At 56.2% G+C, this 281579-nt stretch overlaps 1 protein-coding gene and 1 long non-coding RNA gene across 5 annotated transcripts; both read left to right on the forward strand.

The window, feature by feature from the left end:
- The first annotated feature begins 22151 nt into the window (after positions 1-22151).
- Positions 22152-229433, forward strand: VAV2 (vav guanine nucleotide exchange factor 2). 4 transcript variants are annotated; one of them, XM_037797378.1, is made up of 28 exons: positions 22155-22772; positions 77730-77846; positions 136768-136826; positions 163018-163086; positions 183805-183907; positions 186651-186749; positions 188358-188426; positions 189439-189539; positions 196082-196181; positions 196994-197089; positions 197685-197753; positions 203797-203883; positions 205707-205792; positions 206450-206582; positions 209139-209248; positions 210387-210488; positions 210766-210854; positions 213964-213980; positions 214654-214675; positions 215932-216059; positions 217233-217307; positions 218349-218401; positions 219647-219763; positions 221637-221724; positions 222718-222841; positions 223536-223622; positions 224527-224681; positions 227519-229433. In XM_037797378.1, the coding sequence occupies exons 1-28, from the start codon at positions 22569-22571 to the stop codon at positions 227564-227566; spliced, it is 2607 nt and encodes an 868-aa protein (XP_037653306.1). In that variant the 5' UTR covers positions 22155-22568; the 3' UTR covers positions 227567-229433. The 4 variants fall into 4 exon arrangements, with proteins under 4 accessions (XP_037653303.1, XP_037653306.1, XP_037653305.1 ...); XM_037797377.1 differs by lacking the exon at positions 223536-223622 and having other exon boundaries at positions 22569-22772; XM_037797376.1 differs by lacking the exons at positions 224527-224681; positions 227519-229433 and adding an exon at positions 223872-224497 and having other exon boundaries at positions 22569-22772.
- On the forward strand, positions 103283-104036 carry LOC119504833. Its single transcript, XR_005210639.1, has 3 exons — positions 103283-103378; positions 103692-103834; positions 104007-104036. It is a non-coding gene; the product is annotated as an uncharacterized LOC119504833 (long non-coding RNA).
- Positions 229434-281579: the final 52146 nt, after the last annotated feature.

Consider the following 281579-nt stretch of genomic DNA (forward strand, 5'->3'; position numbering starts at 1 on the left):
GCATCTCCTTGCTCTGTCAACTGAGGGGACTAGAAGCAAGGACACCCCAATAGCAGTGAACGCACCTACCACCTATTCTCCTCAAAGAGAACCAAGGCTCCTGATTCTGGTTCAGGAGTATCAGATTATTGGGCATGAAATATACAAGAAGAGCATCTTGTAGGGCCAAAAAGTATGGATGTGCTAAAAAAAATAAAACAAACAAACAAAAAATACAACCCCACAATGATGGGAGTATGTCAAAGGGAGACAGGAGCCGACTGGAAGAGCTCCAAAGCCAAAGCTGGAACAATTTGAGCAACAAAACAAATGACTTTGTAAAAACCCAAAGTATAAAATAAATGTGAGAATTAGATTAAGTTTAGCTTCCACACAGGGTTAGGGCAGCTCAGGGGAATGGCAGAGGGTCAAGAAGCCAAGCTATAATTGGTGGCCTGTCCTCCTTTTATCTGCCCACTGTCCTTGCAATGGAGACTTGGGTGGGGGTGTTGAGGTTCCTAAAATAGCTTCATAAGTTGTTACCAAACTAGCTCAGACTGGATCTGCAGTTAAAGAACAAAGGAAAGAGGGGTAGAAACTTGTTTCAAATGTTTCAAGTTTGCCCCAGAGACTTTTTTCAAATGTTTCCAATTTGGGCGGGCTGCATGTTTCAAATTTGCCGGGGCTAGTTAGGCTTGTCCAATAGAATGTAACCTCTGGAGTATCAGCCACTGGAGAAACAGGGGAGGGACTTGCGGTTAGGTGTAGGGAATAAATACTGCTGGGTCTATTGTTCTGTGGCCAACCCCCACATTTTGGTTGGGCCCGTGCTTGCAAGATCATGAATAAATTCTTTTGTTCTCCACAATCGGGTGAGCGTTTGTTCCTTTTTAGGAATAGTGCTTGTTCACATAAATATCCTTGAGTCCATACTGCTATAAATAAATGATTGAATAAACCAGTAAATGGGGAAGATGAAACAAATCTCCCATGCAGAAGAATGCCAAATAATTTATGTAGAAATTCCACCCTCAAGGAGGTGGAGCGTAACTCCCCATTCCTTAACTGTGGGCTGCACATGGTGCCCTCCTTCTAAAAAGTATAGTATGAAGGGAGGGAGGAGTAGCTTTACATTGGGGAAACCTGACAGTTACTACCTCAGCCAGGTGATCAAGGTCAACACCAACAGAGAGAGGCCACGCAGATAGCAGGGACCCTTGATGGGATGTGTGAGAAGGGCAGGTTGCCTCTGGGGTCTTCTTCCCCAAAACACATAACCCCAGTCTAATCGTGAGCAAACATCAGGCAACTTCCAATTAAGGGATGTTCTACAAAATATGCAGCTAATACTCCTCAAGGCTGTCAAGGTCATCAAGAACAAAGAAAATATAAGAAGCCATTACAGCTGAGAGGAACTGAAGGAGACATGACAACTAAACACAATGTAGCATCTTGGATGGGATCCTGGGACAGAAAGGTTATGTTAGGTAAAAACTTATCAATCTGAATAAAGGAAAGACATCAGTACATAATAATGTATCGATATTCGTTCATTAGTTGTATCCTGTGAATTACTTGGGATTTGCTATATATAGAATCATGTCATCTGCAAATAGGGATCATTTGACTTCTTGCATTCCAATTTGGATGCCTTTCATTTCTTCCCTTGCCTGACTTCTCTGGCTGGAACTTCCAGCACAATGTTGCGTAACAGTGGAGACAATGAGCATCGTTGCCTTGTCCCAAATCTCAGGGGAAAAGCTTTCAGTCTTTCACCATTGAATGTGATCTTTGCTGTGGGTTTTCCAGCAATGCCCTTTATCATGTTGAAGAAGTTCCCTCATATTCCTAGTTTTCTGAATGTTTTTATCATGAAAAGTTGTTGGATTTATCAAATGCACTTTCTGCATTGATTGAGATGATCATATGTTTTTTGCCCTTCATTCTATTAATGCGTTACATTGATTGATTCTATTATGTTGAACCATCCTTGCATTCCTGGAATAAATCCCGCTTGATCATCTGTGTAATCTTTTTAACAAATTCTCAGATTCGGTTTGCCGGTATTTTGCTGAGGAATTTTTGCATCTATATACATAAGGGATATTAATCTGTTATTTTCCTTTCTCGGGCTTTATATGACTTTGGTATAAAGGTAAATCTGGCCTCATAGAATGAGTTAGGAAGTAATCCCTCCTCTTCTATTTTTTGGAAGAGTTGGAGAAGGGTTGGTGTTAAATCTTCTTTAAATGTTTGGTAGAAATCAGCAGTGAAGTCATCTGGTCCTGGACTTTTCTTTATTGGGAGGTTTTTGATGACTTATTAAATCTCTTTATTTGTTAGAGGTCTGTTGGGATTTTCTATATTTTCTTGTGTCAGATTAGGTAATTTGTATGTTTCTAAGAATTGGTCCATTTCATTTAGGTTTTCTAATTTGGTGGCATAGAATTGTTAATAGTACCCTCTTATAATCCTTTTTATTTCTGTAAGGTCAGTAGTAATGTCCCCACTTTCAAACTTGATTTTACTTATTTGTGTCCCCTCTCTCTTTTCCTTTGTCAGTCTGGCTAAAGGTTTGTCGATATTATTGATCTTTTCTAAAACCAACTTTTGCTTTTGTTGATTCTCTCTATTGTTTCCATATTCTTTACATCATTTACCTCTGCTCTAATCTTTACTATTTCCTTCCATCTACTAACTTTGGGCTTAGTTTGCCCTTCTTCTAGTTTCTTTAGATGTGAAGTTAGGTTATTGATTTGAACTTTCTCTTTTCTTATGTAGACCTCTGCTTTTTTGAAGTGGGCATCCTAGTTGGGTTCCTGATTTTAGGGAGAAAGCTTTGAGTATGTCTTAGTTTGCTAAAGCTGCTGGAATGCAATATACCAGAAATGGGTTGGCTTTTACAATGGGGATTTATTAACTTACAAGTTTTCAGTTCTGAGGCCGTGAAAATGTCCAAATCAAGGCACCAACAGGTGATGCTTTCTCCCTGAAGACAGGCTCCCAGGGATCTAGGTCTCCTCTGTCACATGTCCAGGCTCATGATGACATCCTTCTCTCCTGGGTTTCATTGCTGTCAGCTTCTGGCTGCCTCTCTCTGTTTCTGTGGTTTCTCTCTGTGTTTTCTCTCAGCTTCTCTGGCTTTTCTCTCTGAGCTTCTCTGGATTTTTTCTCTCAGCTTCTATGCTGAATTTCCTCTCTTACAAATTTCCTCTCTTATAAAAGCCTCCAGTAAGAGGATTAAGACCCACCTGGGGCAGCCTCAACTGAAATAACCTCATCAAAAGTTCCTACCCACAATAGGTCCACACTCAAAGGAATGGATTAGCTTTAAGAACAAGATCTTTTATGGGGTACACCAAGCTTCAAACCATCACAGAGTATGACGTAAGCTGTGGGTTTTTCATATGTGCCATTTATCATTCTGAGGAAATTCCTTTCTATTCCTTGCTTATTGAGTATTTTAAGAAGTGGCTTTTGTGAAATGCTTTTTCTGTGTCAACTGAGATGATTGCATGTTTTTTCCCCTTCATTCTATTAATGTGGTGAATTACATCAGTTGATTTTCTTACATTGAACCATCCTTGCATTCCTGGTACAAAGCTCACATAAGTTGTGGCTTATAATCCTTTTAGTGGGCTGTGAACTTTGTAGTGTCTGTTGTCCTGTGGCAGCAGGGGGCTTCTCCCTGGACTCAGCCATGGTCCTTGCTGCTGCCCACCCTCCATAGCTCCTTCTCATGTACAAGCCTGGGTTTGTAGCTTCCTTGAAATTCTGTGGGCTACCAACATTCTTTCCTGATTAATTCATGCACAGTGGATTCTTTCAGAGAAGAACCCTGCATCAGTTTACTTCCACTACAGTCGCCAAGTTACCACCAAATAACTGGTGGCTTCAAACACTGGAAATGTCTTCTCTCACAGTTCTCAAGGCCAGACATGCTAAATCAAGGTGTCAGCAGGGCCGTGCTCCATCTAGCACCTCTAGGGAAGCATCCTTCCCTGCCTCTTCCGGTGGTTTCAGTAATCCTTGGTGCCCTGTGGCTTGTGGATGCATACCCCCAGTCTCTGCCTCCACTTCCCTTGGCCTCCTCGTCTTCTCTTCTGTCTGACTCTCCTCTGAGCTTCTCTTGAAAGGACACTTGTCATTAGATTTAGGACCCACCTGGGTAATCCAGGAGGATTTCATCTCATGATCTTTAACATAATTACATCTGCAATGACTCTTTTCCAAAGAAAGTCCCATGCATAGCTGTCAGGGATTTGATGTGGACATATCTTTTGGGGTCACCATCTGTGCCAGTTTGGATGTATTATGTCTCCCAAAACGCCATGTTCTTTGATGTAATCTTGTGGGGGCAGATGTTATTAGCATTGATTAGATTGTAAGTCTTTGACTGAGTGTTTCCATGGAGATGCGCCCCACCCAACTGTGGGTGATAACTCTGATTGGATAATTTCCATGGAGGTGTGGCCCTGCCCATTCAGCATGGGCCTTGATTAGTTTACTAGGGCACTATATAAGCTCAGACAGATGGAGCGAACTTGCTATAGCCAAGAGTGCGGTCGCAGTTGATTCGTCTGGGGGGGGGGTGGCGGCCGGTTGCTAAATCCTAGGCTCCCAGGATTGCTCGGAGGGTACTGGCGGCGGGGGCTCTTTCCCGGAGGCGAAGGCGAGGCGGGGGACTTGGCCAGGTCCCCGGCGGGGTGGCGTGCAAAGTATGGAGGGCGGCGAGAAAGGAACAGGCGGGACACGGTTCTTTTAGGGTGAAGAAGCCAAGAGAGTTTATTAGTGGAGAGTACAAGCTTATATCGGGCGTTTAGAGGGCGGGGTAGCTGTAGAGGTTAAAGGCTTGGATTGGTTCTGAGAGGGCGAGGAGGTTGATTGAAAAGGGGCGAGAGTTGCTCCGGTAACAGTATCTGGCAACAATGTATGCGCACTGGTGGTGATGGGAGTTGCACTGGCAACGGGGAGTGTCCGGGCAAGATAAGGGGGTGGGGAAAAGGCGGTTCCCTCCGGCAAGCCTCCCCTAACAGTGGTATTTTGGGTGAGGAAATGGGGCCTGCCTCCGGCCTCACTTTCCCAGGCCCGGGGGGGCTGCGGAGGGCGCTGTCGCCTGTGCCCACCACCCTCCCCAGGGGCTGATCAGGTCCCCCAGCCCAGGCCCGCCAAGTTGAAGCACGTAATCAGTGTCCCGCATTTCCCCCTTCTTTTCTAATTAAAGGAAGAAGCTTACCAGAGAGGCCCGCTAAGGGATGAGGGAAGGGGGAGGCCGGGGAGGGGAAAAAGGGGTTGACGGTGGCTTAGCGAGGCTGGAGCTCGGCATTGGTGTGGCGCCCGGGCGCTCGACAGGGGCCTTGCTGCTTGCGGGATGGACGAGGGTGGGGGGTTTAAAGTTGGAGGTTCAGAGAAGCTGGAGCTCGAGGTTGGTGCGATGTTCAGGCGATCGAGAAGGGCCTCGCGGTCGGCGGGTTGACCGGTGGCGGTGAGGTCGCGGAGGGTTGGTTGTCATCTTGGAGTAGGGAGCGTCAGAGGTGGCGAGTCGCTGGTACTGGACTTGCACGAACGAGGAGAAAATAGCATTCGTTTGTTTCCTTACAAGCTGGACAATTCTGCGGATAATGCAGGGTCCTAAGGTGAGAGCGAGAATAATCATTAGTAGGGGGCCGAGGAGAGGGAGGAGGTAAGGGAGGAGGGGGGTAAAGATGTGGGACCAATAGCTGGTGGCTTCACGGTCTCTTTTGCGTTGTTCCAGTCCCTCTCGGACCTTCTTTAGGCTGTCCTCGGCGAGACCCGTGGAATTGGCATATACACAGCACTCTTCTCCTAGGGCGGCGCAAAGGCCTCCTTCTTTGAGGAGGAGAAGGTCGAGACCTCGGCGGTTTTGGAGCACTACCTCAGAGAGGGAATTGACAGAATTTTTAAGATGGGAAATAGCGTCTTGTAGGTGACGAATGTCCTCGTCAACAGCCGCCCGGAGGTGAGTTAGGGCGGAGCCTTGACTGGCTAATGCAGCGATTCCGGTGCCAGCGCCTGCAAGACCTAGGAGGGAGGCAATCGTGAGGACGGTGATGGGCTCTCGCTTTTGCAGTGGGGCAGAAGCTGCAGTTGTTTCCAGGCGGAGGAAGAAGTCTTCCTCGCTGTGGTATAGGACCCTAGGGATGAGGACAATTAGGAGGCAAGTTTCATTAGTTGTATTGAGGGTTTGCACGTTAAGGCAGGGGGTAAGCCCTGTAGAGGAGCAGAGCCATTGGGAGGAGTTATGAGGGATGAGAAATTTTGCAGAGCTGCTGGGAGATGAGTAGTCGGCACAAGCTGTGAGGTTGGGAGAGTTACTTGAGCGAGGGCAGATGCACTTTCCTGTAAAGGAGACTGAATGAAAGGTTAGGGGGACGGCAGAGGTATTCCAATTGCATTCCGAGGGGCTGTCCTCTGTGTTTTCTGAAAAGGAGAGGTTGGAGTCTACTGGCTCATACAGGGGGGAGGAAGTGGAGAGGCAAAGCCAACAAGAGGAGATAAGATTGGGGTTGGAGGAATTCACTGAGGTGAAGGCTGCTTGGATAAGGCTGAGGAGGGGAGAGGAGTAGCGAGAGGAGTAGCGAGAGGGGGGTAGAGGAGGTCGGGGTGGTGGGGTTGGCGATGCATTGTTTGCAGCTGAGGTGCGGCTGGTTGGAGCTGAGGTGCGGCTGGAGGGCTTTCGAGCGCAGGTTTCTTCGACTCTGGAGACAAAGGTGGCGAAAGGCTCACTCGGCTCCTGGAAGAGCTTGGTAAAGTTGTCAGGTCGACGGGCAGAGCAGTTGGCAAACGCGCGTAAGGCGATGCCTCTGAGGATAGTCCAGAAGGTGGCAGGGACATTAATATAAGCAGACGCATTTAGAAACGCTCCCGTGCCTAAATAGGCTTCGGGGGGATGATAGACTCCAGTGGCTGCGTCTTGCTCGCTTTGCTTAGCTGCTTCCGCCTGGAAGTGAGCACGCCAATCAACAAACTGGCCGGGGTTAAGAATGGAACGGGCAAGCGAGGCCCAGTCTTGGGGGATGCAAAAGTCCATGGCGAGATCCTGCAGTATTTGGGAAGCGTATGGGCTACCTAACCCGTCCTCCTTGACGGCCCTGTGAAGCTGCTTGATAGTATCAGAGTCAATGGGATACCAGTCATACGGTTTCTGTGGTGTGGGGGTAAGGTTAAGAGGAAAGCAGCGAAAAGCACGAGAGAAAGGAGGACGCGCTTGCAGAGGGCTTGGCGCGGGAGTGGGGGTAGGGGGAGCGTTGCCTCAAGGGTTGCCTTGAGGTGTAGAAGGCAGCCAGGGGTTGTTAGTCGGCAGGGTGGGAGGAGCGGCGGCAGCTGCCGGTAGCGGCTCCGAGGGGGAGCTCGCCGAAGGGGGGGACGGAAGTGGGAGGCCCCAAGCGTCGCAAGACGGCGGCGCGGTGGGAGTGGCTAAGGCATAAGATGGTGGATCAGCCCCGCCCTGTGAAAGGGCGGGGTAAAGCGCTTGCGGTTTCCGGCCCGGCTTAGGGCTGACGTCATCGCCGGAGCACTTCCTCCCCTCGATGGAAGAAGAAGGAGGAGGAGGAAGTTCGCCATCTTGGCGAGGCTCAGTGTTATTTTGTTTTTTGGGAGTCACTTCGAGCGCGTTGTTAATCTGCTCGACTAAGGACTCTGTGTCCGAATCGTGGTCTACATTAGTATCGCTGTCTGAATCTGTTGACTGGGTTGATAGGGCCTCCTTGGATTTAATGGGGCCTCGATCAGGGGGGAGGGAGCCTTGAAGGCAGGAGCGGACGGTTATTAAGGTGGGGAGCAAGCCGGGAGGGAAGCGCTTGCTCTCATGTTCCATGGCGTTGGTGACCCGATCAATAAGGCGATCATAAGTAACAGGGTCCCAAAGATGGCAAGTGGTGAGCCATGGGTTAAAGGGCAGCAGGAGGTCCCAGTATACTTGCAGCTGCCGGACAGATACCTTACAGCGATGTGTGTCTAGGAGACCAGCCAGAGCACGAACTTGGGGTGCTTGGCGTGCAGATAGACGATTACCCATAGCGGAGTGAGAAAAGAAAAAGGGGGGTTGATTATTGAGTAAAGAAAATGAGGTAAACCGTGGTCACGAGGCCGAAGGAGACGGCGAGAATAGAAGGCAGGAGCCTCTAGTAGCGAGAGCAGTTTGGGGGGGGGCGGTCGCAAAGAGGCACACCGCGCGAAACAAAGAAACAAAGACACAAAGGACCACAGCAAAGTAATGGAGGGGAAGAGGGAAAGCTACTGGAGGAAGAGTGTTAGGAGGAATGGGGGGACATAGGAAGAGAAGACGAAAGGTAGTCGGGGGTAAGAGTTAGGTTAACGCGGGAAAGGAAGAGCGGCCCGGGCGCGGAGCGGCGTGGGAGAGGCGGCTCCGGACGTGGAGCGGCGAGGGAGAGGCGGCCCTTACTTTGCAGGCGAGGAGAAGGGGAGCTGGAGAGGCGTCTGGGCGAGCGGGTGGTTTTGCTGGACCGCTGCATGGAGAGGACTTTTAATGTCAGGGGCCCCACGTTGGGCGCCAGTTGCGGTCGCAGTTGATTCGTCTGGGGGGGGGGTGGCGGCCGGTTGCTAAATCCTAGGCTCCCAGGATTGCTCGGAGGGTACCGGCGGCGGGGGCTCTTTCCCGGAGGCGAAGGCGAGGCGGGGGACTTGGCCAGGTCCCCGGCGGGGTGGCGTGCAAAGTATGGAGGGCGGCGAGAAAGGAACAGGTGGGACACAGTTCTTTTAGGGTGAAGAAGCCAAGAGAGTTTATTAGGGGAGAGTACAAGCTTATATCGGGCGTTTAGAGGGCGGGGTAGCTGTAGAGGTTAAAGGCTTGGATTGGTTCTGAGAGGGCGAGGAGGTTGATTGAAAAGGGGCGAGAGTTGCTCCGGTAACAGTATCTGGCAACAATGTATGCGCACTGGTGGTGATGGGAGTTGCACTGGCAATGGGGAGTGTCCGGGCAAGATAAGGGGGTGGGGAAAAGGCGGTTCCCTCCGGCAAGCCTCCCCTAACAGTGGTATTTTGGGTGAGGAAATGGGGCCTGCCTCCGGCCTCACTTTCCCAGGCCCGGGGGGCTGCGGAGGGCGCTGTCGCCCGTGCCCACCACCCTCCCCAGGGGCTGATCAGGTCCCCCAGCCCAGGCCCGCCAAGTTGAAGCACGTAATCAGTGTCCCGCAAAGAGGGACACTTGGAAGCATGCACAGAAGCTGAGAGAGTAGCTGCAGATGAGAAACAGTTTGAAGATGGCTGTTGAAAGCAGACTCTTGTTCTGGAAAAGCTAAGAGAGGAAGCCCCAAGAGCAACCGTGACATTTTGCAGAGGAGCTGTGGCCTAGAGAGGAACGTCCTGGGAGAAAGTCATTTTGGAACCAGAACTTGGAGCAGATGCCAGTTGGTGCCTTCCCAGCTAAGAGAGGTTTTCCAGACGCCATTGGCCATCCTCCAGTGAAGGTACCCGATTGTTGATGCATTACCTTGGACACTTTATGGCCTTAAGTCTGTAACTGTGTAACCAAATAAACCCCCTTTATAAAAGCTAATCCATTTCTGGTGTTTTGCATTCCATCAGCATTAGCAAACTAGAACCCTCTACAAGCCCTCACACAGAAATCGGTGCAGGGAAAATGGAAGGAAGCTAGAATTGATTATTTGGCTTGTTTTGGCTGAAAGCATTGAAAATACAGCTTGTCTAAGATGATGGAACAAAGTAGCAAAAAGTTCAATTATCTCCCATGGTCACCTTAAATGATGACCTACCGCACATCTCTGGAGGACAAGAAATGAGGCCAAAGAGTAGTGTTTATGGTGTGTGAGGCCAAAGAGTAGTGTTTATGGTGTGGGAGATGTTTTTAGTGGCTCTACAAGAAAGAGAATAAAAAGCGAAAATTCCTTAATTTCAAGACACAGACTGTTCCCCAAGGATACTGTCTGCCTGAAGCAGAGGTGAGGTGTCTCATAAGGCAGAGGACTCTCTGTCATCCACAGGCCATGGGGACATGCCAGCCTTTACTGAGGAATGGGCCACTTCTGCTGGCCCAGAGGTTTCAGAAGGATTGTGGGATTTAAGATTTTTGAGTGTGTTGATCTAGACGTCTCCACCCCATGGTGCTCCCACTGCTTCCCCATCAGGGCCCTGATCTTGGCCCACAGGACCTCCCGGGGTTGACACTGAGCTTTCCCTGGAGCTTGGGCTGGGCCTGATCCTTAGCTTTTTCTGCCTTGCAGCTACAGGAGGGGAAAGTCTCTTTATATGCTTCCACGGATGTCCTCTAGCTTTCATACTTTTCCTTCACTTGGCTTTCTCCAATGCATTCACAGCTCCATTTCCGTGTTCTAATCACTCTTTCCCCCAGCCATGCAAGGTCTGCGACGTTGCAGCCACCAGTGCATTTCCTTCCCCAGGAGGCCCATCCTGCTGTCCACTGATGAAAGCCGGAATGCTCAGCACTGCTGCCTCATGCAGGGCCCCTCAGGGCGCCCCTTGCCATCAGCGTAGGGGCTCTCGTTGCCAATGGCCAGCAGGCGGTCCAGCTCCATGACAGCATGGTAAAGCCTGCTTCCCTGGCCCTCTCCAGGTACCAACTGCTGGAGGTGGGGCTCCCTGGGAACTGGAGATGGGTGTGGAGGCGGTTTGTTGGGGAGGGCCCTCAGGAACACGCCTGCGAAGGGGAGAGGGATGCAGGCCTGGGCAGAGGGAGAAGCTGAGCTGCATTGCAACAAAGGCCTCGGTGCGGTCGGGGTTACTGCTTCTAGGGGGAGTGGCGGCCGGTAGCCGAGCCCTCAGCTCTCGGGGCTGCTTAAAGGGTACCGGCGGCGGGGGCTCTTTCCCGGAGGCGAGGGCGAGGCGGAGGACGTGGCCAGGGTCCTCGGCGAGAGGCGTGCAAGGTATGGAGGGCGGCGATAAGGACAAAAACACTCTTCATCCAGTAGGAGTATGCGCTAAAGAGATTTATTCAGGGGTGATTACAGGTTATATAGGCTGGTAAGAAGGGCAGGGCTGGAAAGGAGGTAAAGCAGCCTTAAATGGCAATATTGAAGGGAGAGGGGCTAGGATTGGTTCTGAGAGGACGCAGGAGCCGTTGCAACGGGCGGGGGTTGTTTTGGCCACGGTGCATGCGCACTGGCGGTGGCAGGAGTGGCCTTGGCACAAGGGAGTATGTGGGTAAGATAAGGAAGTGGGGAAAGGGCAGTTGGGAGAAAGGCGGTTTCCTCCGGCAAGCCTCCCCTGCCCGTGACATTTTGGGTGAGGAAAAGGGAGCTGCCTTGACCTCGCTCCTCAGGCTCGGGGGGGCTGCAGAGGGCACTCACGCCCGTACCTACTACCCTCCCCAGGGGGTGATATCAAGTCCCCTGGCCCAGGCCTGGTAAGTCGAGGCACAAGCTCAGCTACCCGCAATTCCCCTTTCTTTTCTAATTAGAGGAAGAGGCTTTACCGGAGAGGCCCGCTAAGGGTGAGGGAAGGGGGAGGTCAGGGAAGGGAAAAAGGGGTTGACGGTGGCTCAGCGAGGCTGGAGCTCAGTGTTGGTGTGGTGCCCGGGCGCTCGACAAGGGCTTCGCTGCAGCGGGTTGGGCGAAGGTGAGGGGTTTAAAGTTCAGGGGTTCAGAGAAGCTGGAACTCGAGGCGAGAGCGATGTTCAGGTGATTGAGAAGGGCCTCGCGGTCGGCGGGTTGACCGGTGGCGTTGAGGTCGCGGAGGGTTGGCTGTCATCTTGGAGTGGGGGGCGTTAGAGGTGGCGAGTCGCTGATACTGGATTTGCACGAACGAGGAAAAAATGGCATTCGTTTGTTTTCTTACAAGCAGGACAATTTTGCGGATGAGGCAGGGTCCTAAGATGAGAGCTAGAATAATTATTAATAGGGGGCCAAGAAAAGGAAGGATGTATGGGAGGATGGGAGTGAAAAAACTGGACCAATAATTGGTGGCTTCACGATCTCTTTTACGCTTTTCTAGTCCTTCTTGGACCCTTTTTAGGCTGTCCTCGACGAGACCTGTGGAATTGGCATATACACAGCACTCTTCTCCTAGGGCGGCGCAGAGGCCTCCTTCTTTGAGGAGGAGAAGGTCAAGACCTCGGCGGTTTTGGAGCACGACTTCAGAGAGGGAATTGACAGAATTTTTTAGATGGTAAATAGCGTTTTGTAGGTGGCGAATGTCCTCGTCAACAGCCGCCCTGAGGTGAGTTAGGGCGGAGCCTTGACTGGCTAGTGCAGCGATTCCGGTGCCAGCGCCGGCAAGACCTAGGAGGGAGGCAATTGTAAGGACGGTGATGGGCTCTCGCTTTTGCAGAAGGGCAGGAGCTGCAGTTCTTTCCAGACGGAGGAAGAAGTCTTCTTCGCTGTGGTATAAGACCCTAGGGATAAGGACAATTAGGAGGCAAGTTTCTTTATATTCGCTGATGATATTCATGCTGAGACAGGGGGTAAGTCCTGTAGAGGAGCAGAGCCATTGGGAGGAGTTATGAGGAATGAGAAATTTTGCCGAGCTACTGGGAGATGAGTAGCTGGCACAGGCAGTGAGGTCGGGAGAGTTACTGGAGCGAGGGCGGACGCACTTTCCCGTATAGGAGACTGAATGAAAGGTCAGGGGGACGGCAGAGGTATTCCAAATGCATTCCAAGGGGCTGTCTTCTGTGCTTTCTGAAAAGGAGAGGTTGGAGGCAACGGGCTCATACAGTGAGGAAGAGGTGGAGAGGCAGAGCCAGCAGGAGGAGGTAAAATTGGGGTTGGAGGAGTTCACTGAGGCAAAGGCGGCTTGGATGAGGCTGAGGAGGGGAGAGGAATAACGAGAAGGGGGCAGAGGAAGCTGGGGTGGTGGGGTTGGCGATGTAGTTGAAGTGCGTTTAGTTGGAACTAAGGTGCGGCTGGAGAGCTGTGGAAAAAGGGGGTTAATGACTTTATTGGGACCTATGCCAGAGGGTGTTTTTAAAGCAGTATTTTGGTATGGTTGGCTTACAGCCTCCTTTTTTATTAGAATAAGTGATTCTCGGTCGGCTCCTTTCTCATAGATTCTGAAGCCTTAAGTTTGACCGAGTAACCAGGAGGGATTAGTGGGGAACTGCACTGTAAGATTAAGATGTGTGCAGGATCCCTTACTTTCTTGGCCGAGCCAGTTAACTGTAGGGAGTTTGCACCCTGTAGGGGTCCATTTTAAGGTAAGGTAATGATTAGGAACAGGAGGCTTCCAATTAGTGGCTAATGTTTCACACCCCCAGTATGCACAGTAGTACTCGTTGGGGGAATTACAGTACGATTTTCCAGGATTTGAGGATGGGCACATGTAATATTGGGCCTGGGGATCACTTACCTTTTGAGCGCAGGTTTCTTCGACTCTGGAGACAAAGGTGGCGAAAGGCTTACTCGGCTCCTGGAAGAGCTTGGTGAATCTATTAGGCCGACAGGCAGAGCAATTGGCAAACGCGCGTAAGGCGATGCCTCTGAGGATAGTCCAGAAGGTGGCAGGGACATTAATATAAGCAGACGCATTTAGAAATGCTTCAGTGCCCAAATAGGCTTCGGGGGGATGATAGACTCCAAGGGCTGCGTCTTGCTCACTTTGCTTAGCTGCTTCTGCCTGGAAGTGAGCACGCCAGTCAACAAACTGACCGGGGTTAAAAATTGAACGGGCAAGCGAGGCCCAGTCTTGTGGGAGGCAATAGTTCATGGCGAGATCCTGTAGTATTTGGGAAGCATATGGGCTACCTAACCCGTCCTCCCCGACGGCCCTGCGAAGCTGCTTGATAGTATCTAAGTCAATGGGATACCAGTCATGCGGCCTCTGTGGGGTGGGGGCAAGGTTAAGAGGAAAGCAGCGAAAAGCACGAGAGAAAGGAGGGCGCGCTTGCAGAGGGCTTGGCGCGGGAGTGGGGGTAGGGGGAGCGTTGCCCCAAGGGTTGCCTTGAGGTGCAGAAGGCAGCCAGGGGTTGTTAGTCGGTGGGGTGGAAGGAGCGGCGGCAGCTGCCGGTAGCGGCTCCGAGGGGGAGCTCGTCGAAGGGGGAGGTGGGAGTGGGAGGCCCCAAGCGTCGCAAGATGGCGGCGCGGTGGGCGTGGCTAAGACACAAGATGGTGGATCAGCCCCGCCCTGTGAAAGGGTGGGGTTCAAGGCACAAGATGGTGGACTAGCTCCGCCCTGTGGAAGGGCGGGGTAAAGCGTATGCGGTTTCCGGCCCAGCTTAGGGCTGATGTCATCGCCGGAGCATTTCCTCCCCTCGATGGAAGAAGAAGGAGGAAGTTCGCCATCTTGGCGTGGCGCAGTGTTATTTTGCTTTTTGGGAGTCACCTCGAGCGCGTTGTTAATCTGCTCGACTAAGGACTCCGTGTCCGAGTCATGATTTGAATTAGTATCGCTATCTGAGTCTGTTGGCTGGGTTGATAGGGCCTCCTTGGATTTAACGGGGCCTCGATCAGGGGGGAGGGAGCCTTGAAGGCAGGAGCGGATGGTTATTAAGGTGGGGAGCAAGCCGGGAGGGAAACGCTTGCTCTCATGTTCCATGGCGTTGGTGACTCGATCAATAAGACGATCATAAGTAACAGGGTCCCAAAGATGGCAAGTGGTGAGCCATGGGTTAAAGGGCAGCAGGAGATCCCAGTATATCTGCAGCTGCCGGACAGACACTTTACAGCGATGCGTGTCTAGGAGACCCGCTAGAGCACGAACTTGAGGTGCCTGACATGTAGATATACGATTACCCATAGCTGAGGGGAGAGGAGGGGGAGTTGTTCCCGAGCCGGGCCGGCCCGGCTGGCGGGGAGGAGGAGGAGGAGTTGTTTACCGAGCAGAGAGAATGAGATAAACTGTGGCTGCAAGGCCGAAGGAGACGGCGAGAGCAGAAAGCAGTGCCCTTTGGCAACGGGAGCAGTCAGGGGGGGCGGTTGCAAAGAGGCACACGGCACCAAATGAGGAAAGAAAGATACAAAGAACTACAGCAAAGTAACGGAGGGGAAGAGGGAGAGTGTTAGGAGGAACGGGGGTCATAGAAGTGCGCATACAAGAGGACGAAGAGAGCGTGGGGGAAGGGAGGAGTTCCTACTGGATGAAGAGAGCGTGGGGGAAGGGAGGAGCGGCTTCGGAGCAAGGAACCTCCCACGGCTCCGGAAGCGGCGAGGGAGAGGCGGCCCTTACCTTGCAGGCGAGGAAATGGGAAGCTGGAGAGGCGTCCGGGCGAGCGGGTGACCTGCCAAACTGTCGTGTGGAGACGTTCCTCACACGGGGCACCAGTTGCGGTCGGGGTTACTGCTTCTAGGGGGAGTGGCGGCCGGTAGCCGAGCCCTCAGCTCTCGGGGCTGCTTAAAGGGTACCGGCGGCGGGGGCTCTTTCCCGGAGGCGAGGGCGAGGCGGAGGACGTGGCCAGGGTCCTCGGCGAGAGGCGTGCAAGGTATGGAGGGCGGCGATAAGGACAAAAACACTCTTCATCCAGTAGGAGTATGCGCTAAAGAGATTTATTCAGGGGTGATTACAGGTTATATAGGCTGGTAAGAAGGGCAGGGCTGGAAAGGAGGTAAAGCAGCCTTAAATGGCAATATTGAAGGGAGAGGGGCTAGGATTGGTTCTGAGAGGACGCAGGAGCCGTTGCAACGGGCGGGGGTTGTTTTGGCCACGGTGCATGCGCACTGGCGGTGGCAGGAGTGGCCTTGGCACAAGGGAGTATGTGGGTAAGATAAGGAAGTGGGGAAAGGGCAGTTGGGAGAAAGGCGGTTTCCTCCGGCAAGCCTCCCCTGCCCGTGACATTTTGGGTGAGGAAAAGGGAGCTGCCTTGACCTCGCTCCTCAGGCTCGGGGGGGCTGCAGAGGGCACTCACGCCCGTACCTACTACCCTCCCCAGGGGGTGATATCAAGTCCCCTGGCCCAGGCCTGGTAAGTCGAGGCACAAGCTCAGCTACCCGCACCTCGGCCGATCCCACAGGGAGCTCTGAAGCTGGGCCGGCCCATCAGCCTTGTCACAGATTGGGACAAGGGGGCTGGTCCTCTGCAGCCCTGCGTGGACAGTCACTGGACGTGGGCTGCCCCCGGGAAGGGGCTGTATCCCTGAGTGAGCAGGCATCCTTGGATGGAAGGCAGTTCCTGGGGAGCAAGTCCCTGTGACCCTGGTCTTGAAGGGGGAGCCGGGGAGTGTGACACAGCACCCCCCCACCCCACCCCCACCGCGGCTGCGGTATGCCGCCTCGTGATTTTACACGGCATGCTCGCATCCATTACATCCTAGTAACTGAGAGGTTGGAGCCCCCATCTTCAAGGCCGTCAATGTATCCTGTACCAGGTGGGTTCTTGAGTGCACATTTTACAGGGGAGCCTGGCCCCCTGGCTTGCCTTGGGCGCATTTGTATTTTTGACATCACCAACAGCTCCCCTGCTCCATCCCATGTTGGGCTTTGCAGAAAGCACTTTTCATGCATCACCCCATGTTATGCTCACAAAATCCCATGAGGGAGGTGCTGTTGTAATCCTCCTTTTATAATCGAGGAAACTGACGCACAGAGAGGCTAAATCACTGGCCTGAGTTGCTCAGAGCTTGTAAGTTGCAGGGCCTGGTCCCAGCCAAGGCCTGGCTGGCTCCTCTCCTCCCACGGGGCACCTGCCACGTGCCAGGCTGCGGGCCAGGCGCTGGGGGCACCAAAGGGGAATCTAAGAAAGTAGCTTCTCTTGGGGCACACACATCTGGCAGGAGCACAGAGAAGAGGTTTGGAGGTGAGGGGGAGCCCTTTGGTGGGATCAGGGAAGCTTTCTCGCTGAGGGGTACAGGGCTGTGCCTTGCAGGAAGTGTGCCTGGCAGCAGGTGGTCTGAGGAGGGGACAGCTCAGTGCCATGGGGTGGAGAGGGTTGCAGGAAGACACAGGGCATTTGGGGAAGCACAGCCTGAAAGGAAAGGCAGCTGGGGTGGCAGGAAGCTGTCAGGCTTGAGGGTTCTCCTTGCTGCCCACCGGCCATGGTGGTGGGAGGTGCAGGGGCACAGCTGGGTGGGGGGGCATCTGTGCCAATGGCTGCCAATGGCAATGACAAAGAAAACCACACTTCTACACCCCAGAAGCTGCAATGGGCAGCATGGCAGGATGGACCACAAGAACCTCCAACCTATGTCCTGACCCTGCGGGGGCTGAGAGTGGGGTGACTTCACGCCAGATGGGGGAGAAGCTGCAGGCACCTTGAAATAATAATAAAACGGGCGACTGGAGAGGCCGGAGGGAAAAGTCTCAGCAGAGGCTGGGCCAACTTCTTGCGCCATGAGGGGGGCTCAGCTGGAGGAGAGACAGAGGGGCCCGGGGCGGTGGGGCCTCTTCCAGGGTCAAAGGGCAAAATTGATCCCTAGTAAGGGAAGGGGGAATTTTGAACCAGGTTCTTAACACCAGGCTCAGCCGGGCCTGCTAAGGACCCGGGCTCAGCACCTGGTGCCTGAGTCCCCACTCTCCATGGCCCCCCTCTCCACACTGGGCTCCCACCTCCCTCCTGGGTCCAGGTGGCCAGGACGGGAGGGGCCTACGGAAACCTGGAATCCGCCCCAAAGCCCTAGTCTCATTTCAGACTCATGCCAGCAAGTGAATTCTTTTCTTCCCCAAAGGCTTGATTAAAACACGTGGCTTGGAGAAAAGATGGACGCCCCTGGCAGGACGCAGAGAAAACTGCCACAGGTTCCAAAACAGTTGCCAGGTGACCAGAAAATGGGCATTCGACAGCAGGAGCTCAGACATCACAGTTTGGGGGGCAATCCATGGACTACGAACTTTGACTGATTTTGAAAGTTGCAGCCACAATATGAAGCGGTGAGAAGTCCTTATTTTGCCTTTTCAAACAAAGTGTAAAAAGCCCACATCCAACATCCACTTGGGCATCCTCTGACACCGCGGTGGGCCAGATGGTCTTTTTCTACACCTACAATCCCCCGGGAAACTGTGACAGCTGAATTTGCGTGGTGTAGCTACAAATGGAATTTGCAAAATGTGTGTGTTCACGTGATTTGGATGTATGAATAATTCCTTCACCCAGTCAGGGTGGGGAAGAGTCAAACCTTCACTTCCCCTTCCCCCAGGAACAGAGCTAGTGCTCAGTAAATACTTGTTGGTTGGAGAACGGATGGAGGGATGGGTGGAGGGTGGAGGGAGGGGTGGGCAGAGGGCAGACAGAGGGACATGAGCCCATCGAAGGAGAAGCTTTTGGTGCCTCCCTGGGACCCGGCTGTGGAATGAGGGTCCCAGGCCTGGGCTATCCCTTGTGCATTGCAGCCGTTCTCGGCTTGGGGTTGAGAAGCCTGGGCTGGAGAGCCTCTCAGGGAATGTGACACACTGTCTGGCTGTGTGTGGTTCTCTGACAAGGCTTCTGTGTGGAAACGAACTGTCTCCAAGGCTTGGATGTGTGGAGAAAGCTCCAGATCTTTCCGCTGGGCATATCGCTCACAACACATTAACTGGCACATGAGTTGCTGTTCAGAAACAAACCCCCAGCGTTACGCAGCGCTGGATCTGACTGCGGGCAGGTGACTCTGCAGCAGCCCAGGAGAGGCTGCTGGACCAGCGGCAGACCTGAGCTCTGCTGGGTCACTGCCCCTTAACGGACGATACTTTGCAAAACCAAAGTTACTCAGCTGGAGGCCCATGGAGCATGGCCTGGCTTTGCCTGATCTCTGCCAATCATGCAACCTCGGACAAGTTACTTAAGCCGGGTGAGCACGCATAAAGCCCTTTTGGGGCGTGGAGGTGTGAGGTACACAGTACCTGGGATGCAGGAAGGCTGCACCAGTGGCTGGGTAAGTTGGGGTGGCAAGCATTACTGGGGAACCCTGGTGCATCTTCCACATAGCTCTTTCTTCTTGACTGCTCCCTCCAAAGGCCTCCTCTCTGGGGCCCCCCACCCCACATCCAGGAGGCTTCCTGGGCGAGCAGTGGGCACCCCTTCTTTCCTTTCACTCAGACACAGGATCTGCTACTCTTACTCCCCAGGAGCCACTTTCTGACAGACCCCGACGCCCGTTTTGGGACCCTGGTGGGGTCTGTGCATGCACACATGTGTGCCTGCGTGCACGTTTTACAGCACCTGCTCAGTTTCTCTGTGCTTTAGACACCACAGCATGGGGCTCAGACTCCCCCTGCCTCCCTGGCCACCCATCCACCCAAATCAGTGTGTCAAGGGACAGCAGAAAGTTCCAGGCACGGAAACCCCATTCAGCAGCAACACTTGGGTGGATGCACAGGTGCTGGCCCCAGCCCCTTTGTCCATTGCTGGGTGACCCATGTCATAAAGCAGCACGTCCTGTGTTGGTTCTGCATTCAATGACTTGGGATGACAGCTGCTGTAATTTACAGAGTGCCCATGAGGCTTAAGCTTGGTAACATGTGCAAATACTCAGGCCAGTCATCCGGTGCTCCAGGGACAGCCTGGCTACTGCGACAACGAATACTGTTAAAGTGAAACGAGTTGCACATGCTAATGCCTATATAAAAGCAAATTTTATGTCATGAAAAATCCACCTTGGAACAATGTGAAATTGTGCTACAGATATTTTTAATGTGTTAAAATATCGTTTAAAAATGCTAAAATATGTGGCAAATTGATACATATATAGTCTATTTTGACTTTATACATTTCAGTGGCTTCTATGAAAGAACATACTGGGTTTTTAAAATCTTAGTTGTAGGGCTCTGCCAAACTGTTGGTTTATTCATTTGGTTTTGGATTCACCAACTATTTCTTGAGCACCTACTATGTGCTGAGTTGTCAGGGACAGATTAGACATGGTGACTGGGCTGACAGTGAGCTAAGAGATCCACACCGTGACTGTCGTTCTTATTCTGGGGTATGCGGCTGGTTCCGGAGCTCCCCGGCCGGGCGGTTTCCTTGACCTCACTGCCCTGGACGGCCCTGCTCCCCACCCCCCGGGCTGCCCGGCACTGAGCCCAGGCCTCTCTCACCAAGGAAAGCCTCCTTTGCTGACCTCCTCCAGGGGCACCATTCACACGTCATCCAGGTAAGCCATTTACACCTGAGAGGATGTGGATGGCTTTAGGATTTCCGGAACGGAAATCAGTCATCTTAACATAGGTGCTGAGTTTTTGCATCCGCACCCACACCCAACGTTCGGAAGTCTCCACTGAATTTTCGTCAGTCATCCACGTCCCCCTGCCCGCGGGGTCTTGCAAGATCAGGAAACGGAGAATCAGGGCGGTGTTGGGATGGGCCAGGCCCAGGTCTCCTGGCTGCTCTCCAGACCGAACCACAGATTCCCCGGGGCAGCCCCTTCCAGGGCAGTGCCCTCTTCCGGGAGGGGCCCCGACAAGGGCGGCCAGGCGGGGGCTCTGCCCTCGGCCCCCACCAGGGGGCAGCAGAGGAACGTCTGCTCCGGTGGCGGGAGGTGGCCTGTGTCCCAGGCCTGGGCTCGCTGTCCAGCAGGAAGGTCAAGGGCCGCGAGGGCAGAGGCCCCTTTCTTGATGAGGGAGCTTCCTCTGGAGACACAGGCCTTAATGGGGCACCCCGGGTGGGAGGATGTGGGAGAGAGAGAGGGGCTCTTCCAGGCAGACCCCTTTTGCCCCCAACCCTCTGGATAGTTTCTGCCATTCATGCCTAATAAGCAGTTCTGATGGGTGGGTAGGTAGTGGGGTTCTCCCAGCCCTCAGAGGAGGGGGCTTCCTGTGCAGGCTCACAGAGCAGGGCTGGAGGGGCTGGGGCTCTGGCTTTGTCCACCCCACTGCTGCTGGGTCAGCACGCTCCATTGCAGGCAAGGAAGGCTCAATCCCTCCCCCCAGAGGAGGGAGGCCTGGAGCTGCAGGCTCCCCTGTCTCCCTCCTGGCCTGACTTCCCTCTTGGGGGGCCTGGGGTGTGCCTTGGGAGGCCAGCCCCTTCCCAGCCTCCCTCCAGGGGCCCAGAGCCCAACCCTGGCCCCTCAAGCTCGGAGGGGCAAGTCTGACTCTGCAGAGGCTAATTCCCAGGACCGGACCCCCAGAGCGGGCTCCTGAGGACCCCCTCTGGGCTGGTGGGGAGGTGTCACCCCACTCTGGCCATGCACCAGGAAAGCCAAAGGAGAAGGGAGACTGGGCAATTGGGGCTGCTGCTGGGGTGGGGATGGGAGCGGGTGCCCCTGCCACACAGGCCCCGAGGTCCACCCAGGGGTACCGCAGGGTGGGGGTCCCTCAAAGACTGGCCTCCCACCAAGACTGAGTCTGTATAGATATGCCTGGGCAGGGGATCAGTGTGAGCCCCCAGACTCCTGAAGGCTGAGTCGGGTGGCCATGTAATTTCAATCCCAGGTCTGCTTTTTGTCCTCGAAGCCCCTCCCACTCCCACTCGATGCCAGCTGGACAGGACACTGTCCCCCTCCCACCCCCGCAGGCTGGAGGGCGTGAAGCCCCTCCCACTCCCACTCGATGCCAGCTGGACAGGACACTGTCCCCCTCCCACCCCCGCAGGCTGGAGGGCGTGGCGCAGGAAGGGGTTGGGGGCAGGGCCAGCGGGGTGGGGGGCAGGCTGTGGCGCGTCGCCGGGGTCTCGCCTCATCTGCTGCCGCCTCCCACTTACTTATCTCCCCTGGTCCCTCTGGGACGCTGGGCGGCTGCGAGGGGCGGGGCCTCTGGGCCCAAAGCGAGGGAACCCCGGCCTTTGTGCGGGGTGGGGTGGGGTGGGGTGGGGGCTGCCCGCCCGCCCGCGGCCAGTGGGGAGGACCCGAAAAAGTCTCTGGGGGCGCTCCGGGCCCATGCGCCTCCGGCCCCGAGTTATCCCGCCGCGCCTCCCGAGGCCGCTCGCGGGACTGAGGGGGCGCTGGAGGGCTCGGCCCAGCCCAGCGCCCCTCCCCGAAGGGCCATGCGGGGGCGCCCGGCGGGACAGGGGCCACCTCCAGACTCCACCCGGAGCTCCCGCACGCTACGAGGCGGGCGCAGGGACAGCGACCCGGCCACCGCCGGGCGACCACAGGCCGGGCCGCACGCCCCCAGAGTCCGCGCGCCCCCGGGCGCCTCGGCCGGACTCCCGCTGCGCCGCGGCCCCCGCCCTCGGCAACTTTCGCGGGCGCCCGCGGGGGGACAGGAAGTGGGGGGCGGGGGCGGGGCCAGCGGCTCCGCCCCCCCGGGCCCCGCCCTCCGCCCTGGCCGCGCCCCCCGCGCCCCCCGCGCCCCGGAGCCGCCGAGTCGGAGCGCCGGGCGCGGAGCGCGGAGTCCGCGGGCGCGGCGAACAAAGCGCGGCGGAGGCGGCGCGGCTGGCCCGGGCGCGGGAGGCGCGGAAGGCGCGGAGCGAGCGACCCGCCGGGCCTTTGTCTCCCGGCGGGGCGGGAGCGGCGGCGGCGGCCGCGGGGCGCCCCGAGCGCAGAATGCGGCGCCCGGCGGGGCGGGCCGGGGAGCGCTGCGGCGGCGGGCGGCGTGGAGCCCGGCCCGGGGCCCGGGGGGACTTGTGTGTGTGAAGGGGGGACCCGGCGCCCGCACGTGGGCGGGAGCGGCGACCCGCGAGCCGGAGGACCAGCCGGAGCCGGAGGCGCAGGGAGGCGGAGGCGGAGGGAAGCGCGGCGGCGCCGCCGGACCCCGGGCCGCCCGTGAGGCCCCGCCCCGGCCGCCGAGCCCCGCGCGGGCGGGCGGGATGCCCTCGGCCGCCGCACTTTAGCCCGAGCCCGGCCCTGCGCGGGCGCCATGGAGCAGTGGCGGCAGTGCGGCCGCTGGCTCATCGACTGCAAGGTCCTGCCTCCCAGCCACCGGGTCGTGTGGCCCTCGGCGGTGGTCTTCGACCTGGCCCAGGCGCTGCGCGACGGCGTCCTGCTGTGCCAGCTGCTGCACAACCTCTCCCCCGGCTCCATCGACCTCAAGGACATCAACTTCCGGCCGCAGATGTCCCAGGTGAGCGGCCGGCGCGGCGGGAGGGGCCCGCGACAGCCGAGCCGCCCCGGGCTCTCGGGGGTCCTGCCGCCCGTCGCGCGGACGCCAGCGCTCGGGGCCGTCGGCGGGAGGGCGGTGCGATGTGGGGAGCGGACGCGCGCCTCGGGGGCGCCGAGCTGACCGAACTCTCCCGGCCCGGGGAGCGCCCGTCCTCCGGTCTGGACCCCGGCGGCGACCCTCGCGCCCCCCGGCCGCCCGGCGCGCCAGAGCTGGCGTCCTCCGGCTTCGCACCTGGTGGCCGGGCGCCGCGGAGGAGCAGCCGGCGTCGTGGGGCCCGGGCGGGGCGGGGAGCCGGCGCCCTCGGGAACGGGAGGGAGCGGGTGGGCCCCGCGCCGCCCTCTGCCTCCCTCGCCTCCTCCGGGCCCCGGGGCCGCCAGCCGCCGGCGGGAGCTCGGACCCCCTCCTCCGGCCCCGCACCCTGCCCGCGTCCGCGTCGGGCTCGCAAGGGTGGCCTTTGTCGCGGTGGAGGTGCATGTGGGGCCGCCCGGCCCCGCCGGAAAATGTCCGGCCGCCGGAGCTGCTTTTCTTGGCCCCTTGAAGGGAACCTGGCCAAGACTTAAGCAGAACCGAGACTCCCGTCGCGCCCTTGGGGTCACGGAACCTCCAGCCCATGTGGGTAGCCAAGTGGCTGGGGAGGCAGAGGGGGTGTCCAGGCTCCACCATCACCCCAGCCCAGTAGCCTCTCCCCTGGCGGCCCTCGGTGACTAGGCGTGGACAACGGCCATTCACGAGGGGCCCGGCATGGGGAGACGAGTGAGTCACACTCGGTGCGGTCCCAGGGTGGGCTGCATGGCCTCTACCCTTTCCTGTGGTCAGGGTCTGGAGACGGGGGCGGCCCTGAGGGGGAAGCCCCCTTCAGCTCCTTTGCAGATGATAACTCACCTGGGCCACCACTGCAGAGCGCTTTCACAGGTCCGTTCTCATCTGTCCCCGCAGCCTTGCCGGTGGCTGGGAAGTACTTTCCCAGTTCTTCACCTGGAGCGTCTTGGGGCAGGAAGGGCCGGGCTGGTAATGGGGGGCTGGGCCTTGCACCAACCGTTTGCCTTTGATTGCGGGCCGCAGGGTCTGCCCGGGCTTGCTAGCTCTGGGCAGGGTTTCCGGCTGCCTGGCGGGGAGGCTGGGGCCCGGGGCCGCGGGGTGGGCAGAGTCTGTCCCGGAGCTGCCCCTACCAGCCGTGGTTTGGGCAGGATGGGGCTGGCGCGGGCTGTGGCAGGCGGCTTGGCCCTGCCCCTGAGCTGGGTGTGGGTACCCCGGGCTGCCCATGGGTCCTGGAGCCACTGGCGGCTGGGGTGGAGATACTGACACCGGCAATGTCAGGCTCATTAGCTGGGCACTGGCCTGTGTCACCCTTTGGGACTGGGGCTGGCTCCTCCTCAGCGCCCCTGGGGTCTCAGAGGGTGGCCTGGTCACACGGACCGTTGTGTGCCAGTGGCCGGCCCAGGCCGGCTCCGTGAGCCTGTGTGGAGGGCAGGGAAGGGTTAGCCGGCGAGTTCCACTTGAAAGTTCACAATTAGGGAAACATGAGTGAGGGTCTGGGGGGGGAAGTTGGCGGCCTTTCTGTGGAGCTGCTCTTTTGCTAACGATGAAGTTTATCCACGGTGATTTGACGACAAAAGAAATGGTAGCTGCCCATTCTTATCCATTCTGCCCTGTGCTAGGTGGGATCCTGGGTGGGGGGCCAGCACCCCGTTTCATAGATGAGGTGGCTGGAGCTCAGAGAGGTCTGGTGACTTGCCCCCATCATGCAGAGAGTATGTGGCAAGACTGAAGACAAACTCAGGCCTCTCTGTCTCCCAGGACTCCTTAAATAAGTTGGGATTTAAGGCGACTTTCTCAGCTCTTTTTCTGGTGGCTGCTCCTGGCTCAGTTTGGGGATTTTCCGGGGTGGTGGGGGTGGGGAGGTGTGTGACTGTTTTCCTGGGATGGATGGGGTGGGGGGTGCACCTGTGTTCTCTGGGACCTGGCCACAGAGCTGGGGAGGCAACAGGACCCCTCTCCGGGTCAGACGCTCACATCCATCACAGGCTGCGTCTCTCCATCTCCCTGCTGTTCTTGACATGCCTGGTACCCGTCCCTCTTTCCAGAATGCTCCGCTAGCATCTCATGGTGACAACCTGTTTTCGGACGACAGAGAGCTTTGAATCCCCCTTTGAATTGATGTCAGCTGGGTTATTGGCCTTAAAGTCACGTGATGACTGTGCATTTATTGAGTGCCAGCTGTGTACAGAGCTGGATCTTAGTAGGTGTTCACAGAGAGAATCAACTTGTCCCCTTGGCTGGGCCTTCTTGGAGCTGGCAGAATACACTTCATTTTTGTTTTTTTTAATCCAAAAATGCCTGGAAGCCATTTTGGGTTTAATTAAACTAATTAGGTATGGTCACAATCTGCTCGTTCTAATAAGAGAACGGGTGTACCTGAGCAGCTTGGGTTGTGAGCTCCTGAGGATGCCACTGCTGGCAGGCGGCCCCCGTGGTTTGTACTTTGAACCTAAAGGCGTGCCCTGCACAGCCTCTGTCTTTCCCACGCTACCCTGGGGGCCTTGTCCCCGTTTAACAGATTGGAAAGCCTGGCTGCAGGGACACTTGTCACAGAGAAGGCTTGGGATCCTGGGCCCTCCAGGGCTTGCCCCCAGCTCATGCCGCCAGCGTCACCGCCGGTCCCCTTCCTGGTGCCTGGCACTCCGGGCTGGCCACTTTTTGGCATCCTTCCCTCTCCCGATGCCTTTTCTGTCAGTGCCTGTCACATGCTGGGCCCTTGCTGGAAGACCGTTTCCTTCCTCTTAAATGGGTTCTTGCGGTAGGAGCTGGTTCAGTGGCCCCCTCCTCCAGGAAGCCTCCTCTGATTTCACTCTCTTCTCTTCAACTCCCAGTGGGCCTTACGTGTGTCTCCAGCTTTGCACTTTCCAGCCTTTGTCTCAGTGGATGTGTCACTGGACGGTCATACCCTTTCTGCTCGCACTCCAAAACTCAAGCACCAGACAGCCTGAGGACGTGAGGTGCCGGCCCCCACGTGTGGCTGTCTCCTTCCGAAGCCTGGGAGCCCCTCGGAGGCAGGGGCCATGGCTTGTTCAGATCTGGGTCCTGCTGAGCCCAGCGTCCTTTCATTCATCCTTTAAGAACTTCATCCCAACTTCCTCCCACCCTCCCTGCCTCCCTCCCCCCGCCCCAGGCTGTGAGGACAGGAGGATGGGTTGGGCCCATTCTCTGCTCCTGTGAAGCAGGGGCCCACAGTGGGTGTTGAGGTGCTTGTCGATTGAAAAATCAGCTTTGGATATCCAAAGAGCTCCATGGAAGCCGGAAGGTCCTTGTTCCGGGGGGCTGAGCTGTGCGATGCCAGACTTCCTGGGAGCAGAGAAGGGAAGGCTGATTCCAAATGGAATAAAGAATCCTTTCTTTTCTTCCTTTTTTGGTAGGATTTTTTTTTTTTTGAAAAAAAAATTTCAGATTTATGCAAATGTTAGGTACCCTACAAATAAGTTTTCCTGAACCATCGGAGAGTAACTGGTCACTCCTGAATATTCCAGAGTGTGTTCCTGCCGAAACGCTCTTGTAGTCACAGTGCACCCACCTAAATCCAGATATTAGCAGCGATCCATTCCCACCAGGTGCTCTGTTCACGTTGTCATTGTCCCAGTAAACACCTGTCGGAGCAGACGGGTCTGGTTCAGGGTCTGTGCTGCCTTTATCCGCGTCTCTAACCTCCTTCAGTCTGGGACAGTTCCTCGGCCTTTGGCCTTTCTTTGACTTTTGTGACCTTGAGGCTTCTGAAGGTTCCAGGTCCATTATGTTGCAAACTGCCCCTCGGTTTGAGTTTGTCTCAGGTCTCAGGATTAGGCTCAGGTTGTGTATCTTTGGGGGAGATAAGAAGCAGCGATGCTGTCCCCACCCCCACAGCCTGCCAGGTACTGCGGGATTTCAGGCCGTCCGGTTGCCGGGGTTGTGGACTCTAATCATTGACAATGGTGATGTCAGCCAGATCCTCCGCTGGAAGGTTACCCTGTTCCCCTTTGTTGTAACAAAAACTCTGAAGAAGGTGCTTTGAGACAGTAGATACGACCCCCCCCCCCCCCGAACCCCTTCTTTTCCTTTTCTCATTTGGATTAGCACTTGTGTTTTTCCATCGTTACTTTCACTATTTCTCTTCGTGCTCGGACGGTCTCAGGTTTGACCAGTGGGCATGCTGCCAGCTGGCCTCTGTGTCTTTTTGACGTTTCCATCGTTCTCTGAGCCCACCCTGACTTCCGGGCACTGTGGGTGCTGCAGGCTGCTCTTGTCTTGGGCCTGCCCCAGCTCTAGAATCGGCCGTTTCTCCCAGGAGCCTTGGTTCCTGGTAGTGGACGGGGTCCTTGGAAGCCAAGACCTGGGTGCTGGTGGGGGTCCTGGGTGCCGGCGGGGCTCCTGGCTGCTGGGGCATCGGGATAATGGATGCGTGTGCATGTGGATGAGCACATGCGTGTGTATGTGTGTGTCTGTACGTGTCTGTGTGTAAGGATTATATGTGCATGCATTTCCCTTTGTATTTTCTGTCTGTAGCAGTGCTGTTAAATAGAAGTGTGACATATGTCACATCTGTATTTTAAAACTTCTGGTAGTTCATATTAGAAGAGTAAAAAGAAACAGGTGAAATTAATTTTAATAATATAGTTTTTTTAACCCATGCATTCTCAATGGAGAAATTATAACCCCAAAGAGAGTGAAAATTCAATCTTTGAGGATGAAGAACTCGTACTCTTTTTATGTGTGAAACATAGGTGCACATACATAATGTAAACAGGGACACGGTGCTTCTGTGGTGGTAAAATCTTTTAAAGGAGGGTGGGTAGGGAAAAATGTCTGAAAAGGCCCTTGGGAGGACAGTAATGGTTGAACCAAGTATATCCACAGTACTGGCGCTTGCACATGGCAGTGTTTGGGCCACTCAGGTGCGTAAGCAAAGGCAGTGAACCCCCATCAAGGATGTGCACTGGGCGCACAGGTGGGGGCACAGCAGAAGGCTGACGTGATCAGGGTGGCCAGTGGCTCTGTCTTCAGCCCTGGCTGGGAGTGTCTCTTGGAGTGTGGTGTTGAGCAGGATTCTGAGGCTCAGGTCTAGGATCAGCAGCAAAGACTGATGAGCAGTGTCTGTCTGCTCGGGTTGTGGGGAGGGTGTAACATGGCATTGGCATAAAGTGGATCGTTTGTGCAACATGTCCTGATTGCTGAAAACTGGTGTCTGCCTGGGCTGGGGTTACACTGCCCAGATGCTCTGTCCTGGTGGGGAAGCTGTCCTGAGCAGCAGTGTCCCCCGTCCCCAGCCTACTGCCTAGCCTTGGAGATGTGGCCTCTCGCAGTCCCACCCTGGGGGCTCGCAGTTGGGCCTGGGCCCTGGGGCGGGGACAGCTGCCTCAGCTGGAGGTGGCCCTGGCAGGGGTGAGTAGGGACAGTGTGCCCCCCACCCCAGGGCCTCAGTGCCGAGGGGTCCAGGTGACAGAGGACTTTTTCTCTTTGGAGGGGCTGCCTCATCCCGGGCCCTGGGCTGGGCGGTCAGTGGCATGAGGCCCTTTTTGAGGGGACTTCAGGGAACACATTTGATCCTGGTCCATTCCTCATGTCCCTTGTCCATTCCTCACATCCCTTGTGTCCCGAGACTGTGGCCTTGGCGTTTAGGGGACGAGGGTCCAGAGCAGCATGGGGCTGGCATGGGGGTCCTGGCTTAGGGCAGCTGCCCCTCCGGGAGCCTTGCAGCTGAGCCACCCTGACTCCCGCTGTCCCTGAATCCGTCTCCTCCTCTCCCACTGCCCAGTCCCAGCACCTCCTCTCTCCAAGACCTGACGTTAGCAAACTTCCTCAAAGAACCAGGTAGTAAATATTTTTGGCTTTGCAGGACACATGGTCTCTGTCGCAACGACTCCCCTCTGCCCTCGTGGTGTGAGAGCAGCTGGAGATGGTATGTGAACGGGTGGCCGTGGCTGTGTGCCAGTAACATTTTATTTATGACGATGAAATTTGAATTGCATGTAATTTTCATGCCTTATGAAATACTTTTTTTTTGTTTTTTCCCAGCCATTTAAAAATGTAAAAGCTTCTCTTGGATTGTGGGATGAACAAAAAGAGGCAACAGGTCATTCAAAACTCGTAGCCAGGCAGTGGGTCACCCAGGACCAGCTGGTGGGCCACCAAAGCCAGAGCGTGGGCCACCCAGAACCAGGCGGAGGGCCCCCCCGGAACCAGGTGGTGGGCCATTTGGAACCAGGCGGAGGGCCCCCCCGGAACCATGTGGCAGGCCACTCAGGACCATGTGGCGGGCCCCCCGGAACCAGGCGGAGGGGCTGTGGTCCGCTGAGCCCCGTGCGAGTCCACGCCCTAGTCTCCGGCTCCCCTCTGCAGCCCGGTCCCTGCCGGCCCCTGTCCCTCGCAGCCCTTGGGGGGCCCCGCCCTGCCCGGTGCAGCCTCTGGTTGTTTCTCTCTGCCCCTTACTGTGCTCCGGTCACGCTGGCCACCTGCCCTGCCTTTGCCCCGCAGTTCCCTCTGCCTGGGAGACTCGGCCCTCTTTGCCCGGCTCCCCGCTGCCTGTCTGCCCGGCCACCTCCCTGTGCCCTGGGCTTTCCCCTCCCGGCAGCCATCACGCTCTGCGATTACGTATCCATTTGTACCGAAAGGCCTTGGCACAGGGCTCGTCAGGCAGGAAGTGCTCCATGAGAGTGAAGCTTTCCCCGGGGCCGCCGGGAAGCTAAGTGCTGAGTGCTCTGTGAAGCCCCCAGCTTGCCCCTGGAGCCATTGGCAGGGCCTCTGCTCTCAACCCCATTTTACAGACGAGGAAACTGAGGCTGCAGGGCCAAGCCCTCCTGTGCGGAACGGCACCTGCTGTGAATAGGTACTCAAAGTGTTTCGTGAGCAGAATGGAGTGCCTGAAACGGCAGTGGTGGAGGGACCCCCGGCCCCCTGGCTGCGGTCACGATGTTGTGGCGATGCCACTTGGTCTCCTCGTCTGGAAAGAGAAGGACGGAGGCTGCCTTGCAGGCCTGGGAGGAGGGATAGCAGCACCCTGACTTGCCGCAGGCCCCAGAAGTCCCGAACGCCGCACCCCACCCCAGCAGGCCAGGCCCCTGGCCTTGTTCTCTGCCCGCCCCTGCCTTGGCATCCAGAGTGGAGGCTCCCAGCGATGGCTGCCACCCCCCATGCGCTGTGCCATGCCTGTGGTCCCCGGCCTCAGTAGCGACTCTCCCCACTGGGCCGTAAAGAGAGGGTCGTGGCTGCGCTGGCAGCTCGGGGCCTGTGCAGGTGGTGGCCCCCTGAAGCCCGGCGTGGTGGCCGGATGGGGCGGAGGGTGGAGTAGAGGGTGGGTGGCGGCTCTTGCACGCACAGAGAGTGGCGTCGTGGTTGCCACTGCCACCTGTCTGCAGAAGGCAGCTTTTGGGGCGGGCAGCTTCCAGGCCACGCTCCCCCTGGACTAACCCAGAGCCCTTGGGGTACACCTGGATGGTCCTGGCACTTAACCTGGGACATGAAAGGGGACTATTGGTAGTTACACTGGGTCCTGGAAGTAAAGCAGAGCCTGCTGGCCACCCGGGGTACCTGCTAGAAGGGTCTCCCGCCTCTCTGCTGCCTGCCCCAAGAGTCCTGGGTTGGGCAGGGCAGCAGGAGAGGGCCGGGCCGGCTGTCCGCACTGCTGGAGGCTGTGCTGGTCCTCACAGGGGCTTGCTCACTCCCTGGGCCGGGTGATCACGGAGGGCTTCATGGAGGAGGTGGCACTCGAGCAGGCCTTGAGGAATGAGGGCTGTTCCAGGGGAGGGCTTGGTATGGGCACAGTTCTGGAGGAGACCTCCTCTGCCCCCTGCGTCTCCCACGTCATCACTGTGTGGGCACAGGGTCCCGTGGACGGCTCTGCAGGGGTGGGCAGGGTGTCACGCAGCTTGCCGTCCAGACGTGTGAGGCCGCATCTGCTCACCCAGCACACCCGGGGCCGGCCGGGGCCGTGGGCTCTATGTGCTTCCACTCCCCTCTCTCCCAGCCACCGTGCTGCAGGCGACGAATCTGAGCCTCAAAGAGATGGAGCGATGGAAGTTTCCAGAGACAGTAGCCCCTCACCATGGCCAGCTGGGCAGTGGGGTGGATGGGGGTGTGTGATTGTCTTTGTGGTGTTGGGTAGAGGGTCCCAGTCTCTGGGGGAGGGCTTGTTGCGGAGACCCTCTCCCCCAGCCAGGGTGGGCTGCAAAGCTGGTGAAAGCTGAATTCCCTGGTTCTGCCTGGGCCGTGCCCTGGTCTAAGAGGGTTTGTTTCTGGGGGCCTCTGACCCCCTAGCACTGGCACCTCCTCTCGGAGGCCCTGCAGGGCACCCCTGTGGGGAGGCTCTGCCCTGGCTCAGAGGTGAGGGAGGGGACAGGGGAGTGCACTGGCTGAGGTCACGCAGCTGGTTGGGGGCAGAGGCCTCCTGCCCCCAGCCCAGGTCTGGGCCACAGGCGCTCTGCTCCCTTTTTCCCTCCGTCCGCCAGTGAAATAGGCCCTCGGCTCCTTGAGAGGGTGGGAGACAGAGCCCGGCTGGAAGCCAGTGCTGGGCCCGATTCTGCTCACCTCTGCCCTTCTGGCTGCGATGCTCCTGGGCCTTCTTCCTCACCTGCCCCCGGGCCTGTCCTCTCACCTGCCCCCGGGCCTGTCCCCTCACCTGTCCCCTGGGCCTGTCCCCTTACCTCCAGGCCCATATCTGTCCTCCATCCTCCCATCCGCACTCCCCCACATGCCGTTTCAGCTCTGTGGTTGGAATTGGGCTCAACAGGCTTAACTGCAAGTCAGGTCGGGCCTGCTGGCAGGGGGGGCCTGCCAGTGGTCAGTGCCTTGCAGTAAGGGCTCCCCACGGCCTGAGGCCCAGCGGGAGGCTCTGATGTGGGGCCGGGTGGCAGGGCTCAGGCGACTCCTCGCCACTTCTGGTCCGGGAGCAGCCCTGGCTCTTGGCTTTGTGTCTGTGCTGCAAGGAAGTCCTGCGTCCGTGTGTCCCCCCGCCCTGTCAACATCCTCTGTCCGAGTTCCGGATGGCTGCGTGGCATCCGCTCCTTCCCGGCAGCCCCCGGCCTCTCCCAGGCTCCTCCCCCTCTGGCTGAGCCACCTCCTGGGACCCCCTTTTCCTCCCGGGGTGTGGGGGCCGGCCGAGCACAGGCCTGGACTCCCAGATCTGGGTTCACACCCCACTGCACCCCTTCTGGCTATGTGGCTGCACCCTCATCTGTCGAGGGGGTTCCCAGGGGCCCCCTCATGGGGTTTTGGGGAGGCCTGATTCGAGGGGACAGGGGACCCAGGCTCTTCGGCCAGGGCTGCGCATGCTGACCGCTCAGTGGGCACTGCCCCTGTCCCCCCTGTGGAGTGCGGCTGTGGTTCCCCTGCTGTCCCTCAGCACCCCCACTGGGGACAAGCTCTTCAGGGCTGGGGCGCTGGCTTCTACCTGTGCATGCCCCTGCCCCGTGCACTCGCTGGACACGCCTGCTGGGAGCGTCCAGCACCCAGCGTGGGCTGCCCCAGCACCCACCAACCTGCTTGAAAACTGGGTTCAGAGCCGGCTGGACAAGCCCCCACTCAGCCTGGACGAGCCCCCGTTCTGTCTGGACGAGCCCCCCACCTGAGGAACTGCGTGTCAGCCTCTGAACTCCATGCTCTGAGGGGACCTTGGTCCGTGTCCTGCAGTGACTGACTGCTTTATTTTGGAATCATTCAATAACCAGGACTCACACACGGGGGCTGCAGGGAGCCGGCTGAGCAGGGGGTGCTCGAGCCCCCAAGAGTGTTCCCCGGCACTGCCAGCCACAGGCCGGAACACGGCCCGGCTGCCCTGTGGGCGCATTTGTCAGACTGTGTAGAATCTATCAGGATTTTTAAAACGTTATTTTAATAGACCCTCCAAGCCAACTTAAGCTTGAAACCTTAAATGTGCCTTCTACTTTGTCTTATGTTTCATTTTTGGTTTCAGAGGTACACAAATGTGGTGCCACGTGGGCAGCCCCGGCACCTTCCCCAGCCCAGGGACCCTCCCCGAGTGGGGGTCCCATCCCCGAGCCCCAGGGGCCCTCCCAGAGTGGGATCCCATCCCCGAGCCCCAGAGACCCCTGAGAATGGGGGCCTATCCCCAGGCCCTAGAGGCTCTCTGAGAAGGGGCTCCCATCCCTCTGGGGGCCCTTGGCCTCGTCCTGTCCGTGGTCCGTGGTCCATCTTGTGACTCATCCATCTTTCCTGCTTGGGGCTTTGGCAGCTGGAGCAGCAAAGGCCTCTGTCCCGAGACCCAGAGGACAGCAGGGCCGGGGTCTCGAGGCCATTGGGGACCTTGCGATCAGCGTGCCACCTTTGGCAGAGTTGTCCTGCCCTGTACCCTGCCCCCCCTGTCGCTGTCCACCCCCACATCTCTGGTGTTCTACCCGTGCTCAGTTTCAAGTGACCTTCATTTACTCATCCTTTTGGCTTCTTGGAATGGGGTGGCAGAAGGTTCTGGTCCCACATGGTCAGGACAGCCACATCCTGAGACCCTCCCTCCTTCCTTTGCCCCTAAGCTCCCCCCACTCATATTTAAACTCCAACCCCCAGGGACAAGGCCATCTCAGCTTTGCCCCCCAGCCCCCCAGCCCCCCAGCCCCCCAGCTTCTCTGGCTGCTGGGCAATCCAGCGGCATTTTGGGGGAAGACAAGACCACTTTCGGACCCGAATCCTGGGTGGTCTCTGCCTGCCGCGCCCCCCGGCTTCATTCCCTACCTCCCAGAGCTCAGAGGAGGCAGGCGAGAGGCTGATGCCTGGGTGGGCTGGGCCTCCATGCCCCTGGCTGTCAGAGGGGCCACCCCGCCCTGTGGTGTCCAGGGACAGGCAGTGTGGTTGCGTCCTGAGGCCAGGCCCTGGCCTTGCTGCTGACCGGTGTGCACCCTCGAACCCCACCTGTGTTGGGCCTCGTTTCCTCCTCAGTCCTGTGGGGCTGGGAGGAGGGTGTGTGGCGTCCCTCAAGCCGTGGGGGGCAGGTGAGCCCTTGGACTGGGCCGGGGGTGATGGGGGCTGCAGGGCGGCAGGGAACATTGCCAGCCCCTTCTTCTGTACGATCACTAAGATTTATATTTTAGGGTTGTGTGGGTGTAGTGGTGTGTGTCTTGTTATTCTGTGCTGGGCTCCCGTGGGCTCCGGCACCTGGTTCTGTCCAGCCCCCCGGCCTCACTCTGTGAGAAACAAGCACCATTCCTAAAAAGGAATAAACACTCACCCGATTGTGGAGAAGAAAAGTTATTTATTCATGATCTTGCAAGAATGGGTGCCCAACCAAAATGTGGGGGTTGGCGCCCAGGACGATAGACCCAGCAGTATTTATTCCCTACGCCTGACCACAAGTACCTCCCGTGTTTCTCCAGTGGCTGATACTCCAGAGGTTACATTCTATTCCACAAGCCTAACTAGCCTGGGCAAATTTGAAACATGAAGCCAGCCCAAATTGGAAACATTTGAAAAAAAGTCTCCTGTGCAAACTTGAAACATTTGAAACAAGTTTCTACCCCTCTTTCCTTTGTTCTTTAACTGCAGAGCCAGCCTGAGCTAGTTTGGTAACAACTTATGAAGCTATTTTAGGAAGATTTACCCCCCCACACACCTTGCAAGGACAATGGGCGGATAAACAGGAGGACTGACCACGGATTATGGCTTGGCTTTTTGACTCTCTCCTATTCCCTGAGCTGCCCCCACCCTGTGTGAAAGCTAAACTTAATCTAATTCTCACAATTCCAGGCAGGACGGGGTGGGTGGTCAGCGAGAGCCTGGAGTGGGCCGGGAGCTGGGTTGGTGTCCTGTCCTTGGTGTTTATCAGCTTTGTGATTTGGGGCAGATCAGTGTCTCTCCGAGCCTTGGTTTCCCGCCTGAGAATTCGGGGTGACACCGATGTCTTGCTGTTCCGAAAACTAGAAGGGCTGTTATGGAGGGCACGCTCTACCCAGCGTCTGGCAAGTTTGAAACCCCTTGAGGAAGGTGTGCTATTTTAGATGTGTTATGTCCCACCCAAAATCATGTTCTTTAATGCAGTCTTGTGGGGGCAGATGTATTAGTGTTGATTCGGTTGAAATCCTTTGATTGAGTGTTTCCATGGGGATATGACTCAATCAACTGTGGGTGAAACGTTTGATCAAATTATCTCCATGGAGATGTGGACCCCGCCCATTCAGGGTGGGTCTTGATTTAATCATTGGAGTCCTAGAAAGGAGCTCACAAACAAAGGACCGCAGAGCAGCTGAGAGGGACATTTTAAAGAGCAGTTAAGAGAGATTTTGGAGACGGCTGCTGAAAGCAGACTTTTACTGATACTTTGGAGATACTAGCCCCGAGTTTGCTCCAGAGAAGCTAAGAGAAGACAGAACGCCCCAAGAACAACATTTTGAAGAATGCACAGGTGCTGAGAGAGGAGCTGGAACACAACCCAGAATCAGTAGATGCCAACCAGCTAACAGAGGTTTTCTGGACGCCACTGGCCTACCGTTGGTGAAGGTATACTTGTGTTGATGCCTTAATTTGGACATTTTCATGGCCTTCAGACTGTAACTTTGTAACCAAGTAAACCCCCTGTGCTGGTTTGAATGTATTATGTCCCCCAGAAAAAGCCATATTCTTTGATGCAATCTTTTGGGGCAGACATGTTAGTGGGGATTAAGTTGGAATGTTTGGGTTGGGTTGTTTCCATGGAAATGTGCCCCACCCAACTGTGGGCGATGACTCTGATTGGATAATTTCCATGGAGGTGTTGGCCCGCCCATTCAGGGTGGGTCTGAATTAAATTACTAGAGCACTATATAAGCTCAGACAGAAGGAGTGAACTTGCTACAGCCAAGAGGGACACTTTGAAGAAAGCACAGGAGCTGCAGATGAGAGACAGTTTGAAGACGGCCATGGAAAGCAGACTCTTGCTCCGGAGAAACTGAGAGGACAAATACCCCAAGAGCAACTAAGAGTGACATTTTTGAGGAACTCTAGTCTAGAGAGGAACGTCCTGGGAGAAAGCCAGTTTGAAACCAGAATTCCAGAGCCGACTCCAGCCACGTGCCTTCCCAGCTAACAGGTTTTCTGGTCGCCATTGGCTATCATCCAGTGAAGGTACCCGATTGTTGATGACTTACCTTGGTCACTTTATGGCCTTAAGACTGTAACTCTGTAACCAAATAAACCCCCTTTATAAAAGCCAATCCATTTCTGGTATTTTGCATAATGGCAGCATTAGCAAACTGGAACAGAAGGGTCTTAGGGTGGCCCCCTAGAAGCAGACTCTGAGCTGGGGGTGAGTGAGGCTGGGGTTCTCAGGCAGGCGAGCAGGGAAGCCAAGAACCGTGTGGTCCAGCAGCCAGGCAGGCACCAGGAGTGCCCCGAGGCCCACGGACCTGGGTCCTGGGCGTGTGAGAAACAAGCACTATTCCTAAAAAGGAACAAACGCTCACCTGATTGTGGAGAAGAAAAAAATTTATTCACGATCTTGCAAGAATGGGCGCCCAACCAAATGTGGGGGTTGGCGCACAGAACAATAGACCCAGCAGTATTTATTCCCTACGCCTAACCGCAAGTCCCTCCCCTGTTTCTCCATTGGCTGATCCTCCAGAGGTTACATTCTACTCGGCAAGCCTAACTAGCCCAGCAAATTTGAAACATGCAGCCCGCCCAAATTGGAAACATTTGAAAAACGTTTGGGAGCAAATTTGCAACATTAGGAACTGTTGGAACAAATCCCCACCCCTGACTATAATGGGTATGCCCAGGCCTCTTTAGAGCCAGTTTCGGCTAGTTTGGTAACAGGTTATGAAGCTATTTTGAGAACCTCTATTCTGAGGCTCCACCTTGCAAGGATAGTAGATAGTGGGCGGATAAGCAGGGGGCTGACTGTGGATAGTGGGCGGATAAGCAGGGGGACTGACTGTGGGTTACAGTTTGTCTTTTTAATCTTCTACCAATTCCTTAATTGCCCCACCCTGCTAGGCACACCTGTCCTGTGTGAAAGCTAAACTTAATCTCATTCTCACAGGCGGGAGGAAGCCGTGGGCATGGAGGGTGGCCTGGGCAGGCCTGGGCGTGGAGGCCCCGAGGGCGTGGGTGGCTGCTGCCGGTGAGAGTCTCCCCCTGCCCCTGCGGGCGGCACTTGATGCTGGGAGACCTTTGACTGCCCACATTTCCCTACGCCTCCTGGCAGGGGCTGTGGGAGTCTCCACCCGTGTTGGGGTTGGCAGCAGGGCGCGGTGGCAGGGGCCCTGCGCTGCCCGGGCTGCCCCTCGGCTCTTTCTGGGCAGTCATGCCGCTCATTTCCGCCAGTGGCTGGGGATGCCAGTGCTTTGGAGGCAGAGGGGGCTCGGCTCCGGGATGTGGGCTGGGCTCGGGGCTCCGTGCTGTCGATGGGCGAGTTGGGGCTGTGTTTGCTCCTGGCACCTGGGAGAGCAGGCAGCCTGCTTCTCTCAGAAACCACTCTCCGGCTGGGCGTCCTGGGTGGGACTTCAGAGCTCCTGGCTCGGGCGGAGGGACGACTTCTGATATTGCACTAGTGGGTCAGTAACAGGCAGCCTGATGGGCGATGCGCCTGGAGAAGGTGGGGTCGGGGCCCATCTGCCCGGGCTCCCCACAGGGCCCCCACGCAGCCCTGGTGAAACCTGGGGGTGGGGGTTCTTGGAGGCAGTCCTGGAAGCAGAGGCCCCGGTGCTTTTGTGCCCTAATAGGGCCCCGCGGGGAGCAAGGCAGCTTTTCTCGAGTGGGGAAGATGACTGTGCTGAGAGCACCATTTTCTAAGTCCAGCTTTGTGACCCAGGCCTGCTAATGTATCCTCAGGCAGGTGGCCTCAGTCTCCCCATCCGTGCGTTGTGTGGGGGAGCTGTGGGAGGTCTGCCGCGTCCCCTCACGCGGTGCCTGGTGTTACTGCGGCTGTCCTCATTACCCTGTTACTCCACCCATGCCCAGCTCCCAGGAACTCCCGTCCCCTAGTGTGTCTTGTGGTGAGCAGGTGACTGGGCTGTGCTGGGAGAGGGGGACCTGGCGGGTCCTGAGCACCTCCTGGACCGAGGACCCCACGCTGGGGGAGAGGGGCCGGCGCTGCCTGGGGAGCTGCCCGCTGCCCGTCCGTCCCTGGCCTGGACTCAGCCTGCCGCCTGGGGCGGGGGACAGCCTGGCCCCGTGCAGGGCACACGCAGGCACGTGTTTCCAGCAGCGGAACGTGGGGTCCAGCCTGGGCAGGCCGCAGAGGACAGCACTGAGCCAGCCCCCGTGCATCCCCCCGGAGGGGCGGTCAGACACTGACCAGGGCGGGCGTGAGTGGAGGCCGGGCCAGAGCTGGGGGCGCCAGCAGCCTATGTCCTTGACGGGGGGAAGGGTAGCCCAGTATCGGCCTTCCTGGAGGAAGTGACATTTGAGTCGAGGCTTGAACGGGTGGGAGTCAGCCAGGTGAAGGAGGGGAAGGGTGGGGAAGAGTGTTCTAGAAGGTCAGGCACTCCCCAGCCCCTGTGTTCCTGCCACCTGCTGCCTCTGCCAGTCCCGGTTTCCCGCTTTCTCGTGTTTCCTGCTGAGTGTGTTGCTCCCCGCTGCTGCGTTCCCTCTGCCCAGTGGACACGGCTCCTCAGGACGCAGGCGGGGTGGGTGCTCCCCGGCCATCGGGGTCTGCATTTGGTTTTCCTCCTTGGGGCCCAGGCGGGCGTGTGCCCCATGCCGGGGCCAAGGGCAGAGGGCACGTGTGCGGGGCCTGAGGCAGAGTCTCACCAGCCACAGCCTGGGAGCCGCCCCGGGGTGGGACGTCGGGCCCTGGGGAGGCAGGGGCTCCCGCCCTCGGCCGATCCGCGGAACTGCGGGGACGGAAGGTGGTGCCCCTTGGAGCCCCTCTTCCCCCTTTGTTGGGCACGTGTGGCCGGGGACTGCAGCTGGCCCCCGCTGCTCTGGGTCCATGTCCCGCCTCAGCCCCCGCTCTCGGCTGCTCGTCCCCCGCCGGCACCTGGGGAGTGGGGTCGAGGTGCCCGGGGTCGCGGTGCCCGGGGCCAGGTTCACACTAGGCCGGCCTGGGTGGCTTGGGGAGTGGGCACCCACCGTGCTCGGAGGCCAGCCTTCCCTAGCTCCACGCTGGCTCTGGGCGGGTTCCTGGGGATTCCTTCAGCCTTTTCCTTCTCTCGCCAAGCGCTGGCCAGGACATGGGTTTCCGAAATGCCCGCCCCTCTGCTGGCGGCCCCCGAGGAGCTCGCCCTGGGTGTTTCAGCTGAGGGTCCGAGGAGCAGAGCGGTTGGGGAGCAGGTGAGGCCTCAGCCGCGTTGGTGTTTCCGGGTCCAGCTGCTCCCCTGTTAAAGGGATACTGGCTTCGGCCCTATGCGCCGGGATGGGGGGCTGCTCGGGAGGCCTGCGGATTGGGGGGCGAGGAAGTGGAGGGCCTGCACGTGTGCTTGTGCGGACACACGTGCTTACACGTGTGGGAAGCTGCCCTGTGTGTGTGCATGTGTGTGCACGTGTGCCCGTGCATGTTGCCATCATCCTTGTCCCCGGGGGCTCCGGTTGCTGTCGACCCCCTGCCTCCTGCACCATTTTCGGGGGACACACCAGCCACCCTGGGAGCCACGTTTGTCCTCGGGCACCAGCGAGCGAGGGCAGCGTTGGCTTTTCCCCGTGGCCTGGGTCCCTGCGGCTTTCTTCCGGAGAGACTCGGTTTTCTGTGCCAGTGAGGATGCTGTGTTTGCGCAGCCTTCTCCTCCCGAATGTCAGCCCTTGGATGTTGTTGTTGGAGTGTCAGATGGACTGATGGACACTGCATTTCTCGATGGCCCACTTAGCAGAGCTGAGGGGCAGGCCGTGTCCTGGAGAGGGGGAGGTAGCCAGCGGAGCAGCCTCTCCTGGCGGTTGTTGCCCTCCAAGCTCTTTTCCAGCCTGGCCCATCCGAGCTTTGGGGGGTGCAGCTGTACCTTGGTGCTGTGTCTCTCCTGGGACCAGGTGTGCACACGTGCGTGTGACTGGATCCGACCGGCTGTGGGGTCAGGGACCCAGGTGGTCACCGGCCTGCGCTGGGGACCCCGGGCCATGGGCTCCGCCCTCCGCTTCTGCCTGCTCCTCACCTGGGTTTTGTGGAGTTCGCTTCCACTCTCTTGAAAGAAACTGAAGGCTCTGGGGTTGGAAGTGGGTCCCCCTTCTGCCAGCGGGAAGCCTTGGCTGTCCTCCCCGCAGTGACTCGGAGCACCCAGAGGTACTGGGTCTTTGGTGATGCCTGGGACTTGTGGCTCTGCTCAGCCCGTGCCCCAGGCCAGCCCCTGGGGCCATGCCCTCCCCTGCCCGGGGCCTGTGTCCATGCCGCCGACAGCTGTCTTATGCAGCACGGGAAATCGTCAGCCCTGGCAGGAGGCCGCTGTGTCCGTCCGCGTCTCACCTCGCACAGCCCTGACTCTGCCTTGTCATCTGGCAGCCGGGGAGGAGCAGGCCCGGCCTTGGGTTCCTCGTGCTGCCCAGGGATCATTCGAGAGTGCTTGGTCCCCTTGACCCTCCCCGGGCACAAAGGAGTTACCATCCCACGGGGCTTTCCCAGGCTGCACCGGGGCTGCGTGGTGAGGCTGAGAATCGTCCTAATTAGCCAAATATTGGAGGACCCCGGCTGTACCAGTTGGTCTCTGTGGCAGCCCATGGCAGAGGAATGGTAATTACCCTGCTTGACAGCTGGGGAAACTGAGGCTCAGAGAGTGCAGGGCCCTTGTCTGTGTCTCCCAGGAGGGGATGGGGGCAGCGCTCGAACCCACGGCCCCATGCACCCCTTGCTCAGCCCCTTCTCCCATGGGGCCCCGGCAGGCTCCTGGGATGCCAGGATTTGCGTCCGTGTAAACGCTCCGGTCGACGGTTCGTGTGCTGGCGAGCATCTTTTTTTCCTTAACTCGTGTGTGAGCTGACATTATTTTTTCCGAAGAGGGAAGAGAGACTGTTCACACACCACTCCCTCCTCATGTAAATAAGCCTTGGGAGAAACTGGCTGTCGTCGCTCGCCTCTCCGAGTGTATTTTGTGCTAATTGAGCTGCTTAAACGGAACATCTGTTAGCCAGGGTGGCTCTGGGCTGGAAGCCAGAGCCGTACACGGGAAGCAGGGGGTTGTGTGAGGGGCTCGGCCCCGAGAGCAGGCCCCTGCCTGGAGGGGGCCTTGGGTGCCCAAGACCACCGTGCGGGTGATGGGTGTTAGGAGCCGAAGGCTGTGCACCTGGGCCCCGGTGTCCTGGGGTCAGTGAGAGCTTCCCGGGGTGTGGCTGGGCCGGGGCCGGCAGTGGGCGCTGGGAGCAGGAGGCGCTTGGCTCCTTGCCACCCGGCTGCTGGAACGCAGCAGCGGTGGCCGGGGCTCCAGGAGGAGGCTGCCCGTGTCCCCGCGGCCCAGCCTGACCTCAGACCCAGCCCCCACTCCCTGCCAGGCCATGGGTGCTCCTGGGCACGTGGCTTGGTGTCCATGCTGCCGCGGAGGGCCGGCGAGGCCCTGAGGGTGTCAGGCCCCTGTTGCAGCGTGGTCCTGGCCCAGTGACCAGGCGTACGTGGGCAGCTGTGGGTTGAGCGTCCTGCACTTCGGAAACTGCCCTTTTACGCACAATGTATTTTCAGCCTGGCGAGCAGTGATTTTTATCTGAGACAGAGACACCGTGGGGTGTCATGCGGGTGGCCCGGGTGGGCTTTAGATGCGGGACAGGTCACTCTGGCCCCAGGCCTCAGCTTTGTTCAGCCCAGGTGTCCCCTTCCCTTGTCATTGCTGTGGACCCCGAGGGCTCGAGAGGAGGGAGCTGCTGGCTCCGTGCTGCTCCTGGTCTTGGAGACCATCCTTCCCGCCCTCCTGTTGGAACCATGTTCTTCTCTTAAAGCGGGCTAGAGCTCTCACCTCCTCCAGGCTGTCTTCCTGGATTTCACCAGCCTTTCTTGCAATTCTTGCAGGTCATCAGACCATTCTCCTTGCAGGGAACAGTATTAAGCTCCTACTGCCCGTGAGCGATCGGCCCTCGGGGCAAGGGGAAGGCCCGTGAGAGCTGGACGAGGAAAGAAGTGTCGGCACCGCGGGGAGCCCATCGGGCAGTGGGAGGGTGGGAGCCTGAGGCAGGAGGTCCTGAGCACCCAGCACGTTCGGGGCAGACTGTGGGACTCTGCTTCTGCCCCGGAGGTGCAGGGAGGCCAGGCCACGCGGAGAGAGCCGTGGGCGGTCAGGGGTGGCTTTGTGGTGGGGGCGTTGGGAGCTGCGGACGAGGCTGGTGAGAAGCTGGTGTGCCCAGACTTGGCTTCTGAAAGTTCCTGGGGGCTGCAGTGTTGGGAACGGGCTGGAGGGCAGGGCTGGAGCCCCGAGGCTGGGGTGGATGTGGCTGCCCAGGCAGGAATACTGGGCCTGAATTGGGGCAGGGGGAGTGGCCCATGGGGCAGGCGTGGCTGGGGTGGGCAGCGTGGGAGCAATTGGCAGGGCGATGAAGAAGGTACTGGACATCTGGCTCGGGCAGTGGGGTGGGGGGTGGTGCCCACCCTGGGACACCCTCAGGACTGAACGTCCCGCTGCCCCGGACCCGGGCTCTGCCCCTGATCGGTGCCGGGGGTGCCACAGCCTGCTCCATGTGGCTGGCCTTGCTGGGTCTCCAGGTGTGCCCAGGTGGGGTTGGACCACCACTGGGCTCGGAGCTGCCCCAGCCCCTAGGTGACCAAGCCTGGCAGCCTCGAGCAGATCCCAGAACGTGAAAAGGAGTTCCACGTTCATTTTCCTGCTGTTTGGCCTTCAGAAGAGTGTGGTTGATTCCAAAGGTTAGAAGCAGGTGCCGGTGTTGATTCCTCGGAGGCCTGGGGCCGACCCTCAGAGTCGAGCTCTGGGGAAGTTACGCCCAGCAGGTGAGATTGTTCTCCGGGTAGGAAGGGCCTGTGCAGAGACCCCTGCTGAATTGCTTTACAACCCCAAAGAGCCGTGGCTGTTGTTTCTAAGTGGCTTTTGGCTGTTGGGAAGAGTTTTCTCAAAAAGGGCATTACCTTGTATCGATTGTTTTGGAATCCTTTATTGCTTTTGATCTGGTGAATCTTGAAGCAGGACGCAGCTGTGCGGTGGGCTCTGCCGAGGGCGGTGGCCAGTCCTGTCGCTTGTTACACGAGGAGCGTTCGCTGCAATGCCGGGTGGTCACGCCCAGTGTGAGCCGTGGAGCCGGCCGTGTGGGGTCTCCGTCCCTGCTGTGCGACTGTGGGTGCGAGCCCACGGCTGACGGGCCTGGTGCCCTCCTCCGGCCCAGTCCCTGGGGAGTCTCGTGGGGAGGGGTCCGAGGGTGCCCCGCCCCGGCCACCCCTGCCTCCGTCTCTGGCACTGCTGCGAGGTGGCGCCTGGCCGAGGCTGACCCAGCCGCCGAGGGGACGGTGGCATCCTCTGCTCCGGTCAGGGTGGCCCGGCTGCTCCAGGACACAGCTCTGTCCGGCCCCCCTGGAGTGACCGCGTGGGTCGGGGCCCTGGGGTCCGGGGCGGCCCCCGAGCACGTGCCTTCTCCTCAGAGCATGGCAGGGAGGTTCCAGACCTTTGAGAACAGGGGTGTCCGAGTCACTCTTGCCTTTCTGTGGGTTTTGTTTTCTTCCTCACCTTTCAAAATGTGTTTTTACTAGTGCGGGTATCACAGACTCGTTGTGAAAAGCACAGACGCGCTCTCTCTCTTCCTTAAAGCGTGCTTGTCTTTGTACACCTAGAGAGGCGCTCTTACCGTTTAATTGTACGCCCCTTACTTTGTATACAGGAACGGGGTCAGCTGTGCATACCACGTAGGAACCTGCTTTTCTCTCCCTGCGCCTGTCCCAAGTGTCTTTCTGTGTGGGTTTTTTTTTCTTTTTTAATTAGAGAAGTTGTAGGCTTACAGGAAGATCATGCAGAAAACGCAGAATTCCCATACCCCCCTCCATTTTTGACATTTTCATTAGTGTGGCTCCTTTGTTACGATTAGCAAGAGAATATTATTATAATTGTGCTATTAACTGGTCCCTGTTTACATTAGTGTTCACTGTGTGGTACAGCCCTATGGTTTGTTTTTTAATTTTTGCTCTAGCAACCGGAAATTTCCCCTTTTAACCACAGTCAGGTGTACAATTCAGTGGTGTTGATTTCGTTCAGAATGTTGAGCCACCATCACCACCGTCGATCGCCAGAAATCTCCCGTCACCCCGAACTGAAACTCTGCCCCCAGGAAGTAACTCCCGTTGTTTCTCTGTCGGTCCCGAGGTGCCCGCTTTTCCACGCCCGCCTCGTGGTTGGGAGCTCGGTGGCAGGCTTGCCCTGGGTGAGGCCTGAGGTCATGGGTCAGGTCTCGGTGAAGCGGGGCGCTGCTCCACGCCCGCGTCGGAGGTTCCGGTGGTTTCACGGCCGCCCCCCGTGGCAGGACGCCCATCGCCTCCTTCTTAGAAAGCCCGTTTGCCCCTGCCCAGGGGAATAGCCAGGCCCTGCCACCCCCGACCCTGAGCTCAGGGTGTGCCCGCTGGGCCATGTCGTCTCTGTCCACCCGGGGCGCCCCTCGGCCCGCCCTCCCTCAGCCCTCGGCCCACCCTCTGACCCCCTGGGCATCTTGTCCTGCTCTTAGCCCTGGGCTTGTGTCCCCGGTGGGCAGGTTATTAAAGCTCTTCCCACCGAGCCTCCCCCGGGTGGGTCCTGATGCAGCTCGTTTCGGGGCAGGGGCCCTTCGCCTTCACGTCCCTGTGGGGCTGTCCTGTGAGCATGTGGAGGGGACGGGCCCTCTGTGTAGAGTGAGGCCGACATTTCCACCCCGACCTGGCCTTGCCCCGTCCCACTCGCCGCCTTTGCCTGCCTCCAGGGCCTTTGCTCCAAGAGAGAAACACTGTCAGCCCTGGAACGGTTCACACAGCTCTCATGATAGAACAATCTGTGGAAACATAAAGGTGACTGTCACTAAAACTGCACGATAATATTATCCATCGAAATGGATGGAAAATCAGCTTCTTGGCAGAATTACGATCATCTGGTGCAGTCAGACTTCATCGAGCCACCAACCACGAAGGGACTGGTGGTGGCAGGAAGGTGTCCTGGAGGGCGGGAAAACCTGGTCGGTGGATTGGACCTTTGGTGTCAGAAGCAGAAAAGGTACTTTTACTAAATTAAAGTCGGAGTTTGAAATGAACCTGGAAGAAAAAAATCCAGCGGCGGTATCTAGAGACCCGTCCTAGTGATCGGTTGCCTTGTAGAGTGCTCCCGAGGGGTGTGTCCGGTCCCCGTGTGGATAAGCTGATCGTCACAGCGTTTGCATGCACCACCTGGAGCCCAGGGCCTGCAGGGCTTGGAGGGACAGAGATGGGGCGAGGGGCTGGGTGGGCACCCCCGGCCTGCAGGACCACCCTGGCAGCCAGGGCACTGGGGTGCAGGGCTGCGCCGCCCCTGGAGCCCCGGGTGGGTGCATTGGGGGTGAGGCTGCTCCCTGCCCGGTTCCTGGCTGCAGGGGAGCAGAGCCATCCACCCAGGGGGAGGGCGGCCCCTTCGTCGTCACCCCTCTCTTTGCCCAGCTGCGTGTCCCGTGCTCGCAGGTGCCTGGAGGCTCAGAGGGGTCTGGCAGCAGGGCTGGGGTCGGGGTCCCCGGCACGGGCTGGCTGGATGTCCTGTATCCTAGCCCAGCTCTGGCCCCACACGGTCATCCCGGAAGGGAGGATGGCGGCTGAGGCCCACTCAGGAGGGGTGTCCTCAGGGCATGGACCCCCACGGGACGTGGAGTTGGTGGGGGGTTCTTCTGGGTGTGGGGCCCACGGCAGATGCCTCCCGCCTCCACTCTTGGTTTCAGGACGGCCGCACAGGGCTGGGGCACAGCTCAGAGGCCGTCGTCTCCTTGCCCCTTCAGGTCCCCTGATCAGTGGCGTGTCCAGTTCCTGGGTGGCTCTAAGGGGACTGCTCCCCGAACAACTTGGTTTTGATTTTGCTCCTGTTTCTTTTCTTGAGGAGCGAGTGTGCTCAGAAATTCTGCAGACACGCCAGTGTGGGAGTTAGAAATTGGAAACGTGACCGGCCTCAGTTCCCGTGTCCTCTGAGGCTCAGCAGCCCACCAGTCCGCGTCTCCGCGCTCGACCAGATGCCGCGGCCGTGCCAGGCCCTCGTCTGGCTTCCTGGCGACTTTCCTTCCAAGCAGGCGCTTTGGCTCCGTTTCAGGAGTGGGGGAAGGAGGCAGCCTTTATAGACCCTCGAGGAGCAGTTGGCATTGTTGCTCCTGCCTCAGTAGGAAGTGGGGAGAAGAGGTGGAAGGAGTCAGAAGGAGCCAGAAGGAGCAGGGGTGCATGCTCCATCGGTACCAGGATCCCAAGTCTGCTGAGAGCAGGCCCTGGTGGGGAGGGGATTCGGGCCCTGACGTGGGGTCCGCGGCGCTCCCTGCTCTCGGTTTGTGTCGGAGGAGCTCCGCTCAGTGTCTGGGTGCAGAGCTGGACACTCTCCTTCAGACCGCTGCCCTTGGCCGCCTCACCACAGGCCGGACCTGCAGCCCTCACTGACCTCCGGACGCCTGGGTCACGGGGGCCTGGTCCTGAGAGGGGGTCTGTCCTCTCTTACTGGATACACACCTCCAAGATCAAAGGGATTTGACTTTCAGTTGCTCAAAGTGACTTTTTCCTTAGGGACTGTTTGGGGCGTGAAACGGAGGTGGCCTCGGTGCCGTGTTCTGGGCCAGCTGCAGCAGCCCAGGAGGCAGCCCGCAGACGTGGCAGCCCGCGGACGTGGCGGCCTGGAGAGGTCAGATCTCTTGGTGCCACCTCCCAGCCTCGGGGCACACGAAGGGGCGGCCTGTGCTCCTTGTTGCAGCACGGCCTGGCCCACGTGTCTGCCAAGCGGCATCGGGGACCAACCGCCGGCCCTTCTCCCGGCCCCCGCCGTCTTCAAGAGCTGCTCCCAGGCCGGCTCGAGCGCCCCCTCCTCAGACGACTGCCCTGCTCTCGGCTCCCCAGCGCACCGTTCGCACCCCGCTGGAGTTCCCCCGGAGCCACCTTCTCTCCCTGAGCCCCTGCTGAAAGGACCTTAAGTCCTCCCCCACGCAGGGGGGCCAGCGGGAAAACCTCTCTGCGAAGCTTCCTCCCACGTCACATCCCCTTAGCAGCACTTCCAGTGACGCCCCCAAGCCAGGAAGTGGATGAAGGAAATGGGAAGCAAAGAGTGTAACTTTCCCTCTAACTGAGGAGTCGGCTCACAGCCCCTGTTCACAGGCCTTCCTCGGTACGGGTGGCTCATGTGGATGCTTCGCCAGCCCAGTGGGCAGCACGTCGCCTGCCTGACTCAGCGACACCCTGGGTTCAGCACGGAGAGCTGACCCGGCAGTCCCGAGGCCCCGGAAGGCGGGCTCTGCCTTGGCCTTCCTGGACTGTCTCCTGGTCCAGCCTGGGTGCCGGGGGCCCATTAGCTGTGGTCCAGCCTGGGCGCCAGGGGCCCATTAGCCGCGGTCCAGCCTGGGCGCTGGGGGTCCCCAGCCACAGTCCAGCCTGGGCACCAAGGGCCTGTTAGCCACGGTCCAGCCTGGGCGCCAGGGGTCCCCAGCCACAGTCCAGCCTGGGCGCCAGGGGCCCATTAGCCGCGGTCCAGCCTGGGCGCTGGGGGTCCCCAGCCGCAGTCCAGCCTGGGCACCGAGGGCCTGTTAGCCACGGTCCAGCCTGGGCGCCGGGGGTCCCCAGCCGCAGTCCAGCCTGGGCACCGAGGGCCCGTTAGCCATGGTCCAGCCTGGGCGCCAGGGGTCCCCAGCCACGGTCCAGCCTGGGCGCTGAGGGCCTGTTAGCCGTGGTCCAGCCTGGGTGCTGAGGACTCACCACCAGCAGTGGGAAGGTCTCTCTGAGGCCCCTTGGTTGCCATTTTTCTCTCTGCTCCGGAGTTTCCCATCCTCTGGGGCTTGTTCTAGTCCCCGGTGGGAGGTGGGCCTGGCCTGGGAGCCCTCCCTGGGCCGTCCTGGTGGTCTGGGGCTGGTGATCTGTGCTCGGTTTCTCACCCCCTCCGTGTCGCTCCGCTGCCCTCTCACTTCCCTGGGCCGGCCCCACCTCCTGCTCCCGAAAATAGAACCGGGGTGGTGCGGGCGGGGTGGCGAGAAGCGCTCCAGGGCCCAGCAGGGAGCAGCGGGCCATAACGTTCTCTTCTCTTGGGGTGGAGCCGAGCCTGGCACAAAGTAGGGCTTGGTGAATGCTCGACTGACTGAATGAATGAATGAATGAAGGCGCTGAGTAGGGGGTGCCCTGGAGTGCTGGGGCTTTCCGAGGTCCTCGTGGACCCAGCCCTTTCCATTCGGCCACAGGCTCCTGGGTTGAGCTGCGAGGACAGTGAGAAGGGGTTTCCTTCCTGACGTGGCCACGGCAGGGCCCCCTCCCACTCCTTGGCCGGAGCGCCTGGAGTCTGGGCACCTCGTGTTTCTTCTGTTCCGTGCTTTGGCCCTTCCTGCCCTCCGAGGACAGGGTGAGGAGGAGGAGCTCAGGGTCGGGGGGGGCCCACCCTGGACTTTCTAAGGAAAGACCCCCAGGTGGAGTGCCGGCCTCTCGGACCGAGCTGTCCACTGCCATACAGGTTACAATAATAAAAACACAGAGACAAGCACGTGCCCCTGGAGGTCAGTGGGGAAGGAGCACGTGGCCCGGGCTGTGTGGGGAATTCCACCATCCTGAGCGCCGGGCGTGGCCTGGGTGGGCACGAGCCGGGGGGTGGCCGATGCGGTCCGTGAGGACACGGCGGGACTCAAGGGTGTGGGTTTCTCTGGCTGTCAGTTTGGTAAAAAAGGAGGCAGAGTCGATGGACTGGGCCAAACAAAGACACCCAGATGGTGACGGTGTTTTAGGGGGGGACGTCTGTAGGTTATTTCATTCCCCCCAAGCCCCTAATATCTAGGGTATTTCTGTGTTGGGAGAAAAGACAAAGTAAGAATCTATCCCACGAAGGGCTGTCCCCGCAGGTCTCCTTCCTGTTGGCTGCTAAAGCGGGAGAGCCCCGAGGTGCCAGTCTGGGCCTCAGTTTCCCCCCTTGGTAAAGTCCAGGTGGTTTCCCCCGAGCGGAGGTGCCAGGTACCCGGGAGGCTCCAGGTGCCCGTGGGCAGGTGAGCCGGCCTCGCGGAGAACCCAGAGCAGGTGGGGCCAGGCAGGAACCGTTGCTCCAGCTCAGGTTCAGGGGCGGCTCAGTGTCCCCATGGGGGGCAGCTGGGGAGTCTGCCCCTCCCTGTCCCCAGGCTCCCCTGCTGGGGTGGGTGGTGGTGACCCTGCAGCTGTGAACCTCCCTGGCCCACGGGCCACCTGCTGGCAGGGCCTGCCCATCCCCCCACCCCCCGGGTCTGCCCGCCGGCCTGGTGCAGACCGGAATTTCCAGAAAGTGCAGCCCCGAGTTGATGTGCGTGGTTCTCTTTCTGGCCGTCGGAGAAGGCAACTTCCTCCGAAACTTGCTGTGCCGGCTGCAGGGTTTTGCTTTTCGAGTACATGGATTGACTCAGCTCCTCCCCGCCCCCATCCTGAGTGGAGATAGCTTTTTAGGGTGTTAGAAAAGCAGTGCCCACTGGTTGTAAGGAGGAAGATGCCCCCAGAGAGAGGCAGGAGGGCAGAGTTATGTTGGCCTCCTGCCCCCAGGCAGGCCTGGGTCAGCGTGGCCACGAGACCCCCAACCTGCCCCGTGGCCCCAGCTGCGTCTGTGCCTCCCCACGAGAGCCCCGGGAGGGGCAGGGGGTGGGCTGGGGGAGGCAGGGAGGCCAGGATCCCTCAGAACCCCTGGGTCAGGGTCCCGTGCTGGAGGGTGTGTCAGGACGCTTGGCTCCCGAGGTTTACAAACCCGTGTTTAAGCTGCAGAACCCCCCCCATGACCCCACCATGATCTTGGGAGGCCCCTCCTCGGCCCCCTGGGGGACACACACACAGCTGCCAAGCTGGAAGACAGGCCCAAGAGGGGCAGGGACTTGTCCAGGGTCCCCCGGCCAGCGCAGGTATGTCCCAGCATCCTTCAGCCCTCACCAGCCTCAGGTCCCGAGAGTCATGGTTAAAATGGGGCAGGAAAGGGGCAGATGGGGGGGGTACCCCAGATGAGAGCGGGACCCCCAAGCAGCCTGTCACTGCGGAAGGCAATGTTTGGCCTCGTTGCATCCGTCAGGATGTGGGGATGGCGGGTCCCTTCCCGCTGGGAGCCGGAAGCAAGTGACTTCCGAGCAGGCCCGAGAGTCCATGTTTGTAGGGTCCGCGAGCTGGGGTGGAAGTGTGCTGGGAGGGGAGGAGGTTAGGGGGAACGGCTGGGGCCTGGGGTGGACATCGCCTGCACTTCTTCACGGGGTCCCCCGAACCTGTGTGGTGAACGGCATATAAATATTTAGGGAAGGGAAACCCACGGACACGGGTTCCAGAAACGAGGCTGGGTGTCGCTGCATGTGGGGCCTGTGTCTTCGTGGCCAGCCCTGGGCCTCGTCTCTGGAGCCCGTGCTGGCCACGCGTCCCTGCTTCTCGTGGCGTGGGAGGTGGGGGGTGTCAGGGCAGTGTTGGGGTGGCAGGAGGAGGGCATGTCCGCCTTCATTTCCATGACCTCATCCGCTTTCATCACTTGTGCACACTCAGCAGCGTGAAAATGAGGACATTCAAGAAGCAGGAGAAGTATGTATACACCTTACCCTCCACCTGTTGGGGTTTTTGATTTTTAATTCCTTGCAGGTCCTGTCCACCTGCAGACGTATTTTGCCTCCTCTCGTTACCTACAGCACACACACTCTCACAGGTGTGCACACAGGTACACTTGCACACACATGTGTACCCTCTTGCACACACGTAAGCACACACACGCCCTTCCCTCCTCCACCTGGGGCATCAGTAGCCTTTTCCCTCCCACGTGGCTTCATTAGCTTCCAAAAAGTGGTTAACTTTTTAAAAACACTTGTTATTCTGAAATAATTGTAGATTCAGAGGAAGCTGCAGAGAATTGTACCAGGAGGGCCCGTGTCCCCTCCACCAGCGACGTCCTCCGTCAGCCTGTAGGGCACGAGGTCACACCAGGAAGTCCCCACAGGGCTCGTTCAGAGCCCACCGGTTACACACATTCACCGGTTACACGTGTGTGCGTGTGTGCGGGGAGAGTGTGTGTTACTTTGTGCAGCCACCACGGAGTCCCCAGCTGTTCCGTCAGCACGAGACCCTCTCGAGCTGCCTCCTTGCCACTGTGCCCCCCGCCCCCCAGCCCCCGCTGACCTGGTCGCCATCTCTGTCGTGTGGCCATTTCCCAGGTTGATGTCTGTGGGACATGCGGTCCACGACCTTTGGCGAGGGGCTGTCGTCACTCAGCGTTGTTCCCGTGGGTTCTCCTGGTCCTGGCTGGTCCCCCGCGATGGGAAGTCTCGGGTGTGGTCTTTGGTGGACCCCCCCCTCTTGTGGCAGGTGGGCTGTGGGCTGCTGGGGGACCCTTTGATTTAGACCGAGAGCCCAGAGTGGGTGCTGCTTGGTGGATTTGGGGAGCACAGAGGAAGGACCCCACCTCCTGCCCCGTGGGGTGCCTGTGACAGGATTTAGGTGGGTGTCCCCCCAGAAACTGGCCTGCCGCCTTTCACGGATGCCCAGGGGCCAGAGGCCTCTGCACGTGGGACGAGGGGCAGCCCCAGCCCGAGCTCCAACTGACCGCGTGACCTGGACGTGTCCCCCTTCCTCCCTAGAGGCCTCGGGTCCTCGCCTTAACCATGGGGCCGTCCTGCTGAGCTCACCCCGAGAAGTCGAACGAGGCTCACAAGGCCGACATCCCTGGCAGGCTCAGCTCAGGGGCAGGGGGCTCACCGTCCCACTCCCCTCTTCCCAGGGCAGAAAGCAGCTGCTGCGACGGCTGGCGTGTCCTGCCCGTATGTCAGCTCACTGACTCTCACGTGGCTGCTGCGCCAAATGTGAATCCTGGAGTTGTTTTTCCAGATGTCCGCATTGAGGTCCAGAGAGGCTGAGTAACTTGTTCAAGGACGCACAGCAGGCGACAGGCGGCCAGGACGCACACCCGGCCCTTGTCCGTAGTCCCCTTGCTTCCAGCTGGGTGCTCTCTCCTCCTGGGTCTGGCAGGGGCTGCAGGATGTTTTCCCCTCAGTCTGAGGGTCTCTGGCTTCCGTAGTGTCGGTTGCTGAGTGTAGAACGCTATGGGAACAGTCACAGGGAAAGCTGCCTCTACCTGCACCTCTTTCCCCCGCGATGTCCTGCCCGGCAGAGGGGCCAGGCCTGAGAGAGCAACCCAGGAAGGCTCCCTGGAGGAGGCAGCTGTGTCCTCGTGATGCATCCACTCTTCAGGAACTGTGGGTGCCTGCACCCCGGCTTGCTCCTCTCTGAAATGGGGCTGGGGTGGCCCTGGCTTCACCGGCAGTTGTGGGGTTGACTGCCAGGCGCACAGCACACACAGACTTGGCTACTGCTGCTCCAGCCCTGCCCGCCGAGCCTGGACAGGGCATAGGTGCCCCCCAAAGCCTCGAGGGGTGCAGCGTCCGTGCGTGCAGATCCCACTGAGCTCCTGCCACGTGCTGCCCCTGCCCTGGGCAGAAACGCAAGCAGTGCTCCTTGAGACGCCGTACGTCCCCTGCAGAGAGGTGAGGACGCCGACAGGTTTTCTCCATGGTCGGGGCTCCCCGTCTGGGCCTTGGCGTGCGGCCACTCGGCTGACTCTGCAGCCTCGGCTCTCGGGATGTGACCTGCACGTCGGGCCTCACACCTTCTGCAGGGGGGCTGGTGGACGGACGGACAGACGTTACTAGGGTGTGGGTCTCACAGACTCAGTGGACCTCACCCCGACTGGGTGAAAGAGACAGTGCTCTGGTCTCCAGAGCCTAGAGGGGGAAACTGAGGCCCTGGGAGACGGGATTTGCCCACAGTCACTCCACTAGGCTGGGACTGATGCCCCAACTTAAAGCAGAGCTTCTGGGGGTAGCACCCCCGACTCCCACCAGATATGGGAGGGGGGGCTCTGAACTCGCCCTGAATCCAGGAGAGGCCACTCCTGGGGTGGCTCCCCGCAGCCTGGCACTCTGTTCTCCGGCTGCATGGGGTCTCCTTGCTGCACAGCATCTCCGTGGACAGTGGTGCTGGGCTTTGCGGGAGAGAAGCCTAAGGCCTGTTCAAGTCCGACACCTGCCTGTGAGGGCCAGCAGCTCCGGATGGCTGTGGGTTCAAGGTATGGAGGGGGGCCGTGGGGACAGCCTCACCCCTGAGCACCGCAGGGGAGCTCGCCCTGCTCCATTCCCATTGGCCCTCACCTTCCTTGCTCCCGGGTTGGACACACTGATTTCCTGCTGCCTGTGTGCCATGCCGGGTGCCTGCATGGGGCTCAGGGGCATGGTGAGTGAGATGCAGGCTGCTTTCGAGTCCCCGTCTCGAGAGCAGGTCGGGACCACCTTGTAGGCAGGACTGGGGTGAAGGTGTATGTCAGGCCTCGGGAAAGTCTGTGGGAGGGCTTTCTGGAGGAGGTGACGGTGAGCCGAATTTGAAGGGGTAAGTAGGAGTCAGGCAGGCAAATGTAGGGAGAGTGTTCCAGGCGGGCAATGGTGGGGGGCCTTGGCCCAAAGAGGCTCCACCTTGCATCGGTTCATTCCTGCCTGTACTCATTCGTTCATCAGTCGAGTCTTTGCTGTGAGTCAGAGGTAGGGAGGGGTGAGCCGGACTCGCCTGGGCCTGGCCCCCGTGGAGGGGCGTCTGTTGCAGGCAGCAAGCAGTCCCAGCAGGTGTGGGGGATTCTTGGGAATAAGAAGTCACTCCAAGCCCCCTGTCCTGGGACACTCCTCCCCTCCTGCTCTGGTTTCCCTGAACGCTCTCACCCTCCAGGCCCCTGCAGAAGGGGCAGTTCTTCGAGGGGCCGCTCGCTAGGGGCCTGCAGCGGAGAACGCCAGGCCCTGCCCCTGTTACGTCTGCAGCAGAGAGAGCTTGGCCTTTGGTTCGTGCCATGCAGAAGAGTAATTGTTTTTGCCCTCCTGTTTTGGAGGCTCTGCGGTGCTACAGGGACATTTTTCCTCCAATATTTTTGGTCAGCAGGGAGGAGCCACAGCAGGTCTTGTTTATAGAGATGAGAGACTGATAATCTGGCGTGTTCTGGCCGTTAAGGGTTGCACTTGGCCTGCGTTGCAGTGGGCACCGGGGAAATTAAAATAGCCAGATGCTTTCTGTTCTGTCCATCTGAAATTGGATTGTCTGGGTTGCCTCAGGGAAGGGGGCCTGGATGTTGGCCTCGGAGGCTACTTCCGGAAGGGAAAAGCGACGGAGAAAAAGAAGTGGCAGAAACAAGGGGGTTTCAGCAGCGGCTGCGGGGGAGAGCCAAGGGACCCAGGCCTGGGGAGGCCGGGGAGGGGCCGGGCAGCACCTGTGCTGACCCCATCAAGCCAGGCCTCCCGGGAGCCAGGCGGCACGGGGAGGGAGGCGAGCCCTCTGGCATTCTGCGGCCGGATGAGGGAAGATGGTTCTACGGAGATACTAGAAAAGCAATTTCCTGCTGGCTTTAGGAAGACCTTTGCTTGGCCCCTGACCTCGACTGTTCGTCCCCCGGCTCAAGCTGCAGATCTGGCCCTTGCAGGGTGGGGTCGGCGGTGTCTTTGCCGGCTGTTTGGGTTTGCTAAAGCTGCCGATACAGCAGACCAGAAACCGCCTGGCTTTCACATGGGGAGTACTGATGTAAAACTTACTGTTCTGAGGCCGTGAAAATGTCCAACTCAAGGCTCAACAGGACAATACCCTCTCTGAAGACAGGCTGCTGGCGTCGGGCCTCCTCTGTCACGTGGGAAGGCACGCGCGGCGTCTGCTGGGCCTTCTCTCCCAGGTTTCGTTGCTTTCAGCGCCTGGCTTCAGTGCTTTCCTCTGTGAACTTCTCTGGGTCCTCTCTTATCTTCTCCAGGGCTTTTCTCTGTGAGCTTCTTTTATTCTTTTAATTTCATCTCTCAGCTTCTCTGAGTTCTCTGGGCTTTTTCTCAGTGTCCTTTATGGTGGTCTTATAAAGGAACAGGTAAGGGGATTAAGACCTGCCTGGAATGGGGTGGGTCACAGCTCGATTGAAACAACAGGTCTGCACCACAGGGATGAATTCAAAGAACACGGCCTCTTCTGGGGGACATGACAGCTCCAAACCAGAACACCGGCCCCGTTTGAGCTCGGCACGCCGGGGCAGGGGCCTGGCACACATACGTGCTGTTCCCTTTGCTGATTGTGGACTGAACGGTGAGCAGGTTGAGATCGCAGCCGCTGCCTGCCCACCTGCTCTGCTGACATCTGACCTAGTGCCTTCCCGGCCTAGTTTTTCTTGTGACCTCCTCCTGACGCGTTCACGAGAAAGCATTTTGAAATCAGGATGACCTGTGATTATCGTGCAGCGCCACGGGCCTGGCGCAGCCTGTGGGGATGTGCCACTTTCCTCAGCTGCCAGTGGGGCTCCCTGTTGCCTGAGCGCTTGGCTCCCCCGCCTTCCAGGACTTGCCTCCCATGGCTCGGGTCTGCGGACAGACAGACAGATTGGCAGTGGCAGGGGAGCCCCAGGTATGGGGTTTCTGGGTCTTTGGTTCTTGCCAGTGGCTTGAGGTCTCCAGCAGAAGTGACCCCCAGATCCAGGCCCTGTAGGCATTGACCCCAAGAAAGGCCGGAGGTGAAGGCCCCCCCCCCCAAATCCGTGACCCTTTGAATCCCCCATTGGCAGGTGATGCCTGGCAATGAGCAGGGGTTCCGCCATCTATCAGATCTTCCATAAGGCATCCTCATCCCATCCTTTGGGGAGCTGTGGGGTGCTGCGGGCCACAGTGTGGGTTTCGGCTCTGGTAAGAGACCTACCAAACCCATGTCCCCCAGGCCCTGTTTCCAGACAGCCGGCTGAGCCTCTGTCCCCTGCTCAGGCTCCGAGGCACCAGGTGGGCCTCCTGTCACCACCCCAGCTGCCTGGACCCTGGGGAAGGGGTCGCCCCAAGCACTGTGATCCATGGCAGAAGGAGTGGGTGTAGGAGGAAGGAGAGTGGGACTGGCTCGGAGGGGCCAGGAAGGGAGCACAGGGAACAGTGTCGGGACCACGGGAACAGCATCCTCAAAGGCTGGGGGCCCCGGGCATGCCTAGAATGTTGGCTGCATATCTGGAATCTCCAGAATGTCCGTCCTGCCTTTAACCAACCCAAGGGAGGGAGCTGCAGAGGGGAGGGGGCGGGGGCTCGTGCTGAGCCCTCCAGGAGGGGAGGATGCGGTCTGGGCCTCCTGGGGTGGGGCTGGGGCTGGAATCGGACTCAGGAACCCGCTGCAAGCCGGGGCCTGCTCCCGATGCCATTCCTTGGCAGGTCTGCCTTGCAGGACACCCTCTTCCAGCAGGGACCCAGCCTCAGTGGCTGCAGCTCTTTGTTATTTGAGAAAACGACAATGCTACCTGACGTCATTTTGGCATATGTGAGTGTCAGTAGAACTTAAACCTTTACAAAATGATAAAGTGAAACAAACTGTGGCGTAGCCCTTTCTGGAAGCCTTGGGCTAGATCAGCCCTGTGGGCAGGCAGGTCTGTGCCCTACTGGTGCCTACAGACCCAGGACCGCCTGCCTCATGTACCACATCCCATTCTGCTTGGCCCGGCTCTGGGGAGGGGCTGGCTGGCCTCTGGAAGATCCTGGCATGGACCAAAGAAACAGCACCCCCTCTTGCACTGGCCACCCCATGCTGCAGGAAAAGCAGCTCAGCACCGTGATGGGGTGCAGAGGGAACTTGCGGGAGGCTCCAGTCGGCTCCCTGGCCTGCTGGTGCTTGCGCAGTGTCTCTGCCGGGGTCTCCGCCGCCATGGGGCTGTGCCAGGGAGGAAGTTTTCATGTTAAATCATCCAGACCTAATTGAATCCCTGGCTCTCCCCAGGTCCATCCCTGGCTGAGCCCTTGATGGCCCTGCCTGCAGCCGTGAGCGAGCGGGAGTGGCTCTGAGCTCTCCCCCGGAACCCACCGTGGCTCCATGCTGGGGGCCGGGACCCTTACCGCCATGTGCTCAGCCATGGTGAGGGTGCAGGGCCCCTGGCAGTGGACAGACCAGTCTTGACCCAGCTCTGCCCAACCCGTGCACCTCCCTGCTCCTGTTCCTCATTTGTAAATGGCATTGTTATGGGGGGTGCAGTGAGCCCCAACAAGCTGGCACACAGAGGTGCAGGCGGTGTTGCTGTGTGCAGGAAAAGTGGTCGTGGCCAAATCCCAAATCCCGCCGCCCGCTTGTTTTTGGGGAAGATGCTTCTGGAAGTGAGGGTTGCCCCCCAAGCAGCTGCAGCTGTCCTTGGGGGCCTCTGGGGGCCTCTGAAGCCGTCGTGGGGAAAAGCAGGGCTGTCTCAGAGCTCTCTCCACACCCTGGGGATACCTGAGGATGCTTCAGAGGCATTGTTCATACATTCATTCTTCATTCATTCATTCACATGCTTGTTTACCAGCTGTGGAGCCCCTGCTGTGGATTGGCATCGTTCTGGGTACGGGGGCTCACGGGAACGTCCAGCCATCCCGTCACCCCAAGGCCACCTGTAACCCCACGGGCCCCAGATCTGGAAAGTCCTCATCCACAAGCTGCAACGATTGAATAGTGATTCACCGTTTTAAATGGTTTTTGGAATGAGCACACCATAGATAAAAGAAGAGATTAATTCATCTCCCCATTTCTTATTGATCAAAGATCTCCTCAGTCAGTGCTTCCAGTCAGCCCCGGGGAGAGCGTAGCATTCCAAGCGGAAGCTTCTGGTGTGCGCCTTACCATATTGGTTAAAAGTTAGTGCCACTTGTTGAAATATTGCTGTAAAATCCCCGGTGTCTGTGGACACCGTTGGAGCCTTTGTTGCAGAACTTGAGCATCAGAAATGGACATCACCGCCCATCTCAGAAAGATCCAGAGGTGTGTGTTTTTTTGGTGCTAAAATTTACATAACATAGCAATCACCATTTTCATGATTTTATGGTGTAGTTTGGTGGCCTTAAGCACATTCACGGTGTGCCACCGTCTGCATGATCTGGTCCCAGAGCACTTTTACACCCTGCAGGGCACCCCGTGCCCATTAGCCGTCCCTCACGCCCCTCCCCAGCCCCTGGCACCTACCCGTCCGTTCTCCATCCCTGTGGATTTGCTGACTCTGGATCTCTCATTATGAGAAACAAGCACTATTCCTAAAAGGAATAAACGCTCACCTGATTGTGGAGAAGAAAAGAATTTATTCACGGTCTTGCAAGAACAGGCACCCAACCAAAATGTGGGGGGTTGGCCACAGAACAATAGACCCAGCAGTATTTATTCCCTACACCTAACTGCAGGTCCCTCCCCTGTTTCTCCATTGGCTGATACTCCAGAGGTTACATTCTATTCCACAAGCCTAACTAGCCTGTGCAAATTGGAAACATTTGAAATAAGTTTCCCCATTCGAATTTGCAACATTTGAAACAGTTGGAACAAATCTCCACCCCTGACTATAGTGGTTATGCCCAGGCCTCTTTAGAGCCAGTCTGGGCTAGTTTGGTAACAAGTTATAAGACTATTTTGGGAACCTCTACCCCAAGTCTCCACCTTGTAAGGATAGTAGATAGTGGGTGGATAAACAGGGGGCTCGACAGTGGATAGTGGGTGGAAAACTGGGGGGACTGACCATGGATAGTTGGTGGATAAGCAGGGGGACTGACTATGGATTACAGTTTGCCTTTTTAACCTTCTGCCAATTCCTGAACTGCCCCACCCCACCAGGCACACCTATCCTCATTCTCACATCATCAAGTGGGACTGTGCAGCCTCTGTGCTCATGGGTATGGCTACTTCACTCGGCACGACGGCCTCACGGTTCATCTGTGTCATCACATGTATCCACACATTGATGCCCATCGTCTGAGCAGATCGTGTGCTCTTCACCCTTCTGTTGGGGGTCTTCCGTGCCGTGGATGCCGGTGTGCCCGTGTCGGCCGAGTCCTGGCTTTGGATTCTTAGGGTGTGGGATGCCTGGGCCACGTGGTCGTCCTGTGTTCAGCCCCTTGAGGAACGGCCAGGCCAATGTCTAGGTTGAGAGGTTGTTAAAGTTTTCTTTCTCTCCAGCCTGGAAGGAGAGTGTGAGAAACAAGCACTATTCCCAGAAAGGAATAAACCCTCACCCAATTGTGGAGAAGAAAAGAATTTATTCACGGTCTTGCAAGAACAGACGCCCAACCAAATGTGGGGGTTGGCACGCAGAACAATAGACCCAGCAGTATTTATTCCCTACGCCTAACCGCAAGTCCCTCCCCTGTTTCTCCATTGGCTGATACTCCAGAGGTTACATTCTATTCGACAAGCCTAACTAGCCTGTGCAAATTGGAAACATGCAGCCTGCCCAAATGGAAACATTTGAAATATGTTTCTGCACAAATTTGCAACATTAGGAACCTTTGGAACAAATCCCCACCCCTGACTATAATGGTTATGCCCAGGCCTCTTTAGAGCCAGTGGGGGCTAGTTTGGTAACAAGTTATGAGGTTATTTTGGGAACCTCTACCCTGAGTCTCCACCTTGCAAGATAGTAGATAGTGGGCGGATAAGCAGGGGGACTGACTGCGGACAGTGGGCGGATAAGCAGGGGAATTGACTGTGGATTACAGTTTGTCTTTTTAACCTTCTGCCAATTCCTTAACTGCCCCACCCTGCTAGGCACACCTGTGCTGTGTGAAAGCTAAGCTTAATCTCATTCTCACAAATCCCCCCTTTCTTTTAAACTCTTTTTAGCTTTCACATTCCAGTCTTTCAAAGTTCTGAAGAGCTTTCTCACATTCCTCATCGTACAAATCCTCCTCTCTGAGGGGGTATACATTGTTTCGCGTGTATTGAACCAGCATTTGTTTGGTTAGGGCCATCTCAATAAGCCTTTGAGTCAACCCCCGGGCACATGGGATGATGCAGCAGCCGACTGCTGTGAGTGCTCCCGCTACAATGATAAGAGAGGTCGAGATGGACACCACCACCCTTTCCACTTTCCAAACCAGCTTTCCAACCATCCAGTAAGAGGATTATTAATACCTGAATTCCCTGCTAATTCTTCAGATAAAGCAGTTAGCCCTTGCAAAGCTTTGGTGATGGTCCCATCAGGTGCTGTATTATTTGGGATAAATGTACAACAACTGCTGCCAATCACTACACAAACGCCTCCTTTTTCAGCCAGCATCGTGTCTAAGGCTATTCTGTTTTCCCATGCCATTCGGCTGGTAGCATCTAGCTGCTCTGCGATGCCCTTAACTGCATCTTTGGTGTCATTGATAAACCTTTGTTGGTTATAATATATATAATTAATCCAGTTTACATTCTTATTAATCGTGACCCACCAGAACAAAAATGACTCAAATCCTGCAGCTATTTGATTCCTAGCCTTAAACTCATCTGGGATCCCCCGTGGAACTCCTATACTGTCTAAATATATCCGGTTGTCAAAAGAACCAGGTAAACTCCTTTTCTCCCTTTTCTCTTGGGGTTCCACGTCCTCCCCTTTCTCAAACGCCAGGGTGACTGGGATGGCCAGTTGGACCAGAGCACAGGTCCCTCCACTTTTCGGGTAACACTGGTCGGAGGACGCCCCTTCCCGCAGCACCACCAAAGGTCTGCTCGGGGTGTGGTTAGACGGGAGAAACCGCCAGTACCGTCCTCAGTCGCATCCCACACTGGGGTACACGAGGCCGTGGTCCCGAGATCCTGGAGCCCCTCTCCCCGTCCAGAGAGACAGGCAGAGTGGTCTCCTGGACCGCGGTGAGGAGCCAGCCTGGCCTTGGTGTTTCCTCTCCTGATCGGAGGAAAAAGGGAGGACAACGTACTGCAGTTTCCCCAGGAGCAGTGTTCTGGGAAAGGAGCACCACACACTTGCACTCCTGCTCACGCTTTTCCACACCAAAGGGAAAGGGCACGATCCGAGCAGTGGTCGGCCTGCTGCACACGCTGAGCAGTTACTTTTGTCCAGACTCTGGACTGTATGTTTAACCCATTCCACCCGGGCGTTTGCATCTCTGTACCCTGTTTCTATTTCTATGGTTTGCTTTACGTTTTCTGCTTTAATTATTCTAATTACCTTGGGATCATTCTGAACTGGGGAACTGGCCTCCGATTGGACTCCCTCCAGTGCTACTGAAGGGCTAACTGGAGAGAACGTGGTTAATGACAAGTTTAATGGAGAGGAAAGGACTTGTGGACGGAATCTCCCCTGAGGATCTCTACCAATAACCTCTACCCCTCTGCCATGTATCCCATCTGCTCCCCCACTGGTAGTGAGTCATTTATTAGCTTCTTTAATAGTTATTACCACTGGGTTGCATTGAAGATTGCTACAATCTGGTGGGGTGTTACCTTTGTAGAAAGTTATTTTATCCTTCAATTTCCTGTGGGTTGGGCAGATCTAACTATTATCTACAGTCCATCCCTTGTACTGGGTAGTCCACCAGACATCAGCCCAAGAGGGGCAAGGGGAGACTCAGCTGAAAACACGTCTTACTGGCTCTGGGCGTAGATATTCATCCTTTCCACTCAGCCACAGCTGGTACTCGAAGTTCCCACAGTCCACTACCTGACATGCATCAGATTGCACTGTTTGAAACTCTAAGCCTTTAGTTATACTTATTACTAATTTGACAGGACTCGCTGCATTCTGAACTGGGAATGTTATGACTAGCATAATTATTCCCATTCCGAATCTGAACTTTGGACCACCCATCCTTCAGTTTTGGAAAGCACCTGACCAAGTGGTATGGAGACAAAGGGTTTGACCCGCCCCCCACCTTTTCTGATATTCCCTCCCAGTCATTGTCTTTTTAGAGCGATCCTTAAGGGATCTGAGGTTGGAATTATTGTCCAGGATTTGGGCGGAGTTGCTGGGTACTTATCGTCTGGTTCAGACACTGGTCCCTTTATTCAGGTGTAGTGAGTCCAGCCTTTCTCTGCCGTCCGGACTGCTGTTTCAGTTGTTAACAAAACTTGATAAGGTCCCTCCCAGGCTGGTTGAAGTCTGGACTCCTTCCACAACTTGATGAGGACCCAGCTGCTAGGTTGGTGTTGACGGACAGCACACTCAAGGGGCGGAGTCTGGGCCAGCAAACCAGGATGCCTGAGGGATGACAGAGTAGGAGACAAAGCCAGTACATAATTCTTAAGGAAGAGGTCCTTTGAATCTAAGGAAGGGAGATCTCTAGTTTTAGCCGCCCCACTGGGGGCATCTCCGTGTAATCAACGTGAATACTCTGAAACGGCCTGAGGCCTGGTTCCTTTCCCCATGTTTTTGTTTCCTTAGGACTTTCTTATTAACCCTTTGGCAAATTATGCATTGTTTACAATTTGTTTAGCTACAGTATAAAGGCCCACACATGCAAAATGCTTAAGAGCCAGATTACACATGGTCTATACTCCCCAATGACTCTCCTGGTGTAAAACTGCTGACACCTCCCTCAGGTACAGACACCCCTGAACTCATTTGCATGAAGTGCAGCAAGAATTTACCAACATTTAAGGAAAAAGAATGGAGCAATTAGAGTAAAGGACAACAATAATTCAGAATAACCCAGGATTAATGAACAAAAAGGCTCACCATTTTAAAACACTCACTGAAAATCCAGTCAGTATACCCAGTTCAGTGATGCCTGAATATAGTTGATTCACTTATACGTACACCTTGAATACACACACAATGTTTGTTACCAGATGAGTAATAACCCATTTTTCAGAGGGAGGGGGACAAGCCTTGGTGTGTGGCATTTGACAATACATGTGGTGCCTCTATTCCCACCAGAGCCAGTTTCAAGCTAGCAACCCGGCATCACCAAACGCAGAGCTGGGAAGAGACATGCACCACTCATTGTTCCAAGCTCATTCGATGCAGCTTTAGTGAACCTCAACCCCCTTTACAGAAACATGTGCCTACAATTCACTTGCACTCTGATTATGAACCTTTTGCTTTTGCCCAAAATATATCAGCAAAACCATACTATGAATCGCAAGAACACACAGCCCCTTATGTATTTGGAACAGACAAACATGCAACTTACACATACTGAAACCAGTTCTACCTAAGGGAAAATGCTGCACACAGTAAAATTTGTATATACACACCCATAACCATTTGGTTCCACACATTATGCCCATTTGCAAGCATGTACAGCCAGTGTCTTTTACAGTTTCAAGTAAAGAGATGTCTCATTCTCCACACTATTGTAAACCTGCACACAATTGCCCAGCTTTAGATTACACACAAACTAGTATAGGCCACAAAGACACAAATATCTCCAGTCTACCATAGATGAGTACATAGGAAATCTCTGCCAAGTCTCAAATCATACACTGACAAACTTCCACAGCTTTAAAGACTCGTACATAATTGTATCACATGCTTTTATTACATACAAATACAATTATCCCACATCCCTGTGTTTGTGACCCAAACTTCCATTAGATACATGAATCTTTAACTCCCAGAATTTATACACTAAAATATGCAAATGTATTCACCAATACCTGTCCAGCCCCATATCACTTAAGGATACAGATAGAGAATCACACAAACCCCGTGCCACAGAATCCTTAAATCTGAACATGTATGACACCCCACCAAACCCAGAAATTTCCTTAGTTCCCCTTTTTTTTTCTGGGGAAGAGGTAAGCCAGCCATGGCCTGAATTCCCCCCAGCCCAATCCCCCCTCTTTCTTCCTAACTGGCCCCGACTACTTCTGTCTCGCCTCTGTCTCTCTCCTCCCTGCCTCGTCCCTAATCTCTCCTTGACCGTGAGGTCAGCCTGCTCATCATGACCTTACCTTTCTGCTGCTGCTTTTCCTCCTCTCTTCTCACAAACACTTTCTGAGACTCTCTCAATAACTCCTCCAATGGCTTATCCATCCATCCGTCCATCTTCTGGATCTTTTTCTGAATATCAGGCCAAGATCCCTTTACATAGCTGACCTTTAGCCTTCCCTGGGCCACAGGATTATTGGGATTCATTCCTGAGTATTTCCTCAGCTGGTCCCTCAACCTTTACAGGTGGGCTGAGGGGGTCTCATCTTCTGATTTACCTCAAAGGCCTTACTTAGGTTCTGGGATTTGGGTACAGCCAATTTTATCCCCAGTATAACTAGTCCTCTAAGATCTTCCATGTGTGCTCTATCCCCTGATCATTGTTATCCCAATTGGGGTCCACACTGGGGAACTTCTGCTCTGCTGCCCTCACCCCCTGTCCGGGCGGGCTCTGCCTCCCCCATCCTCTCATAGCCGCCCGCCTCACCATTCCCCTTTCCTCTCCCGTAAAGAGGATGTTTAGTGTGGACATAAGTTCAGACCAGGTGTATAAACTGCGGCCTAAGAATTGATCTAATTGCTCGGCTAGCCCCACTGAGTCCTGCATTAATGATTTCATTTCCCTCTTGAACCTCCTTACTTCTGTACTCGTCAATGGGACATTTACATGACCAATTTCTCCTGGTCTAAGAGGCACGTCCCTGAGAGGGTACAGAGACTCAGCGGGTTTATACACCCTCACCCTCCTGTCCTCAGGAGCCTCTGGGAACTGAAGCTCCTGTGTATCTTTTTCACATTGTTCCAATTTTTTGTCAACTGTGTGTGGGTTGTAGCTGGTGCAGCAGTCGGCACCGATTGGCTCTCCGACGGCCCCTCCCATTCCCCAGGGGCGGGGCTTGGTTCCCTGAATCTTTAAGGTTCAGTGGGTCCGGCCCCAGTGGGGGAGGGGAAACATACGGCGGGGAAAGCTTAACAAAGGATCCCAGGTTTTAGTTTTTAAAGATTCAGTGTCTGAATCTGGGTTCTTAACTATCATGGGATAAAAACTAGTCTCTTTTCCCTGCAGCCAGCACATGGCATAGTCAGATTCCTCCTTGGAAAAAGGTTTCTTTATATTAACATAACGCACAATGTTGGCACAAACCCATTCCTCATCTGCCCCGTATTTTGGCCAGAATACATCGGGCGGCAAAATGCTTTCTCTTGTCCAAACATAACAATAATATTTCTTTTTGTCCTTTCCCTTGGTCCGATCATTTTCAGCCCAGTGTTTCAACATCCTTCCCAATGGACTATCCAGAGGAATGTTCCCGGGGGACCCTACAGGTACCCCCTTCCCTTTCTCCCCGGCCGGCCGACTGCCTCTATTCCCCATTCTGAGTCTTGTCTGTGCGTCTTTCCCTCAGGATCAGCCGCAGACTCACCAGAATGTCCCCACCACCAAGGTAACACTTAATAGTCCTTTTTTCTTACCTTGGTCTGTGCACAGAGTTACCTGGTGGCTGCGAGGCACGTTTTTCCTTCCCCTTTTCTTGTCCACAAGCGGCAGACCTAAGCGTCTGATCACGGGTCTCACCAGCAGTCAGAGGTGGGCCCCCAACGACGGAGTCCGAGACCACTCACACGGCGGGGCGCGCCTTCCCTTCTTCTGCCCCGGGGGTCCTCCTCGATGCTTTGGGTCCCGGACGAGCCCCCAAGAAGTTGTGAGAAACAAGCACTCTTCCTAAAAAGGAATAAATGCTCACCCGATTGTGGAGAAAAAAAGAATGTATTCACGGTCTTGCAAGAACGGGCACCCAACCAAAATGTGGGGGTTGGTGCCCAGAACAATAGACCCAGCAGTATTTATCCCCTAAACCTAACCGCAAGTCCCTCCCCTGTTTCTCCATTGGCTGATACTCCAGAGGTTACACTCTATTTGACAAGCCTAACTAGCCCGCGCAAATTTGAAACATGCAGCCGGTGGAAATTGGAAACATTTGAAATACGTTTCTGGCACAAATTTGCAACATTAGGAACCTTTGGACCCCACCCCTGACTGTAATGGTTATGCCCAGGCCTCTTTAGAGGCAGTGGGGGCTAGTTTGGTAACAAGTTATGAGGCTATTTTGGGAACCTCTATTCCGAGGCTCCACCCTGCAAGGATAGTAGATTGTGGGCGGATAAGCAGGGGGACTGACTGTGGATAGTGGGCGGATAAGCAGGGGGACTGACTATGGATTAGAGTTTGTGTTTTTAACCTTCTACCAATTCCTTAACTGCCCACCCTGCTAGGCACACCTGTCCTGTGTGAAAGCTAAACTTAATCTCATTCTCACAGTCGAGAGGTTGTTAAAGTTTTTTTCTCTCCAGCCTGGAAGGAGAGGGCCCCACATCTCGAGGGTATTTCAAGCTTTTGCAGAGGGGCCTAGGGGCCGGGGTCTCTCCACAGGCGAGAGAGAGTTGGGCACCGCGCCCCTCCCGGGTTTCTGGGTGGGCTTGCCTGGCTGGGGTGGGGTCTCTCCTCTGGCCCCTGCCTGCAGCTGGCAGTGGTGACAGCTTGAGCCCCTCCAGGCCCCATGAGCCGAAGGGGTGCTCAGGCTGGGACCTGGAGCTGAGGGCCTGGGTGCCTCTGGGCTGTGTCCAGTCCATGGCCCCAGCCAACCGTGGTCGGGGGGATGTCGGCCCAGAGTTCAGCCCCCGAGTCCCCATGGCGTCGTAGGGGCCAGACCCTGCCTCTGCTCCCCCAGGGCATGGCGTCGCGGGCAGCCCCTTGGCCGTCGTCCTGGTTGTGGCCACAACCTGGCTGCTCTCTCTGCGTGAGCGCTGCCCCCCCGCCCCATCTGGCTTCTCGGCGCCTCGGGTCACGTGAAGCCCTCAGGACTGGGACCACTGAAGGCGTTCGATGGGCTCTTGTGCCGCAGCCTGTGGGTGTTGTGCCTGGTGCCCGGTTTGCGCTCAGACGGCAGAGCCAACCCCCGTTGGTCTCCCCGCACCGTTCACTTGGGGTCCGGGCCCCATGGTCCATGCCCAGGCTCTGCCATCCTGAGTCCAACCAACAAACCCCATGGGCTGAGGCCTACTACCTGGGACCCCAGGCGACCACATTTTCTGCGCCTCAGTTTCCCCCTCGTACCTGCCTCTCAGTGCTGATGTGCACCTCGTGTGAGGGCACCTGGGGAAGGGCAACAGGTAGATGTCAGGTAGGTGTGGAATCAGGGACACAGGGTTAGGAGGGAGCGGGGTCAAGTGTGGGCGGGATTGGGGTCCGCGGGATAGGAAGATGCAAGGTTGGGAGATGTGGGGTCAGGAGGGCACGGGGTTCGTGGCTATGGGGTTGGGGTCTCAGGGTCAGGTGGTGTGGGGTGGTGGGGTCAGGAGGACACGGGGTCGGGGGCTGTGGGGTTGGGGGACGCAGGGTCAGGCTATGTGGGGTCGGGCCGTGTGCTCTGGGAGCCCCTTCTGGACCTCTTTTCCCTGCTCCATCCCTTCTGGCCCTGCCCAGGTGGAGGGGTGAGCACCAAGGGGAAGGGGGCCGTGGTGGCCTGGAGGCTGCCCTCCCCCTGGCACCCCTCCATGGGTGGGAGGTGCGGGGGTCCCTGGCCCAGTCGTCCCCGGCACTGCAGGGCAGGTTCAAGGCCACCAGGGAGCAGGGCCCCTGTGGCGGCCCCTGGGCCCTGCTCGTGTGGCCGTCCCTGGAGAGGGCACTGGGGCTGCGCTGTCCCCCGCTGCAGCTCATGGCCCCTGGGGACCCCCTGTCTCCTGCCCGTGGTCCCCGTGGGCTCTCCGAGAGTGGGGTGACAGATGACGTAACGGTGGGAGCCGGCTCATGGCCCCTGGGGACCCCCTGTCTCCTGCCCGTGGTCCCCGTGGGCTCTCCGAGAGTGGGGTGACAGATGACGTAACGGTGGGAGCCGGCTCCAAGTGTCTGGCTGGGGCGCTGGCCTCCCAGGTGGGGTCTGGCCTCCCGCTAATCGGATTCCAGCCCGATCAGATCTGAGAGGGCCGCGAACAGGAGGGGAGGTCTGCCGGTTCCCGTACCCAGACGCCTCGCCACCCCTCTTCAGTCTGGGGCTGTGGGGACCATGGGTGGCCCCCAACCCCGCAGGGTGCTGTGAACCAGTAGAGCGGGTCCGAGGGAGGGCCGGCGCCGTCTGGACCTCTTGTCAGGGGCCAGTTTTCTGGGGACTGACCCATTTTGGGGTCACTGAGCCAGACCCCTGGGCGTGAGTGTTGGCTTGCAGGATTCCGGTGGGACATGGGCTCTCCTGGTAGGGGGCTGGCAGGCTGGGTGAGGCGAGGGTGCCACCTGTCCCCAGAAGCCACAGGGACACGGCCAGCCATCAGGCCTCAGGTGACAGCGTGATCTGGCCTTGTCACTCTGGCTGGGGCAGGGCTGGGGAACTTCTGGGCATGCACTGGCCATCACTCAGCCTCTGTCCTCGACGGCTCCTTCGTGGCTGAGATGTACTACAGCAGCTTCAGCCCCTTGCACTCTCAGCCCCAAGCCCCCAGGATAGGGCAGAATCTCTTTCCCAGGAGAGGCAGCTAAAGGCTCCTTGGCTCTGCTTGGGGTCACCTGCTCACCCCTGAACCCGGCCCTGCTGTGGGGCCTGTGAGGCTCCAAGGGGCCAGGCCCAGGCCACGTGCCGCCCGCGTGCTGGGTGGTGGGGAAGGGGCTGGCCGGGGTACGCAAGCAACAGAAGCGGCACCTGCCTGCTGTGCCAGCTGGGTGGACCGGGGCACGGGGCCTGGCCTTCCTTGGCACATGATCACGCCTGCTCGCTCTCCATCCCTGGGCCTTGGTTTCCCTGCCCTCCCATTGAGGGGGATGAGTTGGGTCACCACGTGACTCATCATTCACACAGGGCCACTTTTCAGCGTGAAAGGGACACTGTTAACCAGTTCTTGGGAACAGTGTGAGTGGACTGGGCCTGCCCCAGGCCAGCCGGGGCACACGGCACGCAGAGGGGACACATTCTCCCGAGGGAAGCAGGCGTGGGCTCGAATCTCAGGCTCTGCCGCTTGCTAGCTGGGCGTCGACATCCTCAATGTCCCTGCGCCTTGGTTTCCTGCTGTGTAACGGGAGGAGTTAAAGAGGATGAGGAGTAAGCCTTAGATGGGGAGGACCTGCGGCTCAGGGGCACCCTGGAAGCAGGCGCGGGGCTGCCAGGCTGTCCCCATGTGATGCCCCCTGACCCCAGGCGACCAGGGTCTTCGTTCCGGCCCGGCCAGTGTCGTTCCTCGCACAGACCTCTGAGTCCACCAACGTGGCTCGGCTTCCCGGGGCTTCTTGGTGGTCGGGCCGACCGCACCCTCACTGGCCAGAGTGGCCATGGGCGGGGTGGGGTGGGCAGACGCTGTGCCCACTAGGCAGGGCCCCAGGCCCTGTGTGGTTGCAGAAGGAGGCCTTGGCCTGGGCGGCTGTGTTTGTGGGCAGGGCCTGTGTAATTACCTCTAAAAATGGGAGGCCCAGGGGCATGAAAATAAACGCTTGGTGGAAATTAGAGACAGGCGAAGTGCAGAACAGAGCTGGGCTGGGCTGGGCGCGCGGTGTGTCCCGTGGGGCTGGGGAAAGGGTCCCGGATGAGCATAAGGGCCTGGAGCCCAGAGCCCCTAGGCGCCCCAGGCAGGGACAGGGGTGCCCCGCGAGGCAGTAGTTTTGGACTTCGTGCACGGAAGGGGCATGTGGCCCTCTGGGCTAACGCGGAGGGCCCCAGGTGAGCATTCTTGGGGCTCCTTCCACTTGGTTCTGTGCCCTTCACTCCTAAACCCATTTGTTGAGTGCACATTCTCCAGCGCCAGGGAGGATAGCCGAGGGTGAGCCCTGCCCCGAGCCTCGTGGACACTGCCTGGCCTCTGCAGTCATGCAGACTTGCATTTGCGTGTGCAGGGACGTGAGTGGGAGGAGCACTGAGGAGGGTGTGGCCAGGAAGTGGCCCGGTTCAGAGACTCCTGGGAGGTGGGAACACGAGCCAAGCTGGCAGGCAGATAGTTTTGGTTGATGGGCCTTAGAGGGGAAGGTGCGCTCGTGCTGGTTCAGGGGCTGGACGGGGCAAACACCGGCACCTTCCACAGACCGTCCATGGGCTTGTGTCTTCAGAAGCTTCCGGAGAGTGGTTGGATACACATCACACACACCCTGTGGAGCAGTACATAGTGGTAAAACCAGCAGGGCAGGCCCTGTGAGCCCGGAGTATCTGCAGCTTGCCACCCTCCCCATCAAAATTGAGGGACTGAGGAGCCCTGGGGACGCTTTTCTCTGAGTCAGACATGGGAGTGGCCTGAGCACATGATGCCAATATCCTGCAGGGGCTAGGGGGCAAGCGGGAGGGACAGGAGGGCTGGCATGTCCCTGCACCTGCCTTTTTTTTTTTTTTTTTTAAATTCAGTTTTGTTGAGGTATATTCACATACCATACAATCATCCATGGTGTACAATCAACTGTTCACAGTACCATCATATAGTTGTGCATTCATCACTCCAATCTATTTTTGAACATTTTCCTTACACCCGAAAGAATCAGAAGAATTAAAAAAAAAAAAAAAGAACACCCAAGTCACCCCACCATCGCACCCTATTTTTCATTTAGTTTTTGTCCCCATTTTTCTACTCATCCACCCATACGCTGGATAAAGGGAGTGTGATCCACAAGGTTTTCACCATCACACTGTCACCCCTTGTAATCTACATTGTTATACAACCGTCTTCAAGAGTTAAGGGTTGGAGTTTGGTAGTTTCAGGTATTTACCTCTAGCTGTTTGTTCTAGTTTGCTAATGCTGCCAGAATGCAAAACACCAGAAATGGATTGGCTTTTATAAAGGGGGTTTATTTGGTTACAAAGTTACAGTCTTAAGGCCATAAAGTTTCCAAGGTAACACGTCAACAATCGGGTACCTTCACTGGAGGATGGCCAATGGTGTCCGGAAAACCTCTGTTAGCTGGGAAGGCACGTGGCTGGTATCTGCTCCAGAGTTCTGGTTTCAAAATGGCTTTCTCCCAGGACGTTCCTCTGTAGGCTTCAGCTTCTCTCCAAAATGGCACTCTCAGTTGCTCTTGGGGCATTTGTCCTCGTTTAGCTTCTCCGGAGCAAAAGTCTGCTTTCAACAGCCATCTTCAAAATGTTTCCATAAACTGCAGTTTCTCTCTCTCAGCTCCTGTGTGTTCTTCAAAGTGTCCCTCTTGGCTGTAGCAAGCTTGGTCCTTCTGTCTGAGCTTATATAGTGCTCTACTAAACTAATCAAGGCCCATGCTGAATGGGCAGTACCATACCTTCATGGAAATTATCCAATCAGTTATCACCCACAGGTAGGTGGGGTGCATTTCCATGGAAACAACCTTATCCAAATGTTCCAACTTAATCCCCACTAATATGTCTCCCCTCACAAGATTGCATCAAAGAACTTGGCTTTTTCTGGGGGACATAATATATACAAACCGGTACACTATTCCGATACATTAAATCCTAGAAAGTGTTATCTATATAGTGCATAAGAATGTCCACCAGAGTGACCTCTCAACTCCATTTGAAATCTCTCAGCCACTGAAGCTTTATTTTGTTTCATTTTGCATCCTCCTTTTGGTCAAGATGTTCTTCAATCCCACGATGCTTGGTGCAGATTCATCCCTGGGAGTCATATCCCGCATTGCCAGGGAGATTTACACCCCTGGGAGTCGGGTCCCACGTAGGGGGGAGGGCAGTGAGATCATCTGCCAAGGTGGCTTAGAGAGAGAGAGCCACATCTAAGCAACAAAGAGGCACTCGGGGAGACTCGTAGGCACAACCATAAGCAGGTTTAGCCTCTCCTTTGCAGTAACAGTCTTCATAGAGGTAAGCCCCAAGACAGAGGGCTCAGCATGTCAAGCCGTCAGTCCCCAGTGTTTGTGAGAACGTCAGCAACGATCCAGATGAAGAAGTCCAACATCTCCACATCCTCCCCGAGCTCCTTAGGGGAGCCCCAAATATATATTTTTATTCTCCGCCCAAATTACTTTGGGATGTGACACTATTTTGCACTAATCTGTACAGACCTACCATATCTCACTTCCTATTCAAAGTTCCATGTAATTGTAGTGTTTGAACAAACTGACTGTAGAAGTTATTGTTTAGAAAATATAGATCCTACACCAAATAAACATTTCTTCCCTTGGTCTCACATGGAAGTTGAAGTTCTAACACACAGTTTCAACTTTTACCCTTTGGCCCAATTTGCCCTAGTCTTAACCAGATCTTCTTCATTCATATCTCTGATTGAAGTCTGGGCTCTTTTTCAGCTTTTTTTTTTTTTTTTTTTTTTTAAACAGTTGCTATATGCGATAATACTTATATGCCGAGCTCTAGTTCTGAGTTTCAGGTGTCACACGGATACCCAATGTTCCAGAGACCAATCAGGTTATACACCAAGGGATTAACATCTCAGAGTTTGGAGACAGCCATTACAATTCAGGAATAGATTTGACGGCTGTGAGAGCTTACAATCTAGGGACCATTACAACAGTCATTTCCCTGTTAGGCTGTGCTCTAAGATTCAATTCTGAGTTAATGCATTGTAGTTAGTCCATATTGGTGAGGCATTATAGTGTTTGCTTTGTTTCCCGCGTCCTTCACTCAGAATGCTGTGTACAGGATCCATTCCCCTCCCTGCGTGTCTCACAACTTCACTCCTTCTTGTAGTTGCTCAATATTCCATTGCATGCGCACACCCCAGTTCACCATTCTGTTCCTCAGTCCGTGTACCCTTAGCCACCTCCACCCACTGCAAATCATGAATCCTGCCGCCATAAACACCAGTGTGCAAATGTCCATTCATGTCCCTGCTCTCAGATCTTCCAAGTACATACCCCATAATGAGGTTGCAGGGCCTTATGGCCCCTGCATACTTAGCTTCTTGTGGAACCACCACACTGACCTCCAGAAAGGCTACACCGTTCTGCATCCTCATCAACTGTAAATAGGTACGTCCCTCTCTCTGTGTTTTCTCCAGCACTTTTACCCCATTTATATTTTTTCCTACAATTTTATGGAGATGTATTCACATAACATACAATTATCCGCAGTGTACAATTGTTGTTTACAGTACCATCATATAGTTGTACGTTTGTCACCACAGTCAGCACTTGAACATACTGATTACTATTGTGAGAAACAAGCACTATTCCTAAAAGGAATAAACGCTCACCCGATTGTGGAGAAGAAAAGAATTTATTCACGATCTTGCAAGAACAGGCGCCCAACCAAAATGTGGGGGGTTGGCCACAGAACAATAGACCCAGCAGTATTTATTCCCTACGCCTAACCGCAAGTCCCTCCCCTGTTTCTCCAGTGGCTGATACTCCCGAGGTTACATTCTATTCCACAAGCCTAACTAGCCCAGCAAATTTGAAACATTTGGAAAAAGTCTCCCATGCAAACTTGAAACATTTGAAACAAGTCTCCACCCCTCTTTCCTTTGTTCTTTAACTGCAGAGCCAGCCTGGGCTAGTTTGGTAACAACTTATGAAGCTATTTTAGGAATCTCTACCGCACCTCCCCCAGTCTCCACCTTGCAAGGACAGTGGGCAGATAAACAGGAGGACCGGCCATGTTTTATAGCTTTGCTTCTTGACCCTCTGCCATTCCCCTGAGCTGCCCCCACCCTGTGTGAAAGCTAAACTTAATCTAATTCTCACACTATGAACAAGTTTTTTTTTCCCCAGTGGATAAGAAAAAAGATAATAATAAAAAGGAAAATAAAGTGTCGTATGATATGATATATTAGTAAGGACAGAAAACAACACCACTACCAAGAATCCCATTTCCCTCCCTTATATTCCCCCTCATACACATTTAACTTTGGTATATTGCCTTTGTTACATTTAATGGAAGCAAATTACAATGTTACTGTTGATAATAGACTCCAGTTTGCTTTGATTATGTTTTTTTCCCAAATAACCATCCCTTTTTCAACACTTTGCATGGTTGACATTCATTTGTTCTCCCACATGTGGGAACATTTTTATGTTTGTGCATTTAGTAACAGTCATTGGCCACTCCGGGTTTTGCCAAGTTAAACGGTCCCAGTCTTCATCATCTGTCTTTACCTCTGGTGTCAATATACATGAATAGTTCTGACTACATGCGTGAATTATGTACATAAAATAAATTCAACAAGGATGGTGAGAATCCCACGTGAAATCCGTTGGAGACAAAGAACTGCATCCAAATGAGTGCCACAGCCAAAAACATGTAACTTTGGAAAGAGTGTGTTGGTGACAGAAAGAACGTTATCAAATGGTGGCTGTCCTCAGGAGTGTGGTTAGCAATACTGAAATTATTTTTCGTCTGTGTGACGGTTTGGATGTATTATGTCCCCCAAAATGCCATGTTCTTTGATGTAATCTTGTGGGGGCAGATGTATTTAGTCTTGATTAGGTTGGAAACTTTGAATTGGGTTGTTTCCATGGAGATGTGACCCACCCAACTGTAGGGGATATCTCTGATTGGATTATTTCCATGGAGGTGTGGCCCTGCCCATTCAAGGTCTTAATTAAATCACTGGAGCCCTATAAGAGCTCAGACAGAAGGAGCTTGCTGCTGCAGCCTAGAGAGACATTTTGAAGACGGCCATTGAAAGCTGAAGCTGACATTCTGGAGAAGACCATTTTGAAATGCAACCTGGGAGCAAGCAGACACCAGCCACATGCCTTCCCAGCTAACAGAGGTTTTCCAGATGCCAATGGCTTTCTTCAGTGAGGGCATCCTATTGTTGGTGCCTTACCTTGCACATTTTATGGCCTTAAGACTGAAACTTTGTAACCAAATAAACCCCCTTTATAATAGCCAGTCCATTTCTGATGTTTTGCAAAACATCAGCATTAGGAAACCAGAACAGTATATTCTAGGATTGAGCAAATAAATGAACATATTGAGGATGAAAGGAGCCAGGCTTCTCACTGCCAGAGAAGGGTTAAAATTTGGGGATGGAGGACATTAGAAGGAATGTTCTCTGTGCATTGGGTTGGAATTGGAGACATCAGTCTGAACATGGGACCTAAGGTGGGCCGTACGTCTACTCTGTCTCCCGAGAGGACTCGTCAGCAATGAGTTCACACCTGGCACCAGCTTTGGCTTTAGAACGCCGTTCTCAGTTATGAAGAGCCTGGGCCTTTTGGGGAAATGGTCAGTTTCAGTCCTGGATTAGGAAGAGCACAAGATGAGCCTAGAACTTCTTGTACTAGAAAGTAACCATGTTCTCAAAGAAACATGGAGACGTCAGAAGGACACAGAAGCCAGCCCAAAGGGGTCTCCACTGGCCAAATCTGGGACAGTTTGAGCATCAAAATTATCATGATAGTAGCTCCTTGTTTTGGTTTGCTAAAGCTGCCAAAATGCAATATCCCAGAACTGGGCTGGCTTTTATGATGGGGATCTTTTAACTTACAAGCTTACAGTTCTGAGACTGTGAAAATGTCCAAATCAAGGCATCAGCAAGCAGTGCTCGTAGCCAAAGACCAGCTGCTGGCGACCCTGGGCTCCTCAGGAGGCCACGTGGGAAGGCCCAGGGCGGTGCTGGCTGGCTCTCCCTTCTCTTTGGGTTTTGTTTCTTTCAGCCTCTTGCTTCCATGGCTTGCTTTCTGAGCTTCTGTGTCTTTTTTCTGTCTTTCTCTGCGTTTCATCCACTTAGAAAGGATTCTAGTAAGGGGATTAAGACCCACCCTCCATGAGGTAGGTCACACCTTAAGATCCTCCTTAGGATGGGCCACACCCACAGCAAAGGATTAGTTTTAAGAACATACTTTTCTGGGGTCCGTACAGCTTCAAACCATCACACTCCTCATTGTAACCCGTTGAATAAGAAGGGGGAATCCGTGAGTCCTTACTGATATAAATAACTGAATACAAAATAAATGGAGAAGGAACAGCTCTTCCTTGTGGTGGGATGTCACCAATAAAAGTAGAAGGAAGATGGGATTAGAAAATCACCGCTTGGCAACCGTGATAGAAATAACTGATTCAGGCAAGGGTCATCCGTGGATGCTAAAACTGGTGGGTGACGGTTTGATGAAGGACTCTCAGAAGCATCTCCTTGTTCGCGCCAGGAGAAAAATGGTTGTTTTCACAGTGAAGCCTGGCCACTGTCACTTTAGCCAAGAGACCACCGTGAACGGCGCTGGGAGCAGGGCCGGTGAGCCGGGAGCCTTCTGGCATGACACACAGAGGGTACAGCTCACTCCACGGCGTTCCCGACGTCGGAAATTTCACCCAGAGCCACACTGAGGGTCAGTCTGCAAAACAGCTGGCCCTGTTCTTTAAAAACGTCAAAGTCACGAGAGGTGAAGAACAAGGAATGTTTAAGGTCCGTCCGGCCCAAACCGGCCACTGTGGATGTTCAATTTAAATTAATTAAAATTAAATAAAAAATTCAGTTCCCCCTTGAACTAGCCCCATTTTGAGTGCTCAGTGGCCACGTGTTAGTTGTGGACAGTTAGTGGCTGCTGAGTTGCACAGCACAGATTTGGATCATGCCTGTTGTTCCAGAAAGTTCTATCAGAGAATGTTGTAGACAATGAAACCTAAAGAGAGACAACAACCAAAAATGTGAGATCCGTGATGGGACCCTGTGTCATAAAGTATTTCTCCCCATGAAGGACGTTTCGTTATCCTTTATCATTGTATGCTGAAGAAACGTGATAAGGTCTGCGGGTTCTTGTGAGGTGTCATGTTCATTTCCTGACTTTGACAGTGCAATGTGGTTCTGAAGAGGGTGTCCTTGTTCTAAGAGATGTGCACTCAAGGTTCAGGGGCTCAGAAGAAAGCCGTGTGTGTCTGTAGGTGTGTGTGTATGTGTGTACATGTGTGTGGGTGTGTATATGAACATGATATACATGTGTGTGTACATGTGGGTGGGTGTGTATATGAACATGTGTACATGTGTGTGTACATGTGTGTGGGTATGTATATGAACGTGCTATCCGTGTGTGTACATGTGTGTGGGTGTGTATATGAATGTGATATACATGTGTGTGTGTGTACATGTGTGTGGGTATGTATATGAACATGTGTACACGTGTGTGTGTACATGCATGTAGCTTTGTGATGCTTGTGTACTGAGAGGGGACTAGAACTTGAGGTGAGCGTGTGTGAGACATGAATGAGTCCGTGCTGCCCGTGAACAGGGACCAGCCCCAGCCAGGATGGGAGGACGTGGCCTCAGAGAGCGCCGGGCCCCTCGCAGACGGGGTTCCAGGAGAGCGGGGCGGGTGGCCCGACTGAGGTTGCTGCGTCCAGAGAGTTCTCAGTGCAGTTTTTCCGACACCAAGCCTGCTCAGGTCTCCTGGACTGTCCGTCTATAGCTGTTCATCTGTCTGAGTTTTGAGGGGGGTTTGGGCAGGCTCTGTGCTGTCTGGAAATGGGGCAGCTGGGCCGTGAGCAGGCATTGCCTCTCGATCCTGGGTTATCCACCAGCCATGTGTGCGTGTGCCGGGGCCCGGCCTTGGATGCCCCGGCTGAGCTGGCCCAGGGCTCTCTGCTCTCACATACCAAAGCGTCGGGAGCGCTTTGTGTGCGTCACTTGCAGTTACCCAGCGGGGCAGGTTGGCGGAGGCAGTCAGGTATCGGGAGGGGCGTCACTCCCCCTGAACCCGCAAGCTCGCATTGGTGGGGGAATTCGAACCCAAGGTCCACGGAGCTCCAAAGCCGGCACGCGGGGCCTCCTCATCTGCTGCCCCCTTTGTGTTCCCGTGTCAGTGCGTCTCCCCGAGGACTGAGCACCAGGTGCCCCATTTGTACTCTACCGGGGCTGGTGCAGCCTGGGGCTCAGCTGTGGGGACACTGAGGCCTTGATTTGGGGATCTGGCCGCCTCCTGTGGGCACTCTGGGTGGTCCTGGCTGTTGGCCCTGCCTTGTGTAAAGTAACGAGGGGTAGGTCTGTACCATCGGAACGCATGGGCATGTCATTCCGGCCGACTGAAGGCCACCACGTTTCATTCCTGGCATGACCATTCGAGTTGGAGAGCACCGGAGACGGGGGGGGGCGGTGTCTGGTAGCGGCCGTGAACTGCCAGGGCGAGCCCAGGTGCGGCCGGGGGCGAGGACGGAGGGCAGCTTGCCTCCTGAGGGCGCCCGGCCCGGTGGGTTGTGCCTCTCCGGTGGGGCAGGCCAGGGGACTGCCGGGTGAAGCCTCAGCTCCGGACTCGGCGCCTGGTTCGATCCACTCCCCTCCCCTGGGCCTGGGCTCTCCAGCTCTCTGAGCCACTTCCTCGTCCTTGGAGAAGAGATGTGCTCACTGAAGCCAGTGTCCGCCGCTGCTGTCGTCGCCAGCGCTGTTTCTACGGCCCTTGCAGCTCTAATCACCTTTTCCTTCTCTTCTCCAGTTTCTCTGTCTGAAGAATATTCGCACCTTCCTTAAAGTCTGCCACGATAAATTTGGATTAAGAAACAGTGAGCTGTTCGATCCCTTCGACCTCTTCGACGTCCGAGACTTTGGGAAGGTGAGTGGCCTCTTTCTGTGCGGCCGGCTCGGCTGTGGGTGGGGGGAGGTTTTCCAGCCCCGTCCTTGCAGGTGGGGGCCCCAGGGGCTGGGGAAGGGGGGCAGCAGGCGGTGGCCCCCCTTTCCTCCCGAGCCATTCGGGGCGAAGTCGGGCCTTGTGACTCCAGGAGGAGGGAGCGAGGACAGGCCGTGGAGGTTCCGCCCGAGTCTCTGATTGTTCACCCGGGGGCGGATGTAAGGACCCTCCCCGAGGGGCTGGCCGCGATATCACAGCCCAGGTGCTCACGGTGGGCCCCGTGGATGGCCCCGCCTTGGTCATATCTGGAACGGGCAGAGCTGGCTCTGCTCTGGGCAGGTGTTGGGCAGGGAGGGGATGGGGATGTTTCCCTGAACCCCAGAGCCCTCAAGTTGGTCCCCTAGGTCTCTGCACACCACCCTGGAAGTCTCCCCACATTCTGGAAGTGTCACTCGGCAGCAGAAGCCTTGCTGTGCGCAGGCGAGAGGGACCTGAGGCCTGGGGAGCCCGTGGCCCATCCGTGGCTTCCTGGCGACCCGGGGACGGGGTGAGGGAGGGTGTCCCTTGCCATCTGGAGGGATGGCAGGTCCAAGGTTACTCGTGTTGAACTGATGGGGTGAAGGCTGGCATCCTCCTGACGGGCTGGGAGCCCAGGGCCACGGGCACAGACCCTGCTGGTGCCGCCTGAAGTTCAGGTGTCCCGAGTCCTGGCACACACCTGGCGGTCCGCGTGCTGCTCGGCCTTTTCCTCGCTGCTCCTGGGCTCCCCCAGGAGCGGGTTTCCACCAGCTGGTGGGAGCTGTCAGAGGGTACTCGTGGCCTGATTTCCTGGAGGGCCTGCTGCAGGGTATTTGAGATGTGTGAATGCACGAGTGATGAAACAGGAAGGGAATTTTTGTGTTTGTCATTGCAAATGCTGAGAAGTCAGTTCCAAGCCGAACCTCGTTTGAAGTAATGGAAAGAGTCAAATTACCCTCGCTGCCTGGGACTTTCCCATGAGCCCCCTGGGCCTGGCGATGTTCCTCCTCAGTCCCGAAATCCCCTGGAAATGAGGTTCCAGGACTCTCCTCAGCCTCTCTTTGTTCAATCCTGCAGTTGTGAGGGTTTTCGCTCGGCCCCCTTGCTGCCGTGCCGCGGCCCGGTGCTGCCCGCTGTCAGGACCAGGCTGCCCACTCGCCCGTGCTGCATGCGGGGTGGGTGCTGCCCGCTGTCGGGACTGGGCTGCCCACTCGCCTGTGCTGCATGCGGGGTGGGGCCGAGCAGAGCGGGGGGGGGGTCGCGTTGGTGAAAGTCCATGGGTGAAGGCAGAAGGCCTTCAGAACTCTCACACACACATATTTGCACACGTACACTTAAACACACTCACAGAGACACGCTCATGCTCACATACACGCTTGCACACACAAAGTCACATTCATACATGTACACTTATACACTCAAACACAGACACACTATACACACACTCACACACACACATTCGCAGAGACATACATGCTCACACCCACACACTTGCACACTCAATTCATTGCACACACTCAACACACAGACACCTATAAATGGACTCATGCTCATACACTTACACACATTTGCATACTCAGACATTCATATGTGCACATGCACACACTCACAGACACACTTATGCACATGTACACCGAGAGCCAGTCATACACACTCACACACACATGCTCAGATACACACGCTCACACTCATGTAAACGCAGACACACTCACATCCAGTCACACATACTCATACACAACCGATATTTAAAATAATTGTACAGAGAAAAAGACAGGAAGACCTTGGCCAAACCCATTTCTTGGCCAGCAGTGGGAATTCAGAGTGTTTGGCATATAATTCCGTTTTGTGTTTAATCTGGTACAGCCGAGTGTAGTGATGCAAGGCGTGTGTAAGTGTGGAAGCTCCCGTTGCACGGCTGCCAGCTGTGTGGCCGGGCCGTGATGCGGGGAGCTCCTGGTCACCGAGAGCAGTTTGGGCTCGGTGTTCACTGCGGGCAGAAGGGCTGGTGCAGGCCATACCGGGGGCCGTCGTCCTGCCAGCCTCTGCTCTGCCCACTCTCCTGCTCGGCGATGGTGGTGGGCAGCGGGTTGGAACCGCGTGGGAGGTGATGGCGCTGCTCCGCCGGCTTGGCTCTTGCTCTGCGCTGACCACAGGAGGCTCGGGGGGCAGCTCAGGGCTCATCATGCAGCTGCTTTTTGCCCCGTTGACCCTGGGACTGAGACTGGGCCCCCCTTGCTGGCCAGGTCCCCGTGGGCGTGAGGGGGGTTGGGGCTGAGCGAAGGGACGCACAGGAAGTGGCCAGCGGGGGCGTGGCTGCTGCTACCGGCTCGGTGAAAACACGTCCAGACTTCCACGGAGAGGTGGCGGCCGCCTCGCTCTGGTTTGGCTTCTCTGTTATTTTATTTCTGAAGACATAACATCTGCCACTTGAGTCGTCAGGCATGTGGGCGCTGACCCCCGGTTCTGCTGTTCCTTGGCACGGCCTAGTGCAGGTTTCTCAGGGTCTCTGAGCCCTGTGGCGGGGACCTCCCACTGCTGAGGCCCCTTGAGGGGTGAGGGGAGCCTGTCCGTGGAGCTCCTGGTGCCCAGCCCGGGCTGGGGGGGCGGGTTGCAGCTGCGGCTCTGCTCCTGTCCTCCGTCCGCCGCCTCCTCGGCCTCCTCTCCCCGTGTGGCTGTGGGGGGCTGGTCCATGTGCTGGGCCGCTGGCCTCGGTGCCCACGGAAGCCCTGGCCGGGTCCACTGGCCTCCAGCCACGCCTCAGCCCTGTCCTTCCTCTTCCCTTTGTGGACATGGCGATGTTTCCTTGCTCTTTCTCTCCTCCTTCCCTGTGTGGTTTTTGTAACGGGGTAAATACGTGCTGAGCACTGCCAAGCGGAGTTTGAACCAGGGCCAGTGGGGGCTCAGGGGGCAGGACGTGCCGGTCCACCTGGGGGCCACCATCCGAGCCGGCCCCCCGCCGCATGGGCACCTGCGCTCTGCTTGGTGTCCAGGCCCAGGTGGCCCCCTCCCAGGCCCTGGAGTGTGTGGCCGGACAGGGCCGTCCAGGTCCAACCCCACAGTGGGCGGGGAGGGGGAAGGGCCAAGCAGGAAGGTTTCGGGGTGAGCTGGGGTGGGGCCTCCTGACCCCCTGCGGAGCTCAGGGCTGGAGAGGAGGGGCCGGCCCCTGTGGATCCCTCCCGAGGTGTCGTTCTCTGCAGACGGCCTGGAAGGGAGGTCGTGGTGCACAGCTGCCTCTGCCCATAGACAGGGAAGCACAGAGGCCTGGTCACTGCTGCAGGGCAGCCCAGGGGCTGACCCGGCTCTGGCCGTCCAGGAGGGAGGCATGGGGCTGTTCCGGCCGTGCGCAGCGGCCCTCAGGGATGCCAACCCCAGACAGGGCCGCGAGCAAGTGCCCTCCCTCCCCGACCCCACCTGGTCCTGAGGGTGGCGGGAGTCCCAGCACCTCCCTCTCCCAAACGCTGGGCTCGGTAAAATCAGAGCTGACCCGCCGTCTCCTGGACGGGCGAGGCAAGCCCCGGCAGAGGATTCGTGGTTAGGGTCAGCGCCAGCTGGTGCCAGCCAGTACCTCCCTGGAGCCTGTGTTGAGAAAGACTCTGAAGCTCAGTCTAGGATTAGTGGGAAAAGGTTTGGGTCGACTCGCAGGGGTCCGCCAAGGGGGTGTGGCCAGGGATTTGGAGGGTTAGGATCTCTTCCTCATTTCTCCTCTTGCTCAGACGTCTGCTTATGTCCGTGGGATCCAGGGGTCGAAAGGATCCTTGAGGAATAACTAATTGCTTTTGCCTCAGGCTGTCCTGGGGCTTAGAATTTTTCTGTGTTTTTTGCTATCACTCGGGAGGGTTTGTAATGTTCAGTCTCTGGGGTTTTGTTGTTCATTTTCTAAACAGCTGCCTCTTGGCTTCCCACATCTCTCATGCTGCCGGAGTTGCTCTTGGGAAGAGGGAAGGCGCTCACCCACTCACCCATCTCCCACCCACCCTTCCACCGACCCACCCAGCCACCCACTCACCCATCGACCCACCTGTCCCTCAAGCATCTGTTCACTAAGTATTAGGCACGAGAGAGGAAATAGAGAACAAGAGTCACATGGCCACTGCCGCCAGGGGACACCCAGATGGGCTGCTGTGCAGGTGACCGTGGGAAACGGAGTGGGAAGGTGAGGACCTCAGGGCCCCCCGAGGCTCCGAGACCCCGTTCAGCGCCCAGCGCTGGGGTCTCCCTGTGCAGCCCCCACATGCTCGGGGGTGCTGATGCCGACCGAGAAACTCCGGAGGTTAGAGGCAACGAGGGCACCGCAGAGGCTTCGCCCCTCATGCTGGGAAACCCCATGGAGAGCTGGGGTTGACGCGCTCGGGCTGTTCCCTGTTTACAGAAGGCAGGAGCTCTGCAGCCCTGCCCCCTGCCCCCTGTTCATGGCAGCAGATGGGCTGCTTGGGGTGGGTGCCTGAGGGAGCGGAGTTTCGGTGCCCAGCAGCTCCGGGGAGCGTTTCCTTAACCCATGGGGAGCGCATCCGGGGGGCCCCACGTTGGGTCTGTTCTCCGTGGGCCAGGCCCAGGGCAGCTGGGAGACCCTTGGCCGACAGATGGGCCCCTGGAGACCCTCAGGGCCATGGGTGCAGCCAGTGCCCGAGGGGGCCGGCCTTGCCCGCCAGGGGAAGCCTCTGCCAGGCAGTCCTCCAGGCCTTCCTTCTGGCTCCTCTTCCAGATCCTCTCAGAGGGAGCTGGTGGAGGAGGCGGGTGGACAGGGCAGGGGCTCCCGTCAGATGGGGCCCGAGTCTGGACTCGGTGAGGACTTCGTTCTGAGCCCTCATTTTGGGTAAAATGAGGATTCCTGCGTGGTTACCAGGATGCAGTGAGAAAATGAGGGCTGCCGTTTATATTAAGTGTTTTCTTCCTCTTGACTCACCCGGCAGTCTCCGGCAGGAACTGAAGGATCCAGAATGTTGGTTCTGGAAGTTATCTTATTTGCCGCCTCCCGTGGTATTTTTCCAAAGGGTCACGCTGAAGCTGCTGGTTTCTGCTCGGGCGGCCGTGTCCTGGAGGCTTCTTGCGTGCGTCAGGGCCGGGACCCAGGCCGAGGGCGCCGGGCGAGCCGTCTGGGCTGCGGCTGAAACCCCGGTGGCCCAGCTCCCTGCTGGTGCACAAACCCTTTTCCATTTTCCTTCGTGCCCTGTTTCTGGCTGTTTGTCCGGTTTCGCAGGGCCCAGGAGGGGAAGGAGTGGGGAAGGCTGAGTGAGGGAAGGGGGTAGATTGGAATCTGGTGGGGAAATTTGGAGGTAGCGTTCTGGCGAGGCCTCGGGGCTTCGTGGTTTTCTCCTGACATGTCAGTTCCCGGAGATGCCGTTCTGGCACATAGTGATAATAATTCCAGCACCCACAGGCCTTGTCCTAGCTGTGGGTGGGTGTGCTAGGGCAGCTGAGGTTGTCTTCGCAGAGCTGAGCCATCGGCCTGCACTGACCCAGCCCCCCAACGGGAAGCTGGGGCACCCGGAGAGCCGGGGATGACCGTGCCTCCTCCCCAGGCTGTGCTGCCCCCCACGTCAGGGTGGGAGCTGGCCCTGGCTCTCCTTCCCCAGCAGATACCCCAGCCCGTGCTCCATCTCTGCTGCCCGGGAACTGACCTTCCAATGGAAGTCCTGGGTCACTTCCTGTCTGGTTTGCTAATGCTGCTGTTATGCAAAATACCAGAAATGGATTGGCTTTTATAAAGGGGGTTTTTGGTTACAAATTCATAGTCTGAAGGCCATGAAAATGTCCAAATTAAGGTATCAACACAAGTATACCTTCACCGAAGGAAGGCCAGTGGCGTCCGGAAAGCCTCTGTTAGCTGGGAAGGCACGTGTTTGGCTGGTTGGCGTCTGCTGATCCCGGGTTGTGTTCCAGCTCCTCTCTCAGCTCCTGTGCAGAAATTCTTCAAGATGTTGCTCTTGGGGTGTTTTGTCCTCTCCTAGCTTCTCTGGAGCAAACTCTGGACTGGCATCCCCAAAGTATCAGAAGAAGTCTGCTTTCAGCGGCCGTCTCCAAAATGTCTCTCACAGCTGCTCTGAAATGTCCCTCTCAGCTGCTCTGAGGTCCTTTGTTTGTGAGCTCCTTTCCAGGACTCCAGTGATTTAATTAAGACCCACCCTGAAGGGACAGGGCCCACATCTCCATGGAAATAATTTAATCAGATGTTCCGCCCACAGTTGATTGAGTCACATCTCCACGGAAACGCTCAAAGGATTCCAACCTAATCAACACTAATACGTCTGCCCCCACAAGATTGCATCAAAGAACATGGTGTTTTGGGGGACATAGTACCTCCAAACCAGCACACTTCCTTACCTGTCACTTCTGCTGTTTAGGTCGGCCCCCTGACTGGGGTGTAGGATTTGGAGGGTGGTGGGTTCTGCGTTTTGTCTGTGACGGCTCTGGCTGCCTAGAGCCCTGCCTGGCCCACTGAGGCACTCGGCCGTGTTTGAGTGAGGAGACGGGCCTGAGGGCAGGCGGCTGGCAAGCCTTTGCCGGAGGTGGTGGGGGGCTGTGCCAGGTTCTGGGGGCCTTTCCTGGGGGGAAGCGCGTGCAGGGGCCGGTGCCCTCGGTGGGTCGGGAGCCCAGGCAAGGGGGCGCTGGCCAGCTGGACAGCATCCCAGGGTCTTCTTGGGGCTGAGCGCAGCACGTTTCCATGTGACGTCCGGAGGCCACCTCTTGCGTCCCCCCAGCCCCAGGCTGCCTGGTGGGCCCAGGGGCCCGTGGGTTAAGGACAAGCCCTGGAGGAGAGCTTGCTGGGCCACCACTCTGTTTCGAGGCAGAGAGCAGCACGCCCCGTCTAATAAATGGACAGAGTTCTCCTATTTATTACTCATTGGAGCATTTTGCTAGGCTCAGGAGCCCCGAGAGCGGTTAACTCTGGCTCTGAGCAAGGCCAGGGACAGATCGACAGCTGCTCCTCAGAAGCTCCGAAACTGACGTGCTGGTGATGGACGGGGTGCAGTGGCCGGGTCAGCACGGCACGGGCCTCGCCGCACCTTCCTGTGCCGCCTTCCCGTGTGGACTCGCACGGTGCCTCTGCCCCGGGCTGTGCCTTCTGTGACCTGAGGCTCCTGCCTTGTCTGTGCTCCCTTGTGATGGGGACGGGGGTGTTTCCGCTTGGCCCTGCTGGTGGCAGGGGGTGCCGCCGGCCCCCTTCCCTCCCCATGACTGCGGCAGGTGCTGCGGGGACAGCCGCGTGGAATTCTGCCATCGGGAGGAGGCCGGGAGGGGGCCCTGTGCATCTGTCCTGGATGTGGGAAGGTGGGTGTGCCTGCCAGCCCCGGTATCTCCTTCCATCGCCCTGGCTGGGTTTGGGGTCTCTGTGCCCCCCAGTCCCCTTAGCTGCCCCCATAGCTCACCGTGACCGTCGACTACGCGGGAAAGGGCTGGGGCAGCATGGCTGTCAGCACCCTCTGCTCCTCCCTGCAACACTGCCCGGGACCCTCTTTCATCAGCCTGCCAGCCCCTCCTCCTTCCCCTGGGCTGGCAGTGCCTAGTGCTCCCCGGCACCCCAACGGGCAGCTGGAGCTGGCACTGAGAGGAAACCCGTTTGCTCTCCCAGACCCCATCGTCCCCACCACTGACATCACCCCTCCAGGGTCCCTGGCCCCCCGCAGACACCAGCACTGCCCTCTGGGCATCTCGCAGGAGCTGCCCGCAGGCTGCTCTGGTTGACTTCGAGGGCTCTGTGCGGGGTGCTAGCGCTTCCGGAAGCCAGGCAGATGTGGACCAGTGGGCACCCCATGGAAGGCTGGGGACCCACTGGGCTGTGAGGAGGGGGCTGAGGTCGGGAGCCAGGCTTGAGCTGCAGGCCACGCCCCTCTCAGAGCCTCGGGGTCCCCGTCGGTGCGGCGACGTGGCCATGTGCACCAAAGGGTGGCTGTCGGCGCTGCTATGGTTTCGGACGGAGCTCCAGCCCCGTGCGGTCACCATGTCCTGCCCACACCTGGCCGTCCTGCGTCAGGGGCCTGACGCGTGTGTCGGGACCATGCCAGCCCGGCCCAGTTTTGGGTCTGTGTCTGTGAACATTGCCCCGGGTGCTGGCCGGTCTGGAGGAAGGTGGCAGGCCCAGGCACGTGCCCCGGCTTCTGCGCCCGTGCGCCTGCTCGTTGCCCCTTAACATCCGCCCATTGCCGTGCCAAGCACAGAAGCCCTGGCCTCACTCTGGGCGTTTCTGGGGCTGCCCGATGACTCCCCTGTGCTGCTGCTGAGCGTTCATTGGTGCCCCCGTCTCAGCGTCGGCAGTGGGACGCGCTGGGCTTTTCCAGCATGTGCTGGCGTGAACGGCCTACTAGAATGCAGTCGCTGTGGAGCAGAAGCAGCTCCCAGCTTTTTGAGTTTCTGCTCGGAGAGCCTCTGCCCTCTATCCACAGTGTCATTTAACACGCTATTTGCACCCCCACTTTCAGAAGAACTTGATAACCAGAGACAGTGCCTACACACACATGCACGTTCACACACACAGAGCCACTGAGACACAGCCACACACAACCACAGTAGACACATACATAGATATACACGGAGACACACAGGAACCTACACACACGCACACAGAACCAACGAGACACACACAAGTATAGCCACAAACACAGACATGGGCAGACACGTGGCGATGTACACACACAGCCACACACACCCAGCCATGCATAGGAATGCACGCACAGACACACAACCCACAGAGACAAACACACAGGTATACACACAGACACACACCCAGAGACACACACCCTGTCTATCTAAGCTAGCAGCTGCTGCGCATTTTTAACCCTCTCTGGGAGTGCTGTTCTCTGTGCCTGTCTCTCCAGGTGGGAGCCATTCGCCACTGTCGCCTTCATGTTGGAGAAAGGGGAGGGTGTTTGGGTTTCAGTAGCCGAGTCCCCGTGGGCCTGACTGGCTGTGTGCCGGGAAGTCGTCTGGGCCTTGCCCCTGGCATCCGTGTGAGGTGTTGGGGCGTGTGTGCAGGGGACTCGTTTAGATACCTCAGGTCTGCTCGGTGGGGGCCCCAGGGAGTCCAGGCCCCCGAGACGGGTGGAGACTGCTCTCTCTACCAGAGGTGCTGGCGGCTAAAGGACTCGAACCAGAGGGCTGGGGCCGAGCCAGGGGGTTTGGTCCTAGGGCGGCCAGCTGGGGTGGCGAGGGTGCCATGGGTGAGATGGGTGCAGGGGTGGGGCCGACACCCCGAGGGCAGCCTGTACTTCGGGGAGCGCAGGCTCCACGGGCCACCAGGCTCCGGGGTTTGGCAGGTGCCACCTGCTTCTCTCCCTGCAGGGCTGGGGGTGGGAGGGGGCTCCTGTGCGGCCAGCTGGGCCTGCGGGGAAGGCCACCTCACTGCAGCCTTTGGTGGTGACCAAGAGTTCAGATCATGGAGAGAAAGAAATCGGGCTGCGGAGCAGCAGGCAGGCCCTTGGAGCCCCGCCTCTCCGCACTGGGGATTTCTGCTCCCGCTGGGGCCCCTGCCCCGGGCCTGCTCTGGAGGGCGCTGCCCACAGAGGACTGGCAGTGAGCTGCTGGTGGGGCCCTGGGGGACTGCGAGCAGGGGGCCAGCGTGAAACAGCTGAGGCTGAAGTTGTTTCCCAGTGGAAGCCCTGGGGGGAGGTGGATCGGAGTAGGGATAAGATCTGGTCAGGGCCGAGCAGGGCCCCTCCACGCAGGCGGAACCGGTGGTCTCTGAGGGAGCTCCCCAGGGGTTGGGGCTGGGTGGGGGGTCCTGGAGAACGTCACAGAGGGGCTGGGTGAGCACAGCAGGGGCCAGGCTGAGGACTTGCTCGCCCGCGGGTCACCTGGGAGCCTCACCAAGGAGTGGAGCAGGGGCCTGGGGCCAGGGGCAGCCCCCTCCCCTCCCCGGGCTCTGGGGCCACATCTGAGAAGGGAAGGTGCCGAATCGAGGATGTTGGCTGCCCCTGATTGGTTGGTGGTGGCTGGCAGGTGGGTTCGGTGGGAAGGGTTTGGGGGCTCGGCCATTGGTCAGGGGTGTCTGCTGGGGGTCAGCGTGGGTACGTGCATGGGGTTCTCCACATCTGGACCAGCTAGTCTCCCGTTTTGTGACCCCGGAGGTGCTCTGGAGGAGAGCCCAGCACCGAGGCGTGTTGAGGCGTGTTGAGGCGTGTTCCTGGAAGTTGCTGTATCCTCGTTGGGCCCTGAGAAGAGCAGATGTGGCCTGGACGCAGCTCGGTACAGCGAGGGTTAACATTGGGTGGGTGCATGGAGGGGCTGTGGGTCTGCACCGGCTGTGTCTGCAGAGCTGCTTCTCTGCACAGCACAGCTCGGGGGACCAATGTGTTTATGTTCAGGGTGGGTGGCTGGGTCTCCGGAGCCTTCTGCAGCAGCTCTGTTGCCATGAGCATGGCCCCCTCTGCTTTGTGTCCTTGGCCCAGCTCAGACGATGCCAGGGCACACAGCCACAGCTTGTGGGAGCCCCGGGAAGACAAGGGGCCCCTGTGGAAAGCCCAGGCCAGGGCAGATGGAGGCAGGGGAGCCCGAGAGCCGGGGAAGACTCCAGGCCTGCCCTGATGCCAGCCCAGGCTCTGCCTGCTGGGCAACGCTGGGCTCATTTCTTTGCCACCCTGGATGGGTGGGAACAGGGTACCTGCCTTGTGCGCTTTTATACAGCAGACACTTTCTGGGCGTCCGTCATACGTCAGCACAGTGCCAGGGGCTGGGGTGAGCAGCACACGTGTGTCCCTCAAGGAGCAGTCGGGCCCATGGTGCAGGGTGGCAAGGGCCATGTGGGGCAGAGACGTCCCGGGTGGCTGAGGTGGTCAGGGAGGGCTTCCTGGAGGCAGTGTGGGGCGTAAGGGTGACACAGGCATCGGCCAGGTGCCTGGTGGTGTGGGAGGGTCTGGGCAGAAGGGGTGGCACGTGCAGAGGTCTGGGGCCGGCAGTGGTGCCCTGGTTTATTTGGGTCTGACAAGGAGGTCAGCTCAGCGAGGTGCAGGGCCAGGGAGCCTGACTGGGGATTTGGGGTGTCTCCTGGGGCTTCAGGGGAGCCCCTCAGCTGGAGATCAGCAGGTCAGGGCTGCTGGGGTTAGTAACAGAGAAGAAGGCTCCACCGAGGCTTGGCATGCGCCGGGGAGCTGGTGGGTGGTCTGCGCGTGGCAACCCCCTTCTCACGAGTGGCTCGGCCCTTTGGTTCCTGCAGCTACTGCATTGCAGAGAGAAGGCAGGGACCCAGCTTCTGCCACTGCTCTGCCTCTCTGGGCCTCAGTTTCCCCATCTGTGATGCGGGCGTTGGGCTGCCCCTCCTGTGCCCCCGGAGGTGACCCTTCAGCCTCGCATTTGGGTCACCGATCAGGCGGCCAGAGCGTGGGTTTCCTGAGCTGTGCAACGCCCGTGGGCCTTTTTGTGTCTGTGTCCATGGTTAATTAAATTTTAATTGGCTAATTGTTTCTCCCCAATGCGCGAAGACATTAATTGTGGCCGTTGAAGCCTGACAGTTTGATGTTTGCAGCAAAAAAGCTGATTGAAACTAAACAGGATAGAAGAAAGGAAAAAGCAAAAAGTAAATAGATAATTGCACCAGAGTGTCGTTTCTCGGCACCCAGAAGGCCCTTCCCAAGGGCTGCTGGTTTTTCCGGAGGCCGGCAGGGGCCTGTGAACAGGCATTGCCTGGGCCCCGGGGAGGTGGCCCCTCTGGAATCACAGGCCAATGGAGGCCGAGGCCCCCAGCCAGGTGCCCGAGGAGTGTGGACCGGGGTCTCCCGCGTTGGATGCTGTGGCGGCGTGGATGATGGCCCCCTCCCCAAAAGATATGCCACGTTAAGTCCCCCCAAAAGATATGCTGCATCTCCCTGGGACGTGGGGTGCGGCCGTATTTGGAAGAGGGCCTCTGCAGGTGGGAGGAAGTGAAGGGTCTCGAGATGAGGCCATCTGGGTGACCTGGGGGGCCTCGGTCCAGTTCAGGGTCCTGGATAGCTGAGTGGCAAGGTGAGGCTGGGGGCGGGTGGCACCTGTCAGTTTATTCCGGATGCTTCCTTTTCCTTTCTAACTGGAGCTCCAGCTGTTCAGCTCTGAACCCCGGGCCTTGGGGCAGGGCAGCCGGGAGCCCCTTACCCACAGGCTGTCTGCAGAGAGCCTGCCTGCTTCAAGCCGAGTTGTCGTCTTCTGCTCCCCTCCCCCCCAGGGGCACACCAGGGTGTGGCAGCCCCCTTCCCAGGTGCCCAAAGCCTGGGCAGGTGGGTCCTTTTGGGGTACAGCTACTGGGCAGCTGTTTCCTCCTAGCTCACCCAGGAGACTGCGTGCCGCCCTGCTGCCTGGGGGGAACGGGGCTGAGACGGTGTCTTCGCTGCTGGAGAGTAAACGGAGACCAGCCTTGTCCGGGCCTCGGAGCACCAGGGCCCCGGGCTCAGGGCAGTGGGAGCCGGGCCTCGGGGTCTGTGACGGGAAGGCGCACCTGCAGGCCGTGGCCGGCCGGAAGCTCTCGGGGGTTGCCACCTGCACACGCAGTTAGAACCGCCTTCCCGCCCAGTGCCTCGTCTTAATTTCCATGAAGACTGAACATCCCTGCACACAAGTCTCTGCAGAGCTTTGTGTTGATCAGCGGCGGGTTTCCTGTACTCGCCAGGGCCCAGGCTTCCTTGTGGCTTCGAGACAGAGCCGGTGCAGTGGGAGGGGCTGGTGGGAACGTGCTGGGGCCAGCCGAAGCCCGAGCCCGTTTCCCCAAGGTGGCCTCCCTGGGTGCCAAGGGGCCGCTTCCAGGGGAAATCAGGGTCCCTGGGTGTCTGAGAGTAAAGATGCTTTTTTGACGGAGAGCTGGTAATCTCAGCGTGACACTCGTTGAGAGCAGCTGGGCTGTTGTTGCAGCTGCGGAAACTGAGCACGGGTGGGGTCTCAAGCCCAGCCCTGGGCTGGAATCTTCCATTCTGCCGTGCCCGCAGGCTGCCCTCGGCCCGGGCTGTGACTGACCCGGGCAGGGCTCAACCTTGGAGCCCTGGCAGCTGTCCTAGGGCCTGCTCTGGAATCAGCTGCTGCCCTGGTGCCACTCACGCCGCTGTGTTAACCACCTGCAGGCCATGCACCCACTTAGCAGGGGGTGGCTGCATTCAATCCCACCTTGTGCTGTGTTCAGGCTCCCTGTGGCATCTGGGTTCCTCTGCTGCCTCGGAAGGGCGGGCAGGTGCAGGGGAGGTGGGTGTGTTAGCTTCCTCTTAGACCTGAAGAAACAGGCTCAGGTGAGCTTGGAGCTCGCTCAAGGTCACCCACAAGGAGGGCTGAGCTCAGGGTGGAGCCCGGCTGCAGCCTTGGGGTGGGCACAGATGCTGTGAGCAAGGCTGTCTGGGAGTGGGTCCAACAGGACACAGACCCGGGGGCCAGATGTCCCGGATGAGACAGGAATTCCCTCCTGGACATCGCTAGGTCTGAAGAAGCCATTCATTCATTCATTCATTCACTCATTCATTCACTCATTCAACCCACAGACATTTAGGGAATCCTGCTGCAGCCAGTTGCAGGAGGTGGAGATGAGAGCTGAGCAGGACAGAACCTCTGGCCCTTCCCCTCTAGTGGACCCCCTGCCCCCTGCAGAACCGCCCTTGCAGAGCTGCTACCTGGCCGGAGAGGGGGTGGCTTTCTCCCGAGTGTGTGTCCGAGGCGGGAGGCCAAGGGCCGAGTTCTTCAGGAATCCCTTGCCTGGGCATCCCCAGCTTCGTCCCCTCAAGGACCTTCCCCCTTAGGGCCACACATCTTCAAAGATTATGCGTATTAAAGCAACGGCATTTATTACATCATTAATTTCCCCCTTTTTATTTAATCAAAGACTAATTGTAAGTTACACCTCCAGTTAGACTTCTGGATCTGCATCGGATGCCGTGTGTCTGTGGATGGGTGTGAGGCCAGCCGGGCAGGGGGCGGGCAGGGGAGTTACGCATTAGGCTTTCGGGGATGACCAGGGCCCAGTCCCCCCAGGACAGTGACCTTCAAGGGCTCCAGTTTGGGTTCCGCTCAGTGAGGGAGGCACAGCCCGGGGTCAGCAGGAAGCCCTGGTGGGCTGATGGCAGAGGGGCGTGGGGTGACAGAGCACTCTCCTGAGCCAGCTGAGGTTCCTGTAGGTGGGGCCCTTGTGCGGATGGGGCCGGCCCTGGCAGGATCAGGTGACCTCGGAGGCTGGGGCCTCTGGGGATGCACTGTCTCCCCACTGGTAGAAGATGCTTCCCCACACACCGCAGGGCCTAGCCTGCAGGCCAGGTGGTGGGTAGCAGGAGGGCACTGGGTACCTCTGCCCAACGAGCCAGGTCCTCCTCTAACTTACTGGCCCCAGAGGCGGGCTTCCAGGCCGGCCTGGTGCCGCCGCCTCTGTGAAGTCCTCCTGGGTTGCTCCAGCCTGCAGTTGGAAGGTGCAGGTTCCTGGAACGGCTGGCAGGAGGAGCCCGCAGCAGCCCTCCTTGTGGCAGTGACGGGGATGTTGAGGCTTGGCGAGGGCCAGGGCTGATTTGAAGTCCGAGAGCCGGCACACACCCAGCTCTCTCCAGCCCTGCCCTTGGGTCCCGGCCCCAGATGGCTGGCAGTGGAGAGGACCGAGCACAGCCCTCGGCTCTAGCAAGGATGAGGCTCTCGGCTCAGCCTCCGAGTGGCAGGCTCTTGGGCCTGGTGGAGCTGCCAGGTTCCCATCTGGGAGGCAGCTCGCCTGGGGTTGGTCTGGCCCAGATCTGCTGTGGGATCAGTGCCTGTTGATTAACCCACTTCTTCAGGGCAGGACCCCCAGGCCTCCCCTAGCACCTGGCCCCAGCCTAACGCAGTAGTTGGGGTGCCCTGGACAGAGCAGGGTGGAGTCCGACCGAAGCCATCTCTGGTCTCCTTTGAAGACGGGCGGCTGGACGGGCAGGAGGCAGAGCTCCACCACCCACTCCCCCGTCCCAGGGCTGGCAGGATGGCACTGCCTTCTGTGCTTCCCGGAGCAGACTGTGGCCATCTGGCCTCGGCTTCTCTGCCACTTCCGGCTTGCGTTCCTCTCTGATCTGAGGCGGAAATATTTCAGCTGGTGGCAAAAATGGCTGAGTGCCCCATCTTCCTCCCAAGATGGAAAAAAAGTTCAAGCAAAACCCGGTGTCCTGGCGCCTTGACCCATGGTTTCCAAAGGCGGGGAAATCTGTTGGCTGTTCTGGCCTCTGGGCAGCGAGGCCCTTGACTGGGAGTCTGGGAGCCTGGGTTCCAGGATGCTGCAGCCACCGGCTGTGGTTTGGGCAGGTCCTGAGGGGCAGGTGCCATGTGACAGAGGATGCAGGGCCTGCGGAGCTTGTAGGAGCTCGTAGCACCGCACTTCAAGGAGCTCGTAGCTCCGCACTTCAAGGCCTGGCGGGGCCCTTGGTGGGTGGCGAGCCCTGGAGTCACTTGGCTTCTACGAGCCTTTGTTTTCCCGTTAGTACCAGCTTCGCGGGGTTGCTGTGGGAGCTCGAGCCAGGGGTAGCCATGGTGCCTGGCCATAGAAGGTTCTGGAGCAGCATATAGTTGTGGTTTAAGTGGCCAGGGCGGAGATGGGGCAGCAAGGAGATCCCATCACCAGGCCGTGCAGAGCGTTGTGGTCACAAACCACGAGAGCCCGCGGAAGGAGGTAGAACGTGAAGTGGCAGGAATGGTACGAAACTGTACCTTTGGGTCATTCGGAGGCCGTGGGACCCAGGTTTGAGAGCAGGACTTCAGAGTCAGGTCGGCTTTGAGCTCTGTATCTGGGTTTATCCCCTGTGTAACCTTGGGACACTCCACGGCCTGTTTTCTTGAGTATAAAGTGGGAATAATAGCGACATGCATCTCGTGGGGCTGGGAGGAGAGGAGGGCTCCGCAAATCCCGCTCTCACCCTTAGGGCAGGCGCCAAGGAGCAGGGTCAGGCTTCTCTGCGTGTCTGGCCTCTGGCCTGGGATCCTGGGTGTCCCCCGGCCGTGGAGGTGGCCGGTGGTGGTGGCTGGGTGTGGGTAGGAGCGGCAGATCGAAGCACTTGGACATGGAAATCAGGCGGCAGACGGGCTTCTGCGTCTCGGCCGTGGCTACTACCCTGCCCTTCCGGCCGAGTTCGAGGTCCCAGTTCCTCTTCAGCGTTTCTTATGGTTTCCCTGTCAACTCGGAGAAAATCACCCCGAGGTGTCTTTCTAGTGGAGAAGGAAAGCTGTCCTGACACTGTGGGCCTGGCAGTAGGAAAAGCAGATTGAGCCCCGTTTGTCGGTGTTAGGCTCTCGGTCGCTGTGGAAAGCGGAGCTGGTGGAGCAGGGAGATGAGACGCTGCCGGGGTCTGCAGGGGGAGGGGGTCGCAGAAAGGGGAGCCTGGGGTTGACGCCCCGGAAGGAGTGGGGCCGGCTGGGGGGGATCCCACGTCTTCAAGGAAGGCGCTGGAAGGTCCCTCTGCAGTTTCCGGGCTCTGAGGGTGTGGGTCTAGCCTCTTCCGTCCCCAGGCTCTCCCTTGGGGGTCCTGAGGAATTCTGTCCCTGGGCGCAGGGACCAGGTGGTCAGATGGAACCATCTGTCTCCGGCATTTAACCATTGCACACATTTAAGCATTGCACACATTTAACCATTGCACATATTTAACCATTGCACACATTTAACCATTGCACACATTTAACCATTGCACCCATTTTACGACTGCACAGGGGCTGACCTTGGCAGGTGCTGCCCTCCCCAGAAGCGAGAGCACCCTCCTTGGGGTCTCAGGACTGCAGACCCGCAGGGTGCGGTGTGTGTGAATGCCGCCGGGTAGCTGTGGCTTGCTGGGCAGAATTTACATTTTCGTTGAGACCAGGATTGTTTCCCCGAGTCAGTCGTGGTACTTTGCAGAGTATATGTCTTTGAAGCTTATGAAAAATGATAGGTCTATCTCTTGTGAGCATAAAGAAAGCCCTTTTAGCAGAACAATGAGTTGTCTGTTTCTCTCGGGGTGGGTTCCCAGCTCTCTGATAAGTCATAGACAATATTCAACTTGACATTCTACTGTTGGAGAATCATTCCTTTGACCAAAGAGTGTGTCTCTGTTGAAGTAGGTAACCCATTAGGCTTTATCACTCACTTCCCAGTGCCAGGGGGTGGGTTGGATCCTCTTTTCCCTGTCGGCTGTGGAGGGAAGATTCTGGAATCCAGACAAGCTGTCTCTGCTGCTCCTCCCACGTCCTCTTCTCTCTTTCCACCCCCTCCTTCCTCTCTCCCCCATTCTCCACTGTCCCTCTCGCCATTGACCCACCTGCTCACTGCACCCTCGTCCTCAAAGCCGTGAGCCCCTCTTCACAGCCGCACCACTTCCAAAGAAGATGCCTTCTCCCCAGGTCTCAGATCTCCGGGCAGTTTTGCTCTGGGCCTCTGGGCTCGGCCACCACCTTCCCTCCTTACAAAGAGGGCTTTTTCCCAGAGGGGGCTTTCCCGATGACTCACTGCCAGTTAGCGCCGGGCCATTGATCTCGCTCCTTTATTCCATTTTATCTGAATGAGCCCAGCTGGCTCTTCTCCCCCAGCCCCCGCCAAGGGGCAGTGGGTGACCCAGCCAGGGACGGGAGGCTCCTCCGTCCGAGAAAAGATGCCCTGCCCTCCTTTCTCCCCAGGGCGGTGGCCCCGGCCAGAAGGTGTGTACGTGTATGGGTGTGTGTTTGTGTATGCACTGTGTGGACTTGTGCATGCATGAGTGGATGCGTGTGTCTATGTGTGTAGGTGTGTGTTTGTGTATGCGCTGTGTGAACCTGTGCATGCGTGAGTGGGTGCACGTGTACATGTGTGTCCGTGTGTGTGCACATGGGTGTGCATGTGTGTGTGTGTGTGCGCGTGTTTTGTGTCTTCGCTTTTCCCAGCAGTAATGCACCCTGGAGTGTGTGTTGCCTGGGTGCTGGGCAAGGCCTCCCGCCTGGCATTTTCTTCTAACACAGGGCCTTCCCTGTAGACTCCTACTGCTTGGGGGAGATAGGGCTGGATGCCGGCAGTCGGAGCCCCTGAAACCCAGATGTGTCGAATCCTCTTAGGTGTATCAGCTTCCTGGGGGGCTGCAGGGATGAGAGGAGCCTGGCGACACAGCCTCCGAGCTCCAGGAGCGGTGCCAGGGGTGTGATGGCAGGTGGCCATGGTGCCCAGAAGTGGCCACTCTGGCCGCCCCACGCTGGGGAGAATCGCCTGGTGTCACGGACCTGGGGAGCACTTCTGAGCCCCTTAAAGGTGCCTGAATTTCCCTGAGCCTGCCACTCCTAAAAACGCTCTTTTAGGAGTCACAAACAAAACCCTCGGGAGCTGCCGCTGTCCCTTGAAGGACACTGATGCCGCTTTCCGAGGGCAGACGTGGCAGCAGGTGGCCAGGGACCTGGCGGTCACGTTTCTGTGGTTCCGAGGCCCTGGCCTTACTTCTCCGCTTCGTTGGGGTGAGGGGAGCAGGGCTCTGACCACAAAGATCAAGAAATGAGCTCCGGCTCCTCGCTGGGTTTGTCTTCCCTGAGGCAGACACGGCTGCGTGAGAGCTCTGGGCAGCGCGTTCTGGGGCCGAGGGCCAGGGCGTCTGAGCATGATCTGCCCGCCCCGGCACCCCCTGGTGTTTGGGGTATCAGGGGTGAAGCCGAGGCATCTTTGGCTGGTTGTGGGTTTGTCTCATGATGTGGGTGCTGTCCCTGCCACCTTAGCAGGGCTGAATGGCTGTCCCCTTGCAGGACCCCAGGAGGGGCATCCTGTTCTCCGGGAGCCCGCTGGAGACGGGCCGGCTAAGCCGCCAGGGTGCGTCTTTCCCCACTCCTTCCTGCTGTGGCCCTGGCCCCTGCCTCCCGGCCATCGCGTCCTCACAGCCCAGACCTTCCAGCTGGCCTCCCTGTGGCACATCGCCGTGGCCACAAGTTCTCTCAGACCTCAGCTTTGGCCCAGGAGGGGTGCGGGAGGGGTGCAGAGGGGATTTGGGGTACAGGATGTGGAGGCAGGCGGCAGTGAAGCTGTAGGTGGGGTCTGGGAGTTACGCTTTGGGAAACCCTGTCGCCAGCCTTGGGGAGCAGGCCTTTGTCAGCACCCTAGACGTGAACCCCACAGGGGTCCCGGGACACAGGGGACGAGCCTTCAGGGCCAGGACCAAAGCCAGGTGCTTCCAGAAAGCTCCACGTCTCAGTGGCCTCTGGGTGGACTGGGGCAGAAACCTGGGGGAGGGGGGTCTTCTCCCACCCCGAGGCAGGGGCTCCCTTGTTGCGGGTACCTCTGGGCAGCTCAGCACGTCCCTCGGGGTCTCCTGAATCTGCCCCTGCTCACTGCATTCTTTGAGCCTGTATTGAGCACCTACTGTCTGCACATGTCACCCTAATGTGCCCTGGAGCCCGGTGTTACCCTTGGCCTTTGATCTTTTCTGAGGGGTGACATAACCAACGGCCCATCGACCGTTCCTGCACCTTTCGTTGGTCAGGTTGTTCTGGCAGACCCAGGGGTTCGGAGCAGGATCAGCGTCCCTGGCCTGGACGGCTGGGGTTCAGCACCAGGAGAGCTCATCAATTCCTGACCAGCCGTCCTGGTTTTTTTTCACCAGCTGGTGGACACCAGGTGTTCTAGTTTGCTAATGCTGCGGACTGCAAAACACCAGAGATGGATCAGCCTTTATAAAGGGGGTTTATTTGGCTACACAGTTACAGTCTTAAGGCCATGAAGTGTCCAAGGTAACACATCAGCAATCGGGTACCTTCCACTGGAGGACGGCCAATGGTGTCCGGAAAACCTCTGTTAGCTCAGAAGGCACGTGGCTGGTGTCTGCTCCAAGTTCTGGTTTCAAAATGGCTTTCTCCCAGGACGTTCCTCTCTAGGCTGCAGCACCTCCTTCTGTCTGTGAACACTTTTATAGGACTCCAGTGATTCAATTCAGACCCACCCTGAGTGGATGAGGTAACACCTCCATGGAAGTTATCCAGTCAAAGGTTGATTGAGTCACATCTCCACGGAAACACTCAGTCAAAAGATTCCAACCTAATCAACAGTAATATGTCTGCCCCCACAAGATTGCATCAAAGAACATGGCATTTTGGGGGGCATAACACATCCAAACCGGCACGCCAGGCCTCCCCCTGTGCCGGCTGCCAGGGAGCTCGGGACCGCGGGCTGGCTCCTCCGCAGCGCCTCTGGGCCTGACGCCCTGACTCCGGCACCCTGCTCCCCATCTCTCTCTCTCTGTCACGGCTCCAGTTGCAACTTCATGTTTCTATGAACCTTCTCACCTGTGCCGACAGAGGCCTCGGGAAACGCGGCTAGGGAGCAGACGGAGGCATTAAGATAAAGGACAGGCTCCAGCCCGTGTTGCCCTGTGGTCCCTCTGCATCGCCAGAATGTCCAGGCCCAGGGGTTTTAGCACCAGGGGAGGGCGCTGGGTGGGTGGGTGGGGTCACGGGGAGGGTGCTGGGGGTGGTTCCTGGGGTGGGCCCTGGAGGCGGGTTCTCAGTGGAGGGCACTAGGGGGGTTCCGGGGGAGGCTGGTGTGGGGACCCCTAAGTAAATTGCTCAGCTCTCTGCAGAGAGAGCAAAGGGGAGGAGGGACTTCACCCCAAGGCCGAGTTAGTCCTGGGCCCAGGTGCAGCCTGCAGACAGCTGGCGGGTTTCATTCTGACAAGCTGGGCTTGGCGTCACCGAGCCATGAAGGGACGGGGCCCCCTCCCAAGCCCAGCTGCAAACGGCCATGCCCAGGCTGCAGGAGCTGGGACTGTGCTCCTGACAGATAGAAGCTCGGTCTGGGACATGTGGCCCGGCTGCGGGCCTGCTTCTTTTCAGAGGGACCGTGCAGGTGTTTATCAGCTTTCACACAGAAGTCAGGGGACCCAGGCCCCCCCCACCCCTGCCCAGTGTCGCCCAGCGGCCACGGACCCTGAAGAAGACGCGCAGGCAGCTGTTCGGGGTGTCACCCTGCCTTGGAAGCGAGAGTGCTGGCGCTGCCCCGGGACGTACAAAGTTTAGGAAAACGCCCAGTTAAGGCACCGAAGCCCCCGCTGCATGCCCACGCCTGGCCCCAGTGCCCAGACCATGCCTAGTCCTGAAGACATACGGATGATAAGACGGCTGGAAATGTTGGTGTAAGGATGGAAAAGTGTCCTCTGGGGGACACGCAGAGCCCAGGAAGGCTCATCGCCCTTTTGGGGGCAAGACCGGGGGTGCTGGGGCAGCTCTCCTGTCAACCCGAGCGTCGTCCCCTGGGATGAGGTGCCCCCCTCTCTGTGGACTCCTTCGCACAGCGGTTTCCGGATGCTTCATCGTTGTCCTGCTTCAGATGCTCCTGGCTGCCCCCCAGCTCCCACGTGACCTTGCAGGCTGGGCCTGGGGCAGCCCCGATGGATGGGCGGCTGTAACCTTTCCGAGTGCACTTCCAGGGGCTGGGGGTGGCTCCGCGCCCAGGCTGGCGCCCTGTCTTTGGAAACCGGACCTCCTGCTTCCCTTGGCCCGCACAGCTGTGAGCAGCTTGGCTCTTGACCACTCGTGGGCAGTGTTGGAGTGGCCGGCGGTGGGCACCACTGGGGCTTTTGCTCCAGGCCACCCCTGTGCCGGCGGGTGTTTGTTTAAAGCATTTGCTTTCAACACGGGGTCCTCAAGTGTATGCATGATGGAGAGGTCATGAGGTTGGCTGGAGGTGAGGGAAAGGGGCTTTTTCTTGGTGAAGTTTCTCAAATCCTTGGTGAAGAGTCTCAGCCAAAGTGCTTGCTTGCACTGGGCTGAAACTTGGAACCCTCTGGAACTAGTGTTCCTTTGGGAGGGGCTACGGGGAAAGTTTGGGGTGACTGTTGATGGTTTCCCAGGGTCATCCATATGCCCAATCATATTGAATTACGCACTCCCAATATGAGCAGTTTGTTGTATGTCAGTCATACCCCAATAAAGCTATTTAGAAATGAAATAAAATTGACCCTTTGCTCCTTTGATGCACTTGCCACATTTTAAGTGCCCAGCTGCCCCATGGGGCTCGTGGCTGCCACACTGGGCTATGCGATGGAGAGCATTTTCCTCATCGCCGAGAGTTCTCTATGACAGCGAGGTCTCGAGCAAGGCCGTCCGGAAGAGGTGTTCCCAGTAGAAGCCACTCTGTGAGTGGGACGTGCTCCTTTTGTTTCTGTTTTGCTGGTTCCAGTTACTGAACGACTACACGAGTGTCTTTCCTTCCTTACATGTTCCGGTGCGAGAGAGGGCTGGGAGCCGAGAGACGTCCGTGCCAAGCCTCATTTCCCACCGAACTACCCGATGTTGCCAGGGTTTTGGCGGTTGGAGGCCATGGCTCTCCCAGCCTCAGCCTCTTCTCTGGCTCTGCCCCGCGCCCTCTCGTAGCCAGGTGCTGCAGTGCCCCATAAATACACACACACGTGTGCCAGGCAGCCTCCTCGTGATGGCGCCTCTTGGCCCGCCAGCTCCTCTTACTGTGTTCTGGATGCCCTTGTCAGCTGGCCCTGGGCTCCAGGCCCGCCCTGCAGGCCCTGGCTGTGTGACTTTGGGCCCTCATCTGTAAAGTGGGCTGGCTGGGGTCCAGCGAGGGAGCCCCAGCTCTTATTTAGCGCTATCCTCTGAGTCCTGTTAGCCTGCTGCCTCCTGGAAGAACTGAACTCGTAACCTGCGCCAGTTAGAAGAGGTTTGGTTGCTTAGAGCAAAAGTCCAAAAATAGCAGTGGCCTAAACTCACAAGGGTTTACTCTTTCTTGAAGGAAGTTCAGAGGTGGGCAGGGCAAGGCAGGTGTGACGACACTGCGGCGTCTTTGGGCACCCCAGTGCTTCCCATTTTTCTGCTCTGCCTTGGCACTGGTTTCCATCCTTAAGGTCATGATGCAGAACAGCTGCAAGAACTCCAGCCATCACTCCTCCATTCCAGGCAGCAGGGAGGATGGTGGTGGGAGAGGAGCAAACACATACTCTTCCCTGCAGAGTCAGCTCATTTCAGCAGCCTTTCCGGAAGCTCTGTTCACCATTCCACTTCCTCCTCGTTGGCCAGGTTTGAGTTGCATGGTCTCCCATGGCTTCAGGGGAGCCTGGGGGGTATAGTCCCTGGGGGGTGTCGTCCCCAGTGATGTGGGAGGGCAGCTGGCGAGGATGCAGGTGAGGGTGGAGGATGGGAGGCCCTGGCTGTCCCTGCCCAGCAAGCAGCTGGGTGTGGGAGATAGTAGATTTGCACACTCATCTCTGTGGCTGTCCACAAAGAACCTGAAGTCAAGACGTGCTTTAAGATTTAAGGGGACATATGAATAAATAGGAATGCATTTCTCAGCTGTAGTTTCAGCTTTCTGCAAGGCTCCTTCTCTACTTTGCCTGGTTGGGGGGTCTGGTTTGAAGGTCTGGAGTGCTCAGCTCTGGTGAGGTTGGAAAGGGCTGTGGGTCACAGCCCGGCCCCTGGCTGGGTTTTAGGAGCGCGCGTGTCCCCACACTTGGCTGGTGAGCGGTGCTGGCGCCTGGTGGGGCGATCGCTGCCAGGTGCTCTTCTGAGCATTTTCTTTGTGTAGCTCATTGAGGTGGGCCCCGCAGCCAGACGGCTTTTCCGGACTTTGCAGGTGTGTGTGGCCGTGGCTGCCCGGTGGACCCCCTGCCCCACCTGGTGCCCGCAGGGCACCTGAGAGGATGGAGGCCCACCTGTGCTCCGGTTCATGGCAGCAGCTCGGGAAACAGTTGCTTTGTCAATTGATGCCGCTGGCCCAGGAAGATGGAATAAACCGTCCTCGAGACGCTTCGCAGCCTGACCCAAGGCACCCCAGGGACCCAGCACAGATTCGCCTGCGTTGGAGCCAGGTGACAGGAGGACGTGCCTGGTGCCACCTCGGGAGTCCCACCCATGGCAGATGGGGCCACCGACCCACCGCAGCCCGGAATCACCTACGCCTCCTCCCAGCCGGGCGCCAGCTTCCACGTGGCGCAGCGGCACGGCCTCACCCCGGGCCCTGGTCTCGCCTCCCGGTGACCACCCCCATTCCCGGGTAGCTTCTGGGGTGCACCTGTCCCCCTCTACGAGGCACTGAGGCAGCCAAGTGAAGCCCCGGCCGCCCTCTGGAAACCTGGGGGCCGGCAGGGAAAGGCTCTTTCCGGCCCAGCCCGGCCCAGCCGGGAGACTGACTGGCTCACCGTGACTAACAGCCAGCTCTCCGAGGCTGCGCACTCCCCTTGGCGCTGATTTATGGGATGGCAGAGTGCCTCGCCGGAATCAAAGCTAATTTATAGCCCCTGGAGGGGAGCTGACATTTCCTAGATCCGCCGCCGTCCCCCTAAATCAGCTCCCTTGCCCCACTCAGCTCGAGCCGCAGCAGCCTTTGTAAATAAATGCCAGCCTTAATGAGTTTTGAAACAGCCAGGCTGAAGGTAACAAAGAAAGTGACAGTCATGGTGGGGACGCGGGGAGTTAGGGCTGCCTCCTTCCCCACCCTGCAGAGGGGCCTGAGACTGGAGAGGGGCCAGCCCTCCCATTCCCACTGGCCCTTGGGCCCAGTGGCTGGCCTGGGCAGGGGCTCCCGGGATTCAGGAGGTTTGGGGAGAGAGGCCGGGGGTGGGGCTGCACGAAAAGGCAGAGGGGAGACAATGGGGGCTGAGCCCATCAGCGTCACCCACCCCAGGCTGAAGCCCCTAAAGTCAGTATGTCTGCTCCTGGGGCCTCTCGGTCACTCTCTTGCCCCTCCTGCTCTGCTGACCTGGGCTGACCCTCGCACCCCCCCAGCCTGGGCACCTCCCTGCATCTCAGGCCTTCGCCTCCCTGATGCCCTCAGAGCAGGCGAGGATGCTCCCCCCGCCCCCCCGGCGTGCACCCCCCACCGTCCCTGTCCCCCGAGGCCTCACCTGGACCCGAGGATGGCTGCTCTGTGCTGGCGCTCGGTCCCCGTGAGCTCCCCACATCCGTCACGTGGTCTCTGTGAGGTGCCATCCCCAGCGCTGGCCGAGGCTACCTCGGGCCAGGGTGTCTTCCTCCAGCAGCTTTGCCACATGGGAAACCAGGAAAGGACTCGTCCGTAAGGCACCTTCTCTTTTCTCAGGGGTGCTGGTGTGACCGAACCTTCCCGAGAGGCAGGCACCTGGGTCCTTCTGTCCTGCAGGACTGTCGGTTCAGTGCTTGTTTAGTGGGGTCTGGCTGGATGCCCGTACTGGGGTGGGACATGGGGTTCCAGAGGACCACGCAGGTCCAGCTGTGCCCTCGGGGAGCTGTGGTGGGCAGAGGAGCAGGGGAGGCCCCTGGCCCAGTGCCCACCCAGCCCGGGGTGGAGGAAGGGGCTTCCCAGCCAGCCGCCACCTGACCTCTGCCGAGGCCCCGAGTGGCAGCTGCTGGCTCCAGCGCCTGTCCCATGCCATGCAGGGTTGTTCCCGTTTCCGTCCCTTCTTCCTCAGTGTCTTGGCAGCCTGCACCTGAGGCACCTGTCCTCCGGCCAACTTGGCCTCCGCGTAGCACAGGGGCTGGCTGGGGAGCGGTTTACCTACTTGAGCGTGGGAAGGAAACCCCTCACTGTGGGGGGTCTCCCGCCGAGCACCTGCTGGTCCTTTCACTCCCCTGGAGCCTCAGGGTGCCTCGGCACGGGGCCTGGCTCCGTCACCACGTGAGCGGCCTGATCAAGGTGACGTAGGCCGTGCCCGCTCGGCGCCGCGTGCCTGGTGAGAGGCTCTCGGCTGTCCCAGGCCCTGGGCGGGCGGGCGTGGGCAGGTCCCCTTTCCTGGCCCCTGCAGCCCTGGGCGGTGCTTGTCTTATCCCCACTTACAGAGGAGACTGAGGCTCAGGGAGGTCAGGGCAGCAGCACGGGGTCACCCAGGCAGGGGATGGGCACAATGAGGGTGGGCTGGCCTCAAGGTGCAAGAAACCGAGGCTCCGGGATGTTCGTATGCTCTGCTAAGGCCGTGACCCCTAAGGCGTGCTGTGGACGGGGTCAGCCCCAGCTCCCGTGACCTGGGCAGGCCGTCCTCCCTCCAGGCTCCTGCCAGCGCCACGTTGCCCCCGATCCTCACCTGTGCCAGGCTTGTGGGCAAAGGTGGAGGTTCGCCATGGCCACTAGCAAGCTTCTCCCAAGTGGCTCTGCTCGTCAGTTTTTCCTGACCTCGGGCAGGGCTTGCCAGGTGACTTTTCTGCCTGGAGTGGTGCTGTGCGGGGTCACCCGGTGGGGGTCGGCTGGCGGCCCGCTGGTGCGGTCTGGGATGGGGGGTCTCAGCTCCGCGAGGGCCTGGTGCCGTGGCGGGATGGTGCTCAGAGCCTGCTGACCAGCCGGCCACCCCTTCGTTTGCCACACAGGTCTCCCTGAAGGTGTTCTCTGTTAACGCTGTGAGTCACTTGTCCTGATGTCAGCCACTCAGCTCCCGCGTGGGGCCCCTTATTCGTGAACAAGGCAGAGAAGATTGATTTTGCAGGGTCCGTTATAGAAATGGAATCAGCCCCACACTCCGGTGGTGCCAAGGAGAGCGGTGGGCCGGGAGCTCTGCACTGGGCCTTACCCCTGGAGTTGGAGGCCAGGAGGGGCGTGGGAGGGGCGGCTCCGCTGGGGGCAAGGCTGCAGTGCGGGACAGCAGGCGGGTGACACCCAGGTGAGGGGCTGCAGTGGGGGACAGCAGGCGGGGTGACGCCCAGGTGAGGGGCTGCAGTGGGGAACAGCAGGCAGGTGACGCCCAGGTGAGGGGCTGCAGTGGGGGACAGCAGGCGGGGTGACGCCCAGGTGAGGGGCTGCAGTGGGGGACAGCAGGCGGGGTGATACCTGGGTGAGGGGCTGCAGTGGGGGACAGCAGGCGGGTGACGCCCGGGTGAGGGGCTGCAGTGGGGGACAGCAGGCGGGTGACGCCCGGGTGAGGGGCTGCAGTGGGGGACAGCAGGCGGGTGACTCCCGGGTGAGGGGCTGCAGTGGGGGACAGCAGGCGGGGTGACACTCGGGTGGGAGGGTGCAGAGGGAACCCCTCTCGGGTGGAGGGCAGAGAGTTTCTGGGAAGCGATGGGTGCGTGGCGGGGTCACAGAGCTGCAGGGCGTGGATTTGAACCCAAGGCTCCGGAACTAAAGCCCAAACCCCTGCCCTGGGGTGGCTCCTGCAGGGTCCCCAGCCCCATGAGCGCCAGGAGGCCTGTGCCGGCCAGATGTCCTGCACTCGGGCCAGAGGACGGGGACGGGAGTGGGCAGTTGGCCTGTTTCCACGGAGAGGGCTCATTTCCATAATTTTGTCTTGTTTTGCTTTCTTCACTTTAACCAGGTCATTCCGTTTTCTCTCTGTAGCACTGACTGGCACGTGCCAATGCGCTGCTGAACTATTTCCTGCTACCAGGTTCGTTTGGGCGGCGTTTTCTCCAAGTTCCTAAGGAAAAAAACAGACGAGACACATGCCACTTGCCTTGATATCATTTCCTTTCAATTACAAACCCGTAGTGAACAAGCAACTGATAGAAAGCTCTAAAATAATATAAAAATGGAGTTAAAATATCACTTATGTGAAAAACAAACATGCAAATGCAATTAAATGAGCAGCGGGCACCCAGCATCTTGCCAGCCGTCCCCGTATTTCTCGTGGCTGCAGTTAGGATGGCTCCACCTTCCCGAAGCTTGGAGGACACCTGCTAACAAAGGGGCCGTAACACCAGTCGGGCAACTGCCCTTTAAAGGTTTTATGCCAGTGCGTAGATGCTAATGTTATTTTTTCTTAATAACTACTTTATCGAGATGTAATTCATGTACCACAAGGTTCACCCTTTAAAAATGTACAGTTCGGTGAGTTTTTGTATATTCACAGAGTTGTGCAACTGTCACCGTGTTAATTCCAGGACATTTTTCTCACCTTCGTGGGGCCTTCCGTGCCGTCAGCAGCTGCTGCCCGTCACCCGCACCTGCCCGGCCCCTGCCCACCGCGGAGCTGCCCTGCGTCCCTGTGGACGTGCTTCTTCTGGGGGGTTTGTGTAGGTGACCCCACCGGCAGCCGTCCGGTGTTGCCCAGCGCAGTGGCGTTGCTGTCCAGTTCTGAGCTCGGGTCTTCTGGGCCGTGTGCAGTCCGGGTGCCAGAAGATGGCGATGGTGGGTCCAGCCCTGGGCCCGTTCTGGGGGGTCTCCAGGCCCGGTTTCTTCTCTGGGGCCCCCGTATCCTTGGCATGACTTCTCACCCTGAGTGTCCTGGGGGTTCAGGGGTCCCAGGGTGGGTGCCAGGGCCTGGGGCCTCCTGGGAGTGTGCTGGTTCTGGGGAGAGGCTCTCAGCTTTCGTTGGTCTCTGAGGGTGTTGGAAAGCCGGGAGGGTGCTGGCCCTCACTCGCCTCTCCAGGCTCTCTCCCCGTGGGGCTCGCTCCTGCCTCTTAGCCCCTCGGGGCCCTGCCCCGGGCCCAGGGCCGTGTGTCCTCTCGCCTCCGTGGACAGGGCAGCCCCTCCCACGCCTGCTGGGTGAGGCGCTGCCAGGGGAGGGCCCCGCGGCACTGGGACCACTTCCTTGGGCTCAGGGCGCGGAGCCTTTTCCTGCCGTCGTGGGGCTTTCCATCCTTCCGTCCAGCTGGGGAGCTGCCTGCTGTCTGCCGTGGCGGGTGTGCCGGGGCTCCTTGGGCTCCCCCTCGGGTTGGGTCAGGCCCTCTCCTGGCTCAGCGGGTGGGGTCTCAGCGTCCTCCCTGGCCGGGCAGGTGGCCGGGGCCCTTTGCACTCACAGTCCCTCCTCTCCTCGCTGGTGGGCCTTAAACCGACCCGCCGGGCTCTCTAGAATTCCAACAGCAGCAGACGCCACCCGGGGCCTTGGAGTTGGTGGCCCACCCTGTGTTCGGCTCCCATGGACACTGGTGCTCCTGAGCCTCTGTTTCCATGTCCGGCGCGGTCCTCCTGCAGGGCACCCTGCTGAGCGCTTGGTGAACGCGCCCACAGCTGACGGGCGGAATGTGCCGGAGGGCTCCAGCTGAGGGCTGAGTTTGGCCCTTGGAAGGGTCACCGTGGTGTGACGGCCGTGCGTGGCCGTGGAGGAGCCCTCAGCTCCTGGCCCGTGGGCACTGCTGGTGTCTCCTGCAGGGACCCTGGTTTCCTCAAAGGCCCTTTGGAGCTGCCCAGGAGGGCAGGTCGGCCCTGCTGTCTCCTCTCTGAAGCCGGAGGAGAGGCCCCTTGGCGGGGCGCACCCCTGAGGTGTGCATGTAGACGGGTCTGTGTGGGTGTCCCTGAGCCCCCTCTGGAGGGTGCAGCTTTCTCACCCCCCATCCTCCCTCCCCACCGGCTGACTGCCCCATATTTCCAAAGTAAACAGGGTCCCCATTTATGTTCAGAGGACACTTCCTGGCTTATGAAGCCCCTGGCTTTGAATCCAAGCAGCCACAGCCTTGTGGGGTGACACCTGGGACCCCGCCTTCCCCCCACCGTTAGCTGAGCCTGCCCCCACCCAGCCCCTTCCACGTGGGCTCAGCACCCCTGTAACCCATCCCCCCATGCCTGCCCATCCCCATTCCTCCTCTCATTCCCCCATTGCTCTCCTGGTCTCCCTGGTGGTTGTGACCACCAAAAATGTTTCCAGAATCACCACCTCCCCTAGGGGCAGCACCCATCCCTCCCCACCCCTCCCCGGTTTGGGGCCCAGGTGTTGTGTTGGGATTGTGGGTCTAAATCCATGCTGTGTGACCTCGGGCCAGCTGCTTACCCTCTCTGAGCCTGGGTCTGTTCTCCTGCAAACGGGCCCTGATGGGGCTACTGTGAGGGTTACGTGAGAGTGTACGTGGAACCCGAAGCCAGAGCCCAGCAAATGTGGCCTGACCCAGGGACGCAGTTGGAGGGGAGGGTGGGCTGGGGCCTGCTCCAGCCCGGGTCCCCGGAGAGTGGCTCCAGGAGGGTCCTGCAGCATTGGGGCTCAGCGGAGGCTCCGGCCCCCAATGTGGGCCTGTCCTTGGAAGGTCACTTGGGGCCACCGTCAGCCCCAGGGGACAGTGACAAGCCTGAGGCTCGGGGGATCCAGCGTGTCAGTGGCCTTAGGCTGTGGGGTTGTGTTCTAGTTTGCTAATGCTGCCGGAATGCAAAACACCAGAAATGGATTGGCTTTTATAAAGGAGGTTTATTTGGTTACACAGTTACAGTCTTAAGGCCATAAAGTGTCCAAAGTAACACATCAGCAATCGGGTACCTTCACTAGAGAATGGCCAATGGTGTCCGGAAAACCTCTGTTAGCTGAAAAGGCACATGGCTGGTGTCTGCTCCAAAAGTTCTGGTTTCAAAATGCCTTTCTCCCAGGACGTTCCTCTCTAGGCTGCAGTTCCTCAAAAATGTCACTCTCAGTTGCACTTGGGGTGTTTGTCCTCTCTTAGCTTCTCCAGAGCAAGAGTCTGCTTTCAATGGCCATCTCCAAAATGTCTCTTTAAGTTGTAGCTCTTCTCTCAGCTCCTGTGCTTTCTTCAAAGTGTCCCTCTTAGCTGTAGCAAGCTCGCTCCTTCTGTCTGAGCTTATATGAGGCTCCAGTGAACTAATCAAGGCCCACGCTGAGTGGGCGGGGCCACACCTCCACGGAAACTGTCCAATCAGAGTCAGTTGGGTGGGGCGTATCTCCATGGAAACACTCAAAGAATTACAATCTAATTAATGCTGATATGTCTGCCCACACAAGATTGCATCAAAGATAATGGTGTTTTGGAGACATAATACATTCAAACTGGTACAGGGCAGGTTGCTTCTCAGGGCTCTTGGGGCATCCGTCCTGGGGACTGTGGAAAATCCCCCCTTTCCACAGATGGGGAAACTGAGGCTCAGGCAGCAGCACAGGTGAGTGCTGGAGGAGTTTTCCGTCCAGATGCCGTCCCAGGCCCGGCTAGCTTAGCTCAGCTGCTTGAGCTGGGAAGGGAGGGGGCACTGGATTCAGAAGGCCCCTCCCAGGCTGGCGGGTGCCCTGTGCCCTGTGCCCTGGCCGGTGCCTCTCCTGGGGACTCGGGGCTGTGGGCCAGTGGTGCTGGCTGCAGCTCGAGGCTGGTGGGAGGCAGGCGGGTGGTCCTGCTGGCCGTGAGTGGGCAGAGAAGCCGGCCAGGAGGGGAGGACCGGGAGAGGGCAGCGAGGGAGCGGGGCCGTGCTCCAAGAACCCGGGGCCGGAGACTGTGCTCCTGGAGGGGCTGCCAGCCCCCTGCACCCAGGCCCCCTGCTGTCGTGGGGCCCCAAGATTCCTCTGTCCCCAGGAGCCTGCATTTACTGTCAGCCCTTTGAGCATGTTTGACTTCCCTTGTTCACAAGTGCTTTGGAGAGGAAAGGCTCATTTATTTTATTTCTCTTTGTTTCCTTCCCTCCCTTTCTCCCTCCCTTTCTATTTTACAATTTTACATTATTTGAATTTCTCTTTTTCAGTCCAGAAAATGCCCAAGTTGATATTAGAAGAACTGAAATATTTTTGTGCACTGGGTATAAAATTGGAAGGTGCTTGCTGGCTTGGGAAGATGGTGGTGCTGGTGAGCTACGGCTCGGCTGTTGAAGCAGGTGATCCAAAACTAACGCAGCTACACACGGTGTGCGCTTATTTCTCCCCAATGCAGAATCCAGGGTGGCGCTGCCGTCCCCCAGTCAGGCTCCCAATGTTGTGTTGCTCGGCCGTCCTCAACATGTGACTTTCGTCTCGTGGTGCAGGGTGGCTGCTCAGCTCCTGCTGTCTCATCCACATTCTCACTTAGGGAAAGAAGATGAAGTGTGTTATACCTGTTGTATACCAGTTTCACTCATCCGGTTGTCTAGAATGTTCTGCTCCAAGGAAGGATGGGAAAATGTGGTGGCTCGCTGGGCAGCCCCAGGCCCGTTTAAAACTCACCTGTTATGGAAAAAGGGAGGAGGGACCTCGGGGAGGGGCTTGGCTAACAGTCTGTACCACATTTGGGGAGTGTTATGTCCCCCGCTGACCTGGAATTCTCCCATTCTCTGCTCTTCTCAGTGGTTTTTTCTTTGCTTTTCTGGAAGGGAAGACGTTGGATCAGGGGCTGGGGACACTCTGGTGCATTAAGACTGGCTGAGCTTATTGCAAGTGCTGCTCCCCAGTGCCCCTGGCCCTGGGTGAGGACGGTGCCTTTGCCTCTTTTTCCTGTGGATGGGGAGACCGGGCTGTGAGCCGCTCCATGTGGCATTTGGGGCTGGAATACCAGAATTTCCTGTGGATATGTGACCACGAAGTGGCCAGTCATGAATGACCCTCGGCACACTGAAACCCCTGCAGGGAAGGGGCCACTGTCCTGGCAGGCAGACAGAGCTGCTCCTCTTGGTGGAATCCAGGCCACGGCCGTGGAGGGTGCAGGGAGAGCCCCAGCGAGGGAACACGGCACCCACAGAGCCTCGGGCCACAGCCGAGCGAAGAGGACATGCATCCACCTGAGAGCCCCACAGCGTGCACGCGACGGCCCAGCATGTCCATAGGCATGGGGAGCTGGGTTTTCAGGGGTGCGAGCCCGGCTCCCAGGGCCGAGAGCCTGCAGCAGGTCCATTGGTGAGACCCCGGCTTGGAACCCAGGACTACCACAGCCACATGGAGGAGGCTGAGCAGAGCCCCGGCTCTGTATGGACATGAGCCTTTGACCCCTTAATAAAACTCACACCTGGAAAGATGGATTAGGGTGAACAGGAGGGGGAAGAAAGAGAATCAAGGAGAAAGATTTTCTAGATGAGACGCCTTATAAACAAGTAGCTGTGCTTTGATGCCCCGGGGACTTCCCTAGTTTTGCACGGCATGCTTGGTCCCTTCTAGAAGCAGGCGCTGGTAGTGGAATTCAGTTGTGCAGTTAGGGGGCCCGAGCGGCGTGGGCCTTGGGTCTTGGGTCTTGGCCGAGGGCTGCCCTGCCCCGCCCGTTTGATGGGCCCCAGAGGGGAGTGAGGCCCACCTGCCTGCCGTGGGTGCAGACCCTGCGTTCCGGCTCCTGGCTCCCGGTCCTCGGCCTCCAGAAGCTCTGTCTGGCTGCCCAGCTGTGAATTGGCCGGGGATAGCCAGCCATAGCTGGGACCATCTCAGAACAGCCCTGGGGAGGCAGAGGGGCCCGGTCCTGGCCGCGGCACCTGCCTTCCCTCCCAGCCCAGGAGACCTCCTCGCGCAGCCCCTGGCCGCAGCCCCGAAAGCCCAGCAGGCGCCCCGAGTTATCAAGTGGAGGTGTTTTTGTGCTGTGAGTGCGCCGGGTCTCCACACTCCCGGTGATAACTCCCAGTCCCCCGGCGAGGGTCGGAGGCCAGGAGAGGGGCGCTGGCCCCGGCGTTCTGTCCCCGGGTCCGTTTTACTCCTGCTCACCGGGTGGGGACCGTGGGTGGCCTCGGCCGAGCCTGCCTCTGGGCCTCTGCTGCCCAAGTTGGGGACAGAGAGGTGGACGGACAGAGGCTCAGTGCCAGCTTCCTTTCCTCCTGGTGGTTTGGCTTCGGGCCGCCTGGGTCCGGCCAGGGGCTGGGAGGGCCCCTGGAACACGCTGTCCCGCCCTCCCCACCCGTCCCCCAGCTCTCCGACCCAGGCCTCCCCTGGTGGGTGGTTCATTAAATGCCATTGACGGTGTCTCTTCCCTGAGTAATTAGCCATCTCACTGGGCCCAGCATCCTTCAACAGGGAGACGTGTTGCTTTTGTTTCTGATGAGGAAAAAAAAAATTAAATTGTGTGTGCACACAATTAATCTTGCTAATGGCAGCGTCTCTTGATCTGGGAATTAAACGTTAGGTATCCTGAAGCCAGCCTGTGGGACGGTGGCCTTTGGAACAAATCAATTACCTTGGGCTTTTATACTAATTGGGGTAAATCCCGGCGTTTCTCTGGCACCGATGCCCGTTGGTGGACATGGGTCTCGTGTGGCTCACAGAGGGGCTCGGACTCGGGGCCGTGCAGTGGGGGCCGGGGAGGCCTTCCCGGTGCTGTGTCAGGGGAATCTGCTGGTCCAGTCAGGAGGGGGCGGCCTGGGCGCCCCTGGGCTTCGGGCAGAAGAGCCGCCTGGAGGGGACAGGCCCGTGCGCTCCCCTGGGGATGCTTTACTGCGGACGAGAGCCAGGAGTCCGGGGGCCCAGGCTGGGGGCTTCCCGTCAAAGTGGCGGTGCTGCTGTGTGGGCCCAGTGTCGGCCACGGGCTTTTTACCGTTTCCCGTCTCACGGGGACCCCAGGATGGCTGTGGTCACTCTGGGATGGCCGTGGGCACCTGTGATGGCCGTGGCCACTCCAGGAAGGCCGTGGTCGCCCCGTGATGGGAGGCCGTGGGCACCCTGTCTCCCAGGTGCAGGTGCCGCTGTGCAGAGGGTCTGGGCGTTCCCGTGCTGGGCCTGGCCTCGTCTGACCTGCAGGTGGCCGAGCCGGGTGGCATCCGCGTCTGAGCAGGCCCCGCGGCTGTGTCCCCAGCGTCCCGGTCACCGCGTGCAGCCTTGCCCAGTCCTGGTGGGGAGGCCCGCGGGGTGGGGGCTCATGCCCTCAGCTGGATCTGTCAAGGGATAGCATCCTCTTCTGTCGGGGACAGCGAGGACAGCTGCTTCCTGTCCGCCCTCCGCATTCCGGATGGCTGTGCTCCCCACGCTGTGCTCCCTGCAGGCTGGATGCAATTGCAGCCTCACTCTTCCCCGTCCAGGTGTGGGACGGGGGCTGGTCGCATGTGGAGGTCTGTCCTGGGCAGGTGGGAGCTGGGGGGCCCCGGCTGGGATGATCTGAGAGGTGGAGAGAGCGGGGGCGGCTCCCAGGGCTGCTCTGGCACCCCCACCCCACAGGGCCCGGGGCAGCCCCGCCCCTCCTCGGGCCCCAGTTCCCTCTTTGGTGGGTTGGGGGCCCATCCCGCCTCCCCCAGGCCGCCTGCAAGGATCTGAGATGGAAAGAAGCCGTTCCCGGCCAGCGTTGGCTACGGTCAGCCCCGTGCTGGCCCGTCCTGGGCTCTGTGTGGTCTCCCTCTCAGCTTGGTGCCCGGGAGGGTCTTCCCTGACGGTCTTCAGAGAGGGCGTGTGCAGCGCCGTGCACCCCCAGCTGCACGGGGAGTTCACATGTGGAGGGGCAGCAGGGGGTGGGGGTGGGGGGTGCCCAGAGGGCCTCCAGCTGTGGCTGCTGTTCCCAGACGGGTGGGCGCCTGAGACCCCGTGGTTTCCCGGGCTGGGTGTCCCTGTCCCTGGGGCCTGGCATCTCCCTGCACCCCCTCGGAGCAGCAGCTCTTTGCAGCTGAGGTCTGGCTTTGTTCTCGGTCTGGGGCCCTTGGGGGCTCACAGCCCCCACCCCAGCCCACCCCCAGCTGCGTATTATGCAATTAGTGTTTCACCGAGTCCCCAAGGTCTCTGTGGGGGGCAGAGGTCACTTCTCCCGAGTGGACCCTAGCAGATGGCACCACCCCTGGCTTGTAAGCGGGGCCCTGCTGTCTGGGGCTAGTGCCCGGGCTGTTTGCTTCCTTCCTCTGCGTCGGCCCAGGGACCCCCGCTCGGGTTGCGCCTCACCCCAGGATGAACCGCAAGAGCCCGGGGAAGGACCGGTGTCCAAGCACTTTGCACCTGCCCCGGGGGCCAGTGGGCCTGGGAAATGTCCTGCCACTCGGGTCTGGGCAGACCCAGAAGGGGCCTGAGGGGCTGCGCCAGCCCCCACAGCCAGCCCCTGGGCTTTGGAAACCCTGCCCCACCCTTGCCTTGCATCTGCCCGAGCCCCATTAGATCCCCTGGCTGAGGATTTGCAGGAAAACCAGCTTTCGTGCCAAGAGAATAGCCACTCTCGGGGCAACTAGAAGCCCTGGCCCCTCTGCAGGTGGACTCGTGAGGCCCTTCTGGGAATGTGCGTCTCCAGGAGAGGGGCAGCGCCACGGGAGGTGCCCGGGCACACACTGACTTGCTACAAGCAGGCACGTCTTGTTTCCTTGTTTCCTTTTCTCAAGTTGGAGACTTACGATTTGTATCTGCTAGATGCAAACAGAAGGGCCAGGCAGACCCGGGCCCCGGGCCCACAGCAGGGAGGAGACGGTGCCTTTGTCCAGGGGTGCCTCGTCTGGGGTCGGGTGAGCGAGCCCCGGCCGGAGCTCAGACCACAGCGTCAGACAGACCCGGGGCTGAGTCCTGCACTGGCGGTTGCTGGTGGGTGTCCTTGGGCAGGGGGCTCGTCCTCCCTGCCAGGCAGGGTTATCCTAGCCCCTGGGGTGGCTGGGAGGATTAGCAGGGATCTGGACCCTGAAGACAGGTGCTCCTGGCAGCAGATGAGACCACCCCTTGTGAGTAGCCGGGACACCCTCTCTGTGCTGTTTTCGTTGTGGAGAGCCTGGAGCTGGGACACAGTGTCCTGGCCGCGGGCTGACGGGGTTGCTGATTTGCTCAGCCCAGCTCGGTCCCCAGGAGCCTCTGCTGGTTGTTGAAGGCCTTTTGGGGCTCCAGGCTTGGCACCCGCTTGGCTGTGTCCCGGTGCTTCACTGGGCCTCCAGGCAGAAGCTCCGGCCAGGGCGGGTTGGGGGTCTGTGCCTCACTTGGGGGGGCCTCAGGTTTGGAGTCTCCGAGGCCAGAGTCCAAGCGGCCACGTGCCTCGTTAGCTCAGCGTCCCCGGGGAGGTGGTCCGTCTGTCCTCACCCCTGGTTTCCTCATCTGTGGAGGGACCCTCGCAACCCCCACCTTGCAGGAGGCTTGGGGGCTTAAGGAGACAGTGAGGGCCACAGGGAGCTTGTGCCCAGCCCTGGAGGTGCGGCCAGCAGAGATGAGGCCAGCGGGGGGAGTGCCCGCTGCCTGCAGGGCCATGCTGGGCAGCTCTGTTTTGCTTTGCTCCTCACTCACCTGCTGCACTGAGTCTGCTCCTGGCCTCCCAGGGAGCTGACGGGTGAGGACAGGCCCCACCTGGCTGGGAAAGGCCAGAGGATCGGGCCGGGCGGGGCCCTTGGGACCACTCCCAAGCAGTTTTTGCTCCTTTAAATGCATCCTTTTGCTTTTCATTCCTCTTTAAGAGCATCATTACCTTTGGGTGAGACTGGGAATTCCTGGCGCTCATCACCAGTAGTGGTGGGCACTCGGATGGCGCTTTCCCCGCGCAGCCTGGTATGTGCAGTTTGCTGGTCCAGTTCCCACGTGGCCCGGTAAGAGGGGCACCGCTGTACCACGAGCCTCGCTTATAAGGACAAGGAAACTGAGGCTCAGGTTGGCAGGAAGCTGCCTCGTCGCCAGGTGGGCGGCTCCGGGTCCGGGCCTCCGCTGGGCTCTGCGGCGTCCGGCCGGCTGAGGAAGTCCGTCCCTTACTAACAGCTGGAGCTGGCCCTGATGCCAGGCTGGGGGCTCTGGGCGAGCACGACCCAGGCTTGGCGGGGTGCATGGGCCATGCACTGGAGATTCTGATCTAGGTCTGGGGGTCCCCACAGCTGCTGCAGCTCCTCCCCTTGGTTCCAGGCTGGGGTCCAAGCCTGGGCCAGGGGTTCAGTGCTGATTCGGGGCCTGGGCAGACGGGGAGGGTGGAAGGGCCGCCCCAAGGAACGGGGTGGGCTGCCCCTGGAGAGGGCTCCCAGGAGAAAAGGCAGACCCTGAAGGCCAATTCTGGGCTTGGGCTCCTCTTTGGGATATCCCTTTTCTGGGTTGCCCCTCTATGGGGCTGGCACTGCTGGGTTGAAGTGGCCCAAGAGGGGCTTGGGGGCCTCTGCCTGCTCCTGCTGGGGTCAGACATCCACCCGCCCACCCCGCGTGCGGGCGGCTACTGGGATGGGAGGGCCTGGGCTCACCTGGTGTGGGGGTCCGGCTCGTGCATGCTGGGTGACGAAACTCCAGACCCCGGGGCTCATGCCCGGCCCCGCCTTGGTGCCTCGGGGAGGCCAACACCGCTATGCCTTGCTTGGGCAGAGTGAGCTCAGGAGCTGCTCACCAGGTTCCCCGTCAGAATGTGAAGCGGCCGGCCGCCTCAGAAGGGAGCCGATGATTGGCATTTGGTCACGGCGGTGTCTTTCTCTCTGGGCTGCTGGCTCATAGGGGTCCCCTTGCCCTCTGGACTTGGAGGAGACGGGTTGGGGCATGAACCGCGCCTCTGGGGGTTGGCGAGGAGTGTTGTCTCCATGCAGGCGTGGCAACCTCTCAGTCACCCCCGCCGTCAGTCTTGGGGTGCTGTGCAAGGCTTGGACCTGGAGGGAGGTGCTGTGCATGATGGGAGTCCCCTGATCGTTACTGTCCCCAAAGGCTGCTGGCCTGACGCCCCCTGGCCCCGCAGTCCCTGCGTCCTAGCTAAGCAGACATGGGTGAGTCCCAGCCCAGGAGGAGCCCTTGGCTCTGGCTCTGGGAAGCTGTCCTCCCTCTTCCGCTGCTGGGCAGGGCCAGGCATGGCCACGGAGGCGTGGATGGCAGTCACTGGGGCTGGAGGCCGGGCTCCTAGGGGCGTCTCTCCTACCCGCAGTGCCGTGTCTGGTTTGGGCCAAGGGGCATGGAGGGCCGGGAGCTGGGCACGTCCAGGCAGCGTCGGTGGTGCTGGGTGTGTGGACGGAGCCCTGGGGGTGACTGGGCGGTGTAGGGGCCAGTCCTGCTGGTTCTCAGCCTGGACTGTGGATGTGGAGGACCCTGCTGGGGCCCGTAAGTGGCAGAGGCCACTGCCCCTCCCGTCTCTGCTCCCCTGGGGTCCTGGGAGGGCAGCAGGTGGGCCAGAACTGCTGCCGTCAGCTGGGTGAAATGCACTGCAGCCTGTGATGCTTTGGCGGGATCCCTGGGGTCTTCATTTGTGGACTCTTTGGAGGAAGGGGTGAGGGAGGGGTCACCCCGTGTTCCCCGACCGGGGCCGGCTCTGGGCGCAGGTGGCTCGGTGGCCAGTAGGCCGTGCAGGGGCCTCGCTGGCCGTTCTGCCCCGTCTTGTAAGGAGGGTCGACGGGAGCAGCCGCCTGTGCCTCTCGTCTCCAGAGCCCTCGGCCAGCACCGCCGCCGTCTCGATGCCTGCCTGCGGGAGCTGGGAAGTTGGCTCTGAGCCTTGGAAGCCTGAGCTCAGTGTTGCAGGCGGGCTCCACGGTGGGGGCTGGATGCGGCGTCAGCGGCTCCTCGCGGCCGGGAGGGAAGAGGACGTGCATCGGGTGGGTCTGTGCTGGGACCGCTGCGGGGCCGATTCGGGCCACGACAAGGAGGGCACAGGGTGGGCGCGTCCTCTCACAGCGGGTCCTCGGCGTTCGCGGGTTCTGTATTTGTATATTTGCCTCCTCACTAAGGTTTATTTGTAACCCCCAATCAGTACTCACGGCGCATTTGTGGTCACTCGCAGACTTGTGCAAAGCGGCAGAAAATGCGAGCCACCCGGCATGCACATTCCCAGGTGAGCTGGAGCAAGGCCTCCTGGTTTCGGCTCCCGCGCTGTGAGCAAGCGTCCTTTGTCGCGTTATATTTAGGGCCAGGCTTGCATTTTGTGCTCCCTGCTGGCGACCTCACTGTTGACCGTGGCCCCCGAGTGGCTGCCCAGGTGCTGCCTGGCGTTCCTGGGTGCAGGGAGGCTGCGGCGTGGCCTGCGGGGAAGACACGTTACCTCAGCTTCATCCTGCACGAGCTGCTGTCCTGCTGGCCGTGATTCCACGTTCTACAGTAAACACAGTATCTTTCATCAGCAGCACCCAAGCAGAGCCCTGCACCGATCGGAGGGTGAGGTATTGTGGACGGGGGCTCATGTGCACCTGGCTGTGTGTTTCCGCAGGGGCCATGGCTCAGTGTTTGCTAAGGCAGCATCTGCGGTGATGCTAGGAAACGTGACAAAAGTCAGCCGTGTTGTGATTGATGGGTTGGCGGAGGGTCAGTCTGTTTCGGAGTTGGCTGGTGGCTGTCATGCGGGACCATGAGGTGAGATGGGCGCAGTGCCACACTCGGGCTCCAGCCCCAGGGGAGGCTGCCTGGTGGCCTGTCTCAGCCCCCTCAGGACACACACCTGTGAGTGACGATTGTGTGTCCTTGTGGGGTGGTTGCGTGGACTGAGATGCCAGTGTGTGTTCCCGCCCTGGCAGAGGGCACTGGCTGCTGGTGTCCCCGGATCCAGGCTGTGTGTGGGAGCGTGGGGACTCTGGGAAGCCCCCGTTGGGGGGCGGCGTGGGTGTTTCTGCTCCGGCTGGCTGTGGTGCCAAGCAGGTGGCCGCTGGGGCTGCAGGTGTGCTCCACGGTGGGACAGCCAGGGCCGAGTGGACTCATGGCTCAGAAGACTTGTAAGTGAAGTCCCTGCTTCGGAAGGGGTGCACCCGTTTTGATGAATATGAATTGAGCCTTCCGAGTTTTTGGAGTGAAACTTCTGGAGGGGCCAGATCTGTGGGTGGACAAGGCCCTTCTGGATGAGGAGCTGTGGGCAGCCCTGACACCGAGCCCCCCGTGGCCTCACTCTTTTTCTGGCCAGAATAAAAGGAGCACTGCGAGGTGCAGACCCGGAGTCCCAGCTGAGACAGATGTCCCTTATCGATTCTGTCCTTCCTTTCATTCTTCTGCAGACCACTCTTCTCCCCCACTGACTGATCAGGAAATCTATAGCTTTGTGGTTTCGTAGAAATAAAGCTGATGAAATGGTTTTGGGATCTCTTATATTTAAAACTTGCCTTTTTTTTTTTAAATAATTAAATTTTTTATTGAAGTATCTTTATAGTGAAAGAGGCCCATGTCCTAAGTGGGCAGCCTGATGGATTTTTACAAGGTTGACACGCCGGGCAACCAGCTGCCAGGCCAGGAGGTGGAACATGGCGTGTCGTGGGTGGGGAGTTCCGGCTGCAATGGAGCAATGGACAGGACACAGCAGGAGCCGAGACGGGCCGTCGGCTCGTTCCATTGACGGCCGAGTCCGCGCGGAACATCTCCTCTGACGAGCCTGGGAGGTCGGGTGAGGGTGCTGGGGCCGGGGTCTGGCTCGGGGCTGGTGCAGGAGAGCATCGGCGTGGGGCAGAGGGCAGCCTGCCATCGTTGCTCACGCTCGTGTGTGCTTATGGTTGGCTCCTTAAGGGTGTGTATGTGTACGCACATGTGGTTGTGTATACATGCGTGTCCATGTGTGTGTGCATGTATGTATATGTGTGTATACACGTGTATGTGTGTGAACATGTGTGTGTTGTTTCGATTTGCAGCTGGTGTCCTCAGCGCTTACCACTCATTTCATAATCCTCTCTCCTTTGCTGCAAGAGTTGTTATGTCAATTTAAGCCAAGTTGTCAGGTATCTGGGCCTCGGGCACAGGTTTTGGGGTACACTTGGACCTTGGAGTGGCACTGGGCCTGGGAAGTCTTCTGGTCCGATCGCTCCTGCAATGCCAGCACCAGCTGATTGCATGCCTCCTGTGTCGGGGAGCTCACCACCTCAGGCCTTGGCCAGTCTTCCTGGGGGACTGCTCTGACGGAGCTGAAATCTGCCTCCTGCTCCACCGCCTGTCTGCCTACGTAGGGGATGGGACGAGATGCAGTAGACGTGTCTGCCCTCGTCTCCGTGTTGTTCCAGTATGTTCTTATTGATTTTTAAGTGCCCGTGCTTCTGCAGCAGGCTCCCAGCTGGCTCATGCTCCTTGTAGCCGCCTCCACCCCTGCCAGTGTCACTGACACCCATTAGCCCCGCACCCCCTCTTCGCACCTGGGCAAGGGCAGGCTGCCTGCTGGATGGTGTCCCTGCGTCTTTGTTCCTCAGCGGAGCTTGCCAGCCATCGACTTTGTGCAGAGTAATTATCCATTACCAGGGCTCTTTTTGAATCATTAGGGAAGCATAAAATGAGCAAACGATAAAGGGTCCATCTGTTTGGGAAGTGGGGGGGAGGGGACAGCAAGCCTTTCGCAGGCACAGAGGCTGTCCCTTATGCCACTCAGGAGGACCCAGAGAGAGGGGAGTGGAGCTGGGGATGGGGACCCGTTATGGGGCCAGGCTGGGACAGACTGGGTGCGGGGTGCCAGGGCCCCTGGGAAAACCGGACTCGGTGTTCTGGCATTGTGATACCATCTCCCTGTCCAGGACCCCTGGCAAAATCCAGTCCTTTGAGGCCTCATAGCTGCCCCCTCTGGGGGGTGGTGGCTGCACGGGGGTCCCAAGGCCCCCCCTTGGAGTGCACAGGTGCCTCTGCTCTGATGGGCTGAGTGTGCTTGGCCTCGGGTGACGGTGACAACATCCAGGTGACTTGCCCTTTGTGCCGCCCTTTGGGGGCTGCAGAGATTAGCTTTTGGGGAGCCTGCACTCGAGCAAGGTGGTGGCAGGTGGCCGTCACCCCTGAGGGTGCCCGTGGTGGCCCCGCCCCAGCGTCCCTCCCCCTTCTTGGTTGCAGTTTTACGGCCTAATCCAGCATGACTGGTGTCTGTTTAGAAGAAGGAAATTTGACACGGGCGGAGGAGATAAGGCCCCTGAAGATGCAGCCGTAGGTTGGGGCGCTCTGCCTGGAAGCCGGGGCACACGGAGGAGGGCTGGCAGCCCAGAAGCCGGGAGAAGGGCAGGGGACAGGCTCCACCCCGAGCCTCCCGAGGGAACCAGCCCTGCCGACGCCTTGCTTGCAGACCCCAGCGTCCAGAAGGACTCAGGACAAGGAGAGTGAGGCATCCTTGTTGGCCGTGACTTTCTCCCTGGCTGGGTGGCAGGGGAATGTCTCCTCCTTCACTCATTCATTCACTCATTCATTCGTCTGTCAATGCCAAGTGCAAGCTCTGTGTCAGGCGCAGGGCTGGGACGGGGACACACCAGGGACCGGTCAGCCAGGGGCTGCTCCCCATCTCATGGGGGTGAGGGAGAAGACAGCCGCTGCCACGGCCAGGCAAGGACTGTGGGGAGACGTTGGTGGGGACCGTGGCCACTCTGGGAGGGGCCCTGTCTCTAGCTGGAGGCTCAGCAGAGCCAGGCAGGGGCCCATGGGAAAGCACCGAGGTGGCCTGTTCATGGCATGTTGCGTATGTAGATGTCCCCTCCCTGGAGAGGCCTTCTGCCTCCATCGTGTCCAGAATAGCTGGCACCCCCTGCTCCCTGCGGCCCCCACTTTTCACCTCTGCTCTTTAACCTCCCTCATGGCACAGTTCATACTCTGGATCAACACACTCGCTTACTTGCTTTCTATCTGTGGCCTGCCCTGGAACCCCCAAAAGCTCTGCAGGTGTGGGCTGGCCTGCCTGTCTGTGGTGCACCCCCAGCGGGGCTGGGGCCTGCCGCACCCCTCCCTGCTCACACGCTGTGTCTTTGGGGACGCATCCTAAGCGGCACAGGCCTTCTGGAGAGCCAGGGGAGCCAGTGGAAACCTTGACGCCCTTCCTTGTCCCCCTAAATGCTGTCTGCGCTTCTGCCAGGTGCCGGGCCCGGGGCGGCTCGGCGGGGGCTCGGCAGGTGCTCGGCAGGGAGCCCGTGGAGGCGGTTTTGCTACGAAATGCAGAATCCTTCCAGCGACACATGAGGGCTTGGAGACCACGCTGTGTGGCAGGAAGAGTCCGGGCTTGGGGCCAGATGGTCCGGCTCAGCCGCTGTGGGTGTGTGCGTGCCCCTCTCCATGCCAGCCCCCTCCACGCTACACCCCCTCTGCACCACTGCCCCCCTCTGCGCTGGCCCTCTCTGCCCCGCACCCCCTCTGGGGCAGCTCCCCAGGGCCCCTCTGGACTGTGTAGCCACTGCCGCTCACCCTGCAGCCCTCAACACTCCGCTGGCTGTGGGTGAGGACGGGGCCCGTGGGGACCTCTGGGGGTCCATTTCCTGCATCCCCAGGCCTGGTTCCACAGCCAGCTCCTGGGGGACAGCGCAGGGAGGACACAGTTCTGCTCAACCCCCAACCACCAGGGCAGCCCCCATCCCTTAAACTAGACTTCATTTTCGAGAACAGTTGAAATTTGCAGAGAAGCTGGGGAGACTGTCCAGAGCATCTCCATGCGCCCCGCCTCCTGTTTCCCCTTTTAGCCCCTCACGGTGTGGGGCCTCTGCTGGGGGAACAGACCCACACCACAGCCCATACCTGAGTCAGGGGCCCTCACTTTTATCTGGTATCTGTTTTCCATCCCGGGACCCCCCATCACGTCCTCATGTCTCTGTAGCCTCCGCGTGTCCGACACCCCGTTTTTACTGTTCACGTTTGGGGACTCGGCTGGTGAAGATGGCCGAGGCCACCAATCCCCCCAGCCCTCCCGGACGTGGGGACCCCGGGCTACCCCTTCAGGCATCGGCCTCTCCCTGCCGGGCGCCGCAGTCTGGGGCAGCCTGGTCCTTCCCGAGAGGGTCCCCGTGGGGGGCGGCGTTCCCTGTCCCTGCCGGCACCGCCCCCTGGCCTCTGGGCGCTCTCTCCTGTCCGAGGTGGCAGCCGGCCCCGTCCTGGCTGTGAAGACCACCCCCCCCCCGACCATGACCATCAGGGTCTGTGTGCTCTGGCCCTTGCCGACCCCGTCCCCTTTGCACCTCACGGTGCCTGACACCCCTCACCCCACCGCGGGGTCCCTCGGCCTGCAGTTGCCACCCCTCCCCTGCTCCCCCCTCAGCCTGCGGGCCCCTTCCTGGGGCGCTGGGTCTGCACCTGCTGTGGGGTTCAGGCCGGGCCTGCTCAGGGGTCACCCCCAGCTGCTGTGCCCCGGTGTGGCCGAGCTGGTCGGGTGCTGGGGTGGGGGACTGGGCCGGGCCGGGCAGCATGGCCCCACCCTCTGCTCCGGCTCTGGGCGGCAGGTGCCTGGCGCCTTTGAGCCTGACGCTCGCCTGGGAGGGGACCCCGAAAGTGACCTTGTGGGCAGCCCCTCGCTGGGCCAGGACTGAGCAGCGACGGGTGAAACCACTTTCGCAGAAGCAGATCCAAACACCAGCGCTCTGGCGACGGCTGGCTTCCATCTGTTTCCACAGCGCGGTGGGCCGGGGGGAAGACCCAGGTTAGCTGTTTATCCTGCCGAGGGCTCGCGGACGCACACGTCGGAACTGCAGATCGCCGGCTGCGGGAACTGGTGGGTTGCTGCTGCCTGGAAGAGGGAGCCCATTCTCTGCGACCCGACCGAGCAGCTGGCACCATCTGTCCCGCCGCACGGCTTGTTGCCAGGATTCACAGCAGACTGGGGACTAGATAAGGGCTGCCTGCCGGCCCCTGGCTGAGCAGTGCCCAAAGAGGCCACCGGCAGGAAGGCTGCTCGCCGGCACGGTCAGCCCTCGGGGCTCAGGATGAGCAGCACCTCCTCCAGGGAGCACTCCCTGATGCCCTGGCCCTGCTGGGCTCCTGCCCCACCTGCTCATCCACCTTGACCCCACGGCATCCCTCACGCTCCAGGACCCACCGCCGGCCTCTGTCCCTAGCCTGGCTCAGGGTCCGGCATGGAGTAGCTGCTCAACAAAAGCTTGTCGGCGGGACCCCCCAGCAAGGTGCTGTCACCCCACTGTGCAGATGGGGGCCTGGAGCTCAGGGCTTCAGGAACTCTCCAGGACCGTGTGGGCAGTCTGCAGCTGGGACGGCGCCCACACCCAGGCCAGCCATCCGGGGCCTCGTGCCGCCTTGGTGGGCTTCCTCAGTGGGGACGGGTGACTCTGGGCCAGACCCTTGTGCTGCGGGTGACTGCGGTGGCAGAGGAATGGCCTCCCCCATGCCCACGTCCTGATCCCAGATCCTGTGAGGACCTCCGCCTCACGCAGAGGGGGCTGCAGGTGTGGCGAAGCGGAGGGGCTCATGCTGAGCTTCCTGGGACCACCTGGGAGCCCCGAGGTCATCCTGCGGGTGCTGATCCGGGGGAGGCGGGAGGGCACAGTCGGCATTCAGAGTTGGGAGTGGAGCTGGGGGTGATGCAGTCTGGACGTGGAGGAAGGGGCCCTGAGGCAGGCGGATGCTTCCGGAAGCCAGGAAAGACAAGGAGCGGGCTTCCCTTGAGCCTCCGGGAGGGACCAGCACCTACCACACCTCAGCATCAGGGAACCACCGGCTTTGGGGTCACTGGCTGCAGCGGCAGCAGGAGGCCCACACAGCGATCCCAGGCCCTGCCCTGCGCCTGCCCCCACCTGGAAGCCCACCATGCAGAGGTGCCCACCCCTGCAGCGCCAAGCTCAGCTGCCAGCAGCAGTGTCAGGAAGCCCTCCCTGCGTGGGGCCCGTCCGGCCCACCCCCTCGGCCAGCAGCCAGCCGGGGAAGAAAATGCCAGCGAGAGTGGGGCCCAGTGTGCTCCCGAGGCCCTTCTGGGTGCTCCCGGGCTCTCCCAGGTGCTCCCCAGCCTGACGTGCTCTGGCAGGGACAGGTTCGTGCTTCTGAACACTGCGGTTGTGCTTGCACTTAATAACCCAGTTACTAAGTCATTGCTTCAGAGATGAGTGTATAAATTTTAAAATTATTGCTGTATGCAAGAGACAGTTTTTGTTCTCTCTGCTGTTACCACGGTCGTTAATCAGGGGAGGCCACTGCAGCCGCTCTGAGATCCATCCCTCCCCACCCCCACCCCAGGAGCAGGCGGAGGGTGACAGGCGGCAAAAGCATGGAGCCTGGGGCGGGTGAGCAGGGCCCCTGGGAGAGGGTGCCGGGTGACATCAGGCTGGTGCGGCCCCTGGATGCTCCTCCCTGAAGGCATCTGTGCAACGTCACGACATCCAGGTTCTAACCCCTCCACCCGGACAAGGTGGCCACTCTGAGCCTCGGTCTCCCCTTCTGGATCGGGGCGCATAGCACCGCCCTCCCGGATGGTTGAGGATTCGGTGAGGCAGGCTGGCAGTGAGGCATTGGCTCGTTCAAGGGGGTTCCCGGTGGGTGTGACACCCGAGTGTGCTCACCGGCTGTGAGTTAGCGGGGTTGTCGGGTTGGCCCGTCTGTCTGTGGTGAGTGTTGGGGGGCGGTCCCTGCACCCGGAGAGCCAGGGCCCTGCACTGCCATGGAGGGCGTGGGACACAGTGCTTGACTGCTTGGAAGGAAATGCTGCCGGGACCTGTTGGGGGGCAGAGGGGAGCACCAGGCGTCTGCAGCCAGAGGAAGGAGGCAGCATGGGGTCTGGCAGCCTGGCAGGGGTCAGCAGGGAAGCAGGACCGGGCTGGGGGCGGCCCAGACGGCCCAGGTGAGGAGGGTGGGGCCGGTGGTGGCACAGTGCCCCGGCCCCCGTGGAGGGAGCAGGCCCCGGTGGGCAGGGGCTCAGCCCGGAGCAGACGCCCAGCACCGGCCTTATGCCGCCCCTCCTTAGCCCCCGTCGCGAGTCGGAATGCCTCCGAGGACTTCCTTCTGGTCACCTCCGTCCCCCGGTGTCTGACAGTGGAAGGGGGTCTTGCTCTCCTGGGGGAGGTACAGATGCATTTCCCTCTTCTCTCCCTCCCACCCCGCGCAGCTCTGCGTCCACCCCCAGGACCCCAGCCTGGGCTGGCTGCCACCGTCCTGGGCACAGCGGGTGTGGCTCCGCCTTGCCGGTCGCCAGCCTCTGTTCCTTCCCAGTTCCGTCTGGTCTCCGTCCCAACAGGAGCCTCTTCTCCAGTAAGGATCTGGCCCTGCCATGCCCCGTGCCCCTTGGCCCAGAGACCGCTCGCTCCGCTGTCCTCGCTAGCACCCGGCTGTCCCCACGGTCCCTGGACTCCTGAGGCCTGAAGTGTCCCCCTGCCTCAGCCTGGCCATGGCCAGCTTCCCTGGGTCCCAGCCGCCACGCCGCCCCCAGGGCGACACCACCCGGCCTGCTCGCAGACCCTCTTCGGCATGGTACCTTGCTGGGCAGTGATGGTGATGCCGGCCTCAGGCAGCGGGGTGGGAGCGGGTGCCAGGATCAGGAGGTGACTCGGGCCTGATTCCATGCGTCCCCCAGCCACAGCGGCCGGGTGGGGAGTCCCCATCGGTTCACCATAGTGGCCCCGCAGCTTGGCAAGCCCCTGGCCCCGCATGGAGCTCTGGAAGGACCCATGCATCACCCAAGTCTGCTCCCCCTGGGTGCATGTCTTAGACCTGTGGCTCGGAGGCAATTGCTCGCTTTTCTGTTTGGCTAAAGTCGTCAGCCCCCTCCAGGCAGCCCCTCTGCCCGACTGCTCTCGTCTTCTCTGGATGGAGGATTCTGGGGCCAGCCAGGGCATCCAGGTCCTCTCCCATGCCCATGCCCCCCAAGGCCCTCCCCCAGCCTCCTCCTTTGAGTTCTTGGGCAGTGGGCCATCCTACCAGTGGAGCTGGGCCTCTTGGTCAGGTGGGAGCAGCCCGGCCTCCGCGGGGCCCGAGGCGCTGGGCAGCATGTGGGGGCTGTCGTGGTGAGCCAGGCCGGGCAGCGGGGAGGTTTGGGGGTCTGGGCCGGGGTCTCAGGCCTGGAGCCCGAGCACTACCATAAGGCCCGGTTTCGGCTTGGGTGGTACATGCGTGACGTAGCTCACAGCCTGTGGGACCGCGAGAGCGGAACACGACTGCTCCCGGAGCACCCCGAAGGCTCTCTCCATCGTGACCGTGTGTTGGCGCCGTCCTGGCCCTCGCTGGGCCTGCCCTGCCGCCGAGTAGCCGTGGGGCCCTGGGCTCCGCTGCTGGGCCTGCTCTGCCCAGTCCTACAGCGTTTCTTCCGGAGACCCTTCCGGCCTGGGCCTGGCCTGGGGTCCCTTGGGGTTCTCCGGTCCTGCCTTCCCTGGTCTCCTCGCCCTTGGCTGCCTCGAGCCCTGTGTCCCCTGCTTCCCGGTGGGTCTCCTTCCTAGGCAGAGGCCGGTCACCAAGCTCCAGGCACCCTGAGGAGGCGGAGGGGAAACCCGGACACAATCCCATTTTGGGGTGACTTTCTAGAGCGACCCCTCCGTGCTGGCTCAGAAGTGGCCTTGGACTGGACTGGGGGTCAGCCAGACCTGACTCGAGCCTCGGTGCTGCCCCTCGTCGCTCTGTCCCTGGGCACGGGGTGGGGGGTGTTGGTGCCTCAGTTTCCCCATCTGGGTAGGGGCTGCTGACGCTGTCCTTCAGGACTGTGCTGGGGGCAAGACCGTAAGCCCCAGTCAGGAGGGGAGCCGGAGGCCAAGGCTGTGCGGGATGGGGTGGGGGCGGCCCTCCCACATGGGGGCCGAGTCCTGCGGGCAGCAGCTTGTGTGGACGCCTGCTTTCTGGGCCCAGGGCTCCACCCCCACCCTGGAAGGCATCCAGGAGGAAAAGGAACGGTCTGCGTGTCCCAAGTGCAGAGGGGTTGGGGCCTTCCATGGGGGTCTGGGGGTCCCTGGGTCAGAGCCAGGTCCACCTTGCCCAATTCACTTCCCGTAACACCCTGCGGGCCCCCGAGGCCCAGGCTGGGGGCACCTCCTGCAGACCGACCCTCCCGCACTCCTCCTGGGTAAGCACGTGGCAGGGAGGGTGGGAGCCGCTGCAGCCTCTGCGCAGCCGCAGGGCGACAGGAGGCCTGCTCACTGGCGGGAGGAGGGAGGGAGCTGCCCTCTGGGTTTCACCAGCCTGGGCAGAACACGGGGCCCGTTGGCACCCTCGCTCCCTGCCCACCTGCCTCGGCCTCAAATCCAGGGTGAATGAGGCAGCTGCTCCCAGCACAGTTGGGTCTGGGGCGGGGCGGGGACAGCAGAAGCCTGCAGGGCACTGCGGCTCTCGCCATGGGCCATGAGCGGGGAGGGTGGGCGTGAGGGCGGGTGGGAGGCTGCTGCAAATGGCTCATCTTCCCCCCTTCTCCCCCCTTTCTCAGGCGGGCTGAGCCGGCCTGCCCTCCTTCACTCCTTCATCATTCACTCATTCCTCACGTGTTGGCCCAGGGCGTGGAGATTGGGGTGGGGGTGTCTTCTCCACCCTGTGCCCTCGGACCTCGAGTCGGACCCCACGAGTGTGAGTGCACACAAGAGGTGCTCGTCAGTCCCGTCAAGGGCGTGGGGGTGCGGGGAGGGAGACGGGGCTGAGGCTGGGTGTCCCCACCGAGCCTGTGTGCTTCCTTTTCTTCCCTGCAAGCAGCTTTCAGCACTGACGTCTCCCTCGGAGTCCCCTCGACAGCTGCTGCGGCTCACCCACTGAGCAGCGGCCTGCATTTTGCTGCCCAGCCGTTTTGGGGTCTGGGGTCTGGCCCACCCCTCTCTTCCTGTCAGCCCCCCGAGCGGAGCCCCCACCAGGAGCCCCGGTCCTGCTGTGCTGGACTCGGGGGCTGGGGGCGGCCATGCCCACCTGGCTCGCTTCTGTCTTCCTGGCTCTCCCAGCGGTGGAGCTTGAGTGCGAATCTGGCTCCTGCATTCCGTGATCAGTCACTTCTCGGAGCCGGCCGCTTGTCGCCCCAAAGGAAATAGCACCAAGATTTCTGTGACTTTGCTCTCAGTGTGAAGAAAAAGAAACCAACAGCAGGGTGGTGCGGGCTGAGCTGGAGAAAGCGGTTTGTAGTGATTTCCTTCTGAGCGAGCTGCCATGTTTGCTGATTTCTACGGGAGGCGAGTTTCCGGAGCGACGTGTCTAAACGAGTTTCTAGTCCTGCCATGTGGCTGGTGGATGGCACCTGTTTCCAGAGTCTGGAAGCAGTCGATAAGGAAGGTGTGCGGGTGCTGGCTCTGCATGGTTCCTGCTTACGGGTTCCACATGTTGCCAGCTGGGTCAGGGTCAGAAAGTGGCCTCACAAGCTGGCAGCGTGATGGCCGGCTGCCTCCCAGCGACCGCTCACGTGTCCACCGGCGTGGATGGCAGTGCCGAGGCTGCAGCCCAGGCCTGAGGGTGGCTCCCTGTTCCCGCCGGTCGGTTCTGCCTGGGGGGAGCAAATAGCCTGAGGTCTCACTGGAGGAAGTGGGGTGCAGGGCCACGTGCAGGGCCCACAGGGCTGTGATGACATGAGTCGCAGAAGGCTCCCCTCTCGGGGTCATCGATGACCTCGGGTGATTTCCTGGGTCACGGGGCCTCAGTTTTATGTCTGTAAAGTGGGCTCGGCCCAGCCCGTCTCCCCAGACTCTCCCGAGGCCTCGGAGCCCCAGACAGCACCTGGGCAGGTGCACATCTGCCCCCACCTCCCCTCTCAGGTGTCCCCACTGCAGGTGCTGGACGTTGTCGAGAGAAGAAGCGAGAGGAACGTAAGCCTTTCCTATTCCCTGGAGCTTCCCAAAGTTCATGAAACCATGTCCCACAGGAACAAAAGCATTTGACATGGTCACCAGGTGCACATGTGAATAGACATGTCAGAGGGTCACAAAACAGCCCTTCGTTCACCCCCTTCCCTGGCCTCATTGAGAAATGCTCGCCAGGACCCCCAGGCCACCGTCTGCAGTTTGAAAGGCCTCCTCGGGGAGAAGTAGGGAGGGGCCTCACGTTGGACTTCCAGCCTGAGCCGGGTGGGGAGCCGAGTGCCCCCAACTGAGGGCGGGAGGACCTGCGCCCTCCACTCGGCTTCTGGGCACCAGCTGCTCCAGGGAAGGCAGCCCAGCGCCGAGAACCCCGGAGCTGTCCAGAGGCCACGGGAAGTCCTCCCTGTCCGGGAAAGCCCCAGCCTGAGCGGCTCCCTGAGAACAGTGCTGCTTCCTAAAGCCACAGACCCCGCCCCGTCCTCTGTCCCGTGATCTCTCTCTCTGACTTTTCAGCACTTCCCTGACTCTTTTTAAAGTCATAACAAAACACGTAGCCTCTGGCCTTGGGCTGGGCACTTGGCGGCTTCTGTTTTTTCATCCCCGTAAGTGGAGGGTGAAAGCCACCCTAAACCACCCTGGGGTCTCTGCCTGTCATGCAGACCCCCTGTCTGCAAGCTGTTCACGAGCTCGTCCCATCCCGGCCACCAGCGGTCACACACGTCTCACCCTGTTTAACAGATGAAAACACCCAGCCTCGGGGTGAAGCGATTCACCTCAGCGGGGGGGTGGGCGGTGGGTTTGCATCAGGGTGTCTGGGCTCATCCCCACTGCGTCCCTCTCCTGGATAAAACCCGGGCCCGCCCCAGTCTCCGTCTCTCTCTCCCTCCACACCCACCTCGCCTCCTCACCACCTGGACAGCACCTGCGGCCTGCTGGAGGCGTGTGGCCTGGGCCAGCCGCCCTGGCTCGTGTCCACCCAGACCTGTGCCTGGGGCAGGCCGTCTCCCAAACCCTGTTGGAACAACGAACCCCCTTTTTCCACCTTAATGGCAGAAACGGCAGCCTTCTCTAAACGTTATTAGAGTGCAGTCATTCCTGGGCTGGTTGGTTTTAAATACGCCGTGTCTTCTCGCCCACCCCAGCCCCACCCCTGGGACTCCCACAGATGGGTCTGAATGAAAAGAGAGGTAGCATCCCACTAACTCAGGATTTGACAGCTGTTCTCCTCGGGGACCCTTGTGATTTCGTACAGTGCTAACGGCCTGGGGATTTCAGGTAAATATGGTAGATCGATTGCATGGGAGCCCCCTTCCCCCCACCTGCAACACAGGGAATCGCTGGTTAAAATGAAAGAACACAAATTGGAAAATGACAACCAGGCTTGGAATCCAGAACGGGAAATGGCAGGTGCCAGAAATAGCGGGGCACATCAGGCCAGAGAGAAGAGCCGGTGCCAGCGCAGCCACAGGGATTCAGGAACCATCCACCCAGGACCAGGGCCCGAGCAAAGTCGGGAGTGTGTGGGTTGAGGGAAGTGCTCAGCGCTGTGCCAGGAAGGGTGGCCCGTGACATGGGTGCTAGACAGACTGCGGCCTCTGCCCTGGCACGTGGCACGGAAGCAGACAGCTGTGCTGGGCTGGGGGTAAACCACGGTCGCCAGCAGGATCCAGGCCCAGAGGTGGGGTCGGGGTGCCACGCACTGTGGGAACCCAAGCTGAGAGCTCAATGTAAAAATGGCTCTGGAGCCAGGGAAACCAGCAGAGCCTCCAGTAAAAGCGACCCCAAACCACCCCACAGTCATGCCTCTGATAGCCATGGGACCACCCCTCGCCCAGCTGCTGAGACGAGACTACAGCATAAAAGTATACATACAAATATGTGTGTGTCTGTGTATAATACGTGTGTGTATTTATTATCTGTCTGTCTGTCTACCTACCTACCTGCCCATCTAGAGGGAACTCAAAAAGAAAGCATCATGAGAGAGAGTCAGCAGATGCAGTGAATAAGAGAATTCCTATTCTAACAAAAAAGAAATAGGATACAAAAGAAAAGAACAGGAAATTATAAACAAACAGGTAAAGGAACAGATTTTGATAAAGCACGGAAGCGAAGTTCTTAAGAGAAAATAGTAGTTGAAATTAAAAGCTCTTGGATTAGACGGTAGTCTAGACCTAGCTGAAGAGAGAATTAGTGAATTGGAAGGTGAAACTGAGGAAATCACTGAGGGATGAAGAAATGGGAAATGTGAAGGAACAGTTGAGGCATGGAAGAAAGAGGGAGAAGGTCCAGAAGATGGGAATGGAGAGAATGGGATACGGCCATAGTATGAATAGCTGGAAAAGTGGGGGCTTTACAAAAGACCATTGCAAAACTGGGTGAATCATTCTGAGATCAGTCTGTAGCACATGTTCCCAATTTCTTCATTGTCCCATCCTGACTTAGATTATGAATAAGTTGCAAATACTTGTGAGAATGGCCCCTTTGTTGTTCGTTTTGGGACTTGGTGCATTGAAGCAAAAATGCTTGTCTTGTTGCAGTTTGGATTTTTCCCAGGCTCTGGGCATTGACCCAGTGCATCGCTCAGGCTTTCCCCTCATTCCCTGCCAGCCCTGAGGCCTCAGGCCTTTGTGGTCACTACGCCATGATCTGCAGGTATCCCAGGCAGGGGGTGGAGCTTAGGGCCTGCTCAGAGCAGACACCGGGCCTCACTGAGTGGACCACCGCATGCCCACCCTCAAGGAGCTCATGTGGTAGCAAGTCAGCTTCCGGGGCTGCAGGAGCGGCCTGGGGTTTCGTGGGCCTTCCTCTATCATTTAATCACTCATTCCCTTTGTCCCTCCTGTCCCTTTGTCCCTCCATCCCAGTCATCCTTCCCTCTAGTCCACCCACCCATCCACCCATCATACATCTCTGCCGTGCTCCCTCCACCTGCCCATATCAGTGTTTGCTGAGTGACTTCCATGGGCCGGGGCATTTGGGATACCAAGTTCCGAGGCACAGTCCCCCATCGCGGAGTGTGTCAGGCAGGTCCAGTTCTGTGAGCGTGGCTGTGGCCTGGGCGGGGTCTCCACTGGGCTGTCTGCAGAGGGGGTGTCTTATGACCTGTCCATGTTGTGGCCTGTGGGGTGGGACCGAGCCTGCATTTTCACCTTGAGGCCTGGATCAGGGGTCTTTGGTTTGAGTGACATGTTTTATTGAAAGGAGAATGGGTGTAGGGTCTGCACTTGGGGTGGGGGTCCCCCAGCAGGCTTGTTTTTATATGACATTGCCCCCCGCTATGCAAGTGTGTGTGTGGCAGAGAAACGTGAAGATGCATGTTCTGGTTTGCTAATGCTGCAGAATGCAAAACACCAGAGATGGACTGGCTTTTATAAAAAGGGGGTTTATTTGGCTACACAGTTACAGTCTTAAGGCCATAAAGTGTCCAAGGTAACACATCAGTAATCCAGTACCTTCACTGGAGGATGGCCAATGGCGTCCGGAAAACCTCTGCTAGCTAGGAAGGCAGCTGGCATCTGCTCCAAAGCTCTGGCCTCAAAATGGCTTTCTCCCAGGACGTTCCTCTCTAGCAAGCTTGCTCCTCTTCAAAACATCACTCACAGCTGCACTCCGTTCCCTCTCTCTGAGTCAGCTCATTTTTATGGCTCCAGTGATCAAGGCCCACCCTGAATGGGTGGGGCCACGCCTCCATGGGAACATCTCATCAGAGTCATCACCCACAGCTGGGTGGGGCACATTCCAAGCAAATCTAATCGGCACCAAAACGTCTGCCCCACAAGACTACATCAAAGATAATGGCGTTTGGGGGACACAATACATTCAAACTGGCACAGTGCAGTTGGGTAGCTAGAGGAGCTTCTCGTTGGTAATCATTGATAATGTTTCCAGTATTATCTGCCAGTCCCTTTTTACTTTTTTTCTTTTTTTTTTTTTTTGTAATCATTACTGGAGAATTTTTAGGTTTATGGAAAAACCATGCAGGAAGTAAATTTCCTATATGCCCCCATATTTCTGACACCTGGAGTCAGTGTGGCACGTTTGTTATAGTTCATGAAAGGATGTTTTTATGAATGTACTGCTAACTAGAGTCCGATGTTCACAATGGGAGCCAGTACTTTTAGGAGCACGTGTATGTTTTTTTAATTAGACTACATTGTACACACTTTGCAGCCTGTTTGTTTCACTTTAGATATTTATGAATGTATTTCGTATTGATAAATTCCCTTCCACAGCGTCATTTCACATGGTGCTTCAAAATTCCATTGTGTGGCTTTATCCTAGTTTTTTCTCTGGGTGCTGTTGTTGGGCTGAGTCGTGGCCGAGTTTCCGAGCACTGTGACCAGCTGCAGGGAACGGCTCTGGAAGTCACCCCACACATCCATGAGTGGCAGCTCAGGGTCATTTGGAGCCACTGGGTACGTGCTGGACAAGTGCCCCCTAGATGCCCGATGAGGGTCCCAGAGCCCCCCGGAGAGTGTGGGCTCATCAGGAAACCCCCCGATGTCCTGGCAGGAGGTGAGGTCCACCTCTCTGAAATATTCTCTTCGCACAGATTTGCAGCCAGTGTCCAGGCCCAACATGGAGCCCCCAGCCTGACCATGAGCCCGGATGCCATGGACAGGGGGAGGGTAAGGTGGTGGCTTCAGGGCTGGATGCTGAGTGTCCGCTCGTGGTGAGGGGTGCCAGGAGGGAAGCTCTGGGTCAGGGGAGCTTTACCCCGCTCCATTTTCTCCTTCCTGTCGTGGCAGACTGCACCTGAGCCGCCAAAACTCTCGACAAGAGCTTGCTCCCGGCAGGTGTGGTAACGCTCAGTGACGGAATTAGGGAGGGCTGGTTTCCTCCTTTCTGGCCGAGAGAACGGGATGTTTCCCTCACTCAGGAGACCCGGCCCTGCTTGCAAGGCTTTGCTGGCAGCTGCACCCGCTCACCCCAGCCCTTCCGGGAGCTGCCCGCCTGGCACCCATTCATCCTGGCCCTTCTGGGAGCTGCCCGCCCAGCACCCACTCAGCCTGAAGCTCAGAGCCTAGCACAGGCTGCACACCCTGGCTGGAGCGGCACCTGAGGGGAAAGGACAACCTCAGGCTTTTGCTTGGCGGGAGAGTCTGCGGACCCCCAGTGGCAGAGGACGGGGAGAACCCCCTTCCGGAACTCTTGAGGTTCACAGTGGACCCTGCTCTCCCCTGACCCTTAGCTTCCTGGTGTCTGGATCCCGTCTCCTGCCCCGAGGCCCTTCCTGGCCACTGCGCGCCCCCCAGTGTGGCAGCCGCTGGCCCCTGGCAGGACGCCCTGCGGTGGGCCCCGTGTGTGCAGGAGCCCGAGGGCGGATGAGAGCAGCCCCTTGCCCTTCCCCTAATCGGTGGCCCTGCTGGTCCATCCCAGTTCCCGGAGCAGGGGCACCTGGGCCTGGCTGTACCCCTGAGCCCCGTGGGGCCTTACAATAAAAATGCAGATTCCCAGGAGGGCCCTGCTCCACTTCTCCAGCAGAGCTGCGGGTGGTGGGGCCTGGGGATCTGCGTGGTGGGTGCAAAGAGCCGATTGCCCCTGTGGGCAGGTCCCACATCAGCGCCCAGAGCCCGCCCTCCTCGTCCTCTGCGCCGTCAGGTCCGTCTCCACGCCTTCCCGGGTACACCCGAGTGCCAGGCACGTGCGGGCACCACAGGGGACGGTGCACGTCCATCCCGTTCTGTGCGGAGCCAGTGGGCCGTGGTAGTCTCTCGGCAGGACCGGACTCTCTTGGGGGGACGGGTCTTCCTACTTCTGGGTGTCCCCTGCCCTCTCCCCTCCTCGTGTGCACCCCCCTCTCGGCCGAGGCTGCGTGGGCTGTCGGAAGTGGACGGTGAAGACCTGAGCTAAAGGATCTGGCTGGATGTACATGGAGGGCGGGAGGGACGGAGAGAGGAAGCGGGGGCGTGTGTGTGTCTTCATTTGTTAACCAGGACGCAGAAGAGAGTGGAAATAAAAGTTGGGAAAATGTCATCCTTTGACATTTATGTTCTTGGAAGAGGTGGCAGGAGCCGTGGGCCGGGAGGTTTTGCTCATTACCTGAGAGCACAGCCACCGGGGAAATGCAGCCTCTCTCGTGGGAAGGGACACGGCACCATGGTGGTGCCTTGGGGGGCTGGCGCCTCGGGGAGCTGCCGGTTGCTCCACTTCCCTAACTTCTGGGACGGCAGGTTTCACGTGGGGCTGTCTCAGAGCAGCCCCTGCCCTGGACCCTGGGTCCTGGAGTGGGGTCCTCTGTGGACAAAGGGCCCAGGGGTGAGCCCCGAGCTGCACCTTCCAGCACAGGTGCCCAGGAAGCACACAGCCCATGTGGACGCGGGCCAAGTATAATCTGTTTAAGGAGCTGCCCCGTCAGACGGTGTGAACCAAGAGCCGAGCTCTCTGTAGACCTTGCATGGCTGTTTCCATCCTGGAGCAGAACAGCTGCATGGCCGTGACACCCTTGGGACGCCTTGTCCACTGGGGCAGCTGGCACATGCCCGCTCACCTGGGGCGGTCCTCAGGGCTCTCACCACCTCGACAAAACAAAGCTTTCGCACCAAACCCAGGTCAGCAGACGGGTTCCCGACGTCGGGGCAACGTGAGGACCCTGACGACGATTGTAGCAAGCCTGTGCCTGGCTCACTGCTTAGCTGTGGTAGTTGACGAATGGTGTCTGATTAGTAATATCTGCCATTGCTAATTGATTAGCATGGCGTTGATTAGCAGTGTCAGTCACCGAGGCGGACAGGGCTGAATGTGTCGTGTGCCCTGTAGTTGCGTCTTTGGGCTGGGTGTTCTAACAGGCCTTTGAGGTCTCATGCTTCTGGAATTCTATCAACTAGCTCTAAGGCCATATCCAGTCATTTCTTTAATTTTTATTCTCCCTAAACGTTTAGAGCTGTTAAAAGCCAAGAAAAACGGCAAAGCTAAGTTGCTTATGCTTTATGTGAGGCTCCTGGTAGCGCGCGTGTAGTGAGATCACGGCCAGGTGGGCTGCACAGTAAGCCTGTCGGGTATCGACTGAGAAACCCTGTTATTCTGTGGGTTCATGTGTCCACGAACCCCAGCCCCTGAGCTATAACCAGCCACAGGAGGAAGCCAGCACACGGTGGTCAGCTTGTCAGCAGAACGTCCGTCTCAGCAGGCTTAGAAAGGGCCCGTCTGTACAGTTGGGGTTTTTACCCCCCACTTTCTTTCTGAACAACCTTAAAGGACATCTGAGGACTGTGTCACAGCCAGGTGGCTTGGGGTGAGCAGCCATCCTCCATTTTCCATTTATCAAGCATACAGATGAGGCTAGCTGTGTGCAATTAGGAGGATTTGCTGGGATGATGCTCGTAAAAAGCCTGGCGGGTCTCGCTTCCGAGGTGGCAGCACCGGCATCCGCTGTCTGTCATTTGAGCAAGCAGTTGTCGTGGGTCATTTTCCTGTTCCTCACTGTGTGCGTGTGCATGTGCATGCACACACAATCATTGGCATTTACGCACGCTCATGAATGTACACGCACACACAAGCATACATATGATTCACACATGCATGCACACACACAAGCATATACATGCATCCCTGTGCACACAACGTACATGCACACACAAGCAACATGATGCAGACACATGCAGCAACGTGCACGCACATGCACACACATGAAGACAAATCCAGGATGCACACATATCATGCACAGGCACACATACATATGCATGCATGCACTTGTAGGTGTGCTCACACATACGCACTTGAACGCGCATGTGCACGCACACACTGGTCTCAAGGCGAGGCTTTCTGGGGGCACTGTGTCGTTTTGATGGTGGATGGGATACTGCTTTGGGGCTTCTGAAGCCTGGGAGACGGGCGAGCCCCTTCCCTCTCTGGGCCTCCATTTCCCCGTCTGCACAAGGGGCTGGCACCCGCTGCGAGCAGGCATCATGGCAATCAGACAGTGACGTTCAGAGAGCAGCACGTGTGCACGCTGCTTGGGCACTCTCCCACGAAGGCTCACCGCAGCCTGTGGCAGCAGCCGTGCTGTCAGTCTCTTGGTCAGTGTGGAAACGAGACTCAGGGTTGGTGAGTAGCTGGTGCCAGAAGCCGGCAGTGCGGGGATCTCAGCTGAGACCCGTCCCCTCCGAGGCTCTGCCCCAGGAGCACAGCAGCTCCCAGCAAATATCAGTGCATCAAAATGACAGATTTTTTTACACTAAATACAAAATAGGTATCTTGCCTAAAAAATGTTATGCTGTGTTTTTGCTTTTCATCAAGATGAAATATGCTTAGAAAACAGTTTTCTCCTTCTACAAAACACTTTGTTACAGCTTTATGATGACTTTCCAATTTCTCTTGGAATTACAGGAGTGCCTTTTTGTCTCCCCGCAGGTCGTCTCCGCCGTGTCGCGGCTGTCCCTGCACAGCATCGCACAGAACAAAGGGATCAGGTGAGCCTTCCGGAGCGCCGTGCTGCAAAGCACGGGCCCTCTGTCATCCCCCACCAACGTGCCTTGTCGCAGATATTGGAGTTTTAAGCAGATCGCCTCCGCCTGTGTCTTTATCACGAATTTTCAATGCATCGTCGACTTGCCTGTTGGCGGTGGCTGGGAGGGGCGGGGAGGGGGAAGCCTTCATTTCACACCAGGGACATCTTGCAAGCATGTTACTGATGGCTGCAAAATCTCCTTCGATGTAGGTAATAAGATCAGCAGATTAATCCTTTCACGGATCATTGCCTGCCTAAGTGCACTCGCATACATCGGCATTGGGCAGGTGCTGTGAGTGGTGGAGCTGGTGCTTGTTCGTAGCGATGGGGTGGGTGGGGGGCAGGCGGCGTGTTACGGAGCGGCTGCGGGACTCTCGGGCAGGGCCCCCGTGAGGATGCCCGGGCCTTTCACCACTGGCTTTGAGAATCCTGCTTGGATCACCAGGTTCAGTCTCAGAGGATCCCGGGGCCCCTGGGGCTGGCCTTCCACCCCCACACGTGCCTAGGTGCACAGGCAACAGGGAACAGAGAGGGGTCACACAGGAGAAGGCGGCACAGCAGGTTCTGTGACTCAGATCAGGGGCAAGAGGACTGTTAAACGGGGACCGGTTTCCAGGCGGGGCGGGGGTGCCGACGGGACCTGCCCCTCCCCGACGTGTCCGGGAGGCTCCGCGGAGGACGCAGGTGGAACGAGAGGCCCAGATGCAGAAGTAGCATCTGGATCCAGGCCACAAGGTGACGGCCCTGATGGAGGGGCTGCAGCCAGGTGTTGTCGGGGGGGGGGGTCCATGTGTGCCGGCAGGCCGGGGGTCCGGGACAACAGTGCCTGTGCCTTCGTTTCCGCCTGCCCTGGGTGGGGGTCGTCTGCCCAGCTCGGGAGACACTGTGGCTGATGCAAACGCCAGTGAGCCCACCGGGACTTGCATTGCCGCTGGGTTCCTGGAGGACTTAGAAATTCCTCTGAATTGAGTTTTTTTGGTGTTTTTTTTCCTAACATAGGATAGGCTGTTAACATTTTTAAAAAATTAAATATTAAACACATAGAAAAGCATATTTGTAACTTGTCCAGGGTAAAAAGAATAACAACAAAACAAAACCCTTTGTACCCAGCACCCAGCATGAGTCCTAGAATCTTCTTTCTACCCAAGAGCCCCCAGTTGATGAGTGGTTTTTCAACACAGCCATCGCGAGGTCTGCAGAAGGGATGTTTAAAATTTTTTAATTAAGATAAAAGTGTTTCTGGAAACAAAGAAAATACGTGTTTTTCGCAGCGATGACTGCCCACTCTCCCACCGGCCCTGGGGTGGTCCTCCCTGTTCTGATGTGCTCTTGTGTACATACGTTCGCGGGCAGGAGTGCGATTTGTGTTCTCTGCTCTTTCACATCACACTGGACTCTGCCTTCTCCAGATCCACTGAGGCTTCTCCCACTCGGAGGCTGCTGCACGGAGCCCCAGAGGGTCCTGGGGGCGGCAGGCCTGGCCCAGCTCGACCCTGGATGCAGTCCTGGGTGACCGCCACAGCCAGCCCCAGCTGCACTAACATTTCAGCTCTCGACAGCCTCCCGAAGGGTGAGCCTCCGTCTGCAGGCTCGGGGGCCTCCGTCTCCCTGGGGGTTTGTAGCTGGTGAGAGACCCCACGGTGGCTCTGAGGGTGGGGGAGGACGTGGAGCCAGCCAGACCTGGGCCGCTGCCCACCATGTCCTGCTCCCCAGTAAGCCTGGAGGCTCCTTCGGGCCAGGGCTGAGCACCCTCCCTCCGGGGTCCCTGCGTTGGCCCAGCCCCTGGCTCCCCCTCTGCCCCGGCCGCCCCGGTGCTCCCAGCCCCGGTGCTTGTCAGCCGTTCCTACGGCAGATGGACAGAAGCAAACAGTCTGCCCCACCCTCTGCGGGTTCTGGGCCCTGCTGGCAGGTGCAAACAGAAACCCACCCCTTTCCCTCTCCAGCTGGGACTGCTGGGCAGCGAGTGGAGACCCCGGCCTGAGGCTGCCATCCCACGGGAGGTGGTGGCTGAAGCGGGTGGAGAGCTTGGGTGTGGGGTTGGCGAGGCCCTGCGTCCTGGTCAGGTCTGTGTGGGGATGTCTTTGGAGCCCTTCTTTCCTCCTGGTGAGGTGGGGACAGCACGGGGGCTTAGTGGGATGCACCAAGATGGGATGGTGTCTGGGAACCCCTTAGGGCTGGGTGTGGCAGGGTCCCCAAGAACCCCTGAGGCTTAATGAGTGGCATGAACTCTCAGAACTCATAAAAGCCCTTACGGTCAGGGGGTGACTGTGAAAGGGACAGGTTAGAATCTGCAGAGGGTGGGGTCCCGGAGGGGCCAGGCACCAGCGCCCGAGGGTCCCCCCAGGGGAGCTGTGCAGACACCACGTAAATCCTTCCAGCAATTGTGGGTCACGCTCACCAAGCCCTGGCAGCCAGGAACGCACCAGGGCCCGGTCAGCCATGAGGTTCTGGACCCCCTAAGGCCTTACCCTAACTCCTCAGTCTCCAGCTCCCCAGAAGTCAGACTGTGGTGGGACCTCCCCAGGGCTCACGTCGTCCCCTGGGAGCAGCCGGGAGCTGGGCCTTTCTTTGGGTGTCTGGGGCCTGTGCACCCCGCACCTGCTGACCTGACTGCCTCCCACACGTGGGGGCTGCGCCGCAGGCTGGAGCTTTCCCAGGGTCCTTCCCTCCACAGCCCCTGGCGACCAGTCTCCGAATCGGCCCGGATCACGTCTGAGTGCAGGAGGCAGGTGCCCCCTCGGGCAGCCCTGTTCAGCACGGTGCGTGAATCATCACCTTCTCCTGCCCCCTCGGCTGAGAGATTTTCGTGGTAATGTCAACATTCTGGGAGCTGTCATCCACACTTGACAAAAGACCCCAGAAGCTCTTTACCAAAGAGTGTTTTTCCTGATGTTTCTAAGTAGCCCAAGGTTTTACCTTAGCCAAACCCTTTCTGTTTTGAAAACCCGCACATCAGGCCCATGGCTGCGCAGGATCTCCTCCTCGTTCCTCCGGTGACTGGATGGCCGCCAAGATGCTCCCATAAAAACTGAGCATTTTCACAACCCCTGCACTTTGCATAATGAGCTGATTTTCTGTCAAAGCCCCAGTCATGCCTCGTGGAGGCTGATGAATTGGGGACTTAATCCAAGCGTCCCCACCCTGGCCATTGCTGGCGGTAGAGGCGGGGGTCCATGGCGAGTCATCCTGCGTGGCCTGCATCGCCGGAGCCCACCCTCTGGGTTGAGGGGTGTCCTGATTTGGGGCTCTCATAGGTTTGAACAGTTGGGAGGGTGGAGATGGTGAAGGGCAAGTCCGTCCCCATGCCTGAAGCTGACAAGCAGGTCGGCCTGCGAAGGACACATCTGTTAGCTACTGTTCATCGAGTGGCCTTAGGCAGGGTCCCTCTCTGAGCCTCTGTCTCTTCTTCTGTAGGTTGGGAACGGTTCCCGTGCCTTACACAGTTGCTCGAGCACACAGCACGTTCCACACAGCATCCAGCACTAAATCAGTGCCCAGTTGGGGCTGGTGCAGGGGGTCCAATGGTGATCCCCAAGTTCCATCCATGTCGTAAGCCCCAGAACCCATCAGTGCGGCCTTATTTTAAAAAGGTCTTTGCAGATATGATTAAGTGAAAGGTCTTGTGCTGGTTTGGATGTATTATGTCCCCTAAAATGCCATGTTCTTTGATGCAATCTTGTGGGGGCAGACATATTGGTGTCGATTAGGTTGGAACCTTTGGATTAGGTCGTTCCCATGGAGATGTGACCCACCCAACTATAGGTGATAACTCTGATTAGATACTTTCCTTGGAGGTATGGCCCCTGATTAGCTTACTAGAGCCATATATAAGAGCTCGGACAGAAGGAGCTTGCTGCTACAACTTATAGAGACATTTTGGAGACAGCCGTTGAAAGCAGACTTGCTATCTCTTTGGAGATACTAGCCTAGAGTTTGCTCTAGAGAAGCTAAGAGAGGACGAAACGCCCCAAGAACATTTTGAAGAATGCACAGGAGCTAAGAGTGGAGCTGGAACAGAACCCAGGATCAGCAGATGCCAACCACGTGCTTTTCCAGCTAACAGGTTTTCCGGACACCAATGGCCTTTCTCCAGTGAAGGTATACTTGTATTGAAGCCTTAACTTGGACGTTTTCATGGCCTTTAGATTATAAATTTGTAAGCAAATAAACCCACTTTCTAAGAGCCAGTCCATTTTTGGTGTATTGCCAACAGCGGCATTAGCAAACCGGAACAGGTCTCGAGATGAGACCACCTGGATTATCTGGATGAGCCCTAAGTCCAGTGTCCTTATGAGAGTCATTCGGGGGGGCAGGTGTGGGAGGAGGCAGCAGTGACAGCCACGAGCCAAAGAGCACCTGGACCACTGGGAGCTGGAAGAGGCAGGAAGGAGCCCCCCAAAAGCCTCCAGAGGGAGCGCTCCACCCCGCCCCCAGCCCAGTTTTAGACTGTTGGCCTCCAGAATGGTGAGAGAACAAATTTCTGTGGTTTCAGGTCGCCCAGGTGCTGTTTATTGGTTATGACTTCTGTTCTGGTTTGCTAATGCTGCTGGAATGCAAAACACCAGAAATGGACTGGCTTTTATAATGGGGTTTGTTTGGCTACAAAGTTACAGTCTTAAGGCCATAAAGTGTCCAAGGTAAGGCATCAACAACAGGGTACCTTCACTGGAGAAAGGCCCTTGGCATCTGGAAAACTTCTCTTAGCTGGGAAGGCACGTGGCTGGCGTCTGCTGGTCCCGGCTTGTGTTCCAGCTTCTCTCGGCTCCTGTGCATTTTTCAAAATGTTGCTCTTGGGGCATTTTGTCCTCTCTGAGCTTCTCCAGAGCAAAAAAGTCTGCTTTCAACGGCTGTCTCGAAAGTGTCTCTCTTGGCTACAGCACCTCTTTCTGTCTGTGAACACTTTTATAGGACTCCAGTGATTCAATTCAGACCCTTCCTGAATGGGTGAGGAACACCTCTATGGAAATTATCTAATCAAAGGTTGATTGAGTCACGTCTCCATGGAAACACTCAATCAAAGGATTCCAACCTAATCAACACCAATATGTCTTCCCCCACAAGATTGCATCAAAGAACATGGTGTTTTGGGGGACATGATGCATCCAAATCAGCACAGCGCCCCACGACTCTGAGCTGCCCATGAGCCAGCTTCGGCAGCTGACCGCTGGGCAGCAGTGCCCGCCGTCTCCAGGGCGAGCAGGGTGGGTGGCAGGAAGGTCTCAGGCCGCTCACCTCCGGCTCCCCCGAGTCGTGCCTTCCCAGACGTGTCCCCTCTGCTGATGGCTACAGTTGGCAACCACGGCAGGAGGCAGGGGTCGTCAGCGCCTGACAAAGCGGGGGCAGCGGTCAGTGCTGTGACACTGAGGGGTGCCTGTGGGGTGTGAGCCCTGTGAGCCCTGCTCTGCCATGGGGGTCTGGGGAAGGACAAAGGCGGGCACCTCTTGCGCCCCTGGAGCCGGCAGTGAGTCCCTGAGACCCCAGCACCCCAGGCCGCAGTGCGGCTTCTGAGAGCAGAGGCTTGTTCTGTTGTCAGGTCTGTCTTGGGGTGACACCATTCTTGGTAAGTGGGAGGGCGCTGTGTGGCCCCCCAGGGCTCAGCCCCTCCCTGGCTTCTCTCCGGACCCCTGGGCTGCTTTAGACTGCCCGGGAAGGGGGACGGGGACCACCCCCTCACATTGCCAGAGCCCTGAGGTTCGCCAGCTGGGCCCAGAAGACCCCAGACCTCATGAAGCTGGGGGTCTTGGGAACTGCCCGTGGGCTGCCAGCTGGCGGAGCTGCCATCCGGGCCTCCAGGCAGGTCTCGGGCTGGCCCCATATCATCCCAGCTGGGGTGGGAGGCCCTGGGCCCTGATAGAGGGCAGCCACCACGGCTCACACTCACCCTGAAGGGCGCGTCTGTCCCCCACCGGGACTGCGTTGACATGTTGCCCGATCTGCGGGCAGCCCGTGCCACCCAGCCTGTGGGACCCGGGCAGTCTTCTTCCCTCAGGCCTCAGTTTCCCCAGGCCAGGCGTTTCCAGCCTCCGTTTGGGGCTGGCCAGAGCAGCTCTGCTCCCAGCAGGCTCCTGTCTGGACGAAGTTGGGCAGGGGTGCCCTGAGCTGACAATGTGGGACCCACAGGGCCGGTGCGTGCTGGGGACCAAGTCCCTGCTGCCCGTGGCTGCGCAGACCCTGTGGGCCCCTGGGGGCTCCCTCCTGCAGCCCCCAAGGAACCAGCCCTGGGAACCGTGAGAGAGTGGACGAGCTGGTGGGAGTCACTGCGTGTGAGGCAGTGTCCTGCAGCGGCCGCAGGGGCTACGCGGTGGCGTCCGGGGGCTGGCTTTTTAAAAACAATTGAGGTGAAATTCCCACTGCATAAAAGTAACCTGACAGCCGATTCACATTTGGGGCACTCGTGTGTTGTGCGCATGGCTGTTCTCTGGCTCCAAATGTTTTCCTGCCCCGAATGTGCCCCTCCCTGTCTGCTGGCCAGCCCCGTAACCGCGGGTCTGTTTTCTCTCTCTCCGGATTTGCCAACTCCGGACGTGTCACATAAACAGTCAGGCAACATCCGTCCTTCGCTGAGTGCACTGTCCTCAGGGCCCTGCCCCAGGGCGGCGTGTCCCAGCTCGGTCCTCTTTCCGGCTGGACGCCCGTTGTGTGGTGGGGCCACGTTTTGCTGCCCCATCCTAGCGCTGGTGGACACGGGCTGTTTCCCTGTGGTGGCGATTGTGCAGAGCCGCCAGCAGCGTGTCGAGGTTTTTGTTTGAATACTTGTTTTCCATCTTTTGAGGTGTTCTGACACTTTGATTATTTTCTGCCCTGGACATGCACAGGGACAGATGCTGATTCACTGGCTTTCCTGGAAAACCGAACCGGGGTCTCCCAGGTGGGGGCTCAGGGTCCCCTCCTGGCGTCCAAGTCAGGTTTGACAGTGGCTGTGAGGTTTGTGCCTCGGGTCTAACCTGCCACCACTAGCTCTCATCACGGGGGCTGTCCTGGCCCGGGCTTTACCTGCCTGATCTCCCGCTGCCTCTGCACGAGCTCCCTGCAGCTCAGAGGGTGGGCCCCGGCACGTCCCCAGCTGGGAAGTGACCCTCCTGGACTGGCCCTTGTTGCCTCACTGCCCCGTTTCCTGCCTGCTCTTGTCGTCACTCCCCCTCAAACTCCATTTTGGGGTGCCTAGAGGCCCTCACGCTCAGTCTTGTCCTTTCCTCCGATCTGGGAGACCCCAGCCCCGTTTTAGGGGAGCTGAGCTGACGTCTCTCCCCTGGATGGACGGCTGCGGGGGGTGGGGGAGGCCGGGGTCAGACAGAGGCCGGGGCGGGAGAACTGGATGTCTCCCAGCACCCAGGGGCTGAGCATCCTTCTTTAATTCCCAGCGAATTCTCGGAATATCAGACACACCCGTATCTAAATCTAAGTACAACAGAACATTCCGGAATCAGAAACAGAGCGCTCCCGTGTTGTCAGTGGCTTCCGAGAACCCGCTCTGTGGTCTTCCCCATGAGAAGAGCTGGTGGTGGGCCTTCCCTGCAGAGCCAGCGGGCGCCTGGCCCTCCCGCCGCGTGGCCGCCGTGGGGCCACAGGCCAGAGGCAGACGCAGTCTCAGCGGTGGCTGAGCTCTGCCCCGACACCCTGACAAGGCTCGGCCATCACTCTCCCGGGGGCTGGCGGGAGTCTGCTGCCTGTTTGGGGGGCTGTGCATGCCTTCACTCCACCCCCAAACCTTGTTGGGCCTTCGAGAGTCACCCAAAAGTTGCCGATTACGTGACTTGAGATGTCATGATTGGAGGGTGCATGAGTGGGCTCAGGGGGGCCGTGCCCCCGGGTGTGGTGGAGCCTTTGGTGTGCACAGCCCATTTTTGCAGAGGGTGCCGCAATGCTCAGAGGGAGCCTCCCCAAGGTACGGAGTTCAAGCTCTTCCTGTGCAGAAAGCCCTGGGCTCCCCTCCCTCGAGTCTGTCCTGAACCTACAGCCATTGGCTGGGGCTCCCGGAGTCTTTCCTCTTAGGTGCAGCGTCCCAGCCCTCTCCCATCCCCCATCCTGGCTGACGATGCTCCTTTCCAAATGTGGTGCTTCCAGGTTAATTCCAGATAATTGGACTGTCTGCAAGGGAGGGCCCGGGTGGGAAGCAGCAGTTTCCACCAGCTTAGAGATTCTTCATGCCGGGAGAAGGGCTTTCACCTCCCCACCCGGCCGCAGCAAGCAGCTGTCCTGCCAGCTGTCCTCCCGTCCTCGTGGGGGGCAGGGCTCGGGAGAGTGGCCGTGGGAACCCCCAGGCCAGCCTAACTGGAGAGCCTTTGCCGCTTCTTATCCCCAGGACGATAGAGCCAGCATCGTTTGGCAAGTAATTGGAAGAAATGAGGTTCCTTCCCGGGGACAGGTTGCAGTTAAATTGCTGGGTGCCACGCCCCTGGGGTGCAGGTGGGCAGTCCTCTGGTGGGTGGGTTCATCCACGGCTCCCCACCAGTCACCAGCCTGCTCTGCAGAGCTGGCTCTAGCCCCTGCAGCCCTGCACCCGGGATCTGCATGCCCCGGGGAGTAGCACCAGTCCCCGCCAGCATGGTATGTTCGCATCGGGCCACAGCCACGAGCTCCCCGTTCCCTCACACCTCGTTCCCGCAGCCTCTCCCTTTCCAGCTCCCTGTCTTCTGTATTTACTCAGCAGCCGTTGAGGCCAGAATGCACAGTGTTACACAGCATGCGCACGTGTGAGCATGAGCACGTGTGTGTCTATGTGTGTGCATGCACGTGTCTGTGTGAGCATGTGTGCGTGCGCATGCATGTCCATGTGTGTGTGCGTGCATTGTGTCTGCACGCGTGTGCACATGTCTCTTCTCTCCCACACTGGACCCTGGGCTCCTGAAGGGCCAGCCTGGGCCCTGCTCGTTTCTGCCTCCCGGTGTCTGACAACTGAATCTGAGCATAGGGATCGCGCCTTCTGGGACAGCGGGTGCTGGAGTGTTCCGGATCCTCAGTGGGGTTCGGTTGCAGGTTCTCAAATGGGTGGCGCCCATTTGGTTGCAGCAGGGGTGGGGGTGGGGGGTGCTCGTCACCCTCTCCAGGGTCTGCTGCAGGAGGAGTGGGGGGTGGGCTAGCAGAGGGCACTGGGACCTGTCGTTCGGCTCCCTGTGAATGAGCATCCTGGGTGGATGGTGCAGCCGAGGCTGGTGGCTGGGAGGGGAGGGGCTCCGCAGCAGAGAAGGGGGTGCAGGGGGTGGGGAGAGGGCGCGGGCTTGTGGGCTGGGTTGTGGCAGTCCATCTGGTCCCCGTCCCCTCCCTGAGACCCCCCGGGTGTGTCAGGCAGGACCCGCTGCCCCTGGGGCAGCTGCGCTGGCAGGTGGGTGTCAGCACACTGCCCAGGGGCCATGCTGGGGGTGTGAGCCCAGGGCCCACAGGGCATGGCCTCCCCACAAGAACACTGCCTTTGGTGAGGCCGAATGTCTCCCTTTTCTGTTCACCGAGCAAGATGACAGCGAGCCCAGGCTGCATCCGGGAGGGGTCCCTGCCCAGGTGGCCGGGCCGTGTGTCCAGCTTGGTTCCGAGTGGGGGTGGGTTTGCTCCGAGCCCTCCTTCCGCCCTCTCTTGGCTGAGGATGCCAGCCCTGCACGGTGCCCTGTGGCCCCCAGTCGGGAAGGTGCGCGTGCCCGGGGCTAAGGGGCCCCGAGAGCTGGCCCTTGTGCATTATGCCACGTCCCACCCTAGCTGGCCCTCAGCAGGGAAGGGGCTTGGGGCCCTGCCCCACTGTCCGGGAGCCTGGAATCCCAGCCCTGCCGCCACCAGCTGAGACCGAGGGCACCAGGGGGATGGGGCGTGGCACCCACCGCTGTCCCCGTGCACTGCTCCGACCAGGGACCGCGCACGGGGAGCACGGGACAGACGGGTCAGTGCTGCTTTCTCCAGGGTCGAGCCGCCGCGCGGGGCTCCCGCCTGCCCTCGCTTGTCACCCGCTACTGCCCGGAACGTCCGGGGAGCACGCGTGTGACTCTCCATGCTACCTCTGCGGGCACGGCTGCCGGAAAGGGGCACGTTTGTTCCGGAGCTTAGGAGCTGGCCGCGTCACGTGGGGGCGGCTGCAGCTGGTCCACGCGAGGTGCTCAGGAGTGTGGCGGGTGGGGCGCGGCGGCCACGTCCGCTGGGGCTTTCTTTAAAAAGACAGCCAGGCCCTGGGTTTCTCCCCCCTGAACTCCCAGGTCATCGCTCGTCAGGTGAGCATGTCCGGCCCTTCACAGGTGACTCTCGGGAGGCTGGTCTGGCTGCCCAGGTGCAGGGTGGTTACTGCTGCCTCCCTCCTGCGCGTGCTCCCATGCATGCCTCCCTCCTCCCTCCATTCCCCCTCCATCCTCCCTCTCTCCTCCTTCCACCCCCTTATCCCTCCTCCCTCCCTCCTCCCTCCCTCCCTTTCCCCTCCCACCCTGCCTCTGCCCCATTCGACTTGACCTTCAGGTAGTCCTGTCTCCGTGCAGTAACGTGGGTGCTTCAAGGACTGGCAGATGCCAGGTCAGGACCCACCTGCTGGCCCATGGACGTCCTTGGGGCCGTTGATTATGGCGGGTGGGCAGGTGCCTGCAGTGTGGCTCCTGCGGGGGGTGCCAAGATGCTGGACCAGCTTCCTACCCCTCCCCGAGCCTCGGTGGCCCCTCGGTGAAGCCGCAGCGACCGTCGTAACCACCTCACTGGTGCCGTGGGAACTGCAGGCACAGTGTCCGCACAGTTCTCAGCTCAGTGCCTTAGTGCCCAGCACCCAATAGCTTCTCAGAAGCCACGCGGCAGGAGGAGGAGGAGCCACCTCTCTGTGCCTCGGTTTCTCCCCAGCGGCTGTCTGGGAGGCATGTGTCCCGAGCCCTCAGCATGCCCCATGCCAGTGAGGGGAGCCCCCCATTTCTGCGGTGTTTTGGCCACAGGGTGTCCGTGCACAGCACAGGCCCTGTTGGCCGTGTCTCGCTGGCAGAGGTCACTTGTGCCAACGTGAGACAAACCTGCCAGTTGGTGAACACACAGGGTGAGTGAGCTTCTGCCCGGGCTGTGAGCACATCTGCGGTGGGTGGGGGACCGTGGGCACAGGGGTGCCGGGTATGTCCCCGGGCCCAGCACTCGTCACTGTGACAGCCTCCCAGGCGCTGGGTGGCCTCACTCGTGTCCTCGCGGCTGCGTTCTGGAGCCTCTGGCCTGGCTCCCCCAGCCCCGAAGGGTCACACCGACAGAGCCCTTCGTCTCCGCCGTCTCGGCGTCCCGGGGCTGCCCTAACAATCACCCACAAGTCGAGGTGCATCACACAACAGTGTTTTGTTGTCTCGGTCCTGGCGGCAGAGTCTGACATCTCTGGGGCAGGGTCTGCCCGCGCCCCTCGACCTCTTGCGTCCGTGGCCTGTGGCTGCTCACCCCAGCCTCTGCCTCCGTCTTCCTGTGGGCTGAGTCAGGGTGGGGGGTCTTGTCTGGGGTGAGGGGAGGGCTTTGCGGCTTGATCTGATTTGCATTTGGAGAAGGTCACCCAGGTGGGCAGGACACAGGGGGCCGAGGGAGGGCCGGGCGGCCATTCTCCGGCGTTACAGGAGTCGCTCCAGGCAGGAGGTGCCGGAGGTGGGATGGCAGCGAAGCAACCTGTAGGGCTACCAGCCTGCAAAGACGGGGTGGGAGAAGTCAGGGGAAGGGTGGCTGGCAGGCCTGGGGGCTGGCAGGTGGGTATCCAGGCCACGGCCACATCCTGAGCCTGGAACCTGCGAATGCGGCCTTGTTTGGGAAAGGGCTTTTGCAGATGCAATCGTGTGAGGGGTCTCGAGAGGAGATCCTGCTGGGCTGCCCAGGGGGCCCTACATCTGGTGTCTGTAAAAGAGACGCACAGGAGGGACAGAGAAGGAGCCACCACCGATGATGGAGGCAGACGGCAGGGTGTGGGCATGAGCTGCACGGAGCTCCCGGAGGGAGCGTGGCCCTGCCCTCCCCTTGACTCGCACTTGCAGCTTCCAGGACTGGGGAACATGGATTTCTGTTATTTTGCCGCCATCTGCCCGGCAGCCGCAGGAACTCGGTGTGGAAATGGGCTCTGGCGAGCAGCAAGCCCTGGGCCAAGGACTGTGGGGTCTCCTTCTACCGTGCACCCCCGGCCTCCAGCATCTCCCCACCAGCACCACTCCAAGCCCATCGACACCCCAGTGACTCCCCATTCAGTGCTCCCTGCAGGGCCTTGGGTCGGCTCTCCTGCCAGTCCGGAGACCTGAATGCTGAGGAGGCCAGGCACGGGGGTCAGGCTCCCCCAGACTTCCCCGAGGACAGTGGCCCCTGGGCAGCTCCCTGCACTCGGGGTGGGAACACCCCACCCCCTGGCTGTCGGCTCCGGGGCCAAAGCCCTTCCGACTCCATTCTACCCTCCGGGGAGCAAAGATGGTTTCACTCCGTAACGAGCAAAACACAAAAAGGCTCTTCTGCAGATAGCACTGTGAAGCGTTTACTTGGGCAGCTGGGAAACGGCATTGGCTTGTTTTTGGAGACCGAGAGGAAGAGGGCCGTCGTGCCTTGTACAGGACCTGTGCCTGTGCAGAAGGATGGTGAGGACGTTTGATGGGCCCCGGAGCAGAGGATGGTGGCTGGGTGGCTGGTCTGGCCCCCAGCAGGGAGATGAGGTCAGGAAACTGCCGTTAAGCAAAATACCAGAAATGGATTGACATCTATAAAGGGGGTTTATTTGGTTACAGAGTTGCAGTCTTATGGCCATGCAAATGTCCAAAGGCATCAACAGTAGGGCACCTTCACCAAAGAACACCGACGGTGTCCGGAAAACTTCTGTTAGCTGGGAAGGCACGTGGCTGGCGTCCACTTGCTTCTAGGCTGCGTTCTACTCCTCTCTCAGCTCCCGTACATTCTTCAAAATGCTGCCCTCGGGGCATTTTGTCCTCTCAGCGTCTCTGCAGCAAAGTATCAGCAAAAAGTCTGCTTTCAATGGTCATCTCCAAATGTCACTCTCAGCTGCTCTCTAAAATGTCAGTTTCAGCTCTCTGAGCCCCTTCTGTGTGTGAGCTCTTTTATAGGACTCCAGTGAGTAAATCAAGACCCACCCTAAGTGGGCGGGGCCACATCTCCTTGGAAATAATCTAATCAAATGGTTCGCCCACAGTTGATTGAGATAAATCTCCATGGAAACAGTCCAAGGATTTCAGACCAATCAACACTAATACATCTGCCCCTACAAGATTACATTAAAGAACATGGTGTTTTGGGAGGACTTAATACATCCAAACTGGCACTCCCTCCCCAGCCCAGGACAGGGTGAGGGGTGCCCACTCCAGCCTGGCCCCTGCACTGCAGGAGTGGACATGGGGGGGACCCGGCCCGAGTCTCATCCAAGGGCAGAGGGCCAAGTGAATACAGAATCAGAAACAAGGTAGGATTCCATGTCGTCCAGAAAGGAGCCCAGTTGAAAGTGGAGACGGGCTGGCTCACCTCGCCGTGGAAGGAGGCTCTTTAGGAATAAAGGGGCAGGAGTCCCAAATGTCACCTGGGTGGTCCTCATGGCGGCTCTCATCTACTGTGTCCCTGCCCTGGGTGCCAGCCGCTTCAGCCAGCCAGGCTGGATGAGGGTCCGCAACAGAAACAAATAGCTAAGCCCCTGTCCCCGGAGCCAGGGCGGACAGCCTCAAGCTGGAACCCAGGTGGTCTCTGTGGCTGAGAAAATTGGACAGGCCAGCTCATGGGCCTTGGCTGGGAGTTTCCTCCACACACCTTCAGATCATGTCTCCTTGGCCAAACCAAGCCCCCGCCTCTCCCCGGGGTCAGAGGGCAACCAGTGGGGTACATCCTCTCCCGCAGGGGATGGAGCCGTGTCTTTGGGAACAGGTGTTCACCCCACCCTGCTGCCTCGCGCTGCCCCTCTCTGGGAGGAGGGGCTGGGGTCAGCCCCATTCTACAGGAGGAGAAACTGAGGCAGGGTGAGTGTGCGAGTGGTAGAGCTGAATGCAGGTGCAGTGGGGTCTCCAGCCCGTGGCCAGCTGTGGTGGGCTCGGCCGCTATGAATCTGGCCCTGGGTGTGGGAGCCACTGCCTGCACCCCCAGCACTGGCCCCCGCCCAGGATGCTGGGTCCCAGCGCCCGATCCCCACCCATGCGGCTTCGTTTGGGAGCACTTGATGGTATTTGATGGGAGAGAAAGGAATCCTGGAACTGTTCTCCCCAGTGCCCTGTCTATGCTGATCTGCTCCTCTTTCATTTTTACTTATTGTTTCATTTATTTAAAAGAAATTTAACATTCACGAACCCACCGATCAACCCGTGAGCTAGAACATTCTTGCTGCTGGGCACGAAGACGCTTCTGTCACCCACCCGGTGCTGTCCTGGCCCTGCCCCTCCACGCAGTCCTGGACTCGATGTTTCCGTGTCCTCGCTTGCTTCAGTCCGGTTTATAACCCGTGATGATGTCGTGTGCTGTGCTCCTGTAGTGGTGGGCCTTGGGGAGCGGAGAAGCACCCTGCTGTGCATGGCCTCTGGGGGCTTTTCCCCTCTGGGTTAGGGGCCGGGATGCGCCCTGGTGGGGGTCGCTTTCTGCCTCGGTGGGGCCCCGGCGCCCTGCCCCTCTCCACACCCCCTGCAGCAGCGGGCGTGGGGCTGAGCCGCGGCCTTCCCAGACGTCAGCTCCTCGGATCACACCTGGACCCGGGGAGGAGGCTTTTCACCCATTTCACAGAGGAGGAAGTGGGGCTCGGAGAGGGGCCTCTGGCCTGGGGTCACCCTGGTTGGTGGTGGCCTGGGGTTCCAGCCTGTGGTCCTCGGTGGGGGAAGCCAGCAGGGCATCTCTGGGGTCCCTTCCAGCCTCAGGTCCTCCCAGGGCTGCCACAGGGGCTGGGAGGTAGGTCTAAGGTTTTGCTAGTTGACCCTGGGGAGAGTGGGGTGTGTGCACTCCCTCTGGGGTCACTGGTGGGGAGACTGAGGCAGGCTGGCCCTCCAGCCCACAGCTGGAGCTGCTCAGGACAGAGGCTCTGTGGTGGCTCTGGCCCCGGCCCTCAGGGGTTTGGTGGCCACCAGAAGCTATGGTCCCACCATCTGGCAAGTTCCTTTTGCAGAACCTCCCTCTCCCACTTCCCCCCCATGGGGCCTGTTCTAGTTTGCTAATGCTGCCCTTTTGCAAAACACCAGAGATGGGTTGGCTTTTATAAAGGGGGTTTATTTGGTTACACAGTTACAGTCTTAAGGCCATAAAAGTGTCCAAGGTAACACATCAGCAGTCGGGTACCTTCACTGGAGGATGGCCAATGGTGTCCAGAAAACCTCTGTTAGCTGGGAAGGCACGTGGCTGGTGTCTGCTCTGGAGTTCTGGTTTCAAAATGGCTTTCTCCCAGGACGTTCCTCTCTAGGCTGCAGTTCCTCAAAAATGTCACTCTTAGTTGCGCTTGGGATATTTGTCCTCTCTCAGCTTCTCCAGAGCAAGAGTCTGCTTTCAATGACCGTCTTCAAACTGTCTCTCATCTGCAGCTCCTGTGCTTTCTTCAAAGTGTCCCTCTTGGCTGTAGCTCCTCTTCAAAATGTCACTCTCCGCTGCACGGAGTTCCTTCTGTCCGTCAGCTCATTTATATGGCTCCAGTGATTTAACTTAGACCCACCCCAAATGGGCAGAGCAACACCTCCATGGAAATTACCCAACCAGAGTTATCACCCACAGCTGGGTGGGGCACATCTCCATGGAAACACTTGAAGAATTACAATCCAATCAACAGATACCCCCGCCCACACAAGAGTACATCAAAGATAATGGAGTTCTGGGGGACGTCATACATTCAAACTGGCACAGGGCCCGGCACGCCTCTCCAGCCTGGGAATCCGGTGGCAGTCCTAGGTGCGGGGTGGGTCCTGTGCTGGTTTGAATGTATTGTGTCCCGCAAATGCCATTGTCTTTGTGGTCTTGTGTGGGGCAGACGTTTTTGGTGCTGGTTGGATTTGCTTGGAATGTGCCCCACCCAGCTGTGGGTGATGACTGATGAGATGTTCCCATGGAGGCGTGGCCCCACCCATTGAGGGTGGGCCTTGATCAGTGGAGCCATATAAATGAACTGACTCAAAGAGAAGGATCTAAGTGGGCTGTGAGTGACGTTTTGAAGAGGAGCAAGCTTGCTAGAGAGGAACGTCCTGGGAGAAAGCCGTTTTGAAACCAGAACTTTGGAGCAGATGCCAGCCACGTGCCTTCCCAGCTAGCAGAGGTTTTCCAGACGCCATTGGCCATCCTCCAGTGAAGGTACCCGATTGCTGAGGTGTTACCTTGGACGCTTTGTGTCCTCAAGACTGTAACTGTGTAGTGAAATAAACCCCCGTTTTATAAAAGCCTATTCATCTCTGGTGTTTTGCATTCTGCAGCATTAGCAAACTGGGACAGGTCCTGATGGTCACCCCGTGTCCAGCTTGGCTCTTTCCGGAACGGCAGCCCATACTGAGGGGCTGGGTGGGGTGGAGGCTGGGACCGGCCTCCCACGTCTGACCTGAGCTCCCAGATCCATCCTCATGGCCTCTGGGAGCGCCGTCCAGCCCGGCTGAGAGCCCAGTGCTCAGCCATCGACTCGTGATGCTTGCTGACGCTGGGGGGGAGGGGAAAGGTGAGCCCTGGGTTTGCCACCCCTGTCACCCATGGGCCCTCTCAGGACGGGGTGGACAGGGCCTCCGGGCTGACCTGTCCATTCGGTTCTCCAGGCGGGTCAGCCCTGTCCCCGTCGCTGTCAGTTCCTCTTGGGAGGCGGGAGGACAGCGTGTCAGGGAGGGGAAAGGTCTCGTCCTGGGTCCCCATTGGCTGGTGGCCGCACAGACCCTGGCTACCCAAGCAGGTCCCAGCCAGCTCCTGGCTCTGGAGCATCTGCTGGAGGAACGTCTGCTCTGTCCACGTTGACCTGGGGGTGCCTGGGACCCTCTGCTCTGTCCACGTTGACCTGGGGGTGCCGTGTGACCCCCTCCTCCGGTCTCCTCCGGTGCCTGAGCGGGAGGTGTGACCTCCACCCCGGTGCCAAGACGGGAACTCAGCCCAGCGCAGGTGTTTTGTCCGAGAGGCTGAGACGGCACAGCCCGGCTCTGCCACCACTGCCTGGGACGCCGGGTTTGGGGTCTCGGCCAGGACAGCCTGCGGGCGAGGCGTCAGGGGGAGGGATTCGGGAGCCGCCGGCCTCTTGCTTGGCTATCCCCAGGCCCTGAAGCCGGGAGAGTCGTCTCACCAGGGTACGGCAGTCAGTGTTGGTGAAGGAGAGGAGGGGGGCTTGTATTTCCAGGAGTGCCTGGGGGCCATGGGGGCCCTGGGGGGTGCTTTTCAGTCCACATTTGAAGCAAGGGTTGTGAGTTCAGAGCTGCCCTCGGGGCCTGTCGTGGGATCTGGGGCCCACTTGAGGGTATGAGAGGCCCTGGCTGGGCAGAGGGGCCTCGGGCTGGGGGTGCCCGATCTGGGGCCGACTGGCTTCGGGACGCTGGGCCTATCCTGCCCCCTGCCCCCAGCCTGTGTCCCTGTCTGTGAATGGGGCTCTGGCCCGTGACCCATCATTCTCGTCTCCCAGCACAGCACACCTGGGCTCGGTCACAGCTCCCGAGCACAAGGCAGGAGGACACCTGGATTCCTGAAGGCCGGGGCCCTGCCTCGTGCAGGGAGCTTGCCGTCGTTCTCTGCTTGAGGAGATGGGCACACATGGAGGCCCCTGCCCACAGGCTGGGAAGAGGGCCGTGTGGAGAGAGGCCGGATGCCTGCTCTGGGCCCATCCCAGCCTGTGAAGCGTCTCCCGAGGGGCCCGTGACCGTGTGGTCACCGCTCGCCCCCACATCTCCCTGCTCCCTGGTGGACACACGTCCTTTGTTCCATCCAGGCAGGGCCCTGGCAGCCGCTATGGGCCGTGAGGGTTTCCTGCCCAGCCCGGCTGGGCAGACCACCTCTGGGTAGAAACCAGATGGCATGGACCTGCTCACCGGGGGTGGGTGGGGGGCTGCTTGCTGGTGGGGGGTGGCCTGCTGCTGGGGGAGGGGTGGCTGTGCACCCCACCAGCCTTTCCACTCTGAACCTCTGCCCGCCAGTCTCCCTTGGGAGAAGCGTGTTGGGAAATTTAAAATTCTCCGCCTTGTTAGACTTTTGGGAACAAGGTCAGAAATAGCCTTGCTGGATTTGGGGGTTCCCTCAGGTCTTCTTCTGGGGGGCTCTATTATTATTATTCACCAACCCTGGCCACCCCCCATGCCTCCCTCACCACCACAGTGCTGGAACTTACCGCGCCTGGAGGCTGAGACCTTCCTACTTCTATACTGAGGTTGGGTTAAGACCCTGGTGGTAGCCCCCAGCCGGCCCAGTGTCACTGTGCTCTGGCCCCCCCAGCCCCCCTGCACCTACCTCCCTCACCCCTGCCCCAGCCCCCTCGAGCCCACAGCCCCCCAAGTGTGCCTGGCTGCCTCCTCCAGTCCCACCATCAGCCCCCACCCCCCCCCCACCCTGTGCACCAGGCCCCGTGGGTCCCCTGAGGCTGCCGGTTGGTCCCCGCTTTCCGGTGGGTCAGCCGAGGCTCACGGGGCCAGGGTGGTCAGGATTGCAACCAGGCAGGCCTGCGTCCAGGCTGGGTCTCTGCTTGGCTGTCCGAGCCAGCTCACCTGCTGCCTGCTGCAAGAAGCCTCCTGGTTTCCCCCAGGCCAGGACCACCCGCTACCAGTGCCTTCTCTCCTGCTCTCTGCCTTCTTGGCCCTCCTGGCATCCTCCAGCTCTGCGTAGCCTCTCCGGCAGGTGTGGGTCCCCCTCTCCTCTGACACAGTGTCCTCCAAGAAAAAGCCATGATTTTTTGGTTAGGGTGTGACCTTTGATTGGATGTTTCCGTGGAGGTGTGGCCCTGCCCGTTCAGCGTGGGCCTTGATTAGTTCACTGGAATCTTATAAAGGGGCCCACAAACAGAAGGACTTCAGAGCAGCAGCTGCTAAGAGGGCAAAACGCCCCAAGAGCAACATTTTGGAGAACGCGATTTTGAAATGCAACCTGGGAGCAAGCAGACACCAGCCACGTGCCTTCCCAGCTAACAGAGGTTTTCCGGACGTCAATGGATTTTCTCCAGTGAAGGTACCCGATTGCTGATGCCTCACCTTGGATGCTTCATGGCCTTAAAGCTGTAACTTGTAGCCAAATAAACCCCCTTCATAAAAGCCAACCCATTTCTGGTGTTTTGCAAACTGGCAGCATTAGCAAACCAGAACACACAGGGCGTTGCCTGAGCCGTGTGGGGACGGTGGTGGTGCAAGTGGGACGGAGAAACCTGCACTCCCCCCTAGTGTGACGGCCTGTCTGGCCCATGCTGGGTGGCAGGTTGAGAAAAGAATGTGATTGGTCAGCTTGTTTTGACTGTTGGGACCCTTTGGCCGGGGGGCTATTTTAATAGGGGAGACCCGGGGCTCCCAGGCCTCCCTGCCAGTTACAAGGCAGGCAACCCGGAGAGCCTCTTAATAAACGGCCCGCCAGGTCCTCCAGCCGCGGTGCTGGACGGGCCTTTAAAGTCTGGCTGGCCGTGTCTCCCTGGCAAGCCGGTGCCCCTAGCCCCTGCGCTGGGCCTGCTGCCCTCTCTCTGTGTCCCGAGCGTGGACCCTTGGCTTCTCAGCCCGGCAGGCCCTTCCTTCCTGGTGAGGTGCTGAGCCTGGGGGGCTGCAAGCCAAGCCTGGGCTGGGACCCCTCCCTGGGGTCACTCGGTGCTCACTCCTTTCCCCAGAAAACCACAGGCCCAGCTGCATGAGGGCACTTTTTTGGAGGTTCTCAGAGAAGCCCCAAGGGCGAGGCCAGGGCCTGGGGTCTCCCTCCTAGAGCTGGGCTCCTGCTGCTCCTCTCCCTGATGCCTGGCCCAGGGTGAGTGCCCAGTGAACCCCGGGTGGCTGGGTGGCCGGGGGAGGGACGAGCAGGCTGTCTGGAAGGAGGGGCCTTGCCCTCTCTGCTCCTTGCTCGGGCCTTTGGTTGCAGGAACCCCGAGGTCTCTGTCCTCGAGCCAGTGACCCCTGCTCATGCTGGGCCAGGGGTAGCCATAGTCCTGCCCAGGTATGGCCATGCCTGGTGCAGCATTGGACGCTGAAGGCAGACCTCATTTGAGGGCGTGTGACATGGGGGTGCTCCTTGGGGAAGCAGGGGTGCAGGCCTCCCACCCCTGTGCATTGGGGTGTGAGGAGGCCTGAGGTGGGGGGTGGCTGAAAGAGCAGGACAGACCCCACTGGAGTCTCCCGGGCACGTGGCAGCTGCTGTTTCCTGTGTGGGCATCCACTTAATTCCCTCGGGGTGCGGGTGAAAAACGTGGCTTCCCAGAAGCCAGGCTGAGGAGATGCGTTCTCAGGACGGGACCGATGGCTAGGAGGACACAGCAGCTCCTGGAGGACTGGAGGGTGACTGGCGGGGTGGCCGTGCTCCCTGGCTGACCCACTGCCGTTCCTGGGCAGATGCAGTGCCACCGGACTCATTTTCCCTTCCCTCCTCTTCTGAGGAGTGGATTACCTGTGCAAGGTGACGTTTGGCTGTGTCCTTGAGCCACGCATGGGGGAAGCTGAGAAATCAATAGAGGGACGGTGGGATGTGGGTGACAGTTGGTGGCTGGGGACAGAGGGGTGGAGGCAGAGCTTGTTGCAAAATGACCCCAGAGTCGCAAGCTGCTCCAAACCCTGTCCTAGGCTTTAAGTTACAGTTCCAACGTGATCCCAGAAATTGCTGAAGTGCTCTCTGTGCAAATGTGTCTCCCCAGTGTTCAGTGAGGGTCTGAGCTGCAAAGCCTCCACTGAGGGGTGACTTGACTTTGATTTCTCATAAGCCCACCTTGAAAGTGCTTCTTCATATCCAACCTCGAGGCTGCCATTTGCCGTGGTTCCAAGGGGAAGGAGCAGCTTGAGAATATCTGGCAGCCACCTGCCTGTCCCCCCATCTATTCACCCTCTAATCCAGCCAGTCATCCACCTGTTCATCCTTCCAGCCACCCACCCAGCCACCCACCTGTCTTCCTGTCCGTTCAGTCATCCACCCGGCAACATGTCCACTCACCCATGCACCCATGAATCCAGCCACCCGCCCACTTGTCCACCCATCTACTGACCCATCGTCCCAGCCACCCAGCCACCCAGCCACCCATCCATCCATCCATCCATCCATCCATCCATCCATCTATCCTTCCTTCCATCCATCCATCCATCCATCCATCCATCCATCCTCCCATCCATCCATCCATCCATCTATCCTTCCTTCCATCCATCTATCCATCCATCCATCCTTCCATCCATCCTCCCATCCATCCATCCATCCATCCATCCATCCATCCTTCCTTCCATCCATCTATCCACGCATCCATCCTCCCATCCATCCATCCATCCATCCATCCATCCATCCATCCTTCCTTCCATCCATCTGTCCACGCATCCATCCTCCCACCCACCCATCCTTCCATCCGCCTGCCCACCCATCCCGTCCTCCCTCTGCAAGGCCCTGTGTGAGGCATGGGTGGGCCCAGGTTGGGAGGAGGGACAAAGCTTCCCGCTTGAACCACGGCTTACACTGGGCCTTTCAGGGTGATAGGAATTGGGTGACTGGGCTGGCGAAGTGTGGGACAGAGGCAGAGGAAAGAGCACGCACAAAGGCTGGAGGTGGGAGTGGGTGCGGGGGAGCAGGGCGAGAGGAGGCCGGGGGTGGCAGTCCCGTCCTGTCCCGCCTCGGAGCCGGCCCACAGCCAGGGTGCCAAGGCCCGCACCAGCGCTGGGAGGCTGCCGCCCTCCCCTGCCCCCCTCACCCTGTCTGTAACTTGTCTTTGTTTAGCTGTAGCAGAAGTTAATTGGATTTGCAGTTCCATTCTGAGGGGGATTTGTGGCTTCAAGTAGGGATCTTAGAAGGAAAGTAGTAAAGGCTCTGGATAGTTCCGGCTTGAACACTCCTGTTTTATCTCTGTCGGGCAGGGCGGGTGAAGGAGATGGCACGGAGGGCTAAACCAAGACTCTAAAAAAGACCTGGAAAGGGGAAATTATATGAAAATCATGTACACAAGACCAGTTTTTTTTTGTTTTTTTTTAAGAGCCAAACAATTTGAAATAACTATTGAATCTTGTTTTCGTGAACAGCAACTTTCTATTGAATGGAAGGAAACAAGATAGCGAAACAGTCATGGATAATGAGGTGTCAGAAGTTTATTTTCTTGGGTCATAGAAAATAGCCGGGCTGAGGATGCTGATAGAAATGAGAAATGGCAGCTACCATTTCTTGGGTCCTGCTGCGTGCACAACCCTCTACCATCTTAGAATTGCTTGTTACAACAGCCTCACGAGGAGGATACTGCTATCTCCATTACTCAGGAAAGAAAACCGCAATTCAAGCAGTTAACCTTATGTTCAGGTTCACAGAGCACACAGGGGGTCCTGGGATTCAGACCTGCCTTGGCCTAGCTCCAAAGCCTTCCCTCTCCTTTCCGGGCTCTGCCTCCGCTTGGCAAGGCAGGGGGATTTCATCCGAATCAGGGCCGATGGAGGGATAGAGCCAGCTGTGTTAAGGAAGACAGTATCGGGCTTCAAGGATCGGAGTGCAGTGGTTGATTGGTGATGTCTGCCTGGGCACAGGAGGAGTGGACAGTGGCATGCGTGCCCCGGATTCGCTGTCTCTGAGCTGGAAAGTGGAAGCAAGCCCTTGAGAGGCTTCAGCTCATAAAGCAGAAGACAGACGCACCCCTCACTGTTAGAAAATCCAAATGCAGGTCCAGAAATAAAATTGCTTTGGTCTTGAGTGTGGTCCCAGCATGATGACTTATATTTTAAAATATTTGGGAAAGGCACAAACGCTGGACCACTTTGCCTCAGTGAGCCCATGTCCCTGCACCTATGGGTCCTCCCTGGCCTGGGAAGGGGCTGCGCTCTGCCACAAGGATGTGTAGGTGGAGTCTGGACTCCTGGACGGAGGAGGCCAGAAGGCCCCCGGAGACCCTCCTTCTTAGGGCCAAATAATATTCCACCAAGCGACACAGCCACTGCCTCTTGGCTATCCGGAGCCACTTGGAGGAGTGAGGACCCAGGACCTCGGTGGGGCAGGCACAGTTGCCCCACGCCCCGTGTAATGAGCCGTCCCCCGTGCTAGCAGCAGTTCCCCCTTTCTGCCACAGAGCCTGGGGTGCAAACGCCTTGTTGCCCGGGCGCAGGGGCCCTGATGATTTGCTCTGGTTAAAGGAAACAAGAAAAACATGTTCATTGTGGGCGAGTTGGAAAACACAGAAGAAAACATTGATCCTGAATCTCCTAGAAGTTGCGCTGTGTGTGTGTGCTTGTGCGTGTGTGCAGGTGCTTGCATTTCTGAATTTTTTCATCAGAATTGAGAATGTGCCACTTCCAGACGTCCTGGAGCCCCTCCCGCGTCCTTACCTGTTCCCTGGGCTCGCCCCCCATCATGGGCAGGTGGCAGGCAGGCACCTGTGTGTGTTCTGGCCCCTGCTGCTGGGTTTGTGTTTGCTTCCAGGATCTGCGCTCACACCTCACCGCAGCGAGTGTCCTTACCGAGTGTGCTCGTACGTCTCTGCCCACTTCCCAGGGTGGGCTTCCGGAAGCAGACGCGCCGAGCAGCCCTCTGGTGCCTGCTGCCGGGCTCCTCGGTGTGACATGGGCTGGTTTCCTGAGCCTTTACCTGCCCTTCGTATTAGATTCGAGGCGATGCTTCATCAAGCTTTATATTCTTTTTTCCCTCTCCAAATTCTGTACCCAAGTGCACATGATAATTTGCTCCATGTCATTTTATACCCCTCATGGTTTTATAGGCTATGCATGGGTTTTTTAACTTAATCGGCCACGGCTTGGGGGTGACACGGAGCTCCAGTGGGTATGTGGGACCACTGATGGGGCTATCTGCCTGGCCACTCAGAGCTGGGGTACCTTGCGGGTCTGTGCAGAACCGGGGGGCCCTGGTCTCAGTGGGACCCCTTGCCCTGGGTTGCAGGTGGAGCCTGGCTGGCAGAGGCTGCACGTCAGCCCAGCGCCTGCGAGATCCTGGTGACAGGTTTCCCTCCCGACGCACACACCGAGGCTGCAGGAAGCTGTTTGCTTTAATAAAGGAGTGTTTCTCATTTGCTCTAGAGATGAGTCGACCTGCCTGGACCATTGCTTCCGACCGAGCTGGGACCCCCTCTCCCAGCAGCCTGTGCTGTGCCTCTCCCGCCCCGTCCCCCCTCCGCCTGCCAGCCGTGGCATTTTGGGCTCTGCTTGTGCAGAGGCCGCTCTGCTTGCAGCCACAGCCCACTGTCTGAGAAGAAAGGAGCACAGCGGTGCTGTGTCTGCTCGGCTCGGGCATGTGCTACCCCTCCACAGGGGCCGAGGGCCCTCCTGGAGGCAGGCCTGGGTGCAGAGCCAGCGGGCTTCACGCACATCCTCAGCCCTCGCCCACAGGTGTCTCCCGGGGGTGCTGAGCAGGCTCTCGGCCTTGGCGGTGGCAAGGGGAGGCCCTGGGACCTTGGTGCACGGGAGCACAGCCCCTCCTGCTCCCCCCACCCCTACCCAGATCGCAGGGTTGACAGAAACGTGCCGTGTCCCGCGTGTGGGCACCCTGCCCGCTGCTGCCCTGCCTCCTTTGCCCCCCTGTCTTCGGGGGTCCAGGTCACCTTCATTTTACAGACTTGCCAATGGAGGCCAGAGGCGAGGCCCAGCTTGCCAGGGGCAGAGCCGGATGCCACCTGGTCGTCTCCCCGTCTGCCCCCACACCTGGGCAGCGAGGGTGGGTGTCCGCCCCCTTGATAGGGTGGGGCGTGAAGCCCAGGGACAGTCTGCATAGTGATGGGTGCGGGCCGAGCCCCTCACAGCCCCTCAGCGAGCCCCCATTTTCCCCTCCCTCCTGGGTGTTCTTGACCTGCTGGGATGCCTCTCCACCCACACCTGTCCACCTGCCAGTGTGGCCCCAAGCTTTCCTCAGAGGTGTCATGGGACGTCAGAGTCAGCAGGGGTACAGGGCATTCCCCAAACACAGAACAGCAAGATTTTCACGGAGAAAGGAAACACAGAGCGTCTCCGGGCCAGATGAGCTTGGGGCTCACGGTCCACTGTCTCTGTCACTTTGGGAGTCTCAGCAATGTTCCCACATAAAAGGCACTGACAAGTCCTGCTGCAGAGATACCCTGTTTGCTTACTCCAGTGCACCCCACTCCTCCCAGCCTAGGAGCCCCAGGCTGCCGTCTGTGGGGGCAGGGGTCCCAGGGGTCTGGAGCGAGAGGGGCGTGAGCCCATAATGCTCCTGGTGGAGAATCCACTGGCGTGGGGTGCTGGGGGGTGGGCTGCTGCAAGATCCCAGCAGGAAAATGTGTGGCGAGGGCTGCACTGGGCTTAAAGGCCGAGCCAGTGGTGGTTCAGGGCCAGGTCACCAGGTCTCGGGGACAGGGGAGATGAAGAGGAGAAGGATGTAGGGAGCTGGGAGGAGTGGGGGCATGGCCAGTGGAGTGGACACCAGGCTGGCGGTGTCCCAGCAGGAACCCATGTTTCTGGGGGTGGCTGTGGCCGGCTGGGTCAGATACCACTGAGGGGCCTGCTGGGGGCTCAGGCCGAGAACTGTCCCCGACGCAGCCACGTGGAGGCCCCTGCCACCCTGGTCGAGAGCAGTTTCAGGCTGGTGGGGGTGACCGTGGGACGGCGTGTTCAGACCCCTGGGCACTGGGGCAACTGGCAGCCTGTGGGGTGCCACTGGGGCGATGTGGGAGGGAGGGAAGTGGGGGCTGTGGGGAGGGAGGGCTGGTTGGCGCAATGCCCTGGGGATGTGCAACCCCCCCACTATGGCCCGCCCCTGCTGGCCCGTCCACCAAGGACACTCTGAGCATAGGGCTCTTCACTCTCTCTGGGGTGTGCCCCCGAGGCCCTGTGGCCCTGGGCTTGTTCCCTGCTGGCATCCCCTCCTGCTTCCTCTCCTCCTGGCAAAGGGGGCAACGCCACACGCCATCCTGGGGTTCCCCTCACATGTGACTCATACCTGTACGAAAGCATTTCACCGTGCCGGACCCAGTTCCTGCATTTTCCCTGCGGGGTGCTGAGGCCCGGAAAGGGGGGCAGGCTCTGGTGTCTGGGGAGTTGGCTGAGCACTGAGCCGTGTGCCCGTGCCCGGCTGCACCTTCCTCCCTCAGCCCACCTGCAGGCCCAGAGCCCGCAGCACCTCCTTCCCGGGCAGACGGGCAGGCCCGGCAGTGCGGCCTGGGCCCGGGAGCTGCCGCCTCACCTCTGCCTTCTCTCCCGCAGGCCTTTCCCCTCCGAGGAGACCGCCGAAAATGACGACGACGTCTACCGCAGCCTGGAGGAGCTGGCTGAGTAAGGAATCGGGTGGGAGATGGGGCTGTGGGTGGGTGGGTGTGGGGGTCAGAGGGACGGACCAATGGACAAATGAGGCTCGTCCGGCGGCTCGCAAGAACGCGTGGCCATCAGAACCCAGGCAGGGCCAGCCCCCAACTGTTCCCACCCACAGCGGGTCGCGGTGTGGCCCTTCCACCCCAGAGAGGCTTCTGGAAGTAACCACCAACCCCCGACCTTCTAGAAGGCTATGCAGCAGCTTTGGAAGCTGCCACGGGAGTTGATCCACTGGCCAAGTCGGCTTCCTGCTAAGGTCTGTCCTTGGCGGGGGCTGTAGGGGCTGGTGCTCAGGGGGTCTGGGGTGGGGGCTGGCGTTCGGGGTTCTGTCCCCCGACCCACCCTGCATAGGGGGATTTGCACCTGGCTCGCCCTCAGATGCCACATTGGAGAGGGGGCAGAGCTGGTATTTCCAGAAGCAGAGGACCCGCCTCAAAGAAAAGATGTCTGTGGGTTCAAGGTTGTCTGTGGCCCGAGGCAGGTGAGGGTCTAGACTGGGGTGAGGGGTGGGGAAGCCACAGCCCCCCCCCCCCTTGGCCCACCTTTGCTTGCCTCCCGGTCTCTCCTTCCTTTCTTGGGTGCCCTTCCTGGTGCTTTCCTTTTGTGTGGCCACAGAGGCTGAAGCGTCCCTGGGCTGGATTCTTTCTAAAGAAAGCTCAGAGATGGAAGCTGGGGAAGGGGCTGTGGGGGGACAGGGGATGTCGGGGTGCCCCATCCTGCAGCCTGAGGCCCAGGGGTGACGGGCGTGCTCGGGCCCTGGGGCTGTCGCCGGGGGTGCCTGCCCTGCCCGTACCGCAGCCCCTGGCTGATGGCCCTCCTGTTTCACTGCAGCGTGTTCTTTGTTCCCGGAGAGGCTGTGTGTTCCCCCCGGGAAGCTCTAACTGAATTGCTTTCCCTCCATCTCAGGCCCAGGTGGAGAATAAGATCCACCGTCGAGCCAGAGCCCGCGTTTGCCGGGGGGCTGCTGTGGTGGGGTGCTGGGCTGGGCTCTGGCCACCTTGCTGCTCACCCTCCAGGGCTGCCTCTGGGGTAGGTGGGCCCTGGGCAGATAGATTTTGCAGGATCCTGGTCTGTATGAGCAATCTGAGCCATCCACAAGGCAGCATGGCAGCTCTGTTCTGGCAGCCGGATCTTGTACAGTCCTGTGACAGATCCCACACAGCCTGTCGTGGTGCCTGCTGCCCACTTGCCTGGCGGGCACCGGACGTTCACAGGGCCCTCCCTGGGACAGCCCCACAGGGCAGGTGCAGGGGTCCTGGGGCATCTGGTCAACCCCACGTGGGAGAAGTGGGGCCTGGGGTCCACACAGATCCCAACAGGGCCTGGAGCACCCTGCCTGGGGGCCACTGCCCACCCCGACCTGTCCCGGAATTGGAGGGGGCTTAGGAAATGCTGCCTCCCAGGACACGGGGTCTCCTGAGGTGCAGGGTCCGGATCGGGGGCTGCTCACCACAGCCCCCTAAGGGGGTTCTGCCCTTCCATTTGGAGGTGAGGAACCCAAGCGCAGAGAGGGGGATTCTGGAAGGGGGTCCCAGAGGGAAGCTGGACCCATCCGCCCACCCTCCTTCCCCCTCACTGGATCTGCCCCCCGCCCCCCGCCTCCCTGCCGTGGCACCCCCACCCCCCCCCATCTGCCGCATCCCTGCTTGGGGCCCCCCCCCCCGGGAGGTCTCATGCTGCATTCATCCACATCAGGATTTCCTTCCTTCCACACCCCCCGCAGAGCCCCCCACCCCAGTTCAGCCTTAAGGCCGCTTTCTGTCGCATGTGCCATAATTAGGGGGTGAAGCCCGGGAGGTTCCTGAGGTCAGACCCTCGTCTTGCCCATCGGCAGCACCCCTTCCAGCCACTGTACCGATGGCAGTGATGGCCAGTGGCACTCGCAGGGCCTTTGTGGGGGGCCAGGCCTCGTCATAGCCATTTGGTGAGATTCGTGCCCATTTTACAGAATAGGAAACTGAGGCCCGGAGAGAGGAAGCCACCAGCTGACATCGCTCAGCTAGTGAGAGGCAGAGCAGCGATGCGACCCCTAGCGTGTACCCTAACCCCTCCTCCAGGTGAGGCTGATGCTCCCCAAAGCCTGGGAACCCCTCCTGGTGGGAAAGCAAGGGCGACATGCGCCTCGTCTCTTAAGTTCCCAACTCAGAGTCGGGGGGCAGAGCCCTCCAGAAACACCCCTCCACCATCAGCAGAGACAGAGGGCTCAGGAGGATGGGGCCACAGGGGCCCTGGGTGGCCTTGGGCAACTGCTTGGCTCGTGTCTCGGTGGCTGAGCTGGGATGCGCCCAGCGATGGCAGGGCCCTGGCAGCCTGGCTTGTCTGAGGGGGCAGGAGCTGCGCCTTCGGTTCTGTGGCTCCCTGCAGGACGAGTGCCCCTGTCCCCATTTTCTGCCCACCATGGTGGTGACTGGTCTCTTGAATGGAAACATAAAATGGAGCTCCTCTCTCATGGCAAGGCTTGTGCAGGGGACGTGTGGCTTTGTGCAGTCAAATAGCGTCATTCTGTGACTTTCAGACTGAACCTCCTTAATCCAAAAGTTCCTCAAGGCGGCAGCTCCTGCAGATGTGAATCATAAATCGAGGGGAGGGGAATGAATTTGAACCTTTAACTTGCAAGTTGGTCCCAGTGGCTCGAGTTTAATAAATTTTTCATGCTTTGTTTTTCTCCTCCTTTTGCTGAAGGGTGAGATTTCTTAGCATCCTGTCCCCACGGACATGGGATTGATATTTAACCATTATGGCAATTTGAAAAGCACAGAAAGGCCGTTTCTTACCTGGCTCTGTTTGGGGAGAGGACTCAGCTGTGACTTTTCATGGCTGGGGCTGGGGACACGGCTCCACTCTGGAGCCAGGCTGTGGTCAGGGAGCCGAGAGTGACCCTTTGAGCAGAGCAGATGGGGTCTTTCCTCTGGGCTCGTGGCCAAGTGGCCAGATTTCTACTCGCTTTGTGTTTCTAGAGTGTTCCCCCAGCTCGCCCAGGGCCCGGCCCTCCATACCTTTCTCAGGGAAAGTCAGATGTGGCTCCCCACACTCCCGGCAGCTGGTGTGGTCCCTCGGAGATGAGTGGCCCAATCCGTGTGCGTGTTCATTCAGTCATTCACTCAGTCATTCATTCCTTCAGTCATCATCCAGTGACTTAGTGCGTTCAGGGGCCAGGAGCTGGACATACAAAGGCAGATGAGACACATGGAGAGGGGTGGGAGCTGCAGGGCAGCTCCAGCCTGCCGGGGCTGTGGCGTAAAGCAGCAGAAGTGTCCCAGCTCCCATTCTGGGGGCCAGGAGTCCAAAATTGAGGCATCACAGGGACCTGCGGGGTGGGGGCCTGTCCTCACCACTTCCAGCTTCTCATCTCTGCTGGCTGACCTCAGCCTTCCCTGCCCGTCCTTGGCCGTCCTTGGCTGGCAGCTGCATCACTTCCGTCGTCACTTGACCGTCATTGGTCTGCGAGTGTCTCTGCTCGCTCTCCCCTTCTGATAAGGACCCCGTTGGGTCAGGGCCACCCTCCTCCATGTGGCCACACCTCCACTCACCACATCTTCCAAGAACCTATTTCCAAATAAGGTCCCACCGACGGGTCCTGGGGGTATCAGTAATTGAACGTAGCTTTTTGGGGGGCATGTTCAACCTTTAACCGGCAGTTTCGGGGCAGGGTGGTGGCAATGAGAGAGGCAAGCGTGGCTGCCCCTGGCCTCCCCGAGGGACCCACCCCAAACCTGCCCTGGGGTATCTGGAGCCTGCACTGAGGAAACCCCCACGTCACTTTGGGGGGCACTGAGGGCTCGGCAGCTCCAGCCTCAAAACGCTGCTCCAGTGTGAAATCCACCAACTATCACATCCTGAATTGCCCAAGTGTCCATCTGTCCTGCTCCCTCCATACGCTTGTTGCCAAAGCTGTTGGACAGGCCTGGGTTTGAGGCTCGGCTGTCGTGTCCTGCTTGTGTGGCCTCTGGCAAGTGACCTCCGCTTGCTGAGCCTCAGAATCCTCACCTAGAACCCAGCCCTGTTGGTACCTGCCTCGCGGGGTTGTTGGGAAGATGGGACATCTCGCAGGCAGTGTGGCGGGCCTGGTTCCGGCTGTGGGGGCCTTTCCTGCTGGCCCCTCCGCCACAAGCATGGCTCATCCCCCTGGTTCCCAAATGGCCTAGCACAGCCCCGTCCCCTGGAAATGGAACGAGGGCTGCGCATGTAATTTAAAGTTTTCTAGTAGCCACGTAAAAATAGAAATAGGTGAAATTAATGTAAGGTTATGTTTTATTTAACCCAGTATGTCCAAAGTACCCAGCGTGATCCATCTGAAACAGCGAGATTCTTTCCGCCCACTGTCTTGAACACCGTGTGTCTCCCGCACTCAGAGCCTGCCTCAGTGGCCCCTCCAGGCCCGGGTCTCAGTGAGCGGCTCCAGGGCTGGACGGCGCGGGCGCCCGGGGCTCACGGTTTCCTCCAGAAGCCATCTGAGGCCCCAGTCTAAATGGATAACACCCAGCTAGAATTATTTTCTCAAGAGCTCTAAGCTCATTTTTGAGATCAATGAATAATGTATCATCAAATAATAAGAGCAGCTGGTTGGAAGAATTAGCACAAAAATATTGCCACTTAAAAAATGCTTTGTCAAGCAAAATAAGCCCAGGAGGAGAGGGCTGTTTTTAAATTGCTCAACATACCTGGCATTTGCGTAATGGCTTATCCCTCCCCTGGACTCCGTCTGTCCGTCTGTCCCTGGGAGCCTGGCAGAGTGAGGCTCCTCAGCGCTGGCACCTGCCCGGGGCTCCCCACCTGCACAGGCTTGGAGCCCAAAGAATCCCACGTGCCAGGCAGTGGAATCTGAGCGGGAACGTGCTGAAGAGCGGGGAAGGGTGTGGCAGCCGAGGAACAGCCTGTGCTAAAGGGGAGCACGCCCTGGTGCTTCCAGGAATGGATGGTCAGGGTGCAGGACCAGATCGCACGGGCCCCCCCCATCTCAGAAACGTGGCTCGGGACCGCTCCTGTGGAGGTCTGCCACATCATGGGGTGCAGCGAGTGCCAGCAAGAAATCAGAGCTGTCGGCTCTCTGGGGACCATGTGGGGGGCCACCCCTCCAGGTCCCACGTCCCATGTCGCAGTGCCTGGGTCACTCCCGGCCCAGGTGTGTTCTGGTGATGGTGGATGCCAACCTTGGGGAGCAGGGACGCCTCCAAATCAGGCTTCGCCACTGCAGAGGGGAGGCTCAGCCGTCCACCCCAGCTGGGCACGGTGACAGGGGGCAGTGCTTGCTCGGCCCCATGGGCCTCGGAGCGCTCCCTGCCTGGCCCTCAGCTTGTGGCCGTGCTGGGTTCCTCTTCTGCTCCCTGAGCCCGGGGCCGTCAGCTCCAGCCTGGGGGCGGGGGCTCTGGGAGGCCCTGAATCGAGAAGGGTGGGGAGGCGGCACCCAGGTTCCGGGGGACGGAGCTGCAGGGTCCCATCCGGGCTCGGGGGGGGGGGGGCTGGCACAGCACCTGGAGCCCCCTCCGTGGTGTTGACGGAGCGCCCTGACGCTGACCTCAGCGTCCCCCTGCCCGGCCTCCCATGCTGCCCAGCGAGGAGGGTAGAGCCTTGGGCCTGGGGACCGCTCCTCGCCCTGACCCCTGCATCCGGGCAGCCCGGGAGCGCCCTGGCTCTGCCAGTTACCAGTTCCTGGGGGTCGCATCCGTTTCAGGCCACCGGCATGAGGTCACTGACCGCCAGGCAGCCAGACCCACCCCACGAGCTCCGGTGCTCTGCCGGCTCCCACACCTGCTGCTGCCCGTCCCCTGCACACGTTCACGGGGGCGTCAGAGCAGCCGTGCCGCGGGGCCTCCCCCTTCCCAATGTTTAGCTTTGGAACTCGGTTTTCTATGCTTTGGAACAAGATTTCCTGCTTAAAACTAGGCTGTAAGTGGCCAGGGAGTTAGAGAGCGTCTCACCTCTGGCTGTGGGCATCTCCCAGCACAGCCCTGCTCGGCATCTGACCTGGGTGGCAGGTGGTGTGGGGCCCTCGGCCGTGGGAGCTGGGGACATGCTGTGGGTCCCTCTCTGCAGAGCAGAGTAACAGGCCGGCTGGCTCCCAAGGCTGCCCCCAGGCTTAGAGATGCCAGGAGGGCCTGGCAGGAAGGATGCAAAGGCTCTGCCGCCACGGGCTCCCCGCTCCCAGCCGGCCCAGCTCCAGAGAGCCTTGACCAGGAAGTGTCCAGTGCCCCTTTGTAGGGAGAAGTGAAGACGGGGCAGCCGTGTCCTGAATGCTGGGGACGGGAGGGAGAGGCCAGGCCCCGGCCCCGAGCCGGCAGCTTGGATGCGATGGCTTTCTGTCCGGCCGTGCCGAGACGCTGGGCACCCGGGGGCCAAGTGCCACGACCCAGGCCCGGCCTTGCCTCGTAGCCTTCCTCTGTCCTTCCATGGGGCTGCCCGCTGCCACACGGCCCTTCACAGGGCTCTCCACGGGTGCAGACGCTGTGCCTGTTTTCTGTGGAAATGGTAGAAGTGAAGTCGTGGGTCCCCTCGGCCCTCCCGGCGATGCCCGGTTACCCCAGGCCAGTGAAACCCCCTCTCAGGTCCCCAGGCCCCACGCCCCCTGTCTCTGAAATGAAGGCATCAGATCAGCCGGTCTGGATCCCGTCGACCTCAAAGAATCCACACTGTCATGATTTAGGAGACTGCGGTGTCACATCGACTTCACTTTCCTCGCAATTGAAATGATTTTCGGGCTTAAACAGGCATAATCGTGACACAACAGGGAATGTGATTTATCCATAAATGTATCGCTGCCTGGTTTATGGTGTCATAAAATGACTCCACGGTTTTAAATGTGTCATGTTTGCATTGTTGAGATAATGTTTTTAAGGTGCACAAAATGTAAGAGGAGCTTTCCTGCGTCGGCGCTGCCTTCAATTAGGCTTTGACGTCTTCTCGGAAGCTGCTGTTTCCTTCTCCGTGGGAGAGGGCTGGGGGCACGGACACTGGGGGGTGGGGGCTGCTGGTGTCCTTCCCGTGCTGGCAGCCGAGCCGGCTGATGGCGGGGGCAGCGGGAGGCAGAGGAGGCAGGTGGGGGTGCGGGCCCAGGGTTGCCAAGGTGTTCTCTGGCTCTGCAGTCGTTGCTCGAGGCTCCTCCAGGGCCGGGGCCTCAGCTCCAGCCTTGGCCAAGCCGGTGGTGGCCGGGGCTGTGTGGCCTCTGCCCTCCCACAGCCCTTCCTGTCCAGGCCCGGCTGCTCCCCTGCCGTCCGATCCATCATTTTCACAACAAACGCTTAGGGAACACCCCCCAGGTGCCTGTCTTGCCAGGTACAGGTGGAGGTGCCACCTGGGCTTCTCCCCACCCCAGGCGGTGGGTCCTGGGGGGTCAGTGGAGCGGGAGCTCTGGGAGGGCCGGGGGGCTGGGCTGAGGCAGTACCTGCACGGGCAGCTGCGTCCAGCACTTACCACATCTCTTGCCAAGGTGAGCCCTGCAGGCGGGTCCCGGAACCTTCCCTTCGGCTGGGTGGGGGGTGGAAAGGCGTGAGAGGTGGGGACCCCTGACTGAGGTCATGTGGCAGCTAAGGGGGTTCAGAGACCTGAACCCAGGTCAGCCCAGGCCCCCTGCCCCCTACCCCCTATGCGGGGTACCTGACAGAGCCCTGCCCCTTGCCCACCAACCTACAACTCGGACGCTGTCTGCCGGACCCTGCAGTTCTCACCCTTAAAGCCCTTTTGGCACCCACTTGTGTTACCAAGCAGCATCCATGGGGTCACCTTGACAAGCAAGGAGGGCAGGAAGACTGCCTGGAGGAGGTGTCACTTGAAGTGCATCTCAGAGGGCACAGATTTGCCAAAATGGCAGTCACCCCCTTTCCTGGGGCTGGGCTCCTGGGAGGGGCTGGACCCTGCCACGTCAGCCATCAGGATCCCAGGTCTGGTGGTCCTGGTGTTTCATCTGTCGAGGACACCCCCCCCGCCCAAACCTTGCCCCGTGGCCTCGATGAGCTCCGCGAGGTCCCTGCCCCCGGGAGGCGGCTGCAGGACTGGCCAGCCGAGGCCTGCGCATCCAGCCCCATGCCTCGTGCTGGCGGTGGAGCCCACTGCCCCGGCCCCGGTACCAGGACAGGCTCCGGTCGCTCTGTGGGCCTGGGGCTTCAGGGACCCTGAAACTCTGCGCCCGGACCCCCAGACCCTCCAGAAGGGCCGAGTTTGTTCACCCTCTGCCCTGGAGAGGATGAGGGCTCCTTCAGGATGAAGCAGGTGCCCTGCTCCTGCCCGGCCTGGCTGAGGGTTCAGACACCTGCGGCTGGCAGGGACAGCACAGCATTTACCTGGATTTCATCGCCCGTCCCTGCTCACGTGCCTTCTGTCCAGCACCAAGGCAGCCACGGCGAGTCGTGTGGCCAGGCCCCGCGGTCTCTGCAGGAGCCCAGCCTGGAGGGAAGTCCGGAAGGTGCGTGCCTTCACCTGGGCGCTCTCCAGAAGGAGAGGGAACCCCGGGCTCAGACCGGAGAGGCTGACGTTTCGTCTGATAAGGGCCTGTCCATGTGGCTCTCCCGAAACTGCCCTCTGGGACCCCACAGGGATAAAGACTTGACCTTTTAAATGCTCTTTCTTGCGTCCAGCACAGTCCTGACATACAGTAGATACTTAAAAAGTTTTGCTTAAATCATATTGTTTGAAAATGAATAAGCGTAATGTGGGTTTTTTTTTTTAAGTCCCTCATATATGTAATACCTGCTAGAGGGAATGTCAAACTCCTATTCATCCTATAAAACCCAGCTCAGGGTCACCTCCTCCAGGAAGCCATCCCCAACCCAGCCAGGCTTCAGAATCATGTGCCCCTTCCCCAGATGCTTCAAAAGTGCAATAGGATTACCTCCATCACCACGTTACCACTTTCTTCCTGGGTTTGCTCCTTGCTCCCTCTGAGGGCGTCCCTAAAGGAGGAGGGTGCGGAGGGGACAGATAACTTGCCGTGAGCCTGGCTCACTGGTGGACGAAGTGCCGGAGCTCAGGCCTTGGGAGCTCTTGCTGTTCTTGTAATGAAGGGTCTGGTGGTCCCGGCTCGTCTTCAGTGCCCCCCAGCCCGTGTGCCGTGTCCAGTTCCCACAACAACACTGCACAGTGGGTGGTCCAGCCCCCATTTTGTAGGTGAGGACACTAAGGCCCAGAGAGGTTATATGCCTTACCCAAGGTCACACAGCGCCCTTTACATGGCAAAAGGGGGTTTGAAACCCTGATCTGTCCATACAGCAGGCAGCCCAGGAGCTTCCGCTGGGCCCTTGTGATGCAGTGCCAGGTGTCCTCATGTGGTCTGGGAATGGGGAGCCCTTCTGCCACTTGGCAAGACTCCCTGGAGACTGGGGAGGGGCAAGGGGGTGGACCCTTCTGGCCCTTGGGGGTCTGGGCAGCCATGACCTTGTTAGATTTGCCCTTGAACGGCCTTGCAACCTTGGGTCCTGGCCCCCTCCTCCCAGGTTATGGTGAGGGTCTGCTCAGAGTGTGCGGGCCCAGCTCCCTGGAGTACAGAGCTTGTCTGTCTGTCATCTCACATGCTTCTTGGGGCCCTCAGATGCTCTCTGGCTTTCACCCCCACCCCAGGCTCCTGAAGATTAAACGGTGCAAACTGAGGCCAAAAAATGTCCAATCTGGTTTCCTAGTAACAAGTTGACGGTGGTGTGGTGTCCAGGCCAGAGGGGCAGGCACGGCCTGTCGGTGGCGTGTTTTATGTCCACCGTAACGTCCCGGCCTGCCCGAGGCAAGCGAGAGCAGCGTGCTGGCTTTTCTTTCTCCTGCCCCCGCTGTGGGGGAGCGGCGGGCCTCTCGAGCAGCTGACGTTTGGGAACAGAATCGGGGCAGCCGAGGCTCCCGAGGCTGGGGACACCGGGTCCCGGGCAGGGGGCATATGGGGGAATGTTTGCTGGTCCCTGGAGGATGGGGGCCCGTGCTTGGAGCCCCTCCTGCAAGATTTCAGGCTATTGTGAGGACAGAAATAATGGCTGGGATTTAGCATCTGTCAGCACAGCTGACTGCAGGGAAATAGGAGGAGCGTAGGAGGAGACGGGGAGCAGGGGAGGATCGGGGAGCACAGTGCGTGTACCCAGCCGGACGGGCCTTGGGGCTGCCACGGCCAGGTGAAGGGGCCTGGGCTTCGGCTGCTCCGGCCGTGGGCTTGTCCCTGGGGGCTCGTGTCTGGGGCTTTGTCCACACCCGTCCTTTCTGGGGCTGCCTGATGGGCAAACTGCAGGGGTCCGTCCCTATGTCTGGTCAGCGATGGGCGAATGTCGGGAATCCCTGGAGGCCACATGGCTGCTAGTGGCCCGATCAGGACCAGCTCCCAGAGCACTGAAATTTTTCTCTGGTTTTATATGTCTCAAAAAAATCTGTGCTATTTGGTGCCGACGACATCACAGGCCCCATGCTAAGCAACCTGTCCTTTGACCTCCCTCCTTGCCTCGGTGGGGCCACAGCAACCGCTTGTGGAGCACGATGGGATGCCAGGTTTGTGCCCTTGGGCCCGTACGTGACCTACACCGGGGCTGAGCCTTCCAAGTGAACTTGTGTGTTGGCGTTATCCTCACTTTACAGATGGGGAAACTGAGACTTGATTACAGACCTGGACACTGGCAGGGCGAAGAATCACACTCAGACTCCTCTGCTGCCTCCCCTCCAGGGGTCACGAGCAAGTGAGAGATTTGTGCTCCTGCCCCCAGAGAGAACCGTCACGTCCGTCCAGCCGGTTCTGCAGGCCTCACGGACGCGGCTGTTCTGGGGTCCGTGTTGACTGAGCCGCCATGGTGTGTGCAGCTCTGGAGCGGTGGGAGTGTCGGATTTGTCCACGAGGTGTAGCTTCTGGTAACTTGGAACTTGCCCGTGCATGTCTATCTCCTCGAGAGGCTGATTGTAAAGGAATCAGGTTACAATGAAAACAACCTAACAAGAGAGCAAAAATAAGCAAGTAGAATGGTGCTGGGGTGACTTGGATGGCACTTCAGGCTTTGCAGGGCCTCGGGGTCCTTTTTCAGGACTGCAGGAGGCTGGGCTAACTGCCCCCAAGCCCAGTGGAAGCCGTGGCCACCCTGCTCTTCCTGACAGGCCCCCATGCAGGGCACACTGGCCTGGCACCAACGCCGTGTGCCAGTCATAGCTAGATTCTCACCAGGCTTGTGATTTGTGAGCAGACAGACTGGGATTCTTGCACCAGTGCATCCACCTCCAGTCCTCGCACTACAGCCCTCAGGACACTTCTGGCCACCGACTGTCCATGCCACTCAGCGGCCCCCATTTATGCGTCCCTCCCCGCCAGGCCAGTGCCTTTTGTCCCCCCCACCCCCTGTCCATCTAACCGCCCATGGCTGTCTGATGTGCTGGGCCTGCTGTGTAGACATGAACCAGCCTGTCGAGGGGCCAGCCGGGGTGGGTGATACGCTGCTACCTCCCATGTGCGGGGACAGCACCTGCTGAGAAGGAGGGTTGTAGGGGAATTCAGGGCCCAGCGTTGGCCGAAGGAGAACTAGTTGGGAGCCGCACGTGTCAGTCGGGGCCAGTGACTCTGCAACAGTGTCTGCTCCCAGGATGTGTTCCTCACCGGAGACCGGGACCCAGTGCTCAACCGTGAGGTCCTTGAGGCGGGGTTGGCACCTGATCCGCCCGGCTCTCCGGAACCCAGCAAGTTTCCAGCACAGATCTGGTCTTAGGATAAGTATTAATGGAACCAATCAATTCCAGGAGTTATTTAATTGCTGAGTTTATCTTATTTACGCTTATTGTTTTAACAAATGTTTGGTTTCACTTTCCTAATTTTGTTTTCGTTAAAAAACATCCTTCCTTGAATTTCCTTTGTTTCCCTCTCTCCCATCGTTTGGAACATTTATGCTCTGAATTTTAGTTCTGCTACGTTAAGGGCCAAGTCATTTGTGTGAGCCCTTACTTCTCTGTGCCCGTTGACCTGAATTGAACTGCCCAGTCACGGGTCAGCTTTGTCTCTGGTCTATGTCCACCAGCTGTGAGGTGTAGTAAGGGCTGGAAGAGAACGTTTTCCGTGTGTCGGGTGCGGTCAGCGAAGAAGGGGTGGCTGTGAGGTCCTTGGAGCTCCATGACAAGGACCCGTAGAAGGAGGAAACTAAGAACGTTACAAGCAGGAAACTGATGAGTCACTTCCCCAGTTTTCAGTAGGCTTTGGATCACAGGCAGTTTGCAGAATGGATGGTGTCTGCATTTCTGAGATTTTTTTGTGTGTCCCGGGTGAAGATGCCAGCACACAGCTCTCCCTGTGGTGTTTCTGGCTTCCGTTTTATCATCAGTGCCCTGGGTGAATTAAGACCTGGATGGAAAACAGTGCATGAAAAATGGACCCCTGTGAATGAATGTACCTGTATTCACTGATTTAGAGGAAAGAAAGAGCCAGCTCAGGACATGGCAGTGAATGGGTGTGGGGTCACCCCCTGTAGTGTTGTCCCTTTGAGGGGTTCTGAGAGAGAGAAGCAGCTGTACCATCTCTTAGTGGGAGGAACTGAACACGGAGCGAGAAAGGCACTAACTATCTCTCTCAGCCTCAGTTTACACTTGTGCATAATGGGGTTGTTGAAAGGTTATAGTGATGTATTTAAGGAGGCCTGACTAAGTAGTGGCAGAGTAACTCGGTGAGACTAACTCTGTCATGTCCAATTATAAAACTGGATAGTAAAAATTATAAAACTGGAAAAATACATGGTACGTTATCTATATTAGTAGATAGGATAAGGATAATCCTGTCTTTATTCTATAATAATATAAATATAAATAAGCCTATTCAGAGGCACTGGAGTGGAATCAAATGCAGACAGAAACTGGAAGGGATGTGTCCTTCAGTGACGAGCTGATGAGATGTGAGAGATGGCGTCCACCTGGGACCCCCCTTCTATGCAGAAAGCCACGTGCTCGCTGGCTGTGGGCGTCTGAGGACAGAAACTGAGGCTGGGAGGACAGCCAGAGGGTTCAGATACAAATGCTGGAGTGGAGACGTCCTAACCCCTGCATACAAAGTCCCCCTAAATCCGTGACTGCCATTCAACTTCACACGCACGGGAAAGACCCTGAGGTTTCCAGAAACACAAAAAAAAAAACAAACAAAAAAACAAAGTTGCAGCTAGAAGCGGAATGAAACTGAGATTTCAGCTGCTGCCCACTGCAGGGAAGAGAGTGTTTAAAATTTGTGTAGCGCCAAGTTAACTGTCTTCTAGAAAAAATATTGTCTTTCAGGAGAAATAGCAGAATCCAGTCTTTAGAATATATCTCTCATTATTAATGTTCATTGTCCAATTTAAAAAACACACTAATCTTGCAAAGAAACAGGAAAAAATGAGTCATCCTCAAGAAAACAGAGTCAATGGAAACCAATCTTGAGATGACGCAGATATTGCAATGAACAGACAAGGACTTAAAAGCGACTTTTATAAAGACAGTCAGACTTTGGGGAAAATATGTGCCAAATGAATAGGCGGATGGGGGGGGGGGTGTTCTGGTTTGCTAATGCGGCTGTTATGCAAAATACCAGAAATGGATTGGCTTTTATAAAGAGGATTTAATAGGTTATAAATTTATAGTTCTAAGGCCATAAAAGTGTCCAAATTAAGGCATCAACAAGAAGATAACTTCACTGAAGAATGACTGATAGTGTCCAGAGAAACCTCTGTTAGCTGGGAAGGCACATGGCTGGCGTCTGCTCTAGGGTTATGGTTTCAAAACGGCTTTTTTCCAAAATGTCTCTGAGCTTGTCTGTTTTAGCTTCTCCACAGCAAACTCTGGGCTTGCATCTCCAAAGCAGTCAGCTCCCAAGTGTCTCTCCAGAATTCTATCTCAGCTGCAGCACTGAGCTCCTTTTGTCTGTGAGCTCTTGTAGGGCTCCAGTGATTTAATTAAGACCCACACTGAATGGGTGAGGTAACACTGCCATGGAAATATTCTAATCAAAGGTATTACCCACAACTGGGTGAGTCACATCTCCATGAAAACAATCAAGAGGTCATACCTCAATCAAAAAGATGAATAAATCTGCCCCCACAAGATTACATTAAAGAATGTGGCTTTTGGGGGGATATAATATATCCAAATCAGCACAGGGGGCCTCAGAAGAGAAGCAGAAACTGTAAAAAAAAAAAAAAAAAAAAAGGATCAAATGGAAATTCTAAAATTGAAAAGCACAGTAACTGAAATAAACAGTCCACTGGATGAGCTTAATGGAAGATGGGCAGTGGTAGATGGAAGGGTCAATGAACATTAAGATAGTTTAATAGAAGATATCTCAATCTAAATAACAGAGAGGGAGAAATCGAAGAAAAATGAAAGAGCCCCAAGCATGTGAGACAATACCAAGTGATCTAATGTAGGTGTAATTGGAGTCCCAGAAGAAAGAGAGGATGGGACAGAAGAAAATAATGACCCAAAACTTGCCAAATTCCAAAACCTCTACAATAAAGTTGTAAAATGTTGATGAGAGAACTTAAAGAAGGCCTAAATAGATGAAATTATATATGTTCATGGATCAGAGACCCATACTAAGGCGTTGCTTCTCCCCATGTTGAATTGTAGATTGAATACAGGGCCTATCAGAATCCAGCAGGCTTTTTTTAGATTGACAAGATGATTCTGAAGTTTATTTGGAAATGCAGAGGATCTTAGCTTAGCCTCAACCATCTTGGAAAGAACAAAGCTAGACAAGTTAATGCTATCTGACTTCAAGGCTTTCTATAAAGCTACAGTAATCAAGACAAAGTGGTGTTGGTGTAAGAATGGACACGTAGATGGGTGGAATAAGATTAAAGAGTTCCAAAATACACCCACACGTCTATGTTCAGTTGATTTTTGTCAGAGGGATCCAAGCAATTGAATGGGAAAAAGGAAGTTTTCAACAACTTGTTCTAGAAAAACTGGATGCCTGTGGGGGGAAAAAGCACCTCAGTTCCTACCTCACACCATACACAAAAATTATTTGAGATGGATCAGAGACCTAAACATAAAAGGTAAAACTATATAGCTTTAAGAAGAAAACAGAGGAGAAAATCTGTGACCTGGAAGGCCTTAGGTCACAAGGACTTCTTACAGAGGACATGAGGCATAGCAAGGACACCAAAGAAGAAAATTTCGGTAAATGAGGCTTCATCAAAATTAAAAGTGAATGCTCATCAAAAAATAATATGAAGAAAATGAGTATCCAAGCCAGAGACTGGGAAAAAATTTCACGAAACACGTTGGACAAAGGATTTATATCCAGAATATGTAAAGAACTCCTAGAACTCAATAAGACACAGGCAGGCAGTTTTTGTTTTTGTTTTTGTTTTTTTTTTTTTAATGGGCAAAAGTCTTGAACAGAGCTGTCACAAAGGAAGATAAACAAATGTCCAATGAATACATAGAAAACTCCTCAATCATTAGTCATCAGGGAAGTGCAAAATAAAACTGCAGTGACATTTCCCTACACACCCAGTGTGGTGGTTAAAATTAAAAAGACCGACAACAACAAGAGTTGACGAGGGTGGGAGCCTCTGGAGTTGGCACACATGGCTGGTGGGAATGTAAAATAGTACAGCGTCTTCAGGAAACTGTTTGGCAGTTTTTTGTTAAGTGAAACACACATGTACTCTCTGAGTCAGCAATTCCACTTCCAGATGTTTTTTCCAAAGAAATGAGAGCATATGAGCACAAGAGGGCTTGAGTTCTCGTAGCAGCTTTTGTTCCCCAAAACCCACCCTGGCGGCAACCGCCATGTCCATCCAAAGGAGACCAGCTAACAAACTGGTCTGGTCATACAGTGCTGACACTCAGCAGGGCACACAGAGCGAGCCACTGGTGTGAGCACCCACATGCGTGGCTCTCAGAGGCGTTATGTGGAGGAAGAGGAGCCAGATGCAAAAGCGGGCCTAAGGCCTGGTGCCGTCTGTGTGCAGGTCTAGAGCGGAAAACAGTAATCCCTGATGAAAATCAGAAGGGTGGTCGTTGATGTGATGGAGACACGAGGTGCACAAAATTATACAGCTCAGGGCGGGTTGTACACTTCAGTTTACGAAATCTTAATGGTAACTTTGTGAAAACCCTCTGTAGGGCATTTATTGAGCCCGGCAGCAGGCACACAGCAGGTGCTCTGTAGATGCAGACGTGGGCTAGACATGGCCGAGTCGTCCCGACCTGCAGATGGTCCGGGGAAGGGGTCAGTGGAGAAGGTCGGATGCCACCCCTTTCCCACACAGGCTCCGAAGCACCTTCCAGGTCCCCCTGCCCCAGGAAGCTCTGCCCACCAGCCCTCCCCGTCCTCTCCTTTCTGAGCAGGACCACAGCTCTGGTTTCGGTGCTGCTGGGTCCGGGTACTGCTCCAGCCCAAGATCTACAAGTGGCTCCTCGGGTTTCTGTGTCGCCCTCTGCCTGGTGGCGAGCGTGGCCCGTGCTGAAGCACGCAGGACCCGGAGGTGTGCGGCCAGAAGAGCGTCTCCCTCAAATCTCCAGCCCGTTCCCGACATCGTGGACCACGGCTCTCCCCCGTGCAGCGAAGATCCTCGGGTTTGTTGGGGAAAGGAAATGTGACGCCCCTAAGATCCTGGGCCATGGGCGGCCAGGGCTGCGTGGGGGCCGTGTTGGGACGATTCTGAGCTGGGCCGCCAGGGTCCGGCACCAGTTCATGATGTTGCCCACCGGCACAGGATGAGGAAGGCGGTTCCTCGCTGGCTGTTTGCCACCCCCACCCCGCGTGACCCGTCAGCCCCTTTCCAGGCCCGTTTTCAGGCGCTGGAATTCATGTGGTCAGCTTGGAAGGTTTAACACGCCACGTTCCCCTTCCTTTCCCCGTCATCCGAGTAAAAGCTGCTGACTGGTCGCTGCTGCTGAGCTGTCCAGTCCAGCAGCCTGGACACTGCCCCGTGGAGCCCTCGACGGGGCGTTGTCACCAGCCCCGCTCTGGTGCACGGCAGAGGTCTGGGGTGGCCGACACGTGCCGGGAAGACCCTCTGCTGTTTCTTGCTGGGTTCCAGGAACCCGGTGTGCACAGGGCAGGGGCTGTTTCCTTTGGGGGCAGCATACGGGGAGGCGGGACGGCCTGATTTGTGTCACCATGGGGGACAGCTTCCAGGGCGGTCCCCAGGCCGCCAAGGGGTCGCACCACCATGATGGGTCAGAAGATCCATGAGACGGCTTCCCTGCCTTCGGGCTCATTCCGAGGGGAGACTCCATTCCTCCTAGAGGCCGCCTTGCACCTCAGCTTCAGTAGCCACAGGCTCCCCACGGTGGAGGGGGGCGGGGTGGGACCTGGGCCCTTGCGGGCGCCCCCCACCCACTTGCTCTGCCAGGTCATTTGCTGTAAAATGGCCAGCACTGTCCACTGCCGAGGATTCTGTGACTCTGAAAAGAGCATGTGTCTTTGAAGTGCCCACCGCAGGGCCCGGTGCCCCGGGGGGGCTCATGGTGGGCGGCAGCTCATCACACGGCTGTCCTGGGGTCTCGGGTTGGCCCAGCACGGTGACCTCCGGACCCTGCCAGCTTCTCTCCTCTGGCCATGTCCAGTTCCTCCCACCTGAACAAGAAGCAAACGAACAATACAGATAAACATGTAACTAATTAATAAGTAATAAAAAATAAAGCAGCAACAACTTAGACCTGCCTTTAGAAACCTTCCAGCACTGATGGATTTTGGCAGCCGAATTGATGTTCCCCTTTGGGTTTTTTTTGGTATATGGTATTGAAAAGCGCCTGCATTCTGGGAACATTCTGCCCCTTCCGGTCCTTTCTGGAACGAGTCCGGACTGGGACCCCTCCCACGCCCGCCGGCTTGACCCTGTGGGGGACCCTGTGTGCCGGGTCCGCCCACCTCCGCCCTCCCACGGGGGCTGTGCTCGAGGCCTCCAGCCTTGGGGCCGTGGCACCTGCCTATAGCTGGCCCGGGAGGCCCCGCCCACTGCCCACCTGGCTGCCACTACCTGTCCTGGTCCCAACCGGACGTCCCCTCCCCAGGCCAGGCCGGTTCCTTGCTCCACGCTGCACCTGCTTATGAAGTTTGCCATCTCACTGCGTCTGGGACTCCTTGATAACCGTCTGACTCCCCCAGAAGACAGGGCTCCCCGGTGCCTGGAAAGGGCCAGCTACACGTCAGGCCTCCAGAGATGGGGCGAGTGCAGCCCTGGTGCCTTGAGAGACAGCCCCAAACCCCTATCCTTTCACCTCAGTCTGTAAGATGAGGTAAACCTGGTGGGGACGAGGGGGTGCCCCAGGCCCACGGCTGTGATGTGGGGTCAGACTGGTGAGGGGAGGCAGTCGAGGCAGCTCTTACACCCGGCGCCCCTAGACCAGGCTTGGGTTCCTGCCTGCAGGCTCACAGGTGCACCCCCGCTGCCTGCCAGGGGTTCAGGCCCAGCCGCTCGTGTGGACTTAACATATCTTAATTAAAACCCAGGAACGGTGCCAGGCGTCCAGAGCAAGTGGCCGGGGGCAGCCAGGCATCCAGGGCGCATCAGGGGTCATACGGCCAGTCCTGGATACTGCCTCCCACACCAGCGCCTCGGCCCCTGAGCACCGGCTCCCTGTCGGCAAAATGGGCCGGGCCACTTCCCACCTGGCCTCTGGCTTCGTCCGACCAGGCCGGGCAGCGGGGGGTCAGCCTGGGGGCAGCCGACACTCCTGAGGAGGTACCGGGCAGTTCCCCTCCTCCCTGGGACAGCTGGGCCCCCCCATATGCTCCTGAGCTAGAAAAGGGAGAAGTGCTGACTTCTAAACACAAACACAGGAGCGGTGAGTGCAGGTGTCCGTATCGTGGAGGGCTCCAGGGGCCGGCAACAGACCAGCCCCCAGGATCGCCCGGGCCAGTGGAGATGTGGCCTGCACCCCGAGCCTGGCAGAGAAGTCACGGGGTGCCCACATCAGGACCAGCGGGAAGTGGGGTGGGCCGAGCAGGCTTTCCCCGGGCCCTTCTGTGCTGGAAGTCGACAAAACAACGGATCCGTCTCTCGCGGTCCCTAGTGTCCTTCAGTCCTGGCCCTGCCCTCTCCGTCCCCGCAGCTTGCTGTCCCGCCCTTGCCCACAGTGGCCTGCCCAGTGAGCTGCCTGGTGCTGCCTCAAGGCCAGGGGACTGAGCCCACCCAGACCGTCCCTTCTGGAGGGGAGCCCGGTCACTTCCGCCTGCACGCAAATGCACATTCAGCTCACGCACACGCTTGTCCCCCTGGGGGAGGTCTCAGGGCTTTGGGGAGACCCCCTTGGGCAACAGTCGTCCCTTGGACACAAGTGGATTTTGAGTGAAACCCACCCCACCCCCCCAACCTAAACAGGGGCAGCGTGTGTTTAAGCTAGGCAAGGGATGGAGCTGGGCGGACGGGCTGCTGGAAACCTGTTCCTGAGCTCTGGGTGTCGTGTCTGCTCCCCCAGCCTCCCTTGTGTTCGTGGACCCCACCAGGCACCTTTGGACCTGGGATGGAGATACTTCCTCTCCCTGAGCCGAAAGCATGGGGGGCTGGCTCTGGTCTCCGGGGCCCTGAGGCGCAGCCCCCAGCAGAGCTCAACGCTCTGACTGGCCCGGGCCTTGGGGGGCTCCTGCCCCAGGCCCCAGGCAGAGCGACGTTCCCAGTGGGCGCGGTGGGATCTGCTGAGCTCCCCCTGTGTGTCCGCCTTGGGGTTCAGGGGTGCGTGGGCTTCCTGGGGCCACCAAGATCGCGTGCCACAGACGGGGGCTTAAACCTACAGGAACAGTTGCCTCCCAGCTCCGAGGCTCCGGGGGGTGCCCATCCCCACTGTCCTGGCGGTTGCTTGGCTCCTGGCTGCACCTGCCACCATCATCCTGGGCCATTTTCCCTCCAAGTTGGTCACAAGAACCTGTTTGCAAATAGGTGACAGCCCTGTGACTGGGAGGTAGTGGGTGGGGCCTGAACGTGTCTTTTGAGGGGATCGAGAAGGTGAGCTTAGTCCAGGGAGGAGACAAGCTCGTCAGCGGACACTTTATAGAGTAATCGGAAATGCGGTGAGAGGGACGTACGAAGTGTGAGAGCACGAGGGAGAGTTGAGTCCCGGGTCCCAGGCCAGGTGGGAATCCTGGAAGGCTCCTTGGAGGCGGTGGCACATGCAGGTCCCAGGTGGTCACTCGGGGTAGAATCGGGCCATGGTCATAAAGCTTCAGTGGGTTCTGCAGTGAGCACTGATCTCCTTGCGGCTCGTCTGGGTGGGAGCCTCACGAGCTCCCTGTCCTTCCTGGTCCCCCTCCTGACCACTGGCTTTGTGTGTGGGCCCCGCCACCCCGACCGTCCCCCAGGGCTGCAAGGTTGGGAGGACGCAGGGGCCGCGCTGGGGGTGGGTGGGTGGCCAGGTCAGGGGCGTGAGCACGGGAGGGGGGTTTTGGTCTGGAGGAGGTGCCCAGGCCCAGAATTGGCCAGACTCCCCTGGGCGAGGGTTTGGTTAACGCCGGCGTCTCTTTCCTGGGAGTCCCCGGCGGTTAGCGAAGATAAGGAGAAGCTGGGGCTTCACCACGGAGGGTTCCTCTTAACACATACGTCGAAGAGACAGCAGGCAAAGAGCAAGACGGCTCAACTCCCAGTTTGCACCCGGTCCCTTCCTCGGGAGACTGAGGCCGAGATGGGTGCGGGGATCCCCAAGCCCCAGGGCCTGGGTCCCCGGCCCCCTGCCCTCCGCAAGGCCCCGTGGCGGCTGCGTTCTCGTTGTGGACGGGCCCTGCAGCTCGGTCCAGGGTGGCTGGAGCCCCCGCCCCCTCTAACCCTTTCTCCTCTGTCCCAGCGAGCACGACCTGGGGGAGGACATCTATGACTGCGTCCCATGTGAGGATGAGGGTGACGACATCTACGAGGACATCATCAAGGTGGAGGTGCAGCAGCCCATGGTGAGCCTGTCCCCGGCCCCCAGGCCAGCGCTCCGAGCGGCCCTGGCATCTGAGCCCACCAAGGGCAGCCGTCGGGGTGCAGAGGGAGGCGGGAGTCCAGGGCCATGGCCTCCTCGGTGGGCATCCTGGTCTGCCGGGCACCTCTGTCCTATCGGAGGCCTGAGGAGATGCAGACGAGACCCGGTGGCCGTCAACACCTTTTGAAACGTGTTGCCCTGGAATCCTCCAAAGAGTTTTCGAGGTTCTTGGTCCTTCGTAGCTAGAGCACCTGAAATAGATGCCCCCCACTCAGCCCAGCACAGCGTTTATCCCTTTCTGCAAAGTGCGAGGAGACCCGTGTTAGCTCAGTTAGCCAGCTGTGTGTCTTTTCTGTTACAAGGATATTTATTTCCAAGCAGGCGTTGCCTAATAATCTTTTGGACGCCAGCTCGTGCCAGTGTGGGTTTATCGCCAACAGCTGCTGAGCGGAAGGTGATGGGCCGGCCGGGCCGGTGGGGAGGGGATTGCCAGGGGAGTAAGCTGCAGCCCCTCAGGCCCCGAGCGTTCCAGGCCCTCCCGGGTGCCCACAGTGCCACCTGCCAGCCGTGCCATCCCCGTGATGCCGTTGGCTTTCTCTGAAGAAAACGGGAGTTTTCTCAAAAAGCACATTTCAGTATTTTCCTTTGGTGTGGCGAGAGCCAGCTGGTGGTGGGGAGACAAAAGCTGGGGGAAGCGGTCCCTGAGGAGGCCGTCCATGGGGCCCTTTCCACTCCGTGCCCTGCGAGAGGCCGTGTCCCGTGGGGTCCTCACTCTGCTGCCGTGGACAGGGGCATCTCTCTGCCCTGCAGCGTCTGAAGGAGGGGTGCACTCTGGAGAGGAGAGGGTTTTCGGGGAGCCGGCAGACCTGTGGGTCTGTGAGCCCAGGGTCCAGCCCGTTGCCGAGCCCATACTCCCCAGGGGCCCTAGTCATGGGGCTGCTCCTGAGCCTTCCGTCCTGCCAGTAGGGGGGCGGGACACCCACACTGGCTCCCCAGAGCTGACGCACCCATCAAAGCCTGTGGAGCCTTTTGGTTTTGGCAGTGAACTCAGATTGGGGCCCCCTTTATCTCCCAAGTCCTTAGAAAGCTGGGTGTCCCGAGGATGAAGGAAGGGATGGGGTGCAATGGCCGATGAGTGGCTCAAAGGACCTGCCCTCCCCATCATGTAATTCCCCGGACACGCCCAGTGGGCCTGGCTCTCCGCTGGCCCCAAGAGCAGTGCTTTCTCGCTGCTGACGGTCTCCGTGCCCCTGGGGTTTACGTGCAGAACCTGCTGGGCTGTGGTCTGTGTCCCTGGACGAGCCGGCAGCCCCCGGCCCCACTCCGCAGCGCCCTGTGCTGGGGGCTGGGGGAGAGCTGTCAGTCGACCCAGCGGGGGTCTCCTGCTTTGTCAGTGGCTCCTTTAGAGGAAGCCTCCCTTGTTGGGCCCGGAATAACCTGAGTGGTCCCAGTGGGAGGCGATGGGGTGGCGACTTTTCCAAAGAAGATGAAGCTGGAGCTCAGATACAGGAAGACGGGCCATGGGGGCCCATGTCCCCGCTGTCCCCCACCCCAGCCATCCCACCTGGCCAGGCCAACACCTGGGCCTGCGGGCAGGCGAAGGTCTGTGGTGTGGTTTCTCCTGCTGTCGGCTCAGTGTGGGGCAAATGTCTCTAACTGTGCAAGCGCAGCTTGAAACAGCAAAGTCAACTAATCAATCCCTTCTTGATTTCTTTCCATGCTCTCAGATTAGATACATGCAGGTAAGTAAGTGGCAGGTGGAGGGGCTGGGGCTCCTGGCTCCCGTGGGCATGCTCCGTCCCGCTGGCACCAACCCCTCGGCCTTTTGGGGCGGTCTCAGACTTCTAGAAAACTCGGGGTCCTGTCTCTCGGGAGGCATCGTCATGCATCACCGTTTTTACCCAGTTTGGGGGTATTGTGGACCCCCAGGACCTCCCCATGAAGGCCGCAGAGTAACATGCAGCCCTCAGGCTGGGCAGGCCTTGGGCTTGGATGGGAGACGGGGTGGGGCAGGCACCTGCCCAGCCCCGGCCCTGGGGTCCTGCCCCCATGATGTCCTGCCTGGGAGAGCCGAGGCCCCAGCTGACTCACATGGGACCCTCGGGTGCTTCTTAGAGGACAGGGGCTCTGTGGCCCATGACACAAACCCGCTTTCCCAGGGCCCCGCGGCTGGTAAGGCCTCTCAGCCTCAAAGAAATTGAGAGTTTCCAGAAAACCCACAGGGCTCCGCACTTTGGCTCCCACCGCTCACCTCACCCAGCCCTGTGGCTGTGCAGTCTCTGGGTTGTCAGGCCCAGCCCTGGCCTCGTGTCCCTGGAGGGGGAGCCCTGGGGACCCTGGGGCGTGTGTCAGCATCGCTAGCTGTAGCCGGGTGCGGTCAGTGAGCACGCAGCAGGTGCTGGATGGTGTCAGACCTCGCGGCTGGGGCAGCGTGGCCTCTGCTTCCCTCCCCCTCCTGGTGAGGGACTGGGATTCGGAATTGGTCACGGAGAGAGGACAAGAGCTGGGAGTGTAGAAACCCCCACCTCTCTGTTCGGGCAGACCAGCTCGCAGCTGGGGTCACACCCCTCCCCGTGCCTCGGTTTCCCCATCTCCAAAGCAGATGGGAAGGGGCTGGACCTTCCTGTCCCCTGCCTGGCTCCACCGTCTCATACCCGGTGGCTGCACACCTGAGCAGGACCCGGCAGAGGATGTGCGTCCTGACGCGGGCCGTGTCGTTTCTCTAGAAAATGGGCATGACAGAGGACGACAAGAGGAACTGCTGCTTGCTGGAGATCCAGGAGACTGAGGCCAAGTACTACCGGACCCTGGAGGACATCGAGAAGGTGAGGCTGGGCCTCGGCCCGTGGGCACGCGGGGCCAGGGGCAGGAGGGAGGGGCACGTGTCCCCTCGCAGCCCCTTCCTCGACCGCCCACCCCGCCCCCACTCAGCCTGCCCGCCTCTGAGCCCACAGCAGACCACGTCCCTGTCCTCCCGTTGCGGCGCTGCCATGCTGGAACATGCCCTCGAAGCCGGGCGCTGAGCTGAGCTCCGTCTGTGTACTCGTCCGTGATTCTCTGAGCCGGGGGACACAGGGCAAACCGTCCTGCCCCCCTGCGCTCAGCCTGCTCCTCTGAAGTGAGAGGCGGCTCGTGCCCACCTCCGGGGTCGAGTGCCCTGTGCCCCGGAAGGCGGACGGCACCTCGTAACGTGAGCAGGGTCCCTCCAGTGACGTCTCCTCTCCCCCCTGGCCTGCTGAGCGCATAGGGGCTGCGGAGACGCCTTCTCGGGCCCCTCCTCACCCCACCCTGGCCCCCGTGGGCCGCAGGGCATGGCCAGGTCACGTTGTCCTGGCCCTCGTGCAGCCTGCATGCCTGCAGCCGGTGCTTGCTGAGGGGAGAACGACATTGTTTTGAAGACAGGATCTTGCTGGCTTTCTTTGGTTGCTGTGGGGCTGAGGGAGGCCATGACGGGGAGGTCCAAAAGGCTCCTCGGTGTCTGGGACTTTGGGTGCCAGCCAGGAGCCCCAGGAGGCTTGCTTAGCCCCAGGCCCCTGACTGGCGTTTCCTTTCTTGCCCAGGGGTGGCACTCCGTTCCCCTCCCTGCCCGGCCTCCCCCACCTGGCTCGGGCCCATGGGAGCCTCGCTCTGGGTCGCCTCTTTCCGGGGGTGCTGAGGCCTCTGCCCCTCTCCATGCAGGCACCAGTGGGCTCAGGTGGCCTTTGGTGAGGGGACGTGGAGTGGGCGAGCAGGGCCGGTGCTAGGGGCTCCGCAGGGATAATCCCTCGTGGAACCCCCAGCCAGACGAGGTGGGGTTGCTAAGCCCCCTTCACCTGGGAGGAAACTGAGAGCCCAGGTCAGCCCCTCCTCAGCATGAGAAACGCCACTTGGCCACTTTCCTGTGGACAGTTTTCTCCGCGGCCACTGGGCAAGCAGAGACCTCCCCGCACGGCCTCACAGCTCAGCCCCCGAAGACGCTGGGGGCCAGGGAGCAGGACTCGGGCAACTCCAAGTGCTCCAGGCCCCGACGCTCAGCTTTCTGGGCTTGGAGAGCGTCCCTGGGCAGCGGTTTTGGGGCCGTGCTCCGGAGCAAGTGCTAGAGCCAGGCGTCTGCCGGGCATCCTGGCTCTGCTCTGTCCAGTGCGAGGCCCTGGGGCGGTGCCCAGCCCTCCTGGGCCTTGGTTCCCTCATCGTGGACCCCCTCTCAGAGGTGCCTAGGGTGGACGCCCCCCTGTGAAAGGCACCCAGGCATCTCTGCTGCCGTCACGGGCACGCGGGTCACTTCTGAGCTTGTCTCCGTGGCCGCAGCGTGAAAGGTTGTGCACGTCAGTTCTTAGAAACATGTAGTCTCTGCCCCTTGAGCCCCTTGACAGGAAGCCCCTGACCTTGGCGGTTGTCCAGGCGGCCCCCCCACCCCTCCTGGCCAAGGCGGCAGTGACGGCTTTTTCTTCTAGAACTACATGAGCCCACTGAGGCCGGTGCTGAGCCCCGGGGACATTGCCGCCATCTTCATCAACCTGGAGGTGAGTGCCCAGCGAGACGACACTGGCCGGGGTAGGCTGGGGGTCTCTGTTGGTTACGCTCCCGCGGTTCCGGCTTCAGGGTAACTTGTGGTTGACAGGCAGGAGGAGGCGTGACCGTCTCCCCAGGCTCGTGTCCCTGGGTGCAGCGTGCCACGTGCTCTCCCTTCCACTCACCGAGCCATCTGGCAGGTGGCCCAGTCACGCACACCCCTCGGGGGAGGCCCTGAAGGCCCCGAGGCTGCTCTGTGGGGTTTGGGTCCCTGCGAGCGGGCTGCCCTTGCCTGCTAGTGACGTCCGGGAGCCGCTGCAGGGTGAGACTCGCCGTGTGCTCGGGGAGCCAGGCTGGTTCTGCACGAGGCCCGAGACTCTGCGCTGAGGGGTTCCCCTGGGTACACGCTGGCCCCTGGTGGGGTGTCAGGACCCTGCTGATGCGGGCGGCTCTGTCCCCTCCCTCAGCCTAGGGTCCCTTGAGGTGTGGGCACTGGTCTCGCCCTCCAGAGCTGCCCGCTGCCCGTGCCCTCCACCTGGAGCTCCTCCCACGGACAGGAGGGTGGCTGGGAGTGGGGTGGAGGCTCAGCGTGCTGCCCATTGGCCCCATCTCAGGCGAGGCAGCACCTGTGTCCCGGGCCTGAGGCTCTGGCCCTGCCCTGCAGACCACTCCCCACACTGCACTGACTGCGTCTCTACTCCGGCCCGTGGCACAGTGTGGTTATAGGGGGCGGTCTGAGGATAGCCCCCCTGCCCCGTCACGTGCTGCCCCATTCCAGCTCCACAGCCTGCCCGGGGCTGGCCCCGGCGTGTCCCCATGGGCCAGTGCGAGCAGATGTGCGAGGGGCCTTCGGTGTGCTCGGTGAGCCATCTCCGCGGGACCCTCTGGCCCCCTTACACCTGGAATTTGAGCGCCACGGGGCGCACCTGCCAGGAAAGCCCTTACCGACCCGAAGGGCTGCAGGGTTGCCTTCCGGGAGCAGGTGCCCCTGCCTGAGGTTTGCTCGTTGCTCTCTCGCCTCAGGACCTAATCAAGGTGCACCACAGCTTCCTCCGGGCCATCGACGTGTCCATGATGGCGGGCGGCAGCTCTCTGGCCAAGGTCTTCCTCGACTTCAAGGAGAGGTGAGGGGTGGGCCGGGACGCGGCTGGGGCAGGGGTGGCAGAGGGCGGGAGGCTCAGGCCCAGGGCGTGGCTCTCGCGGTGCAGCGTCCCAGGGCGGGTCACCGTCCTCCATGGACGTCTGCCCTCACTCGTAAACCACCCCACCCCCATCGCAGCCGCCCCGAGACCAATCGGGGCGGCCTGGAGAGACGCCCCCAGGCGTGGTTTGGAGGTGAGGGGCCTCCACCGTGGGTCTCAGCTGCTGCGTCCACTGTGTGCCTGGTCGTGGGGAACCGGCTGCTCCCCGGAACGCTCCACCTTGGCAGGGATTTGGGGTGCACGTGGGTGCTGTGTGGGTGGAAGCTAGAACCCCACCTGCTCCCTGTAGGTGCAGCAAGGGGCTTCGAGATTGTGGGGCAATGTGGTGCCTTGAGGTGAAGACAGTGGCACCGCCAGGAGCCAGGTCTCCGGGGCCTGGGGCTGGCCATGTTCGCGCCCTGCCACCGCCTGGCAGGTGGCACTGAGCCTCGCTGTCCCCACCTTCAGCCAGGAACACGGGCGCATCTGTGCCATGAGGGGCTTGTGAGGGTGGACGGGGCAGCCTGTGCAGCCCAGACCCATAGTTCACTCAGCCGAAGGCTGCCTGGGCAGGAGGCGGGCGGGGGGAGAGGCCTCCAGGGTCCAGGGGTCCCACGGGGCAGGAATGGCGGTATGGCCGAGGGGCAGGGGGCTCTCCACCCTCCCCCGGGAACCCCCACATCTGGCCCCCAGGCTCAGCCTTCAGCCTCTGCCCGAGCCCAGTTGGCCTTTGAACCAGGCCAGGCCACCAGCCTTCCAGGCCCCAGCCGTGCGTCCTCAGGCCCCCCACGGCCCCTGCTTTCTCCAGGGAACGAGGTCTCTCCTGCCTTCCAGGATTGCCGTAGGGGGTGACGTGTCTGTGCACGTCACCCACAGGTTGCTCTGTCATTCGGCTGAGTGGAGGGGTCTGGGGTCTCCGGGCCTCTCTGTCAGGTTAGTTTGGGGGTTGGCTGGGGAAAGGGTAGATGTGTCTCGTCAGCATTCCCTGCAGAATAGCGTGGCTCTGTTGTCCAGTGCTCCAGCCCCTCTCCCTCCAAGGGCCTGACGTTCGTTCGCTGAGTGGCTTTCCCAGCATTTATAGAGCACCTGCTGTGTGCGGCTCCTGGGCTCAGGGACTCTGCGGATGCACACAACAGGCCCCGGCTCTCACGGGATGGGGGAGACACGAGGGACGAATCAAGAGACCCACAAAGCAATCATGGGTTGAGGACGTGGGTGGGGAGTGCCAGTTCTGGAAAGCAGGGGATGAGGGGCAGGAGCAAGTGAAGAGGAAGGGGGTCCAGGATGTAACTGGAGATTTCCGCAGGGGTCTTGTGGGCCAAGGTAAGGGTTTAGCTTCTTTTTCTGAGGGCAGAAGGAAGCTCCTGATGGATTGCAATGGCAGCATCCTGGCAGCTCATCGCTCATGAAGGGCAGACGGCATTCAGATGGTACGACAGGTGCAGGGTGGGAGATGACAGTCACCTCCCTCTGTTGGGAGGTTATACTTCCGTTGATGCAGCCGTGGACACAGACGGGGCAGCAGCTCCTCCTGGCCTTACCCTGTGGGCCCAAAGTGGACCTCCCCACCCACCCCACACACAGGGGCCTGGGTCGTGGATAGGGTTTGCCTTTGGCAGCTCTGACACGGCTGTCACCTGGGGCTGGGGCTGGCCGAGCTGGGCCTAGGTGGACGTGGGGCAGAAAACTAGCCGGGGCCAGCCGTGGGGAGCAGGTGAGGGACCCGCTTCTAAGAGGAAGTCGCTGTGGAGCTCTGCGCTGCTGCTCTCAGAGACGAGACTAGGATTGAAGGTGAGCCCCCACCCCACCCACGGAAACATCTAGGATCTCTTTGATTGTTTGGAGACAAGGTTCTAAGACAGGTGGGCCTTGGCGCTCTGCGACTTCTGTTACAAAGTCCCTTGGCCGTGGCTTCCACGGCACAGGGCCCGGGGGTCCGGGGAGGCCTTTTACTGTCAGAGCCCCAAGCTCGGCGACTCCAAGGCACAGCCTGCAGGGCTGCAGAGCCCCCCACTCCCTTTAGCCTTCTAAAGCCCCCGTGGTGTTTACCCGGCTGCCTCCTCTGGTGGAACCGTCCCGGGGACACTGAACTGGAAAGGCCTTTTGTCGCTGCTCGATCCAGTCCCCAGTCCCCAGAGGGAGAAATAGGGGAAAGGAGGGGCGGCCACCTGGCAGGGGTCCCGAGTGAGTGACCGAGCCCACAGTTCGAGTCCCACATGGCCCACCCTGGCCCCACCCCGGCATCCTGAGAATTTGGGGTTCTGTCCATGCAGACATGGACGTGATGCAAGGAGAGGTGGTGAGAGCAGAGCCTTTCCCTCAGACAGGCTGGGGCTCCCTAAAGTGTTAACTAACACAGCTCTCCCGCAGGTAGCTACTGAGCACGTCCCAGGTTCTTATTCTCGTTAGTGAAGGAGCTGGTGGGTGGGGACACTCGTTTGAACGAGGCTAGAAGATACCAGAACCTGCGGTCGGTGGGAGAGAGGCTGAAGATGGCACCGATGGCAGACGCAAAACTGGTTAATGGTCTCCGGGTGGTACCCTGGAAACTTTGGGGATCTCCATCGGGGCAGAAATTTCCAACTGTGTGAGCCTCCTTCTGGGCAGTTGCCTTCCCCAGGGCCTCAGCTCGCCCCGGGCAGGCTCGCGTCCCACGGAGCTCTGGGGAAGCCTGAGCACGTGACGTCGGGACTTTGTGCCTTGTTTCCATGGGTTTAAATGGCTTTAGCAATAGCAGAGGTTTGTGGTTAAAACGAGGACCTGTCCACTCTCTCGCATCCTTCTATGGCTTCCCCGACAGGCTTAGGACTCACCGTTGGCTTCTCTGGGTTTTCGAGGCAACGCCTGGCCTCGTCTTGTTGGTCTCCGTGGCTATCCCTGCCTGGTGCTGCCTCGAGCTGGTCAGTGGGGTCCCGGGCTGTCCTGGACTTAGCGGGAGGGGAGCCTGCCTTGGGGGACCCTCGCTGTGGGGTCTGGAGAGCCCTGGCCTTGGAGGCCGCATGGACTTGCCTTGAAGTTGGCCCTGCCGCTCAGCTGCAGAATGACCCTGCAAGCCTCCAGGTGACGGGGTCCTGGGGAGGCGTGAGGCCCTGGGGCGAGACTCAGAGCTCGGAGAGCCGGGGCGCAGCGCCTCTCTCCTCCTGGGGGCCCAGCCAACCTGGGGCAGACCTCTGCCCTGCTGCTCCCCGACCCGTCTCGGGGCATTGGCATCCGGCCCTGTGGGAATGGGGAGGGGAGGGGAGGTTAGGCAGGGTTTTGAGGGATGAGTAGGAGTTGGCCAGTGGCGAGGGGCAAAGTGTGGTGGCTGAGGAGACAGGCAGCCTTCCTGCAGCCTACTTGTGGGGTCCAGTGGGGGGGGGGGGGCGGTACCAGAGAAGCAGGCTTGGGGCCCTCCCGGCTGCACAGGGCTTGCGTCTAAGTGCCCTGGGTGAACTGAAATCTAAAGGCAAGCTGGTCAGGCCCTGGCCGCCTGCAGAGCCACCTGCTGTGGCGATTAGGGCCAGGTCTTCAGGGCAGAGGGCGGCCGAAGGAGAGTGGGTGTGAGGGTGGCAGTGCAGACCCCACCCCCGCAGGGATGTCCCTGGGGGCTGGCGCCCAGACCACCACCCCTGGAATCAGTCCCAGGGATTTTCTTCAAATCCTTGTTTAGAGCAGTTGCTGACAAATTTCTGAGCTGGTGGCCCTGCTGGTGCCGGCGCAGCCTCCGGCAGCCTTGCGTCGGGTCGCGGAGAGCGTCTTGTCTGTTTGGACCCCTGAGCCCGCTTCCCCAGGACGGGTGAGGAGGCTCGTTCTCCGAGGGGCCTGGGACCCCCGGGCGGCTTGAGTTCCTGGCTGCTCTGGTCCAGTGTGGGCAGACGGGGCCGGCTCTGGGGCTGTGTCTCCCACACCCCAGGTGCCCGTCCTCGGGGGCAGGGAGAGCCGCAGAGCCCTGAGTGAGGCCAGAGGGTCCTGGGCCCGGGGCTCACTCCGCGCGTCTCCACGCCAGCCAGTAGCCTCTTCAGCTTCCCTTTCTCGCCATCTCCTCCTTTCCAGAAGCTTCTGCTCAAGTGTAAAAAGGGAAAAGGGGACAGAAAGAACACCCTTCCCCTTGACTTTCAGAGATGATGGATTTAAATGAACTTTTTTATTAAACTTCTCAGTAACAGTTTCATTTCAGTCAAAACCAGGGCTCAGTTCTCATGCAGGTCGGAATGTTCCCACTCCCCAGGGGAGTCCTGGGCGCTTTGTAGGGAGGGGACGCGTCCCCAGGGGACACCTGGAGCCCTGCCCTGTCTGTGGCATGGGACTTGGTGTCCACGATGGGGACGCGTCCCCAGGGGACACCTGGAGCCCTGCCCTGTCTGTGGACATGGGACTTGGTGTCCGTGGCAGGGTCGCGTCCCCAGGGGACACATGGAGCCCTGCCCTGTCTGTGGCATGGGACTTGGTGTCCGCGATGGGGACGCGTCCCCAGGGGACACCTGGAGCCCTGCCCTGTCTGTGGACACGGGACTTGGTGTCCGCGAAGGGGACGCGTCCCCAGGGGATACCTGGAGCCCTGCCCTGTCTGTGGACATGGGACTTGGTGTCCGTGGCAGGGACGCGTTCCCCAGGGACACCCTGAGGCCCCCGCGCTGTGGACACGGGACTCGGCTGTGGGCATTTCACCCTAAGGTGCTGGGGAAGATGTGCTTCCACACTAGCTCTAGAATCTTTTTCTAGAAACTTCCAGTGCCGGGGAGCGTCCTCGGGCGGCTCAGCTGAGCGAGAAGGGCTGTGGCCCCGTCTCCTCCATACGGGGTGCTGCACCCTGGGCCCTTGTGGAGATCGGGGAATTGCTTCCAGGCACGTCCCCACACCTGTCCCAGGCTCCTCTGCACTGCGTGTTCTCTGGGCTGGGAGGCATTCCGTGCATGCCGTCCCGGGCATTATGGGCCTGGAGTTCCAGAACTGGGAACTTGGGAGTCATCTCCAAAACGCTCCCTTCAGAGCCGAGGAGGTGGAGGTCCAGGGGGAGCAGATGTGACCAGGGACTTGTGTGGCCGAGCCAGGCCTCTTGGTACCCAGCCAGCCCTTACAGGGTCTGCGTGGCCCCCGGCCCCCTTGGGCCTGCAGTGAGAGCCCGGGAGGCCCCACAGGCCAGGCTCCCCGAGTGCCACCTCTGCAGAGAGCCAGCCCTGCCCCTGCTGACCCTCCTGCACCGTGACCTGCCGGTGCCCCGGGGAGGCAGCGTCCGAGGTTGGAGGGAAAAGTGGCCATGGCCATTCTGACCTGCTCCCAAGAGATGCCCCAGGCACCCCTGGAGCTGGGCCAGAGGGGCCTCGGCTACCCACTAACACTGTCCATGGATACCAGAGCATCACAGAAGGGACGCAGCCCTTGGTCAGACAGAGCCAGGCCTTGGCCAGGCTGCCCTGGTCAGCTGGTGTTCCTCAGCAAGTTCATTACAGCCTCGGTTTCCCTCCCTGAGGGAATGATCCCTCCTTCACAAGGGGGTAAGCGGTGGCTGCTGTCGGTGTCGGCATCACCATCCGCGGCGTCACCTGGCAGTTCTTAGCCTCCAGGGGCTCACACCGAGCCATGGTGAGGACGGTTTAAAGGACGCCCCTCCAGGCTGTTAGCTGGGGCCCTGGGCAGCACTGGGTCCAGCTTGTGCAGAAGCATCGGCCGTAGGGGCCGGCTCTGGGCCAGTTTGGGGATGGAGAGGAAGGCGCTGTGGGCAGAAGGGAACGTGCAAGCAGAATGCTGGGAGGAGAAGGAGCCGGCCACGAGGGGCCGGGGCAGTGGGGAGGCAGGCGGGTGGCATCGGAGCCACCTGGCCTGTCCTGAGCACCTGGGCCGGGCCCTCATGTCACCCCTGCCGTCTTCATGGGGAGCTGGCGGGTGCCATCTGCCCAGGCAGAAAGTGTGAGCGCCACCCTGGATATTGGGGACGGGATCCCCGCAGCCATTTGGGCCCGAGCCGGGATGGGCTGACGCTCTGTGCCAAGGGTGGGCGTGAACCTCTCTGGGCTCTGCCAGTCCGGGCCGGGCGGGGCCTGCTCTCGTCTCCATCCTGAACCTGGCCGTGACCCCAATTAGAACCCCCAAGGGGGACCTCCTCGGGTTGGGGAGCGGGGCGCATCCTCTCCGACCACTTGGGCTGCCCTCCACCTGCCCTGGAGGCATTTCCAGAAGGCAGGGGGCAGGGGGACACACACGGGAAGAGCGGAACGCAAGTGCCATCCCCGGGAGGGGACATATTTTCCGCACACGTACAACTGGCGGGAAAATAAATGGAGGCTCCGGCAGCCCCGAGTGCCTTCTTCAGCCTACAACCGTGTGTGTGCATGTGCGTGTCTGTGTGTGTTTGTACATGTGTGTGTGCTTGTCCATGTATGTTTGTACATGTGTGTGCATGTCGTTTTTGTGTCTGTGTATACACGTGTGTGTGTCTGTGTATGTTTGTGTGTGGTGTGCATGTCCATGTATGTTTGTGTGTGTGCATGCATGTTTTTGCACACCAGGCTCCTGATCTATGGAGAATACTGCAGCCACATGGAGCACGCCCAGAGTACCCTGAACCAGCTGCTTGCCAGCCGGGAAGACTTCAAGCAGAAAGTGGAGGTAACGGGGGTCCCTCTCCTGCCCCCCACTGGCTGGACAGCCTCGGGCACCAGCTTCCTTCTTGCCCCCTGGGTGGGGAGCATGGGGCTGTGATGAGGTCAGTTTTTCCTCGGAGCGTTCCCCTCTGCCTTTTGGTGGAGCGGGGAGTGGGCTAGCGGAGGTCACCCCATCCTCAGCCCCCCTCGGCCCAGGCTCAGGGCCATCTCTGTCCCACTTTCCCCCTTGCACCCTCTCCCGTCTGGGGGCTGGTCTGCTCCCAGGGCTGGGGCTCCATTTCGTTCTGTCCGTGAGCCCCTGTTTTTGCAGCAAGGCCTGGTGTGGTAACCCCTTGGCTCTAGAAGCAGGGGTGGGGCTGCTCCCCGTGGAGGAGCTGGATGTCCCCAGGAAGTGAGCAGGCAGCCAGTGGGGGACCCCAGTTCCTATCCCGCCCCCACTCCTCTGTGTGAGACGGGGAGGTGGGCAGAGGCGAGGCCCCACCACCCGGAAAAGGTCTTAGGGGGGCAGCAGCCAAGGGGTCATTGAGTCAGTCTCACCTGCCCCCCACCGGGGCCACTGCAGCCTTCTCAGGACCCGAGATGGGGGGATCCCCTCCACCTGCCAGGACCCCACCCCTCCACACACACACCTGCATTGGGCGGGGTCTTTGGAAGATGCTGCCGGGATTCGGGGAGCCCCCTGGAGAGGGGCCGGACACCTGGGCCGGGTCCAGGGTGTGGCGTCCCCTCCTGGGTCGTGGAGTGGGGGGCTGGGTTTGGACCTCTCCCGGGGGAGGGGCCTCACCGACCTGCCCCCTCCCCCGCCCCGGTGCCCAGGAGTGTACGCTGAAGGTCCAGGGTGGGAAGTTCAAGCTGCAGGACCTCCTCGTCGTCCCCATGCAGAGGGTGCTCAAGTACCACCTCCTGCTGAAGGTAAGGGCAGCGCAGGGCCAGCTGGGGTAGACACGAGCAGGCACGAGCTCACCGCTCCGCAAACCCCAGGAAATGTGAGCACAGCGAGTACAATGGGGTGGCTCCCAAAATCAGCAACTGGATCAGAAAAACCCAAGGAGGGAGGATAGCATCCTCAGACCCAGGAGTCAGAGAGTGTGGTTTGCCTGTGAGCTTCCCAGTGGCCAAGGTGGGAATGGAAAGAGGGAAGATCTTCAGGACACAGCCAGCGAGAGACGACACTGGTTTTGGGGAGATGCAGCGTGAGCCCCTGTAACGAAGTCAACCCAGAGACGTGTATCCCAGCCCCTCACCTTTCGCTGCCTTAATGTCCCTGCTGAGGTTAATCTTGCTGCCCTCCCCAGTCATCCATGAGGTTTGGGGGTGTCGCCCAGGTGAGGGGCCTATGTCTGTGCTGGAATCAGGCAGGGAAGCCAGAGCCTGGGCTGGGGCCAGAGAGTGGGTTTTTTGTTTTTCCTGAGGACCCCGCTCTGTGCACATGCCCCCGTCCTCCAGGGGCAGGGCAGAGGCTGGGATCCCCAAGTGATCCCACATGACCCCCTTCTCACCCCTCCAGGAACTTCTGAGCCATTCCACAGACCGACCCGAGAGACAGCAGCTCAAAGAGGCACTGGAAGCCATGCAGGTAGGCGGGGAAACTGAGGCACTGGAGACTTGGTGGGCCATGCTGGTGTTCTCTGGCTGGAACCGGGCTCCCTAACCAGCCACGTCTCATAGACAGAAACGTCTTCCTGGCACGGCAGGTGGGCGCAGGGAGCTGAGGCCACCACTCCCCCAGAGCCCCGATCCCTCAGCTCGCTGACCACACTGACACCCCAAGCCACTGTCCTCCTGCCTCCTGCCTGCATGCTGGGGCCGCCACCATTCCCCAGACACCTGGCTCAAGTCCAGCCTCACACCTCCCTGGCCGGGTGCCCCCACCACCCAGTCCTTTGGGTTTGCTTCCAGGATGCCCACCCCCAGCCTGGTGCCCTCCGTGCCTGCCTGGGCTGCTCCCCTCCCTTGGCTCCTGACTGTCAAGGGCCCCCAGCTGCCCCCTCTCTCCTCTTTCCCTTGTGGAGATTTCCATCCAGCAAAACTCCCTGAAGGAGAGCCTAGCTCATGTCACTCCCCTCCTCAAAGACCTTCTGTAGCTCCCGAGTGCCCACAGACACAGGAACGAGCCTGTCACCCTGGCATTCGAGGCCTTTTATGAGGCACTTGCAGCCTGCTTTGCAGCTGGCTCCCATGAATCCCCACGGGCCCTTCCTCCCTCACCTGAGTGTTGGCTCAGGCCGTGCCGTCCCCGTCTCGCCCGGCGAAGTCCTGCTCTCCCTCAGTCCTTGCAGCGTGACCTGACCCCAGGGGGGATCACCACCCCAGGCCCGTGGTTCTGTGCCCCAGGACTGCCCTCCTCCTGGACAGCACTCAGCCCTGGGGGGATCTGTGTGTGCCCGTCTCTCCCCAGCCAGGCTTGTGCCCCAGCATCACCATGATCCCTAGGTGGGCCCAGTGCCCAGCACACAGAGGTGCCTTCCGCAGCCCCCGGCTCTCCCCTGTCGGAGCACAGGTTGCTCCTGCCACCCCACTCCTGGCCCTGAGGCCTGGCCTCACCCCCAGAGCAGCCCCCTCGACTCTGGATCCCCTTCTCCCCTCCTGCGTGGCCTCCTTAAAGGGCCCCTCCCGGGATGGGGGTGGGGGGCTGCGAGCTGTCTCCATCCGCCAAGGGTAGGGAGCAGGAGACCCACCCCGGGAGGGTGCTGGCCGCCTGCTGGCTGTGCCAAGGGGGCTCCTCCGAGCAGGCCCCGGGCCCATTGGGGAAATTCACTCCAAATCGCATGTAAACTCGGAAGCTTCGGGCACGCGCGTGAGTGTTTGGGTATGGACATGGGGTGGGGGCACGAAGCCCCTGGTGTCTGCTGCTCTGCTCCACTCGGCATATCCTGGTTCTCAAACCACTTCTGCGGGTCTCTGGGAAGGCTCCAGGGGACCAACCCCTCCTGTCACAAAAGCAGAGGCTTGTCCCTCTCATGGGCAGCTGTTGATGGGGACGTCCCCCACTTCAGACTGGGCTGCCCTCCCCAGTGCCAGCTCGGGCCTGTCTGCTAGGGGGTGCCTGGGTGCGTGTGCAGCCGCAGACCCTCTCAGGGGGCCTCGAGACAGCCGCTCTGGCCAGCCTGCGGGGTCCGTGCACCGGGCCTTGCCTTCCCCACTCCAGCAGGCGGCCGACGGAATGCCCCAAGAGCGTAGCTTGCGGTGCTCCTCGAAGAATTCCATGACTTCCAGGCAGGCCCTCGACGATTTCGAGACCCGCTAAACCAAATCATGAGACTTCAGAGATGGGAGAGATTTTAAGATTTTAGCTCCATTTCCAAAATAACGTAAAAAACCTCTTGTGCAGTCACCCTGTAGCTTGATTCCCCCCCAGAGACAGAGAGCTCACTCCCTGTAAGATGGTATCATCCATTAATTAGCTGCTCTGTGTCTATTCTGGTTTGCTAAAGCCATCAGATTGCAAAATACCAGAAATGGATTGGTGTTTATAAAGGGGATTTATTAAGTTACAGATTTATAGTTTTGAGGCCTAAAAGTGTCCAAACTAAGGCATCAACAAGAGGATACCTTCACTGAAGAAAGGCCGATGGTGTCTGGAACACCTCTGTCAGCTGGGAAGGTGTGTGGCTGGCATCTGCTGGTCCTTTGCTCCTGGGTAGCATTGCTTTCAGCTTCTGATTCCAGTGGCCTCCTCTTTTTTTTTTTTTTTTTTTTCATTTTTATTGGGATTGTTCAGATAGCATACAATTATCCAAAGATCCAAAGTGTACAATCACTTGCCCCTGGGTACCCTCATACAGCTGTGCATCCATCACACTTACTTTTTGTTCAATTTTTAGAAACTTTTCATTACTCCAGACAAGAAATAAAGTGAAAGATGAAAAAAGAAAAAAAGAAAAGGAAACTCTAATCCTCCCCTATCCCTAACCAACCCCCCTCAATTGTTGACTCGTAGTATTGATATAGTACATTTGTTACTGTTTATGAAAAAATGTTGAAATACTACTAACTGTAGTATATAGTTTGTAAGAGGTATATAGTTCTTCCCTATATGCCCCTCTATTATTAACTTCTAATTGTACTGTCATACATTTGTTCTGGTTCATGGAAGTGATTTCTAGTATTTGTACAGTTGATCATGGACATTGCCCACCACAGGATTCAGTTTTGTACATTCCCGTCTTTTGACCTCCAACTTTCCTTCTGGTGACATATATGACTCTGAGCTTCCCCTCTCTACCTCATTCACACACCATTCAGCGATGTTAGTTATTCTCACATCTTGCTACCGACACCTCTGTTCATTTCCAAACATTTAAGTTCATCCTAATTGAACATTCTGCTCATACTAAGCAACCACTCCCCATTCTTAAGCCCCGTCCTGTATCTTGGTACCTTATATTTCATGTCTATGAGTTTACATATTATAATTAATTCCTATCAGTGAGACCCTGCAATAATTGTCCTTATGTGTCTGGCTTATTTCACTCAGTATATTGCCCTCAAGGTTTTGTCATCAACCCATTTTTTTTAAATATGGTTTTGTTCACTCACCATACATTCCATCCCAAGTAAATAATCGATGGTTCTCTGCATGGTTGTACATTTATGTGTTCACTACCTTCACCACTATCTATATAAGGGCAGCTACATTTCTTCCACAAGGCAGGAGGGAGAGTCAAAGAAGGTAGAGAGGGAAAAGAAAGAGGAAAAAAAAATGACAGCTAGGAAGCAGCAAAAGGAAAAATAACCTTAAATCAAAGTATAATAAAGAATCAGACAACACCACCAATGTCAAGTGTCTAACATGCCTCCCCTATCCCCCCCTCTTATCTGCATTCACCTTGGTATATCACCTTTGTTACATTAAAGGAAGCACAATGCAATGATTCTATTAGTTACAGTCTCTAGTTTATGCTGATTGCATCCCTCCCCCAATGCCTCCCCATTTTTAACACCTTGCAAGGTTGACATTTGCTTGTTCTCCCTAATAAAAGAATGTATTTGTACATTTTATCACAATTGTTGAATACTCTAGATTTCACCAAGTTACACAGTCCCAGTTTTTATCTTTCCTCCTTTCTTGTGGTGTCTCACATGCTCCCCACCTTCCTCTCTCAACCGTATTCATAGTATCTTTGTTCAGTGTACTTACATTGTTGTGCTACCATCTCCCAAAATTGTGTTCCAAACCACACACTCCTGTCTTCTATCACCCTGTAGTGCTCCCTTTAGTATTTCCTGTAGGGCAGGTGTCTTGTTCACAGAGTCTCTCATTGTCTGTTTGTCAGACAATATTTTGAGCTCTCCCTCATATTTGAAGGACAGCTTTGCTGGATACAGGATTCTTGGTTGGTGGTTTTTCTCTTTCAGTATCTTAAACATATCACACCACTTCCTTCTTGCCTCCATGGTTTCTGCTGAGAGATCCGCACGTAGTCTTATTAAGCTTCCTTTGTATGTAATGGATTGCTTTTCTCTTGCTGCTTTCAGGATTCTCTCTTTGTCTTTGGCATTTGATAATCTGATTATTAAGTGTCTTGGCGTAGGCCTATTCATATCTCTTCTGTTTGGAGTACGCTGCGCTTCTTGGATCTGTAATTTTATGTCTTTCATAAGACATGGGAAATTTTCATTAATTATTTCCTCTATTATTGCTTCTGCCCCCTTTCCCTTCTCTTCTCCTTCTGGGACACCAATGATACGTACATTATTGTACTTTGTTTCATCCTTGAGTTCCTGGAGACGTTGCTCATGTTTTTTCATTCTTTTCTCCATCTGCTCCTTTGTGTGTAGGCTTTCAGGTGTTTTGTTCTCCAGTTCCTGAGTGTTTTCTTCTGCCTCTTGAGATCTGCTGTTGTATGTTTCCATTGTGTCTTTCATCTCTTGTGTTGTGCTTTTCATTTCCATAGATTCTACTAGTTGTTTTTTTGAACTTTTGATTTCTGCCGTATACATGCTGACTGGGCCATAACTTTGTTTTTCCAGTGGCTTCCTCTTTAAGTGCCTGTGGGTTCTCACTTAGCTTCTCCAGGGCAAACTCGGGGCTTCATCTCTTAGCTTAGCATCTCCAAACGTCTGGTTTCAACGGCTGTCTCCAAAATGTCTCTAGGCGTTTTTTCTCTAAGTGTCTCTCTCTTCCAAATGTCTCTGCCTTTTACCCTCTCGTAGAGGCCGTTAAACTAATCAAGACCCACCTTGGATGGGCAGGGTCACATCTCCTTGGAAATAATCTAATCAAAAGGTCCCACCCACAACAGGTCGGCCCCCACAAGATTGTGGTAAAGACCATGGCTTTCCTGGGGGACATAACAGATTCAAACCAGCACAGCTCCATGGACCTGATTCCGGGTTTCCGTGGCAGTTTGGATGCTGGATCCGAGCTCCTGCAGCGGCTGCAGCCCTGTCCGTGCAGCTTTCCGCCCCTCGGCCCTCCTGTGTCGGGCCAGCACCCACCATTGCCCCGAGTGCTTATGTAGCTCACCCACGGGGTCTCAGGTTCTGTCCTCGCCATTGCCGTTTGTTTCTGACTTAGAGACAAGTGAATAAGAAAACCAAACACCCGTTTCAAACAGCGCTGCAGCTCCTGGAGGGGAGGCACCTCCATCCTGGCAGGGGTGGGAGCTGGCGAGCGGGACGGTGGGGCTCCCCAGGAGCCAGGAAGGGCAGGCGGCGCTGGGGGGAGGCGGGAGCCGCCCCGGGAGCTCAGCCAGGCCCGGCCGGTCACTGACGTTGCAGGGGAATTCCTCCCGGAAAGCCGGATGCCTGGCCGCCGCCTCCTGGGGGACGGGGCCTGCCCGCCCCCGGCTCTCCCTGCTCCGCCGACTTCCCAAGGGAACGTGCAGCTTGCAGGCAGGCACTGACCCCTGGTGGCCGGTGGGAGGGTTGCAGCCATGGCGGCGGTGCCCAGGCAGGACGGTGCGGTGGGCACAGAGCCGGGCCCTGCACATAGAGGGGGCCCTGCATGGCGACCCCAGCTCCTGCATGGCGACCGTGGGCCCTGCACATGGACCAGGGCCCTGCACTATGACTCTTAGCCCTGAACTGTGGCCCCAGACCCTGCACGGTGACTGTGGGCCCTGCACTATGACCCTTGGCCCTGCACAGTGACTCTAGGCCCTGCACCGTGACCCTGGGCCCCGTACCGTGACCCTGGGCCCTGCTCATGGATTCTGATCCTGCATGGTGATCCCAGGCCCTGCACAGTGACCCTGGGCCCTGCACAGACCAGTGCAGAAGAGACTTCGCTGCGTCCTCTGCAGTGGTTCCAAGGGGAGGTGGTGACGTGCCGAGCCCGGGCCTGGTGGGCTCCCTGCGGCATGACCTGGCTCTGAGGCCCGGGGCTTTTCCGTGTAACTCTGAAGAGCGCCTGTGTGCTGTGGTGGAAAGAAGCCGGCTGGGCACGAGATGCTGTGGGCTCAGGGTGTGTCCCCAGTGAGCCATGCAGCTTTAGGCTGGTCATTCTGCCTTCCCTGGCCTCGGGCTTCTCCACTGTGAAATGGGGGTGACCCCTGTCACCCCACCTCGTTCTCATTCCTCCCAAGATCAGGCCCTGGAAGTGGGGGCAGCGAGGGGCTGCACTCCCCACACCACCCCTGCCCGGGGCCTGCTAATCCTCCTCCACTGTTTTCCAGGACCTGGCGATGTACATCAACGAAGTGAAACGGGACAAGGAGGCCTTGAAGAAGATCAGCGAGTTTCAGAGTTCCATAGAAAACTTGGTGAGTTTGACTGTTCAAGTTAGTGAGGGTTTATGATGACATCTTTAAAGGGAATTTGTTCTGAATCTCAGCACTCAGGCAGGCGGACGGGTGGATGCAGTCAGCGTGTGCCATTGTGCAGGGGCTGCTCGCTTGCGACTCCGGCCGAGCCAGGGCCGACGCAGGCCCTGAATTGAGGAGGGTCCGTCATTAAGGAGCCAGGGTCTGGGGGTGTCGGGACAGGGTGGCTTGCCCGGCCCCCTCTTCTCTCACCCCGGCCCAGGATGGGATCCTCAGGTCCGAGAGGAAGGCCGTGGCTTCCAGGGGGCGTGAGCTCCTCGTCTGGGGACCCTCTGGCCCTCATCTTCACTGACCCCAGGAGGGGGTTGGTGCCAGGGGGTGGGGCCCCACAGTAGCCCCTCCCCTGCCCCCAAAGGCAGGACTGACCCCTCCTGGACATGCCTCCTGGGCTGCCCCCTCGGAAGCTCAGGGTCAGGTCAGCCACGTGCCCGCCGGGAAACGGCATCAGCATCCCGGGAAGCGAGCGCTTCTCCACCAGCTCGTGCTGGCGGGACCCAATTCTCTTGGCTCCTGCCAAGGATTTGAACCCGGGTTTCTCGACCTCAGCCCTGTTAATGTTTGGGGCTGGGTACTGTCACCCTCAGGGTCTGCCCGTCCTCACCCAGCCAGTCAGAAAGCACAGAGTGAGGTGAAGAAACGGCCCCTGCTCCCTTAGGTGGCCTGGGGAAATGCTCGCCATAGGGCATCGGTTAAAGGGAAAACAGAGAAGTTACAAAGCGAGAAATGAGCGTCCCAGTGTGGAGGGCTGGGGCGCGGCCCCACGGCGGGGCCAGCTGGTGGAGCGGCCCGTGTCCATCGTCAGTGTTTGCCAAGTGCCCTCCAGACCGCAGGTGTTCCTTCTGTAATGCGAAGAAAGGTTTTTGTTTTTGTTTCTTTTTAAGTTTTATGTATGAGTGATACTTGTTCATCAAACGACGATTAAAGAGTCACGGCTGCCGGTGTGGAGCAGGCCTGGGGCCAGGCCCAGGTTCAGCCTGGGATCCCAGCACGGGTGGGCAGGCCGGCGTTTTCAGTGTGCACACTTTGGAGAAGAGAGAGGGGGACCCCGAGTGAGGGCATGCCCTGCTCCGTGATGCCAAAGCTATGCTCTTAGTCCTCATGCTTGGAAGCTTCTGGAAAATCCGGACAGCTTGGAAGAAGACACTGAAGATTGCCCATTTCGCCTGCCCCCAGCCACTGCTGCCCTTTGCCAGCCCCTGTAGACCCTTTCTTTGGAAAGCCACACAAGGAGCGTGTCAAGCGAAGCTCTTGAATCAATGCGTAGTGGCAGAGAAGCCCACCAGACGGAAAGCAGAAACAAAACCTCGGCACTCCGGGAGGGGCTGACTCGAAGCTGCTTCCTATGATAGGACCGTCCGCGGGTCCCCTGCCCCACTCCGAGAAGCTCTGCTTGTTTTCCCTCTAACCTGGCCCCCGGGGTTGGGTCCCTCTCTGGGCTGCACACACAATGGCCCGTTAAGACGACCACCCCCGTCCATCGCTCTTTGTCCCCCCCCGAGTCGAGAGAGCTCTCCGCGGGGCAGGAGGGAGAGGGTGGGCCGGGCAGGGGCAGCACGGAAGCCTCCAGGCCCCCTACCCTTCCCCGCCGCTGACCCCCTTTCCTCAGTACCCACCCGAGACCACCAGGCTCCTTCCTTTTGTTTCCATCTCATTTCTTCAGAGGATGTCCCCGTCGGGCGAGTGCCCGCCTGCCCTCTCTGTGGGTGCCGGAAAGATGGGGTCTGTCCCAGCCTCGGTCGAACCACATTGCCCTTTCTTTCCAGCAAGTGAAACTGGAGGAATTTGGGAGGCCCAAGATTGACGGGGAACTGAAGGTCCGGTCCATCGTCAATCACACCAAACAGGATCGGTGAGTGGGGGCCTGCCGGGGCCAGGCATCCCGTAATAGTCTGGCCCTCGGTGCCAAGCCGGACTGGAAGTGGGGCCTTCCTGGGCAGTGAGTGGCCTGCCCGGCGGCCTTTGTTTTCTTCGGTTCTAATTGCTTCCTTCCTTCTCTGGCCGGAGCGGCCGTGAACCACGTCACCAAAGGGCTGCGCTGCCTGCGGGGGCACAGGGGCCGGGGCCCTGCCCTGCGCATCCCGGTCTCCAGGGAGCTGGGACTGACCCAAAGCCGCCGTTGGCGCTTTCTGCCCCCTGACTGCAGGGAGTGCTTGGGAGTTCACGGGTGGGTGACCGGGGAACGTTCCGGAGGAGGTGGCACTGTCCTTTCTGGCTCAGAGTCCTTGATGCCCGCTGCTGTGTGGGTGCTGCCCGGGACCGCGAATACACCTGGGATCCCGGGTCCTGCCCCCACAGAGCTCCCAGTCTTCTAGGGATAGAAATGGAAGTGGGTGGTGATGGCTCTGGAGGTCACCGCTGAGGGCAGAGGAGCCCACGGGGGTGGCTGTGCTCCGGCCTCGGCAGGGGGTAGGGTGGGGAAGGCCTCCTGGAGGGGAGACGCTGAGCTGCGGGGCCCCAGCCCCCTGCTCAGACACTCAGGCTCGCCTTCGTGTCCCGCGTCCCCCAGGTACCTCTTCCTGTTTGACAAGGTGGTCATCGTCTGCAAGAGGAAGGGCTACAGCTACGAGCTGAAGGAGATCATCGAGCTGCTGTTCCACAAGATGACGGACGACCCCATGAACCTCAAGGACGTCAAGAAGGTGGGCCTCCCGCGGACGTCCTGGAGGTGACCGCCGGGCCTGCCGAGGCTGGGTTGCCGTGGACAAGGGCGGCTGGTGCTCGCCCCAAGGGCTGGCTCGTCCGGGGGCCCTGAGAAAAGGCAGTGGTCCCGGGTCCCAGGCAGTGGTCCCTCTCCACGGCCCCCTTCCCCCTCCACGGCCCCCTTCCCCCTCCTCAGGCATCTCGTCTTTGGGGCTTCTGCTGAGGGCACCCACTGCTCTTATGTCTGACTCCCCAGGCGGGTGGGGTGCACTTCAGGGTCCCAGTGCCCGGGAAGGGGACCTGCTCAGGCCCCCAGGTGAGAGCCGGGCTCTAGACCTCGGCCTGCCTCACTCCAGCCGTGTGGCCTCTGCACCAGGCAGGCTTGGAATTTGGAGGAGGGCTCTGGGTGGGCCTGGCTGTGGTGAGGCCAAGGCTCTGATGACTAGCTGGGTGGGGCTGTGGCTGTAGGGAAGGGGCTTCAAGGGGAGGGACTGTGCTGCAGGGTAGGGGTGGGGCTTCAGGGGGCGGGGCTGTGGCTGCAGGGGTGGGGCCATAAGGGGCGGGGCTGTGGCTGCAGGGGTGGGGCCATAAGGGGCGGGGCTGTGGCTGTGGGGGCGGGGCTTTTGTGCCCTCCTGTTGAGCCCTCCTTGGTGGCAGCCTAACATGGTGCGGGGGCTGGGAGGCAAGGATGCTGCAGCCCCCGTCACTGGCCTTCGGGATTCCTGGTGTGGGGTGCAGCCCCAGCGTGTGCCCACCTCCTGCCGCTGACCCCTGGCCTCTCCCTGAGCTGCCCCAGTGCCGGGGCCCTTGGCGGGGCGTGGGAAGGTGCCGGGCCAGGCTGGGCTGCCGGCTCCCCCAGGCTGCAGGGCCCACCGTGGGCCTGGGCTGGCTTCTCACTGACCTCTCCCCGTTTCCTCTCCTCACGCCTCCTAGTCTCACGGGAAGATGGTAAGCACCTGGTGCCCGCCCTCCCCACCCTGGGCCCGAGGTTGTGCCTCCCTTCCGGGGAGGGACGAGGGGAGCGGGCCAGGCGGGTGGATGTCTTCTCCCTCCTCCTCCCGCTCCGTTACCTACACTTGGTTCCTGGTTAAAAGGGATGTGCGTTGGTGATGAAAGCCGGGCCCTCCACAGAAGGGTGTGAGGGGGTCCCCCACCCCGCCCCGGCCTCCAGCCCGTCCCGCTCCTTGGAGGCGAAGGACCGGCGATTATTTTATGCTCCATCAGGTTTTTTGTCTATAAAAGCATCTGCAACTCTGTGTCATTATTTTTTATCTTTCCCTCTCTCTCTACTTCCTCCCTATTTCCTTCCTTCCTATTTCCTTCTTTCCTCTCTATTTCCTTCCTTCCATCCTCCCTGTCTCCTTCCTTCCTTCTTCCTCCCATTTCCTTCCTTCCTTCCTGTTTCCTTCCTTCCTCCCTATTTCCTTCCTCCCTTCCTTCCTTCCCCCATTCCTCTTTCCTCCTTCCTCCTCTCTCCATCGCCCCGACCCCAGCCCTGCTTCCTCTTACCTTCTATCTTTGCTGACCCACCGGAGCTCACACTTTCCGGACTCCTCTCCCCAGAGCCCCGTTGAAAGCCCTTTCCGGGGCGCTCTGTGCGGGCGAGGCCGGCTCGGTGGGGGGCAGCAGGTCAGCTGTGGTGGGGGCTCCCAGGCCTGTGGCCTTCCCCAACCTTTTTTTGTTTTTTAACTTTTTTTCTGTTGTTTCACTTCAGGGAAGTGGGAAATGAACGTGGGTGTGTGGTGTCATGGAAGGGGCCCAGGACGAGCTCCTGGAGACTGCCCCGGGGGACCCCCACTCTGTCACTGGAGACCACCCAGCCAGGGCGGCAGAGACCCGGGTGGAGGGCTCTCCTCTGAGGGGTGGGAGGGGCCAGGGGATCCGGTCAGAGGGTGGGTTCCCGGAGACACCTGCGCTCACCTGCAGGTGCACACGTGAGGACATGCATGGAGACACAGATGAGGAAAAAGTACCTTATATATGTGCGTGCACACGCATGCATACCCCCCACACATAATACACACCTGTGTACACCTATACACATACATACACAGGCAGACACACATATAAATATGCACACGCGTATGTGCAGACACACCCATGTATACATATGCAATATATGGGGGCATATATAATATACATGTGCCTACACCTATACACAAAACAAACATGCATACGCACACGTGTGCACACTATCCACATATGTGAACATGCACATCCATGCACACATCCACGCATAATATACACGCTCATGCCTACACACATACATGCCGACATGAGAGTTCAGTACACATACAGGCATGATACCTGCTTACACTCACGTGCAACAGCACGCACGAGAACACATGTACACGCAGGACTGCCACAAGTGCATCTATACATAGACACATGCACACGCAGCGCAGACTTGAGTATGCGTATGTGGTAGGTGCCGTGTGTAGGTGTAGACATGCGTGCACAGAGATGCATGCACATGCGTGTGGGGGCACTCTGGCTTACGCAGGCATGAGCGCACGTCTGCACACAGATGTGAGCGTGTCTCCTGCCCCCCGCAGTGGTCCTACGGCTTCTACCTGATCCACCTTCAAGGGAAGCAGGGCTTCCAGTTCTTCTGCAAGACGGAAGACATGAAGAGGAAGTGGATGGAGCAGTTCGAGATGGCCATGTGAGTCCGCGGACGAGCAGCTAGGGACTCGGCAGCGCTGGGTGGGGTTTGTCTGGAGACCCTCTCGGACGAGGATGGTGGGAGGTGGTCGCGGATGTCCAGGGCCGGGACCAGGCGGGCACTCCAGGGGTCTCCACCGGCTCTGGGACAGCAGCCCACTGCGGCGGTGTCTTCGCTGCTTGATCACCTCCGAGGGGAGCCTGGCCGGAAGGGACTGGATGCCTAGAGGCTGGAGGTGATCCCCCATTTTATTGAAAGTCACAGAACTGTTTTTTCATGGAATCCAGGAGGAGCCCCAGTATATAAAAGTGAGAGAGGCGGCCGCTGGGTCCTCTGCACTTGAGCTCTGGGCTCAGCTGGGCTGTGGCCTTTGGGCGGGTGCGCTGACCTTCCAGAGTTTTCCTCCTGGTGGAACGGAGATTAGAAGAGGTCTATGCCTGGGGTTGTTGAGAGACCAAGTGGGAACTGCTTTGGGCACACCCGGAGCAGGGCCTGGTGCATGGAAGGTCTGAACAGAAGGCGTCCCCTTCCAAAGGATATCCTCCCTCCCCCAGTCTGCTACTATGAGCAACTTCAAGCGCTCAGCAGAGTGGAAAGGCTCGCCGGGCACACGGCCTGCTCTCACCATCAGGGCCCACCAGGGCAGGGCCCCCTTGCTTCTCTCTTTTCACTGCACCCAGCCTCAGGCCGCCTCACGAGGCCGGATTTCAGGGTGAACTGTATGCAGCACTCACGTCCCCTGAGAACCCGGGATGCTCAGTGTGAGCTAGATTGAGCTCAGGGCAAGCCCACGTTTTTAATTTCAGGCAACGTACCACGAAGGCGCCAGCCGCAGGTGGGCGTGGCGGAGTTTTGGCCGGTGCCCACACGTGCCCACACCCAAACCCCTGTCACGACACAGCCGCCACCACCCCCCTAGAACCTTCTCTCATGCCATTGCAGCCTCCTTTCCGAGCCTCCACTCAGACCCTCGTTCTGCCCTCAGGGAGTCCAGGCCCCTGCTCCCGCCTCCCTCCTCAGGCCGAGTCCTGGGCCTGGCCCGATCCCGGGGCAGTTTCCGACTCAGGGAGGCCCAGCGACTCCGGCCTTCAAAGAACACTTGGCTGATGCAGCCCCTGCTGTCCGTCCCTCCTGGCAGGTCAAATATCAAACCCGACAAAGCCAACGCCAATCACCACAGCTTCCAGATGTACACATTCGACAAGACCACTAACTGCAGAGCCTGCAGGATGTTCCTCCGGTGAGCTGGCCCCTGCCCCGGCCCGCCCCGCCCATGCCCACCACATCACTGCCGACCACCCCCACAGCCCAGCTCTGTGCCAGGCCCCAAGAGGACAGGGTGCAGGGCACGGTTCCTTTTGGGCCGGGCAGTAGAGCAGTGCTGGAGAAGGTCAGCGCAGCGAGCATATGGCAGGCTGTGGCAGTTGGGGAGGGGTCCTGGAAGCCTGGGGTGCTGGAGGATGGGGGGGCAGGGCTGTGGGGCCTGACCTCCCCTCCCCTCCCTGTTGCCGCCACAGGGGCACCTTCTACCAGGGTTACCAGTGCACCAGGTGTGGCGTCGGGGCGCACAAGGAGTGTCTAGAAGCAATGCCACCCTGCAAGAGCAGTGAGTGCTGCCCCATGAGCCGGGGGGTGGGGGGGTCCTCAGGACGTCCCCTCTGTCCCCCCAAGCCGCAGGTCTCAGTTGCCCCACCAGCGGCTTGCTGGCCTGCACGCACACACTCCCCGTCAGCTACTGTGACCCAGCTGGGCAGGGACTGCCAGTGCCAGGTGGGGAAACCGAGGCCGAGAAGGGGAGACCCTTGAGAGGCCCAGCTGGGGGATTCCGGTTGGGCTCATCTCATTCTTTAGCCATCCCACTCAACTGTGATACTCAGGGACTGCTCTCAGCCGCTCCTCCCCCACCCCCCCATTCCAGACAGAAGCTTCTAGAGTCTCCCCCAACCCATGTGGGCACAGGGCATTCTCTGGCCACAGAGGTCTTTGATCATGGGGAAACACACGACCTAATCATCTCGCACCCCCAGTGTTCTGGTTTGCTAATGCTGCCGTTGTGCAAAATACCAGAAATGGATTGGCTTTTATAAAGGGGATTTATTAAGTAACAAATTTACGATTCTAAGACCATAAAAGTGTCCAAACTAAGGTTTCAACAATAGGATACCTTCACTGAAAGATGGCTGATGGCATCCGGAAAACCTGTTGGCTGGGAAGGCACGTGGCTGGCATTTGCTGATCCCGGGTTGTGCCCCAGCTCCTCTCTCAGCTGCTGTGTGTTCTTGGTTCTCTGTCCCAGGACGTTTCTCTCTAAGCACCTGGGGGTCCTGTCTTAGTGTATCCTGGAGCTAACTCTGGGCTTCATCTCTTGGCTAAATGGCCTTCTGTCTGCATCTCCAAGCATCCCCAGAGCCTGTGTGGCTCTTTTAAAAGTGCTCCAGTAAACTAATCATGACCCAGGCTGAATGGATGGGGCCACAGCTCCATGGAAATCATTATCACCCACAGTTGACTGAGTCACATCTCCATGGAAACAATCAAAGGATTCCAACCTAATCAACACTAATACACCTGCCCCCACAAGGGTGCATTAAGGAATATGGCTTTTGGGGGACATAAGACATCCAAACTGGCACCCCGGCTTTCTCCAGACCGGGGGGGGCCGCCCTCCTTAGAGGTAGCCTCATCAGTTAGGGGTTCACACACGGCCCAGCGGTGTCTCCCGTTGTGTCACCCGCTTGTCGGATGTCAGATGTGGAAGCCTGAGGCTCTGGGGTGGGAAGGGACCTGAGAGGCGTCTTGGCCTGGGGTGCGCTTGGGGCTCTGCAGGGGCTGCTGCACTGGGCCTGGGCTGGGGAGCAGACCCCGAGGCTCGGTCCTGGAGGCACCCCCAGACCCTGGGGCATTGAGAGGGCACCGGGGAGAGCCTGGCACACAGGTAGGGGCCCGCCACGTGCTGGGCTCCCTACCAGCATTTCAGGGGGGCAACCCAGCCCTCGCTGCACCCCGAGAAAGTGTCGCATCTTACCACCACTCCCCACATGGGGAAGAAAGGCCCCAGTGCAGGCAGGGGTCCCTCCAGGCAGGCAGCCCAGCAGCCCCTCACCTTGGGGCCAGAACTGCGAGCGGCTGGGTGCCCCCTCCCCTGGGCCTCTGCAGTGTGGGGCCCCCTCTGCTCCCCTCGAGCCACAGCACCTTCTTTACCTCCATGGTGATTCCAGGAGGGGTCGCTGCCACCACCCTGCCCCACCCCTCCGCAGACCAGAGCCCGCACGCTTTACCAGCATGTGGTGGGGTCTCAGTTCAAAGGCCTCCTGCACCCGTCACCCGGCCACGTCCTTTCGCCTCCCACCCGGGTGCTACCAGCCAGAAAAGGTGCCGAGCCGGGAATCGAGAGCTGTCGTTTCCCGTGAGCGCTGGCCCAGCCCCGGCCACTCAAGCCGGTCCCACCGGGTCCCCGGGCCCCGTGTCCTCCAGGCTGGGACACGCAACGGGTGGCCTCTGTCCCCCGGGGCACCCTCAGCTCCTCTCCTTGCCACTGCCCTCCTGCGGCCACATCACCCTTAAACAGACAACTCGTCACAGTGACTTCTGACATTTTTGGAAAAAAAGAGAAAAAATAAAGCCAAGAAGAAAGTAAATAAGACCTTATCCAGAAATAGCCAAGGGCAATATGTTGGTATATTTCCTTTTAAGTGTTTTTTCTTTTTTCTAATTAGAAAACACACTTTCCCACAGGAAATTTGGACAATGTAGAGAGGTATAAAGAAGGCAGTTAAACAATTCATGACCCCACGGCCTCTGTCAACCCCGTGCTGCGTCTCCTACCTTCCTGTTTGCAGACAAACCTGCCCCCCCGGCCAGTCGCTTATGTTTTCACTTTTTTTCATAAATTATTTGGGATTTTACCATTTAAGCAAGTTCATGTCCTTTTTCTCTTTGGATCTTTATTCCAGTAACATATACAACCTAAACTTTACCTTTCTAACCACATTCGATACGTGATTCAGGGCTGTTAATTGCACTCACGATACCGTGCTATGTCTCCACCTGCGGCGTTGCCCGTCCCACCCCTTGTAGCCCCTGCTCCGTGGGGTCTTTGGGTCTGTGTCAGCCCAGAGCAGCCTGCAGCTGTGAGTGTTAGTGGTGCAGAGGTCATGTCAGCCACACACACTAGCTGCCGTGGTCCTGGCTTTGTCCGGCAGAGGGTGGCCGCCTGGCGTGGCAGGGGATGGGCCCTGCCTGCTGTAGCAGCTCCGCTTTGGGGCAGCCCAGAGCAGGCTGTCTGACCAGCCATGTGCCCATGTTCCCAAACAAGCTGGCGCTGGTGTGTCTTAAGGCACAGATGTCAAACGCCTGGCACACGCGCCAGCACTGCCTTGGCAACATCCACAGCAGACATCACCAATCGATTGTGGAAATCTTCCCCTGGAGCCCCGGGTGCTGCCCAGCCCAGGAGGCATGGCCATTTGAGCAGAGTTGGCCCATGGGGTTAAAAAACCTGTTTGCCATCATGGGTCTGAAACTCCTAAAAGCACGGCTCAGAACTTGCTGTCCGAGGTAACTGAGAGACATTTGTAGCCACGAGCCCGGGTCTATGTGACCGTGATCCGTGTTTGAGCTGAGCCCCCCTGGAGTCACTCCTGTGAGTGCATGAGAGCTGGACGAGGCCTGGTGCCGGCAGCTCCCCTCTCACGCCCTCTCTGCTTCCTTTTCAGGTTCGCCTGCGGACCTGGTAAGATTGCTGAGCTGACCCCTTCCCCTTCCCACAGCCCCAAAAGAGTCAATCATCCTGGCTTCCCCTCTTCCCGGGGCTGCGTGTGGCCCAGACGAGCCACTGTGGGTTACGAGGGGCCTCTGCCCTCTTTCTTGGGTGTCGGTAGAAACGTGTCCTGAGCACGGCCTCCCAGGGCCCGTGATGGCCTTCAGCCCACCCAGCAGCTCTGGTGCCGTCACTGGCTTCACCCACGGGGCATGGACTCCATGTCTCCCCCAAGCCGTGGGCTGCAGTCTGGTCAGCCAGCATTGGGGCCCCCGCCAGGCCCTGTGCCTTGTGGAGCTGGGGGAGACAGCCCCCCTCACTGTTGGCAGGCAGGCCCCAGATGGAGAGGAGGGAGGCCGTGGCTGTGGTGGTCCAGGCAGCCTTCCCGTGGGAGGTGGGAGTGGTGGGAGAGGGGAAGGGGAGGGTGTTCCGGGGTGGGGAGGCACAGAGGCGGAGGGTCTCTGTAGGAAGGCTGGGGCGGGGGAGACCCTGTTTGGGACTTGGCCCCCCCTTCCCATGTGCTGCTCCTGCCTGACCTCTCGGGGGACTGTGGGGAGGGGGCGGCGGGTAGAGAGAAAGTGAGTGCTGGCCCTGAGGCCGAGGGACAGCTTCTCTCATCACCGTCTGTCTGTCCTTGCCCCCACAGGACACCTCTGCCGTGGGACCAGGTGAGTCTGGGGGTTCCTCTGCCATTGTCCACACCAGTGGTCACCCCATGGCCGAGCCCGGCCCTGCCTGACCTGTGCCTCCCACTGCCACAGCGCCAGGCCATGGGAATAGGGCAGGCCACAGGGAAAGGGCCAGGCCATGGGGTCGGGACAGGCCATGGGGACAGGGACAGGCCACGGGACAGGGACAGGCCACGGGGTCAGGACAGGCCACAGGGAAAGGGCCAGGCCATGGGGTCGGGACAGGCCATGGGGACAGGGACAGGCCGTGGGGAAAGGGCCAGGCCATGGGGTCGGGACAGGCCATGGGGACAGGGACAGGCCACAGGGACAGGACAGGCCACGGGGACGGAACAGGCCACGGGAATAGGGCCAGGCCAGCCACGGGGACAGGACAGGCCATGGGGTCAGGACAGGCCACGGGGACAGGGACAGGCCACAGGGATAGGCCACAGGGACAGGGAGAGGCCACAGGAATAGGTCCAGGCCATGAGGAGAGGGACAGGCCACAGGGGCAGCGCCAGGCCACAGGGGCAGGCCACGGGGTCAGGACAGGCCACAGGAATAGGGACAGGCCATGGGGACAGGACAGGCCACGGGGTCAGGACAGGCCACAGGAATAGGGACAGACCATGGGGGCAGGGACAGGCCACGGGGACAGGACAGGCCACAGGGTCAGGACAGGCCACGGGGTCAGGACAGGCCACGGGGTCAGGGGCAGGCCACGGGGACAGGGCTGGGGTCCCTCCCCAAGCAGAGAAGGAAACAGCACGGCTGTGGGGCCATGGTGTCGAGAGACGCAGCATCTGCGGGCCTCTCGGTGGGGCTGGTCAGAGCAGGGCCCGGTCTGGGGGTGCAGCCAGGACCCCATGTCAGCCCCAAGCTGCCTCTCCAGCTGTGGGGCCTGTGGCGAGACACCGGCCCCTCGTCACCCCAACTCCAGTGCGGGGTTCCATCTCCTCCACACGCTGGCTTGAAATCCGGTCCGAGAGGTGGTGGGGAGGAAAGGCTCAGAGTGCCCTTTAGAAATAAGTTGCTGCTACCGCGGCGATGCCCTGAATCTGTTTTTTGCGTAAATCCCGTGTCTTTGTGAAATAACGTGAGAAGGACCTGGGGAAGGGGCGGGGGGCACAGTGGTGTGTGTCTGCCTGTGTGCATTGGGGGTGCCCCGTGGGGTCTGGGGCTGTGGGCAGGCTGTGTCGGCGATGGGGGCACGGTCACCAGACCAGCGGCCCCTCCTGCCCTGTCGTCTGCAGGTCCCAAGATGGTGGCTGTGCAGAGTTACCATGGCAACCCGGCCCCTCCCGGGAAGCCGGTGCTGACCTTCCAGATGGGCGACGTGATCGAGCTGCTGCGCGGCGACCCCGAGTCCCAGTGGTGGGAGGTGTGTGCCGGGGCCCCTGCACATCCCAGCCAGGGGCGGGTTTGGGGGTGAGAAGATCCAGGGTGAGGAGACGGGGCCCCCTCTGCCCCCATGTCTGCTTCCCGTGTCGGCCCGCCCCTCCTCGGCGCGTCTGCTGTGGGGGTGGGGGTTGGGGGTGCATCGTCCTGCATGGGGGTCTGCTCCCGTCCTCCTGGCCTCAGGCCCCCCCATCTGCCTCTGCCCTGCTCCCGGCCCCGGGGGGCTCTGCCTCAGCTGTGCGGTGCCCGCCCCGGGTCAGAACACAACTGTTAGCGCTAGCGTGGGGCCGGTGAGCCCCGTGCTCGGCCCAGGGGGCAACAAAGATGAAGGATCCCCGTCCAGTGGGGGACAAGGTGGCCACAGAGGATACCAGCGTGATGTGGTTTTCAGTTCTGAGCCATGAAACCACTGCTGGGTTTATGAGGCCCATGAAAGTGGAGCCCCTCGCCGGGCGGCGGGCTCCCCTCAGCACCCACCCCCTACCCCAGGGAGCCTCGACCAAGCTCTGGTGTCCAGGGAGGTGGGCACGGGGCCCATGGGAGTGCAACCGCCCCTGGCCCGGCTGGGGCAGTGGGGGTGCCCGGGGGTTGCTGGTGTGGGAGCCGAGAGCGCAGCCGTGCCGTGACATCCTTGCCACCATTGCTGGGTCCCTGCCGCCGTCCCCAGGACACGCTCATGTATCTACGGGTAGATGGTGCAGCCACACGCTCGAAGCCCAGAGGCGCCACGGGGCATGGCTGTGCTGTCTCGCCTCCCAGCACCCGGTTCCCGGCCCCGGACGTGACCAGCAGGGAGGGGAGAAGGGCTGGGGTCCTCCGGGCAGAGGGAGCAGCGGGGGCCGAGGCTGAGTCCCAGCCCTGCCCCTGGCCTCCATGTCAGCGTCTGCGTGTCGTCGAGCTGCCCGGTTCTTGTGACTGTTAACCATTTGAGAGAAAGAGAGCTGGACGGAAGTCAGGACAGGGGGTCTCGTCCTGCTCCAAGCATGTCCTCTGCTCTGGGCCTGCTGCCGAGTGGGTGCCCCCGCGGCAGGGGCAGCTCAGGTCATGGGGGGCGGCAGCTCGCCCTCCCTAGGGGCGGGGTCCGCGTCAGCTGAGCGCACGCCGCGGTGGTCTGGGGTCTCAGCAGCCGGCCCCCCCAACCCTTCCTTCTTTCCAGGGTCGACTGGTGCAAACCAGGAAGTCGGGGCATTTTCCCAGCTCATCCGTGAAGCCCTGCCCCGTGGATGGAAGGGTGAGTCCCGTTCCCCGGAAGCTTCCAGAGCAGAGTGGCCGGGGTGGGGTGGGGGCTGGGAGCTGCTCCCTCGCCTGGTCTCGCCTTGCCCCAGACGTGCCGGCAGAGCAGCTGCTGTGAGCGGGCGAGGGGCGAGGGGCCTCCTCTCCCGCCGGGTGCGCATCTTGCTGTGGTTTTGAAGGGCCATGGGGGCCTCGCTGCAGCGGTCGTGGTGGGCTGCCGGCCAGCGGCTCTCTCCAGCGTTGGGGGACCCTCTGAGTTTCCTCAGGCTATTTTGCAGGCCCCCAAAAAACACCATAGAAGTGAGCGAAGCTGCTCCCCAAGGATGCAGGGGGTGGGTCGCAGCCCCGGGCAGCCCTGGCGCCTCTGCCAGGCCTCACCCGGCCGCTGCCAGTGCAGCTGCCTGCGGGCACTTCGCGCAGGTGACGGAGGGCGGTTTGGAAAGGATTTGCCGACCCATCAAAGGGACCAAGTCAGCTGAGGAGAAGTGTCACTTGCTGAGGGGCCTGGGTCAGGGCCCTCCCCCTCATGCCTCAGTGGCCCCATCTGCTTGGTGTGCAGGGGAAGGGGTAGGGGACCCCTGAGCCCCTCCCCAGGATGGGGGGCTCCGGCCTGGGAGGGAGCAGCACGGGCCACAGGAGCTGCAGCACCTGGGGGAGAGTAGCCCACCACCAGGAGGTGACACTGGCCAGCCAAATATCCTGTGTTTGGGGGCTTTCGGAGGCCTTGGGGGCCCCTCTGGGGTAAAGAGAACCCTAGCTGGAGGGTCCGTCTGCTGAGGAATTCCTATAGCCTCCCGCTGTTCCCCTCCTGGTGGACTAAGCGTGCTGGTGGTTGGTTGCTACACTCATTCCCTCGTTCACTCATTCACTCATCCAAGTGCACTGGGCACCTGCTCTTGCAGGTTCCCCCAGGGGATCAGAGATGATTGCATCCCAGCCGCTGCCCCGTGGAGCCATCTGGGTGGGGGTGGGGGACGTCCCGCAGCCCCTCGGACCCCTCTGTGGACGAGGCCTTAACCCACGTGCTCTGTTCCCCCAGCCACCTGTCAGCCGGCTGCCGTCTCGGGAGATCGACTACACCACGTACCCCTGGTGAGTGGGGCGGGCGGGGGCGGCGTCTTGGCTGTGGGGTGAGCTCCCTGACGGCTGCCCCCAGGCCTCCTCCTGCCTGGGCTCGCGCTGCCCCTTCTCCCTCTGCAGACACCGTTCCCATCTCTGAGACTGAGCCGCCAGTTCAGACGACTAAGGGGATGAAACCCCATTGAACTCCAGATACAAATACATAAAGAGGCCTATCTCAGGTCAAATTTATAATCACGTATTCGATTACACAGCTACTCGGCAAGAACAAGGCGGCTGTCGGGATTAATAAAAAAGGACGAAGTCGGGCGTCCTGGGTGTGGGTCAGGGGAGTCTCGGCCTCCGTGTCCGGTTCCGGAAGAATGGCCTGCCGTGGCGAACGCGCAGCTCCTTGTGGCTGCCCAGCCCGGGGTGGCCATGAGCAACTGCCGTGACCCCAGGAGTGTCTGCCCTTGTGGCTTTGGGGTTCGGGTTCACCTCTGACACCCCCTCAGTCCCCAGCAGGTCAGCGCGTCTGCACAGCCTGGGCCCCTGGTTTCAGCTGCCTGCCCGTGTCTTGGGGGTGCACGGGGCCTGTTTTAAGTTTCCCACAGGCGGTGACCAGGCCATCCTGTGAGTTCCACCTGCTGGGGTAACAAACAGAGACTTAATATTTTAACGTAGGTTCTCTCTTGCTTGCACAGTATTACAAAAATCCCAACTCATCCTGGCAAGTAGCTGCAGACGGTAATGGGTTTTGCTTTGGGGGTCCGGGAGGGGGGTAGCTTGCGTTGCCTTCTCAGGCTGTTTGTTTTAAACAGAGATGGCAGGGTGAGCTGTATTTCAAAGTCTGTTCAAAATCCAGGAAACAAAACAAAACAAAAGCAGTTTATGCGGTCGCTGCTTTTTCAGCAGCAAATGGATTGTAGGAAAGAAATCAGACCTGGTGTTGGGGTTACGTGAGCCCCTCTTGCCGCTCCTAGGGTTCCGTTTGGAGCCAGCGAGCCCGGGGCCCGGCTGGCTCTGTGGTCTTTGTCCCTCCCCGTCCAGGTGACCGTGTTTGAGTCCCCCCATGCGCAGGGCCTCACGTCGCTGCCTTCCCTGAGCCCTTCGGCTCCCTGCCCCGGGGTCTCTGCCTCCGTCTCCCGTAGGCTCACCGCGAGGGTGACAGCTCTGCTGAGCTGTGCAAGGCCCTCGGCTCGGGCCCGATGCTGTTCTGGTGTCATCACCGTCACGGCTCTTCCTGCACAGTCACCGGTGACTCCTGTGTCCCTGCAGGTTTGCCGGCAACATGGAAAGGCAGCAGACGGACAACTTGCTCAAGTCCCACGCCAGCGGCACCTACCTGATCCGGGAGCGCCCCGCGGAGGCCGAGCGCTTTGCCATCAGCATCAAGTACGTGGCGGCATGGGCACCAGAGCCACTGCTGGGCGCCGGGTCAGACACCCTCAACTGCAGGGGCCAGATGGCCCAGCTTCCCGGAGCCAGGGGGTCCTGAGAGTTCAGGGAGTCTCCCGGCAGCCCCCCGGTAGGTCTCAGAGAGAAAGGCAGTGCCGCCCACTTCACGCGGCTGCGGCAATTGCGGGGACCCTTCCCTGGCTGCTCTGCTGTCGGTGGCTCCTGTGGACAGCCTTCTCTCGGGGTGTCCCCTTCCCTGGGCAGCGCCTCCCCATGGGCCTGTGGTCAGGCTGAAGCCAGTGTGGGACACCCTGCAGGACAGGAGTCAGACAGGCCATGGCCAGACCCCCGGCCGGCCTTTGGACGGGGTCTGCAGGGACTTTGGTGGGGTTGAGAGCCCGGAGCAGGTGGTCTGTGTCCAGGGTGGGGTGCTGGGCAGGGGCCTTGGAGGTCTCGGTAGGATGGGCCTGTGTGACTGGCCACTTGACCACAGCCCAGGCCGGGTGCTCTGGTTGCAAGAAACAGAAACGGACACACGTGAGCAGCGAAGGGCCGTGCTGGAACACAGAGGGCACGCGTGGCCTGGGGGCAGGAGTGAGCCAGGCCCAGCGGGCTGCTCCGGGGCCTGAAGGCCACAGCCCATGCCCACTGCTGCCCTCTCAGCCCCTCCTCCCTTCTCTGCACCACCTCCCTCTTGGCGTACACCTGGTGGGCAGAAGCATGGTCACCCCGGGCAGCCAGGCGTGTGTGCCAATCTCCCCAGACCCCGTCCTGAGTTACCTGGAGCCGGCAGGTGGACACCCCACCCCATGCAGTCAACAGGGCAGGGTCACGCTGTACGGAGTGGCTGCCGTGGGACCCCAGGGCTGGCGGGGGTCAGGACCCGGGGACCAGAAGGAGCAGGAAGCGGAAACAAGGCCCACCCATACGGGGACAGACACGTGCTGGGGCCACAGCCTTTCCTGGGGCCCCACAAATACCTGGAATCTGAAAAAAAAAAAAAAAGCGTCAGCTCTGAAATACCAACGACTGCGACATGGAGAGTAAGCAGCGTTCCGTGAGATGCCGCCTGGACAGGACCCCGGGCCGCGCAGAAAGCTGCACTAACGCAGGCCGGACACACGTGACACGGGCAGTGGGGGTGCTCCAGGGGGGTCTCAGTGCCTTGGAGACCAAAGAGCTCGGGAAGTGGCAGCAGGCCTGTGGCCAAGCCTGGAGGTCGGCACCAAGCTGACCACGACGGCCAGGCGGCCACCCACTCGATAGCCTGGTCTGCGGGGCGCCCCCGGGGGCTCAGCGGGCCCTGCCCCCACAGAGCTCGGGGTGAGGTGAGCCTGCTCACAGCCCACATCAGATCCAGGAAGGAGACAGGAAGTAGCCAGGCAGGGGCTCCATGGGGGCCTCTTGAAGCATCTCACTGCCAGGCATATACCTGTTTGTCTATTACATTAACTAGTTTCCAAAGGTTAAACCCACCTCAGTGTCCTGGAGTAAGTCCCCTCAGTTGTGGGGTGAAACCTTTTCTATGCATTGCTGAATGTGGTTTGCTAATAGCTGGCTGGGAATTTTGTACCTGTGGGGTCCTAAGGGACGTGGGTCTGTAGTTTTCCTGGGTGTCTTGCTCTGGGTTTGGCATCAGGTGGCGAGGGGTGGGTGTTTCGGGGGGCTGGGCACGGGGCAGCTGTCCAGTCAGCTCCGAGGACGGCAGGGGGTGAGCGTTCCCAGCAGCGGGAATTGCCCCACCGAGGCCTGGGGGTGGGGGCTCGGGGGGTGTGCAGGAGGCAGCTCGCCGGTGGGAAGGAGACTGGAGCCCGCGGGGGCTGGGGCGGCCTGGGCGCCCGGTGACCCTGCAGCCGCGCTCCTTGCGCAGGTTCAACGACGAGGTCAAGCACATCAAGGTGGTGGAGAAGGACAGCTGGATCCACATCACGGAGGCAAAGAAGTTTGAAAGCCTCTTGGTACGTGGTTCCTGCAGCTCCTGCAGGCCCGGGCCCAAGGTGGGGAGGGAGGACCCTCTCTCTCTGGCAGCCACGCTGGGGACAAGCAGCCACCCCCACCGGTCTCCCAAAGCCAGGCCAGGGGCTGACCCCAGTGGGCGGTGTGGGGGGGACAGCACCCCCAGCATCTCAGCAGCCCCCTCCCACTGGCCCTCCTGCAAGAGCCGGAACCCGCGGCCCCCAGGGGCTGCAGCCGGCGCGGCCGTCCAGCAACTGCACCCACCTCCCCGTCCCTGCTGCCCACCCCACGCCCCAGCCCACCCAGAGGGCAGCTGAAGGCACAGTCTTCACACATGATTATAAAACTTTATCTGGTTCTTTTCTTATCATGCAAGTTCCATGTATCAAGACCAGGGATCCACAAATCTGAGCTCTTGGCCATCAGAAAGCTCAAATGAACCAGAAAGTATCACCCCCCCCAAAAGAAAACCCACAAACAACTGCAGTGTCAATGCATGAGGATGAGTCCCTAAAACTTACTTCCTAAGCACAGCCTACGGTTTGGTCTGCACAGACTTTTTGAAAACATAAAACCTGCCCACATACGCTCCGTTCTTGGCCTGTCTTCCCACGAACAGTGGCGTGAGCGTTCCCCACGGGGCAGGGGGTATTTGGGTACACTGTTACTACTGAAACTCTTCCCCACTGTCCCCTGTGTGTGTGTGTGTTGTTCCCAGTTTCCCCAGCACCAAGAGTGTTGCCCTGGACTGCCAGGCACGTCAGTCTCGCTGTTCTTTGCTGATTATTTCATTTAGAAAAGTCCTCGGAAGAGTGATTGTGGGATTCGGAAGGCCCTGTTGATAGTGAACAGGCCGGGTGCTGGGGGGGAGAGAGGAAGGGGATGTTCTTGGAGGGGCAAGGAGACGAGTCCCCACCCTGAGCCTGAGAAGGTCGGTGTTGGAGGGGGAGGACTGCCTGGAGGCGGCAGCGTGAGCGAGCGTGGGCCTCCCGCAGGAGCTGGTGGAGTACTACCAGTGCCACTCGCTCAAGGAGAGCTTCAAGCAGCTGGACACCACCCTCAAGTACCCCTACAAGTCCCGGGAGCGCGCAGCCCCCCGGGCCTCCAGCCGGTCCCCAGGTAATGCCACTGCCCACCCGGTACCCCGGGGCTCCCCTGGGGGCGTGCGCGCCAACCCGGGCCCTCCCCAGCCAGCACCGGCCTTGCCCTGCAGCCTCCACCCTTGCTTGGCACCACTGGGCAGAGCAGCGGTCACGTAGCTCCTCTGGCAGTGGGTGAGCGGGGCCCAGCCCTGCCAGGGATCCGCAGGGGACATCCCACTGAGGGGAGGGGACAGGGCAGGGTCCCCACTGGACAAGGAAGCCAGGGTTGCAATGTTGTCCCGTTTGCAGATGGGGGCCAAGGCCCCAAGCAGGGAAGTGCCCTGGAATCGGGCGGGTAGGGCCTGGGAGCCGGACTGTGGCTGCCAGCCCAGGGCACTGTCTGCTGGGCCACCTGCCTGCAGCCTGCAGGGACTGCGGGACCGAGGGGCCCACCGGGCAGCTGCAGGACAGGGGAGGGAAGGCGGGCCTTTATGGACCTACTGTGTGCTGGGCAGGGCTGGGCAGGGAGATGGGGGTCCCGTGCTCCCCGCGGGGAAGCAGGTGCAGCGAGGGGGACAACCGTGGCTCAGGATGGGGTCCCAGAGGTGCCCGCCGTCCCCCTGCCCCTGTTGGCCTGCCCAAGCAGGTTCTGGGGCCGTTAGCCTGCTTGCCTGGAAATTGCGTGGATGTCCCCATGCCCCTTTTTTACGTCCTCTCTCGCCTCTTTGCAGCTTCCTGTGCTTCCTACAACTTTTCTTTTCTCAGTCCTCAGGGCCTCAGCTTTGCTTCTCAGGGCTCCTCCACCCCCTTCTGGTCAGGTACCGCTGCACTCGGGGCGCGGGGGGCCTGGCGGGCGGCAGCTGCCAGGCGAGGCCGGGCCGGGACTGCCCACGGCCCCACAGCCCCTGCCTGTTCACACCCACAGCTGCCTGTGGGGCTCAGCCCGGTGCGGGGGGGAGGGGGAGGTGGGCGGCAGCTGCGGCCCCTGAGGACGCCTTTAGGCTTGGCGCTGCCCCTCATCACGGCCCACCCCCGTGTCGTGACCACCCTGATGGGCACTTCCCCAGCCTCCTCATCGCTCACCGCTCGTCGGGACTTTGCCTCTGGCCGCCGAGGACAGCGAGGGTGCCAGGAGGGTGGGGTCTTGGTCAGTCCTGGCTGGACAGGCCTCGCTACCAGAGTCAAAGCCCCCCACCCCCTGCCTCCAGCCCACCGGTGGCCAGCAGCTCTGTGCGTTTCCCCTTTGCACAGTCATTGCCACTTGTCTGTCAGGCCCCCTGTATCCCGGGCCGAGCTGGGTCGAGCCGGGTTTCCAGCGTGGTTTGGGGCTCTGGAATTGGGGACCCAGGGAAAGTCAGTCACCCGGGCCCCAAGGTCCTGACAGCTTTCGTTCATCCAGTGTTAATTTAAAACCACTTGCAGGCTCCCTGCCCTGGGGATGGCACAGGGAGTGCCAGTGGCACTGGGTCCCCTCACTGATGCCTGAGGCTGCCCCGTGCAGCCAATGGCTGTTCCAGCCCTTTCCACAGGGAGCAGAGGCTTAGGCGGGCGGGGGCCCGGGGTTCGGCGGCCCACAGAGCAGCAGGCAGCCCTGGGATGTGTGCCCAGTTTCCTCCAGGCAGGAGCGGGTGCCGGGAGGGAGACCCAGCTCGGCCAGGGGCCTCTCCCCAGCCCGTCTGCCCCCACCCTGCAGCAGTGTGTGACCAACCTCTGTCCCCACAGTCTTCACACCACGGGTCATCGGCACAGCCGTGGCCAGGTACAACTTTGCCGCGCGGGACATGCGGGAGCTCTCCCTGCGGGAAGGTGACGTGGTGAAGATCTACAGCCGCATCGGCGGGGACCAGGGCTGGTGGAAGGGCGAGACCAATGGGCGGGTGAGTGGGCCAGCCCGGGCCACGGCCCCCATACGGACGCCCCGGGACCACCTGTCCGTGGTGGTGCTTGGGTACCCTCGGGCCAGGGTCTCCCTGCAGTGTCACGGCAGCCCAGGGCCAGTGCCCTTGTCCCTGGTGCACAGGGGAAACTGAGGCTTCAGGAGTTCAGCCGTGAGCCCAAGGGCACACAGCTGGGGAGCAGTGACCCCTCTGGGAGCTGGACCAGGCCAGTCTGCCTCTGGGCCTGCCCTCTGCCCTGCCCTGTTTTGCTTCGTGGCACTACTGAGAGGCAGGTTTCACATTTGCTCTTTAAATTCCTGGTGGATACCCCCAGCCTGCTTGCAGGAAGGGAAGTGGCAGGATGGGAGTAGGTCCCAGTGTCCTCACTGGTCACTCCTGCCATTTTCTAAGGCCCCGTTACACCCTAGTGAGATGGGGAAGGACATGCCCCTGCCCATCTCCAACCTGTACCCACTCTGCCCAAGCTCCAGGTGGCCCAAGGACTCTTCTCTTCCCTGCCCACCTGGAGATTCTTCAAAACTCTCTGGCCTCCTTATCCCACCACCCCGTAGGACTCCCCTGCCTTGCTCCGGGTATCTCAGCACCTGCCCCACAGAGCACCAGAACTCCACATGCCACCAGTAAGAATATAGGCCCACATGGGGTGAGCCACAGCTGTGGGCCACACCCAGCTTCCCTTGGGGGTGCAGAGACCCAGAGGCAGGTCCACTGGCTTGTGGACGGTCTGTCAGGGCTCCTATTTCTGACCACTCTGTTACCCGGTGATGGGAGCCAGCCTGTCTCCACCTAGTGTGAAGTCTGTCCCTTGGAGGCCTCAGATCTGATCTGATCCTTTTACCACCCAGAAGTATGAAGGCCACTGAGTCCCAGGCAGCAGACCCAGAAGGCTGGGTCCACTAGCCCCCAAAGGGGTCCTTGGGTCAGCAGCATTGGCAGCACCTGGGGCTGTGATTTATTAAGCACTTACCTGGGCCTTCCCCCAGGTCCACCAAATCAAACCAATTTCCCAGGTGATTTGTTTGCGCGGTTAGGTTTTAGAACCACTGGCTTAGAGTGTTACTAGATTTTTCTGATGACTTAACACTTCTATGATTATGAAATGAAGCCTCTTATCTCTAGGAATACTTGTTGTAAAGTGTATTTTATCAGTTATTAGAACAATACCAGCTTTCTTTGGATAAGTATTTGCATGACTTGCTTTTTTCTATCTTGAGTTGCTTTCAACTTTTCTGTATCTTTATATTCCTTATACTTAAGCTTAGGTCTCTTAAAAAATTGGGATTTTTAAAAGCCAGTCTGACCTGACAGTCCTTGCCTTTTAATAGGCATATGTAGTCCATTTACATTTAATGTAATTTCTGGGATATCTAGGTTTACACCCATCACCTTACTGTCTCTTTTCTATTTGTCATATCTATAACTCCTTTCTTTCTCCCTTGCCTTCTTTTGGGTTAACCAATATTTTTTACTGTTCCGATTACCCTCCCCTGGATTGGTTTGTTATTATGCTCTTTCACTGTTAAATTTCAGTGGTTACCTTAAAGGTTACAGCATGCACCTTTGACTTCTTAGAGACTGTCTTAAACTAGTGCTTTTACTACTTCCCAGACAATGCAAGGAGCTTATAACTTTTAACTACATTCATTTTTTGCTGACTTTTGTGCAAGGGTTGTCACGTATCCTAACTCTACATATATAAATACCACATAAGACATTTGGATTTACCACCTATTTACCCTTCCAGGGCTCTTGACTTCTCCCTGCCTCTCCGTGCTTCTGTCTCAGGCCCCTTTCCAGCTGCCTGAAGTGCCGTCTCTTCAGTCTGTTTTTAGTGTGCGTCTGCTCCTAATAAATTCTTTCAGTTACTCTTGATCTGAAAACATCTTTATTTCACTTTCTTTTTTTTTTCTCATTTAAAAATGTTTGCAACTTTTTATTTTGACATAACTTCAGATATAACGAAAAATTTCAGGAGTACAAAGAACTCCCACACACCTAGATTTTTTAATCTGTAGTTAGATGGCTTTCATCAGTTTTGGACGTCTCTCAGCCAGTGTAGCTTCTTCTGATGCTTGTCTGCTCCATTTTCTCTTTTCTTCGAAGGCTCCACTCACATGGATGGTAGATATTTTTGACATGGCCCATATGTTATTTATACTGTTTAGCTGTGTTTTCCATCCTTTTTTCATCCCATTTTCTATCTAGTTACTTTCTACTGACCCATCTTCCCATTTCTTAATCTTCTGCTTTGTCCAATCTGCTGTTAAATTCTTTCATGGAATCCTTAATTTCAGGCATTATACTTTTCAGTCCCAGAATTTCTATTTGGTTTCAGATTCAGTTCTCTAGTAAACTTTTCTAACTTTTCATACATTTTCTTAAAGATGTAAATTAGACTCACTTAAATTCCCTGATGAAATGAATGGGTCACCTGTGGGTTGGTTTCTATTACATGTGTTTTCTCTTGGTTTTCGGATTGAATGCTGAGCTTGTGTAAAAAGAATTGTAGAGGCTCTTGATGATGTTATTTTCCTCCAGAGAGGATTTACTTTTCTTCTGTCTGGAAGGTAGAGGGTGGGCAGATCATCTTAAACTAGTGAAGGCTGGTGTATTTCTGGGATGCCCTCACTTCTGGGGTGGGGCCCCACCAGAGTCCCACGAACAACCAGGAGCTCGGCAGGCCTGTCTTAGCTCCCCGGGAGGCTGGTAGCTGCGTCTCCCAGCCTTTTGAAGGGCCCCTTTTCCCCAAGAACCTCTGCTCACCACCCCACTCGGTCCCCTCAAACACCCACATACATACTCTCCATCTTTCTCAGATCGGCTGGTTTCCTTCAACATATGTAGAAGAGGAGTGCGTCCAGTGACTGCAGGAACCCCAAGATGACTTGCAGATGTCTTGGAGGAGTTGCCCCAGCTCTGAAGTCTCTCTCGGCTCCACGACTCAGAGGGAGGGTCCTCGCCAACCTGCCAGAACTCAGCAGCCCGTCGGGATGGGGTGGGTCTCCCAAATCCTAAACGTGAATCGTTTCGCCATCAGTCTGCCTTTGGTGACCTGACCCTGGGTCCGCTACCTGTACATAGAGGAAGTCTAGGCTCGCCCTGCTGTGTTGGCCGCCAAGGAGAGGGAGGGCCAGCAGTGTGGCAGGCCGGACCCCGGGGGACAGCCGAGGCCCAATGCTCGGGGCTCACCACTGTCTGCTGGGATGGTGTCCAGAGCCTGGGATTAAACAACAAAGGCTGTCCCCGGGACGGCCGGGCTTGACAGCAGCCCTTGGTCGCCCAGCCCCTCCTCTGGGCTGTGGACTCTCGGCCTGCCTGTTTCCTGCTGCACACTCTGATTCCTGGGGGGCCTCGGGCCTTGAGAGGCAGAGGGGCCCAGGCCGGGCTGTGGCTGCAGCCCCTGCTCAACCGCGACCGTGCTTGGTATAGGAGAAGGGAGCATGGCAGGGGGCTTCTGTGCAGCCTCCCTGGTCCCCCAGGACTTTGCCTCAACCTCCCCACTTCCCTCAGTGCCAGGGGGATGTGGAGACCCCAGGGCAGGCCCCTCCCTTGGGAAGGAGCCTCAGGAACGATGACATTCTCAACCCTGTTCCCATCAGTGGTACTGCTCTTTGCCCTTGCCCTGAAAGTCCCTTTCCGGAAGCCCAGGAATAAAGGGTCTGCCCTGCCCTGCTGCCAGGTAGAGACATGGTTTGAAAGCCCTAAAATGGGCAGGGAAGGAAACAAGGGTTTTCCTCTCGCTACGTCCCCACTGCTCGCATTTTTCCAGCAGGACCCCCTCTCTGCTCCCACCCCAGCAGCCCTTCTGGGCTTTCCGTGTCCAGCAGGGAGGTCCCTGGGTCTTCCCAGCCCTTGCATGGGCGTCCCTGCTCGCCCTTGACTCTTTCTCAAAGGGCCCTGCAGCCTGTCACCCGAGCCGACAGCCAGCCCGAAATAAGTGCTCTTGGGGGTAGCTCTACCCCCCACCCCCGGGTCTCCTGGCCTTTGACCTCTGGCTGGGTTGGCCAGACCCTGCTTTCTCTGCCCTGGTGTTGCACGACACCTGGCGACACTGTCCCTGTCCCAGCTCCATGCCAAAGCTGCCAGGGAGACCTGAGCCCAGGGGCACCTTCCCCTCCGGGCTGCCACTCCGCCCTGCGCGAGGAGGGGGCTGCGGCGGGCCTGGGCACTGGGAGGCTGGTCCCTGCCGGAGGAGGGGGCCGGGTACTGCGCCACAGCCTGGGGGTCCTTTCCGAGGTCCGCCTGTGCCCTCCAGGCCGTGCTCACCCACCCAGGCTCCTGGGGCACAAACAAGAGTGGGGGCAGGGGGTGGACAGGTGGTGAGCAGGCCGCGGGGAAAGGGACTACGGCCTCAAGAGCCGTGCGAAAGGAGGGTAAAAGGATCACGTCTGGGGAGCTGTGGGACATGGGGGGAGAGCAGCCCGGACCCCTGTCTGTCAGGGGGTACCCAGCCCTTTACGAGTGACCTTTGGTTCAGCTTGGGGCGGGAGCAGGGAGAAAACCAGCCTCCTTCTGTGTTTACTGTCGTCAGAAACTTGGGGGTGGGGGGGGTGGACTTGTTTGTTTTTTTAAGGGGGGAAAAGTTTGTAATTATTTCATCCAAATCTCCCGTTATATATCTGTGAATAATAAGGAAAGATTTTATAATAGCAAGAAAATGATGTATATTTTAGTTCATCAGGAAACAAGACATCATGGTAACGAAGGATACTGAGAAAAAACAATTGCAAACCCTCGTTTTTGTGAATTCTTCTGTTTTGCTCTCATTCGTTTTGATGTTCTTGCTCAGTTTCGTTTTTGCACAGCACAGACCAGGATGGGAGGGGGGCCGGGGCATTCAGCAGAAGGGGCACACGGGAGGTGGCCGGGGGCTGGGGCCTGGGGCTCAGCCATGGACCTGGGGGCCCAAAGCCTGTGGTTCAGGGACCCTTGGCCTCACCCGTGGCTGCCCCCACAGAACACAGATTGTCCATTTACCAACAGGCTTTTCCAGACCACGGTTTCTACTGCTAATAAATCTCAGTTCTGTTCTGCAGGGGTGGTGGCCTTCCGGGCCACGGGGAGGTGATGGAGGAGGGACGGGTGCTGCAGCCCCCGCGGGCGCCTCCTCCAGCTGGCACAGGGTCCCTGTCTCCCCTCTGTGTCCCTCGGCTCCCTCCCAGCCACACAGACTCAGAGACAGATCACTGTCCTCCGTCCTGATGGAGTTCTAACCCGGGGCTGCCCCCCGGCATCTTCTTGGGCTCCGGAACCCGTTTCTTTATACATCTATTGGAGATAAAACCAGCACGTTCTGCCTTGGGTTGGCTTCTGTGCTCACGATAGCAAAGATGAAAATAGCGAGAGAGAGAGAGAGAGAGAGAGACAGAGGTTTACTTCTCTCAAAAACGAGGCTTGGTGGCCGTCTAAGGTGGCCTCGCTGGGTTGGATAGTGTGCCTTCAAATTTCATGTCCCCTTGGAACCCGTGAACAGGACTTTGTTTGGAAATAGGGTCTTTGCAGGAGTCATTGAGCTACGGTGAGGCCACGCTGGTCAGGCAGGCCCTCGTGTCCACATTGGGGAGAGGAGGACACGGACACGTGCGGCTGGGACACTTGTCATCTTGAATGGCAGCCCCAAGAGCCCCAGGCCAGGATGCCAGGCCCCTGGTGGGCTGGGGTGGGGGGCTCAGTATGCACAGGCACTGCTTGCTGCGGCTGCAGGCGAATCGGGATGGAAAAGTGTGCGGGGCCCGAGCCAAAACAGGTGGGAAACCAGGACTGTGGGAGGGTCTGGGGCGCCAGGGAGAGCAGCCGGCCTGCCTGAGGTCACTGCCTGAGGTCACTGCTGGGACCAGGCATCCTGATTTGGGGGACACCCACCAGCCCTGACCCTTGAAAGCAGATCGGAGTCTAGACCTGCTCCTGGCGGCCCACGAAGCGCACAGAGGCGCCGTGCCCCTCACTCTAACCACGCGGGCAGGGGCAGAGCTGGCCATAGTGGCCACCGTATAAGCCTTAGAAACGCTTCCTGGAGAACAGTTGGAGACGCCTTGGGAGGTAGGTGGTGCAGCCCATTTTGCAGAGGTGGAAGCTGCAGCGGCGAGATGCTTCGTGACCTGTCCAAGATCACACAGCTGCTGAGGGGGACGAGGGACCCACGAGCTTGGCCTGACCCCAGCGCCTGCCTTCTGGACTAGGCTATGGCACCGTTGCTGCTGGGTCAGACTCTGGGCTCCCCCTTTGAGGGCTGGACGCTGGCCTGGGCCTCTCCCTGTGCAGGCCACCGGGAGGGGATCGACAGGCTGGGGAGGGACTGGGCGAAATGCCTCCTCCTCCAGAAGCTTCTCTCCCTCGGGCTGGGCCTCCGACTCCTCCTAACATCCAGGTGGGACGTGCCTCGTCTGCAAGGGTGGCTGCCCATACCATCCAGGGGCACGAGACCGAGTCCTCCAGGAGGGGCCCCCTCCCAGAGGCTGACGCGGTGCCCCTGCCTTGGACCTGCTCCGCCATCCAGCAGCTGCCCACAGGCCTCTCTGCAGGTGGCAGGTGGACAGCGGGCAGCCCCTGGGCAGCTGACCGTGGCTGGAACAGGGAAGGACAGGGTCTGGGGGCAGAGGGAGAAACTCAAGCCTGTTGGTTCAAGCCCCTCATCTTGAGAGAGAAAAACAGCTGCCACTCATTGTTCCCATCTGCCAGGCATGGGGCAAAATGCTCTTTACCTCTTGTTCCTCTTATGTGCCAGATGCTGCGGCCATCATCATTGTCCCCATTTTACAGGTGGGGAAACTGAGGCAGAGATGAGCGTGGCCCCAAGACCCAGGAGGTGGCAAAACCAGGATTAGAAACTGGTCTCTGGTGCCACTGCAGGAGGTCTGCAGGACGAGTCGCAGAACTCGGATCCTGAGCCCAAGTTAGAGTTCAGGGGGTGGCCAGACACCCCAACTGTGCCGGCCTCTGTCGGTGACACTGTCCCAGTAGCTGCTTGTCTGCACATGAGCCAGGGGCTGCCTCTGACCCTTGTGGGGTGAGTCTACATCCCCCTCACCATCGAGTGCCCCTGGGGACAAGACCATGGTCTCCCAAAGGGCCTTGACGTGTAACTGCAGCCATGATCCTTCATTGAAATACGTCCTCGAGGACACACATGTTACATTACAATGTGGGTCAGGAGGTGGTGGCTGGACAGGGACCCCCACAGATGTGCACATGGAGAGGGCAGGCGTGAAGTCACAGAGTCGGGGGGGTTACAAATCGCTGCTGTCTTGGTTTCCTCCCAGCCGCTAAACAAACACCAGACGATGGTGGGCTTACAGTAGGAATCTATAGACTCAGCTTCGAGGCTGGGAGGGGTTCCAAACTGAGGCATCATCAAGGCGATGGTTTCTCCCCGAAGATGGGCGTTGTGGGGCCGACTGCCGGTGACCCTTGGTCCTGGGCTCCTCTGCTCTGTGGACGCGCACGTGGCGATGTCAGCACCTTTCTTTTCCTGGATCCGAGACTTCTGGCTTCTGCCTGGTGGCTGTCTCTCCACACCTTCTCCAGGAGGCCTGCAGAGGTAGGAATAAGGCCCACCCTGCCCCAGTCGGCCACACCCTGAAAATAACATCTTTAACATAACCTATTTATAATGGGTTCACACCACAGAATGGATTAAGATTAGGAACATGTTTTTCTGGGACATGTAATTCAACCTACCTCAGCTCCCTCCACTAGAAAAATGAATGAGCTGCAGAAAGAGATTGGAGTTAACCAGGTGGTAACCCTAGAACCAGAATGGTCGCTCAGAGCAGCTACACCTGAGCCAGAGAAGTGAGACGCTGCCAGGAGTTCAGCTTTTGTAGATGAAAGTGTGAAGCAGTGACCAGGAAATTGATTCTGGAAGTGGCCGGCTGAGGGAGGGCAGGCAGTAAACCTTCCCCAAAAGCAGGGCTTGAGGGTCCGGGTCGGTCTTGGGGGCCCCTGAGGGACCAGTGTGGAAGCTGGCCTCAGTGTGGGGTCTCCGGGCAGCGGCTTCTGGTCCCCTCCAGGATCCACTGGGACATAAGGAATTGGCACACCTTCTTCACTGATGGTTTCCCTCTGTGTTGGGTCTTTCCTGGTCTGGCAGGTACCTGAGGGACCAACACAGATGCTGGGCTTGGTTTCACCCCCTCAGCAGCCACTGGCCTCCCACCAGCCCCAGGACATAAAAGAGCCAGTGCCCCTTTTTGTTCTTGGGGTTTCTTCTTTCTCTTGTGCTGTTTAGTCTGGTGGGTCCCTGAGGCCCCGGGGCACACATTAGCCTCAGTTTTGCAGTTCTTGGCAGCAGCCTCTGGCCTCCCACCAGTGTCTACCAGGGCATAAAGAGCGAGTGCACCTTGTTTGTTTGCTCTTGTTTGGTTTATTTTCATGCTCTGTTTTTTGTCTGTTGGTTTTGAGGTCTGACAGGATCCCTGAGGGATGAGCAGGTGCTGACCTGCAGGGTTGCTGACCTAGGTTTTAGCCTTGACCACACAGCTCTTCCAGCTTCCCATCAGCACATAACAAGAGACTTGGAGAGGCAGTGCGTGTCTTTTTATTTTTTCTTTATCTGTGTGTATGTGCATTCAGAGGGACTACAACGTAATACTCAGAATTTCCTCTTAAAAAAAAATTACAAAACAGTCAAGGAGACAGGAAATTATGACACAGTCACAGGAAAAAAAAAATCAATGGAAAATATTCCAGAGAGCTCAGTCACTGAAATTACTAATCAAGTAATCAGATTTTAGAACAGCTTTATTAAATAGGGCCAATGAACACCAGGAGAACAATATATGAACAAAATGAGAATTTCAATAATTGTAAAAAAAAAAAAAAAAAAAATGAAAATTCTGAAACTCAGAAGTACAATAACCAAAATGAAAAATTCAATAGAGCAGTTCAACAGCAGATTGGAGGAGGCATAAGGATCAGCAAACATGCAGATAGGACAAATAAATTTGTCCATGCTGAGGAGCAGAAAGAAAAAGGAATAAACAAGTGAACAGAAACTGAGGAACCTGGGGGAACTGACAGGCATACCTATATATACATTATAAGAGTCTCACAAGAAGAAAGGGATAAGGGCCAGAAAAAAAAATTTGTAGAAATAATGGCTGAAAACTGGCCAAATCTGGTGAAAGATACAAATATACAAATCCAAGATGTTCAGTGAGCACCAAGAGGATGAATCAAAACAGATCTATTCCAGGATACATAATAATCAAACTGTCAAATGTCAAGGCTAAAGAGAGAATCTTTAAAAACAGCAAGAGGGAAGTGACATGTCACATATAAGGGATCCTTGATAAGATTAACATTCAATTTCTTAACAAACCATGGAGGCCAGAAGGCAGTGGGAGGTCATATTTAAAGTGCTGAGAGAGAAAAATAGAATAATATACTTGCAAAGCTGTCCTTCAAAAATGAGGGAGAAATTAAGACATTTCCACATAAACAAAAACTGAGTTCATTAACACTAGACCAGCCTTGCAGTCTAAATGCTAAATGTAATCTTCATGCTAACCATAAGAGAATAGCTTTAAAAATCGACACAAAAGAATAGGTGATTCAAAATGGCTTTGTTCCAGTTTGTTAATGCTGCTGAAATGCAAAATACCACAAATGGATTGGTTTTTATAAAGGGGGTTTATTTGGTTACACAGTTACAGTCTTAAGGCCATAAAGTGTCCAAGGTAACACATCAACAATAGGGTGCCTTCACTGGCCATCCTCCAGTGATGTCCAGAAAACCTCTGTTAGCTGGGAAGGCACGTGGCTGGTGTCTACTTGCTCCCAGATTGCATTTCAAAATGGCGTTCTCCAAAATGTCTTATCTCGGTTGCAGCTCTCAGCTCCTTGTATTCGTGAGCTTTTATAAGATTCCAGTGAACTAACCAAGGCCCACGCTGAATGGGTGGGGCCACACCTCCATGGAAACATTCAGTTAGACGTCACACCCTAACCAAAGGTGTCACTCAGTTGGGTGGGTCACATCTCCATGGAAACAACCTAATCCCAATATCTACACGACTGGATTAAAAGGTCATGGCTTTTTCTTGGGGGACATAATATATCCAAACTGGCAGGCTTGTTATAAAAGACCATCTGAACAAAAAGGAAGACTGTAATCAAGGAAATAAGGGGCAAAAAAAGGTATAAGACTTACAAAAGAACAATTAGCAAAATGGCAGAAGTAAATATTGACTTATCAGAAATTAGCTTGAATGTAAATGGGTTAAACTCCCCAACCAAAAGGCAGAGATTTGTAGGATGGATAAACATGAGCCAACTATATACTGTTTACATGAGACCCATCCTAGATCCATAGATACAAATAAGGTGAAAGTGAAAGGGAAAAATAGTCCACAAAAATAGTAAAAGAGAGCAGAGGTAGCTATAATATCAGGCAAAATAGACTTTAAGTCAAAAACTCTTACAATAGAAAAAGAAGAATATATATTGATAAAAGTGCCAATTCAATGAGATTCAACAATTATAAATGTATGCATTTAACAATAGGGCCAAAATATATGAAGCAAATGTTCACAGAAATGAAAGGAGAAATAGACCATTGTACAATAATAGTGGACTATTTCAGTACATGATTTCAACACTGGATAGAATATCTAAACAGAAGATCAAAAAGGAAAAAGAGACCTGAACAACATGATAAACCAACTAGATCTAATAGACATATATAGAACACTTCGCCCAACAGTGGCAAATACACATCCTTTTCAACTACACATGGACCATTCTCTAGCATAGGGAGGTCTAAATAAATTGTATAACATTGAAATCATAAAAAGTAACCTATCTGACACAATGTAATGAAGCTAGAAATAAAAGAAGGAAAACTGGGAAGTCAACAAATGTGTGGAAATTAAACAGCATACTCTTAAAAATTCAGTTTTATTGAGATATATTCACATACCATACAATCCCATACAAGCATTCACAGTGTACAATCAGTTCACAGTACCATCATACAGTTGTGCATTTGTCACCATAATTTTTTGAACATTTTCATTACTCAAAAAAAAAAAAAAAAAAAGGATAAAAGTATTGTTCCAGTTTGCTATGCTGCCATTTTACAAAATACCAGAAATGGATTGGCTTTTATAAAGGGGGTTTATTTGGTTACAAAGTTAGTCTTAAGGCCAAATAGTGTCCAAGCTAAGGCATCCACAATAGGGTACTTTCGCTGAAGGATGGCCAATGGCATCTGGAAAACTTCTATTAGCTCTGAAGGCACGTGGCTGGTGTCTGCTTGTTCCCAGGTTGTGTCTCAAAATGGTGTTCTCCAAAATGTCAGTGTTAGCTTCCAATGGCCATCTTCAAAACGTATCTGTAAGCCGCAGCTCTGAGTTCCTTCTGTTTGTCAGCTGTTTTGTATGGCTCCAGTGATCTAATTAAGACACACCCTGTCTGGGTGGGGTAACACCTTCATGGAAATTGCCCAGTCATAGGTCTTGCCTACAGTTGATTGAGTCACATCTCCTTGGAACACTCAATCAATGGGTTCCTAATCAACACTAATATGTCTGCCCCTATAAGATTGCATTAAAGAACATGGCTCTTTCTGGGGGACATAATATATACAAACCAGCATAAGTATAAAAGAACACCTAAAACATCCCATTCCCCCATCCCACTTGGAGTAGGTCTGTTCGGGTCTATTCTGTTTGGGGTATGCTGCACTTTTTGAATCTGTAATTTTATGTCTTTCATAAGAGTTGGGAAATTTTCTGTGATTATTTCTTCTATTATTTTTTCTGCCCCTTTTCCCTTCTCTTCTCCTCTGGGACACCCATAACACATATATTCGTGTGCTTCATGTTGTCATTCAGTTCCCTAAGACCCTGCTTGTATTTTTCTATTCTTTTCCCTATCCTTTTGTATGTATGATTTCAGGTGTCCTGTCTTCTAGTTCACTGATCCTTTCTTCCACCTCTTCAGATCTACTGTTGTATGTCTCCATTGTGTTTTTCATCTTTTCTATGGTGTTTTTCATTCCCATAAGATCTGCCATTTGTTTTTTCAAGCTTATGAATTCTTCTTTATGGTGATCCAGTGTCTTCTTTATATCCTTCATGTCTTTTGCCACACTTTCTTTCAGCTGTTGATTTGATTTAGAAGATTTGTTTGAACATCTTTAGTATTTTCAACTCATATCTCAGTTGCTGTTAGTTTGTTCCTCTGGATGGTCCACATTTTCATATTTCCTAGTATGGCTCATTATTTTTAGCTGCCTAAGCATCTGGTTTTCTTGTTGGTTGGGTTTGTTCTCTATCTGTTCTTTGGCATTCAGTTCAACTTATTCTAGACCTCTAGCGTAGCTTCTGTTTAATAAAAGTTTTTCAGCACTTGTTTTTCTGGTTCTTGCCCTGCCTATATGGAAACTTTTTGTGAGAGGGTCTCCCCAGACATGATCGACCCCAATCAGATTTTCCCTGTCCAGACAGTCCCAGGTCTCAGGAGGAGGTTGTAATCTGTATGAAGTTTCTCTGAAAATGAGACCCCACAAGTTGTCACACTTTCCTGTGAGTCCTCTAGACTCTGTGCATTTCCTGTCCTGTCCAGTAGGTGGCGCTTGTCATCCCACAGCTCCCCAATGGCTTAAAAAGGTGTGGTGCCTTTGATTCTCAGCAACCCCTGTACCTGCCAGGGGCTTGGCTGACTCAAGCTGTTTCTGTCTTCCAGCCCCTGGGGTCTGAGTTCTTTGAAGAAGGGCCACCACTTGAGCTGGGCCCCGACCCCCCTTTTCTTGGGGAAGTTATGCCTTTTAGGTAATGGTCTCCCCCCGACTCGTTTTGTCTCTCAGACTTGTCTTAGCTCCACCCTTGCCTGGGTCCAGCTGCCAGCTGCAAATGTCTGAGGCTTTCTGTAATGAGCTACTTAGAATCATTTTTTATGAAAGAAAAAATGCAATAAGGAAAAAAGAAAAGAAATTCCTTTTCAAAGCCTTTCCCCAGCCCCCAAATTTTGTCAGTCCCAGTATAGACTATCTAAAGATACGCCCTTTAGGGAATTATCTCCTTCACCTGACTAGTTACTTGCAGACAACTTTAATTCCACCCTTGCCAGGGGCAGTGCTGAAGCCTGAGAGTTTCAGCAGCTCTGATGGGCTATTGAAAAGTAAAAAATAAAGAGTTAGAGAGAAAGAAAAGAAAAGAAAAAAAAAAAGAAAAAACCTTTTCAGAGCCAGACCCCAGATCCCCGGTTTGCAAACAAGAGCTGGAGTAGGTACCCCTTTCTGTGTGCCCCTTTTTCTTGGAGCCCAGCCCTTTTCCAGTATTCTGAACACCTCCAAATCCAAAAGTCTGGTTTTTTTTTGTTGTTGTTGTTAGCTGCACCTCGTCATTGCTGGGCTGAAATCTCCCAGTTCCTTTCATGCTTATTCTTGAGTTATCTGTGCTCAGAGCTTTTATTCTGCAGTCTGAATTTGTTAATTAATTCTGCATTTGAAGCCTGGTTGAGTCCCCCTCCTTTCTCTCAGCAGAGATTGTTTCTTTCTTCCTCAGGGAACTAGCTCCAAGACAGTCTGCTGTGTCTGGAGGGGAGGGGTGTCAGCCCCCTGGCTGGGGAAACTTACAGTTCTTTGCTGCAATCTCAGCCAATCTACCCATTCCAGACTAGTGTATGATGCCTTCCAGCCCCAGAAGTCCCCGAAATAGTTGTTCCAGACAGTTCCTGGCTATTTACCAGCTGCTCTAGAGGAGTAACTAAATTCCACACCACACTCTGCCATCTATCCCTCCCCAACAGCATACTCTTAAACAACCAATGGATTAAAGAAGAAATTACCAGGGAAACTAGAAAATGAAACAAAGACACAACATACCAAAACTTAGGAGTTGCAGCAAAAGCAGTGGTCAGAAGGAAATTTTTGGCTATGAATGCCTATATTAAAAAAGAGAGAAAGATCTCAAATTAATACCCTAACTTTACATCTTGAGGACTAGGAAAACAAGAGCAAAGTATACCCAAAGTTAGCAGAAGAAAAGAAATAATTAGGATTAGAGTGGGAATAAAAATCAAATGGAGACTAGAAAAACAAGAGAATAATCAAAACAAAAAATTTTTTCTTGGGAAAATATCAATTAAATTGACAAGCCTTTAGCTTCTCTGACAAAAAAAAAAAGGAGAGAGAAAAGATGCAAATAACTCCCCAGAAAAGAAAATAGTGATATAGCTACCAGCCTTTCAGAAATAAAGAGGATATAAGGATATTATGAACAATCATGTAGCAACAAACTAGGTAATCTGGGATAGATGTAAAAATTCCTGGAAATACATCAATTACCCAAATTGACTCAAGAAGAAATAGAAAATATCTACAAAGCTACAATGTACAAAGATTGAATCAATCAAACACCACCAAAGAAAAGTCCAGGGCCAGATGGCCTCACTGGTGAATTCTATCAAATATTTAAAGAAGAATTAATATCAATCCTGCTAAAATTCTTCCAAAGAATTCAATAGGAGGCAACACATCCTAATTTACTCTGTGAGGCCTGCATTACTCTGATACCAAAGCCTGATAAAGACACCACAAGGAAAGAAAGTGTTCTAGTTTGCTAATGCTGCTGAAATGCAAAACACCAGAGATGGATTGGCTTTTATAAAAGGGGGTTTATTTGGTTACAAAGTTACAGTCTTAAGGCCATAAAGTGTCCAAGGTAACACATCAATAATAGGGTGCCTTCACTGGAGGATGGCCAATGGTGTCCGGAAAACCTCTGTTAGCTGGGAAGGCATGTGGCTGGTGTCTGCTCCAAAGTTCTGGTTTCAAAATGGCTTTCTCCCAGGACGTTCCTCTCTAGGCTGCAGTTCCTCAAAAATGTCACTCTTAGTTGCACTTGGGATATCTGTCCTCTCTCAGCTTCTCCAGAGCATGAGTCTGCTTTCAACAGCCGTCTTCAAACTGTCTCTCATCTGCAGCTCCTGTGCTTTCTTCAAAGTGTCCCTCTTGGCTGTTGCTCCTCTTCAAAACATCACTCACAGCTGCACTGAGTTCCCTCTGCCCGTCAGCCCATTTATATGGCTCCACTGATCAAGGCCCACCCTGAATGGGTGGGGCCACACCTCCATGGAAATATCCAATCAGAGTTATCACCTACGGTTGGGTGGGGCACATCTCCATGGAAACACTCAAAGAATTCCAATCTAATCAGCACTAAAATGTCTGCCCTACAAGATTGCATCAAAGATAATGGCATTTGGGGGACATAATACATTCAAACCGGCACAGAAAGTTACAGAGCAATTTCCCTTATAATATACATGCAAAAATCCTTAAAAAATATTAGCAAACTGAATCTAGCTGCATATTTAAAATATTATACACCATGACAAAGTGGGATTCATCCCAGAAAGGCAAGGCTGGTTCAACAAATGTAAATGAATCCATGCAATACACTACATAAATAGAATGAGGGGAAAAGCCACACGATTATCTCAATAGATGCAGAGAAATTATTTGATAAAACTCAGCACCCTTTCTTGATGAAAACATTCAGAAAAGTAGGAATAAATGGAAACTTTCTGAACATGGTCAAGCCACTTATGAAAAACATGCAGCCAACATCATATTCAATGGTGAAAATTTTAAAGCTTTTCCTCTTTAAATCAGGAACAAGACAAGGATGCCCACTTTCACCATTGCTATTCAATATTGTACTAGAAATTCTTGCCAGGGAAATTAGACAAGAAAAAGAGATAAGGTATTCAAATTGGAAAGGAAGAAGTAAAACTTTCTATTTGCAAATGACATGATCTTATGTGTAGAAAATCCTGAGGAACCAAGAAGAAAACGATTAGAGCTAATACATGAACTCAGCACTAAGTGGAAGGGTACAAGATCAACACACACAAAAAAATTGTGTTCCTATACACTAGCAATGAACAATTTGAAGGGGAAATTAATAAAACAATTCCATTCTCAGTAACGTCTAAAAGAATAAAATATCTGGGAATAAACTTGCTAAAGATAGAAAAGATTTGTATCTTTACAAATCTGCTGATAGAAATTATAGAAGACCTAAGTAAATGGCTAAACATCCCATGATCATGGATTGGAAGAATTAATATGTCAGTATTACTCAAAGCAATATACAAAATTGAATGCAATCCCTATTAAAATTCCAGCAGCCTCTATTTTTTTCTATTTTTTTTTTTATTAATTACAGTCCCTAGTATGCAATAGATTGTTCCAATATACCATTCTGTTTTCAGCTTTCTGTGCTAGTGTCATACTCCAGCAGCCTCTTTGCAAAAATGGAAAAACTGACTGTCAAATTTATACAGAACAGCAAGGGGCCCTGACTGACACTTCCTGATTTCAAATTGTATTACAAAGTGACAGTAATCAAAACTATGTGGTACTGGCACAAAAACAGACAAATAGATAAATGGGATAGAATTGAAAGTTCAGAAATAGACCTACCCATCCATGGGCAATTGATTTTCAACAAGGGTGCTAGTACATGCAGTGAAGAAAGAATCATCCATTCAACAAACGGTGTTGGGAGCACTGGATATTCACATGCAGCAGAATGAAGTTAGATCCTACCTCACACCATGTACAAAAATCAACTCAACATGCATCAAGCTCCTAAATATAAGAGCCCAAACTATAAAACTCTTAGAAGATAACATACGGGCAAATCTTCATGACCTGGGATTTGGTGATGGATTCACCAAAAGCACAAACTACAAAAACAAACAATAGATAAATTTGATTTCATAATTACAAACTTGTGTGCATTGAAGTAAACTAGCAAGAAAGAGAAAAGACAACTACAGAATGGGAGAAAATACTTTCAAATCATATATCCGATAAGGATTTAATATCCAGAATATCTAAAGAACTCCTACAATTCAACAACAAAAAGACAAACTACCCAATAAAAATATGGGCAGAGGACTGGAATAGACCTTTCTCAAAGAAGATATACAAATGACCAATAAACACATGGAAAGAGTTTCAACATCATCAGCCATTAGGGAATTGTAAATTAAGAGCACAATGAATGTCACTTTAAGCTCACAAGGATAGCTATTATTAAAAAACACACACAGAGGGGAAGTCTGGCAAGACGGCGGCATAGAGAGGAGTGGAAGCTAAGTAGTCCCCCTGGAACAACTACAAAAAACCAGAAACAACTGGTAAATAATCCAGAATAACTGCAGGGGGACAAACGAGACCATCCACTCATCATACACCAACCTGAATTGGGAGGAATGCCCGAGAACACAGCATAAAATCTGTAAGTAAAACCTGTGGATCCAAGTCGTGAGACCCCCTCCCCCATAGCCCGAGCTGCAAAGCCTCGTGGTGCCAGAGAGAAGCTCTCTCCCAGCAAGCGAATATAGCTCAGCTGAGCTCCAACTGGGGTTTTAAGTAGCGAGTGTGAACTGCTCACTACAGGTACAAATCCCCAAAAAACAGACAGAGGCTTTGGGTGACGACTGACCTTGGAGAGCCGGAGGGTCACCTTGGACTGGGTCTGAAGGGGACTATCTGTTTCTTTTTTGGCTCAGTGGAGAAAGCCCCAGTCATTTTCAGTTTCCAGGGCTGTGACTCAGAGAAGGGTGGAGGCAGCACAAGCAGAGAGCGAGACCATTGAAATGCTAATGACCTCCCCCAGGGGGTCTGTCTTCTCTAGGAGGAAAGGGGTGGGGCCCTTTCCATTCAGAACCAGACCCCAGAGCCTGGGGGAACATGGCCATACCTCCTCATGTTATAATTCTTGACTGGATCAGTCAAGAATTATAGGCTAACAGGCATCACCTGCTGGGCAGAAAAGCACAGTGACCTGAGGCATCAAAGGGTGGAGCAATTTTCTAAGACACCCGCAGGGAAACCAGATACTGAATATTTCTTCCCTCTGGGACCTGAGCCTGTTCTGGTCTGGGAAAACCCGATTTGGATAACCAAGGAAACCATGCCTAGACAACAGAAAATTACAACCTACAGTAAGAAAAACAAAGTTATGGCCCAGTCAAAGGAACAAACGTACACTTCAACTGAGATATAGGAATTTAAACAACTAATGGTAAATCAATTCAAAAAGTTTAGAGAAGATATTGCAAAAGAGATAGAGGCTGTAAAGGAAACACTGGGCACATATACGGCAGAAATCAAAAGTTCAAAAAAACAACTAGTAGAATCTATGGAAATGAAAGGCACAACACAAGAGATGAAAGACACAATGGAAACATACAACAGCAAATCTCAAGAGGCAGAAGAAAACACTCAGGAACTGGAGAACAAAACACCTGAAAGCCTACATGCAAAGGAGCAGATGGAGAAAAGAATGAAAAAATATGAGCAATGCCTCAGGGAACTCAAGGATGAAACAAAGTACAATAATGTATGTATCATTGGTGTCCCAGAAGGATAAGAGAAGGGAAAGGGGGCAGAAGCAATAACAGAGGAAATAATTAATGAAAATTTCCCTTCTCTTATGAAAGACATAAAATTACAGATCCAAGAAGCACAGCGTACTCCAAACAGAAGAGATATGAATAGGCCTACGCCAAGACACTTAATAATCAGATTATCAAATGTCAAAGACAAAGAGAGAATCCTGAAAGCAGCAAGAGAAAAGTGATCCATTACATACAAAGGAAGCTTAATAAGACTATGTGCGGATCTCTCAGCAGAAACCATGGAGGCAAGAAGGAAGTGGTGTAATATATTTAAGATACTGAAAGAGAAAAACCGCCAACCAAGAATCCTATATCCAGCAAAGCTGTCCTTCAAATATGAGGGAGAGCTCAAAATATTTTCTGACAAACAGACAATGAGAGACTTTGTGAACAAGACACCTGCCCTACAGGAAATACTAAAGGGAGCACTACAGGGTGATAGAAGACAGGAGTGCGTGGTTTGGAACACAATTTTGGGAGATGGTAGCACAACAATGTAAGTACACTGAACAAAGATAACTATGAATATTGTTGAGAGAGGAAGGTGGGGAGCATGTGAAACACCAGAGGAAAGGAGGAAAGATAAAAACTGGGACTGTGTAACTTGGTGAAATCTAGAGTATTCAACAATTGTGATAAAATGTACAAATATGTTCTTTTACAAGGAAGAACAAGCAAATGTCAACCTTGCAAGGTGTTAAAAATGGGGAGTCATTGGGGGAGGGATGCAATCAGCATAAACTAGAGACTGTAACTAATAGAATCATTGTATTGTGCTTCCTTTAATGTAACAAAGGTGATATACCAAGGTGAATGCAGATAAGAGGGGGGGATAGGGGAGGCATGTTAGACACTTGACATTGGTGGTATTGTCTGATTCTTTATTTTACTTTGATTTAAGGTTATTTTTCCTTTTGCTGCTTCCTAGCTGTCATTTTTTTGTTTCCTCTTTCTTTTGCCTCTCTACCTTCTTTGACTCTCCCTCCTGCCTTGTGGAAGAAATGTAGATGCTCTTGCTTAGTATGAGCAGAATGTTCAATTAGGATGAACTTAAATGTTTGGAAATGAACAGGGGTGTTGGTAGCAAGATGTGAGAATAACTAACAGCGCCGAATGGTGTGTGAATGAGGTGGAAAGGGGAAGCTCAGAGTCATATATGTCACCAGAAGGAAAGCTGGAGGTCAAAAGATGGGAATGTATAAAACTGAATCCTATGGTGGGGAATGTCCATGATCAACTGTACAAATACTAGAAATCGCTTCCATGAACCAGAACAAATGTATGACAATACAATTAGAAGTTAATAATAGAGGGGCATATAGGGAAGAACTATATACTACAGTTAGTAGTATTTCAACATTTTTTCATAAACAGTAACAAATGTACTATATCAATACTACGAGTCAACAATTGAGGGGGGTTGGTTAGGGATGGGGAGGATTAGAGTTTCCTTTTCTTTTTTTCTTTTTTCATCTTTCATTTTATTTCTTGTCTGGAGTAATGAAAAGTTTCTAAAAATTGAACAAAAATTAAGTGTGATGGATGCACAGCTGTATGAGGGTACCCAGGGGCAAGTGATTGTACACTTTGGATCTTTGGATAATTGTATGCTATCTGAACAATCTCAATAAAAATCACACACACACACACACACACACACACACACACACACACACAAAGAAACTCTCGCTGGGGGTCTCCCCTTTTCCAGAAGCCCCTGCAGACTTCATCTCACTGTTCAAAACCGTCCATCATAAGCAGGGCTGCACCAACACCGGTGAGGGGTCTCCAGCCTCCTAATGGGCTCCAAGTGTCAGCGGACGCTCCGGCGCCACGTTCTCCCAGCCCAGCCAGGAGGGGCTGCTGCGCCTGTGAGCCGTCGGGCAGGAGGGTCCAGTGGAGACGGAGCATGGCCGCCAGACCCAGAGGGTGTCCGGATGTTGGGTGCGTCCCTCTGGCCTCCTTGGGGAATGACCCGGCCTTATTCTCTGCATCCCGCGGTTACGAATCAGAAGGCAGGAAAGGGAAGGAGGGAGGGGACAAGTCTGCTGGCTGGAGAGCGTTTGTCTGCATTTTGCCTGCAGTGACACCCAGGCGGCCTGCCCCGGGCTCCCCGGTTCCCTGGGACTGCGTTTCCTTTGGGGTGTGTCAGGACAAGCGTGGAGGAAGGTGGGGTCTCCGGGTGGGGGGATGCTCCTCCTCTGGCCTCCTGCAGCCCTTTCTGGAGCACGCCCCAGGGTCACAGGTCAGAAAGCAAGGAAGGGTCCAGCCTGCGTGAGTGTCCCTCCCCGCCCCCTTCCTGAGCTCGCTTTCCAGCCGCCCCTCTCACACCCCATTCCCCAGCCCACTGCCAGCTCTCTGTGGTCCACAGCTGTTCAGGCTTCCATGACGCGGAGCCCGTGCTCGGCTGTCCCCCCTAAGTGGGATGACGTTCCTCCCCAAGTGCCCTGCCCGACTGTCGAGCCCTGGCTTCTCCTTCCAGGCCCCCTTCTCCACGGAGGTCTGTGGCCTCCCGGTACCCACGACGCATCCCCAGCCCCGGACACCCCAGCCCACAGGCTCCAGGGAAGGGCACCTCCCCGCCACAGTGATTGGCTGAGAGACGCGCATGTGACCTGCGCAGGCCAATGGGAGCCGTGCATGGGATAATGCGGCCTTCGCTCCCCTGGGCTGGGACTGGAAGCTGGGGGCACCGGAGCCTGAGAATCCCACCAGCCCAGAGGAGAGCAGGGGCAGAAAGGAGTCCTGCCTGATGCCCAGATTTTCTAGCCACCTCTGAACTTTTCAATTCTAGGTGCCCCAGCAGCTCCCCTCCCTCCTCTTCCCTTGGCTTAGGCCAGTTGGACATGGGTTCTGCCACGTCACTGAGAGTCATTTTTGAGAGTACCTTTCCATGAGGCCTACACAGCAAGGGTCACTTCCATTTGTCCCACAGATATTGGCGAGTGTCCACCAAGTGTCAGATTCTCTAAGGCTGTGCCAGTTTGGAGCTGTCATGTCCGCCAGAAGAGTCCGTGCTCTTTTAATCCGTTCCTGTGGGTGCAGACTTGTGGGTGGGACCTTTAGATTAGTTTGTCTCAACTGAGATATGGCCCACTCATTCAGGGTGGGTCTTAATCCTCTTGCTGGAGTCCTTTGTAAGAGGATAGAACACGTACAGAAGCTAAGAGATGAGGTTCAGAAGGAACACCCAGGGAAGTTTAGAGGAAAAGTCACAGACAAAGAAGCCAGAAGCATAAGCAATGAAACCCAGGAGAGAAGGACCAGCAGACATCGCCGTGTGCCTTCCCAAGGGACAGGTGACTAAGCTCGCCAGTAACCAGTTTTCAGAGAACGTGTCGTCCTGTTGATGCCTTACTTGGGACGTTTTCGCAGCCTTGCAACTAAACTTGCAGGCTAATAAACCCCATTGTTAAAAGCCAGTCCATTTCTGGTATATTGCATTTCATCAGCACTGGGAGCACAGCAATGAACCACGTGGAAAACCTAGGACCTCAAGATGGTACCATCTGCTAGGAGTGAGGCTTTGAAGCAAGCTCTAGATTTTTTTTTTTTTTTTTTTTTTAGACTGTGTTGTGATTTTCTGTAGGACTCAACAATTCCTGCTTGACACATTTAGATGCTTTGGGGTTTTTTCCTCTATTCAGTTGAATAAATATATAAAATTTAAGCTTGTACTAACTCTGTTATTTATCCAGTCAATACGTGTGGCTCCTTTACCTGAGATTCAGCAACGAGCAGGACAGACAAGGCACCCAGTTAGACGGAGCTGGCACGGACGGCCCCCTCTACCCTGACCACTACAACCACAGAAATGTCAGATAAAATATTTTAAATATTTAAAAATATTTTATTTAAATATTTAAATAAATAAATAAATAAAATATTTAAAAATATTTTAAAATGAGTAGTTGAGCCATCCTAAAAGAAGGGTAAATCTCCATTCCAGAAAGGAGAGAATTCAAAGCTGGAGCGGGAACTGGGAGCCAACCAAGGCGGCCTCTGGCGTCTTGGACCCGCTGGGTCTGGACCTGGGACCCTAACCCTGTCCTGCTTGCAGGGCCTCAGGCTGGAAGCTGGAAGCCGCCCCCACCCCCCACCCCTACGTGAAGCCGGGTATCATCATGAAAATGAAACTGACCCATGTGTAGCCAGTTTCTGGAGAATAAAACCAAACCAATGGAGCAGGACAAATAAAAGTGTTTTCTCAAGCTTTACAGAAATAAAAGACTGAAAGAGCACATCATACCCCAGGAGAAATTCACAAGCAATGAAAAACGTCCTCTGGGCATCCAAGCATAAAGATAAAGTCTCTCATGAGAGAAATCAGGTGGGTCTCAGGCTTTGCCCCAGCAACATCCAACGCTGGGACAGGAGGAAAGGCGCCCACCGGATCCTCGTGAAATAAAGAGGAAACTGGGAGCTTCATGCTCAGATAGTCATCTGGATGAGGCAGCAAGGAGACAGTTGGAGCATGCGGAAAGTCAGGGCTGTTTTGCCCATAAGCAATTCTTAAAGAAATACTATAGAACAAACTACAGCAAGATGAACGGGAAAGCTGCACAAAGGGGTTGAGGGTGAATATCAAACTTACATCTCTGTAGGGACATGTCTTGGACAAGGGGTGAAGACGGTTACAGAGCAGAATATAAACCCTCTAAAAACAAATCACTAGTGTAAAAAGGGCACGAGGAAAGGCAGTGGGGAAGGGAAAGACCTAGAGGGTGGGAGGCAGTGTAGACACACTGGATTTTTCATCCTTTCTAGGTCCAATTCAAGAAATATGTAAAACTGGTAAATCAAGTAATGTAGGTATAATAAACATTTAACAGCACAAAGACCAATGCTAAGAAAGATAAGATAATGAATTTAAACTGGGTGGAGATGAGAATATTATTTCATCACAGCTCTTGGTAGGGAGTAAATGATGCTGTCTAAAAAGAAGCTTGGCTTTTGTTTCCAGCTGTCGGTGGGTATATTTGTTTTCTGTTACTGCTGTAACATGACCACAAGTTCATCAGCTTAAAAGAAAGCAAAATGACTGTTCTATAGGTCTGGAGATTAGAGGTCCAGCATGGATCTCCCACGGCTGAGATCAAGGTGTCAGGAGAGCGGGGTTCCTTTCTGGACGCTCACGGGAAGAAGCCATTCCTCGCCTTTTCCAGCTTCCAGAGGCCGCCATCGTTCTTGACTTTTGACCTCTTCCTCCTCTTCAGAGCCAGCAGGGGTCCATCTCTGACCCACAGTCACGTCTCCCTCTGACCGAGCTGGGAAGGTCCCCCACTTTTAAGGACTCGTGTGTACTTGGGGCCACCCAGAAAATCCAGGCTCCTCTCCCATCTCACGGTCCTCAATTGCAGTCCCACCTGAAAAGCCCAGGAAGCAGGGAGGGGGCACCTTTGGGGGGCATTCTTCCTCTCATTAAATGTCCTCACCAACCTTCCCCACAAAAACAGCAGAACCACTGTTAAAATATTTCTAATTTCATCAATCAGCTGGCAATAAAAGAAGCAACACAGATGCAAAAGTGAAGAGAAGGCAGGTATCCAGAAAAGGAAGCTGGCAGTCTCCGTAAGGGCACTGGTGGGTGAGCGTGAGCGCCAGTTTTACAGCCCGGCTGGGCATGGGAGAGAGGAGACAAGGCCAGACCCCTCCCCAGGTGCCAAGTCCAGTAGGCAGACCCCTCTCTAAAGCTAGGACCCCAGAGGCCTCAGTCTCAAAGCCAGGATGGCTAGGCATACCCCCCACACACACACACTCTCTCTCTCTCTCTCTCTCTCTCTCTCTCTCTCTCTCTCTCACACACACACACACACACACACACACACTACCACCAATGGACATCAAGGGAGATTAGCTTTCTTGTACTTTGATACTCCGTGGGAAAAAAAGGCAACAGCTTCCCTGAGAATGTGTAACTCTAGATGTTTGCAGCCCAAATTACACTTCCTGTGGATCTGGAACCCTGGATCTGAGAGTTTAAAATAGTGTCCTGGGCTGTTGGTACCCCTGGAGGGACTGGAAGAAGGAAATGCAAACCATCTTCAGAAGAATCCATTTTGAATTCCAGCCTCAAATAATCCCCACAAGCAAAGTTCCAAGAAATACATGCTCACCATTAAAAAGTATAAATTGCACAAGGAGAAGACACCTTGCTTGGAAGCAGCAAAAACCACAAACAGGAGAATCAGATCCACAGAAGCAGAATATCAAATAAAAGTGCATTGAAAAAAAAATAAAAAGTGCATTGAAAGATAGCTCAGCAGGGATTGGGAGTACATGCAAGAGCAAGAGGCTAAACAGTAACCAAGCCAATTTTAAAAGAGCAGAACTTCTAGAACTGCAACATATCCATTGCAGCTGCCAGGCAGCAGAGCTTTCCGTGGTCTGAGTCAGGGGAGAGATAGTTGGGGACATTTGCAACCCAAGCATGGGGACCAGTGCTGCTGCTGGACACACAGTGGGCTTGCATTCTGGAGGAGGACACTTTCACCCCCAACCTGTGAATACCTTCTTATGGTAAAGGATGAGAAACCGGCCTTGTCAGCGGGAGGACGCCAACTGTCTGGGTGCCAGCTGTTTGGGAATTTGCCTGGGAAAGCCAAGGACCCAGCCCCTGGACACTTTGGGGTCCATGGGAAGTTGTAGCCCTTTCTATGGGCAGAAGGGAGTCATTGGTCCCATAGGAAGGTGAATTTTGGTGCAGCCTCTCTGGGTGAGAGAAGAAAGGAGACCCCTGGTGCCAGATGTCTCTTAACCAGGCAGCCGACGGTGGGCTCTCAGGGTCACTCAAACAGTCCTTTTGTACCACAGAAATTAAAATCACCATGGATGGGATTAACCTCAGCTCAGACTAGCCGAAGAGTTGGTGAACTGGAAAGTAGTTCTGATGCCATCTTTGACAATACAGAGATGGAATGAGAAGGTCCAACAAACATCTAATCCAGACAAATTCTAGAAGGAGAGGAAATAGGAAGTGGAAAAAGGGCAATGCATGAAGAGATACTGGCTGACCATATTCTAGAACTCAGAAAAGATCACCAGTCCAGAGATTCAGGAACCCAAAGAATCCCAGGGAGAATAAATAAAAATAAACTCACATCTTGAACTGTCATCGTGAAGCTGTAGAACACTGAAGACAAAGAGAAGATCTAAAGAGCAACCAGAGATTACAGAAAGATTACTTTGAAAAAATTAATCTTTACAAGGGGTGACAGTGTGATTGTGAAGACCTTGTGGATCACACCCCCTTTATCTAGTGTATGGATGAGTGGAGGAATGGGGATAAAAACTAAAGGACAAATGGGGTGGGATGGGGGATGATTTGGGTGTTCTTTTTCACTTTTATTTTTTATTCTTGTTCTGGTTCTTTCTGATGTAAGGAAAATGTTCAGAGATAGATTGTGGTGATGAACACATAACTATGTTATCATACTGTGGACAGTGGATTGTATATCATGGATGATTGTATGGTGTGTGAATGTATTTCAATAAAACTGAATTTAATAAAAAAAATTAATCTAAGCCCCCTCTCTTTGTAAAATTTGTTTAATTTTGTTCTAACAGTTGTAGGTTTACAGAAAAATCATGCAGAAAGTAACATTACCATATATGCCCCCTTACACATGCAGTTTTCCCTATTAACATCTTGCATTAGGGTTTTACCTGTGTCACAGTTGATGAAACACTGTTATTATAACTATACTATTAACTATAGTCTATATTTTACATTAGAGTTCCCTCTTTGCAGAAAGATGACTTTTAATAGAACAACAATTATATGGTGATGTTACAGCAGTAATAATGGAATCCAGAAGCCAATGGAACAATATCTCTTAAGTATCAACCTAGAATTCTACACCCAGGAAAAAATATATTTCAAAAACAAGGACAATACAAAGGCATTTTTAGACAAAAATAAAAACAAACAAAATGGAAAGTTTAATCCAATAAACCCTCACTAAAGGAAATTCTAAAGATACCTCAGACTGAAGGAAAATGGAAAATAGATGTATCAAAACAAACATTGATAGCAAAAAAATAATAATAGGGTATTATCTGATTAAAGTGAGAAGGAATTCCTATATATGACAAGGATATCATAAAGGTTGGGACAGGTGTGACTTGCATTAAAGTGTTTGTGATGGTGTGAAGCTATACGTACCCCAGAAAAGATCATGTTCTTAAAGCTGCGGGTGTGGACCTATTGTGGGTGGGACCTTTTGAGTAGATCCACCTGAGGCATGATGAGGCCACCCCAGGTGGGTCTTAATCCTGTTACTGGAGTCCTTGATAAGAGATGCAATTCAGAAAAGCACACGGAGAAGCTGAGAGAGAAAAGCCAGAAGCTGAGAGACAAGGACACATGCAGAAGCTCAGAAAGAAAGCCGCAGATGGAGCAGCCAAAAGATGAAAGCAGAGAAAGCTGGGAGAGAAGGGAAAGCCCAGCAGACACGGCCACGTGGCCAAGGAGCCCAGGGTTCTCTGGGGAGAAAGTATCACCTATTGATGCCTTGATTTGGACATTTTCACAGCCTCAGAAATGTAAACTTCTTAGTTAATAATCCCCATTTAAAAGCCAACCCATTTCTGATATATTGCATTTCAGCAACTTTACGAAATTAAAAGAGTGTTCTAAGGCCAATTTGTTGTTTGGAAGGAAGGGAAAGTTATTGATTCCTTTGGACTTTGATAACTGTCCCAGTTTTCTATTGCTGTGAAACAAATTACCACACATTGAACCAACCACATTTGTTTCCGAGGTCAGAGGTAGAGGCTCACCTGAATCCACTGCTCAGGGTCTGCCACGGCTGCAGCCCAGGGGTCATCCGGGCCATGTCCTCACCTGCAGCCTGGGGATCATCCGGGCCGTGTCCTCACCTGCAGTCTGGGGGCCATCCGGGCCATGTCCTCACCTGGAGGCTTAACGGGGGAAGGAGTCGCTGTGGATGGTGGTGGAATTCGTTTCCTTGCAGCTGTAGGACTGAGGCCCCTGCTTCTTGCTGGCTATCGGCCGGCAGCTGCTCCCGGCTCCTACAGGCCACCACGGTTCCTCGCCACGTGGCCCTCTCACGCATGGCCGCTGACTTCTTCAACTCCGGAGGGAAAACCTCTCTTCAGTCTACTAAACAAAGTCTAACATAACAAAACAAAATCAAGGGGGTAATGTCTCTTAACCTTTGCCACGTTCTGATGGTACTCAGGAGAGAGACTCACCCAGGGGTGTGACTCATGGGGGGCCATCTTAGGGTGTCGGCCAGCCTAAGGGTGCTTCTCACAATTCCTAGGGTAACACTAGAAGGTCAGACAAAGAATATATCACTTCCAAATGTAGAGGGGAAGAGCAGAATGAAAGAAATAGTACTACAGAATGAAAGAAAAGAGGAAAAGTTAGGACAAATGGGGGAAAAAAACAAGAGCGTAGCAATAAAAACAAATATACCAATAATTAAAATAAATAGATAGGGACCAAATGCAGCAGTTAAAAGATAAAGATCATCAGAATGGATTTTTCTTTTAATTAGAAAAATCGGAGGTTTACCGAAAAGTCATGCAGTAAATACAGAGTTCCAATTATTAGCACCTTGCATTGGTGTGGTACATTGGTTGCAACTGATGAAAGAATATTATTATATTCATATTATTATCTATAGTCCATGGTTTACATTAGGATTCCTGTTCATGTTGTACAGTCTTTTTTTTTTTAATTTTTATCCTAGTGACATATATGCAACCTTATATTTCCCCTAAACACATACAAATATATAATTCAGTGCTGTTAGTTACTCACAGTGTTGTGCTACCACCACTACAATTACCAAAACTTTTCCATCAACTCAACAGAAACTCCATACAATTTAAGCTTTAACTTCCCATTCTCTGTCGCTACTCCAGCCCCTGGTAACCACAGCCCCTGACGTGATTTTGCTTTTTCTAATTATTTCATATCTGTGAGATCATACAGTATTTGTCCTTTTGCGTCTGGCTTATTTCACTCAATATGATGTCTTCAAGCTTTATGCATGTTGTCACATGTGTCAGAACCTCATCCCTTTTTGCAGCTGAATAATATTCCATTGTATGTATATACCACATTTTGTTTATCCATTCATCAATCAATAGACACTTGGGCTATTTCCATCTTTTGGCAATTGTGAATAATGCTGCTATGAACATCAGTGTGTGAGTATCTGTTCGAATCCCTGCTTTCAGTCCTGTTCAGTGTATACCTGGAAGTGGGATTGCTGGAGCATATGGTAATTCTATACTTAACTTTCCAAGGAACCACCAAACTGTCTTCCACAGTGGCTGTACCACTTTACATTTCCGTGAACAATGACTAAGTGTTCCAATTTCTCCACATCCTCTCCAACACTTATGATTTTCCATTTTTTCAATACTAGCCATTCTAGTGGATGCAAAATGGTATCTTGTAGTTTTGATTTTCATTTCCCTAATGGCTAAATATTTTGAGCCTTTTCATGTGGAAGTATCTATTCAAATCTTTTGCCCATTTTTAAATTGAGTTGTTTGTCTTTTTATTGTTGAGTTGTAGGATTTCTTTATATAATCTGGGTATTAAACCCTTATCTGATGGGTGGTTTCCAAATATTTGCTTCCATTCTGTAGATTGTTGTTTTAGTTTCTTCATTGCCAAAGCAAATACCATGCAATGGGTTGGCTTAAAAATGGAAACTTATAGGCTCATGCTTTTGTGGCTGGAAATCAAGATGTTAGCAAGGCGATGCTTTCTCCCAGAAGACTGTGGCATTCTGGGGCTGGCTGCTGGTGATCCTTGGTCCTTGGCTTTCTGTCACATGGTAATGTATATGGCGGCCTCTCTTGTTCTTTTGACATTCAGGTTCTGGCTGCTTCCTCTGGCTTTCTTTCTCTGTTTCTGAATTTCATTCTGCTTGTAAAGGTCTCCAGCAATAGGATTAAGACCAATCCTCGTTCAGTTGGGCCACATCTTAAGTAATTGCATCAAAAGTTCCTCTTTACAATGGGTTCAACACCCACAGGAATGGACTAAGATTAAGAAAATGTTTTTCTGGGGTACATAGCTCCAAACTACCACAGTTGTCTCTTTACTTTCATGGTAAAGTCCTTTTATGCACGAAAGTTTTAAATTTTAATAAGGTCCCATTTATCTTATTTTTTCTTTTGTTGCACTGTGCACTGTGTGTAAGGTCTAAGAAACCATTGCCTGACTTTGAGGGAAGACAGCAGAGCAGTAGGGAGCCCCAGAACTCAGTCCTCCCTTCAAAACAACTATTAAATAGGTAGGAACTGTTTGAAACAACTATTTTGAAACTCCAGAGACCAGAACACTCCAGCATCCAGGAAAAAGCAGGAAGAAGAGGCTGATAAATGATGGTAAATAACTGTAAATTTCTCCTCCTGCATAGCGGCTACCAGTACCCACCCCCCACTCTCATGACAGGCTGCGGCTGGGTCCAGTCCCTGGCGAGTGGTTGGTGACAGAAAGGGACGTGGATATCCTCTTCCCCAGGAACAGATGTGTGCACGGCTGGTCACTGATCACAGCTTTTGATCAGCAAATTCAGGGCACTGGGTCCCGGCTCTGTGAGCAGCCGTTCTTCCTATCCCACCCCGGACAAGGGCAGTGGCAGCCATTGTTTCAACCCTCCTGGGTTAAGGGTGGAGGCGGTGGAGATTTAAAGGCACTGCCCTTCCTCAGGGCTGTGCGGGAAGGATCGCTGATGGGCTGCATTTGCTGGGAAGGCCAGGAAAGCTCAGCTTTGGGGAGCAGTTGGAGAAGTATTTGGCACCCTTCCTGGCCCCCTCCACAGGGCACTCTGGAGCCAGTCTGCGCCCCTTTCATGGGTCCCTCACCCCGTTTTGTCTGGGAAAGACTGAACTGGGAACATCCTCCCAATAGCAAAATGGCGGAAGAAAGATCTATATTATCAGTAGTGAGTTTAAATGTAAATGGATTAAATTCTCCAGTCAAAAGGCAGATAGTCACAGAATAGATAGAAAAGCATTACCCAAATATATGCTAGCTGCAAGAGACTCACTTTAAAGTCAAAGATACAAGTAGGTTGAGGATGAAAGGATGGGGAAAAAATATACCATGCAAGCAGTAAGCAAAAAAGAGAGCTTTAATCATTTAGACCTATAAAATTCCCTCTTAGCAGTGCCTTCACTGCTTCCAATAAGTTTTGGTATGTTGTAATTTCATTTTCATTGGCCTCAAGATATTTCCTAATTTTGCTTCTTATTTCCTCTTTAACCCATTGGTTGTTTAAGAGTATATGGTTTAATTTCCACTTATTTGTGAATTTTCCCCTTCTCCCTCTGTTATTGATTTCTAGCTTCATTTGATGGTGGTGGAGCATATACATTGTATGTTTTCAATAATTTTTTTAATTTATTGAGACTTCTCTTGTGACCCAATATATGGTCTGTCTTGGAGAATGATCCATGTACACTTGAGAAAAATGTGTATTTTTTTTCATTGGATGCGGTATTCAAATCAGAAGAAAGACTTCAATTCAGAGACCTAATCTTAAAACTGGAAGAACTAGATAACAGTAATATATTTTTTAAGGAACAAAATATCAAAATTTTATTAATTTTGAGGGGGCAAGAAATCTTCGTAAGTGGTAATATGTGCTTCTAACAGAAAGTACCTAAGCAGCTAAAGTCTGGTGTCTCTCTCTCTCTCTCTTTTTTTTTTTTAATTTTATTTTGAAATAAATTCAAACTTACAGGAAGAGTTGAAAAACAATACAAACCCCGTACACAGAGCTCCAGCATACCCCAACCCCCTCCCCCAATACCCCGATCCACCAACTTTAACATCCTGTCACGCCACCATTTCTTTCTTTCCCTCCCTCCCTCCCTCCCTCCCTATCATCCATCATCTATTGCTCTGTCTTCTGAACATATGAGAGCTAGCTGCACACATCCTTGAACAAACACTATACTTCACATATACAATTCCCATGAACAAGAACATTCTTTTATGCATTCCCATTAAGCACAGCTAAGAAGTTCAAGAAATTCAACATTGATACAAAGCTTACATTCTATATTTCCTTTTTATCCTCTTATGTCCCAACTGTGTCCCTTTGAGCCACCTCTTCTCCATCCTCAGATCCCATCCAGGATCATCCTTGGCATTTAATTGTCATTATCTATTTAGACTTTTTTTTTTTTTTCAATTGTGGAAACATATATACAGCCTAAATCTTCCCATTCCAGCCCCTCCCTAGCATTCCATTAGTGGGATTAATCACACTTAGAATGTTGCAATGCTATCACCTTCCCACCTTCCATTACTAGAAATTTCCCTTCACCCCAAACAGAAACCCTGCACTCATTTCTTAACTCCCCATTGCCCCTTCCCCCACTTCTCATAACCCATACTCCACTTTTCATCTCTATGGCCATATTCTCTGATACTTTCTTTGTGTTTACTGTAGGGCTTAAATTTAACCTCTTAAGTCTATAACAATCTTGTTTTTCTTTGATACCAACTTAACTTCAATAGGACACATAAACTATGTTCCTTTACTCCTCCATTCGCCCACCCTTATGTAGTTCTTGTCAAAAATTACATATTTTACATTGAGTCCAAAACCACGGATTTATCATTACAGTTTATGTATTTTAGGTCCTGTAGGAAGTAAATAGTGGAGTTACAGATCAAAAATACAGTAGTATTGGTATTTGTATTTACCATGTGATCTATACTGGAAATCTTTATTTCTTCATGTGGTTTCGGTCAATTGTTTAGTGTCCTTTCCTTTCAGCCTGCTCAATTCCCTTCAGCATTTCTTATAGGGCTGATTTACTGGTGATGAAGTCCCTCAGCTTTTGATTATCTGGGAATGTTTTCATCTCCCCCTCATTTTTACCCTCCAGGTGTTTGTGAATTTTCTAAGTCTCTGATGGTTATTGACTTCTATTTGTATTCCATTGTGGTCAGAGAATGTGCTTTGAATAAATTCAATTTTTTTTAATTTATTGAGGCTTGTTTTGTGTCCCAGCATATAGTCTATTCCAGAGAAAGATCTGTGCTCACTATAGAAGAATGTGTGTCCTGGTGATTTGGGATGTAATGTTCTATATATGTCTGTTAAATTTCTCTATATCTCTCTTTCCTTTCTTTGTTTCTCTGTCGGCAGGTCTTTTATTAGCAAAATCTCTCAGCATTTGTTTGTGAAAAATTTAAGCTCTCCCTCAAATTTGAAGGAGGGTTTTGCTGGATAAAGTATTCTTGGTTGGAAATTTCTCTCTCTCAGAATTTTAAATATGTCATGCCACTGCCTTCTCGCCTCCATGGTGGCCGCTGAGTAGTCACTACTTAGTCTTATGTTGTTTCCTTTGTATGTGGTGAATTGCTTTTCTCTTGCTGCTTTCAGAACTTGCTCCTTCTCCTCAGTATTTGACATTCTGATCAGAATATGTCTTGGAGTGGGTTTATTTGGATTTATTCTATTTGGAGTTCACTGGGCATTTATGCTTTGTGTATTTATGTTGTGTAGAAGGTTTGGGAAGTTTTCTGCAACAATTTCTTTGAATACTTTTTTTAGACCTTTACCCTTCTCTTCCCCTTCCGGGACACGAATAAGTCTTAAATTTGGACGTTTTGTTTTATCTATCATATCCCTGAGATCCATTTCGATTTTTTCAATTTTTTTCCCCATTCTTTCTTTTGTTCTTTCATTTACCATTCTGTGGTCCTCAAGGACACTGAGTCATTGTTCAGCTTCCTCTAATCTTGTATTATGAGTATCCAGTGTCTTTTTAATTTGGCCAACAGTTTCTTTTATTTCCATAAGATCTATTTTTTATTTACTCTTGCAATTTCTTCTTTATGCTCTTCTAGGGTCTTCTTTATGTCCTTTATATCCTGTGCCATGCTCCTCTTCATGTCCTTTATATCCTGTGCCATGCTCTCGTTGTTTGACTTTAGTTCTTTGATTAATTGCACCAATACTGTGTCTCTTCTGATCTTTTGATTTGGGTGTTTGTATTTGGGTTCTCCATATTGTGAGAATTAGATTAAGTTTAGCTTTCTCACAGGGTGGGGGCAGCTCAGGGGAATGGCAGAGGGTCAAGAAGCCAAGCTATAATCAGTGGCTGGTCCTCCTGTTTATCCGCCCACTGTCCTTGCAAGGTGGAGACTGGTGGTAGTGGGGGGGGGTAGAGGTTCCTAAAATAGCTTCATAAGTTGTTACCAAACCAGCTCAGACTGGCTCTGCAGTTAAAGAACAAAGGAAAGGGGGTGGAGACTTGTTTCAAATTTTCAAGTTTGCACAGGAAACTTTTTCCAGAAGTTTCCAATTTGAGCGGGCTGCATGTTTCAAATTTGCATGGGCTAGTTAGGCTTGCCAAATAGAATGTAACCTCTAAAGTATCCAGCCACTGGAGAAACAAGGGAAGAACTCACGGTTAGGCGTAGGGAATAAATACTGCTGGGTCTATTGTTCTGGGCGCCAACCCCCCACATTTTGGTTGGGCGTCTGTTCTTGCAAGATCGTGAATAAATTCTTTTCTTCTGCACAATTGGGTGAGCGTTTATTCCTTTTTAGGAATATTGCTTGTTTCTCACACATATCGTCTGGTTTTATCATATGCTTTAGGATTTTCTGTTGTTTTTGACCTCTTGACATTTGCTTTACTTGATAGGGTTCTTCCAGGGTCTATAAAATACCAGTCTCTAATTTGTCAGATCTACAGCTTGGTGGTGTACACTTTCTCTAACTAACCAGCAGATGGCGTCCACGAGTCACCTATTCCCCTCAAGTCAGGTCTCCCCAACTTTGTCTTTGTGGTGTGTGGGGGTCTGATTCTTGTGGGGTTCAATTGGTGCACCAAGTTTGGGGGTGTTGTTGGTGCCGTCCGCCCTGAATGTGGGGCGTGTGTCTGAACGGTTAGGGAGGCAGGGCCACTTTAATCATCAAATCTCCTAGGTGTTCCCAGAGATTTAAGGCTGTTGCAAGAGTCCAAGCCTTCACTTCAGTCCCACCACGGATCATCTCTGCCACTGACCCACAAGTCCCTGGCACTGGCGTAGGGTCCCTGGGATTTCCGAGTGGGTCCCCCTTCTCAGCCGTGCTCTTCCAGGACCCCTGCCTAGGGAAGGCTGTGCCACATCAGAAGTGCACGCCGGTCCTCCAGGGAAGCCCTGGGCTGCCGGGCCATGCAGGGGCACTCCCAGCCTGCTGTAAAGATGGTTGAATGGAGCGTGTTAATTTCCCCCTTTTCGCACAGCTCCACCTTCCCAGCTCTGGGACAATTAGCTGTGGGTGCCCTAAAGGCCACTGTCCACAGCTGATATTGTGGCATGTGCGTGGTGCTGCAGGAAATACTCCCTGTCACACTGGGACCCTTGGTGCAGCTCTGGGCTATGGGTCCAGCCCTGGGCAGGAACGTCCCCAGCCCGCCGGGGAGATGGTTGCAAGGGGCGTGGTTTCTTTCTCCTTTTGGCTCCCCTCTGCCCCCTGGTCCTGAGACAATCAGCAGTGGGTGTGGGTAGGGCTATCCTCCACACCAGACACCGAGGCGTTGGGAGAGCCCGCTCCTGCTGTGCTTCACTGCACGGTTCTTACCGTTGTATCCACAGTCGGTCCCAGTTTTTTGTTTTTGTTTTTTTTAAAAGAACTAGTCCATCTCCAAATGCCAACCCATGGTTTCCCCACACCGCAGCGCGGCTGCTGTACTTTCAGCTGGCTTACTCACTTGTTTCAGAATGCAGACTCCCAGTTTCACCAAATGCACGGTCCCTGTGGATTTAGCAGACCTTGTCCAGCTGGTGCATCGCTGGAACTGGTGTTCTGGGTCACTTTCTGGCTTTTTTCTAGTATTTTTCATGGAGGTGTTTTTTTGCCCTGTCTTACCTAGCTGCCATCTTGGGTTCTGCAACAGTAATATTTTAATACTCTTTCATCAGTAGTAACAAATGTACCACATCAATACTATGGGTCAACAATAGTGTGTTGGGGGTGGTGGTGGTAAGGGGTATGGGAAGATTTGGGTTTTCCCTTTTATTTTTATTTCTTTTCTTGAGTGAAATTGATCATGGGGATGTTTGCAAAACTATGTGATGATTCTGTGAGCCATCAATTGTGTACATTGGATGGTTGGTATGTGTCCAAAAAGAAATGGGAAGAACTAGAAAAAGAAGAGCAAACTAAACCCAGAGCAAACAGAAGGCAGTAAATACCAAAGATTAGAGCATAGATAAATGAAATAAAAAACAAAACAACAACAAAAGAGAAAATCAACAAAACCAAAAATTGGTTCTTTGGAAAGATCAACAAAATCAACAAACCTTTAGCTAGACTGACAAACAAGAAAAGAGAAAGGATACAAATGAAAATCAGAAATGTAAAGGGGGACATTACTCCTGACATGCTGAAATAAAAAAGACTAAGTGGATGCTATGAACAATTGTATGCCAACAAATTAGATAACCTATATGAAATGGACAAATTCTTAGAAACACATAAAGTACCTACAATGACTCAAGAAGAAACAGATCTCAACAAACCAATTGCTAGTGAAGAGATTGAATCAGAATCAAAAACCTTCCAACAGGAGGAGGCGGGGCAAGATGGCAGACTGGTGAGCTGTAAGTTTTAGTTACTCCTCCAGGAAAGTAGGTAAAAAGCCAGGAACTGCGTGGACTGGACACCACAGAGCAATCTGTCTTTGGGCATACTTCATACAACACTCATGAAAACGTGGAACTGCTGAGATCAGCGAAATCTGTAAGTTTTTGCGGCCAGGGGACCCGCGCCCCTCCCTGCCAGGCTCAGTCCGGGGGAGGAGGGGCTGTCAGCTCCGGGAAGGAGAAGGGAGAACTGCAGTGGCAGCCCTTATCAGAAACTCATTCTACTGATCCAAACTCCAACCATAGATAGACTGAGACCAGACACCAGAGACTCTGAGAGCAGCCAGCCCAGCAGAGAGGAGACAGGCATAGAAAAAAAACAACACGAAAAACTCCAAAATAAAAGCAGAGCATTTTTGGAGTTCTGGTGAACACAGAAAGGGGAAGGGCGGAGCTCAGGCCTTGAGGCGCATATGCAAATCCCGAAGCAAAGCTGATCTCTCTGCCCTGTGGACCTTTCCTTAATGGCCCTGGTTGCTTTGTCTATTAGCATTTCAATAACCCATTAGATCTCTGAGGAGGGCCGTTTTTTTTTTTTTTTTTTTTAATCCTTTTTGCTTTTTCTAAAACAATTACTCTAAGAAGCTCAATACAGAAAGCTTCAAAGAATTGCAATTTGGGCACGTCAAGTCAAGAGCAGAACTAAGAGAGCTCTGAGACAAAAGGCAATAATCCAGTGGCTGAGAAAATTCACTAAACAACACAACTTCCCAAGAAAAGGGGGGTGTCCGCTCACAGCCACCATCCTGGTGGACAGGAAACACTCCTGCCCATCGCCAGCCCCATAGACCAGAGCTGCCCCAGACAACCCAGTGTGACGGAAGTGCTTCAAATAACAGGCACACACCACAAAACTGGGCGTGGACATTAGCCTTCCCTGCAACCTCAGCTGAATGTCCCAGAGCTGGGAAGGTGGAGCAGTGTGAATTAACAAAGCCCCATTCAGCCATCATTTGAGCAGACTGGGTGCCTCCCTACACAGCCCAGCAGCCCAGAACTGCCCTGGGGGGACAGCACTCACCTGTGACATAGCACAGTCATCCCTCAACAGAGGACCCGGGGTGCACAGCCTGGAAGAGGGGCCCACTTGCAAGTCTCAGGAGCCATACGCCAATACCAAGGACTTGTGGGTCAGTGGCAGAGACAAACTGTGGCAGGACTGAACTGAAGGATTAGACTATTGCAGCAGCTTTAAAACTCTAGGATCATCAGGGAGATTTGATTGTTAGGGCCACCCCCCCTCCCCGACTGCCCAGAAACACACCCCACATACAGGGCAGGCAACACCAACTACACACGCAAGCTTGGTACACCAATTGGGCCCCACAAGACTCACTCCCCCACTCACCAAAAAGGCTAAGCAGGGGAGATCTGGCTTGTGGAGAACAGGTGGCTCGTGGACGCCACCTGCTGGTTAGTTAGAGAAAGTGTACTCCACGAAGCTGTAGATCTGATAAATTAGAGATAAGGACTTCAATAGGTCTACAAACCCTAAAAGAACCCTATCAAGTTCAGCAAATGCCACGAGGCCAAAAACAACAGAAAATTATAAAGCATATGAAAAAACCAGACGATATGGATAACCCAAGCCCAAGCACCCAAATCAAAAGACCAGAAGAGACACAGCACCTAGAGCAGCTACTCAAAGAACTAAAGATGAACAATGAGACCATAGTACGGGATATGAAGGAAATCAAGAAGACCCTAGAAGAGCATAAAGAAGACATTGCAAGACTAAATAAAAAAATGGATGATCTTATGGAAATTAAAGAAACTGTTGACCAAATTAAAAAGATTCTGGACACTCATAGTACAAGACTAGAGGAAGTTGAACAACGAATCAGTGACCTGGAAGATGACAGAATGGAAAATGAAAGCATAAAAGAAAGAACGGGGAAAAAAATTGAAAAACTCGAAATGGACCTCAGGGATATGATAGATAATATGAAACGTCCAAATATAAGACTCATTGGTGTCCCAGAAGGGGAAGAAAAGGGTAAAGGTCTAGGAAGAGTATTCAAAGAAATTGTTGGGGAAAACTTCCCAAATCTTCTAAACAACATAAATACACAAATCATAAATGCTCAGCGAACTCCAAATAGAATAAATCCAAGAAAACCCACTCTGAGACATATACTGATCACACTGTCAAACATAGAAGAGAAGGAGCAAGTTCTGAAAGCAGCAAGAGAAAAGCAATTCACCACATACAAAGGAAACAGCATAAGACTAAGTAGTGACTACTCAGCAGCCACCATGGAGGCAAGAAGGCAGTGGCACGATATATTTAAAATTCTGAGTGAGAGGAATTTCCAGCCAAGAATACTTTATCCAGCAAAGCTCTCCTTCAAATTTGAGGGAGAGCTTAAATTTTTCACAGACAAAGAAATGCTGAGAGAATTTGCTAACAAGAGACCTGCCCTACTGGAGATACTAAAGGGAGCCCTACAGACAGAGAAACAAAGACAGGACAGAGAGACTTGGAGAAAGGTTCAGTACTAAAGAGATTCGGTATGGGTACAATAAAGGATATTAATAGAGAGAGGGAAAAATATGGCAAACATAATCCAAAGGATAAGATGGCCGATTCAAGAAATGCCTTCACGGTTTTAACGTTGAATGTAAATGGATTAAACTCCCCAATTAAAAGATATAGATTCGCAGAATGGATCAAAAAAAATGAACCATCAATATGTTGCATACAAGAGACTCATCTTAGACACAGGGACACAAAGAAACTGAAAGTGAAAGGATGGAAAAAAATATTTCATGCAAGCTACAGCCAAAAGAAAGCAGGTGTAGCAATATTAATCTCAGATAAAATAGACTTCAAATGCAGGGATGTTTTGAGAGACAAAGAAGGCCACTACATACTAATAAAAGGGGCAATTCGGCAAGAAGAAATAACAATCGTAAATGTCTATGCACCCAATCAAGGTGCCACAAAATACATGAGAGAAACACTGGCAAAACTAAAGGAAGCAATTGATGTTTCCACAATAATTGTGGGAGACTTCAACACATCACTCTCTCCTATAGATAGATCAACCGGACAGAAGACCAATAAGGAAATTGAAAACCTAAACAATCTGATAAATGAATTAGATTTAACAGACATCTACAGGACATTACATCCCAAATCACCAGGATACACATACTTTTCTAGTGCTCACGGAACTTTCTCCAGAATAGATCATATGCTGGGACATAAAACAAGCCTCAATAAATTTAAAAAGATTGAAATTATTCAAAGCACATTCTCTGACCACAATGGAATACAATTAGAAGTCAATAACCGTCAGAGACTTAGAAAATTCACAAATACCTGGAGGTTAAACAACACACTCCTAAACAATCAGTGGGTTAAAGAAGAAATAGCAAGAGAAATTGCTAAATATATAGAGACGAATGAAAATGAGAACACAACATACCAAAACCTATGGGATGCAGCAAAAGCAGTGCTAAGGGGGAAATTTATAGCACTAAACGCATATATTAAAAAGGAAGAAAGAGCCAAAATCAAAGAACTAATGGATCAACTGAAGAAGCTAGAAAATGAACAGCAAACCAATCCTAAACCAAGTAGAAGAAAAGAAATAACAAGGATTAAAGCAGAAATAAATGACATAGAGAACAAAAAAACAATAGAGAGGATAAATATCACCAAAAGTTGGTTCTTTGAGAAGATCAACAAGATTGACAAGCCCCTAGCTAGACTGACAAAATCAAAAAGAGAGAAGACCCATATAAACAAAATAATGAATGAAAAAGGTGACATAACTGCAGATCCTGAAGAAATTAAAAAAATTATAAGAGGATATTATGAACAACTGTATGGCAACAAACTGGATATTGTAGAAGAAATGGACAATTTCCTGGAAACATATGAACAACCTAGACTGACCAGAGAAGAAATAGAAGACCTCAACCAACCCATCACAAGCAAAGAGATCCAATCAGTCATCGAAAATCTTCCCACAAATAAATGCCCAGGGCCAGATGGCTTCACAGGGGAATTCTACCAAACTTTCCAGAAAGAACTGACACCAATCTTACTCAAACTCTTTCAAAACATTGAAAAAAATGGAACACTACCTAACTCATTTTATGAAGCTAACATCAATCTAATACCAAAACCAGGCAAAGATGCTACAAAAAAGGAAAACTACCGGCCAATCTCCCTAATGAATATAGATGCAAAAATCCTCAACAAAATACTTGCAAATCGAATCCAAAGACACATTAAAAAAATCATACACCATGACCAAGTGGGGTTCATTCCAGGCATGCAAGGATGGTTCAACATAAGAAAAACAATCAATGTATTACAACACATTAAAAACTGGAAAGGGAAAAATCAATTGATCATCTCAATAGATGCTGAAAAAGCATTTGACAAAATCCAACATCCGTTTTTGATAAAAACACTTCAAAAGGTAGGAATTGAAGGAAACTTCCTCAACATGATAAAGAGCATATATGAAAAACCCACAGCCAGCATAGTACTCAATGGTGAGAGACTGAAAGCCTTCCCTCTAAGATCAGGAACAAGACAAGGATGCCCGCTGTCACCACTGTTATTCAACATTGTGCTGGAAGTGCTAGCCAGGGCAATCCGGCAAGACAAAGAAATAAAAGGCATCCAAATTGGAAAAGAAGAAGTAAAACTGTCATTGTTTGCAGATGATATGATCTTATATCTAGAAAACCCTGAGAAATCAACGATACACCTACTAGAGCTAATAAACAAATTTAGCAAAGTAGCGGGATACAAGATTAATGCACATAAGTCAGTAATGTTTCTATATGCTAGAAATGAACAAACTGAAGAGACACTCAAGAAAAAGATACCATTTTCAATAGCAACTAAAAAAATCAAGTACCTAGGAATAAACTTAACCAAAGATGTAAAAGACCTATACAAAGAAAACTACATAACTCTACTAAAAGAAATAGAAGGGGACCTTAAAAGATGGAAAAATATTCCATGTTCATGGATAGGAAGGCTAAATGTCATTAAGATGTCAATTCTACCCAAACTCATCTACAGATTCAATGCAATCCCAATCAAAATTCCAACAACCTACTTTGCAGACTTGGAAAAGCTAGTTATCAAATTTATTTGGAAAGGGAAGATGCCTCGAATTGCTAAAGACACTCTAAAAAAGAAAAACGAAGTGGGAGGACTTACACTCCCTGACTTTGAAGCTTATTATAAAGCCACAGTTGCCAAAACAGCATGGTACTGGCACAAAGATAGACATATAGATCAATGGAATCGAATTGAGAATTCAGAGATAGACCCTCAGATCTATGGCCGACTGATCTTTGATAAGGCCCCCAAAGTCACCGAACTGAGCCATAATGGTCTTTTCAACAAATGGGGCTGGGAGAGTTGGATATCCATATCCAAAAGAATGAAAGAGGACCCCTACCTCACCCCCTACACAAAAATTAACTCAAAATGGACCAAAGATCTCAATATAAAAGAAAGTACCATTAAACTCCTAGAAGATAATGTAGGAAAACATCTTCAAGACCTTGTATTAGGAGGCCACTTCCTAGACTTTACACCCAAAGCACAAGCAACAAAAGAGAAAATAGATAAATGGGAACTCCTCAAGCTTAGAAGTTTCTGCACCTCAAAGGAATTTCTCAAAAGGTAAAGAGGCAGCCAACTCAATGGGAAAAAATTTTTGGAAACCATGTATCTGACAAAAGACTGATATCTTGCATATACAAAGAAATCCTACAACTCAATGACAATAGTACAGACAGCCCAATTATAAAATGGGCAAAAGATCTGAAAAGACAGTTCTCTGAAGAGGAAATACAAATGGCCAAGAAACACATGAAAAAATGTTCAGCTTCACTAGCTATTAGAGAGATGCAAATTAAGACCACAATGAGATACCATCTAACACCGGTTAGAATGGCTGCCATTAAACAAACAGAAAACTACAAATGCTGGAGGGGATGTGGAGAAATTGGAACTCTTATTCATTGTTGGTGGGACTGTATAATGGTTCAGCCACTCTGGAAGTCAGTCTGGCAGTTCCTTAGAAAACTAGATATAGAGCTACCATTCGATCCAGCGATTGCACTTCTCGGTATATACCCGGAAGATCGGAAAGCAGTGACACGAACAGATATCTGCACGCCAATGTTCATAGCAGCATTATTCACAGTTGCCAAGAGATGGAAACAACCCAAATGTCCTTCAACAGATGAGTGGATAAATAAAATGTGGTATATACACACGATGGAATACTACGCGGCAGTAAGAAGGAACGATCTGGTGAAACATATGACAACATGGATGAACCTTGAAGACATAATGCTGAGTGAAATAAGCCAGGCAGAAAAAGAGAAATATTATATGCTACCACTAATGTGAACTTTGAAAAATGTAAAACAAATGGTTTATAATGTAGAATGTAGGGGAACTAGCAGTAGAGAGCAATTAAGGAAGGGGGAACAATAATCCAAGAAGAACAGATAAGCTATTTAACGTTCTGGGGATGCCCAGAAATGACTATGGTCTGTTAATTTCTGATGGATGTAGTAGGAACAAGTTCACTGAAATGTTGCTATATTATGTAACTTTCTTGGGGTAAAGTAGGAACATATTGGAAGTTAAGCAGTTATCTTAGGTTAGTTGTCTTTTTCTTACTCCCTTGTTATGGTCTCTTTGAAATGTTCTTTTATTGTATGTTTGTTTTCTTTTTAACTTTTTTTTTCATACAGTTGATTTAAAAAAGAAGGGAAAGTTAAAAAAAAAAAAAAAAAGAAAAAAGACAAACAAGGAAAAAAAAAAAAAAAGATGTAGTGCCCCCTTGAGGAGCCTGTGGAGAATGCAGGGGTATTCGCCTACCCCACCTCCATGGTTGCTAACATGACCACAGACATAGGGGACTGGTAGTTTGATGGGTTGAGCCCTCTACCATAAGTTTTACCCTTGGGAAGACGGTTGCTGCAAAGGAGAAGCTAGGCCTCCCTGTATTTGTGCCTAAGAGCCTCCTCCCGAATGCCTCTTTGTTGCTCAGATGTGGCCCTCTCTCTCTGGCTAAGCCAACTTGAAAGGTGAAATCACTGCCCTCCCCCCTACGTGGGATCAGACACCCAGGGAAGTGAATCTCCCTGGCAACGTGGAATATGACTCCCGGGGAGGAATGTAGACCCGGCATCGTGGGATGGAGAACATCTTCTTGACCAAAAGGGGGATGTGAAAGGAAATGAAATAAGCTTCAGTGGCAGAGAGATTCCAAAACGAGCTGAGAGATCACTCTGGTGGGCACTCTTACGCACACTTTAGACAACCTTTTTTAGGTTCTAAAGAATTGGGGTAGCTGGTGGTGGATACCTGAAACTATTAAACTACAACCCAGAACCCATGAATCTCGAAGACAGTTGTATAAAAATGTAGCTTATGAGGGGTGACAGTGGGATTGGGAATGCCATAAGGACCAAACTCCACTTTGTCTAGTTTATGGATGGATGTGTAGAAAAGTAGGGGAAGGAAACAAACAGACAAAGGTACCCAGTGTTCTTTTTTACTTCAATTGCTCTTTTTCACTCTAATTATTATTCTTGTTATTTTTGTGTGTGTGCTAATGAAGGTGTCAGGGATTGATTTAGGTGATGAATGTACAACTATGTAATGGTACTGTGAACAATCGAAAGTACAATTTGTTTTGTATGACTGCGTGGTATGTGAATATATCTCAATAAAATGATGATTAAAAAAAAAAAAAAAAAAAAACCTTCCAACAAACAAAAGTCTAGGACCAGATGCCTTCACAGGGGAATTCTACCAAACATTCCAAGAAGTCTTCACACCAATTCTGCTCAGACTCTTCCCAAAAATTGAAGCGGGAACACTCCCTAACTCATTCCACAAGGCCAACATCACCCTCACACCAAAGCCAGATAAAGATACCACAAGAAAAGAAAACTACAGACCAATATCTCTTATGAATATAGATGCAAAAATCCTCAACAAAATATTAGTAAACTGAATTCGACAGCACATTAGAAGAAGTATACGTTATGATTAAGTGGGATTTATTCCTGGCATGCAAGGTTGGTTCAACATAAGAAAATCAATGTAATACACCACCTAACAGAATGAAGGAAAAAAAAAACCACGTGATCACCTCAGTTGATGCAGAAAAGGCACTTGACAAAACTCTTAGAACACTAGGAATAGAAGGAAATTTCAACATGATTAAGGGCATATATGAAAGGCCCACAGCTAACATTCTACTTAATGGATGTTATACCTGTCATATCACTAGCTGGATACAAGTGATATCCAGCTAGTGATATGACTTATTGAACAGACAGCACAGGGATATATGAAAAAGTCACCACTAACATCATACTTAATGCTGGAAGACTGAACGTTTTCCCTCTAAGATCAGAAACAAGATACATGTGACAACATAGATGAATCTTGAAGACATCAAGTGAATTAAGCCAGATGCAAAAGGACAATTGTATGATCTCACTGATTTGAAACAATAAGAATAAACAAATTTATAAGAGTTGGAATCTAAAATATAGGTTACCAAGGGGCATGGTGGGGATAGGGAATGGGAAGTTAAGGCTTGAAACGTGCAGGGTTCCTCTTTGGAATGAAGTAAATGTGTTGGTAATGGACGCTGGTGATGGTAGCACAACACTGAATGCAATTAACAGCACTGAAATATAAATCTCAATACGATTAAAAGGGGAAATGTTAGATTGCATATATGGTAACAAAATAAAATTTAAAAAAAAATCCATGGAACAATACTACACAGTGAACCCTAAGTTAAACCATGAACTTTAATTAATAGGACAATTATAAAAATGTTCTACTAACAATTTTAACAAATGTTGCACACGAATGCAAGTGTTGTTTGGTGGGCTGGTATATGGGAATCCTGTATTTGATGCATGATTGTTCTGTAACCCCACAACTTCTCTAATAAGGAAGAAAAACTTTTAAAAGAAAGAAACCATTGCCAAATACAAGGTCCTGAAGGTACTTCTCTGTGTTTTCTTCTAGGAGTTTTGTAGTTTTGGTTCTTCTATTTAGGTCTTTGATCAATTTTGAGTTGGTTTTTGTATATTGTGTGAGGGAAGAGAACATCTTCATTCCTTTGCATATGGAAATCTAGTTTTCCCAGCACTATTTGTTGAGGAGACTATTCTTTCCCCATTTACCCTTATCAAAAACCAGTTGGTCATAAATGTAAAGGTAGATTTCTGAGCTCTCAATTCTATTTCATTGGTCCATATGCCTTTTTTGTGTGCCAGTTCGATGCTGTTTTGATTACTGTGGCTTCTTAATAAGTTTTAAGACTGGGAAGTGTGAGTCTTCCAACTTTGTCCTTTTTCAAGGTGGCTTGGCTATTTGGGGCTGCTTACCCTTCCATATAAATTTGATGATTGGCTTTTCTGTTTCTTCAAAGAAGGCTGTTGGGATTTGATTGGGATTGTGTTGAATCTCTAATTCTCTTTGGGTAGAATTGGTATCTTAACAATATTTATGTCTTCCAATCCATGAACACAGAATGTCCTTCCATTTATTTGGGTGTTTGATTTCTTTTAGCAATGTTTTTTAGTTTTCTCTGAATAAGTCCTTTACATCCTCATATTTATTCCTAGATATTTGAAACTTTTAGTTTCTATTGTAAATGGAATTTTTAAATTGATTTCCTCCTCATGTTGTTCTTTACTAATGTATAGAAACCTTGCTGCTTTTTCCATGTTGATCTTGTGTCCCACCACTTTGCTGAATTTGTTTTTTAGTTCTAGTTGCTTGGTTGTGGGTTCTTCAGGGTTCTCTCTATATAGGATCATGTCATCTGCAAATAGGGAAAGTGTTACTTCTTTCTTTCCAATTTGCATACCTTTGATTTCTTTTTCTTGCCTAATTGCTCTGGCAAGAACTTCCAGGACAATGTTGAATAATGGTGACAGTGGGCACCTTGGTCTTGTTCCTGATCTTAGAAGGAAAACTTTCTGTCTTTACCATTGAGTATGTTAGTTAGCAGTGGGTTTATAATATATCCCTCTGCTGTCTGTTCATTAAGTTCAAGTTTGTATCTAGCTAGTGATAAGACAGAGGTTTCCTTGAGTGCCAGGAGCTAACGAAAACAAACCAACCAAAGCAAAAAGCACCTTGCACTGTCTTTGCAAACTGGCTCTTGGTAGCTGGTGGTCTCCTTCAGAGCTCAGCCTGCAAGTGGGGATTGCAGGTGCTGTCTGCCTTCTCTGTGCCTTCGTACAGCCGTGGAACCGGCCTCTTTTCCCAGGCCCACGTCTGCCTGTGGCCCTAGGGATTCTCCTTCCAGGCCCACAGGAGTTTGAGTGTCCTTCCTACTCCCTTTGAAATAGACCTCCTCCCCCTCCTGGGTGCTCAATCGTATGACAAGGCAGGGGGTCCTTTGTCCCAGGCCCCCTGACTTGTTTCTTACACAGTTCCGCTGTCTGCAAGTGCTTCTTGACTTCAGGGCAAATTCTGGGAGGGTGAGTCAGAGACAGTTTCCTGGGCCAATTTTTCAGGCTCCCAAGGAATAGACTGGCACCTCAGTTCATGCATAAGGGCCACTCTGCTCCCCACTGGAACAGGGCCAGGGTCCCACAGTGGGAGCGCAGGCTGGCTCCACACCGTGTGTGTGTGTGTGTGTGTTGGGGGAGGGGGCGGCCAGCTGGGGCACCACAAGATTTGCCTTCCATTTTCAGGCTGCTTTCTCTTGATTCAGCACTCTCCCAGTTACTGCAGCCCTTCAGCTGTTTTCAGGAGTTTTGAGGAAGATGGCTTTGCAAGTTTTCACTGGTTTATCAGAGAGTCTGTGGGGAGATGGCACTCTGGAGTGTCTTTCCCACCATCTTGATAGATCAGAAGTCTCCAGACTGGATTTTTAAGTCAGTCTCTTTGTGTGTGTATTTTAAAATATAAATATAAAATGTCTTGAAATTAAAAGGATGGAAAAACGATAACCCTAAAGAAAACCAATATAGTTATATTAATGTCACACCAAAAAATTATAAAGCAAGAAAAAAAGAAGAAAAAAAGATACAGCTTCACTGTCATTAAAACAGGCTTATTACATAATGATACAAGCTTCCATTTATCAGAAAGATATCACAGTTCTAAACTTGTATGTTCTTATAGCATAACCTCAAAATATATAAAGGAAAATTGACAGAACTACATGGAAAACTAAACAAACCCACCATCATAGGTGGTAGATTTTAATAAAATAATTTTAAGCAAATGATAAAAAAAAAAACTCCATATCAAATAGTACAGGCTTCTGCTAAAACTGAACTTGGAGGGAAATCAGGGACTTGATAGCTTATATTACAAAAGAAAAAGGACCGGAGATTAGCTTTATTCTAGCCATACTCATTCTTTCAGGCCAGAACACACCATTTATTCCTTGAACAAAAGTTCTGTGTCTCCATTATGCATTTTCAAATTATCCATTTAAAAGGTAAGTTTTCCAAGTAGAAAATTACAAGTCTATTAGACGTGCACAGATTACAGGGCTCTAACATCACAGTCCCCGTTCAGACGGCTCTGCCTTCATCTGGCTCGCGCTCGCTGCTGGGAAACGGAGGGCCATGGGGGTGCCAACCCTTCTTATCCTGCGCTCAGATTTGACGATATCTGTGGGTCAAATGCAGGCTCTTGCTCTTTAGTCCCAGGGTGATATATTCATTTTCCGAGAGATTTTAGAGTGATGCTCTACTTTTCCTGTAAAAAGAAGGACTGCCAAAGCTTGCAGGATTACGGGGAAGGCTTTGTTCTCCCGGGTCCCCTCTGGAGATTGGTTCCACAGCTTGACTCTCACATCCTGTCATGGCCATGCTGCAGACGAATGTGAGGAGACCCCAGCCCCAATCCTCTGCAGCCCCACACGCACGCACGCCCGTACCGGTTAGGGTTAGGGTCAGAGTCCGGCTGTGCCTTAAGAACCCATGGGACGTGGGGCTGTGGTCAGCAGTGGTCCAGAGCTGGGGCAGTGCTGGGGACCCAGGTCTTTTCGTTTGGTTTGGTTTTTTCTTGGTCTCCTGTGAGTGGTCTCCCACGTTCACCTCCTGGTCCCAGATGGGGCTTCAGCTCCACCACTGAGCTCACGTTCCAGCGACTGGAAGGAGCAGGGGCAGGAGAAGGGCGTGGCCCCTCTGTTTAAGGACCCTTTCTGGAAGTTTCACTGACTACCCTCCATTGGCCATACCTTGATCACATGGCCTCACCTGGCTGCAAGGGAGTCTGGGAAATGTGGTCTTTATTCTGGATCCTTCTATCATGAAGAAGGAGGAACAGATGGGGTGGGGTGGGGTGATGACAACATCTGCCTCAAAGACCACCGAGCAGTCTGCCCGGCAGAGAGAGGCAGCCGGCCCCCCTCAAGGAATGTCTGGGGAATCGATAACCTCGGCCCACTCAAAGAACCCTGAGCTCTGGAAGGCTCTTCCCGGACCCAGACTGCCTCTAATCCTAAGAACGCGGTGGCTGGTCCTCAGCCCATTCTCCCGAGAGGGCATCCCTTAGGTGGTCAAACTTCAGTTCCTAAGGGGATAAACCAAAACCAAACCCTCCACACTTGGGGGAAAGAACGGGTTTCTGCCTCAACTGACCTGATGACTGTTTGGCCCTGTCTGTTGTATTTCTTAGAAGAAAAACCCTCTCGCCAGCTCCACGTGGGAACCTCGGATCCTCAGCCAGCACACGCTCAGGCACCCCTTTATGTCTCCTTACCTGCTTGGTGGGTTCAGTTTCGTCAGCAGAAAAGGGACCCACGATGGAGGCGGGCAGCAGTCGGGCAGCCGGGCCAGGTGGAAGGTCCTGTTCGCTGAGCCACGCGCTCTGCTCCCACGGGATGCCACAGCAGTCGCGGAAGGTTCGTTGTCACCCACCTGAGACAGCACGTCACAGAAATGCTGAAAGCAGAGCCACAGGGAACGATGCAAATGTCAAAGAAAGCAAATACAGCCAAATTAGTGTCGGACAAAGTATTCTGGAAGACAAAAGTATTTGTACATTTAAAGACGGTGGCATCCTGGAGCCGATGTGTGATGCTGCTATCTCCATGGTCAGTGGCATCTCGTGGGCAGCTTGAAACTAACCACGGCCAACCCCCGGGGATGGAGCAGCACTATCCCGGAGAGCCACCTGCCAGCCATTTAACAGCAACCCCCGGAGAAAGAGGTCCATTAACTAAAGATGATCAGGAACAACTGATCAAGAAGCGGTAACAAGCCTGGGCCTTAATATACGTCACAAAATAGCCTCAAAACATAGGAAGTAAAAACGGACAGAATTGTGGGAGACATGGAGAAATCCCTTTTTTCAGACACGGATAGGTGAGCAGGTGGCGAGGTAACGGCAGCCGCTTGGGCCCTGCTAGGGGGCTCTTCGTGCCCTCCTCTCCCCTGCGTGTGGGAGGTCTGGGGGGCAGAGCACAGGCTGTGAGCCTCCAAGGGAAGTCACCCCTGGCTGGCCGAGCGCTCCGGGGCCGCTGCACAGGGGCGGTCCTTACCCAACACCACACACAGTTGTTTCTCTTCTATATGTTTTTTGCTTCTACAACTTTTCTCTCTTCTGTCCCTGTGTCTGCGTAAGATTTCTGGTAGTGTCCTGGTGGCCTCCTGGGCAGGTTGCAGAGGTGAATGTGTATGTCCCCGGCAAGTGTTCAAATGGAACTTTGTGGAAGCTTCTAGGGGCCAGGCTGTTCCAGGGTTTGGGACCCTGCAGAACAACACGAAAGCCCTGCCCTTGTGCTTCCTTCTCCTGGCAGAGACGAGAAATAAGCAATGAACAAATACAAAATCGAGATGTTTGGTGTGGTGTGTGCTGGAGAGAGGACGAGAGCAGGGTGAGGGGTCAGGCGGCTGTGTGTCCTATCCTGGGCCCAGAGCCAGGGAGGCCTCTCTGGGGACCCAAGTCAGCGCAGGTTGTGTCTGGGTAGCGGGCGTGCAAGGATCCTGGGGGGTGGGCACATGCCTGGCCTGCCAGATGGACAGTAGGGAGGCCCGTGGGGGATGCATGGCCAGAAACAAGTGGGGAGCCAGAGGGTGCCTCAGCGTGGGCTCCCCAAAGCAGAGTTTGTTTAGGGGGTGAGCCCAGGGCTCAGCTGTGGGGAGCCACCCTCAGGGGGTGCAGTCAGGCAGCAGCACGGGCAGTGGGGGCTTGCCTCTGGGTCGGGGTTGCCCCGGGGCATGATCACCCCCAGCTTCCAGGCCCCGTGAGAGCCCCCTGTGGGGAAGCGGGGCGCTGCCAGTGCAGGTGGCTGCAGCAGGTGTGTGGCTGATCGGAGGGACCCCGGGGACTGGACAGAGGCCATCGCCCCTGTGTGCTCTGCCAGGGAGCCAGCGTGTCCCGTCCCTGGGGGTTCTGGTGGGTCTCCTGAATACAGGTCACCAGCGGTTCACGAATCCCACCCGCCAGCCCCGTGTGTAAAGGTGCTGTCTGAGCTCTCGATTCCCGCCCTCCCGGGAGGGGAGATGCCAAAGGGTCCTGGGGCTTCTCCCGATTGATCCGTGGGAAATTCTGCCCTGGACTCCGGGTCCGCGTGGGGGTGGCTGACACGATCACAGGCTCGACCTCCTGCCCCACGCACGTGGCGGCACATTTTCTGTGAGAGAACATAAGCACAAACGTGAAATCAGCACAGAACTACATGTTGGAAAGAACGCTGTAATAAACGCTTACATGATTGTGGAGGAGAAAAGAATTTATTCACAATCTTGCAAGAATGGGTGCACAACCAAAAATGTGGCAGGCACGACTAACAACAGAACACAGCAATATTTATACCTTAAGCCTAACACGTAAGTCCCTCCCCTGTTTCCCCATTGGCTGGGTACTCCCGAGGGTGCAGCCTATCCGAGAGAGCTCATCCGTTTAAAGTTCCTGCCGAGAGTTTCCGCCTTTGATTATACCCCACATTCCTTTACATTCCAGTGACTCTGGTTATTGCTTGTTTTTACCCAAATAAGGAGCTAGCATCCACTCTGGGCTTACGTAATGGGCTCTCTCCTCCCTCCCTCCTAACTGCGGAGCCAGTTTGAGCTAGTTTTGCAGCCCTTTGTTCAGTAAGTTTCATTTCTCCCATTCCACGCCATTTTGTGTGAAAGCGAAACTTAATTCTATTCTTACAAATTCCCCCTCTTTCTTTTAAACTCTTTTTAGTTTTCACATTCTAGTTTCTCAAATTTGCCAAGAGCTTTTTCACGTTCTTTATCACAGAGATCTTCTTTGAGGGGGGTATAGATTATTCTGTTGATATCGCACAGGCATTTGCTTAGTTAGGGCAGTTTTGACAAGTCTCTGAACTAACCCCTGGGCACATGGGATAATGCAACACCCAACCGCTGTGAGCGCTCCGGCTGAAATGATAAGGGAAGTTAAAACAGACGTTGCAATTCCTTTCCATTTCCCAGACCAATTTTCCAACCACCCCATGAGTGAGTTGGTAATGCCAGGATTTTCTGCTAGTTCCTGAGATAAGGCTGTTAAGCCTTGTAAAGCCTTGGTGATAGTTCCATTGGGTGCCATATTATTGGAGATGAACATGCAACAGCTTCGCCCAATCATAACACTGACACCTCCTTTTTCAGCTAACGTCACGTCCAGGGCCATCCGATTTTCCTATGCCATTCGGCTAGTGGCATCTAACTGTCCTGCTAGTCCCTTAACAGCATCCCTGGTATACCTGATAAATCTTTGCTGATTATAATAGATATAATTGATCCAATCCACATTTTTATTGATGGTGACCCACCAGAATAAGAATGATTCAAATCCTGCAGCCACTTGATTTCTAGCTTTAAACTCATCTGGAACTCCCCGGGGAACCCCTATCCTATCTAAATAGATTCATTCATCAAAGGAACCAGGTACATTTCCTACATTTCTTTTCATCTCTTTTGCCTGGGGTTGGTACTTTTTCTTTACTTTCAAATGCCAGGGTGAATGAGATAGCCAGCTGAACCAGAGAGCAGGTTCCTCCCCACTTTTCAGGTAGTGTTGGCCGGAGGAGGCCCTTCCCGCAGTACCACCAGAGGTCTGCTCGGGGTATAGCTAAGCTGGGGAAGTTGCCAGTACTGTCCTTACTCACATTCCACACTCGTGCACACAAGGCCATGGTTCCAAGATCCTGGAGCCCTTCTTCCCATCTGGAGAGACAGGCGGAGTGGTTTCCGGGAGCAAGGCGAGAAGCTGGTACGGCCTTGACATTTCCCTTCTGGACTGGAGGGAAAAGGGAGGACAATGTACTGCAACTTTCACCAGGGGTAGCATTTTGAAAGAGGAGTGTTATACATGCTTTTCCATGCCCAAGGGGAAGGGCACAATCTGAGCAGTGGGTCGGCCTGGTGCACAAGCATAACAGCTGCTTTTGTTTAGACTCTGGACTGGATATTTGACCCATTCTACCCAGGCATTTGTATCTCCGTAACCTGTCTCTATTTCTGTGGTCTTCTTTAAGTCTCTGGCCTCAAGCACTCTAATGACCTTGGGGTCACTTTGAACTGGAGAGTTGGACTCCAGCCAAGTTTCCTCAGGTGTTCCTGATGAGTTTGTTGAAAAGGGTGTTGTTGGGAATGTGCTGGGTGGGGAGGGGAGGAATTGGATACGAGACAATCTCGGGGTCTGTATCTGTGACATTGGCCCCCATCTCATACTGTCAGTTAACTTGTTGGTAACAGGGGTCAGGTGACTCATACTCCCAAATGTTTGCCCAGCAACAGTCTTGCTCTCTATCTGGACAGTCTGCACACATAGATACTTATGTTCCTCCCTCAGTTGTCACTGATGTTCTAAATTCCCACAGTTAATTACCTGACAAGAGTTGAACTGCATGGTTTGGGATTCTAAGCCTTTAATTATATTTATAACCAATTTGATGGAACTTGTTATATTTTGAACATGGAACATTACACTCAATATATGTATTTCATGTTTAGGCTGAACTTAAGGTACTATGCAAGCACAAGATTTGATCCAACCCCTCTTCCCTCCCAATATGCTTTCCTAATTACCGTCTTTTTAGAGTGATCCTCAGGGGATCCGAGGTAGGATTTACTTTCCAGGACTCAGGCCGAGTGGTTGGGTACTTATTGTCTAGTTCAGGCGCTGGTCCCTTTACTCGGGTGTAATGAGTCCAGCCTCTTTCGGCTGTTCGGACTGCTGTTTCAATCGTCAGCAAGACTCGATAGGGTCCTTTCCAGATCAGTTGAAGTTTGGATTCTTTCTGCAACTTGATAAGGACCCAGCTGCCGGGGTGGTGTTGATGGACAGCAAATTTGAGAGGCGGGGTCTGGGCCAGCAAACTACGATGCCTGAGGGATGATAAAGTAGAAGACAAGGCTTGTACCCCCTCAGTGACTCCCCTGGTGTAAAACTGCTAACACCTCCCTCAGGTACAGACACTCCTGAACTCATTTGCATGAAGAGCAGCAAGAATTTACCAACATTTAAGGCTATTTACTAGTCAGAAAGAATGGAACAATTAGACTAAAGGACAACAATAATTTAAAATAACCCAAGATTAATGAACACAAAAAGACTCACCATTCTTAAATGCCCACTCAAAATCCAGTCTTCAGTACATAGTTCAGTGATGCCTGAATATACTTGATTCACATATACGTACACCTTGAACACACACACAAGGTTTGCTGTCAGATGAGTAAAAACCTACTCTCCAGGGAGAGGAGGACAAGCCTTGGTGTGTGGTATTTGACAATATAAGTGGTGTCCCTATTCCCACCAGAGCCAATTTCAAGCTAGCAACCTGGCATCACCAAACGCAGAGCTGGGAAGAGTTATGCACCACTCACTGTCCCAAATTCATTCAGTTCAGCTTCAGTGAACCTCAACCCCTTTTGTAGGAGCGTGTGCATATAATGCACTTGCACTTTGAGTATGAACCTTTTGCTTTTGCCCAAAATATGTAATCAAAACCATACCACTAATCACAAGAACATACAGAGCCCCTTATATATCTGGAACACAAACAGACACCTATAACTTACACATACTCAAGCCACTTCCACCTAACTAAGGGAAAATGCTACACACAGTAAAATTCGTATATACACACCCATAACCATACAAAACATGCACACATTATGCCCATTTCCGAGCAAGTACAGCCAACACACTACTGTTACGTATACACAGAAAACCTCTACACAAACACAGTCTTTCTCACAATTTTAAGTAAAGAGTTGTCTCATTCTCCATACTATCATGAACCTGCACACAATCACCCAGTTCTAGAGTACACACAAACTAGTATACACCACAAGACACAAAGAAATATCTCTAGTCTATAGTAGATGAGTACACAGGAAATTTCTGCCAAGTCCTAAATCATGCACTGACAAACTCCCACAGCTCCAAAGACTCCTACATAATCGTATCACATACTTCCATTACATACAAATACAATTATCCCACATCGCTGTATAAACACACAACCCAAACTTCCATTAGATACACGAACTCTCAACTCCCAGAATGCATACTAATGACTTTATACTACAAAATCCAAATACAATACACAGTCCTAGAAGATGTGCATACAACTTCCCATGCACCCTGAAGACACATACATTGGGTGGCAAAATGCTTTCTTTGGTCCAAATGTAACAACAATATTTAATCATTTTCTTTTTGTCCTTTCCCTTGGTCCGATCACTTTTGGCCCAATGTTTCAACATCCTCCCCAGTGGACTATCCAGAGGAATGTTCCCGGGGGACCCTACAGGTACCCCCTTCCCTTTATCCCTGGCCGGCCAACTGCCTCTATTCCCCATTCTGAGTCTTGTCTGGGCGTCTTTCCCTCAGGATCAGCCGCAGACTCACCAGAATGCCCCGACCACCAAGGTAACACTTAATAGTCCTTTTTTCTTACTTTGGTCTATGCATAGAGTTACCTGGTGGCTGCGAGGCACGTTTTTCCTTCCCCTTTTCTTGTCCATAAGCAGCAGACCTAAGCATCTGATCGCGGGTCTCACCAGCAGTCAGAGGTGGGCCCCCAACGATGGAGTCCAAGACCACTCAAACAGCGGGATGCGCCTTCCCTTCTTTCATCCCGGGGGTCCTCCTCGAAGTTTCGGATCCCAGGCAAGCCTCCAAGTTGTTGGAAAGAACACTGTAATAAATGCTCACATGATTGTGGAGGAGAAGAGAATTTATTCACAATCTTGCAAGAATGAGTGCACAACAAAAACGTGGCAGGCACACCAAACAATAGAACACAGCAATATTTATACCTTAAGCCTGTGAGAAACAAGCACTATTCCTAAAAAGGAATAAACACTCACCCTATTGTGGAGAAGAAAAGAATTTATTCACGGTCTTGCAAGAACCGACGCCCAACCAAAATGTGGGGGTTGGCACACAGAACAATAGACCCAGCAGTATTTATTCCCTACACCTAACCGCAAGTCCCTCCCCTGTTTCTCCAGTGGCTGATACTCCAGAGGTTACATTCTATTCCACAAGCCTAACTAGCCCAGCAAATTTGAAACATGCAGCCTGCCCAAATTGGAAACATTTGAAATAAGTTTCCGGTGTGAATTTGCAACATTTGAAGGTTGGAACAAATCTCCACCCCTGACTATAATGGTTATGCCCAGGCCTCTTTAGAGCCAGTGGGGGCTAGTTTGGTAACAAGTTATGAGGCTATTTTGGGAACCTCTATTCCGAGGCTCCACCCTGCAAGGATAGTCGATAGTGGGCGGATAAGCAGGGGGACTGACTGTGGATAGTGGGCGGATAAGCAGGGGGACTGACTGTGGATTACAGTTTGTCTTTTTAACCTTCTGCCAACTCCTTAACTGCCCCACCCTGCTAGGCACACCTGTCCTGTGTGAAAGCTAAACTTAATCTCATTCTCACAAGCCTAACATGCAAGTCCCTCTCCTATTTCTCCATTGGCTGGGTACTCCCGAGGGTACAGCCTATCCGAGAGAGCTCATCCGGTTTAAAGTTCCCGCCTTTGATTATACCCCACATTCCTTTACATTCCAGTGACTCTGGTTATTGCTTGTTTTTACCCAAATAAGGAGCTAGCACCCATTCCGGGCCTACGTCAGGGGCCCTCTCCTCCCTCCCTCCTAACTGTGGAGATGCTTCGAGCTAGTTTTGCAGCCCTTTGTTCAGTAAGTTTCGTTTCTCCCATTCCACGCCATTTTGTGTAAAAGCTAAACTTAATTCTACTCTTACACTACGTGCACGGTGAGCACCCTGTCCCCTGCACAGCACATGCTGAGGCGTTCCAACATCTTGGGGAGCTTCCAGAACTGCTGTCAGGGTCTCTACTCAAATGACATATGGGACCCGACTGAGGAACCAGGCCTGGCTCTGGAGGATGCGCGATCTTTGCAAAAGACAAACTCAACTCGAAGGAGGAGAGAGCGGCCGATCCCCCAGCTCGGGGGCTCAGGGCTTCCTAGGAGAGGGGTGAGGAACCCTCTCGTTTATTTTCTTATTAAAAATATCCTTTAAAAAATTGAAACGAGTACACGTTCATTTTCTTTCTTTTTTTTAATCTTCATTTTATTGAGATATATTCACATACCACGCAGTCATACGAAACAAATTGTACATTCGATTGTTCACAGTACCATTACATAGTTGTACATTCATCACCTAAATCAATCCCTGACACCGTCATTAGCACACACACAAAAATAACAATAATAATAATTAAAGTGAAAAAGAGCAATTGAAGTAAAAAAGAACACTGGGTAACTTGTCTGTTTGTTTCCTTCCCCTATTTTTCTACTCATCC

This window comes from Choloepus didactylus, chromosome 10 (genome assembly GCF_015220235.1).
Source record: "Choloepus didactylus isolate mChoDid1 chromosome 10, mChoDid1.pri, whole genome shotgun sequence".
In the NCBI taxonomy this organism is placed as follows: domain Eukaryota; kingdom Metazoa; phylum Chordata; class Mammalia; order Pilosa; family Megalonychidae; genus Choloepus; species Choloepus didactylus.

Bases quoted from the DNA above. Each gene is read 5' to 3' on its own strand.
- VAV2 (XM_037797375.1), top strand. From the start codon at position 22,569: ATGGAGCAGTGGCGGCAGTGCGGCCGCTGGCTCATCGACTGCAAGGTC. The intron at 22,773-77,729 runs GTGAGCGGCCGG...TCTCTTCTCCAG, and splicing joins TCCGGCCGCAGATGTCCCAG to TTTCTCTGTCTGAAGAATAT. The intron at 189,540-196,081 runs GTGAGGGGTGGG...TTTGCACACCAG, and splicing joins TTCCTCGACTTCAAGGAGAG to GCTCCTGATCTATGGAGAAT.